Here is a 246,298-nt window from a genome sequence, read left to right on the forward strand (position 1 = left end):
CCCTTCAGATCTATCTGAGCATTAAAGTCCAACAAAAAAGTCACCTCCTTCACGATTGCTTCCAGAAGTCAGAATCAGAAGAACCACTTCTTTCCACTGGCCCCACTTATCATCTTGTACCCATCCTTGTATTCCTCTTTCTAATGCATCGAATTAAGTGAGGGACTAGCTCTCCAGTGCAGCCTTGCTCCTTATCTTTTCTGTGCAGAAAATAAGTCTTAGCTCTGATTAAAGCTGGCCGTTGTTTGGGGATTGAGGATGTTCATACACGACCATTCACATTGACAAATAATATTATAGCTGCTTTATTTTTGAAGGTGGATCTGTTTGTCCTCACACTCTCACCCCACAGGGTAGTGTGTGTGCAGGGGGTGGGGCCTTAAATCTACCAGTTAAGACACTCTTCTTTAAACAAATTAAAGTAGAGTTGATTTATAATAGTGTTAATTTCAGGTATACATTACTCTTAATTCGGTCTCTTCCTGTTTTAAATGCAGCCATCTCATTGGGGCAAGGTTTCTACTCAGCTATGCTCCACCTTGAAGATTTCATCTTTCTCACCTGTTTCTCCTCAAGATATGCCAGTGGGAACTAAAATAAACTAATTCAGAAAACTGTTTCTCAACAAAGCCTGGCTTTCAAGACTACTGTCTTAGACTCAAAAATCCTATTTTTTTATTTCAAAAGATGAACCTTGGCTTTGTCTTTCTCTGTAATTATCCTTATCTGCTCAAAGGCAAGTGGATGATACTGGCTTTTTAATTAATTTTTCCTGACTTTTGCTTTCCTGGGCTTACCTTTTACCAGGTACATGATTCAGTTGGCTTTTAATATCCTTTAAAAATGATAGAAAGAAAGAAAGAAAGAAAGAAAGAGAGAGAGAGAGAGAGAGAGAGAGAGGGAGGGAGGGAGGGAGGGAGGGAGGGAGGGAGAAAGATAGAAATTGCTGTGCATTAAGGCTATACAAATTATAAAAAGATATGGTCACTAATGACATTGAATTCAATCTTTGCAAATTCTAAAAGAAAGAGAATTTGCTTCTGTAAAGTGAGAGAACAAATGCTTACGTAGACCTGGGCCAAGAAAGCCAATTTCCATTTTCCTGGAATCAGTTGTAATGGGAGCCAAGACAATATCCTGTCTCTCACTGAGATCTCATTTACAGAGGTCATGAAACAGTCCTATTATACTTCATTTAATCCTTGATCACAGATTATACTAGTAGACAAACTCGAATTTCTTTTTTTTTTTTGCGGTACGCGGGCCTCTCACTGTTGTGGCCTCTCCCGCCGCGGAGCACAGGCTCCAGACGCACAGGCCCAGCGGCCATGGCTCACGGGCCCAGCCGCTCCGCGGCACGTGGGATCTTCCCGGACTGGGGCACGAACCCGTGTCTCCTGCATCGGCAGGCGGACTCTCAACCACTGCGCCACCAGGGAAGCCCAAAACTCGTATTTCTTATTGGATAGTTAGATTACCTGTTGCTAAAGGTGTAAAGTTTGAGTGACACAATGTAGAAGGAAACAAAAAATATTTCATTTCAGCCAATTCTAAGCCACTGTGACAATACACCCAAATAAGCTAAAAAGATCTGAGATGGACCCATACCATATGTGTAACACAAACTCAGATAATTTCCATATTAGTCCAATAGCATGTAATTCTTCCTTTATCTCATGGCTTTCCCAACGGTTACCAAGGGGTAGAGAAATTACTTCCTCAGTCTACACCAGTGTTGAATAGATGCCTGCTTATTTCTCGTACAGAAAAGTCTAGATTGGGGGGATTATTTTGAATATGAAAAAAGTTATATTATAGTTGGCCATGTACTTATTGACCTGTAGAGTTAGAATGGACAGTAGAAGTCATCTTTGTTAACCTCATCATTTTACAAATTCATTTCAGCAAGTGCTCATTGAGTACCTGAGGCCCAAAGAGGCCTGAGAAGTGGTTGTCAACACTGTGCTTTGAGTCACCTGGGAATATTTTAAAAACATGCATTACCTGGGCTCCAACTGAAGAATTCTGATATAATTGCTCTGGTGTGAGGTTTGGATGTTGGTAAGTTTAAAAAGCTCAGGTGATTCTCATGCTCCTAGAACTACCCTCTCCCCCCAGTAAAAAAAAATGGCATTAAAATTTTTATTCTGTATCTTATCCACTTACTTAAATTAACTGATTTGATGAGGTAAAGGGGGAGAAATGAGAGAAACTCTCCAGATGCCTCCTCACTTCTCTGGGCTTTCATAACCTTGTCCCTTTTACCTCTATAGTTATTTTTCCAGCTAGTCCAACCTCTTTTTTTTTTTTTTTTTTTGTGAGGTACGCGGGCTTCTCACTGTTGTGGCCTCTCCCGTTGCGGAGCAACAGGCTCTGGATGCGCAGGCTCCGCGGCCATGGCTCACGGGCCCAGCCGCTCCGCGGCATGTGGGATCCTCCCGGACCGGGGCATGAACCCATGTCCCCTGCATCGGCAGGCGGACCCTCAACCACTGCGCCACCAACCTCTTTTTAAAAAATTAAGTTGCATACCTACTGTAGAATTCACAAATCCTATTCCCTCAAAATGTGATTTTACTCCCCATCATGGATATTGTGAAAATATTTTCAGTTAAGGATATGCCTGTAGCTGACTGACTTAGCCTGTCTACCAGAGCTACCAAGGAGCTCTGCTCCAAAACTCGAGGCTCAATGGTGACCTTGAGATGGTACAAACCTCAGCTGGACCACTGCTCAGCAGTCCTAACTCCATCAGTTTCCAAGGAAGTATCTGTTGCTATCAGATACTGGAGACAAATTAGAGAAAGAATTTCAAGGACTTTGAGGCTTGAGAGAATGGTGTGGATAAAAGTCAATAGTCCGAAATGAGGAAGTGTAGAACTTAGGTTGTAGGTATAGAAATGTTGTGTGAGATCAGCCCCTAGTGGGCACTGTAACGATTACAATTGTTCAGGCTTTGTGTTGAGGTGACGTGGCTTGCTGTTGGAACAGTATTCATTGCCACGTAGACCACAAGTGTTCTAAACACAGACTGACTTCAGATGGCAGAAATATAACATTCTCTTTATTATATATATATATAATATTCATATTTCCCAGGCTATATGGCAAAGGATCTCTCAGCTTCTCTCTAAAACAGACAGCTCTTAAGTTGTTTTCTATCACTTGTAGAAGAAAATCCTAGAAACTCCCTAATGTAGAGGACAATGGTCCCATATGATCGTGCTTCTTCCCACCTCTCCATTCTCACCTCCTGATTCTTCAGTGTTCCATTCACAGTGTCAGGATGAGAAAGTTTTCAGGTGGAGATGGAGGAAAAGCATTCCAGACAGGGGTATTCTGTATGCAAAGACCCAAAGGGATTAAGGGGTGTGGCACATTTAGGGAATTCTAAATGTCTTGGTATTTCTGTAGTCTATAATGTGAGTGAGAATGGACGGCTGGGCCTTCCAGTCTAGCGTTCATTTCCTTCAGTTTGGACAGAGACAAGGTTAGAGAAATATTTCTCTACCCTGAGATAAACAAAGTACAAGTGAGATGGGTTTTGCAACTGACAACTTCTTAACAGAGGTAGGGGTGGTGGAGAACGTGGCCCTGAGAAAGCCCACGTTCTGTCTAATCCGGGTAGCCTGTCCTCAGCTCCACTGACTGGTGTGGGGAAGGGTGTCCAATGCTGTGGGATTTCCCACATTTTCAAGAAGATCCCCAAATCTGGATTTTTAGGAGAATTCGGCTCCCTATGCAACATCTATTCATTCATTCAATACTATGTGTTGTTCTAAGCCTGAGGCCAAGGCTGAGAACAAAGCAGACAGAAGTTCCTACATTTGGGGTGCTTCACGTCTGATAGGGGAGACAAATAATTTTAAAACTAAGTAAATTATTAAATATATTAGATGGTAATAAGTGTTATAAAGAAAAGTAATGTAGGGGAGGTGGCTGAGAAGGACTGGAGATGTTTTACAGTTTTAAATAACGTGGTTGGGGAAGGCTTAATCAAGAAGGTGACATGGAAGAGTTCGGATGTCACAAAACTGATTCACTCATTCAATACATTCAATGGCATTTATTGAGCACTTACTATGTGTGAGGCATGATTCTAGGTACTGGGGATAGACTGATGACGAGACAAAGTTCTTTCTTCCATGGAGATTGTATTTTTGCTGGGGAGACAGAAAATAAACAAGAAATCAAGCAGGATAATGTCCATTAGTGATTCTTTGCAACAAAGAAAATAAACCAAGATAATGTGTTGCAGAGAGGTGGGGGAGAAGTGGCTAGGTCGGACAGAGAATTTGGTGAAGGCCACTCTAAGTGACAACGGGTGGAGTGAAGGGAGCCTGCTTTGCAAAGGTCTGGGGAAAGGCATTCGAAGCCAAGGGAACAGCAAGGGCAAAAGCCGTGAGGTGATAACAAGCTAGGTCATGGTGCTGAGCATCAGGGGTGATGCCTTGGTTCGTGGAACAGAGCAAAGCACATTCAGGAGGTAAAACCATGGCCAAGGTCAGGCCCAGGCAAAACTGTGAAACAAAATGTTCGCAGTGACTTCCTCTTTCTTCTCTCTAGACACCCCTTCCTCCTCTACAGGTCCTTCCTTGGCCTCATTTAATCCCCAAGCTCTTTCTCTTTCCAACTTCCTCTCAGAAAAAGATGCGATAGCTTGTACATACTAAAAAATGATAAGGCTAAAAAGCTATTATTCCTCCTAAGGGTATTTATACTTCAACTACAATGGTTTAATTATGAAATTTGATTTAATTATGAAATATGAATTTGACCAGCTGTTTGGGTGTTGGAGTATTTGATTGTTGTGGGAGTATATTAATTTCCTATGGATGCGGTAACAGATTACTGCAAATTTAGTGCCTAAAACAACACAAATTTATTATCCTAGAGTTCTGGAGATCAGAAGTCCAAAATGAGTTGGCAGGGTTATGATCTTTTGGGGAGCTTTGGGGGAGAATCTGTTTTCCTTTTCCAGATACAAGAAGCTGCCCATGTTCTTTGCCCTGGGGCCCTGTGTCACTTCAACCTCTGCTTCAATTGTCCCGTCTCCGTCTCTGACCGACTTTCCTGCCTCCCTCTCCTAAGACCCCTGTGATTACATTGAGCCCACTCGGATAATCCAGGATATACCCCTATCTCAAGATCCTTCGCTTACTCACACCAGCAAAGACCCTTCTGCCATATCAGGCAGCATATTCTCAGGTTCCAGGGAATGAGAATGGGGACATCTTTGGGGACTATTATTCTATTTACCACAGGGAGTGATATTCTGGAGTTTGTGAAATTAGTCCACCAGATAGCGCCCTACTTCTGGGTTGTTTCTGCTCGTTACTTTTGTTGGAATTGTGGGAATGAAATGGTTCTGTAGTCTTTCTGAAGGGCAGCTGCTCAAGACAACTGAGTAATTTTCCTTAGTCCAAGTTGGTAAAGCCAGATAAGATGGAATCTCATTGCACTTGTATTTCTGAACACACTGTTTACCCATGAGGTTAATTTGAATGGTAGCTTCTGGAATCGGGTTTCTAACACTCTGCAGTTTCTGACCTCTCTGGAATTTGAATAGCAAAAGTCTACGGAAGCAGAAATAGTAGGGGGTCTGAGTCAAGGACCTAAAAGAATGGACATTATCGTTTACCAGAAAGGCTCTATAATGTAATGAGTGCTACATGTGGAGCCCAATGAGTTGTTTTTGCTTCCTGGTGTTTTTTTTTTTATTAATTAATTTTTATATTTATTTTTGGCTGTGTTGGGCCTTCGTTTCTGTGCGAGGGCTTTCTCTAGTTGCGGAGAGCGGGGGCCACTCTTCATCGTGGTGCGCGGGCCTCTCACTCGCAGGCTCAGCGGCCATGGCTCACGGGCTCGGCGGCCATGGCTCACGGGCTCGGTTGCTCCGCGGCATGTGGGATCTTCCCAGGCCAGGGCTCGAACCCCTGTCTTCTGCATTGACAGGCAGACCCTCAACCACTGCGCCACCAGGGAAGCCCTGCTTCCTGGTGTTTGAGGGAGCAGTCCTGTTCCTGAACTTCCCAGCACAGGGGTCTTTGAGCCCTGTGGATTAACCTATGGTCTCTCTGAACTGCTTTGTTTCCCGTCTCTCAAAGACTGGCGCCTTGGGGGAAATGAGGCAGATCAGTATTTTAATTAGCACCTGTGTTTCATAAGCCAAGCTCTGTCATCAGTTCCTACTTAGAAGGGCTTGTTGTTTGGATTTTTCCCATACGTAGCTTTGACCCATTACCATTTCCTCCTTCAAATTTCTTTCTCAGCTACTTGCTGCATTAGGATCTTTTCTATACTAATCTTTCCTATTCTACTTACTGAGTTAGATTCTTTTCTTTTGATGGTCAAGTTTCCAAAGGTCCGTGTCTTATTGATTTAGCAGGTGTAAGTTCACTTCCACCATCCCCTGTCTACTTCTGTAGTTTTTGATGTGTCTATAGTCAATATTTGTTGATAAACAAAAAAGATGAATTTAGCAGGTGCTCATGTTTGCTATAATTCCCTAAACAATGGTTTACAAAGATTTAAAAATTATGTTGACTTTAATTTTCATCGTGACATTGCATTAAATCAAAGTTAGACTTTGGAAGAATATGAGTTCTTCTACACTTAATTATTCAAAAAAATATTGTTGAGGGGGATTTATGTTGTTGACTTTAAATGAACATTATCTGAACTGGAACAGCAGGCAGAACAGTTCAGTGAGAGCCTGAATCAAGGAATTGAAAGGATGGCTCTGGCAGGAGAGAGTCTTAGGCTCCAGTTTGGTGCTGTCTCTACCACCTGTATGATCTTATGAGTAAGTCAGGCAGCCCTGCCAAGCCTCGGTTTCCTCCTCTGTTAAACTGGGATTTTAAGAGTGGGATTCTTTCATAAGTTTGTGAGAAATAACCTGTTGTAAGTCAAGGGCTTAATCCATAGCAGGCAGGCAATCAATACTTGTTGAATAAACATCTCATGGTCAGAGTTCTTTTAATTTTAGCTATGATGTCGAGGGTCTGTAGTCATAGGCGTCAAAGCATTTAGTTATGGGCTCTTATAGTTGGATAACACGAGTCCAATATATCTATGCAAGGGCAGCGTGGGTCATATTTGTTTCAACCCATTAGAGATAATAAGGTCTCTGCCATGCGTCAGGCTGCTGCTGAGCTGTGCCCTAGGTGTCATAAAAAGTTCTAAGTATACATCTGTCAGGTGTGGAATAAAATATTTAAAACCATTGTTTTCTTTTTAAAATTTATTTATTTTCCTTGTTTTCTTGGCTGTGTCGGGTCGTATTTGCAGTACACGGGATCTTCGTCGAGGTGTGCGGGATCTTTTGTCGTGGCGCTCGGGCTTCTCTCTAGTTGTGGAGTGCGGCTTTATCTTTCTAGTTGTGGCACAAGGGCTCCAGGGCGCATGGGCTCTCTCGTTGAGGAGTGCGAGCTCAGCAGTTGTGGTGCGGGGGCTTCGTTGTCCCGCAGCATGTGGGATCTTAGTTCCCCGGGACCAGGGATTGTCCCCTGCATTGGAAGGCGGATTCTTTACCGCTGGACCACCAGGGAAGGCCCTTAAAACAATGGTTTAAAACTGAAACAGATACTGTGGTTGCTTGCCAGTAACAAGGGTCATGGGTTTGCTAAGCCAGTGTAACAAATTATGGAAGAAAGTGTCCCCAAAGACCTTCTCACTAGAACTGAAATTAAGAGTGTCTTAATTTCTGCCTTTAAAAAGTGACTCCGGAGCCATCTGTAAGGAGCAGAACAGTAACAGGCTGCACGCAAGAATCTTATCTCCTAGATTACTTCTGGACCTCCCCCACGTCAGCACCGGCTGTTTACCATTTCAACTCCCTGAATCCCTACATTTTAAGAATTTGGACCTTTGTGGGAATTCCCTGGCCGTCCAATGGTTAGGACTCTGCGCTTGCAGAGGGCCAGGGGGTTCAGTCCCTGGTGGGGGAACTAAGATCCCGCCAACCGGGTCGCAACAAAACAAGAATGTGGAGCTCTGAAGGAGAGCCCAACTGTTCCTCTTCCACAAGATGTAGCAGCTATCAGGAGGGGATGAAGCATCGCTAGACCTTTACTCCACTCCACTGGGGGGAAAGCTCTGACTTACACATTTCCTTCATGAGCCTGGACCCCTTCCACCTGGCCTCGGTTCGGGGTTGGCTCTTAAGAGCCCCCGGGACCTCACCGTTCTTGCCCTTTTTTTTTTTTTTTTTTTTTTTTGCGGTACGCGGGCCTCTCACTGTTGTGGCCTCTCCCGTTGCGGAGCACAGGCTCCAGACGCGCAGGCTCAGCGGCCATGGCTCACGGGCCTAGCCGCTCCGCGGCACGTGGGATCTTCCCGGACCGGGGCACGAACCCATGTCCCCTGCGTCGGCAGGCGGACTCTCAACCACTGTGCCACCAGGGAAGCCCTCTTGCCCGTTTTTAAGTCAACTATGGCCCCCTTCCCAAGTCGCTGCTTCTTGGCCGGCCCTCCCCCAGCGCCTGTAACCGCCTGCTCCAGGGCCACCCGGACTCGCATTTGGGGGAAAGTGGGTCATCCAGCAATGGCAATACAAACCCAATCAATTCATCCAGAGACTGACAGAACGACACGGAGCGCTCGAGCAAGGCACGACTACCGGGGTCCCTGCCGGCTGTACCTCGCGGTCCCGCCCCTCAGCTTGCAGGGGGCGGGCATGAAGGCTGGTCCCGGGCTCCGCCCCCCGGCCTCGGACCCCCAGCCTCGCGCCGGCGGGCGGAAGTGACGCACGCCCGAAGCCATTTCCGGCGGGCCGAAACTAGGAAGAAACTTGGAGCAGACGAGGCGTCCGGTCACCTGTCTCCTCTGCTCCCGTGCCCCGTGGCCCGGGCCGCACCGAGCTGTCGGGAGCCCAGGCCATGGGGCAGCCCGGGCCGTCCGCAGTGTGAGGCGTGGGGCCTCCCGCGGGCTCCTCGGACGGGCTACGGGCGGGCAGGCGGGAGGCGTCGTTCCAGCTGCGGTCCTGGCCGCCGCCGCCCTCCCGGGCTCCCGGCGTCATGAACATAGACGTGGAGTTCCACATCCGGCACAACTACCCCTGGAGCAAGCTGCCGGCCAACGTGAGACAGGTATGGAACCTGGGGCCGGGGTCCCGCCCCGCCGTCACCTGCTCGCCGAGCCCGCGGGGCCGAGGCTGGCGCCTCTGGGCTGGCTCCCGGCCTTCCCCCGCCCAGGGTCTTGAGATAACCTACCCGCAGCCCGCGGGTGAGGAGGGGACGGTCCTGGGGCCACAGGGGCAGGATGGGGCCGTTTCGAAGTGGGATGGAATGGTGTCCAGTGGACTCGCTTGCCGCCTTCGCACGCAGACTCCCTTCAACCGGGCACTGCGCTAGGCACCTTCGAAACAAATTTAAAACACGGCTCTTGACCTCCAGAACTGCGGGATGGTGGGAAAGGGACGAGAAACAAATGAATCCGTTACAGGCTGATAGCAGCTCACACGAACCTGCATGATAGTATATGCGAGCGCGCAGAGGAGGGCGTCAGAAACCGTCCAGGGAGTGTCAGGACGTTGTGTAGGGGAGGCATTTAAATTGGGCATTAAAGGACGAATAAGAGATAGATAAGAGGGATTCAAGATTTTCCAGCGAGAGGGAAAGTCATTTTAAGAAGCTTGGACGAGTGAAAGCGTGCTTTGAGAGTAGTGAGCGACCTCCTCCATCACCGGAATCCGGAGGTGTAGATGTATTGGTGTGTTTGGCAGTGGGGCTTGGTGAGTGCGTGGGGAGTGGTAGCGGTCAGGGCCGGATTTTAAAGGGCTTTCGGACTTTGTTTTGTTGGACTTCAGTCTGTCAACAAGATGAGTTTATTAGAGATGTTGCAACAAGAGAGCGACAGGAGGTTTTTGTCCGAGAGGTAGTTCTCAAATGCTTGAGTGTTATTTTTACTCAGTTGTTTTACAGATATTTATTGAACACCTACTATGTGCTATGCCTTGTTTTAGGTGCGGGTTATTTGCAACAGTCAACACGGGAAAGCCCTGTCTTCATGGAGCTTACGTTTCAGTAAAGAAAGACAGTTAACAAATAAATGAATAAATACATAATATGGTGAGCGGTGGTAAAGATTATGAAGAAGTGATATGTGCTGTATAGAAGGCACTTTTTCTCTCTGGTCATAGATGGACCTTCAAGTTCCCGCCATGTTGCTTGGTTGAGAGTGAAATTCTGTTTTCCATTGGTGCTGGACCCTGGCATATTTGGAAAGTTTGGGTTGTTGGTGGTGATGGTATAAGGATTATTACTTTGCCTCCTCTCCCAGCTTGGGGTCTTAGTTCCAGGAAATGAATAATTTAAGGTTCTGGCGGTGCATTGTGTGGCAGAGAAAACGCTTTCACTTCAAGATACCAAAAATACAAGAAAGTGGAAAGATAAATTTAAGGAACTCAGAATTCTTGGGTGGCAGTGGCTGCCCATGTGACGTTAATCTTGAATGGGAGGAAGAAAGCTCTAAACCTGACAGACTTTCTCTTGTTAAGCTGGAATGAGGGCTTTGATGGGCACTTTTTGTTTTTAGGGTTTTGTGGCATATGGCAAGACAGCTGGAAGAACCAACAATCCTTTGTTTCCTTGTTTTCTCTACTCTTCATTTCACAAAAATAAATGTAACATAATAGAAGAAAGATGGATGATTCAGTTATGTCCAACAGAAATAATTGATCTTAATTAGTATTGGGAAAAGGCTTTTTTTTTTAATTTTAGAATTTTATTTATTTTTTTATACAGCAGGTTCTTATTATCTATTTTGTACATATGGCAAAAACCTTTCCAAACCTTAGTCAGGACTATTAAAAATAATCTCAGAACAGTGTTATACTTAAGCACAAGCATGACATTAAATTAAAACTTTTTTTGGTGAGATCACTTACAAGAATTGGTGTTTTAGCTTAGGATAAGCTTTCGCTTGTAGAAGGTGTTGCAAAACCCATCTGTACAAATTACTTCATGGATTTTCTCTAGCCTTGCTCTTTTTCCCTAGGTCTACCTTGGATTAGGACATCAGCTTTCTGTCTGGTGTCTAGCACTCAGAAAAGTACCTTCCTATCCATTCTTCATACTATACTGTGGTGAGGTTTCTAAAATGCAAACCCAGTCCTATTTCTATTTGTCTCCATAGATTACATGTTGCTTCTTTTTGAATTGAGATGTTAATTCCTCTAGAAAGGTTTTCCTGACCTATCTCTGGAGTAGTTGACCCTCAGGTGTGCTGCCCCAGCACTGTATTTCTCACCCATAGCACTTACCCCACTATGTTGTATTTTCTGGTTACATTACTTGTTTTTGCTTTTGTATTTTGAGCACCTATCTCTTAGTTGGCTTTTAGTAAATACTTTTGCAGTGAATGAGTGATAGTATCAGTCTGAGATTTTTTTCCAGGAGCTAAAGCTTAGTCAGTTTAAAAGTGGAGAATAGTCCTTGTGTGGAAAGAATTTGGTTTTTGGTGTTACAGATACTAAGTACTTTGATAAGAGTTTCTGGTAAGTTTTGATGAGTTTAATTTGAAAGTGACTCATATTTCCCAGTTTTGAAAGCTGGTGAAAGGTGATTCAGATTTTTTTTGAAAAAATATTTGAAAAAATAGTTTTTATATAAATGAGATGAAAATTTTTTACATGGTGTGAGCTATACTAGACTTTCAGAAATCCATTAAAAAGTTTTGGATCAGGCCATTATTTCAGGATCTTTCTATGTAGTTTACCAGTATTCATTGTTCAAAACAATTCATAGTTTTATTTGAAGGGAAATTTTATGATGAGGTTCCAAGGAGGGTCAATTAAAAAAAACTATTGTGTATTTTGGGGGAGGTGGTGCGCATTGGGGTTTGTAGGAGCAAAAGCTTTAGAAAGAATTCTTTATGCTTTTAGCATCATGTGATCCACAGTGGGTGTTTTACAGCCGGTTTCTATGTCACTCCGTCTGTTTTAGTTCCTTTTATCTGCAGCCCAGCTTCATTTGTCAGACCTGGTGGGAATTTCTACAGGGTCTGCACTGTCTCCCAGTAAAATGACCTTTCTTTCGTTGCCTCCTGTAGTGGCAGCAGTGTTTTAAAATGTGGATGGTGGGAAATTGGGGTGGGCGTGGAAGAGAAGCCAAAGAATCTTTGTGAACAAAGCAATTATATTTTATGTACAAGGGTAGTGAAGAATAAAATCAGCTGTTAATGCAGTTTTTAGTTATTTGTGTGTCTGCACATGTATCGATCAGGACCAGTCATTACTTAATGACTAGCGCAAAGACTTAGATGTTTAGTAGATACTGTATTCTCTCATTAACTTACAAATAATGGGGACCTTATATTTTGTGTAAGTGGCTTGATTTGCACTTTTTATCCTGGAGTTACTGGGAACAGAGTTTTAAAGGGAGAAAACGGTTGTAAGTTAGAATAAATTAAGGGACTTATTTTGAAACAGAAGAGTAAATCCTCAAGTTTGGAAGTTGCTGAGATTTTAGCAAATTGTCTGCTGTGTGAGTGAGTGTGTGTGTTCTCTGTTCCTTGAGAAAGAGACTTTTATTTGGCAGTAGAGCTAGAGGAGATCCTTTAAAATTTTACAGAAAGCCTAATATTTTGAATCCCCTAAATATCTTCAATAGTGGCCCTGGTTTTGGTGCTACATAAAAGATAGGAGAGCAGTATCTCTACAATGAACTTTACTCCTAACTTCTTGTAATGTTAAAATGGATGAAAATAATGTCAGCACATAACATTTCAGCAGTAGTGTGGCTTATGGTTCAACCTGTGATAAATCAATTAATCTAGATGCAGGAAGAAAGATTTTTAGTTTTCTCACGTTATGTCCCTTTTTTCTTAAAATGCTACCCACCAGTAGCTCCAGTTGTGTGCCAGTTTATTTAGATGTGAGTTTCATCTGTTTTGTGAAGATGGCCTTAAGTGAAAGTATGTGCATGGACATTTACCTTGGCTTTCAGAAACCTATGAGTGAGAAGTATAATAACTGAGTCCTCTGTTCCTTCTGTCATTAATCTCTTAAGATGTCTTATTTTATAGTGTGTTGGAAAGATCATAGCTAGTAATTAGAAGGGGGATAGCAGTCGTATATTAAATTAAGTTTATGGTCTCACATTGAATATCATGTTAACTATAATCAGACAAACTTATTCTTTGCTTTCATGAGAACCCAATTTTGGACTTAAAACACTAAATTCACAGCTAGAAAGCATTTTGCTCACTAAAAAATATATCGGAAATTCTAAAATTGTCATAAGTGTTTTCTCATGAGGCCATAAGATGACGTTTTTAAGAAATAATTGTATTTAGAGGTATTTTTTAAGTGTACATTCTCCAGGAATCTTAATTTTTAATAATCATAGCCCTCAACTGTAAGTAGTCATCAGACGGGGATCTGTCCTTAGTGGCCATTCTTAAATTTAAATAAATGTAGGTGCAAGAATCTATCCATCTACACAAATTGGAGACGGTCAAGAAGGAAATCTTTTGATGATGGCCATTCTGACCTGTGTGAGATGATATCTCATTGTAGTTTTGATTTGCAATTCTCTAATGATTAATGATGTTGAGTATTCTTTCATGTGCTTGTTGGCAATCTGTATATCTTCTTTGGAGAAATGTCTACTTAGGTCTTCTGCCCATTTTCGGATTGGGTTGTATGTTTTTTTGATATTGAGCTGCTGTAAATTTTGGAGATTAATCCTTTGTCAGTTGCTTCATTTGCAAATATTTTCTCCCATTCTGAGGGTTGTCTTTTCATCTTGTTTATGGTTTCCTTTGCTGTGCAAAAGCTTTAAAGTTTCATTAGGTCCCATTTGTTTATTTTTGTTTTTATTTCCATTTCTCTAGGAGGTGGGTCAAAAAGGATCTTGCTGTGATTTATGTCATAGACTGTTCTGCCTATGTTTTCCTCTAAGAGTTTGATAGTGTCTGGCCTTACATTTAGGTCTTTAACCCATTTTGAGTTTATTTTTGTGTATGGTGTTAGGGAGTGTTCTAATTTCATTCTTTTACATGTACCTGTCCAGTTTTCCCAGCACCACTTACTGAAGAGGCTGTCTTTTCTCTACTGTATATTCTTGCCTCCTTTATCAAAGATAAGGTGACCATATCTGTGTGGGTTTATCTCTGGGCTTTCTATTCTGTTCCATTGATCTATATTTCTGTTTTTGTGGCAGTACCATACTGTCTTGATTACTGTAGCTTTGTAGTATAGTTGGAAGTCAGGGAGCCTGATTCTTCCAGCTCCATTTTTCTTTCTCAAGATTGCTTTGGCTATACGGGGTCTTTTGTGTTTCCATACAAATTGTGAAATTTTTTGTTCTAGTTCTGTGAAAAATGCCATTGGTAGTTTGATAGGGATTGCATCAAAAAATCTACAAACAGTAAATGCTGGAGAGGGTGTGGAGAAAAGGGAACCCTCTTGCACTGTTGGTGGGAATGTAAATTGATACAGCCACTATGGAGAACAGTATGGAGGTTCCTTATAAAACTACAAATAGAACTACCATATGACCCAGCAATCCCACTACTGGGCATATACCCTGAGAAAACCATAATTCAAAAAGAGACATGTACCACAGTGTTCATTGCAGCTCTATGTACAATAGCCAGGACATGGAAGCAACCTAAGTGTCCATCAGCAGATGAATGGATAAAGAAGATGTGGCACATATATACAATGGAATATTACTCAGCCATAAAAAGAAACGAAATTGAGTTATTTGTAGTGAGGTGGATGGACCTAGAGTCTGTCATACAGAGTGAAGTAAGTCAGAAAGAGAAAAACAAATACCGTATGCTAACACATATATATGGAATCTAAAAAAAAAAAAAAATGGTCATGAAGAACCTAGGGGCAAGACAGGAATAAAGACACAGACCTACTAGAGAATGGACTTGAGGATACGGGGAGGGGGAAGGGTAAGCTGGGACAAAGTGAGAGAGTGGCATGGACATATATACACTACCAAATGTAAAATAGATAGCTAGTGGGAAGCAGCCGCATAGCACAGGGAGATCAGCTTGGTGCTTTGTGACCACCTAGAGGGGTGGGATGGGGAGGGTGGGAGGGAGGGAGGGAGGGAGGGAGACGCAAGAGGGAAGAGATACGGGGACATATGTATATGTATAACTGATTCACTTTGTTATAAAGCAGAAACTAACACACCATTGTAAAGCATTTATACTCCAGTAAAAATGTTTAAAAAAAACAAAAGAAGGAAATCTTTATTTGTAGAACTTAGTTTTTTGTTAACTTAAGTGAAGTTATGTTCTCAGACTGCTCTTTTATTTGATATTAAATACTTTAGATAATTTCAGTAAATCCTTTTAGAAAGGGAGACTGAAGATAAACACATTGAATTTTTGCTCTAATACCATAGCAGGAAAGTTTGTATGATAAAATTTAAGAAAATCTTTACTCAGTTCTGGAAATTAGAGATTCCAGGATAAAATTAGGGGGCATGGTATTGAAATTTTATGGGGTAAAAGTACTGTTGTTTAGTTTGGAAACTATTTTAAATCTATTTGAAATTTTTTTTAGAGTCTTGGAAATTCACAGAGAGAATATGAGAAGCAGGTTGTCCTGTACAGTATCCGCAATCAGTTACGATACAGAAATAACTTAGGTAAGTAGAGACATTTTTACATTGAGGTAGAAATGACTACTGCTGAATTACGTTTTCATAAATCTGTCCTATCTTTTTATTATATATTTCATAGTACTGAAATTTTTCCATGTACAGCCTTTAATAAATTCTATAATGACCCATCACACCTAACAATAATTTGCATTAGCAAGTAGATTCTTCTTTCTAATTCCAATGAAAATTATTTTTTAGAGTACTGTTTATAGATTCATTTTACCTATAGAATATTAATTTTGATTCAGTTGTCCTCTTTTTAGTTTAGTGAGAAAATATGCCAGAAAAGAAGTACGTTCCTTCTTAATGAATTTTGACTTTGAGTTTTGTTTTGGTCTCTATAAATTTTCCAAATAATACAACTTTAATGAAGACTCTTTCTATAATAATTGGAACAAATTTTAAACATAATTGGCTCCATTTTTTAAAAAAAACTTTTTAAAAAATGTTTGCTTTTTATTTGTCAGATTACTTTGATGATTCTGTTGCCCTGCTAGTCTTCCCTCCCATTTGTTACTCTTATTTTAAGCATAGTATTTCAGAGATAGGTTTTCTATGAAAACATATTCCATGGAAATCAGAGGTTTTTTTACATTTAAAACACAGAAACCAGCAAATAATGTTTAAAAATAGACTTGATTTCATAGAAAACGGCCATTCAGATTGGCTGTCTTGTAAAGTATCATAGGGGTTGGATGGATTATAGCTTATGTTTTTTGGGGGAGACATTCCATGTTCACTTTCTTTGCTCTTTGATTTGTTAAGAATTATTTCTCTACTTTTCTGTCCCATATATTTTACTTATATACTCTGAAGTCTGTTGCTTGTGGTGTAATTGTTTCTTTGTTCCAACTTAGATTGTTTTATTCTCTTCCAATTTACATACTTCTCTTTTTAATTAATATTAGTTTGTAAAGTGTTTCTCCTTGCATTTATAATTATATTTAAGTATAAGATCTGAAAAAAAACTGGAGAATTTCCCTTTCTTTCCCAGTTAAACATGTCAAGAAAGATGAACGCAAGTACTATGAGGAACTCTTAAAGTACAGTCGAGATCATCTCATGCTGTACCCTTACCATTTATCAGATATCATGGTAAAGGGCCTGAGGATAACACCATTTTTATATTATACTGGGATTATGGAGGTGAGTTTACAGTACGTGAATCTTCAGGGATGGGATGGGACTTCATGTCGGGGACACTTTGTGAATGATGACCAGCCCTCAGCCACGGTGGACATTGTTTCTGAGTTTATAGTGTAAAAAAGATGGTTGCTTAATAGTTAACTGTTGTAGCCACACTTGTGCAAGTAGTTGTCCTTATCAGTGTGTTCTCAGCAGGAAAGTATCTGTCTTTATTCTGTGTTCTTGAAGACGTTGTTGACCCTTTGTGCTGTTGTAGCGTTAATCAGCCATTTATGTTAGCACAGTTTGTATAAAATTTATTGCTTTTAATACACTGTTAAGGTTGAAAATGTGGGTGACAGAATTGAACATTGAGCTCAGAGAAGCTTAATATATTTAGCTGTTTTCTAACTGTAGAAAGAATAAATGATGATATAGACCCAACATTATATAATGCATGTTTCAGAAGAATAGAATTGTATTAGTAGTCCTGGTTGCTAATCTTTCTGTGATTACTAACTTTTAGATGTTAGCCTTTTTCCAAAGGCAGTTTTTAGGCCTGTGTTGAATAGCTTTAAATAGTAGTTATATACTGGTTTTTTGGCGTTTTTTTTTTTTGCGGTACGCGGGCCTCTCACTGCTGCGGCCTCTCCCGTTGCGGAGCACAGGCTCCGGACGCGCAGGCTCAGCGGCCATGGCTCACGGGCCCAGCTGCTCTGCGGCATGCGGGATCCCCCTGGACCAGGGCACGAACCCGTGTCCCCTGCATCGGCAGGCAGACTCTCAACCACTGCGCCACCAGGGAAGCCCCTATATACTGTTTTTAAGTGGGTTTTATGTAAAGCTTGGCAGTATTTATCTAGTATTCATTTGCTGTTAATTCTATTTGAGTGCTACTGTTCTGGGCTCACCAGCCACTTGAAGAGCAGAGGGCAGCCTAGAACTGAAGGAGTTGGGCGCCTGCAGTAGCAGTGAGGTTAGCTCCCTTTAGGACGTGGCTGCCTTCACAGGAGCTCCCTTTGCCTGTCTCCTTAAGCCCCTTCTTCACAGGCACTTCTATAGTCCCATGTCTCCTGTGTCCCTGTTTTGGAGGAAATACAAAGTAAAGCTTGAGGCCTGGCCGCCCAGGTTTCTGTCAGTCCCTTTCCCTAGAACCAGGGTAGCATAATGAAGGTGGCAGCTAAGCAGTGTGTAGAATAGTTTTGTTGCTGTCTCTCTGATTATTTTTCTGGTGTTATCCACAGGTTTGGGGGAGATAATAGAGTGAGGTTTTGTCCCATTTACTAGCTTTCAGTGCATCCATGTGCTTGCTGTTCTCTGGTATCTGTTTTTATACCATTGGGTATAACTACTGGGCTAAAAATGGGTCTTATCCCCACAGTAAACAGCTGGTTTATTACTGGAGAAACAGATGAGGGTTGCAAGAAGCTGGATCCTGAGTTTGACTCTGTTGCTGGTTGGGATTTGGAGGAGCAGAGGCTGCTGAGCGGTTAAGGTCTTTGTCAGCAGTGCTTGTCTTGGATGCTTGTTAATGGAGCTATGACACACTGTTGGGCCTTCTCTCGGGATTCTCTCTAATCCTAGGGTAGGAGTCTAGGATCAGGTATGAAGTGTGGAGAGCCTGGAACCCTGAACTCTGAGAGAGGTATTCCTTGCATAGCTTCCACAGGGCAGAGGTTACTGGGCAACTGTCTGGGCTTCATAATGCGCTGTGAGGAACCCAGACCTGAAAGCCTGACCTTCAGTTGCTAGGTTGGGACCTCGTGGTACATGCCACACTGTGACATGCACGCTCTAGGTTGCCAGGCTCTGATCTCAGTGCTTCCTGTGGCAAGGACATTTTGCGCTTAACATTTACGTTTTTTTCTTTTTAAAAGGACATTATGAACAGTGAGAAAAGTTATGATTCATTGCCCAATTTCACTGCTGCTGACTGTAAGTATTTAATTATGCTGAAGAACGAGGCAATGTTTAGAGTGTCTTTGTGCATGCGTGCTCTTGCCTTTCATTATTGTGCTTTTAACCTGGAAGACTTGAAAGATGAGAACAGCAAGCAACATTATTGATAGGAATTTTATCAGGTGATACAAGTCAAGTATAAGATTTTGTCTAAATGTCTAAGAGAATATTTTGGAGTGGTAGAATCAGAAAAATGGGACTAGTCTCTGTATTTCTAGAGAATGAAGTTCTGTTACTTGGGCTGTGGTGTATACCAAATGAGGAAAGAAAATTTGTGCACAATATTTTTGCAGCATGATATATGGTTGTTACTAACATAATTTGCTGGTGTTTTATTATGCTTATTTTAATGAAGTGTGTATTTGAAATGTGACATAGTTCTGTTGTGTTAAGAAGAAACTTTTGCTGAGAAGTACATTTTGACTTCCTGGAATTGGGAGGACTTCTGCTTTTTAAAAATTTTCTCAGTTAGCATTGTCAAAGTGTCAGCTTGAATTCACCACTCCCAGTTGCTTGTCTTTTATATTTTGTTTGAAGAATTCTTTTTAATTTGATATTGATCATCTGTCAGTAATCAAAAGAGGAATGAAAGTCAAAGGTTTTTTCCTAGTAGGTTGTGAGTGTACTGACATTTCAAGATGTATTAAATGATTTTAAAGGAAAGGCTCTTTCTTTTAGGTCTAAGGCTTCTTGGCATAGGAAGGAACCAGTACATTGATCTGATGAATCAGTGTAGATCGTCAAAAGTAAGTTAGTTGTTTCCCTTCCCTTCAAATTTCTTGTCCTCCTTATCACACAATCAGATTAAATTTTTAAGTAGTAGAAATAATGAATTATGATTTCTTTCATCAAATAAAATATGCTTAATACAGAAACAACTCATCAGTATCTCTAGGTTATAGCTTAAGTGATTATTGAATTAAAAATACCTAAGGCATAAGACATTTCATTTATTTTTAAAAATTAACTTTGCTCTGCTGGTCTTTTCACCTGCTCATTCCACTCCCAGGGTTCACTTCATGGGTGAAATCAGTACACAAATGCATTTTCACCTCGGTTTCCTTTGCATTTCTGGATTTAGATCCAGATTTAATGATAGTGTTTTGAAGTAATTTACTTTGAAATAATTTAAGAATGACTTTCTCCATTCAGTATATCTAGAATACTTTAGATTTTAAAACATGAGAATTTTAAAAGATATTTATTTAGTCTATTGGAAACTGTCTTGTTATACTGTTATCAATAAAAAAAAAAGTAGTAATTTTAGATAGATTGCAAATGCTCTGATGTTTGTACCATTGCAGAAATTTTTCAGACGGAAAACGGCCCGTGATCTTCTACCAGTAAAGCCGGTGGAAATTGCCATAGAGGCATGGTGGGTGGTGCAGGCTGCATATATCACAGAAGATGACATAAAGGTAGGTAACTTTAAAAGTTAAACATAGGATTTTTATTTTAAAAATTATAATTTTTAACTATAGTTACATAACTTTTTTACAAAAAGTAACACTAGTTGGTTTTCCTGAAGGAAATTAAACTTAAATTCAAAATTGTAAATGATCTTCGTAGGCTAGAATATTGGAAGTTTTCGAAAATACTCTTTAGTCATCAGGGAGACTTGACTTGGTTCATGTACAGTCATCTGGGGATTTTACTTACATGTTTCATGTAAAGTGACGTGATGCCACAGCTACCAGCAATAGTATTGCCAACGGTTTTTGAGGACTTGCTGTGTGCTCAGTGTGCCAGGCACTATTCCAGCTGCTTCTTATATTGTCTCATTTGAGTCTCATCACAACCCCAGAGCTGTGTATTATTTGTAGCCTCTTTCACATGTGAGGAAAGTGAGCGCAGAGAAGTGAAGTAATGGCTCCAGTCACAGTTCTAGTAAAGGTCTGGGATTATAACCCAGGCAGTTTGCTGTGCTCTTAATCACTGTGCTGAACTGCTGTACTGAAGTGGTAAGTGCTTGTTAGGGAATAGTGTCGAGATCAAGGGAAATACTATTCCCAGTGGTCAGACCACATTTGCTATAAGCTTTATACATTTTAGAAGGGATGTTGATTTAGGGGAAAAAGGTGGAATAGCAGACGATGTGCCTAGAGACCAGTCATATCCCTGTGGCTGAAGGAATTAAGTGAGCGTGTGGATTTTTTTTTAGTTGGCATTTTGTTTTACTTCCAAGGACAGAATAAACCCAGTATGTGCGAGGCTTAGAAATTCTGCTTCAGTGCATTTACTTCCGAGCAGAGATGTCAGACTGTGTCATGAGATGGTGATCTTGTCAGTGATAATAATCCTGTGGCATGTGAATGAACTTCTGGTTTGAGAGATCCAGAATCAGCAAACGGATCAGATTCCAGTGCAAAGAAGATGAGTCAATATTACTATTTATTAGTGAGCACATTACTTACCAGCAAGTATTGGCACTTAAAATTGCTTTGCTGTATGAGTTCTGTTGGTAGCATATTTTGGCACCTTAATTGATGGTTGTGTGTGGCTTTTTTTGTTTGAATTCTAGAGTAAAAAATGAAAAAAATATGTAGTTCATTCAACTAATGACTTATAATCGTTGGTTTAAAAATGAATAGATTTCAGGAAACTTACCAGTTAGTTAATTTGGACAGGACCTAATTGAAAATATTTTGCTTTTCCTAGATATGCACTTTGCCCGAGAAATGCGCTATTGATAAGATCATTGATGCAGGCCCTCAGCTCTCTGGATCACTAGATTACAATGTAGTACATAGTAAGTGGTTAGTAGAAATGGTCTTTCGTCAACATAAAAAATTATTTTAAGCCATCAGCAATTTATAGCAATTATTTATCAATTAGGTAAGAACAGTAATATTTCCTAAGGAATGTTATTGTTTGAAATGTGACCTTAGTCCATTGTTTTCCAGTGTGGCTATAATTAGTCACATAGATTAGAAATTTATACAAATGAATCATAAGAAAAATTTTGCAGTTCTGAGCATTTGAGGGAAACCAAGATTTGAAAGCTTTGATGTAATTTTTTTTCCTTCAATCTTTCTTTTTTCCTTTTCATATACCATTAAGTTGTAAGAATCTTTACAGAAAATCAGGAATAAAGTTTTTATTTTAATTTTTTAAACTACAGTGTTTACTGGTTCATCTAAAACAAGATACTTTTGTTTCTGTAGGTTTATATAACAAAGGATTTATTTATCTGGATGTCCCAATATCTGATGACAGTTGTATAGCAGGTAAATATGTGCTAATATTTCTCAATGTTTTTTGAATGGCTGCTAGGTGCTGGGCACTGTGTGTCACCTGTTAAGTTAGACACATATCATTCTGGGATCTTTGATGTTAGAATTTTTCAAAGAAAAACATTTCTTCCTCATTACGTTGCAACTCATTGAGGTGGTTTTAGTTAAATTCCTTTCATTTTTATCTTTTGTTGGTGTAAACACTGTATTAAAATAGTAGAAATCTGAGGTAAATTTCTCACAATCCTAAATCAAACCAGTGTTTTTATACATTTATGTCACTTTTTAAACCTTGTTCAGTGCATAAGTTTCTACATATATTCAGTAATATCATACAGTTATATGTTCTTCATTTTACATTATTTATTTATTTGTTTATTTATTTATGGCTGCGTTGGGTCTTCGTTGCTGCGCGTGGGCTTTCTCTAGTCGCGGCGAGCAGGGGCTACTCTTGGTTGCGGTGTGCGGGCTTCTCATTGTGGTGGCTTCTCGTTGTGGAGCACGGGCTCTAGGCACGCGGGCTTCAGTAGTTGTAGGACACGGGCTCAGTAGTTGTGGCTCACGGGCTCTAGAGCACAGGCTCAGTAGTTGTGGTGCATGGGCTTAGTTGCTCTGCAACATGTGGGATCTTCCCGGACCAGGGCTTGAACCTGTGTCCCCTGCATTGGCAGGTGGATTCTTAACCACTGAACCACTAGGGAAGTCCTTGTTCTTCATTTTTACCTGACATATCTGTGTCTTATATTTTCATGTCACTACCATCTTTTTTATCTTTATCTCTTCCTCCCTTCCTCTTCACCCACCTCCCCAAGTTAAATCAATATTAAGACCCTTGTATATTTCAATTTAGTAAACCATTTCCCTATGCTGGTTGTTTAGATCATTTCCTTTTTTAAATATTTTATTCTTTTTTATTTTATTTATTTATTTATTTGCCTCAGTGGTGATGTGGTTAACATTCTTGGACACATCCTTGGCTTTTTTTCCTCTAGATTAGATTTCTTACCAATTTATAGAAGCACTTGTTATATTAAGGTTATGTATTATAAGTGTGTTTTCCATCATATCTTTTAGGTATTATTCTTGTTTGTGATATATTTTACCATTCTAAGATATTGTGTAATCAAATATGAAGTGTCACAAAACCCCAGGGACCTTACTGTTAACAATGAGTGTTGGGGGCTTTTCACAGCACTACTTCCTCCTATCAGGTTATCATAGTCTAGTGTGTCCTGACCTCTATTTTTTATTTGTGTTACCATGTGTTTATGGCCAGGCCTTCCTTGTCTTTTTTTTTTTCTATAACTTTTTTTGCTATTTCCAGGTATTTTCTTTATTTTTATTTTTGTTAATGTATTTTTTGAGTAGGCAGTAATTATGATTATAAAATACTAAATTTACAGAAGAGTATAAAAAGTCTGCTTCCCATGCCTGTCCCTAACCAGTCAGTTCCTCTCTCAGCCGCCACTAAGTTTCCTGTATATTCTTCCAAAAACATACTATGCACATAGGCATATATGTATATATCCTTTTTTGTGTGGTTTTATTCTTACGCAGGTGGTGTATCCAGCTCATACTTTGCTTTTTTAATTATACGTTGCTACTATTCCATATCTCTTTATGTAGAGTTGCCTCATTCTTTTTGCCTAGATGTAAATTGTGTATTTCTAACCTTTTAGTGCCTTGTTTTTTTTTTTTTTGCGGTACGCAGGCCTCTCACTGTTGTGGCCTCTCCCGTTGCGGAGCACAGGCTCCGGACGCACAGGCTTAGCGGCCATGGCTCACGGGCCCAGCCGCTCTGCGGCATGTGGGATCTTCCCGGACGGGGGCACGAACCCGTGTCCCTTGCATCGGCAGGCGGACTCTCAACCACTGCGCCACCAGGGAAGCCCATTGCCTTGTTTCTTCATCTCTAAGATAGGGTATAGTTTTGAACAACTCTTAACATTAAGAGGATTAAGTGGAATTGTATATATAAAGTAGCTAGTAGTATAGTCTGGCACTTAGTAAGCGTTCAGTAAACATTTACACTTCGTATTCACACAGCTGAGAGTGTAGGAAAAGAATTAATTATATAAAAAATGGGATTACTAAAATATTTCTAAAAAGAAACCCTTGATCCTTAACAGTCCTTGGATGATTGGAAATATGGGTAGCACTAAATCAAAAAATGACATGAGCCAGAGCTGTAAAGTAGAGAGCCTATCCTGATGTATACATTGTGGTTCTTCACAGTGCCTTCTTTTTGACCACTTGAATTTTGTCTTATATCTCTCTGTTGGGAATAATTTAGGTTTTGGGTGCAGTTAGGTGGTGTTAGGGTTAGAGGACACAGGGACACACAAATCCTGCTATGGCCTAGGCACACGCCTTCTTCCCACGATGTTTTCAGGGGAAGTGTGCCCACAGGGGAGAATGGCAAAGGAAAGCATAGTGCCTCTTTATTGTTGGCCAGGCAGAGCACTCTAGTAAAGTGGGTTAGAGCATCTGGACCAAAGAGATGGAGAGAAGTGAGTATGAATAAATAGGTGGGGAGCATCGATCGGGCAGCCTCTTGTGTGGAAGGTCTTGACCCTCTTCCCATCAAGGAGGTTACAGAATAGAAAGCCCCAGAGAGCAAATTATACCAGTGATAAATGTGGCAGTCACGCAGATGAATTTCCCCTTTTCTCAGGATGGAGCAGGGATGATGTGGAGGGCAGAGAGCCAGTACCTTCTGTCCACCTGGTTTTGGATAGCATGGTGACTTGCAGTTCTTGCTTCTCTGCTTTAGACCAGCCACCTGCTGCCCTAGACGCATCAGAAACACACCCTTGGCGGGCTTCCCCATTCTGGAGCAGCACCGGCGCCCCTGCCGTTCTACCAAGTCCATGCCTCTAGCACTTCTCTGCCTCAGTAACGCTGAGAGGTCCATGGGGATGAAATTACTCTTTGTAGGATTTATGCTCTGCCATAAGAGTCCACTCTGTGTAGACAGCATTGCATATGACCTTACTTCGGGAGTTTTAGGAAAACTTGCTATGGAGTTGGTAAAATGAATCAAAAGCTGAATTCAGTCCCTAAGTTGGAGGTCTCTTTCAATTAGATGTTTGAATTAAACTTTCTTGTTTTATAAAATTATGTCACTGAGAGAAGTCTATTTTGTTTATTTTAGTTCCTCCTCTTGAAGGTTTTGTAATGAATCGAGTGCAAGGTGATTATTTTGAAACTCTACTCTATAAGATATTTGTTTCAATAGATGAGCATACTAATGTTGCAGAGGTAAGTATGATAGCATCTTATGAAAGAACTTAACCTCAAGATTATAAAATAAGTTTGTGTAAAGTAGATAAAATTATTTAATGATATAATTAAAATATTTTCAAAGTCCACCCATGGTTAGATCTTGGACCATTAATATACTTAAGTTCACTATTCTTAAGTTACTTCCTGCATATATATATTAAAATTTTTTTAGTTAATAGCTTATGAATGGGTTAAATAACTTTATATGACTTTATAATAAAAGCATTGTAGACAATTGACTGATCTGGAAATTATTTTTATTTTGAATGAGACGAAATTACAGGCTAAGTAATTCAGTTGTTATGGTCACTGCCTGGATTTGTACTCCCCTAAGTGTCTTAGAGATATGGAACGAAAAAAATTCTGATTACAAAATTTATTCAGACTCAGTTATTAATAATTTAAATTTTTCTGATTATGGTCAAATGGTCTATTACAACTGTGTAATATGCTTATGATTCTTAGAATGTAAAATATTTTTAAAATTTTATTTTCCAGCTTGCAAATGTTCTTGAGATAGACCTATCCCTGGTTAAGGTATGTAATTTTTATACTCTCTTCACTTGTGATAGGAATACTGAATGGATTATAGATTTTTGTCTTGATACTGAGAAACAGAAGCAGTGAGATTCTTATTAGCTGTCAGAGGAAGTGTGCACAGTCGGGGTGCTTACAAAGATAGAGAAGAGCAAAATAAGAACCCTGAACCAGTATTCCATCCCAGGGAGTGAAAGCTGTACTCACAGGTCTGTGCCCACCAGAAAGCAGCCTGACTTGTGTCTTGTAGTGTCTTGTAGTGTCTTGTAGCAGTGTCTTGTAGTGAAGTCACAGTATTTTGTAATGAAGTCAGATAAGCAACAACTTCCGCTTCTTTGGGGGTGGATCTAGGGAGGCCCAGGCCAGACAGTTGGGAGCATTCCCTCTCCTACATATGTGAAGACTTTAGTGGAAGACTAGGCCTACTGAAAATTTTTTCTTCTAGTTATGGGATGAAAATGTTTGAGGCTCACTGTAAGCATAGTCCGTAATAGTTTTTTCTCTACAAACATTCTGAAGTCTAGTTTATTTCAGATGTTCATTTCCTTTATATTCCTTTCAGAATGCTGTGTCAATGTACTGCCGATTGGGGTTTGCCCATAAGAAGGGACAAGTAATAAATTTGGATCAACTTCATTCATCGTGGAAGAATGTTCCATCCGTAAACAGATTAAAGTAACTCATTTATTTAGTAGGAGAGTTTCTTTTTGAAAAAAGCATTGCTTTACATACAAAAATTTTACTTATTCAACCTGTCAAGTGAGGTGAACCATATATATATATTAGTGGTGGTTAATCTTGTGTATGTGGTAATCTTTTTTAGAATTTGATGAAAACTAAAATGCTTTCCCCAGAGAAAAGCTCATACAATATTTTACATATAATCTTTAAACATTCCCAAATTTCCTGAAGCCTATCCATGGGTTTAGTTAAGAACCTTTTCTGTGTGTGCAGAGTATTTTGGGACTGTGTCTCAATTTGGGGCTTGAATGTAAGAGTGGATTTAGGTGGATGTTCATAATTTAAGTACTGACTTCAGTAGCTGTTTTTATATATGATCATTTATATGATTTTTAAAAAGTGAATGTATTCTTCATTAATAGGAGTACTTTAGATCCACAAAAGATGCTTCTATCATGGGATGGCGGGGAAAGTAGGAGTCCTGTACAAGAAGCTTCATCGGCTACTGACACTGATACAAATAGTCAAGAAGATCCAGGTTAGCAGTAACTCAGTTTGAGTCTGTCTGTAGATAAGCCATGTGTCTGCACATACACTCATAAAGCAAACTCTCCAGGCTTACAATTATTTTGTGGTTTGTTCTGGATTTCAGTCATTCAAAAGTAGTCTTTGAGTACTTACCCATATGTTGGACCTTGTGGTAGATCTTAGGGGTATAAAATTGACAAGAATATGGTAGTTTCCTTCCAAAAACTAAGTCTGGAGAGTATAACCATAAAAACCACCACAGTGTGAGAAGCATTATGGTGCTTGTGGAGCGCAAAGGGGAAGAGCCCTCTTTCTGCCTAGAGAGGTTTAGGAGCCTTCATGGAGAAGATGATTTTTGGGTTGAGAATGAATAAGAGCGTGCCAGCTGACGAGTGCAGGAAGGCCATTGCTTGGGCTAAGCACAGAGGGAGGCAAAGCATAGTGGACAAGCGGGCTGCACGTGGTTTTGTGTTGGGAGGGGAGAGGGGCACACAACATGGGCTTCTGCTCCTACCCTAAGTAGCTCTGTTACCTGAGCCAGGTGACTTGTCTGTAGAGGTTAGGCTAGGTAGTCTTATTGATCTGACAGTGATCAAGTCTTGGTTTATTACTGGTTTTCAAAAAATTTACTACAAAAGTGAGTGCCTTTAAAAAAAATTTTTTTTTTGAACTTTAACTTTTTTTATCTCTGTTGGAGATAGGTAGGATTGGGACCTCTTGTGACTACAGTGTTACCTATGTTATGTACTTTCTGATTATTAAATGAAGCTGAAATGAAATACTTTCTCATTCCAAATGATAAGCAAAGAACAGTTTTCACTTACTTGATTTTTAAACTATGATTTTTTTTCCCCCAACAGACACAGCCAGTATAAGCAGTTTGAGTTTGTCTACAGGATATACAAAGCGTATTGCATTCCTGTTTGACTCAACTCTTACTGCCTTTTTAATGATGGGAAACCTTTCACCAGTAAGTCAGATTCTTGTTTAAATACGAAAATGTTTAAAATAAAGATTAGATATAAAATAATTCAGTGCTTTTATATCTTTTTTTAAGTACTAGATTTTTTCCGGAAAATGCAGCTGCCTTTGTCTTATATTCCTTAGAGGAATGTCGGAACTTTTTAGTGAGGGCTACTTTTGTTATTAGAAAAATCAGCTCCTCATCCACCCTTAAGTTTAAATGTATTGGAAAGTGTAATATAAATCTAAGGGAAAACTACAACTTATTAATAATAGGCTCAAATAAGGTACATTTTAGTTTTGTTTCTTTATTGCAGAACTTGAAAAGCCATGCAGTCACAATGTTCGAAGTTGGCAAACTCTCAGATGAGTCTCTGGATAGCTTTCTTATAGAACTAGAAAAGGTAAATCTAGATAGCTTATTATGGGATGTCAAGGCATTTGCAGTCTTCTCTTGCTTGATAAAACATCAGTTATTGATTATGTAGATTTTTCGTATATTCTTGTTCACTGCTACCTCATCGCACTGTAATACCATGGCAGGCATTTAGGCTTAAACATATTGAGCGGATGAATGAATTTTGTGATTTAAAAACAGTGATTTGTCTACCTCATCTAAGCTGTTAGCATAATTTGATATAATGAAGAAATCTTAAGTCTATGTGTAATTTTTTAAATTGCACTTTTCTAAAGTAGCCTTTAACTTTTTTTTTCAGTATGACTCTAAGATCTACTCTTAAGCAATTTTATTTGAAGTTTTTGTTCCACTTATCTTAAATCTGGAACAGTGTCCCTGGGTATTGTGTTTATGTCCACTCTCACTACCGCTTTTAGCATCTTGAAGACTTCAGCCATATTTGTTCTTAACTGTCTTTTTCCTCATGAATACAACCTAGTTTTCCTTAGCTCTAAATCTTGATTGCCCTTTTGGTGTTTTTCATTCCCTGGATATTTTATTCTGCTCTCTGCACTTCTTTATGCAAGCAGTTTGTGTGCCTAATCTATTCTTTGACTAATAATTTTGGTAACTTTTGTGCTTTAGTGGTGAACTCATGTATGTTTAGAGAATTTTTTATGATTTTGTACTTCCTTTACATCTCAGAAAAGAGACTTACCATAACATTTTTTTCCACTCCCCCTTCTCCATAGGATTTTTACTTTTTTAGTGCCCGAGATAATCCTTGTTATTAATTTGTCTCTTTATCTTTTATCTTCATATTTTTATTATTTCCTCAATACTTTTAATATCTTGTTTAACCCTATATCTTATTGTGTATCATCTTTTGCCAGTAAATTTTTTATATTTAGCACATTTTAACGTGTTTTCCTGATTTTTATTTTTCTCACCTCAACTAGTGTTTTATCATGTATAGCAAATTGGAAGATCCCTTTTACACTTTATATATCTGTATTCTTTTTTACCACATAGTCATTCTTGGGAAAGCCCTTTAGTCTGAAGTTTAGTTTAGTTTTTTTGTTCGTTTGTTTTTGCGGTACGCAGGCCTCTCACTGTTGTGGCCTCTCCCGTTGTGGAGCACAGGCTCTGTATGCGCAGGCTCATCGACCATGGCTCACGGGCCCAGCCGCTCCGCGGCATGTGGGATCATCCCGGACCGGGGCACGTACCTGTGTCCCCTACATCGGCAGGCGGACTCTCAACCACTGCACCACCAGGGAAGCCCTGAAGTTTAGTTTTTAAAAATAGTTTCTTAGCTATTTTTTTAAGCTTCATCTTGATTAATCAGTTGATCTTATTAATTTCATGCAAATCTAATTTCGTTATTTCCCCCTGTAGACCTTTCCTTCTGTTTTTTGTGTTGTTTCTGGAATGTGTATGTTTTTACATATTAAACAGGTGACTGACTCAGTGTCAGAAGAGCATACATGTAAACCCAGTGAAGGCAGGAGTTTTGTCCGCCACTCTCTCCTTACATCCTAGAGAGGTCATAGCACATAATAGGGACTCAGTGAATCCTTGTTGAGTGATTTTAAGCTGTATGTTCAGCAGTGTTGAACAGCTGTGTTCAATCACGTATGCCATTGTTCCTTGCAAAGTTGTGAACAGGGTGATAAGATAATGGCATAATTGGTGACCATGGATTGGAGTACTTTTCTGGATGAAACAGAATATATACATCTTGGAGTTTTTAAAGCACCTTATTTGAATCATATATGGAACATACAACGTATAATGGTACAATTCAGCATTACTTCATTGCTGAAGTTGTTGGTTTTACTTGCTGGGGTAATTTCTGTCATCTTCAAAGGTATAGTCACATGGAAGCCCAACCACGATTGGGGTTAATATTTGTTTCAAAATCGCCTGGGCAAATTTTTGATTTACTGATTTTAAATATCTTAATATCTCTACTGTATGGTTATATACTAGAATGAATGGCATGAGTGGTTTTTGTTGCAAAATTTGTTTTCTCTTGGTTTAGGTTCAGAGCACTGGTGAAGGAGAAGCACAGAGATACTTTGATCATGCACTCACTCTGAGAAACACAATATTGTTTCTGCGTCATAATAAAGATCTAGTTGCACAAACTGCACAGCCAGACCAACCCAATTATGGTATGATAAAAATACTTGATTTTGAAGACATGATCCTGTGGAACTTCTTTCTAAGAAGTTAAACAGGTCATGCTCACTTATTTAATCATCACTTATTTAAAACATTTTGTGTAGATAGCACATTGAATTTATAACTGTTGGCTTGTTCTGTGAATTTCTTTACTCGTCAGCTGTTCCTTACCTTGTTTTACTGTTTCTCCTCTTTTATGTGCCACTGACTTTTTGTAGTATCTAAATTTGTTTAGTTACCTACAAAAAGAGTTGGACTGTTAATTTGTTTAAGTAGCTGATGGGATATAGAATAGGCATTTGTTTTGAGAGATGGACAAATGCCAAAATTTATTTAGGAAGCATGAAATATCAAGAATGAAAGATTCGTTATATAAAGATAATAAACAGGGTCTTCCTATTCAAATGCTGCTATAATAGTTACTAAAGTATTTTACTTTGAAGAATAAAAAAGGGAACAGATAACCTCATTTCAAAGAGTTAAAGAAAGAAATGGAAGCAGTTTTAATCTATTGATGAACTCTAATGTGGCTCTTGCCCTGGTGTGCTCTCTCAGTTTCGTGGTGGAAAGGGGTTCCCGAACTTTAGTTGAACTGATGGTATTAGCTCCTAAATTGTGGAATGGCGCCCAGGAGTGTGTGTTTTTAAAAAGATGCAACAGCTTGGGCACCAGTGTAAGAGCATTACACTGTGAATGTAATTACATTGTGAAGTCTTCGGACATTCACAGGAGTTGCATTTTGGGACACTGAATTCTTAGCACCAGTATCACATTTAATTTCACTTATTCTTTCATTTACCTAAAAGTTCTATTTTCTGGCCAAGAGCCATCATTTTCTTAGTCATATCCATTTTCATTCTACTGCTTTCATCAGCATCTGGCTTTCTTTTCAGCTCAACTAAAAAAATTTAGGGCAGAATCACTTGTCACTTTACAAGAGTTGTTGCAGAGGAGGGGACAAAGATGCTGGATAGTTTAGCTGAGTGAGGTTAGACACACTTAGTACCTAGTGACTCACTTCTTCAGCCTTGGGGTGTTTGGTTCAGAGTTGTGCTTTAGCAGTATTACAAATGCTTCCATGCTGGAGCTCTTTCTGAGGTTATTCATAAACAGTTGAAACTGAGAATATTAAATCACCAAACACCAAGAGTCTGAAGCACTTATTGATAAGCATTTGTTGATAGTAACCATTTTTTGGTTACCAAATATTAGATCTTGTGACCTAACAGTGAGTGGCACAGTCTTAAATATGTCTCTGGATGTACAAATCCTGGAATTTCTGGGACTTTTTAGTGACTTATCGAGATAATGGGTTAGAATATTTGAACTATTCTGTTATAGCCATCTTTTACTGCCAGTCATAGAGTGCAAGAATATTAGTGCTAGTGACCAGCCAGGGGTAACTCAATTTATAGGTAAAGAAATTGAAGCTTATCTTGGTTAAATCTCCTGCCCATTTAGTCATTAAAACCCATATAGTTAGTAAATGGAAGAGCTGGGACTTGAATCCATGTCTCTTGAATTTTTTTCCTTTGCTCTGTTCCTTACATCATCTTCTCTTGAACACTAAGGTTTTTATTGATTTATTCATCAACAATTTGTTGTTTAATAGGTTGGGCTAAACTTTGTTTTTCACCATGAATAGTCTGTGTATCATCAACTAAGTTAAATGGTAAACCTAAACCTATCCTGTGTGAAAGTAAAGTATAATTCTAACCTTTAAGGTATGTTTAATAGTTGACTATTTCTGGAGCTTAGAATAATTGATATGGCTCCAAAGTTAAAATGTGATTAACTCCTCCCTCCCCATGAGACCAAATGGGCAATTGTTTATGAAGTTTCATTCTTTTAACCAGCCTTTCTTAACTGGGGCTCCTCATTAGAACCACAGAACACAGAAGATGATTTAAGTGACTGTTTCTCAATTTTTCTTATAATGGCGTATAACTAGTACCATTCTAGATTCATAGAAAAGAAGGTCATTCATTCCAGATAAAGAATAACTTTTTAGGGCATTAGGGCTTAATATTCTCCATGTTGAGAAAGGTAACTTTCTGTAGGTGCCAGGAGTGATAACTTACTCCTTTTTAAACAAGAAATTCTATAGTATTGGTGTTTAAGCATCTTGTTTTGAGTAGCAAGAATTTTTTTTTACGTCACTAGTAATTTGTAGTTTGAGTGTATCATGTAGTACTTGGTATTCACTGTAAAGCAAAAAGTCTTCTGATACTGTCATAGAAACAAACCTCTGATATGTGTGAAAAAGACTAGTTTCTTAGTAATCTTTTGGTTTTAGACAGCATGAGGCACTGCTTAAAAAACAGAAACAATGTGTGGTCTAACTTTTTTTCATTATTTATAAGCATAATTTTTTTTTCCAGGTATCTTTGTCTTTAAAAAAGATCTCTTTTCCCTAGGATCAGTACAAGTGAGACCTTAAAGCCACTGTTTGTAATTTGTCAGTCTAGTACTATGAAATGTTTAGAAATTAAACCTCATCTGTAGAAAAGCAATCACAGTTGTAAAAACTTTGTTTTAACCACCATCAACTCTTTAGACTTCCTTCCATATCCTAGTATTCATTAAATATTTTCTATACTTGGCATTGACAATGTTGAGTTTTACCTGAAGCTTCTAACTCTTTTGTGTTTCAGAAAAGGGCTTACTGCAAGGACCCACCCTTTCTCATATAACTTAGTTAAGATCACAGGCACTCCCCTTGTTTATCTCTGAGAGGCCAGACGCAGACAGACCCTCCAAATTCCCTTTACCTTTTTAGAGAGCAGTAGGACTGGTATTTTCCAGAAGGATTAAGAATGGGAACACTTAAAATCAGTTGCATGCTAAGTGAGTTCCTGCTTTATGGACTACAGTTTAGGCACATGTTTCTAAATGAGGAATTCTTGCCCTTCTGGTCAATTCAGAACTTGGCTGCAAAGTTTTTATGGAGATTGAAAATTGGGGGAGGGAAGGATACAGCTTTCCCATGGCACTTAGGCTTTCATAAGATGCCACTGCCATGATGGAGAGGAAGTAAGATAAAGCAAACATATTTTTAAAGTATAAGGTTAGCCTGAAGAAACACCAGTAGAATAAAGACTTTCAGCTTTAAGTCTTAAAGAGTCTTATTGGTCTCCTAGGAAATAAAGTGCTTTATTTATTTAATTTTTTTAAAATTTTTTCCCGGTACGCGGGCCTCTCACTGCTGCGGCCTCTCCCGTCGCGGAGCACAGGCTCCGGACACGCAGGCTCAGCAGCCATGGCCCACGGGCCCAGCCGCTCCACGGCATGTGGGATCCTCCCGGACCGGGGCACGAACCCGCATCCCCTGCATCGTCAGGCGGACTCTCAACCACTGCGCCACCAGGGAAGCCCTAAAGTGCTTTTTAATAGAGATATTCTACCTTATTAAAAAAATTTAAATCTCAAGGCAGGTATCAGTGTTTCATCTTAGACTCTTTTTTTTCACATTGTCAGTCTTTCATTCTATGTATGTGGTTGATCATAATTCAGGTTTTCCTCTGGATCTCTTGCGCTGTGAAAGCCTTCTTGGGTTGGACCCTGCAACTTGCAGCAGAGTTCTAAACAAAAATTACACACTGCTTGTTTCCATGGCTCCTCTCACCAATGAAATCCGGCCTGTCAGCAGCTGCACCCCTCAGGTAAAGACTCACTGGGAAGCTCACTCTGCTGCCATTTCATCCTTCCTCATGGCGACTTGAAGGAGAGGTTTATCAGTCTTATTGTATTAATTCTCAATTTGTAGATAACCAGATATTAACATCATCAACTCAGAAAGCAGTTTTGTATTTTTTTGCTGTTGTAAAATGTTATGTTCAGTTTGTGAGGTATAATTGGTACATTTTATATATGTATTATCTAGTGACTAGTGACACATTCAGTTAAAATTTTCTTCTTGAATGCAGGATTTTAAAGAAAATGTTTTTGGCTGCTCTGAGAAGGAAACCTGGATTACCTTGAGGGATAAGATAAATTTAATTAGGAAAAATGAAATATTTTGGAAGTGGGGCTGTGGTGCTAAATAAGCTGAAAAGAAAAGATTATGCTTGAAAGCTAGAACTCTAGTTATCTGTAAAATCGTGAAAATGATTGCTGGTCTTTTACTTTTTAAAAATAGATCAGTTGCGTTTGTTTGTATACTTAGCAAGGCCATTGTGACATGTACCATTTTCAAAGAGTGAGCTTTGTGCTCTGTTCTTCAGTGCTACATCCTTCCTGGTTTCCTAGATGTGCTAGGTTTAATGGTGTAGAAGAAAGGAAGGGATTCTTGTACCAGGATGATTTTGTTGCCTGTGCTGATCTAGCTGCCTCAGTGCGCCCACTCCCCCCTTACCCCAGTTTTGTCCTCTGTTAAGCAGGAGTGATTGTAGATTTGCAGCGCCCCCCCAAACACGCGCGCGCGCGCACACACACACACACACACACACTTCCTTCTGTTCTTTAACACAGCCTCTGGTCATAGTAGGAATCCATGAACTGAATGAATGGATGAATGGTAAGATGGATGGAAGGATACATAGTCCCTTTTGAGAAAAATTATTAATGATTGTAATAACTAACACTTTGATACAGAGCTTGTTATGTGCTGCCAGGTACTATTTTAAACCTTTAACAATGTCCTTAAGAGATAAGTATTTTGTTACCATGTTACAGATGAGCAAAATGAGGCACAAGAGCGCTTAAGTAACCTTAGGTGATAGGGCTGAGGGGATGAAGCCAAGATTCAGACTTAGGCCATCTACTCCAGAGTCCATTCTCTTAATTGCAGTGATAAGCCATGCTTTCTCAATTCCAGTGTAAGTTTGAAACTGTTTGAATGGATCCTTTAAAATTTATCTTCATAAAGATAATAGGAGTTAACACTTACATGAGGCATTAGCTTTAAGAATATACTTGGTCATTTGTGAAATTCGGCTTCTTTAGATAAGTATTTACAACTTTATCTTACCTGTTTTATGATTTTAGCATATTGGACCAGCTATCCCAGAAGTCAGTTCTGTCTGGTTTAAACTGTACATTTACCATATCACCAGGCAAGGACCACCATCTCTTTTGCTGTCCAAAGGTACAAGACTTCGAAAACTGCCAGATATATTCCAGGTATGTTGAATGAGGTTTTTTTAAAAATCATTTTTAAGGACGATAGAAACTGGTAAGCAGTATTATAGATAACTTTCTTAATTTTCTTTGTTTGTTTCTAAATGCTATGCTGTGTTTTATTCATTTCTTTCCCATAGGGTTATGATCGATTACTAATAACTTCTTGGGGTCATGATCCTGGGGTTGTTCCTACATCAAATGTGCTCACGATGTTGAACGATGCCCTAACACATTCGGCGGTTTTGATTCAGGTACAGTTACCTTATTTGAAACAGTCAGTTTTGGATTTTTATTTTACAGATCATAATTTGTCTAGCTTTCTGCTGAGTCGCAATCAGACATCAGTAATTTGACATTTGTAAAACTGAAATGTAAGGAAACAGAGATGTGCGTTTTAGTCCTGGCCTTTGTCTAGCAGCTTGGGAGTGGTGGAAACAGCAAAGGCTTTGAAGTTAGACCCAACCTTGAGTTTCAGCCTCATCTTCTGCTACCTGTGTGGCCCTATTTTTTTTAATAGTAGCCTTAGAATAGAGATGCAGTTCACATACCATATTCCCCAATTGAATTCAGTGATTCAGTGGTTTTAGAGTATTCACAGATGTCTACAGTCAGCACCATACTCAATTTTACAACATTTTTCTGGACCTTTAGTTCTCACTCCCCTATTCCACGTTCACCACCACCACCACCACCACCCCCCCCACCGCCCCAGCAAGACTAATGTACTTGCTGTCTCCCTAGAATGCCTGCTTGGGGCATTTCAGATACATGGAATCATATAATATGTAGTCTTTTGTGACTAGCTTCTTTCCTGTTGTCAAGGTTCATCATGTAGCATGAGTACTGCATTCCTTTTTATGGCCAAATAATATCCCCTTGTACGACGAAACACATTTTGTTTATCCGTTCATCAGTTGATGGACATTTGGATTGCTTCTACCTTTTGGCTATTACGAATAATAATAATCACTGTTATAAACATTTATGTACAGGTTTTTGTGTGGATATGTTGTCATTACTTTTGAGTGTATCCCTAGGAGTGGAAATGCTGAGTCATATGGTAACTCTGTTTAACTATTTAAGGAACTGCACCATTTTACAGTCCCTCCAGCACTTGGTATTATCTGATTTTTTTATTATAGCCACCCCAGCAGGTGTGAAGTGGTGTGTAACATTTTAGAGATACTCCTCTTATACTTAGTTTCCCATCTGCAAAATGGAGATGGTAATATCTACTGTGTAACAACAAAAAATAATAGTGACAGCTAATGCCAAGGTAAGCATTTTTAGCCTTAGGATTGTTGAGAGAATGAAATGAGAAGGTGTGTATGAAGTGTGTAGCACACTTTCTGGTATGTAATAGGCTCTTTGTAAAGATTTCATTAATTCATTGAACTAACAATTGTACTTGCCTTACAGAATTAGTAATTCTGTACTAATTAATGTGCATATACAAATAAGATGTGGTCCCTGTCTTCAAGAAACTTAAAGTCTGGTGGGAAAAGTTGCATAAGCAGTCACTTCCATTTTTTTGCTGAGTGCTAAAGAGAGTTATACAGTGCAAGCATTAAAGAGAAGTATCTTTTTAGCCTTGGAACAAGGACAAAGGCTTAGGGAAAGCTCCTTAGAGAAAATGAGACCCAGGCTAAATAGAAAAGGCTGATTTAGAGGAGAGCGAGGCCAGGCAGAGGGGTCAGCATGAATAAATCTCTGGGTAGAGATTTTTTTTTTCTTTTTCTTCATAACTATTTCCCTGGTGCCCAAAAATAGTGCCTGACTCGTAGAAGTTGCTCAGTGAGTGTTTGTTGAATAAATGAATAGGAATACGAAGTGGGAGCATGTGCTAGGGCCTATAAGCTGTTATGTAATTTTGAGGGGTGAGCTGAAGTATGATGGAATGGTGGTCAGAGATGAGTCTGGAGAAGTAGGCAGGCCCTGGAGGGTAGTGGACCTTAACTGTCCCAATGTAGTGCTTAGACTTTCCCCTTTAGATTGATGGCAGCCAGTAAAGGGTGCTGAGCAGGGGATTAACATGGTCAGTTTTGATTTGGAAGATCAGCCTGAAGACTGTTGAGAATGGCTGGGTGGGAGAAGACAGGATTAGGATTCAGTGTTGGAGACCAGATAAGAGATGAGGACAGCCTAGGTCACGGAAGTGGTAATAAGAATGAAAAGGAAGAATTATTACAAATATAAAATAAATAGAATTGATCAGATGTCTGAGATGGCTGTGGGAAGAAGAAGAATGATTGCTGAGGTACTTGGCTTTTGAAAGTGGAAGAATGATGATAGCACACAGAGCCGGTTTATGGGGGCAGATGAGGTGGTGTGTTTTGGGCCTGTGGGACATTTGGGTGGTGGAGATATTTAGGAGGTAATTGAAATTATTCTGAAATTCAAATGAGAGCTTGAACAGGAGAGATTGACTTGAGTGTCAGCATCAGCACGTGGATGGTAGTAGAAACCGTGAGACGATGCATTAGACAGCCAGGGCAGACATGAAGTAGGGGTGAGGGGAGATACACAGTAAAGTGGGTTAGACATGGACTGAAGGGTCAGTCTGCCTGAATTCACATCTTGATTCCACCGCTTATTGGCAATGTTGGGCAAGTTAAATAACCTCCTTGAACTTCAGTGACTTCACCTGCAAATTGGAGATGATAACAGTTCTTATCTTTATACGGTTGTTGAAAAATGACTGAAATGGATGATCTACGTAAAAATGCTTTAGACCATTGTTTAGCACATCGGAAGATCTCAAAAAATGTTCGCTGTGGTGGTGGGAGAAGAGTAAGAGGAGTTTTAAAGTGTCGTTAAGGAGTTCTGCCTTTGCTAAAAAAGAATGCCTCTTTTATTAAATTTTATGGAAAAATTCACCTTGCTGGAACTTAAAACACAACAAAATTAAGATTTTGATTAAAACCATGCTTTTATAATAGCCATCTTGTTTAGGGTTGAAATCATAAATGTATCAGTGGAATAGAAGCAAGATGTCAGAAATATATTCAAGTTGTTATATGAACCAAATAAATGAATGTGATTTTTTTCCCTGAAATTATTTTTTTTCTTTTATGTCACGGTATCTTGAATTTGAATAAGGTATGGGTCTCTTTTAAAGGGAAAAAATGTATAGATCCCCAGTGTTAAATTTTCTATTATAACGATTTGAAATACATGTAAACATAAAATTAAATTCCTCATGCTTATCATTCTTACACAACTGCAAAGCCAAAGTGAATTTAGGAATTAAATACGAAAAACTAACAAAATTTAAATGAACAACACTAATTGAGTGTGATGGGTGAAAGTAAATTATTATTTGTAATGTGGGACTGGCGTGGTTAGACTCATAGATTTTTTTCAATTTAACTTTTGATAGTAAATTCACATGATTCAAAAATAAAACACTATTAAAAGATGCACAGAGAAAAGTATCACTGCCCTTCTAACACTCTACCCAGTGCCCACTCCCTAACTCTTCTCCAAATCAGACAACCACATTAGTTTTTGCTGTACCCTTCTAGAATTTCTTTTTTTGTGTGTGTGTGGTACGCGGGCCTCTCACTGTTGTGGCCTCTCCCGTTGCGGAGCACAGGCTCTGGACGCGCAGGCTCAGCGGCCATGGCTCACGGGCCCAGCCGCTCTGCGGCATGTGGGATCTTCCCGGACCGGCCCACAAACCCATGTCCCCTGCATCTGCAGGCGGACTTTCAACCACTGCGCCACCAGGGAAGCCCCTAGAATTTCTTTATGCATGTACAAGCGGTTACACACTGAGATGCCCCATGCTTTTTCCACTTAGCAGTTGGAACTTTCCATTTCACTTTGTAGAGAGCTTGCTCTTTTTTGCAGCTGCATTGAAAATACATACATTAATTTATTTAATCAGTCCCCTACTGACAGGCATTTTGGTTGTTTCCGATCGTATATAATTATGATGTTGCAGCAAGTAATTTTCAATATATGTCATTCGGTGCAGGGTTTTGAGATTTACATTCCTAATCCATGGCATGCCAGGTTATCATGGGGATCCTCCACCACTTTTCTCTCTCAGCGCTGCAGCTGACCCTTGTGTGAGTGCACTTGATCTCATTAAGGCTTCACTTGGCTGACACCAGATTTACCTGTTTTTTCATTAGCCCATACACTCAATTTGATACACATTGCCTTAATAGGTTAATATAGACTTCAGATTGTCTTTACTGAGCTGGAGAAAAATAGAAAATTGTTGAGAGCATTTTGATGGAGTATTAATGTGGAATACACCATCACGAGGCACAGTCTTGTTTATCGTTTGAGTGTCTACTATTGGAAATACAGGTTTCGCGTATACCTTTCAACTTGTGTTTTTTCGTGTTTAGGGACATGGTTTGCATGGGATAGGAGAAACTGTCCACATACCTTTCCCATTTGATGAGACAGAACTACGAGGAGGTACCTGAATTTTGAGTTGTATCCATTTGACTTCTTTATGATTAATCTTGTCCACAATTTGGTGGAAACATAGCAGGAAGTAAATTCTTAAAATTTTTAAGTTCTAGGGTCTTAAAACTATTCTGCTTTTAAAGAGTATTGGCAAAAGGTAGTTTTCTGTCATGTGCCTGTTCCTACAAAGAACTAATAGAATAAGACTCATTTAGGACCTAGGCCTAGAAGGAATACTAGTCTGTCTTGGCGATGAAGAGACCAAGTAGGTAGCTACGTAGATGGAAGACTAGGTTTTATGTATGTTTGGCCTTTTAGTTTCCTTTTATTGTTTATTTATTTGGAGGTTGGGGGAGAAGACAAGTCATAGGGAAGATTTTACGCTTAGAAAGTTGATTTTTTTCCCCCCCAGTGTTACATACTGGTTTTTTTCAGGGGCTTTTATGGACACTAATGAACATTTCTATACTAACTTACAGTTTACAGAGAAGTTGCATGTATTTCCTGTTTCAGCATTTTTTTTTTACAATAACAAATTTTTTTAAAAAAACTTTTATTAATGGTCAGTGTGTTTTGATTTAAGTTTGTGCTATAGTATTAGAAGCCCCAAATCTAGAGTCATTGTGTAGAGAAAATGAGAAAACACTAATTTACTTTTTAATTAATTAAAATTTTTTTTTACATTTTATTTTTCCTGTTAGAGAGGACTTGAGTGAATAGCAAAGTCTGAGCTAAATTTAGCGGGTTCGAATCAAGGGTGAAAAGCCTGTTTAATGTTATCTCTTTTTAGAATTGTGAGCTACAATACATTTGATGAAAGATGCCTGGAGAATTTCTATAAATGCAAAATCATTCTTCCTTTTGTTTAAATATACCTTTCCTCTGTTGAATATTAAGAAAGTATGTATATTCAAAAGAAAAATACTCTCTGATTAAAACTTACGTATATTTATATAGCACTTGTGTTTCCTGCTCCATGCAAAACTTTCATTCTCTAATCTGTTGTTCTTGTTCTTAGAATATTGCTTGGAATTTTAGAGAGCAGGGAATCGTTCAAGTAATTTAACTTAATTCATATAAGAACTTTTCTTCTAAAATGTTAGTCACTAATGCCCCTCCTCGCCCAAAGCAGGGAAAAGGAAGAAGATTTTTATAAGTATTTTTTCTTTTCCACATGGCTAGGCTGCAAAAGGCTCACATTTGAAATTAAATGCTCTCTTTTGGCTGTTGTGAATAAATGTGTACAAAATTTGGAGAAGAGAGTTTTCTCTTCCAAAAAATAGCCCCTATTCAGAAATAAGTATTTCTCTGCAACTAAACTTCGCTAGTTAATTCTCTGATACTTTATAAATTCTATGGAAAAATTTATCGTTCACCAGAAGATACAGGATAGTGACAGCAGGATCTTAAAAATCACAAAATCTCAAGAACTGATTAAGAAATCTCTTGCCTTTGGAGATTACTGTGCGAATTCTAAAAAAGAGGAATATTCATATTTGGTTATAGAGCATCTTTCTCTTTTGTAAGTTCACATATTTGTGAGAACGAGCTGATATTTAAATAATTTGATTAGGGATATAATTTCAAGTACTTAGTTAGCTTTAGTTTCAATAAGAATACTTTTTACTTTTCTTAAATTAAAAAAAAAAAATGATGTGTATTTAATGCATTTCCTGGTAGAAACCCACTAAGTAAGTATTTGAGGCAGAATAGAACTACAAAGAGAAGCCTAGGGAATTTGCCACTGACTGGCCCTATTTGATTACTTAGCAGGTCAGTTGTTTTGCTACATCAGTTGCCTTCTGAAGTCTGTAAATATGTTGTATGTGTACAGCATCCTTTTTCATCCAGAGATATTTCTTCATTGGAATCAATCTTGATAAAATATAAAAGTAGTTCTAAGAATTGTTTAATAAGAAGAAAGTATATTTAAGTTTTTGGTGTTTTGTTGTAAAACTATTTACTTATAATGTGATGTCAACTCTTTGTTCTTAGAGTTTACGCGTGTCAATATGGGTGTTCATAAAGCATTGCAGATGTTAAGGAACAAAGTGGACTTGCAGCATTTTTGTGGATATGTCACCATGTTGAATGCTTCTAGCCAACTTGCAAACAGAAAACTCAGTGATGCTTCTGATGAGAGAGGTTAGCCACTAGCTGGGTTCTTTGAATTAAGAAAATTGGTACTGAGTTTATCATAAGCTTAATATTTAAAAAGCATGGGTACCTTTGTGGGGATGTTGACTTATTTAATACTTAATGTTTTTCCACTGAAAGATGAGAAAATATTCTGTGACATCATTGGGACAAATATCAGTTGTTCAAATGGAGAAAATACTAAGAGCATAAGTAAAGAAGTGATGACCTGGGGTTGGAATACAGAATGGTTATTGGGTTTTAGCCCTTTACTGTCGTATTTATGTTTATAGGCTTTAAATTAAGTTCCTTTATGGGGTGATGGTTTCAAAACTTTAGTCTCTTTGTAAAATTATTTTCAAACTAGAATGAGTAGTTTTTCCCTTTCAGCTTTCCTCTTTCTATCAAGGCACCATTGTCTTGTTATGCAGGCCTTAAAAATCATATCTTTATCTCATCCTTCTCCTTTCCCACTCAACCCAGTTAGTTTCCAAGTTCTGTGAATTAGTCTTTAGAAATGTCTCTTATATCCATTTCTTTCCCCCTCTCTTTAATTCTCTGTAACTGCCATTCTAGTCTGAGTTTTGATACTTTATACATGTTTTATTGTGACCATTTCCTGCTTAGCCTTCCTGGCCTCATTCTCTTCTTTCTGTCTCCAGCCTGTCCTGCATATTGACAACAGCTAATTTTCCTTAGATACCTTTTTCTTTCTAATTTAAAAATGCATTTTCAAATCACCTTCTCATAGTTACTGATTGTTTCTGTTCTGGCATAATTTGGCTTGTATGTGGCTTTGGTTGCCATGATGTCACCTCTGGTCCACGACTCTAGGGAACCTTTTAATTCAAGTCTCTATCATTGATTGACTGTATTCGCTGAACCTCTTAGTTTGAAATCCTGAGAAAATATGATTGATTGCTAGCCATCCAGTGGATTGAATTAGTATCCACTCCTGGTCCATTTACCTTTGGCCAGAGGAGTTGGGTAACTTTCAACAGTTGACTGCCAGGTATCACAGGAGCATTTTTAGAGAAGAGGGCTGTGGGTTAGGCAGTCATTTCAATGAATGTCTACTGTAGCTGTCATGTTTTATTTCATTCATTCTATAAACATTTACAAAATACCTCCTTAGGTGTTGGAGATATTTCTGTTTTAAGTCCTAGGGAATAAAGACCTGGAAGGAGAGACAAGCAAGTGAATCAGGCTACTGTGTAGTGTTAAAAGACTGAGATATGGGGGTCTGCTTCATGAAGTGCTAAAGTAGGACAGAGAAGGCATATCCCAGCCCAGTTGAGCTATCAGAGAGGCCTCTTAGAGAAGGTAAAGTTTGAACTAAATTTTGAAAAGTGAGGAGTTCGCTACACACAGATGATTGTTGTTTATTTAGAGTGTAGCAACCTTTAGGCAGAGGGAATCAGGCAATAGAGTAGCTCATCTTGGCCAAAAGAAAGAGTTTGTTGGGCAGTAGTAGATGAGAGTAGAGAAGTAATAAATGAGATCTAGAAGATCTTGGAGGATCTTTCATGCTGAAAGATACAGGGAGTCAAAAAAAATATTTTGAGAAGGAATGATGTAATCAGACTGCATGTTTCTATGGGGATAGAAATGACTTTAGTAATTCTCTAAAAGGTCTAAACTTGTGTTCTGCCTTTTTAATCCTTTTTTTTTTAGGTCAGGGCTTTACAAGCTCAGTACTATTTGTGTTTGGAGCTGGATAATTCCTTGTTGTGGGGGGCTGTCCTGTGCACTGTTGGATGTTTAGGATCTCTAGGCATCAGTAGCATCCCTGTCCCCATTCATGGCAACCAAACCATGTCTTCGAACGTTGCCAAATGTTTCTTGGGGGACAAAATTGTCCCCCTTTTAAGAACTACTGCTTTAGGCTAAAGACTGTTCATTGTTTTCCGTTGTCATTTCTGTTGCCTGAAGTCTTCTTTCATGTTAGGACTGACTTATTGACAACCTGTGCCAACTGCTAGAATCCTAATATTGTGTATGCCCTTTAATTATAAGGAGAACCTGATTTGGCTTCTGGCTCAGATGTGAATGGGAGTACAGAGTCATTTGAAATGGTCATTGAGGAAGCAACTACAGATTCAGCCACAAAGCAAAACTCTGGTAAGGCTTTAAAAATTATTTGCAATCTTGGACTAATTTCTGAGGTTTGACTCTTTTGTTAAGTCCCTTGGATATCGTTTGTCTGCTCTTATTATAATGGACTTTTTCATAAGTATTTTCTAGGAAAGAATTTTATATATTTAGAATAATAAAGTTAGTTAAAATATTATAAAACTATGATCTGAGAATAAAAATGTTTTATTTTTCCTATGTTGATTCTCTCATCTTGTAGATGTCCTGCACTACGTTTTTTTTTTTTTTTTTGGTAAAAGACCACTTTGAGCATCTGTGGAAAGCTGTAGGCCTTCTTCCCAGAAGCATGTACATACTCAAAAAACATTCTTTCCTGTTTCAGAGATCCACTGATCCCCTCTCTGAGTCTTCTCCCCTGCTAAGCCCTTTGGTGGATGTCAGTAGGGGGTGGGAAGAATCTATGAAAATTTCTGGAGCTCAGTTAAGAAACCCTGGTTGGTCATAATATATATAAATATATATATGATTAATAACTTTATATATCCTTTTGTAGTTGCCACAACAGAGGCAGATTGGGTTCCTCTCGAGCTGTGCTTTGGAATTCCACTGTTTAGTTCTGAATTAAATCAGAAAGTGTGCCGAAAAATTGCTACACATGGCCTTTGCAGAAGAGAGAGGTGAGGGCTTATGTTTGTTGTCATCTTTTCATCTATGAGACTTCTTAAGCTCTCAGTATTAGTTGCTATATCATACATTGTCTTATTTCACACATGATCATAGTATTTGCCTTGTGCTTATTTGTTGATTGAATAAAAATGGCTAGTTTAAGGGTTTGCTATGTATTTTAAAATTAAAGTTCAGTACCTCAGAAATTAGGCACATGCAAGTTTTTTGGACACGTTTTGGTTAATTATATTTACTTAGTTACCCAGATTGGGCGAGAGTATGGTTAAAATGGGCATGCTTATATGACTGTATGAACCTAGTTTTTTTTATTTTTTGCGGTACGCGGGCCTCTCACTGTTGTGGCCTCTCCCGTTGCGGAGCAACAGGCTCCGGACGCGCAGGCTCAGCGGCCATGGCTCACGGGCCCAGCCGCTCCGCGGCATGTGGGATCTTCCCGGACCGGGGCACAAACCCGTGTCCCCTGCATCGGCAGGCAGACTCTCAACCACTGCGCCACCAGGGAAGCCCTGAACCTAGTTTTTTTTAATATGTAAATATCAATAGAAATTCTCTTTCTTAACATACACTCAAGTTATGTTAATAGTGATTATCTCCTATAATGGAATTATGGCTGACTTTCTAAATTTTCTTCAGTTTCCACATTTTCTAAAATGAGCACATATTATCAGAAATGATATGTAGGTTTTATCTCATATGCCAACTCTGATCCATTGGGAATGGCTGCTAAGAGTCAGCGTTGTAAAGGTTCTGAGACCGTCTGGTTTAGCCAAAAAGAATATCATTGAATCTGATTGTCAAGGTGGGTGGCTTGGAGAGATGATATCCATAGATCTTGACATCTTTATTTAGGAAAACAAAGTTGGATAATAATTAATTTAATTGGCTCAATGTAGCTTATATCAGAAAATTAAAAGTACTTAACTGACAATTTTAATAGCTATCCTGAAAATAAAATAACATACATGAATAAAAAAAGAAATACTATATAGTTTTAATGATTGCCACTATAATTGTTAGCAATTTTTACATATTTGAAAAATGTGTACCTAAATTTTTTTTTTTTTTTTTTGGCGGTACGCGGGCCTCTCACTGTTGTGGCCTCTCTCGTTGCGGAGCACAGGCTCTGGACGCGCAGGCTCAGCGGCCATGGCTCATGGGCCTAGCTGCTCCACGGCATGTGGGATCTTCCCAGACCGGGGCATGAACCCGTGTCCCCTGCATCGGCAGGCAGACTCTCAACCACTGCGCTACCAGGGAAGCCCTGTACCTAAATTTTTATTTTAGAAGTTTTCTTGTATTTAACATTTGTATTTGGTAGTAGCTTAAACTTTTAACAATAATTTTCCAATTTTGGTTATGCATGATGTTTTATTTCGAAATGGTCTTTTTATGCACTGTTACTCTGTATTATTAAAAGAAGCAGAAATTTCATTGACGGGAACCATTGAAATTGTTTTTTAAAAATTTGTATGTAATTAACCAAGATGTATATACATATATAAATGTTTTTAAATTGTTAAAATTAAACTCTTGTGAGATATTAGTTTTTGTCATATTTGTTTTAAACTTTTCCCCTTTCTTTCAGCCTTCAGAACCTCTTACATTCCAGTAGAAAACTGTCTCTACAAGTCCTTAACTTTGTTCACTCATTCCAGGTAACAAAAACCAAAAAAATCCAAATGGTATTTGCATAGGGCTTTTATAGTATGCAAAACACTTCCAGGTTTGTTCTGAGTCTCCACATCAGTAAGACATGAAATAAGCATTATTTCATGCTTATTTATGCATTTTAATTTATAAACAAAGATGCTGAAATTCAGGAAGTTAACTGACTTATACATGATTTCAGTGGCCAGGTGTTTAGGAAGCTTGGACTGTTTGTTCTTTGCTGGTGCTTCATTAAACGGAAATGTGTTAAGCATCTACCATGGGCCATGCACCGTGCTAGGTGCTGGTTCTTGGGTCAGTACACTTCCATTAATAACTGCAGTGATTCTCCATTGCTGAGAGGGGGTTGTCTGTTATGGTAGTGAATGCCAGTGCTCTAGACCTTTTATCTTCCCCCCAAGGAAAGAAAGGATACTCTAGACTTGATTTGTAGGTAAACTTTTAGAATGGAATATTTTTGTTTGGTATATCTGTTCTAACATTATGAAATCAGTATTTTGGAGTTTGGTTTCATTCATTCTTTCAATAAATGATTGAGTCGACTCTATGCCAGACCCTTTACTAGGTGCTGGGGAAACAATGATGTCTAAGACACTAATGGAGCTTAAGTGTTGTATGAGACCATAGTCGAGTAAACATCGAAATATGTGAAGCAATTACAGATTTCAGTAAGTGCTTTGAAGGAGCCAGGCTCCTTCAAATCTGATGGAATCCAAAGGTAGACCTAATTTAAATACATAGAGATGATGCATAAGCTGAAACCTAAAGGATGGGAAAGAGTATTGCAGGCCGAGGTTAGTAGGTGCAAAAGTTCTGTGTCAGGAAGGCACTCGGCCTGCAAGGAAACGAGAAGGCCAGTGTGGCAGAAGCCTCGTGAAAGAGGGATGATGGGAGGAGGTGAGGTTGAAGAAGAACGGAGAGCCTTCTAGAGTATGTTAAAGAATATGTATTTTATGCTGAGTGCAAAGAGAAACTGTTAAAGACTTTTAACAGAGAATGACATTATTTTTAATTGACTCTTTTAAAAGATTAGTTACTGTTTAGAGAATAGATTAAAAACAAACAAGCACAGAAACAAGGTAAGTTCGGAGACTGCTCTAATAGCCCAAGTAAGAGGTGTTGGTGGCCGAACACCCTTTTTAGTTTAAAAAAAATTTGCATGTATCCATAATAAAGGTTTGTTTATTACATGTATATACTGTTAAACATGTAATAATATAATAAATTATGTATATTATAAAGGATACACAAAACCAGGAATTTTATCGGATGCAATAAGTAGATACAGGATTTAAAAAATTTTCATGGTACTGCACCCCACTTTGGAGTGAGTACCCCACTTTGGAGACCACTGGCCTAGACTGCGGTGGTGGCTATGGTGAGTGAGTCAAGTAAACTCATTTGGGATGCACGTTGGAGGGAGACTGATGGAACATGGTGATTAAATGTGAGGAAGGATTGAGGCTGTGATGAGGAAGGGAAGGATAAAGAATAGTTTTCCTATTTCTTGACTAGTTTGAGTAGGGGAGGCTGGGGAGGAGCCAGTGGGGGGAAATTTGAGAGTTTGCTTACGGACATGCTAAGTGTGGAATTTATGGTGAAACACCCAAGAACAGATGTTGGATAGGTGGAGGCTTGAGCCTGGAGTTCTGGGGGGAGTCTGCTGAATGCGTGAATCCGAGAGCCCTGGGGGTGGATGGATTGTTCTGTTGCTTAATGTTGTGTGAGGGTTTTTGTCTAAGAATTAACTTTTTCTTATCCCATATTCTCATAGCGTGTTATTTCTGTTTATTTCAAAGCACTTGTCATCATCTGAGTGTATTAGTCATTTCTGCACGTTAATACCTATCATTGATTATTTTGGGTTTGTGAGGTACAACTTTGCATCTCCTATAGTGCTTTGCCATTCCATAAACATTTCTTAGGTAATCAAGGTCTCTATTTCTCATTAGCTACATGAAGTGGTTTGGTAAAGTGTTGAATAGAATTTTTTTTCTCTTGTTTCTTGATCTTTTAGGAAGGTGCTTCAACACTGGATATTCACACTGAGGCCAGTTTTCCAAGTTTGCTTTCACAGTCATCCTGTGCTGACATGGGAGTCCCACTTCCTGCAAAGAACTTAATATTTAAAGATGGCATCTTAACAGAGTGGAGTGGACGTTCACCTTCCTCACTTCTTATTGCTAATCTCCATTTGCAATAATTTGGTTACATCATTTGTTGCTCACACTTTCTGCCATTTTTCTTTCTTAACATTAGCTTTATATTGCCAGCCACTAAAAAGCATCCTGCTGCTGCAGTGCAGTTCATGCTTAACTGATGTTAAAGTTAAAGTTTGGGGAACATGTTCATGTTTTCTGAAGTTTTCCTCATTATTGCACCTCCTAAAGCAAAGAAGAGCTTTTTAGCAGTCTGCACTGTATTTTTTACCTTGAGACAATCTGCGTTTCTTTTATAAAACTGAGGATATACTTTATAGGCTTTATGATGACTGTTATGTTTATAAGCAGTCACTATGAATATTGCAGTGGTAATTTTATATGTTAGTTTATCAAACATAAATCTTGTTTAGTTTTATATTTTGTTACCTACTCTTTAGGGGATCGTGGGAAGAGGTAGAACTCTTCCTCTGAAAAGGCTTCTTGGTATTTAAAGTAGCAAAACTATAAAATGATAAACATCCATTATTGAGAGGTGATCTGATGGGGCATTAAGAATTGCTGTGGATGTTTGTAAATTATGTGTATTGGTTGAACATTGTTGAAGGTATGTAAATCGGCATAGTTATGTATGGCTTAACCTTGATTTAGAAGGTCTTAACTCAGACTATGACTATACATTGACATCTCATAAGAAGCTTTGGAAAACATTCTATTTTTAAACAACATTTATATGTGGACTTCAGTTGTCGCTCATTTTGGGCTTTATATTTTCATAGAGTCTTTATGGAAAAATAGAATTTATTTTCCACTCTTGTAGCTGTGGCTGCTGCACGTTTTCTCCCTGATTTATTTTTTGTTTAGTAGCTCTACCCATGAATGTTATGGAATTGGATTTGATGTTTTCAAACCAAGGATTTTGATTTCAGCTTAGAATTACATATTAGAGGCATTAAGGCTATGTCTTCTGATCAGAACACTTTAGTGGTAAACCTACTGTGAGGACATAAGCAATCCGGATCTTAAGTTTATGTGACTAGTTTTAGAGGAAATGATAAAGAAAAATTGAGTAATTTCAAAATGTTTCTTGAGTCATTGATTCTTTTAGTATCTCAAATGTTGAATAGAATAATTGGAATCACTTTTTAGATTTTACAAGTTACCTTCCTTGGGAAGTTTGTGCAGTGTTATATAGTTTAGTTTAGCTCTTCTCATAGGATAATGGTTTGCTAGTTTAAAACTAACCAAACTAACTGGTCAAACAACATATATGTAAAATATTTAAAGCATTAGAAAATTTGGGAAGGTTAAACCTAAACATTTTTGCTGATAATTTTTGTTATTTATAGAACTGACATTTGTTTATTTAACATACTTCTGGAAGTATGTGTCTTTCTTCAAACTGTTAACATAACCATGCATTCAGTACTGTCGCCTCCCTATTGAATATTTTGGAGCAGGTTACCTGTGGCACAGTCAGTGCTGTGTTTGGGTAAATGCAGTAATGTTTAGTATTCTACTTTGTCTTAATATGAGGTAGAAACCAAGTGTATGTTATAAATGTTTGTGTATAAAAGGAAAAATACTAATATTAAAATAATTTCTTATAACTGTGAATCACTCATTTATTTTTCCAATAATTGATATTGTACATTCCTAGTGCTGTTAGGTATATATGTAACTTTTACAGTTTTTCAACTGAAAGTTGTAAGTATTTCATTTGATCAGGGCTCTTTAATCTCATTTTCATTTGCTTTGTTCAGATTAACTGTAGTTATTTTATTTATTTCTGTTATTAACAAGCTTAGCCTACGGTAATGACATGTACACTAATAAAGCATTGAATGTTTGTAGTTGTTGGTAGTGAACCCAGTTGTTGGTGAATTTAAAACTTAAAATATGGGAGTGATTTGCTGCTATATTTCCTTTGAGAGCTAACAGAGGAGGAAATAGAACCTAATAAATGATCATGAATTTTAGGGAAAGTACTGAAAAAACATGTAGTCAACTCCGGTTTCTCATGTGAATGAGGAAAGATTCTGATTCCCAGGTGAAGACCTCTCATACTTGTAAGGATGGAGAATCTGCATTTTTAAAGCTGTTATTAGCAAAATGTGAAAGCCACTTTTATGCTTTACTTTGTGAATTTGGCTTTGTTTCATTCATACATTAACTCATGTAAAGATGCATCTCTTAAATCTTGTGTTGATCCTATTCAACAAAAAGGTAATAAATACAGAATTTATTATTTGCCAAAGAAAATTTGTGAAAGAATTTTTATCCAGTTTTTCTGCAAATGTTTAAAGCAATTTCATTTGGCTTTATGCTGCCTCCCCTCTTTTCTGCCCTTAAAGTAGCTTAAACCATTGGCAAACTTCAGAAACCAAGAGAAAAAAAGAAATATAAAAAAGGACATAGAGTTTAGTATGGTACAATTTCACCTATCACATATGTCTAAAGAAACATAACTTAATGTTGTTAAAAAAATATATGATCGTTTGATTTTCTTGATTCCTTTTTTTCTTTTAAAGTGTGTAATCAGATACTTTATTTGTTTTTTGGGGGGGAATATTGGTTTCTTTTAGTTGTTTCCAGTTTTCTTTGCCATTTGTGTTTCTCTTTTATGTTCAGTGTTTCAAATATGGTTTGTATTTAAAGATTTTAAAATACCAAAACTGTAACTGAGCACCGTGGATTTTTTTCTGATATGCTGTTAATATTATACAGTGAAATGTATAAAGTGTTGTCAATTTGATTATTGACACATATAATATGTTTACAAATAAACTGTGGTGTTGGTCAAGTTGCTGTGAAAATGTGTATAATCTTCTGTAAGCCCCTTCCTTAATTTTAAATACAGGCATGCTTTCAGTGCTGACATTTTCCTATACTTTAAAAAAGTATTTTTTATTTTATAATAATATTTTTATTTTATAATAATTTTAGATTAGCAGAAAAATTGCAAAGGTGGTCCGGAGATATTCCCTATATCCTTCCATGAGCTTCCACTAATGTTTACAACTTATGTAAACTATGGCACATCTGTCAAAACTCAGAAATTAACATTGGTACAGTAGTATTTACTAAACTATAGACTTCATTTGGTTTTCACCCATTTTCCTCTCATGTTCTCCTGTTCCAGGACCCCGTCCAGGATTCCACGTTGCATTTATTTACTCATCACTGCCGCCTTGGTCTTCACCGATCTGTGACAGTTTCTCAGTCTTTCATGACCATGACACTGAAGAGCACTAGTTGGTGATTTGGTAGGATGTCCCTCAACGTGGGTATGTCTGGTGTTTTATCATGATTAAACTTGAGGTTGTGCTTTATCAGGAAGGATATAGCACAGCGGTCCTGTACCCTTCCACACTGTATTATATCATGGGGTACATAATGTTAATAGGCATTATTGGTGATGTTCCTTCATTGGTTAAGGTGGTGTCTGCTAGGTTTTTCCACTGTAAAGTACCATTTTTCCCACTTTCCATACTCTTTTTTTTTTTGAAGTGAATTACTAAGTCTAGTCCACACTCAAAGGGAAGGAGTAATATCTATATATATTCTCTACAAATTTTCTTAAAGATTTGTTCCTTTCCCCTATTTATTTGATCATTTATTTATATTAGTATGCAATCATGGCTATTTATTTTATACTTTGGGTTAAAATCCAGTAGAGTTGTTATTTATTTTGTTGTGCAAATTGTTTTAGCTTTGCCTATTGGGAACTCTTTGAAGTTGGCTCCTAAATCCTTCTGGTGTACCCTCGTCTTTTTTTTTTTTTTTTTTTTTGACCATAGTCTTACTTTATAGCACTGCAGGTATTATCTGGATGCCAGCCCTAGAATTAGCCTATTTCTCCAAGGAGCCCTGGTTCCTTTCATTGCAGCATGGTACTTAGAAACCAAGATTGTGGTTTAGGTGTGCTTGCTGCCACTGCATCTACAACTTCCCAGTGAAATGACCTAAGAGATATAAATATGTATACTAACAAATATATAGGTACACATCTCTATAATTATTTTTAGATCCATCTATCTGTATGTATATTAAACTGATTCTCATCTAGCACTACAAGGTTCATTCTAGTTATGCCTCTTTGCTTGTTCATAACTTCTTTCTCTGAGGGTGAGAAACCTGGCTCTTTTTATCTACAATTTATTTGCTTATTTGTTCAACCCTAGAATACTTATAAAGTGGTTTCAGAATAGTTAACGTTGTACCCCTGTGAGAAACAAATTGACCAACTAGGGTATAGTGTTTAAGTACTTTGTTTTGTCTTTAGCCTTATAGTATTCACTCATTTTCCAAAGTAACTTAGTTCAGCTCATTTTATTCCCCACTCCCTTCATTGAAGTTATGTCATACATTTGTAAAACAGATTTATTTGTCACACTCTGAATTCCATCTGGGATCTCTCAACATCCATGCTGATTTTTCACTAGGAAAATTTACTCTGCGTCGTCTTTGACAAACGCAGTCATGTGTCCACTGTCTCAGTACTATACAGAACGGTTCGATCACCCTAAAAATTCCCCTTTGTACTCGACCCCTCACCTCACCCCTCACAACCACTTATCTGTTCCATTCCTATAATTTTGCTTTTCCCAGAATGTCATACACATGGTGGAATTGTACAATTTGTAGCCTTTGCGTCTAGCCTCTTTTGCATAGCAAAATGCATTTTAAATTCATACACGTTGTGTGAATCAATAGCTCTGTTTTTTCTATTGCTGAGTATTTCATTGTATGGATGTATTAAGATTTGTTTATCATTTAACATTCATGTTCAGGTTTTAATACAAACAATTCATTTTGCTTGGGTAAATACCGACGAGTGGGATTGCTGAGTCATTGGTAAGTGTGTATTTAACTTTATAAAAACTGCCAAACTGTCTTCCAAAGTGAGTGACTGTGCCATTTTGCATTCCCACCAGCAATGAATGAGGGTTCCCACTGCAATGGTATCTCATTGTAGTTGAAATAACTAATTTTCCCAGTGAAAAATGATGTTGGGCATCTTTTCATGCGCTTATTTGCCATTCATATATCTTCTTTGGTGAGGTATCTGTTCGGATTTGTTGCTCATATTTTAAAAACTAGGTGTTAACTGAGTTTTAAGAGTTCAGTAAGTATTTGAGTACACGTCTTTTATCAGATACGTGTTTTGCAGATATTTTTTCCCAGTCTAGCTTGTCTTTTCATTCTCTTAATGTCTTTTAAAGTAAAGAACAGAAGTTTTTAATTTTGACAATGTCTGGTTTCTTGGTTTGGGTTTTTTTTTTTTTAACGGATTGTGCTTTTGATGCTGTTATCAAAAAACTCATCACCAAACCCAAGGTGCAGAGTTTTCATTTTCTTCTGAAAGTTTTATAGTTTTATGTTTAGGTCTTTGACCCATTTGAGCTAATTTTAATATGTGGTATTTTAATATGCGGTATGAGATACATGTTTATATTTTCTTCACTGAATTGCCATGACACCTTTGTTAAAAATCAGTTGATGATCCTATAGAGACAAAGTAGATCAGTAGTTGCCTGGGGTGGAAATGGGGGGGTGGTGACTGCAAATGGGTATAAGGCATCTTCTTGGAGTGCTGGAAATGGAAAATTGGATTGCGGTGATTGATGGTGTGCAACTCTTAAGTTTACCCAAAAAAATTGCATTGTACACTTAAATCAAGTAAATTTTATCATATGTAAATTATACTTCAGTAAAGTGGTTTGAAAAAATCAATTGGCATTTTTTTGTGTGCATCTATTTCTGGGCTCTCAGTTCTGTTTCATTGATCAATGTGTCTGTCCTTTTAATACCATGCTGAAATTGGATCCTGTTAGTCATCCAACTTTGTTGTTTTTAGAATTGATTTTGGCTCTTTTAGTTCCTTTGCCTTTCCATATAAATTTTAGAAACAGCTTTTCAGCATCTACACACAAGCCTGCAAAGATTTTAATCAAAATTATATTGAATCTATAGATCAAATGGAGGAGGATTGATATCCTAACAAATATCTCTCCATTTATTTATAACTTCTTTGATTTTTGTTGGTCACTCTTTTGCAGGTTTCTTTTTTTTTTCTTTTTTGAAAGGTTTTGAACTACAAATTAAATTTCTTTAATAGCTCTATTCCTATTAGCTATTTCTTCTTGAGTGAGTTTTGGTAGTTTGTGTCTTTCGAGGAATTGGTCTGTCTCCTCTAGATTACTGAGTTTATGGGCATTTATTTTTCATAGTGTACTCTTACTGTTCTTTTATTTAGTGGGATTAGAATAGGAAGATAAAAAGATGAAGTGAGATAAATCCCAAAGAGAAAGTGGCTAAGAATGATCCAGAACAGATGAAAGATGGGAATCCAGAGATACAGGAATCCAGTGCATAGTATATATATCAATAATGTTCATCAGTAATGAACTCAGAAAACAATTCAATTACATCATCAAAGTACTTGGAGAAAATGACTGTTGACCTAACAATTGTGAATCTGGCAAAACTATCTTTCAGGAACAAATGTGAAAAAGACATTTTCAAATATAAAAAACCAAGTTTATCATTAGACTAACCTCAAAAAAAAATTCAAATAAGTTTTTCCACAAGGCATGTCTGTTATATGAGAAGGAATGCTGAGCAAAGATGTTGATTAATCTTAAACTTCTTTTCTGAATGAAAATAATATATTTAATTTGGGAAAGTAAAGAAATAGGGCTAAAATCCTAAAAAATAAAGTCATGTGAGTCAGGAGAAGATTACATAGAGTTAAAGCACTCTAAGCTCATATTGTTCAGAGTGTGAATAATATTCTTTCATCTGTACATTCAGTACTAATTGTACATTTACTATCATGTCTACTGATACTGTTTTAGTAAAGGGGCGGATCAGTGAATAAGACAAATTCTGGTCTTCATGGAGTTTACATTGTAGTTAGTGGAGACAGTAAGCAAAGTAAGTAAATTGTATAGCAGGTTAGAAGGTGATAATTGCTATGGGGAAAAAAAATGGTGAGAAGGATGGGAAACACTAGGAATTGGAATTACACTTTATCAGTAGCTGGCCAGAGAAGACCTCAATGAGACGGTGACATTTAAGCAAAGACTTAAAGAGAATGTGGGCCATGTAGACATCTGGGGAAGAGTGTTCCAGGGAGAGGAAACAGTATGCAAAGGCTCACAGGTAGAAGCATGCCTGGCATGTCCAAGGAACTTCAAGATGTGATGAGACTGGGGTAAAGGGAGCTGGAGTAAATTGTGTTGGATAGATAATGGTGGCAGTCTGCTTTGAAATGGTTTGTTGATTTTGTATGTTTTGCTCATGAGAAAAAAGTATGAATGGCTTTCATTTTCCAAGCAGGCATCTGCTGAATCCCAGACAGGACAGTCAAGTCAAAACCGACCTTTAGGCCATTCCTGCTCTCTGTCTTTTGAACACCATTGAAAATCCAGAATGCCAAAAGGGCACAGCTGCCGGATTAAACTTTTAGCTTCATCTCTTAGTGTTTTTATTGCTGGTGTTTAAAAAATCACCGTCCAGGTCTCTGGAGTGTTGGCATTAGGACCCAGGCAAAGCGCAGAAGTTGTGTTGAAAGCTCAAGGGTCCGGACTGCTGAGGACCTGAGTTGTTTCAGTAGCTTCTGTTAATATTTGTTTGCAGGCTTTTCTCTTCCGGTGGGTGGCAGTATTTCACTTTTGAATCCTCCTTTCTCTGAGGGAATTAACTTGCATGAGGACAGCACAGAGTAAGCACCTCTTCACCCATCACCCCCAGTCCTGTTAACTGTGGGTTGAGTTCGTTTGGAAAACTACTCGGAAAACTGGAGGACTTACTCCTACAGGTTGATTATGAATAAATTTCCAGAGAAGGTATCTCACTGCAGGAGCGTCTGACTCAGCCCGGGCATTACAGAGTGAGAACAGAAGGGTGGATCTGGGGCTTAGAGACAACAGTCAGCCTGGTGGTGGCAGGGGTGTTACTGAGCCTCAAAGATGAACACTTATTCCATCATTTTTTAAATTCACTTAAGAAAATGTTTCAGATGTATTTGATTTCTATTGCTATGTATTAATTACCAAAAAAGTAGTGGCTTAAAACAACATCCATTTATTTATCCCCCCTCTGGGGGTCTGCAGTCCTAGCATGGCGTGGCTGGGTTCTCTGCTCAAGAGTCCCAGGTGCAGAGTCAGGGTGGCAGGAGTCCTCCTCTGGGGCTCCGGGCCTCCGCTAAGCTCACACAGTTATGGCAGGGTTCAGATCCTTGCCCTCCCTGTTTCCTTGACCATCTGCCTGCCGTCTGGAGCTACTTGCAGCTCCTAAAGCCTGCCTGCTTTCCCAGACACAGTCCCCTTCTAGCTCTAAAGCCCTGGGGAATCTTTCCTGTGTTGAATCCTTCTAACCCTGTGACTCTCTGACTTCCCTGTCTGACCTCCAGACCGGATTGAAAGCTTCCTGTGCTTAGGTCAGGCCCCAGATCTCCTATTTTACCTTAACTGCATCTGCAAAAATGTGAGCAGATAAGGTAGGGGGTCCCCAGAGAAGGAGAAACAGGCATGGCTTGCTTGACATAAGAGAAGCCATTTTTGGCCTAAGCCATTTTGTGATCTAAGCCTGGCCACAATGCTTATCCTTGAACAGGTGTCAGTAATAATGATCTTAAGAGAACAAAAGGGCAAACTTATCAGGCAAGAGAAGTAACAATAGCAAAGATAATGTAACGGTGGTGAAGACTCCCAGTGAAGACTCCCAGTTCTGTTTCAATAGTAAAGATTAGCCTGAAGCCTCAACCACCAGAACTGGAACCTAAGGGATCATGTTGACCTTTTCTAACCCTCCTGACTTCAATCAACTACAGCTTGGACTCTGTCCATTGCCCAAGCCCATTCATGAATATGCTCGTACCTTTAGCTTAAAACGTTCCCAATTTTGCTACTCTAGGAGACACTGCTTTGAGAAAGATTCTCAGTGTTTTCCTTACTTGCTGCAAATGATAAGTCCTTTCTTCTGTTGCTCTTTGGCTTGGTTGTGTCCTTTGGCTTGACACCCACCAAGAGGCGAACCCAGTTTTCAGGTAACATTTTGACCTGCCCTGACAGTGGGCTGAGCATACTTCTGGGGCTGAGGATACATTTAGGGAGAGAGACATCGGTACTTGGGGTGGGAAGGCAGCAGAGTTCACAGGAGCTGAGGCTGCAGGTGGCCTTAGGGTCGGCCAAGGGAATATCACCGGGGCTTGTGACACTGGGTTTGTCTGGGGAAAAGTGTGCTGTGATTTTCACTTGGCGCTTGCACAGGGCCCCCTGGTTGGGAGCTTCATGAGAGGGAGTGTCCTGAGCTATGTCTACAAGTTGGCTGTCTTCTTGGTCTGCCCTGGATTAAACCAAGTCATGCTTGGAGCAGCAGACCCTGTCCACAACCCATGGTCTACCCTTCTGGTGGTCCCCCTTCTTTGCCAGTGTGTTCATGGAGGCACTTGGGGAAGGGATCTCGGCATGAGTTAGCCCCTACTCCAACCCAAGGGAGTCGATCGTGACTGATCTAAATTGGTTTGATCATGTCACCTCTGTCCTTTAATTGGTCTAAGAGTGGCCATGTGATCCAATTCTGGCTAATGAAATATTAGGGAAGGTCTGCTGGGGAGGGCACCCCTCCCGAAGGACAAGCAAAGCCTTATGAGTGAGAAGATTTTTGTCCCTCCCCTTCTTCCTATCTGGAACTTGGATGTAATGTCTGGAGGTGCAGCAGCCTTCTTATGACCGTGAGTGTCAAGCATACAACAAAAACCAACAAGTAAGGATGGTAGTGCAGAAAATAGAGCCAGGATCACTGGTATTATCCTTAAGCAGCTGAACCAATGTCAGCAACTTCTGGATTCTGTGTTACGTGACAAAAATTACCCCCATTTAAGTCATTCTGAATTAGATTATTATTTGCAGTGAAAGTATTTTTTTAAAGTACAAATTAGGAAATAAAGAATTATAGCACATAAACTCTTAAAATTAAAAAAATTAAAACTTATTTTAACTTAGGTCCATCATTATTTAATTACTATAATCTAATTTTAGATATACATATATAATTTAAAATTATACTTGTAATTAATTATGTTAATATAGTTTAATATAAATTAAACTTATTATTCACTATTCAAGGAAATAGTCCAACCCATTACCTATTTCATACCTAGACATCAGCCTCTGGTAGAGCATTTCCAGCTCTTGGACATGGCTGTGGCTAAGTTACATTTCGAAAATCTGACAGCAGAAGTGCTATGGGGTGGGCACCGAACAACGAGTAGAAAACATGAGCTGAGCACTTACTATGTATAAGACATGTGCCGGCGGCTCTGCAGGCATTATTTCATCCTCGTGATGATCATACAGAATCAACAGTACCATGATTATCTCTATTTTGCAGGAGGCACACCTAAGTTCAGGAGTGCTACATACAGAAAGTAAGAGGTGAAGCTGGGCAACATGATATCTGCTACAGGAAGAGGCCAGACCGTCTCAGGGTCCATTCTGTGGCTGAAGGTCTTGTAGGAGTTTGAATAGACAGGAATGGTGAGAAGTGAGTCATCTTATGCAAAACTCAAAGACTGGGCCAGAGCAGGCAGGGCCATAGTCACAGGGTGAACGTGGTCAGTTTTCTACACAACAGCATCATTTGTCATACTGTTGATTTGAATTTTATAGATTATTTGTATACACGTTGACTATAAAACTCTATGAGATTTAGAGGCATAAGAATTCGCTGCCCACATATTTAAGTAACATTATACTAAAAAATCGTTTTCATGAACAGTAAGAGTCTGAAAGACTTTTTCCTTTTGAAAGGGAATGTGGACATGAATTACTCAAGTGTGAGAAATGAGCTAGCCGAGAGAGATGGAGGCGGGGCGGGGGTGGGAGGAACATGTTAGGCAAAGGAAGAGCCAATGAAAAGCTTCAAAATGAGGGGGAACGTACATTGTTCAGAGGTCAACCAGCGACTCGGGCAGCATTCAGGCACGGATTTTAGAGCATTCCCTCTCTGGTTCTCTTCTTCTGGGGAATTCTTCCCTCCCTTTTCAGCAGCTGTTGTTGAACTGAATCCTATCCTCTGATTCTCCAGTAAATATGTGGGTTTTTAAAATGGTAGCTGTGCTTTGTAGAACTTAATTGGGGCATGTCTTCAATTAAAAAGCCATGAAAATTCATCCAGGGCTTTCCCTTCTCCTGAATTTCAACCTCTCCACCTTCGGCCAGTTTTGGGTCACTTAGCAGTGCTCCAAGGCAGTTTCTTTTTTTTTTTTTTTTTTTTTTTTTAATTTTTATTTGCTACCTTGTTACCAAATGCCTGGTTTCATTGTTTAGATACAACTGAAGTGATTGACAATGTGTATAGTCACGATTGTTCTCTTACACTAGCCTTATTTTACGATTTTTAATATCTGAATTATTCTACACAGACCTAGATTATCCATCAAGCATTGATTTACAATGTTGTGTTAGTTTCTGCTGTACAGCAAAGTGAATACATGTATCACCTCTTTTTTTAGATTCTTTCCCCATATGGGTCATTACAGAGTATGGAGTAGAGTTCCTGTGCTATACAGTAGGTTCTTATTAGTTATCTATTTTATGTATAGTGTGAGCAGATTGTTCTTTGAGCTCTTGGAAGGTAAGCGTGATCTTACTCATTCTGACATTGTGTAGTCTCACTGAGGGTCTCACTCATGATTGGTGGTCAAAATATATGTGTTGAGTTGATTTGAACACCGTAGAGTGTTGTGAAAGCAAAAAAGATGATAAGCCCTGTTTCTGAAAAGGGAATATATGAAATCAGAAGTATGAGTCTCTTAGAGAAGGGAATCGCATTTAGTTACAGGGAAAACGAAGTAAATCACTTGGATCTATAAGTATTTTGTTTCTTGAGGTTCTATGTTTTATGTTCTTTCTCTGGACTTTCGAGATCACTGAAGGGACCCAGGGGGGCTGCACAAAGAACGTACCTTATAAATTAATCAGCTTGAGACAAAGTTCTTGTAATTAAACTCAACCATGGCCTTTTTTTTTAAAATCATTTTCTCCTTTATGTTTCCTGACATTTTCTATAAAGAGATAAAGATTCTCTTGTCAAATTGGTTTTTTTTTTCAGAGTCTATCTCTTATCCCTCTGAAATGTAAACTTCTATGCTTAATGGATAATCTAGGTCTGTGGAGATTAATTCAGATAAGAAAACTCGTAAAACAAGGCTAGTGTAAGAACAGTCCTGACTATATTCTACCCATTGTCAATCACTTCAGTTGCATCTAAACAATGAAACTGGGCATTTGGTAACAAGGTAACAATAATGAACTAGTTTTCCTTTTTTACTTTTTTTTTTTTTCTGTTTAGAGTTAAGTCATTTGTTTTTTGTGCTTAATAAAACCTCTGGTCTTCAAGAGAGAGATTTATAATTGCTGCCTTATCCTGCAGACGTTTTCAACAAATTTATATGAAAGTGTTTTGGACAGTTTCTAAGTGTAAACATATTGCCAGTTGTCATTCATCTGCAGTACTCAAAACATGCTGATTTTGTATTTGTCTGGCTTCTGTCATAGCAGCTGCAAGAAAGAAAATAAAAAAATCTGATGCTTGTGGTTCAACCATAGAAGGGGCTGACTGGACGAATATAAACCAGCCAGTGAAAAAGCTAGGCATTTAGTGTTTTTCTAAGACTCATAATGAAAACAAAGCAGCAATACCGGTCAGACTCTGGTTGTCATGGTGATGATTTTCACAATTTTTTCAAATCTAAAACATACAGAAGCCTAGGAACTGCCTCACAAGACACGTGATCCAAGGACGCCAGGCTCTCTGAGGCAGTGAAATTTATGTTTAGGAATTTTGGTTCAGGTGAGACAAGTCTTGTTTCTGTTTGCACCACTGTTTCTGAATCTCCATGTGTTCACCCACTGGAAACCTGTCCTTTTGGGTTTTTTTTTTTGAATGGAGTTTTCATGCCACAAGCATGATTGATTAAATCTTTGGTCATTGGTGGTTAAATGCAATCTCCAGCCCCTCTTCCCTCCCAAGAGGTGGGGGGCCGGCAGTGTGAGGAGACTGAAAGTTCTCTAATCACATGAATGCCTCCCCTGGCCACCAGCCCCCATCCTTAGGTGACCTAGAGGCTTTCCAAAAAATTACCTCATTAACATAACAAAAGACCTTTATCACTCTCATCGCTTAGAAAATTCCAAGGATCTTAGGAGCTCTGTGCCAGAAAACGACCTGATCAGAATGAAGAAAGTGCAGCGATAAGAGTCTATAAAAGGCACCAGTTGTGCCTTAGTTCTCCTTTCACATTTTTGTTTGTATTTTTATAAAAGCCCTGTTCATTCTTTTCACCAAATTTAAACCAGGACCCAGGGCCGTTTCTACCAGAAGACGAAATTTTACTCCCCACACATTTCTCTCCTCCTATTCTTCTTGGCAAATTCTAGAAGTAGGTTTGCCAGATTGAGCAAATAAAAATACAAGGTGTCCAGTTAGGTTTGCTTTTAAATAGATAACAGTTTTTTCTTGTAAAAGTATACATTCCATTTATCTGAAACTCAGACGTCATGTTATCCTATCCAATAAACTTTTTCTTTGCGGGCAGTGAATGACCTGATTTTGTTTGGGAATCTACCCTTTCTTAGGTGGATTTACTTCGGAAGTCAATCCTGATTGGGCTAAGTGAACCGTAGTAGTTCCATTCTCCTCCACAGAGACTGGTTTAAACATGGTATATGGTTCAATTCTTGACAGTGTGATTTGAGAACAAACCTACTGGTGTAGAGATTCTGGGAAAGGCTTCTTTGCTAGTTGAATAAAACACATAAGAAGAGCTGGCCTCTCTCATTCCTCTGGATTTTGTCCTGTCTAAATGTGACACCTGCAACCGTGGCAGCCATCTTGAGACCATGAGGGCAGCTAGACTGTGGGACAAAGGTAACTTTTTGAAGACGGCAGAGCGGAGAATTGGGAAGAACCTGGATCTCTAATGATGTCACTGATCCACTGAATTAGTTAAGCCTGAATATACCTGACCTTGGAACTTCTTACTTGATGAGATAAAATTTCCTTATTGGGAGTTCCCCAGTGGTCTAGTGGTTAGGATTCGGCACTTTCAGTGGCCCGGGTTCAATCCCTGGTGGTTGGGGAACTGAGATCCTGCAAGCTGCATGGTGCAACCAAAAAAAAAAAAAATCCTATTGTTTAAGGCATTTTGATTTGAGTTTTCTATTACATGTAACCCAGAGCACCCTAAATGATAAATTATTCATTAGACCAGAAAACTGAAGCTCAAATAGGTGAGATAAGTTACCCAATGTCTCCAAACAAGGAATTACTGGGGTTAAATTTGCCCACAGGGCTGTCCGACTTCTCTCTGTTATACCAGTTCAACCATTTCCTTATAGTTTGACTTTGGACAAATTCTACCACTTCTCTGAACTTTGACTTCCTTGCCTGTAAAGTAGGGATGTACCTCTTCCCTCACCGTGATGCATTAAAGATTGAAAGAAATAGTGTAAACAGAAAGGTCTGCTTGAAGATGCCTAGTAAATTTCCTCCTTTCTTGCCCAGTTTGTGCTTTTATTCTTAGGAATATTCCTTTACTCCTTACTGTGAGAGGAGATGAATAGTCTTCTCATTTTAAAAAGGGCTGGCATTGGGCTTCCCTGGTGGCGCAGTGGTTGAGAATCTGCCTGCCGATGCAGGGGACACGGATTCGAGCCCTGGTCTGGGAGGATCCCACATGCCGCGGAGCAACTAGGCCCGTGAGCCACAACTACTGAGCCTGCGCGTCTGGAGCCTGTGCTCCGCAACAAGAGAGGCCGCGACAGTGAGAGGCCCGTGCACCGCAATGAAGAGTGGCCCCCGCTCGCTGCAACTAGAGAAAGCCCTCGCACAGAAACGAAGACCCAACACAGCCAAAATAAATAAATAAATTACTAAACTCCTACCCCCAACATCATCTTTTAAAAAAAAAAAAAAAGGCTGCCATAATTTAAGGACTTATAAAAAATAAGTAAACTTTCCCATTCCATGGAATTACTTAGACCCTGGGGTGTCTCACTGTTCATCGCACTTAATGAAGCTCATCAACTCAGTGAGTTCTTCAGACTATGGGGATCACTCACAAATATGTCCCCATGCTGAGCGTTTCCTTCCATCTTGTTACGGCTTTTCAGTCCAGCCATCACTCATCTCTAGTTTTCACACTGTGGATGACAATCACAGTGGCGAATAGTGCCCACCTGCAGCCTAGAGGTAATGGTCCTTGGAACCATATATATACATTTTTTTTAAACAACAAAAATTTATTTTCTTATCGTCCTGGAGACCAGAAGTTGTAAATCAAGGTCTCGGCAGGGCCGTGGTCCCTCCAGAGGTTCTAGGGGAGAATCCTTCCTTGCCTTTCACCGTTTCAGGTGGCTCCAAGCAGTTCCTTGGCTCGTAGCTACATCACTCCAGTCTGTGCCTCCATCTTCGCGTGGCCTTCACCTCTGTGTGTCTCTCGTAAGGACACTGGTCAGAACCGTACTTAACTAAAGACAGAGGCTGGGACATCAGTTTTGAAGATACTGGCTAAGTGACCTTGGACAGGTTGCTTAATCATTCTGAGCTTCACTTTTCCTTATCAAGAAAATGGGAATAATAAGACTTAACCTCACAGACTGACGCAAGGATTACACAAGGTAAAGTGAGAGCTTTTGATGCCTAGAAAGTGAACAGAACATTGTCACTTTCAGTAAGTCCTACCAAACGTACACAGCTCAACATTCTGTTAATATCACCTCTGCAGCAGCAGCGTCAACTACCTAACTATTCCTTTTCACAAAAAAAAAAAAAAAAATCATAAAGAAGGGTTTTAGCTTTTCAATCACACATCATTCCTCTTTAGAGATTGAGCAGTAATCAAATTTCCAGACCTTGTGTGTCCTGCAGGGGCATGAATCGGTCACAACTCAAACAGATCCTCCAGCAGCTTGCTGGCCCCTCACCAGCATCGCCAGTTTGAATAAAAACAGGAAAACCTCTGGGACTCTCCAAAATCCCATCTTTGGCGTTTGAGTTAACTCGAAACCTGGGCATGTGATTATATTCCCTCCGACGTAGCCCCCTCTAAATTAACTTACCCCGGTTGAGATCACTCAGTCCATTTCAAAGGTTAAGAAAAAATGACAAATTGTTTTCCTAGAATCGATATAAAATGTGCTTCTGATGAGACGTTACGGAAGATAGACTAAAAGAATCCTGGCTAGTCACTCAGTATAGATTCTCTTACCCCTAAATCATTGCTCCAGCTGGACTGTATTTATGGAAGAGCCCCTCAACCCTTCCCTCTCTCTGCCCTCTTTATGAAATCAGAAGACTCAAATACAGTGTGTGTGTGTGATCTAAAATAAACATTCGCCAAACCCCAGGAAACTCTTGCACTCTTTCTGAACTACTGCCCCCCTCCAGAGGTAACTAGTATTCTGACCTCTATTACTTTGCCTTTTTGTATCTTTGAACTTCACATACATAGAATCATGCAGTTTGTACTCTTTTGTATTTGGTTTCTTTTGCTCATCAATATGTTTGTTAGAAATGATCCACATTTTTGCTTGTAGTCATAGTTCTTGTTTTGTTTTGTAAATAGAATTTATTAGTGGTTTTAAGATCACAGCAAAATTTAGTAGCTGGTACAGAGGAGCCCCATATACCCCCTGCCCCCCTCCCATCCCACGCATAGCTTCCCCCATAATCCACATCCCCCCTCAGACTGGTATTTTGTTACAATTGTCATGTAGCACAATGGTTTTCAATCAGGGCAGTACTGTTCTCTTAGGGACCACGCAGATGGAAAAGTGTGGTGCTGTCTTAATTGTGACAATCACTGGCTCACTACTGGGCAGGCAGTGGGCAGGGGCCAGGAATGGTAAAGGTCCTGGATTGTGCAGTGCAGTCCCACGAGAGAACAGCTAGCTCAGACTGTTCATTTTACAGGGGAGTTAAAGCCCAGGCGGAAAGATGCTTGTCTGAGATGACCTGGGAGAGGACACTGGCCCCAGGGTCCTCACTTCTCCAACACAAGATGCAGCAGTTAAGAGCAGGGGCTCTGGAGTCAGGTAACCTGGATTCAAATCCATAGTACATTGTGTTCTGTTTGTGTGACACTGCGCTAATTATTCATCTAAGCTTCCGTTTCTTCATCTGTAAAATGGGAGTAAGCTTAGTATTTGCCTTGTAGAGTAGTTTTTTGAGGGTAAAAATGAATTAATTTACCAGCAGAGTGCTCAGAACAGCACTGGTACAAGGGCAATGCTCCTTAAATGTTGGGTGTTACTATTTCTCACAATATTTGCGTGTGGCTGTTTTTGTGAAGATGGCTAGTATTTTCCTTTTTTAAAAAATAGTTTTAATGCAGTATAATGTATTTATTAAAAAGCTCACATATCATAAGTGTGCAGATTAATGAATTTCTGCCAACTGGACCGATCCTCATAACCAGCATCCTGATTAATACATGGGGCATCGCCGGTACCCACGCAGCCCTTTCTGCTCCCTGCTTGTCACGACTCCCTGCAGAGTAAACCATGATTCTAACAGCATAGATTCTTTTACGCCCATTTCATACTTTATATAACAGAATCATATAACGTGTACTTTTTATGTGTGTCTGGCTTCATTCACTCCCCGTTATATGTGTGAGTTCCGTCCCTCCCTCTTCCCCCTCCCCCGTCTCTCTCTCTCTGTTTATTGGAAAGGGATAAAGTGCCAGGCCAGGGGAAATACATGGGTGGGTGACTTAATAGGAATTTTTAAAAAGGAAAATATGCTACTTAGATTAATTAATGGGATTTGGTGAACTTTGCTGCCTTATTAAAATCCTGACACGGAAGAATCCCAAGTGTGGTAAGAAGAGCCAATTAGTGATTTGGGCTTTGAGGAAGGGATACAAGAAAGAGAGTAATGATAAATAAAAATGTACTTAGCATCTATTCCGGGGCAATGAGTCAAAGCAGGCCAGTTGCTAGCGGAGATAGCTGTTCACCAGAGCCCTTTCTAGAATTTGTCTCCCAGTGATTTTATTTATCATAACTGATGTTCCTTTCTTTATATAATGAAAACACATTCTAAGTACAAGATGTTTTCCATTCCCAGAAAAATGATCTGTGCTGCCTGCAAACATTTTGTGAGGTGGCCCCAAGTCAGCCCACTACTTCTTTCCCCAAGCACACCGCCCTGCAGACTTGTTGGCATGTTTGTGCAATAAATAAGTAAAAGTCTGTTGATTTCATGTTCATCTTCATTTTTATACTCCCGTAGGAGTCATTGTCTGCTTAATTGCAGGATATAGAGGTAATCATTTTTCTCTATCTTTCACCAGAGCTGCAAAACAAATTCTGAGCTAATGGTTCCACGAGGCAGGAAGTCATCAGAGAGTTGCCAGGCATTTCAAGAGCGGTGTAATAGGAAGAAATAAAGAGCATAGCCCTACAGAGAGATTCATAAGTGATTTAATCAACACTTCACACAGGGAGGGAGAGTTGCCAGCTGTTACCTGCCAGGTGAGCCTGAGTGATGCAGTTACAATTAGATCCAATTTATGGCAGAGTTGGGATTGCTTCTAGGTGGGATTGAATGGAGTTCAATGTGACTAAGATAGAGTAATAGGGGGGAATATTTTTCTTAAAGAAACAATGAAGGAAGTTGCTGTTGGAGAAGGTCTGAAAGTAGAAAAAGCAAAGGTTTGGACAAGTTTCTTCTTCACTTTTACAAGAATGAATTTATTTTATTGTCAGTAGAATCAGACATTTTTAGAATTCTTAATAATTGCCTATATAGGATCTCCCTTGTTTCCTGTACACACCCATGGCTTTAACCGTCACCTGTATCTATATATCCAGATGTTGGTTGGGCATCTTCATCAGGATGTCCTGCCATCATCTCGCAGGTAGTTAAGTCCAAAGGTGAGCTCACCATTTCTATCCCTTTTCTCTCAAATCCGTTTGCCGCTGTATTATTTGACTTGATAAATGGCACTCCCCAGTCCCTCAAGCTCAAGCTCCACACCTGGGAGTCAACTCACTCTCCTTTCTCTCTTTCTTCTCACTTATTCCATTGTTGACAAATCTTGCAATTCTACCTTCTAAATACCTCTTAAGTCCAACCCTTCATCCTTTCAATTCTCATTACCACTAGAGAATTTTGATTCCTTTCTATTTCTTAACCAGTAGTCTTCCAAGTAGTCATCTGGTCTCCAGTCTCCCTTCTCATCAATCTACCCTGAACATTGATGTCATGGCAAAGAATATCAAAAGCATATCTGAGTCTAACAATGTATAGAGAAAATTATACACAGTGACAAAATGGCATTTATTCTGGGTATGCACGGCTGGTTCATGAATCAAACATCAGTCTGTGTACTCCACCACATCAACAGGCTGAAGAAGAAAAACCATATGATCCTACCAAATTGATGCAAAAAAAAAAAAAAGAATTTGACAAAATCCAACCTCAATTCATGATAAAAACTAAGAATAGAGGGGAACATCCTCAGCTTGATATGGAACATCTGCAAAAACCCTACAGTTAACTTCATCCTTAATGGTGAGAGACTGGACACTTCCCCTTAAGCCTGGCAGCAAAGCAAGGAATGTCCTCGCTCATGACTCCTGTTCAACAGTACTGCAAAGTCTAGCTAGTGGAGTACAAGAAAAAAATATAAAGTATACTGTTCGGAAAGTTTTACTTCCAGTAAAATGCAGAACTATAAAGTTTCTAGAAGAAAAATCTATGTGACTTTGGCTTTGGTGATGAGTTTTTAGAAAAGACCAAAAAAGTGTGATATGTAAGAGAAAAATTGTTGAAACCATTTTCGGATCACCTTCCCTGACCCCAAGATACTCTTCTTCATTCCTTGAAGATTTGGGTCCTGGCTCTCTCCATCCCTGCTTCTCATAATGCCTGATGAATTTCACCATCCACATGGACGATTCTGCAGCATCTGACCTCTCCGTCTCCTGCCCTTTTCTCTTCCAATGATCTTGTCCTCTGCTCTACCTCAGCATCCCATTCCCAGGGTCATCCTGATTTTATCAGTATCCATAATTGCATCCCCTCTGTATCTTATTCCATTCTGAAGGCTCTACCTTCAGAATATATCCAGAAGCTAATCATGTTCCCCACCTCTGTCACTGCCATTCTGACCCAAGCCACTATTGTCACCTGTCTTAGTAGGTTTCACTGCTGTCCCCCCATGTTCTTCTCTGTAATCTCGTCTCCATTCAGAATCCAGAGTGATTCTTGAAAAATGTAGGTCAAATCATGTCCCTCTGCTTCTCAAAGTCCTCCAGTGGCTATTTCACTCAGAGTAAAAGCCCAAAATGTTCAGTGTTCTACAAGACCCTCCATAGTCCAGCCCCATCAGCTCTCTGGCTCCAAATCAAGCCACCTTTCCCTGTCTCTATGCCAACCACACTCCCCTCCTTGCTCCTATCGAACATACCAAGTAAGCGCCCACCTCGGGGCCTTTGCACATGCTGTTTCCTCTTCCCAAATTATCTTCATTGCTATTTCCTAGATTTCTGTATGGCTTGCTTCCTCTCTTCCTCAGGTTTATTTATTTTTAATTTTTTTAGCAATTTTATTTGTATAAGTACAGAATTACATATATATACATATATATATACACACACATACATATATATGTGTGTGTATATATATATATATATATATATATTTTTTTTTTTTTTTGGTCATGCTGTGCATCATGTGGGATCTTAGTTCCCCAACCAGGGATTGAACCCGTGACCCCTACAATGGAAATGGGGAGTCTTAACCACTGGACTACCAGGGAAGTCCCAGATTTATTTAAATATCACCTTTTCAGGACTTGCCTGGTGGTGCACTGGTTAAGAATCTGCCTGCCAATGCAGGGGACCTGGGTTCGAACCCTGGTCCAGGAAGATCCCACATGCCACAGAGTAACTACTGAGCCTGCACTCTAGAGCCTGCGAGCCTCAACTACTGAACCCACATGCCACAACTACTGAAGCCCGCGCGCCTAGAGCCTGTGCTCTGCAACGAGAAGCCACCACAATGGGAAGCCTGCGCACTTCAGTGAAGAGTAGCCCCTGCTCACCACAACTAGAGAAAGCCCACGTGCAGCAATGAAGACCCAGTGCAGCCAAAAATCAATCAATAAAAATAGAGTGTATAAATATTTTTTCAGATAGTCTTTCCTTAACCAACTTAGCGATCCCTTCTACACTTCCACTCCATCACTCTCTATTCCCTTTACACTGATTTTATTTTTTCCATAGTGCTTATCAGCAGATGTAGAGATGTAGGTTTTAAAAATTTTTTTAAATTAAAGTATAGTTGATGTACAATATTGTGTTAGTTTCAGGTGTACAGCAAAGTGATTCAGTTATATATATTTATATATATGTATTTTAAAGATTATTTTCTATTACAGGTTATTATAATAATCTTGTAAGATGTTGAATATATCTTGTGCTGTACAGTAAATCCTTCTTGCTTCTCTATTTTATGTAGAGATAATTAATGGCAGTGACAGAGGTGGGGAACATGATTAGCTTCTGGATATATTCTGAAGGTAGAGCCTGCAGAATGGAATAAGATACAGAGGGGATGCAATTATGGATACTGATAAAATCAGGATGTGACCCTGGGAATAGGATGCTGAGGTAGAGCAGAGGACAAGATCATTGGAAGAGAAAAGGGCAGGAGACGGAGAGGTCAGATACTGCAGAATCGTCCATGTGGATGGTGAAATTCATCAGGCATTATGAGAAGCAGGGATGGAGAGAGTGATGGTAAGGCAGGACCTGAATCTTCAATTAATCCCATACTCCTAATTTATCCCTCCCCCACCTTCCCCTTTGGTAACCGTAAGTTTGTTTTCTGTGTCTGTGTGTCTGTTCTGTTTTGTATATAGATTTATTTGTATTATTTTTTAGATGCCACATGTAAGTGATATCAAATAATATTTGTCTTTATCTGACTTACTTCACTAAGTATGATATTCTCTAGATCTATCCATGTTGCTGCAAATGGCAATATTCTTTTTTATGCCTGAGTTATATTCCATATTATATATATATTCCATATATATATATTCCATATATATATATATAATCACATCTTCTTAAGCCAATCGCTACTGATGGGCACTTGGGTTGTTTCTTTCTTGGCTATTGTAAATAGTGCTGCTATGAACATTGAGGCACATATATCTTTTTGAATTAGAGTTTTTGTCTTTTTCGGATATATACCCAGGAGTTGTTTATACCCAGGGTCATATGGTAGCTCTATTTTTAGTTCTTTAAGGAACCTCCATACTGTTTGCAATAGTGGCTTAAGTATGTGTTTTTGATATTTCTTCCCCAGCCAGAATATAAGCTGCACGAGGGCAGGGACTTTGTCTTTTTGTTCACTGATTTAGCCTTAAGAATCTAGAAGAGTCCTTGCTAATGTTTGTATGGACGGAAGTTCTGTGTATCCTTTAGGACTCAGATTACATGTCACTTTCTAGGGAATATTTAACCAACCCTACATCCCCTAGGAGCTTAGGATGGGTTGGCCATTCCTTCCTCTCTGCTCCCAAGTGCCCTACGCTCAGGGCTTTGTAACAGCATATTGGTCTTTCTGTCCCAGCCCCTCCCAACCCCTGCCCCCCGCCCCCAGTACTGATTTGTAAGACTTTCTTAAGTATGGACCAATTCTTCCTTCTCCTGCTTATAGCCCTGGTACCTACCACAACACTTGGCACATAGAAATGCTGACTGAGGGACAAAATGATGTAATTTATGTGAAAGCACTTTGCGTACACTCACCCAAGAGTCATGCTTTCACATAATTTTTAATTATAGTTGATTTATTGGACTTGTCTGGAATTGCTAGCCTTCTTTTTGTTCACTGCCATGAGTTTATCCAACCTCTGTCTATTTAGCGCATTTTTCCATATCTCAGTTCCTCTGTGCTCCCAAAATAGCAATATAATTTTCTCTGATTGATGCTGTTTCTCTGTATAAAATGGTGAAGGTGCTGGGTTCACATACCTGAGCTCTCTGGCTCAGGTGGGTTTCAGAAGGACTCTTGAGAGTTCAGTTCAGCTGGACGTGCTTGGTATCAAATGAGATGAAGTGGGGAGAAATAGCAAAGCGCTTTGGAATAGCAGGCATGATAAGGGCCATTGTCATGCTGCTGCTGTGATAGGCAGTTTCTAGACCTGTTCTGTGAGTGTGCTCACTGGTAGCCTCATCTTGTTCGAGCCTAAATTGCTCAGGATTTGAATTAGCATGTTAATAAGATTGTTCCAATGACAGAAAACTCTATCACATATTATGCAAAAAATCCTCTAGCATATGCATGTGAAAAAAGCCTCCTATGATTTTGTTTTCTTTACCTGTCCCTGCAAAGAAAATGGAATTATTATCTGTAGTAAGATTGATTCTTTCCTAAAAAAGTTGTTACCATTATGAAAAAGAATTACCAGACATAATAGAGGCTGACAAACTATTATTATTATTGTTGTTGTTTTGCTTAAGCACATTTATCATTATAAGTATAAGAAAGAGAGAGAGAGCTCTGCATAAATCTTTTTGGTATTGTAAAGAATCTGTCTAATGCTCTAATTGTTTTAACCTATTTTATTATTTTTTTTTTAAATAAAGTGGAGGGTGTCCTTAAAGAAATCAGGTTTAAGATTGTTGACGTGTCTTGTGTCAGTTTCCCAGAGAGAGCAAGTCTTAGAATTAAAAACAGCTGGGAGAATGGCGGGGTGGGGATACGGTAACATTATATGTTCCAGAAGGGGAAAGATGAAAGACAGGAAGAAGCTGGCTGTGCTGAAGACTGCTGAGAATTAGAGCAGGGGAACTTAGGGGACCCACTGGTAGCATTTTGCTCCCCAATGTGCTTTTTAACTCTTTAATGGCCAAGGATAGCTGGAGTTCCTAGAGTCAAAGTCATAAGGAGAACCTGGAGCAGTGTTTGGATGGGAATAAGTTAAATACAGGACAATGGAGCAAGACCTGGATTTCATCATTATGGCCCAAGCTCCTACCCACCGCCTCCCAGAGAGCCACCATCCTCCCCTGCAATGTTTCCTGACTTCTTTTATGTATTTATTTATTTGGTTGCGCCAGGTCTTAGTTGTGGCAGGCAGGCTCCTTAGTTGTGGCACGTGGGCTCCTTAGTTGTGGCATGCATGTGGGATCTAGTTCCCCAATCGAACCCAAGCCCCTTGCACTGGGAGCGCAGACTTTTATCCACTGCGCCACCAGGGAAGTCCCAATGTTTCCTGACTTCTGTCCTTGGGACAGAGATCCTGGGAGAGGCACGGGGTAGGAGCCACATCTCAGGACCCCACCCTGAGTGCTTAATTCCAGGCCCTGCCCGCACTAGCTATGTGACTGTAAGTTTCTTCATCCATCAGGCTTATTCTGGGGATAAACAAGTTAATATTTGTGAAACATTTAGAATAGTGCTTGGCGCATAGCAAAAACTATGTGTGTGTTAAATAAATTACTTTTTTTTTTTTGCTTTGTCCAAATACTTTTTTCCTATTTCTTTCCTATAAAGGTTTACATGTAACTGTATCTGTTTTAAAAGGAAACTTTATGTTACTAATGAAAATGGAAAATGTGTTTTTAAAAAGAAAGTAACTAAAAATAAAAATGAGGAAAACAAAACAATGTTAAATTCTAGCTATGTTCTGTGCCCTGTGTCAGGCTCTGAGCTTGAGGCCTCCTTCTTTCTGTTAAAAAGTGAGATTTGTCAAGGCTTGGTCATTAAAGATACAGTAGCACCAAAATGAGACTTTCCCTTTGTTGTAATCACAAGGATCAAGGAAGAAAGAAAGTTATAATAATTTTATTATAAGTTTCAATAATATATAATTTCACCTAAAATAATCTCAGGACCACCAGGGACACGGACACACACACACACACACACACACACACACTCTTTCTCTCTCTCTCTCTCTCTCTCTCTGTCTCTCAAATATGTATTTGGAAAAATGGAGGTTTAACCTCATTTCTCTCCTGCCTTGGCCACTTGTAAATTGCTTCATGTTTCCCAGCTCTGCGGGAAGCACATATTGTTGGTTGTCACTTGGGTTTTCCAGATGCTCTCCCTCATGGGATGCTGCTTCTCCTCCGTGGGTGCCAGTGGAAGTTAAAGGCTACTGTGGGGCAGGCTGTACTTCTCTTTATTATGCTGTCCTTCTACCCATCACTACGTTGCCACCAAGACCAGGGGTATATCAGACTCTGCTGAAGCATATGTGAGTCTGACCTGGCTCCTTTGGCTGTCAAGGACAGCCCTGACACAACTGGTGAAAGTTCAATATGGCCTAAGGATTAGGTCATGGTAATTCCCTTTCTATCTGTCTTTTGTGTATGTCTTATACATATTAACTCATTTTCTTTTCACAACAACCCCATGAGTTAGTAAATATTAATTTACAGATAAGGCAGCTGAGGCTCAGAGAGGTTAAGTAACTTGCCCAAGATCACACAGCTAGTAAGTAGGTAGCAGAGCTGGGATTGTCCAGATTCTAGACTCTGGGATTTTGTCACTGCGCCGTACTGCCTCTCAATAAACAAACAAACAATAAACAAATAAGATAAGTACATTGTGGATCAGAGACTGACCTATGCTAACGAAGAAGACCAAAGCTGGGCATGTAGGGGGCTGGCTTTTGATTGAAATGAGGTGGTCAGGGACAACCTCACTGAGCAAGTGAGGATTTGAACCGAGGCCCGATGGGGCTGAGGGAGGAGCCTTGAAAAATCATTCATTTCACTCCTGAAATCAATCTTAGAAAACTTAACGGGATGTATTAGCTCTGGTCTTGCCCATTGCTCAGCTCAATGTAATAAGATATGCAGAATCAAATTTACAAAGAACATTATTGATGTTTGGTGCTGGGAAATAGACATGAGAAGATCAGAGCAAACAGGATGAGGATAAGGGTAGATTCTTAGAATTCTCGATGCCTGGTTCAAAGTGAGGGCAGGGTTACACCACACACAGTGTAGGCTCCTGGGGGCGCCGTTCACAGAGTAAGGGTTCCAGGGCCAAACAGAAAGCTGGGACGAAGTGAGAGAGTGTCATGGACATACATACACTACCAAACGTAAAATAGACAGCTAGTGGGAAGCAGCTGCATAGCACAGGGAGATCAGCTTGGTGCTTTGTGACCACCTAGAGGGGTGAGATGGAGGGTGGGAGGGAGGGAGACACAAGAGGGAGGCGATATGGGGACATACGTATATGTATAGCTGATTCACTTTGTTATACAGCAGAAACTAACACACCATTGTAAAGCAATTATGCTCCAATAAAGATGTTAAAAAAAAAAAAAAAGGGCTTGTTCTGGAGGCAGCAGCTCTAGAAAGAGCAAGTGCTGTCCTGGGAGGGGGAAGGCAAGGGGTGTGGGCACAGAGCATCGTCCTAGGTGGTGGCAAATGAGAGAAGCCAGCCAAGGGTACCACGGAGAGCTGGGGGACTGTGGGTAAAAAAGGGGAGCATGCTCAATTCAAAGGCCTCCAGATTCCAGTTCTAACAACAACTCTCACCTTTGTGTGTTATTCCTTCCAAGTAGGATTTTAAGTCCTTTTTGAAGCAAAGGTACCTAGGTGTTGTATATGCTGCTAATTTGAACATCTGAGAAAGTCTGGCTTCTTTCTTCTGCTCTGCAGAAAGGTAAAATCAAGCAGAACACATGGAATTTTTTTTTCATTATTGTGGTTACATATTGTGTTATTCACAAGAACTCTGAAACTGTGCTGATTTGACTCTTCTGCAAGGAATCTGCCTTTCTGCTTTGAACCTGGAAAGATTTTTGGAAGGATGTGTCCTGGTAGTGGTTTGTAACTTGTCTTCTTTGCCTGAACAGTCATGAGTCTCTCATTTTTAAATTTCTGTTTTTTTCTTTTATCTTGATGTCTTTCCCTCCTTCCCCATTTTGCTTTTGAATATTGCTCTGATTTGCTTTTCCTTTTTAAAGACATAAATTATATTCATGGTTCTCACTGTGTAAAATAGTATCTGTATTAGGTAGAAAATAATGGCTTTAAACACCATCTATCTGCTGATGACTTTCAAGTTTATGTCTCCAATCCCAGCCATTCCCTGAGCTCTGGGGTCAAGAGAAGTTGGAAATCTTAAATGTTGTCAATGAAGTAGATAAAACAACAACCACGGTAACATCATGTGATCCAAACCTATCGAAATCTAGTCTGCAGAGGATGACTTATGTAAAGGTGTAGAGGGAGAAAGATGCAAGCCACGCTTGGGGAAAAAGCACTGCTGGAAAGTATGTGGATGTGAGTGGTTGCAAGTCGGGGGCAATAAGAAAAAGAGCTGGGTAGAGCTGGATCTCCCAAGACCTGAATATACTTGGAGGAGTTCAGATCTTATTCTGGGCTGTGGGGAGCCTGTGATTATGGAGACGGTTTGTTGAAAACTCTGTTTTATAAAGACTTATTTGGTTGCTTATGGAGGAAGGAATGGAGAAGGTTGTTGAGTTGAGGACAGGGAATGAGTTAGGAGGATGCTGCAGATCCAGGGTGAGAACCGATGAGGGTCTGAACCTAGACTAAAGGGGACTCGTGAGATATATGAACAGTCAAAAAAATATTCATGATTGGCTAAAAATAAAGGTTGCTTTCTGTTTCTTCAGAGGTTGATTTAGGAAACTGAGGTCTAAGTCACAGACCACTAACTAGTTTTGTGGCCCAAGGCCAATCATTCCTCTTAAACTTTAGCTTTCCTTCTGTCAAGTGGTGACAATGATAACTGTTCTGTCAACTCGGGATGCTGCAGCAGTTGAGAGAAGCAGAGAGCATGAAAGAGCAGCCACCACTGTGAAGGACTGTATCCATGGAAGTGATTTTTTGGGGGGCGTGGTGGTTAGCACGCTAATTTTATTTGAAACGAGGACAGCAAGTATGGGCTGTGTTGGGAAGGACAAGCTTTCCATGGAAGCAATTTTTATTGGTGTTATTGTAGCCAGCTCTGGAATTCTGCATCAGTTAGGACTTTAAAACCATAAGGAGACATGAAAAATTATTATTAAAAAGAATGACTTTTTTTTGTTTAGATTTATGTGAAACAATAGCTGCATCTGGAGAGGAAAAATTTACTCTGTTGCTATGAACCGTGACAATCATGGCACACAGTGTGGTTTACAGCCACTTCTAAGTAAAATGGACCCACCCACTACCCTAGCTGAGGGCTCAATCCAAGGCAGCCACATTTGACACCTCAAGCCACGTCTGACTCAGCAGCAGCAGATTCATCTGCTGATCAGTGGTCTAAGATGTGCCCTCGTGTCAAAAACACTCTTCCAAATGGGAATAATGGTAATTAGTTGAGCCAGGGATGTAATTTCTGTAGGGAATTTGAGGAAGTAAAGAGTAAAGCATCCCGTCTATGGCATGAGGACAAGGTGATAGATGAGTAACATGGCAGAGCACTAGGGAGAAGATGGTATGGTGGTAGAAGGAAAATGGTAAGATGGTAGGATGGAAGAACGCTAGTAGGGAGAAGATCCAGGACCTTTGGCATCCAGCATCGCTGGAGTGGCTTTAGGTCAAAAACCACTCTTCAGTTGCATCCTCCACAAGGCCACGTCAGCTTTCACTACCTTGTTCAATATAATTTCATTCAGTGGGAATCCTTAAAATAACCTTCGCCCTTCACTTGAGTTAGCCAAGTCTCTTGAAACCGAAAGGCTATATAACACTACCCCTATTCACCTGAACTGAGAATAATCTTTTTTGAGGTGATTGAATTTAAAACAGAGGTCATCTAAAATTTGCTTAAATGGTTAAGTGAGATGGCATATGACTGGATAGACTCAGGAGTTTAGGTTAAACATTAGAAAAATACTACATTTCAAATTCCTCATTTATAGAAGGGCCATTGCTTTAAAAAAGGAAGATATCTTAAGACTAGTCAAGTCAATGACAGTGAGGACAAAGTTGAATTAATTCATGCAGTTGATGGTGGAGTAGAATAATCCTGGGCTTCAGAGTCAGAAGCCTTAACTCGAAGTCCAGGCCCTGTGACTTCCTGGTTGGGTGGGCATTGAGGTAAGTTGCTCAGCCATGCAGGACCCTAGGTGTTGAAAAATGGAGGTGTGGTGGTGATGGTAATGGTGACAACGATGATGATGATGATGGTGGTGGCCCAGGAGTCCATGGGATAATGTATGTGAAATACCTTATGAACAAAACTAATCTATATTGTTTTCTATTATTAAGAAGTTAAAGGGACTTCCCTGGTGGCCTAGTGGTAAAGAATCCGCCTTACAATGCAGGGGACACGGGTTCGATCCCTGGTCAGGGAACTAAAATCCCATATGCCGTGGGGCAACTAAGCCCATGCGCCACAACAACTGAGCTCATGCGCCTCAACTAGAGAGCCTGCGTGCCGCAAACTACGGAGGCCGCATGCTCTGGAAACCGCGTGCCACGGCTACAGAGCCCACATGCCCTGGAGCCTGCGTGCCACAACTATAGAGAGAAAACCCGTACGCCACAACTAGAGAGAAGCCCGTGCACCGCAACGAAGAGCCTGTGCACCGCAACAAAAGATCCTGCAAGCCGCAACGAAGATCCTGCATGCCGCAACTAAGACCTGACGCAGCCAAAAATAAATTTAAAAAAAAAAGAAAGTGTCAAAAATTAAAATGTTTAAGGTGAAAAATTTAAAAAGCAATAGCAATTATACACAGGAGAAGGAAATTGACTAGTTTCAGACAAATCACTAGGGAAGAGTTAATATGCCTATTCGACGCCACATGACAGTGGAATGTTTTGGGGACTTAACTTTTTTAAAGAAAGGTGATACTATTAATAATGATGATGATACAATGTTGCTAGTAATCGTCACAGCAGCCGCCACTTACTGAGCATCTCCAGTGACCCAGGCACAATGTAGTATTTGATATTCACTCTTGAATCCTCCAATAGCCATGTTTATTCTCCCTACTTTACCCATGAGAAAACCAAGGCCCAGAAAGGTTAAGTAGCTTGATCAGAGTAGAACAGCTTGGGATTCAAACCCAGGTCTTTTTGGCTCTTCATTCTGTGCCCATTTCCTGTTGACCTGATGAGCTCTTCCTAGGATGCTGAAACAGAGGGACTGCAATGATCCTTGCAGATTGGCCACTCTAGGCCCTTCTTGTGAGAGAAAAGGAATTTGAGGTCCAGAGCCATGAAGTGGCCTACCCAAGGGCACACAGCTAGTTACTGTTGAGATCAAATTCTCAAACTCAGGGCTCCGACTCTCAAAGCAGTATCCTGTCTTCTATATTAGGCTGCATCTCTGGTGCAGCTATTTTGAATTTCCATGCAATCCTGCAAATAGGCTGTTGGTTTCATTCCAGAAAATTACAGGGCAAATTTAGCCTTCCCGAGGGAACAGCTGGCATGTGTGCTGTGCTGTGATGTCTGGAATTGCCTCACACCCTGCGTTTATGGTGGTTTGCCTCTGGCTTCTCTTGGAAGCAGAAAGCTGTGGCATAGAGTAAACAAATAAGGGAGTTCACTGAAAATCAACCCCTCGATTCTTGTGTATTAGCCACTTCCGGCACGAATGTCACATGGTACCACACCTGGATGGGAGCAGAGATAACACATTAATATGCTCACAACAGTCAGCTTTTATGGAGTTCTCATCACATACCAAGGTCTTTTAATTCTCACAGTTAAGCTACAAGTTAGTGGATTAAACCAATTTAACAGATGAGGAAATTGAGACCCAGGGACGTTAAGAAACTTGTCAGTGTTTAAAAAAAAAGAAGCTTAATGAGTACTGGAGTCAGGCTGTAGCCTTCATACCAAAGCTGACATTTGTAACCATCATATGTACCTGCGCTGTGCTCAGAGCACTCTGCACCCATGGGGATGCTGGGTGGTTAGGAAACAGAGGCAAAGTTTTCCTTTCATGAAATTGATAGTTTCACATGGGACACACATGTGTACAAGCATAATTAACTTGAACACTTGTTATCTCAGAGAGAGCTTTGACTTTTTCTGCTGGACACTCTTTGAAGAGATTTCTGGGAATCATCTTAAATTTTTTTAACATGGCTATACCGTGAATTTTTATCCCCATTTTACAGATGAGAAAACAGACTGAGAGAGGTGAAGCAAATGACCATACTTTCCATAGTTAATAAGTATTAGGGTCTTGATTCAGTCCAGGCTTGTAGTTACTATGGTCAAGTTTCAAAAAAGCATTCAAATGCTATGGAAATCCAAAAGGAGAAGCCCATGGAGTTGAAAGCCTATTACACTAAACGCTTAGAACTGACTGATTAATTTCCCTGCCAACCTCAGTGATCTGGAAGGGCAGTGCAGTGCATGGTTTTGGAGGCAGTGTGTTGTAATCAAAATAGGAAGAGAATGGGCATCAGAGCTCCGGGTTTGAGACCACTCTCTTCCTCCAAGTTCAACGGCCATGAACTTGGCGGCCATTGTAACTTGGCTGTTGTTAAGCCAGGAACACCTTGGCTCTTTCTTCTGTGTCTTGCTTGCTGTTACGGAAAGGAGCTCATACACCCGGTTTATCTTATTTTATTTAGTTTTCTAAATTTATTTATTTATTTGTTTTTTGGCTGTGTTGGGTCTTCATTGCTGCACGCGGGCTTTCTCTAGTTGCAGCGAGCAGGGGCTACTCTTCCTTGATGTGCGCGGGCTTCTCATTGCTGTGGCTTCTGTTGTCACGGAGCACAGGCTCTAGGCACGCAGGCTTCCATAGTTGTGGCTCGTGGGCTCAGTAGTTGTGGTTCACGGGCTGTAGAGCGCAGTCTCAGTAGTTGTGGCGCACGGACTTAGTTGCTCCGCACATGTGGGATCTTTCTGGACCAGGGCTCAAACCCGTGTCCCCTGAATTGGCAGGTGGATTCTTAACCACTGCACCACCAGGGAAGTCCCTAAATTAATTTTTTAAAATGCATTCAGTTGCACTAGCCACACTTCAAATGCTCAATAGTCACATGGGTTAGTGGCTACCATGTTGGTCAGTGTTGATAATAAAATATTTCATCACCGAAGAAATAGCCCTTTTTTAGGAGAACTGGGTGATCTTTTTTTTTTTTTTTTTTTTGGCCTTGCTACACAGCTTATGGGATTTTAGTTCCCTGACCAGGGATTGAACCCAGGCCCTCAGCAGTGAGAGCACAGAGTCCTAACTGCTGGACCTCCGGAGAATCCCTGAGTGATCTTTAAAATATATATATATATATATATATATATATATTCATTTATTTGGTTGCACCAGATCTTAGTTTCAGCAGGCGGGCTCCTTAGTTGTGACATGTGAACTCTTAGTTGTGGCATGCTTGTGGGATCTAGTTCCCTGACCAGGGATCGAACCTGGGCCTCCTGCATTGGGAGTGTGGAGTCTTATCCACTGCGTCACCAGGGAAGTCCCCCTGAGTGATCTTAATAGCGTGTTTTCCTTGAGATGAGGTGGTCTTATCACATAATTCTTAGAAGAATATGAGTTTGAGGCTTGAAGGCATTTAGCTTTTGATTCTGTCATTGAAGGGAATTAAGACACATGCCACTGGGTGGGAGCGGTTAAGAAGCCTGACAGATGGGTCCGCTCTTCGTGGGACGGTTTCCTTTTGCGCCTTTGATTACACTGGGTAACATGATGCTCAAGAACAGCCATGCACATCAGTGAGTGTGGATTCAGCCACACCCCCAACAGTCTCACCCACCAGATGACTCTGAAACTCAGAAACCTGTGCCCAGGAGCTGGATAAAGCCAGACACCAGGACTTTGCCAATTCCTAGCCCAGAGGAGCCACCAAGAAGAGGAAGAATGGAGAAGCCATCCAAAGCCAAGTAATATATTTCCTTCTCCTAAAGTGAAGACTTCTGGGTGTGGCCACAGCCAGAGGGCTGGGAGCTGGGGGTGAGGGTTTCTCTTCAAAAAACCCTTAAAGGTTAACTAAGACTTAAGGCTTAGGAAGCAAAGGTTGTGGGCCAGGTGGGACATTTGGGCCTGATCATGCACTTAAAGGACACATTTTTCCCATCTGATGAGAAAATATATAATTTTCATTGTAGAAAATCTGGAAAATATAGAAGTCATGAGGATTTTAAAAATCACTCACAATATCGCTGGAGATAACCATTGTTAACATTTTGAACATTAAAAAATTTCCTTTAATTTTTTCAACTGGACTACAAAGGGTTAATATTAAATGCTGTTATTTTCGGAAAGCAGGACCTTTCCTTATGTAATTTCACTATCCTGTAAAGCCACCTTAAGCCTGTGGTTTCTTTTCTCCCTCTGGCCTTCTCCTCCTGCCTCAAAATCTCTTCTCTCGGTTCGTGAATAAGAGGTGGTGTCTTCTTAGTCCTATGGTCTCATTTTTGGACTTGCCAGGGGAGCTTTGCTGGGGCTCAGCCTGCACCCCTGTGGCCACAAGGGCCTTGGGGGAGATAGTCGTGTGTTCAGAACACACGACTTGGCTCTTCATTTTGCTTGGGGCTGGTTAAAAGGGATTTAAGGACATTTGTATCTTTTCATCTACAAAGCAACTTGGTAGAATTACACGGGCAGCCCTCAGCTCTGCTTGGGGACGGGATTGGGGTAACAGTACATGATTGGGCTGCTGAATCATTTTTGAAAACTCAGTCATTTATTAAATATATCTGCTATGAGTACAGCACCTTACCAGGCACTGGGTCCACAAAAATGGATCACCCAGATTCTTCTCTCAAAGCACTTTCAGACAAGTGATATTGATGAATAACAAAATAGACGACTATGATTTGGGTGTTGTGAGATTATGATAGGGGTAGACGCCCGGGTGGGAAGAGAAATTTCATCCATTCTGGAGGATCACGGAAGGCTTCTTGGAAAAAGGGCATCTAAGCTGAGAAGTGGAGGGTGAATGGTAAACAATATTCTTGAATGTGGAAGTGGAGGTGAAGGTGAGAGAGAATATTCCAGGTAGAAGGCACAGCACAAGTAAAGGCTGGGAGGTAAGAAAGCATGATGTCTTTGGGAATGACAAGCTCAGTTAAGTATGTACGATGTCCATTCTCTGTATTTTGCTGGTAAATGCTTGGACAATGATGTTTGCTTCCGGACTGGCTTGTGTTAATCTCTGATGGCACGTTTTCCTTCCTTCCCAAGTGTAACTGCCACTGTTTCTAAAGAAGACTTGGGTCAAGGCCGCCTTCCTCAGGCAGCCTTCCTAGATTTCCTCTGGTGGAAAGAAACTCTCTCCTCTGAAATCCCATAGTGCTCTTCTCCTCTCTAAACTTTCCATTTATACAACAGCGACTTCCAGTGTCTCTCTTGCTGCCTTCCTGGGCTCTGAACAGATTGAGGTCAGGGACAGTCTGTCTTCCAGACTCTTACCTGGTGCCTAGAACAAAGCTGCACTTACACAGCGTGTGTGTGTCTGGGGAGCACTGGGTTCATGGTGAGGGCTGGTCTTCTGTGCTGCTGTCTTGTATTTTTTGAGATTTTAGCTCATCCTCTCCCTTATTGTAATCATTCTTTCCCTCCCAGTGCCTGCCCTTATCCCCTGTCATGGTCGGGCTCAGGATAATTTTCAGAAGAGGATAATGGCATTCGATTTCATTTATGCATGCAGATTGGATGTGTCAGGATGAAGGTTTTAAGTGGCATTATAAATAGTGCCTGGGGTAAGGTCTGTGCTGTGAGTGGCAAGAGAGCAGAACTTCTCACGTGGGGACCAGCACTTTAGTGTTGCAGAGGGTTTGGGGCAGGGCTTATATCCAGCTGTTATGCACTTGTATGGCTGCATTCATTGGTAAAATAATGAAACTGTTCCATACCAGTGGCTGAGTGGGCTCCTGTCTTGAGCCCACTGAATGTCCTTCTGACACCCAGGACCACCTACATCCAGCAATTAATGGGTTAATGCCTGGCATGGCAGGAGGTGTCCAGGAACCAGTGCCATTCTGACAGGTCAATACCCATGCCACCGATATTTTGATTATCACCCCTGATTATCAAGTATATGTCTGTCAGTGATAGTGAAGAGTTTCCTCCCAAAGAAAACAGATTTGGTGGGTGCATTTTGATAAAAGAGGGCTGATTAAGAAACCATATACAAGAATGATTCCAACCCCTGAGTTAATCATTTACTAACTGTATCACCCTAGTTTACTAACTGTATCACCCTAGGCATGTTGCTTCAACTCTGCTTCTCTGTTTTCTTGTCTGTAAAAGAGGGAAAAGAATTCACTCCTTTAGTGTCCATCCATCCATCCACCCATTTGTCCAACCAACAAGCAACTGTGCCATCGCCGGCCTGGAAATGTTGCCTAACAGTGGCTGGACAGACATTTAGGGAATTTAGTTTGGGGAATAGTCACAAATCTGGTTTTGAAGGTCAAATGAGACATTGAAAGCAAAAGCCTTTCAAAACTGTGAAGGATTTCACTGATGTTGGGGTCCTCGCCACATCAATAACAACATTACTGCCGTGGTGTTTACTCAGGGAACAGACTAGGGCATTTTGGTGCAATATAACATCAGGAAGGCCCTTCAGCTCTTTATTTATTCATGCCATTTGGATAATCCTGCTGGTGCCGAAAGGACCATGAGTCACTTTCCATTTAACTAGTGTTTGGTAAGAGCCTCCTTGTTCCAGATACTTTTTTTTTTTCCAAAACGAAAAGAGCTTTACAAGTTTTGCTGATTGTAAACATAATACACAGCCTTTATTAAAATGTAAAACAACACAGAAAAATGTATAAAGATGCAAGTAAAATTAACCCAAATCCTACTCCCAGAGATTAATACTCATCTTTTTTTTTTTTTTTTTTTGCGGTACGCGGGTCTCTCGCTGTTGTGGCCTCTCCCGTTGCGGAGCACAGGCTCCAGATGCGCAGGCTCAGCGGCCATGGCTCACGGGCCCAGCCGCTCCGCGGCATGTGGGATCTTCCCGGACCGCGGCGCGAACCCGTGTCCCCTGCATCGGCAGGTGGACTCTCAACCACTGCGCCACCAGGGAAGCCCTGACCTTTTATATTTTTATAACCATATTTCCCCCCCTTCCTGGTTTTATCTTTTGTGTCTCATGTATCCTTGCTATCTATAAAGAATAAATGAACTAACAGTGCCATAAGAGGCTATATTGTATTATTTTTATATTTGTATTTATATTAATATATTTCCTCCGGAGGCAGAGGATGAAGCCATTCATTACAGCTGGGCCTTAGTCAGAGAAGGAGGAGACGCAGAGCTCAGCAGTGAGGCGGGGACACCCATGACTCGGGCTGGAGGGCACAGTGACTAATCTCACAGACTCCAAGGAGGACTGGCTGCCTCGGTTTGAATTCCCTTTCCACCGCTTACTGTTTGAGTGGTCTTACCTGGGCACCTCTCTGGGTCCCCTCAGTTTTCTCATCTTTAAAATAGGAAGGACATTGTACCCACTTCAGGGGTCACCTTGGGACAAACTACGATGGGGCGTGTCTAACACTCAGCAGAGTGCCAGGCACGTGGTGAGACTCACCTCACGAGCAGGTGCCATTCTTATTAGTCTTGGTTTTAGCAATTTGAGAAGGGCCTCCAGAGACCGAGACGGGAGGTCCTGTCTCAATCTGCCTTTGTGCGGAGGCCTGGCTTGGGCTTCCTCCTGGAGGCTGGTGTGGGAAACGTTTCTCAGCTGGTGGCTGACCAAAGCCAACACCTGGCCCCCAGCCCACTGTGGTTCTGTTGTTCTCGCCCGCTGGTCACTCCCACTGAGGCTCCGGAGACCTTGCTGGCATTTTTTACATCTTTTCTTAAATCCCATGAGGAAAGTGATTTGTTAATGGGCATTTCTGAATCTGGGGGTTCATGAACCTCCTGGCAGGCTGCCCTCCTGAAGAACCAGTCTCGTGTACCAAAAGCCTCACCCAAACTTTGCAGGGTCAGCGGGTGAGTTTTATCCCAGCCCGGCCTCCTTCCTAAGAAAGAGGCTTGTAGGAAATCATTCCCAAGAATCAGCTCCCTTTTCATGTACTTCCTCCTCATGTGATCGAGGAGGGGTGTCTGCTGCAGGTCTGACTTGGCAGTTAGCGTGTCTGGACCTCTCTTGGTTCCATTAGCATTCCCTTGCTGTGTACACACCTGTATGAGAAAGTAAATCCTGGGTTACAAAGACAAAAGGCAGTTAGTAGAGCAGGATTCCAGTTAAGAGCTCCTTACAAATCCTTTTGCCAACTGTCAAACCCACTGTGAGAGGCCACCATAGAAAAGGCCTGTCTGGGGAGCTGCAGAGACTTCTTTTTTATTTTTTTTCAAGGATGGAATTGAACAGAACCTGGGAAGGTTCTTTCCATCCACAAATTTCAAATGGCCTCGTCAACAATTCATTGTGTGCTATCAAATATTACTGTCTCTGTCTCCCCTTGGAGATTCTTATAATCCCAGCAGACCAGGGACTTAACACACTAAGTATGGGCAGTTGTGAAGAGGAGGGTAGTGAACTGTTTCCCAGTTACAGACACAAGGCACATACGGCTGGAGAATAAGCAATGATTTTAGGGGATACAGGGACAGGTTTTAGCCTCCACTGATGATTCTTAGTGATAATTAGCAATCACTCTAGGGATGGTAAATGGTGGTCTATAATCTTATTTTCCTTTATTACCTCTAAGTATAAAAAGAGGTTTCCCCTCTCTCTTCCTCTCCCAACACTTCCCCCTTTTCAGTATCAATATGGGTTTTTGGATTATTATTTAATGTGTTATAATCCCTTCCTTTTGTTATTGATTTTGATACTCAAATTGTTCCATATTTTGCCAGAGGGAGCCCCTTCAGGTTGGCTCCTGTGTCCTTTCGACATGTTCCCATAGGTTTCTGAGCATTTCCTTATTCTCCGGAGTAAGACTTTCCAGGTTATATCTAACCTCTTATGATTAAAGTGTTAGAAAAAGCAGGAAGGTGAAAATCTTTTCCCAACTTCAGCACTGGCAAACACATCCCAGAACTTTGGCAAAAAAACAGCACGTTCTGGACTGGACTTAACTGATCACTGAAGCTCCAGAAACGGGTCATGGGGAAGTCACTGTTGTCTGGGAGAGGCTGTGGGGTGCAGACACAGATAATCTATCAGAGCTTCAAAACCTTCTGTATAACATTATTTGGATGCCTACACTGGATGGGATGCTGAGGGCAAGAAAAGTGAAATATATCTTGTCTCTGTCCTTTAAGAGCTTTCAGTATGCTTGGGAAGAAATCAAGGGTGATGGTAACCGTTCTCAAATGCACTTCAATCTATCAGAATTTTACAGTTCCATGGAATCAAAGTCATCCCCTTTTCATTGTACAACAATAGTAGAACGAGGATGGCCTGTTTCTCCTGGATCTTTTACAACATGATAGTACTTTCCAGAGAGAGACTTGCCCTGTAGACGGTTTTGGTGATGATTCCCCTGTGCTGTGCTGTATAAGTGTGATTTGGGGTTTTTTGTTGTTGTTGCACAGAACAAAATAACATGTAGGTTACCTCCAATAATGGAACTTGTCCTATGGATACGTTGAATATGGGATAGTGAAGCAGTGAAGTGTGGAAGTTAAGAGCAAAGGTGTCAGAGACAAGAATTGGCTCTGCTACCTGCAGGATGGTTGATCCTGGGCAAATCAACTTAAGCTCTCTGGGTATCTGTTTCCTTATCTGTAAAATAGGGAACAATAGTAGATACTTTACAGAGTCGTTTTGAGGATGAAATAAGAATATAAAAGTGTTTGCCACAGTTCCTGGCATTCATTAATGCTCACATTATAATTGCCATTATTACTATTATTAGGGACGGAAGCGTTGCTCAGGAACTGGTATGCTGTTCAGAGTTCACATCAGCCCCTAGACATCAGGCTTCCCTTGGCTATTTATTGCTCCATCCTTATGCAGACTCAGCTACTCCGTCTCTGCTTTGACTGATTGCAGCTACCATGAACTACTTTCCCTCTTCTCCTTCTCCACCAGGTGACTTCTGCTGACTCATCGCTTTTGAAATCCTGTTGCTATTTCTCATTTCCATGGTGGGTGATCAAAAGCAATTCGCTGGTTTCCCCTTTCCTTCTTGCCAAGAACATCTACTTTCCATTACTGTACATCTCAGGGAGGGAGAAGAAGGAACACCAGTGAATTCAGGAAAACTGAATCCCATGTAGGCTCATTTTAGGTCTCTTGTGCCTTAAGTGACCCTAGTTTGGCCTTTCAGATGACTCTCACCTAACTGTTTACACAGGGAACACCTTCTTGGTACATAGAAATGCCTTTTCCCACTAAGCTTCAAATGTGCTTAGCTTCTGCATCTCTGGGAAGTTTACAGAAAAGCTGTAGCCCAATTTATATCAGTGGATTTATTCCCTTTTCATTCAATTGTTGAATCATGAAGGAGAGTTAGGTACAACCACTGACTTTCAACATTGAGTAGAAACATTTTAATATCAATTAAAACAACAGAGTAATGCCCGTAATAATAGGTCCAGTATCAAAACCTATAGACGATTTAGAGTCCACTGTTTACGTTTCCTATCTTATTCAGTTCACCTGTCTCTTAAAGATGGCACCTATTTTAAATAATCAAAATCAAACCATTTGCTAAAAATAGGAGCAAAGCTTTAATGTAAAGGATAATTGATTTCCTATTCTTCCAGGGACGATGACATTGAGGGTTGCCTGGGTCCCTTGCTTTTTCAGTCTGTTTTTGGCAGTGTTATTGCACATCCATTTGGGTATAGCAAGAGAAGGGAATATCAAACCATCCTTTTGAGGCTTTTTAGCAAGGCTGAGGAAAGGATAGGTGTCCACTTGTTGGAGGGTGTCTACTTGTTAGCAGGATTTCTCAGATTGTGATCTGTGTTCCAGTCTGCCCGTCTCCAATTCAGGGGAACTGAATTAAAAAGTTTTGCTGTCAAATCAGGTTGGGAGCCACTGGATTCTGTGGTACTTTCATGCTTTTGAGGAGTCTTATTTCATGTAAGCGTACTGTTGAATCTAAGAAGCCCTGTAAAACTGGGGTAACTCCAGCATTTTCCAAATATATTTCAAAATGGAATCTCTTTATTTGTGGAAGGTCCATTTGTGAATGATAAAGTCTGGATTTAGAGTTCTGTTGGGGTGGTACCTCCAAAGAGCAGATTCCAAGATGGGATTGACGTGCTCAAGACTTATTTGGGGAAACGCGTGGGAAGGACAAAGAGGAAGGAGTAGGAGAAAGCAGAGAGTCTTCAGACCACGATGCAAATTTGACCCTTGTGATGGAGAGCAGGAAGGAAGGGAAATTGGGTAGGAAGATTCTCTAAAACAGTTTCCTCCAGGTCAGGAGGGAGCCTTGTGGCCTAAGTTATCCGTTAGAGGCGTCCCATGTCTTGCAGGATTAGTTCACTTGCTGTGGTTAGTCATTTGCTGGGAGCAGCCCATGGGCAGCATGGCCTCGTGTGACACAGTAGTGAATCGAGAGTTACAGGAGCTGGGGCGGTCAGTCAACTATGCTTCGTGCAGCCAGAGATCTGAGTGGCACTTTTTCATGACTGCCACAATTTCTAGCTTTGGCCCTTTTTTAGCCATGCAGACTTGAGTAAGTCATTCCAGGTTCTGGAACCTAAATGATTAATCTACCAAGTAGCAGGGAAACCTTTCTATGTCACATAGCTGCCGTGACACATAGTGGTACATGAAAGTTCTTTGTAATCTACGAACCATTCTAGAAATAAGAAAGAATATTATGATGGAGTGGCTGAAGCCTTTTCAAGTGTATTAGCTGCTAGAAAGCCATTGTGCCCCTTGACCACATCACACTGTCTTTTCCCTCATTGCTCTGAACTTCCCACAGGCCCACTGCAGTGCTGGGCATCTAATAGGTAGTGAGTAAGTGTTTGTTGAATCATGATAACAACTGTTATGAGTTCTCCAAAGAAACACTCCATGACTAAGACGGTATGTGGGATAAAGATTGTAGACGCTGAAATTTATTCCCTCTGGCAGAGGCCACATGGCAGGAGGCAAAGCATGGGGGAGGGTGGAGGATGATTTCTGCTGATGTGATCTGCACTTGTATCTGGAATGGACGTAGCAGCTCCATGCAAAGGGTTATTTCTCTTCCCAGAGCGAGGAAGTTTGGAGGAGAGTTTCATAACCTTCTTGCTTTGCAATATAGTCTCTCTTTTGAGAATTTCTAAAATAATTCTGAAGCTAACTGAATTGTTAAGACAATTCCCGATCTGCATTCTAGACAACTGTACAGCAACACTCCTCTGAAGTTCATTTTCCAGAGCTGTATATCAGTTACCCTATTGGCCCCTTTGAGTTTTACCAATTCATCCTTTCCCCCTTTTGGAGAAGTATCAGTTGGGGCTAAAATGGTTAAGGGGCAAGCACAGGAAACTGGGTAAGTGGAGTAGCAGGGATGATGTGTGACTGGGTAATTTCTTAAAGAGGTGACTGTCGCTCATCTATTTGGTTCTACTTTCCTGAGAGGTGGCAGTTTTGTCTATTCCTTCTTTGTACATTTCTTTGCACCAGCTCAGCATTTTGTTCAATTAATGTTTGTGCAGGGTGCACAATTAATGCTGGGTGCAGGGAAGACAGTGGTGAATCAACTAGAGAGAGTTCCTACCCTAATGGAACTTTTGGTCTAATGGACACTCATGAAAAAAATCATGTAAAAATAAAATGACAAACTATGATAAGTGATGAAAAGAAAAAGCACGGGGAATGTGAGGACCTGCTGAGCCTATGGGAAGGGGCGGGGGAAGGGGAGCTTCAGGGAAGGCTTTGTGATGTTTTTTATTTTATTTTATTTATTTTTTTATACAGCAGGTTCTTATTAGTCATCAATTTTATACACATCAGTGTCCTTGTGACGTTAAGTGACATCTTTCTAAGGGATGGGATGGAGTTAATGGGGCACAGAGGTGTGGGAGGGCATATGGATTCTAGGCACAGAGAAGAGCATGTGCAAAGACCCGGAGGGAAGGGCATGTTTCAGTCAAGTTGCTGAAGGAAGGTGGTGTGGTCGGAGCAGAGAGAGCAAGCAGCACGAGATGAAGTAGAGAAATAAGGCTGCGGGGTTGTCCATTTGGTTTTTCCCTGCGATGAGCAATCAGCAAACATTTATGATTGAATGTGTACTGTGCAGCCAGATGACTTCTGTTGTTATGATGTGTACTTGTATCTGAGCCAGACATAGCAGCCACATGGTAAGGCTGTCATTCTGCAAACAAGGAGAAATAAACTTAAATCCTAGGAGGAGGGATTTGAGCTTTAGCTAGAGAACACTTGGGGACCCCGGGGCTGTTGAGCTCAGAAAAGAGTTGCCACAGGATCTTCTTTTGTGAAGAACCGATCAGACAAGGGGAGGAGGTTTGGTTCCCTTGAACGGCTCAGGAATCAGGAGACAAGGTTCCAGCTCTGACGGTTCCATGATTGGCTATGTGACCTCAGACCATATCACCTCTTTAGTCATCATTTTCCCCTTTTGTAACGTGTAAGGTTGGGGCTCAGTAATCTCTGACATCTTTGCTTCTGATTGGGATCAAATCTACGATGACCAAAAACGGGAGGTGGGATGCTTCAGGAAGCCTGTGCCCCATCTGTGAACCCCTGAGCCAAGGCCCATTTCTCTGGAGACAATGAGCTCAGTTACGGATGTTGAACGAGGCTGCCTTGTGAGCTACTCTGCAACCTGCTCAGTCCTCACTTGCAAAACCTTCTCCCCACCCGCCTGCTTTCCTGCCTTGCTGTCCTGCCCCTTGGAGGCTCTTACACCACTGCCTGGCCCACAGGCGTCAACTTCCCATTCTTCTGCATGAGGGGCTCAGTCGAGGGCACCCACTTTCTTTCCTTTCCTGTGGTGCCATTAAGAAGTGCAAGAGGGGGGCTTCCCTGGTGGCGCAGCGGTTAAGAATCCGCCTGCCAGTGCAGGGGACACGGGTTTGATCCCTGGTCCGGGAAGATCCCACATGCCACGGAGCAACTGAGCCCGCAAGTCACAACTACTGAGCCCATGTGCCACAACTACTGAAGCCCACGCACCTAGAGCCTGTGCTCTGCAGCAAGAGAAGCCACCACAGTGAGGAGCCCGCGCACCTCAACGAAGAGTAGCCCCTGCTCGCCGCAACTAGAGAAAGCCCGCGCGCAGCAACGAACACCCAACACAGCCAAAATTAATTAATTTAAATTTTAAAAAAGCGCAAGAGGAAGTAACAAAGGGCAGTGGGTCAAGTTCCTTGGTGCTGCCATACAAATGACCACAAACTGGGAGGCTTAGAACAACAGAAATGTATCCTCTCCCAGTTCTGGAGGCCAGAAGTCTGAAACCAAGGTGCTGAGAGGATTATGCTCCGTCTGAAGGCTCTGGGAGAGAATCCTTCCTTGCCTCTTCCAGCTTCTGGTGGCTCCAGGCATTTCTCGGCTTGTGGTCCCATCATTCCGATCTCTGCCTCTGTCTTCACGTGGCCTTCTCTGTGTGTCTTCTTTTCTGTTTCTTGTAAGAACACTTGTCTTTGGGTTTAACACCCACTCACGTAATCCAGCATGATCTCATCTTGAGATCTTTAACTTAATTACATTTGCAAAGACTCTTTTTTGCAAATAAGGGCACATTCACAGTTTCCCAAATGTGTATATTTTGGGCAGCCACTATTCAACCCACTCCAGGCAATGACTTCTGAAGCATCTGATCCACCAAAATGCCTTCTTTTTATTTGTCTCCTTTCTAAACTTGACGTCTTTGAAATAACCTCAGACTACAAGTCCCAATGAAATGCCACAGAGAGCAGGCTGGAGGGCCTGAGAGCACAGGCTCTGAGGGCAGGTGGCCTTGGTTCAAATCCCAGCACTTATCAGCCCCTCTGTGGCTCAGTTTCACCATCTGTACATTGGGCACAGTGATAGTACCTACCTCTGAGGGCTGTTGTGGGACTTAAATAGGATAATACTTGTAAAAGTACCTAGAACTGGCCCCAAGTAAAGTGAAAACATATTCATTACTGCAAATGAGTAGGGGATGGTGAAATAATTAAAAATCCAACTTTGATGGCTGGACGGTGGCTAGAAAGTATCCAGGGCTTTGGCACTGTCTGGAGCTGGAGTTTCTTTGAGCCTTGACCTACCTGTGGCTACCTGACTTGGAATAAAACACCCTGGAGGCCCCTCCTCTCAGGATCTGCTCTGAGCTGCTGTGTTTGCAGATCAGTCTTGGGCTCTGGATTTCAAACAGAGATAGGGAGCTGCTGGGCAGACACAGCAAAAAGGGCATTTTCTGGGAGACACCTGCCCGTCTGGAGGAGACAGCCTCGTGCCCGAGACCCTCTCCATTCTAGAGGGTAGACTTTCTCCTCCCAAAGACCAGTGCTGGACGCTGCACCTCCTACCCTGCTGACCTGCCTTGAGGCCAAGAAGTTAGTTATCGTGAGTATTTCTGGACAAGGTCAGGAGCCTTCACTGGTCAAGGTGAGACCGGTTGCTCTTCTTCTTATTACTGAGCTGGACTCTGTTGCTGTCTAGGCTGCTGGGAACCTTAGAGACCTGGGTCATGATGAGCGAGGTTGCAGAGTGCAAAGAGGCTGGGCTTCAGCAACGGATGCTGTGTGGCTGTAGTCAAGTTTCCAAACCTCTCTGAACTGTGGTACCATCTGGGAAGTGAGGATTGCCCAGTAGCTGACTCTGGTTAGGTGCTTGAAAAATTGTGGCTCTGATTGGTATTTGGGAGGTGGTATGGAGTGGAGGCTGGATAGAGTTTTGTCGCAGCTTAGAGCTGTGGGATCTTAGGCAGGTTACTTAACCTCCTAGGCTTTAATTTTCGCATTTGTAAAAGAGATTGAACCTTTCCATCGGATGGTTATTGGGATGATTAGATGAAAAAACGTGTATGCAGGACCTTAAGCCAATGCCTTGCTTATCCTACACGCTTAATGAACAGCAGCTATTGATTGCCCCAGAGCACTTCGAATAATGATACTAAATAATAAAATGGATGACTATAGAGAACAAATTATCCATCCCAGCATGGTCTAGGAGGAAGAGCATTCATCTGGCTGTGAGGAGACCAGGCTCTGTCCCCAGCTTGGCCAACTTGTAGCTGGGTGACTTTGAGCAAGTTGCTTTTGCTTTGAACAGTTGTGAAATTTCTTTCATTTGGCTTTTTTAACTATCTGGAGGAAAGTGATTAGATTATCATATTTAACCCCTTGGAGCATTTTCTGTAATGCATAGGGGTTCTGAAGTACAGCTCTATGGAAGGAAAAAGTCCATTTTTGAATGAATGGGATTCGAGGTGTGTCTGTTATCAGAGTTCCCCCGGCCTGGGTTTGGAGAGGGAGGGCTGTGGGGGTCCATGCTTGCTGAGGTCTTAGCATTTCTGGGGGGTGAACACAGGATAAATGGGCACCCAGAAGTCCCAGCAGTTTCAATAAACAGGTATATGATCTTGATTTGGTTCCTAGTTTCTTTCTGGGCCTCAGTTTCCATACTGGCCAAACGAGTAGGTTAGTCTTGATGAGTGGTTTTCAAACTTTACAACTTAATATATAAAACAGATAGAAATGGAGCCCCTCAGATTGAAGGGATGGGGGAGTGTTCCCGGTGAATCTGAGGTCCTTGATGTCTCGTCTCAGAAAGAATTTAGTGAGAGACAAAGTGATAGGTAAGAAGTGGAGTGGGCTTCCCTGGCGGCGCAGTGGTTGAGAGTCCGCCTGCCGATGCAGGGGACACGGGTTCGTGCCCCAGTCCGGGAAGATCCCACGTGCCGCAGAGCGGCTGGGCCCGTGAGCCATGGCCGCTGAGCCTGCGCGTCCGGAGCCTGTGCTCCGCAATGGGAGACGCCACAACAGTGAGAGGCCCGCGTACCACACACACACACACACACACACACACACACTATATATATATATATGTATATATGAACTTTGTCTTTGAGAACACAGCTCATTGGCACTGATTACTTAGCCACAGGGGTTTGCAACCCTGCTGCACTTTAGAATCACCTGGGGAACTTAAAAAACTACTGCAGCTTGGCCCCGGTGCTGACCAATGAACTCAGACTCTCTGGGATGGGATCTGGCCGTAGAGTGGGAGATAGTTTTGGAATGCTCCCTCACATGAATCTGATGTACAGCCAAAGTTGACCATCATTGTCCTAAGTAAATGGATATGATCAGGAGAGCAGTAATGGGAAGATCACGGGCAGAGAGGAAAACAAGTTTCGGAGTCTTGACAAGGCAAGATGTCACATAGGTTTATATTTTAACAATCTTCTGTCAAAGCCCACATTACGGCTGTTTCTATGTTTGCTGGTTTGCCTTTAATAAATATATGCCAGTCCTAGAAGTAAGATGAGTACACAGATAGCATATACCCAAGAAGGTATTTCCTAGCAGGCAATGGGAAATTTACCCAAGGCTCTCTGGATAACCTCAAAATGGTGATAAAGCTTGATTTTGTTTTGTTTTTTAGGATAGACTTGATTACCTGCAAATCCATTCTTCTGATAAAGGAATTTTATTAAATATAATATATTTTTTAAAGTTTTAAAGAGTTCGTGTATAAAGAAATTCACAAATCAAAGTGGTTGTTTTTTTTACATATAAATTTATTTATCTATCTATTTTGGCTGCGTTGGGTCTTTGTTGCTGCGCGCTGGCTTTCTCTAGTTGTGGTGAGCAAGGGCTACTCTTTGTTGCAGTGCACGGGCTTCTCATTGCAGTGGCTTCTCTTGTTATGGAGCACGCGCTCTAGGTGCGTGGGCTGCAGTAGTTGTGGCGCGTGGGCTTCAGTAGTTGTTGCACGTGGGCTTTAGTAGTTGTGGCTCACAGGCTCTAGAGCGCAGGCTCAGTAGTTGTGGTGCACAGGCTTTGTTGCTTTGCGGTATGTGGGATCTTCCCGGACCAGGGCTCGAACCTGTGTCCCCTGCATTGGCAGGTGGATTCTTAACCACTGTGCCACCAGGGAAGCCCCAAAGTGTTTTTTTTTTTTTTTCTTCCACACTGGATGTTATGAGTGGAACTGGAGGGTGAGGTGCAGAGGTGACCTGAGTCTTCTTATCTGGGAAGGAGAGTAGCAGGGGCCGGTACTGGTCACATCCATTGATGCAATTAACTTAGTGTTTGGCCTCTTGGCCTGAGCTGCTTCTCTTCTGCACTGAAGGTAGAAAAGGTGATTCCAGAAGGGGAATCTGGTGACACAAGTGGAAAACCACAAGGTGACCGTGGTTGTGAGCGATTTCCTGATCTCGGCTCCCCTGAGCCGTGGACATGACAGTAAAGTTGCTATTTGTAGAGCTTAGAGCAGTTCAGCATGAGGGTTCAATGAGGTGACATACACAATATCCCAGTGAGAAAAGCAGTGTTAACTTTACCACCACTTCCTGCAGAAGAGGAGCCTGGAGCTCCGAGAAGTCCTGTGGCCAGCTGCAGTGACGTAGCTAGAAAGTGTCATAGATGAGACCCAAACTCCAGTTGCCGGGCTCCTCTTTCTGTGTGCCAGGCTGGCTGCCTCCCTGGCAGTGCGAGCCCTGGGCTCAACGTGGAGCAACGCCGCCTTGAACAGATGTGCGGAAGCAAGTTAAACACGCGCACTGTTTAATGCTCTCGCTGTTTGGATGTAGATATCGGAGTCGTGGTAGCTTCGCCCTGAGGAGACCAGGGTGGTATGGGGGTTGCTGTGTGTCTCTTGACTTATCTTGGGGTGGCCCTGGGAGGAGATTCAGTAGACCCTAAACTGGAGAGTTCCATCCTTTCTTTGAAGTGGGGCAGGAGGTTCCCATGCCGGAATCCTCAGCAAACTGGAGAGGGGGGCCGGTACGATGGCAACTGCCTTGAAGACTTACCAGGTAAGTCTTCCTGCTTTACTGGTTGATCCGAAAATATTGTCTGGAAACCCCGACAAACTCTTGTTTGTAAAAGTGGATAATAATAGCATCCTCCTCGTGGTACGTGGTGGGGATCCTAGGAGCTTATGTATGTAACATGGTATTCTTGGCACTTGGTGAGTGTCAAAGCATGTTTAAAACCTTCAGAACTCACTCAGGGGAATATTGTAGCATGTTTTCTTGTCATCAACATTGTAATACTTTATAGCATGTTTTACATTGTATAAGCATTGTTTCCTTTTTTAACATCACCCTGTGGATTTGATAAGAAATATTGTGTCATGTGAGAATGAAACGTGTTCATCTGATTTAAGCATGCAGCCCCCAATTCTGGAGCTAACAGGTGGCTTCAAGCAGGGCCCTGAGCTGAGTCTTGTGTCTCCAATTTACCCTGGGCTGTGCAATCTGCCAGTGGCAAGATCTTTCAGGGCTGGCGAGCTGTGCCCTCTCTACTGTGGATGTCACGGGGCTGAGGAGAAGAAATCAATTTTCATCAAGAAACCTTTTCACGCTGGGAGTCATGCTGGGAGTGCCCTTGATAACTGACTCAGAGTTTCAGGCAGACAACCTTGTGTGTTTGTGAAACAAACATCAATCCACCCAGAGAGCAGAGCTGGTTGTAAATTCTTTGGGCATTACTGGAAGGTTTCTGGCTTCCTCTGTAGGGGGTCTGAGCTGTGTCTAGAGCAGACCTCCTGAGAACTGGTTCTTCTCCCAAATTAATTAAAAATCTCTGAAGGTGGTTCCGGACATTGGTATATTTTAAACTCCTTAGGTGGGTTTAATGGACAGCAGGGTTAGGAGCTCTTGGTTTTGGAGGGGCAGGGGTGCCTGACTCTGAGAGGTGGCGCATCTCTCCCTCCTCCCGTGCCCACGACAGTAGCCTGTGGCATGCCCCATGCCTCAGTCACTGCCCTGTGGGAGGGCTCGGAATGCTGAGGCCATCCGTGATGAACTGTCAGCTTCCTAAAGGAGTGTTAAGTCTCCCTCCGGTAGCTACTGTCATTTACTGGTAGCAACTTCCTGTTTCCAGATGGAAGTTACTCAGTCTTCTCAAGTACTCTGTCGCGCCTGCTTGCCAACTTCCCAGGAACATCAGATTCTGCCTCTGTGAAATGATCACGGCAGGGAGCCCTTGGGGACCACAGTGGCAATTCAGGGTCTGGACGGGACTGGCCTTGGACTCTCTGCATGGTAACTCTCCTTTGAAAACAGGAAAGCAAAAACTATTATTGGAAATTTCCTTTAAGAAATTTCAGAAAAAAAAGGGAATTTCCCTTGTGTATTTGAGATTCCTGGGAGACTCAGAAGCGTGTTCTTATCACACCTTTGCTTTGTTCTAGGTGCTTTGCTTACTTATCTCATTATATTCTTACAACAATCCTGTAAAGTATGTACCGTGTCATTTATCTCCATTGTACTCAGGTGGAAACTGGCTCAGAGAAGTGCTGTGACTTACCCAATCCGAACATGTCTGGGTGGTTCCAGAACCCATTCTTTTTTTTTTTTACATCTTTATTGGAGTATAATTGCTTTACAATGGTGTGTTAGTTTCTGCTTTATAACAAAGTGAATCAGTTATACATATACATATGTCCCCATATCTCTTCCCTCTTGCGTCTCCCTCCCTACCACCCTCCCCATCCCACCCCTCCAGGCGGTCACAAAGCACCGAGCTGATCTCCCTGTGCTATGCAGCTGCTTCCCACTAGCTATCTACCTTACGTTTGGTAGTGTATCTATGTCCATGCCTCTCTCACGCTTTTTCACAGCTTACCCTTCCCCCTCCCCATATCCTCAAGTCCATTCTCTAGTAGGTCTGTGTCTTTATTCCTGTCTTACCCCTAGGTTCTTCATGATATATTTTTTTTCTTAGATTCCATATATATGTGTTAGCATACGGTATTTGTCTTTCTCTTTCTGACTTACTTCACTTTGTATGACAGACTCTAGGTCTATCCGCCTCATTACAAATAGCTCAGTTTCATTTCTTTTTATGGCTGAGTAATATTCCATTGTATATATGTGCCACATCTTCTTTATCCATTCATCCGGTGATGGACACTTAGATTGTTTCCATCTCCTGGCTATTGTAAATAGAGCTGCAATGAACATTTTGGTACATGACTCTTTTTGAATTATGGTTTTCTCAGGGTATATGCCCAGTAGTGGGATTGCTGGGTCATATGGTAGTTCTATTTGTAGTTTTTTTTTTTTTTTTTTTTTTTTTACGGTACGCGGGCCTCTCACTGCTGTGGCCTCTCCCATTGCGGAGCACAGGCTCCGGACGCGCAGGCCCAGCGGCCATGGCTCACGGGCCCAGCCGCTCCACGGCATGTGGGATCCTCCCGGACCGGTGCACGAACCCGCATCCCCCGCATCGGCAGGCGGACTCTCAACCACTGCACCACCGGGGAAGCCCCTATTTGTAGTTTTTTAAGGAACCTCCATACTGTTCTGCACAGTGGCTGTATCAATTTACATTCCCACCAACAGTGTAAGAGGGTTCCCTTTTCTCCACACCCTCTCCAGCATTTGTTTGTAGATTTTTTGATGATGGCCGTTCTGACTGGTGTGAGATGATATCTCATTGTAGTTTTGATTTGCATTTCTCTAATGATTAATGATGTTGAGCATTCTTTCATGTGTTTGTTGGCAATCTGTATATCTTCTCTGGAGAAATGTCTATTTAGGTCTTCTGCCCATTTTTGGATTGGGTTGTTTGTTTTTTTGTTATTGAGCTGCATGAGCTGCTTATATATTCAGAACCCATTCTTTCCATCATTCTACTGTATTTCAGGATCTCAAAGGACCCCCGGAGTCCACTAGGCCAGTGCCCCCTGCTTTTGATGTTTGTCCTCTCTACAACATCTTTTACCAGTGGTCCTTAGGTCTCTGCTTGCACATCTCCAGGAACTGGGAACTCACTTCCACCCAGTGCAGTGCATTCCACTGTTCAGGCAGCACCAATGAGGAAGGCTCCTTAATTCCTCATCTGGATCAAGGCTGGACATGAAAAGAATAAATAAACAAATAAGGAAATAAATAAATAAGTGAATGGAGGGGACATATGTCTCCTAGTAGCTTCCTCTCATTAGTTCTAACCTTATCCCTTCAAATAATAACAAGAATAGCTAACATTTATTGAGCAACTAGTATGTTCCAGGTACTGGGCTAAATGCTTTACATTTGTTATCTCATTTACACATGAGGACCCTGGAGTTTTGAGAGGTTAAGTGACCTGTTCAAGATCGAAGAGATGGTGCTGGGATTAGCACCCAGGCAGTCTGGCTGTGGAGGCCCCGATCTTGGCCACTGCAGTCCACGCACTCTTGAGTCCTAAATATGTAAGAAAATGGAAAACTTCAGTTGTTCTGCCACTGTCCTCACATTGCTCAGGACTGCAGGATGCTCGCTGAGAGGGTCCGAGCCTTTGCTGCTCTCGCCTCCCTTCTCCATTCCGTCCCTGTTCCTCTTCTTCTCGTCTCCAAAGACCACCCCATCAGCCTGCCCGACTCAAAGCCAGAACTTTTTCTGACCTTCCATCCTTCCACGCAGCTCCAGAAATGGATTCTCTCAGCAGGCTGGCAGAGGGTGGGGATGCTTCTGGTGTCAGTTAGAAACAACAGACTGGGCCCCTTTCCAGGGCTGAGGAGGAGGCCCCCAAACAGCTTCCTGCTCATGGCTAATAATAATAATAATAATAGCTAACATTCTGGGCATATACTACATGTCAGCTGAGCTGTGCCCTTGTGGAGTGACCTTAATAAATCCCAGAGCCTCTTGACCTTAGAAATGGTCTGGAGCTCAGCTGTGGAGAGGGTGTTCATTCTGCTCAGGTGACCCTGTGGTTAGAGCCTGGGCTCTAAAATCAGACAGGCCTGGTTCCAGGGGTAGCTCTGACACTTAAGAGCTGTGTGACCTTGGAAACTTTACTTACCCTCTCTGGGCCTTGGCCCCTCATCTGTAAGATGGATAGGAGAGGGTTTCTGTGATGATTAAATGATATCATATGTTTTGAATGCCTGGCACAGCTGAGTAAAGAGAAATGGAGAAGAAAACAGCTAGTGTTATTAGTATTTGTATTATGCCTAATTTAAGTGTGGTTCTAGGTGGACCTCAGGATTTCTGTTTAGGAGGGGGTTTTGTGGTTTCTGTAAGAGTCTGGAGAGCATGTTGGGTCATCCTGATACTTGTCTTTTGATGCCCATCCTGGGTGGTTTAGGAGGATGGTCAGGTTCCAGAAGAAGAACTCAGTGTGTGTGTGTGTGTGTGTGTGTGTGTGTGTGTGTGTGTGTGCGCGTGCGCGCGTGCGTGTATTTTCTCTTAACATGTCTGAGTGAGTCAAAGTTATTATCACTGTATTTTTTAATTTTTCTTTTTTTTTCAGAAAGGAGATGTTTGGGCTGAAGCTGAAGAAGAAGAAGAAAGCAGAGAAGGGGTTAATCCTAGCCAACCAGGGTGCCCAAGGTGAGTCTTTTGAGGGGTGGGGAGGGACCACCACCCTGGGGCCTGCAGGTCTCCAGGGTTGACCCCCCCTTGGCTGAGAATGGGATTCATTCTCCGAGGAGTGAGGTGGGAACTGTGCTGCCTTCTGGGTCTTCAGACCCTGCCAACCCCAAGTGCAGGCCCAAAGTGACCCCCCCCTGCGCCACTGGTCATCTGGTCCCTTGGCCAAACAAGGATGGGTGGACACCTGCTGGACCCCAGAAGGATTCCCCCCAAGGAGGCAGTGACAGGGTTCAAGCTCCCATTTCTGTTCTGATTTGCTCTGTGGCCCAGGATAAGTCACTCAGCAGCTCCAAGTCCCAGCTTCTCCCTTTGTTAAGTGGGCATGACGTGGGCTACTGAGCTGACCGCGCGATCATGGGAGAAGCAAGTGAGATTTTGAAAATCAGAGGGAGGGTAGCAGCTGCTCTGGGGGAGGCTTTACATATACTGTCTCATTTAACCCCTCCGTCATCCTACCAGAAGGTGTGGCTATCCCAATTTCACAAATGAGGTTACAGAGATGCAGAGAGAGTAAGTAAAGTGTGGAAAAGACCAGCTGCAGAATTGCAGGGCTCAGTGAAAAATGAAAATGCAAAGCCATTGTTAAGAACTTATTAAGAATATCTGGATGGTGACTGCAGAGCATTAGGCCAAGGGCAATGAGTTCCTTCTGATCACAGGACCCTACAGGGCTGCACAGACCCATGAAGCCAGCCTTGAGGGTGGGAGGTGCAGAGCCAGGAAGCAATGGCATTGGGATATATTGATAAATCCAGGCTCTCAGACTTTCTGCGCTTAGAATGGGCGATTCCTTCTCCAGAAGAGCAAAGCTCCAAGTTACAGTGTGACCTGTGCCAGTGGAGGCCAGGCCCCATATCAGGGAGACACTCATGTGTATTGAATCAAATATGATCAACTGATTCCAATGGACAGGTCTGGGGTGGTGTCTGGAAACTTACGTTGGGTGGTCGTGACAGCAACTGGTTCAAGGCTAGCTTTCTGGACCATTTCTAAACCAAAATGGTACAGTGAGTCTGCTTTATTTTCACCCCTCTCATCTCCTTGGAGGGGTGCGTCCTTCAGCCTTCACCGCGTACCCTGCAGGTGCCCTGCAACCTGTCCTCCACCCAGCTTCACTCCTCACCCTCAGGGAAAACCTAACCTTACGATGGGAAAATACAGAGACTCATTCATATTAAAGTGTTGATAGTAACGATCAAGTCATTCTTGGATGGGACAGGAGAGGCATTACATTTTAGGTGGAGACAAGGCTTAAAGCTTAATAGAAGTACTTGTCTATTCACTCAAGTTGAAGGTATCAGGGATTGGGTAGAAAAGACCCTGGGGTCTTTCCTGGCGTCCTTGAAATTATGACCCTGCAGTAGGTCCTGGAGATACAAGGTTGAATAAGACACAGTTCCTTCCTTCAAGGACCTTATGAAAAATAATATCTATGACACATTGAATAAGCCACTGCTGCTTTTTACTTTACATACATCATTCATGACTCTGAAATGTAGTTTCCTTTGCCCCTGTTTTATAAGAGATTCAGAGAGGATAAGTGTTTGCTAAAAGTCACACAACCAATAGGTGCAGAAGCTGGCTCCTGAGGCTAGGTCAGTCTTAACACCAGAGCCCAGGCTTTCCTACCCCATGGGTCAGCCTCCAGTTAGGAGCCCTTACTGACTGCGCAGCGGGGAAGGAACAAGCTGGTGGAGATTTAGGGCAGCCGACCATAGGGATTTCAGAGGAGCTGGCTCCCCAGGGCTCTTTTTTTTTTTTTTTTAACATCTTTATTGGAGTATAATTGCTTTACAATGGTGTGTGAGTTTCTGCTTTATAGCAAAGTGAATCAGTTATACATATACATATGTTCCCATATCTCTTCCCTCTTGTGTCTCCCTCCCTACCACCCTCCCCATCCCACCCCTACAGGCGGTCACAAAGCACCTGATCTCCCTGTGCTATGCGGCTGCTTCCCACTAGCTATCTACCTTACGTTTTGTAGTGTATATATGTCCATGCCTCTCTCTCACTTTGTCACAGCTTACCCTTCCCCCTCCCCATATCCTCAAGTCCATTCTCTAGTAGGTCTGTGTCTTTATTCCTGTTTCACCCCTAGGTTTTTCATGACATTTTTTTCCCCTTAAATTCCATATATATGTGTTAGCATACGGTATTTGTCTTTCTCTTTCTGACTTACTTCACTCTGTATGACAGACTCTAGGTCCATCCACCTCATTACAAATAGCTCAATTTCGTTTCTTTTTATGGCTGAGTAAGATTCCATTGTATGTATGTGCCACATCTTCTTTATCCATTCATCCGATGATGGACACGTAGGTTGTTTCCACGTCCTGGCTATTGTAAATACAGCTGCAATGAACATTTTGGTACATGACTCTTTTTGAATTATGGTTTTCTTAGGGTATATGCCCAGTAGTGGGATTGCTGGGTCATATGGTAGTTCTATTTGTAGTTTTTTAAGGAACCTCCGTACTGTTCTCCATAGTGGCTGTACCAATTCACATTCCCACCAGCAGTGCAAGACTGTTCCCTTTTTTCCACACCCTCTCCAGCATTTATTGTTTCTAGATTTCTTGATGATGGCCATTCTGACTGGTGTGAGATGATATCTCATTGTAGTTTTGATTTGCATTTCTCTAATGATTAATGATGTTGAGCATTCTTTCATGTGTTTGCTGGCAGTCTGTATGTCTTCTTTGGAGAAATGTCTATTTAGATCTTCTGCCCATTTTTGGATTGGGTTGTTTGTTTTTTTGTTATTGAGCTGCATGAGCTGATTGTAAATTTTGGAGATTAATCCTTTGTCAGTTGCTTCATTTGCAAATGTTTTCTCCCATTCTGAGGGTTGTCTTTTGGTCTTGTTTATGGTTTCCTTTGCTGTGCAAAAGCTTTGAAGTTTCATTAGGTCCCATTTGTTTATTTTTGTTTTTATTTCCATTTCTCTGGGAGGTGGGTCAAAAAGGATCTTGCTGTGGTTTATGTCATAGAGTGTTCTATGTTTTCCTCTAACAGTTTGATAGTTTCTGGCCTTACCTTTAGGTCTTTAATCCATTTTGAGCTTATTTTTGTGTATGGTGTTAGGGAGTGATCTAATCTCATACTTTTACGTGTACCTGTCCAGTTTTCCCAGCACCACTTATTGAAGAGGCTGTCCTTTCTCCACTGTACATTCCTGCCTCCTTTATCAAAGATAAGGTGACCATATGTGCGTGGGTTTATCTCTGGGCTTTCTATCTGTTTCAATGATCTATATATCTGTTTTGTGTCAGTACCATACTGTCTTGATTACTGTAGCTTTGTAGTATAGTCTGAAGTCAGGGAGCCTGATTCCTCCAGCTCTGTTTTTCTTTCTCAAGATTGCTTTGGCTATTCGGGGTCTTTTGTGTTTCCATACAAATTGTGAAATGTTTTGTTCTAGTTCTGTGAAAAATGCCAGTGGTAGTTTGATAGGGAGTGCATTGAATCTGTAGATTGCTTTGGGTAGTAGAGTCATTTTCACAATGTTGAATTAGAGTCTTCAGCCCACAGAGCAAACAGGGCGGAGAGGAGTCAGTGCCCTCCTAAAAGTAAATAGCATCCATCCTACTGGCCAGGGGCTGACCCTGTGGGAGACAGCGAAAACAAAGTCTACAGAACTTAATGCAAATTGGTCTTTCCTTCTTGGCCTGACTGGGGAAGTTAGGACTTTTCTGGGTGAAATGTTTAGAGATTCTCAAAGACTGTGGCTCTTACATCTTTGTATTTTGAGACATAATGGCTATGCCTTAATTTCCTAAAATTCCAATGATCCTGACGCATCCATTAATTAGCTGCCCAAAGAGTAGTTGTTGGGTACCTCCCATGATCATCCTTCGTTCATTTATTTAGCAAATATTAATAGAATGTCTGCTGAGCGTAGGGTCCTGTGCTCGGTTCTGGGTATGTAGTGGTGACGTTGGATAGTTTAGAGGGAAGACAGCCCTGTGGAGGATTCTTCCGTTTGCCCCTCCAGATCTATCTTCCACGCTTGTCCACCTCTTCTCTGTCCCAGGAGGCTGACCTCTATGGATGCCCAGCCCAGGTCCCTTCCCCAAGGGGGTACCCCAGCAGGAGGTCTGGGGGAGGAAGGAGTGTGAGGTCAGGACCCAGTGGTTGGATGTGTCCCTCAGCTGGAGGATGGGTGCCCCTCCACCTAGGAAAGCTGACTAGACCTGACTTCCTCTCCTTCCACGTTCTGGTAACTGTTCTCTCTCCTCATTTTGGGGGCCTCCACGTGGTATCAGCTTGGCTGCCATAGCCACAGATAGCTGTACGACCCTTTGTGGTTTTCCTAGACCCACACCTTTGTAAAAAGTCCTCAAGTCATCCTGCTGTGGACGGGCCATCTGTTATCCATGGGGACCCTGATGCGGTAACTGCATTACAAGTGGAGAAAAGTGCTGTAAAGAAAATAGACAATGTGCTTACATGGAGACTATTGGGGGATCTCTTTTAGTGTGGTCTGAGAGGGGCTCCCTGAGCAGGGGGGTAATATTTAAGTTACAGCATCGAGGGTGAGCCCCCGAGGGGTGGGCAGGGAGAGCAGCTCAGGCGGAGGGCTGCCTGTGAAGAAAGACTCCAAGCAGGACAGAGCTTGTTAGAAGGGATGGAAGTCAGCCTGTGTGACTAGAAAGCACTGAGGGTAGGGCCGGGGGGCAGGTAGGCCAGGAGGAGGAGATGGCAGTCAGGTAGGACAGGGAATTAGAGTTGCGTGTGCACTTCGGATTTGTTCTAAGTGCGATGGAAAGCCATGGAGGGGTTTTCAAAAGAGAAACATGATTTTTTATTTTTTTAAAGAAGGTTGCAGTGGAGCTTCTTGGTGAGTAGATTGGAGAGAACAGAATGAATGAATCAATCAGTGAATGAGTTAGCTATGGATGACGCTTTAGCTCACTGCCTTCCTGCCTGCAGGCCTGTCTCACCCTCCAGCACGTAAACCCCTAGAGGGAGGGGTCCACGTTTTGTTAATTCCTCCATCCTGAACGTCTAACCTAGCCCAGTTTCTGGCATGTATAACGTACCTAAGAATGTTCACTGTAAACCTGATTCTCTAACAGTTGCTCCTCATTCTTTTATTTTTTTAAATTTATTTATTTATTTTATTTTTGGCTAAGTTGGGTCTTCGTTTCTGTGCGAGGGCTTTCTCTAGTTGTGGTGAGCGGGGGCCACTCTTCATCGCGGTGCGCAGGCCTCTCACTGTTGTGGCCTCTCCCGTTGCGGAGCACAGGCTCCGGATGTGCAGGCTCAGCGGCCATGGCTCACGGGCCCAGCCGCTCCATGGCATGTGGGATCTTCCCGGACCGGGGCACGAACCCATGTCCCCTGCATCAGCTGGCGGACTCTCAACCACTGTGCCACCAGGGAAACCCTGAAAGCATATCTTTAAATTCATAATCCATAATTCCACAATACCAGGCATACAAATCTACTCCCTCTCTTTTTTGGAAACAGAAGATACATAGTATGTGTCTGGCTTTTCTGCCAGTAAGATGTTAAGGTCCATGCGGTCAAGGACTGTCTTTGACCAGTCCTTGTACACCTTACGGCAACTGGCATAGCCTGGACACAGAGTTGAGGCTCATATTGCCACGGTGTGTCATATTTAATAGATCTGTCCCTTTTGTTTGCTTTTCTAGATGGTCAAGGTGAAGCAGAAGCACCACAGGAGGGGCTTTCTCACCAGGAAGGCCTGGGAGGAGATCTGATTTCTGACAATGCTTCCACCTCTCCTGTCCCCTCAGGTCCTCCAAAGAGAAGGTACAGTATTGATACAGGCAATCAGCACACATTTGCTAGCACCTCCCCTCTGCCAGGTGCTCCTGCAGGCTCTGGGAGAACAGAGAATAACACCTAGTCACCGTCTACAGGAGCTGAAGGTCTGAGGCAGGAAGACTGAGTGTTTTGTCTCCTCTACTTTCTCTATGGCAGTGCTGGCCAGGGTCCCAGCTCTACCAACGTCTAGTCTTAAATTTCCTGAGTTAAGGTACTCATGTCCCTCATTGTTCAGGAATGACAGCAGCAACAGGAGACAGAATCAGGTGCTGTCCCTCACCTGCTCTTTAATTCATCAAGATGCTAGATGTCTTGGCTTTGTGTTTGTCCCAAATGAGAAAGTGGTTCTTATACTACCCAACAAAAAGTCAGAACAAACTGGCCTTCTGCGTGCAATTTGTTGTATCAGTTAGCTATAGGTTTGTAACCAATAACCCCTAAGCTCAGTGGCTTAATATGAGCACTTATCATGCGTTAGTTTGGATAGTTTTACTGGTTCCAGGTAGTCACAGGTATATGACTGATGTGTCTCTTGTCATTTGGCAGTTCTGCTGATTTTAGTTTGACTGTTGGTTGGTGGTGGGCTGGTCCAGTATTGCTTTACCTGGGACCACTGGCCTCTCCTCCATACGGTATTAGATCCTCCAGCAGGCTATTCCAAGCTTATTCCGTTGGTGGTGAGGGCAGGGCTCCAGGAGAGAAAGTGGAAGTACACAAGATCTCTTGAGCCCAGGCTTGGAATTGGCAAAAGTCATTTCTGCTGCATTCTGTTGACCAATGCAAGTCACAAGTCTAGCCCATGTCACAGCAAGAGGAGGCTACAAGTTACAGGGTAAAAATCCTGGACACAAGGAAGCCAATAATTGGGGCTATCAATGCTTTTAGTCTACCATATTTGTTTATGTCAGTTTCTTGCTAATGATAATTCCTCATGCCATCCCTTCCTTTTCCACTCAGAGTTGTTATCATCAGTAGGGCAAATTAGTGCTTCCTTGTGTGGCACATCCTGAGTTGGTGTTACTGGGCTGTGACAGGATGGTACACAGTGTATGTGTGTATGGGGAGGGGGGCAGGGGGCGGGAGACAGATGGAAATCAGAAAAGGTGATAGCTCAGAGCTTGACCCTTAAAAGAAGATGTGAAGTTTGTACGTTCATACTCACTGCAATGTCTCCCCCCCTACAGGGCACCATGACAGCTACCACCCCCCCAAACCCCAGAATCAGGACTTCAGTTATTTTTTAATATCCTTTAACGGATCCTTTGCCATTTATTTCACTAAGATAATAGCATAGAATTAGTGGAGGAAGGCAGGAGAAAGAGAAGAAAGAAGTACGAGCCTTTTGCTTTCTCCTGGCCAGTGCATCCCCCATCAGTTAAAATTCTACCCACCTACCAATGTTCAATTCAAATCTGACCTCTGTAGTGATGTCTTTGTTGCTTACTTAGGGTCTCACAAATTTCTCTCTTCTCTGAAGTTCTATCACATTTTTTTCTACGACATGTCTTACACATAATAGTTCTCCCTTTATCTGCTTTGGTCCTCTCTCCCTTGGATAGCTTGCTAGCTCTGCAAGGACCAAGATGATGGCTTGTTCATGTTTGTTTTTCCTCTGAGACTAGCACAGAGCTTTCACATGGTAAATGGTCAGTACAGGTTTGCTGTTCTATTGATGAACAGATACCCTTTGATATCTACCCTTTCCTACGTGCAATATTTCTTTTAATCCTAAAAGCAACCCTATGCAGTAGAAATTATTTCTATTTTTAGATGAAGAAATTAAGGCTAATATCACAAAATTGGGGAAAACAAATATTCTAATTCAGATCAGCCTGACTCCAAAGCCTTGAGACTTTTACTAGTTTACTCTGTTCTCTACTGGACTCAATTACAATCAGCAGAAATGGAAGGAAGTCAAATGCAGCAGTGTTGCTAGAAGGCAAGAGAATAAAATTCAGTAGGAACTCGAGCTCAGTTTATATACCACCCATTGCTGCTTCTGTGGCAACAGGGATTCTTCACCTCTTTATGTTATTATCCAATTTCTAGATGCCCAGGTGTTGCACATCTGTTTTCAATTACTCATGACAGTCCTGATAAATGAAATCCCCTGGAATGTGAAATCTCGCTGAGATGACATCTTGGTCATTCTTTGCAATTTTCTTTTTTACCAATTTTTTTTTTTTTCCGAAAGCAATCACGAAACTCAGAATTGCTGTATTTACCAGAAATGGCAAATTGGTCCTCTGGATAGGATCAGACAGCAGATTAGGGAGATCCTTATTTAGACCCAGCTCTGCCAGTGATTTGCTGAGGCATCTCAGTTTCTCATTCTGTAAAATAAAAAATAAATGATACTGATAATCATACTCACAATAAGAATTGACATTTAGTCTTGCCAGGAACTGGGTTAAACCTTTATATGCCTTACATCTTTTAATTGTAGCAATCACTCCTTGTGGTAAGGGCTATTATTAGTGCCATTTTTTAGGATGGGAAAACTGAGTCATAGAGAGGTTAAGTCATGGTCCATCTGTACTTATCTCCTCCAGAGGTGAGAGAGAATATGTGATATAAATAAAAGCATGTGGAAATACCTGGGAAAATATTTTCATGGCTTATGGATCTAAGGTAGGTTCTTACTTAATGAAACAAATATGTTAAACTTTCTTTCAATAGATCAAAACTGTTGACTAAGATCCACGATGGGGAGGTCAGATCCCAAAATTACCAAGTAAGTGATGAGCTCTTCCTACCAAGCCTCCCCCAGCTCTTGTGTGAATGAACAGCCAGACCCAGAGTGTGTACACGCTGCTTTGTGTTGTAGATTGCCATAAACATCACTGAGGCCCGCCAGCTGGTGGGTGAGAACATCGACCCAGTTGTGATCATTGAAATTGGGGATGAGAAGAAGCAAAGCACAGTGAAGGAAGGAACCAACAACCCATTTTACAATGAAGTAAGTCACGGAGGTCACCAACTTCCTCTCCACCAACACACTCTTCACCACCACTCTGCAGCATTCTTCAAATAGAAAAGCCGTCGCGGAGCCTCCTTACAAAATTTTACAGACAATGGAAAGGAGAGGCAAGGAATTCCTCCTGATATTAAATTCATTGCTGTGTTTTCAATACACCCATTTTCTTATTTCTTTAAAAAAAATATTTACTGGAGTATAACTGACTTACAATATCATATTAGTTTTAGGTGTACAACATAGTAATGCAATTTTTAATACATTATGAAATGATCACCGCAGTAAGTCTGATTACCATCTGTCACCATACAAAGTTATTACAATATTATTATTATTTTTTTTGCGGTACGCGGGCCTCTCACTCTTGTGGCCTCTCCCGTTGCGGAGCACAGGCTTCGGACATGCAGGCTCTGCGGCCATGGCTGACGGGCGCAGCCGCTCTGCGGCATGTGGGATCCTCCCGGATCGGCGCACGAACTCGTGTCCCCTGCATGAGCAGGCGGACTCCCAACCACTGTGCCACCAGGGAAGCCCTATTACAATATTATTGACTATATTTTCTGCGCTGTACTTTACATCCCTGTGACTTATTTACTTTATAACTGGTAGTTTATACCTCTTAGTCCCCTTCACCTATTTCACACATCCCCCCAACACCCCTCCCCTCTGGCAAACACCAATTTGTTCTTTGTATTTGTGAGTCTATTTCTGTTTTGTAAGTTGTTCCTTTGTTTTGTTTTTTAGATTCCACATATAAGTGAAATCATATGGTATTTCTCTTTCTCGGACTTATTTCACTTAGCATACTACCCGCCAGGTCCACCCATGCTGTCGCAGATGGCAAGATTTCAGTATTTTCTATGATTGAGGAATATTCTATTGTGTATATATACCCCATCTTCTTTATCCATTCATCTGTTGATGGACACTTAGGTTGCTTCCATATCTTGGCTATTGTAAATAATGCTGCAATGAACATAGGGATGTATATACGTTTTCAAATTAGTGTATTTGGTTTATTCAGATAAATACTCAGAAGTAGAATTGCTGGATCCTATGGTAGTTCTGTTTTTAATTTTTTAAGGAACCTCCATACTGTTTTCCATAGTGCTTGTACCAATTTCTTATAAACTCATCTTCATCTGTCATAAGCTCTGAGTTTATATCCAGTAAATGTGCTGGTTAGGGAGAAGATATACATTCTTTTGCATAGCAGAAACATTGAAAATTTAATTATTAATTTTGAAATAGGCATGCTGTGTTGGAAAGTACAACAGTGGTATTTTTCTAAGCAGCGCAAAAATTGTAAAGGAAAGCATCAAGGAGAGACACAAAGCTTCTAAATTTACACACACTAAATTCTTGTTTTTAAATAAAAAGATTAAACAGTTTTTAAAAATGGTCAGAGATACAGAGTTTAAAATGATATATGTGAAAATATATATGATAAATGTGTTTCCCCCTGATCTTTGATCTCTATCTAATCCCTTAGTGCCCCTCCCTGGAGACAGCCATTCTCCCCAGGCATTTGTGTATCCTTTGCAGAGATATTCCAGGCCTGCATAAGACTACAAACAGATACTGTAGCCAAATGGTAGCATTCTATACACACTGTCCTGGACCTACGTCTTTTCACAAAACAGTGTATCTTGGAGATTAGTCTGTATCTAGACATATAGTTCAGGGCTTCCCTGGTGGTGCAGTGGTTGAGAATCCTCCTGCCATTGCAGGGGACACGGGTTCGAGCCCTGGTCCGGGAAGGTCCCACATGCCGCGGAGCAACTAAGCCCGTGTGCCACAACTACTAAGCCTGTGCTTTAGAGACCATGAGCCACAACTGCTGAAGCCCACATGCCTAGAGCCCGTGTTCCACAATAAGAGAAGCCACCACAATGAAAAGTCCATGCACCGCAACGAAGAGTAGCCCCCACTCGCTGCAACTAGAGAAAGCCTCCGTGCAGCAACAAAGACCCAACACAGCCAAAAAAAAAAAAAAAAGTAAATAAATAAATTCATATATATATATATATATAAAAGACATATAGTTCAATCTAATTTTCCCTTCTTTGCTGTAGAGTTTTCCATTGCATTGATATATTATAATTTACTAAACCAATCTCTCATTGATGGATATTAAAATTTTTTTCAGCCTTTGGATACTACTTATAATGATATTTAAATGGCATAACTAGGGTGAAGAGTATATGCATTTAAAATTTGATATGACCACATTGCCCTCCAAAAAGGTAACAATTTGTACTCCAACTAACAGTGTGCAAGAGTACTTGTTCTCCCCTAGGCACTTCAACACCATGAATTGTCAAAAAATGCAGTAAACTCTTATTAATTAATTTTTTAATGAGAGTGGTAATTGAAAAGGCAGGCAGAGACAGTATGCATAATAATATATATAGAAAATTCCCAAATCACATTTGAGCTGTTAACTCCTTTCCTCTTTATCATTCTTGCCTCTGAGACTTTTACGATGTGTTTAAGTGACAGTTTTCTCCTTTCTGTTCTACGCCTCAGCTCCATAACATCTTTTGGCCTGAATGCGATATGAAATAATGTGCATGAAAATGCTTTAAAACTGCAAAGCTCTACAGATTTGTTGACGATTTTATTAATGTTTGCTTTGTGCATACAAGTCCTGGATCTAAATGACATTCAATTAGGCTAAGTGTAATCATTGGGAAATCAAGTAAAAAACAAAGAAGTGGAATTAAAAATCTTTGTTACAGATTTGGACTCTAATTTTTCAAGCCCAAAAGTCATCAGATGTTGAAGGAACCAGTTAGTAGAGGCTGGGGAATATTTCCCAGCTAGAAAAATGTGTGTGGGTTCAGAGGTCCAGGGAACATATATGAGGCAGCTAAATCTGAAATACTGTATGTGAAACTCAGTGGAAGGCAGTAAACATTAGAACTAATTTATTGATCTAAAGGAACCCCCAGCATCTCATACACTAGAGAATGAAGAACTTCATGCAAGTGTTTTGGACATAAAAGAAATTCTGAACACCGAAGCTCTTAAAAAGTTTGAACATGTATATGAAAAACTTCCTGAAATGTTATACATAGTTTCCTGTTTTCTTAAACAGGAGACACTGAACATAACGTAACTTTTCATTGATATTGAAGGACGGCCATTTTGAACGTCTCTTATTATGGTATATGGTATATACCATATACCATATATGGTATATGGTATATGGTATATGATGACAGCTTTCACGTTTTGGTTTTTCTGTGTTGCCTTTAACAGCAGGCTGTTAGTGGTCACTTCTCCCTTTCCTACTGCTGTCATTTTTTTCTCTGATGTCCTTGTGTCATTCCTCCATCTTGCAGCTCAAACACAAAACAATCCATGAAACAACTTCCTACCGGCCTCCCCCAACCCCATCAGTCCTCAAAACACACAACCCACAGCAAAGCACTACACCAGTTTTCTACATGAGGAGCCTCCTACCTCACATTTGGGAGGCACTCAATAAAAGTTCCAATGGTGAAAGGTCTAGCACCTGAATTCCTTTTATAGTAACTTCAGGAGAGCTCAGCTTTGGTCCCCAGCCCAGCGATAACTAGCTATATGACTCCAGGCATGTCTTTTAAATTCTTTCATCTTCAGTCTTTTTAACTGTAGAATACGGAGAGCAGTCTATATATTTTCTTCAACTCTAGAATTCAATTGCTTTCCTCAAATTAGAAATCTCCCTTACCCATAATTTCTTTTCATTCTTTCCCTGGTCAATCATGGGAATTTCACAGGGATGTTTGAAGCTGAAAAATCCTGAGAAAATCAAATTTTAATCAAGTTCACTCCAAATTAAAACCACACTGTGATATACTTTCACTCATCATTATATATAGGCAACAAATAGATAGATAGGTAGATAGGTAGATAGATAAATGTAAAAGAATTGAAAATTCAAGGGTTGGCAAGGGAATGGCTATTTTCATATGCTGCCAGTGGGAATGTAAAATGGCTTAGCTCCTTTGGAAAAAAATTTTATGCTAGCTACTAAAAATTTACAGGCATACAAGCCATGACCGAACAATTCCAATTCTCATGTCCATTTTAGAGGAAAACTCACAAATATGTTATGTAAAGATGTAATTGGTGATAGTCTTTCTTTTTCTATTTGAAAACAATTGAAAACAAATTAAATGACTTTCAGTAGGGGAGGGCCAATCAATTGATCATACAGTTATGTCATTGAGAACCTTGCAGCAATTTGTTAGAAAAATGCAGATCTAAATCTATTCCAAGAACAGAGTTCTTACACGCAAGCCAGGAATTTATGGTCAGAATGAACTTTATGTTTTCCAGTACTTTGTCTTCGACTTCGTTGGGCCCCAATTGCATCTTTTTGACAAGATCATCAAAATCTCAGTAAGTATATCATTGCTGGTGGGGGTGAGGGGAGGTGGAAGAGATTCTAGGCTTTGGGAACTCTCTAGGGCAGCTCAGTCTGTTTAGGGATGAATAGATTCAGGAGTGTGAATGTGGGTTGTTGAGTTTGAAACCAACAGAATAGAACTTGAAATAATCAGTGCAGAGGCATCTGGGAAGGAAAACAGACTCAAGAAAGGTTCTATACTTACTGGAAGCAAGTTGTAAGCTACCATCAAGCCATTGTGTAGCTGACTAATGTGGGAATGTGAAATATATACGTGAAGTATAAATGACATCTTAATAGATTGTCATTTTGAGTTGATTTCTTTCTTTTTATCAAGCAAATGTTAGTATTTCTCTCTTGGGGTGATAGCCACGCCACTAATAATTAGTCACACCCCCCATTCCCCTCCTATTTGCTAATAAATAGAGAAATAGGAACAAGAAGCAGGAAGCAACCCAATATATCAATAATGCTGAGTCGGAAAATGTGATTTGGAGCAAGTGGTTGCCATTTTGAAGTCTTAATAGTTGCCTCGGAGTGTAAACATCAGGACCTGCCCGCGGGGAGTTGGGTCGGCTACGAAGAGCCTTCCTCAGCCCTGCCGGGCGATTTCCTGTCTCCACAGATCAAGTCTGAGGAGTAGAGATGGAGAGAGCTTCCTGGTCCACACAGGTGCCTTGCTAGGTTGGCCCACCATGTAGAGGGCAGGAATGAGAAGGAAAGTGCCCATGTTGAAGCTGTATTAGTCCAAATGAGGGTAGGGCAGGCCAACCGGGATCACTGCCAACTTCACATCACACCACTCAGTAAAGGAACAGAGAGCTGCGGATGGCTCATTGCATCCATCTCCCCAGCCTGAGAAATCTCTGCTTCTCCCATGAAGAGCACAGTGGGAGTGTGTATGCCTTAAAGTGGCGGGGATGGGCAGGGGGCTTGAAGGGTAGGTGCTCTCTTCCCAATAAATTCTGAAAGAACAGAATTGCTACTTTATGTGACAACGTAAGACGTGTGGAGAATGAGGAAATGTTTTGAACAGTGACACCAACCCTGATCAGAGTTATGAAGATGGCAAAACTTGTCTTGAAGACTTCCTTGCCTGTCATTATCACCCATTCAATCTCTATTATATAAATTATACTATATTATATTACATTACATTATATGTATGCATATTATATATAAGTCGTACATTAAGGCTTAGGTAATAGTGGAATCATGATATTCTCTTTCCCAGGGGGTACTTGAAGAATGTGACTCTTGAGGAATAAAAAGTCACTAGGAGCCAAACACTCTTTACATGTGAATTTCAGGCGTGATGACAGGTGGTGAGAAGATATTTCAGGACCTGGGACATTGCCCAGGATGTCTCATTGCATCACTCAGGCAACCACCTGTTTGTGGGATTGGCTTTATAACAGGCTCCTAGGGGACTGTCCAGAGTGCAGATGAATAGTTAATAGCTAGGTTTTTTAAAAAATTAATTAATTTTTGGCTGCGTTGGGTCTTTGTTGCTGCATGTGGGCTTTCTCTAGTTGCAGCGAGCGGGGGCTACTCTTCGTTGCGGTGCGCGGGCTTCTCATTGTGGTGGCTTCTCTTGCTGCGGAGCACAGGCTCTAGGTGCGTGTGCTTCAGTAGTTGTGGCACATGGGCTCAGTAGTTGTGGCTCGCAGGCTCTGGAGCGCAGGCTCAGTAGCTGTGGAGTATGGGATTAGTTGCTCCGTGGCATGTGGGATCTTCCTGGACCAGGGATGGAATCCACGTCCCCTGCATTGGCAGGAGGATTCTTAACCACTGCGCCACTAGGGAAGTCCAATAGCTAGGTTTTATATGGCATCATAGACAAGGGTCATGACTCTCTGCGGGGCAAGTGGATTTTTAGCAGAGGATCAAAGCTGGTATTGCCTATCTCTGTTCTTCTCACTTGGAAGAAAAGAATACTTTGGTCTCCCTAAAAGACACTTGGGGATAGAGACTGAAGATTTTAAAGGGAAAGCTATCCTTGAAAAGGGAGTGTTTAATATAAGTTTTCTGTTAGTCCATGAACCAAAAGTTAGCATGTCCAGAAAAAATTCCATGTGGGAGAAGGGGGCCAGTGCTGTAAGCAAATGCTGTTGGGACAGCCAGGCTGTAGCAGACCCTGGTGGTGCCAAAGACCGTCTTCCCTTGACAGTGGCCCCAGGCATGCAGGGCCCCCTTCTCTCTGTGTGTGAGATGCCCTTGTTCTTGTAACCTAATGCTTGCCCACACCAGCATTGCCTGGTGCTCACACTGGGTGGACGATGTGAGGAGGCCTCCTGTTATTTAGAGATCCATCTGGGGCTCTGGCTCATTATGCCCATAGGGACCAAGATGCCTTTGATCTGAGAAGACGGCTTAAGTGAGGCTCATGTTCTTTTTTTTTTTTTTTTTTTTTTGCGGTACGCGGGCCTCTCACTGTTGTGGCCTCTCCCGTTGCGGAGCACAGGCTCCGGACGCGCAGGCTCAGCAGCCATGGCTCACGGGCCCAGCCGCTCCGCGGCACGTGGGATCTTCCCGGACCGAGGCACGAACCCGTGTCCCCTGTATCGGCAGGCAGACCCCCAACCACTGCGCCACCAGGGAAGCCCTAGGCTCGTGTTCCTGCTCAGGGCTTTGAGAAGCTGCAGTAGCAGCTCTAAGCATGAGGGGTTTGAGGTGAGTTTTGTGCCTGTGGATTTAAATAGCTCCTCAACTGAAGCCAAACTGTCCTTACTTCCCCTTTGTTCTCTAACACCCTTGCAAACTTTGGACAAGGGAGGAAGAGTGGGAAGGGAGCTGGGAAGGGCTCTCATTTTCTTCATTTTTTGAAATCAGTTGAATGTATTGTTTCTTACTGCCTCTTTCAAAAGGATCTGTTCAGAAGCTACAAAAGTCTCTCACTCGTCCATCATTCAAGTAGTCAATCACTCATTAACTCACTGAATGTTTATTGAGTGTTTATTACGAACAAGGCCATGTGGTGGGTAGAAGAAGGTAGGAAACTGTACTTGAATCAAGGAACTCATAGAATTTTACAGTTAGAAGGAAGCCTCAGAGACCATCTAGTCCAACTTCCAGCTGGCGTAGGAATCCCTCTTCACCACCTCCATGACACATGACATGGGGTTCTTGGGCACTGCTTGATTATATCCAGAGATGGGGAGGTCACTACTCCTAGAGTAGCCCATTCCATTGCTGAGAAGTTCTGTTATAAAAATTGCCTTTATAGTGAGCTGAAATCTCTCTTCCTGTAGCTTGGGAACCACACAGGGATCCTCTTCCCTCTTCTAGATGGCAGTATTTTCAAGTGTTGAAGACACTTGAGTTACCATTGCTCTTCTTCCACACTCTCAGTTTTTTCTGGATTAAAAGCTAAACTACTGGGGGCTTCCCTGGTGGCGCAGTGGTTGAGAGTCCGCCTGCCGATGCAGGGGACACGGGTTCGTGCGCCGGTCCGGGAAGATCCCACGTGCCGCGGAGCGGCTGGGCCCGTGAGCCATGGCCGCTGAGCCTGCGCATCTGGAGCCTGTGCTCCGCAATACGAGAGGCCACAGCAGTGAGAGGCCCGCGTACCTCAAAAAAAAAAAAAAAAAAAAAGTTAAAGTACTCCTGATTCTTCAGCAATTTTTCATGCAGTGTGACTTCTGGACTCAGGCCCAGCTCTGCCAGCTTCCTTTAGAACTTCCTAATCTTAATAGCATTAACATAAAAATGTGCTGCTGTAACCAGCCAGGCACTGTGCTGACTTCTAATCAGACAAAATATTGAGGATGACAGCCTCCTTTGTTCTGACTATTGTACATGTCCCAAACTTCTCAAGGCAATAAGGATGAGTTCTCTGAGAAAGTGGTGAGCAAAGTGTTGTGGGATTTCAGGAAAAAAAGGGAATACTTTCATCTGCGGAGGATCAGGGAGGGCTGCTTGGAGGAGGCAGCATTTGCTCTAGGCATTTAAAGATGGATAGCATTTCAAGAGGCAGAGATGGGTTTGAAGAGTGGGCTGCCCTAGAGTTCATTTTGGCTACAAACAAACAGACAAACAAGCAAAAAAAACACGTTTTAGGCAGTGAGGTTTGATAGGTGTCCTTCAGTAGAAAATTAGCTAAAATCCTGCTAGGAGATGAGGTACAGCTGCAATACTTTGGATGCCCTGTACAGCCAGCCCTGAGGTTTGATAACCAAATGTCACTGTGCTCCAGATAAGTATGAAGGCCAGACAAGGTTCAAGGCCTAGAATCCTCTTTGAATGGGTTTGTCATGAACCCATTTCACAGATTTATCCTCAAAGAGAAATCTAGTGTTGTCGGACTCACCGCTCCATCTCTCCCCAGGTCTTTCACCACAAGCTGATAGGAGGTGTACTGATTGGCTCCTTCAAAGTGGACCTGGGGACCGTGTACAACCAACCTGGTGAGAAAGCATTGCCTCCCAGTCTCTCTCTGTTACTTTCTCTTACTGTGACACCTGAAGGTCAGTTAGTTTATGCGTTCTTCCATGTATCCATTTATTCAATAACACTGAGCACCAGTTTTACAAAGTGGAGCAAGACATGTGGCTCTTTTACTCTAAGTTCACAATCTAATGATGCAAATATCTTATATGTTCATACGTCTGAGAAGTTTAAATTTTTTTTTTCACAAATTCTGTCCAATTTACTGCTGCGAGACACAAGAAGGAAAGTTGGAAGGGTGTAGAAGTTAAGAATATGGACTCTGGGGCCAGATTGCCTGGCTTCAAATTCCACTCTGCTCTTTCCTAGCTGTGCAACCTTGGGTTAATAACTTGACTTCTCTGTGCTGCCGTTTCCTTATCTGTAAAAATGGGGATAAAATAGCACCTCCTTATAGGGTTGTTGGAGGATTAAGTGAATATATACGTAAGTGAATATATGCATAAGAATGTATACATAAGCACTTTATAGGATCTAAGCACAGAATAATGACTGTGACATGCCATACGTGGGTTTGCTGTAATTATTATTATTATCCCTGATTTGTCAGAGGAGCTAGGTAGTTTGTCCAAGGTCAAGAGCTAATAAGTAACAGAACCAACAACACACATAGATCTTCTCATGAAAGGCCCCTTCTCTTCAACAGTGATTCCAACTCACATGACCCCAAGGGGGCCAGGCAGTGAGCATCGCTGAGTGCAGTGGGCTGGGTTTAATGCAGTCAGGGGTGACACAGGCTATGGGAAATGGGGGGCGGGGCTCACAACCCCTGTGGAAGGAGTAGCATCTACTCAACTCCTTACCACCTACAGTCGTGTGGAAATGTGGACTCTGTGTGGCCAGATCTAACAGTTTTTAAAAAGGTAAGCCTGAAGTCTAGATTTTGTAAGAGTTTTGAAGTTTGGGCTCACCGTGTAGGTCAAACAAAAAGATCCCTGAGCAGCGTTTATGGCCTGTGAAATCATGTGTGGCTTCTACACTGCATTAATGTCCTCCTCTCCGGTCAAATCTAGACTCCCGTCCAGGCAATTTCCACTGCGTTGAAGGCTTCCCAACTCCCTGTGGCAGTTTGGAGAAAAAGATGGAGAAGTGGGTAGGAAGAGAGGAGAGGAAGGAAAGGAGGAGAGAGAGGCAGCACAAGACTTGGAAATAACTGTGCTGAGCTGGCCCCTCCTGGGGAGTAGACGGTGGGGAGACTTCGGGTTGGAAGAGAACTGGATGGAGCGTCGGGGTGCATCAGTGCAGGATATCTGAGCTGTCAGGACTTTTTGCAGGTCATCAGTTCTCCGACAAGTGGGCCCTGCTATTGGACCCCGGCAACATCAGGACTGGCACGAAGGGGTACCTGAAGTGTGACATCAGCGTGACTGGGAAAGGAGATGTCTTAACGCGCAATCCCAAAACCTCTGATGCCAAGGAGCAAATAGAAAAGTGAGAAAGGCCCATCGAGGACCATGCAAGAGAAACGATATGTCCCAGTTTCCATGTCTCTTTCTTCTCCCTTTCCTTACGGGTTCATGAGAACTTCCAAGTTCAAGGCCTGTCCAGTGGGGATTCTGCTCTATCAGAGGCACCACGATGTGTCTTATCAAAGGCATCACTGTCCTTTGGGAGGTCAGCTTCTAGGACAAGAACAGCCTGCCTTCCTATAATAACCCATAATAGATAAGCTATTCTGGAGCCTGTCCTATTGATCTGAATTGAGTTGATTTTTCTTTGAAGGAAGAGTAATTTCAGCCACTAGCTCGTAAAATGGGAAGACTTTATGCGCCTCTTCTAAGTGTTTATTCTTTAATTCCAGGACCTGAACGAGTTTGCATTCACTCTGTTTTTTTTAATTAATTTTTATTGGAGTACTGCGTTCACTCTATTCATACTCTGTGCTGTCATCTACACTAGAAAGAAAACTCATTTTAGCGATGAATCCTATCTTTTCAGATTTTTCTCCTATATCAGAATTCTTCTTTCTGCCTCCAAATTGCCTCTACTTTTCTCTCTACTCTTTCAAGTGAGAAAGCTTTTTTATGTCTTATTTTTGTCCCCCACAAGGAACCTTTTGATCCCACAAGGGTTTCCATCAGAGAGACCCTGGGCCAGATTCTACGTGAGCCTCTACAGAGCTGAAGGGCTGCCCAAAATGAACTCCAGCATCATGGCGAACATCACCAAAGCCTTTGTGAGAGACAGTAAGGACCTCGTGGATCCCTTTGTGGAGGTCTCCTTTGCCGGACAGACGGTGAGGAAGGGTCATCACCAATGCTGGCAGGCCTGGACTGGAATCTTGCTCTTTACCCAGGACACTGCTGGTCAAATGACATTAAGTTAAAATCAAAATTAGGAAGTGCCCAGAGAGAGGAAGCTTGTCACAAAAAGGTTTTACATCGCATGGCAGGAAAGTAGTGGAGGGTCACCCACTCCCTTACCATTGGAGCTCGTGGAGAGAAGTGAGGGGAAGATCACGGTGCAGCACCCAGGCAGGCAGGCCTCCTTCCTCACCTCTGGCTGCTTCTCTGAGCTGTTGCCCAGTCCCCAGCCCCCAGAGGATTACCACCTCCCTTTCAATCTGCTCTACAATCTACCCAGCTAGTCCTTGTCCTGTGTAAGCCTGGACATCCCTGTTCCCAGCTGTTCCCTGCTCAAGAGCCATTGGAAGTGCTAGGGCCTGGGCACACGGTCAGAGCTTAATCCTGGTTGGCTGGACTTGGAAGCTTCAGCTGACACACATGTTGTCTCCACCCGGCCCCTCCCATTGGCAGGGTGAACCTTGGACTATTTCTATCTTGGACCCCATTGGCATATATAGGACATATATAAGCCCCATATAGGACACCACCTCCATTGTATGACGAGGAAACTGAGGTCCAGACAAGGGAAGGGATTTGCACCAGGTCCAACTTTTATAAAACATGAAGTCAGGCTCTAACTGTATCTGCTGCAATCCTGGAGATGTGTGGCACTCCTTCATACACAGGTGTCAAGTTCACCCCAACCCAGTGGATGATGAGAACTTCCTGAGGGCGGGACCTGTGACAACTCACCTTTGTCCCAGATGCCCAGCACAGTGTCTGGCACAGAATAGGACATCAGTAATGTTCATGGGGTGTAACTGATTTTCATGGGTGTCGGTGGAATCAGGTTCATTATTTTTGACAACTCACTTTGTATTTCCAGCTGGTGTGAAGTTTTCTTTAGTCGGTCAAGGGCCCCTTTCATTTCCTTCCATGGCTCACATTTTCCTGGCTTTGTTTTTAGGGGCGAACCACGGTGCAGAAGAACTGCGCCGATCCTGTGTGGCACGAACAGGTGGTCTTCAAGGAAATGTTCCCTCCCTTGTGTCGAAGGGTGAAAATCCAGGTTTGGGATGAAGGCAGCGTGAGTGATACAGTGCTGGCAACGCATTTCATCGACCTGAAGAAAATCTCCAATGAACAGGATGGAGATAAAGGTAAGGCCGCACGTGTCTGACTTGGAGATTGGGTCTCCAAATGATTGATTTAGAGCCTTCATCTTCAGAAAGAGAGGGTTGGAGCAGGCAATGTCTTAGGCACCTTCTATCCTCTGTGTGGTCTGTGGCTTGGGTTGGTTCAGGGTGGTGAACAGAGCCAGACTCTGGGAACCACGAGGCTTGTTCCCTGTCCCATGTCTTCCAGGAACATTGCTGTGTGTCCTTGAGGAAGTCACTCCCTCTCTCTGAGCCTTAGGTTTCTTAATTGAAAAATGAAGAGTTTAGATTAGATAAGAGGTTGGCAAACTGTGATCCATGGACCACATCTGGACTACCACGTATTTTTGTATGGCTCACAAGCTAAGAATGGTTTTTACGTGTTTATTTATTTATTTTTTAAAATTAATTAATTATTTATTTTTACTTTTGGCTGCGTTGGGTCTTCGTTGCTGCGCGCGGTCTTTCTCTGGTTGCGGCGAGCAGAGGCTACTCTTCGTTGCGGTGCGAGGGCTTCTCATTGCGGTGGCTTCTCTTGCTGGGGAGCACGGGCTCTAGGCGTGCGGGCTTACAGTAGTTGTGACACGTGGGCTCAGTAGTCTTGGTTCACCGGCTCCAGAGCGCAGGCTCTGTAGTTGTGGTGCACAGGCTTACTTGCTCCATGGCATGTGGGATGTTCCCAGACCAGGGCTCGAACCTGTGTCTCCTGCATTGGCAGGCAGATTCTTAACCCCTGTGCCACCAGGGAAGTCTTGGTTTTTACTTGTTTAAATGGTCAAAAAAATATGGTGCCCTCAACTCACAATGGGAGGTCCTGCTGACTGCACTCAGAGAGCCAGGGCAAGAATGGAGAGTCCCAGCTAATCCACAGAGTCAGGCAAAGGAGTTTTCACCCAAGATAAAGCTCTTTATTTATAAAACCTAAATTAATAGCTGTTAATTCTCTAAATACCCCAATCTACCTTCCCTTTTTTAAATGCCAATGCAGTCTTCCTCTGCACTACAAATTTGCATTGATCAATGTGTATATTTGTGTATATGTGTGTATGTGTGTGTGTGTGTGTGTGTGTGTGTGTGTGTGTGTGTGTGTATATATATACACACACACACACACACACACACACACACACATACACATTATACTGAAGGCTTGGCTTAAGCAGAGAACGAGATTTACACATTTTTGTGCCCTGCACAGAGTGACACCATAGAAAGGCCTTAATAAATATCTACTGTTTAAATATTCATGATGTGGGAGGATTTGCCACAGGATTTCTTTATGCAGAAAACACACTCTGTCCACCTACAGGATTTCTCAACCAGACATAAACATGTTACCCACAGACTTCCCTGGTGGCGCAGTGGTTAAGTATCCACCTGCCAATGCAGGGGACACGGGTTCGAGCCCTGTTCCGGGTAGATTCACATGTCTCAGAGCAACTAAGCCTGTGAGCCACAACTACTGAGCCTGCGTGCTGCAACTGCTGAAGCCCACGCACCTAGAGCCCATGCTCCACAACAAGAGAAGCCACCGCAATGAGAAGCCCGCGCACTGCAACTAGAGAAAGCCCACGCACAGCAACAAAGAACCAACGCAGCCAAAAATAAGTAAATTTAAAAAAAAACAAACAGGTTACCCACAACTTTTCAGAAACATCTTGATGGGTTCAGGGAGATGTATAACAATGGTTTTAAAAGTAGACATCGGGGGCCATGGGAGAGGGACGGGGGGGAATGGAGAGAGGAAGTTTTCAGGCATAAAACTATTGATAACAGTAAAGCATATGGAAACTTTTCCTCGTCAAAAAGCGGGGGGATGGGCTTCCCTGGTGGCGCAGTGGCTGAGAGTCTGCCTGCCGATGCAGGGGACGCAGGTTCGTTCCCCCGTCCGGGAAGATCCCACATGCTGTGGAGCGGCTGGGCCCGTGAGCCATGGCCACTGGGCCTGCGCGTCCGGAGCCTGTGCTCCGCAACGGGAGAGGCCACAACAGTGAGAGGCCCGTGTAACGCAAAAAAAAAAAAAAAACCAACAACAACAAACAAACAAAAAAAAAACCGGGGTATTGTTAAGCAAATTATGATATATATACTTATTAAGAGTAATGGCTAATATTCTAGACATCTCCTAAAGACTTGTATGAAGCACTTAATATTATCTCTTTTAATCCTGATAGGTGAGATAGGTACTGTTAGCACCCCCATTTTACAGTTGAGGAAACCGTGGCATTGGGAAGTTAAAAAACTTCCACAGCTTGAAAATGGCAGACCTGAGAGTTGAGATTTGAACCCAGGCAGTCAAGCTCAGGACCACCATGCTATATACTGCCTGTCAAAATGGAATATTCTGTTGTCAAAGAGATGTTTGCATAGACACTGTATATTTTCCCAAATGCTCTGTATTAAGAAGGGAAACTACTTATGCTAAGAGTAAGTTAAGATCACCAGGTCATTTCAGTTCTACATTTAGAACATATCTCAGAATATTTACTTCTCTCAATCTCCACTACCAACGCCCTGGTCCAAGCCACCCCTGTCTTCAGTTTTTTTTAATATAAATTTTTAAAAATTTATTTATTTTATTTATTTATGGCTGTGTTGGGTCTTCGTTGCTGTGCGTGGGGTTTGTCTAGTTGCGGTGAGTAGGGGCTACTACTCGTTGCAGTGCGCGGGCTTCTCATTGCGGTGGCTTCTCTTGTTGCCAAGCACGGGCTCTAGGTGCAGGGGCTTCAGTAGTTGTGGCTCGTGGGCTCTAGAGCGCAGGCTCAGTAGTTGTGGCGCACGGGCTCAGTTGCCCCGCGGCATGTGGGATCTTCCCGGACCAGAGCTCAAACCCATGTCCCCTGCATTGGCAGGCGGATTCTTAACCACTGCGCCACCAGGGAAGCCCACGTCTTGAGTTTTGATGGAGAAGTGGTGCTTGAACCAGTGTGCCCACATCCATTCATTTTTTAAAAAATTTTTATTTATTTACTTATTTCTATTTTAGGAGAAAAGCTAAAGTCTTGACAAAAACATGGTACTAAAACAGGAAACTAAACGAATGCAAACTAAAACACAAAACAAAACAAAATCAAACCAGCATGGACTTCTGTTTCCACCTTTGAAGATGACTGATTCGGGACTTGCCCTAGCACTTTATTTAGTTGTTTTTTAACTTTTTATTTTATATCAGAGTATAGTTAATTAACAATGTTGGGTTAGTTTCAAGTGTACTACAAAGTGATTCAGTTATACATATACATGTACCTATTCTTTTTCAAATTCTTTTCCCATGTAGGTTGTTACATAACATTGAGCAGAGTCCCCTGTGCTGTACAGTAGGTCCTTGTTGGTTACCCATTTTACATATAGCGGCCCACGTCTGTCCTTAGAACCTGTCACATAGCAACCAGGGTGATCTTAAAAACACACAACCGGTTAGGTCACATCTTTGCTTAAACCCCTCTAAAATATTCCCATAATTTCTAGGATACAGTCCAAAATCCTTATCAAGCCTCCGGAGACCTACTCACCTCTCCAAACTCTTCTCACCCGCTCACTCTCTGGACTCCAGCCACATTGGCTTTCTCTTCCAGTTCCTTCTATCTCCAAGCCCCTTTCCAACTGCCATGTGCTTTTCCCTCTGCCCAGAACTCTCTCTCCTCTCTCTCTGCCTAATTCCTCTCTCCACGCCACACCAGCCTGTATTTTGTCCTTGCTGCCCAAGATACATCTCCTTCATAGCATTTGTAATGTGATGTGAATATTTATTTGTTTAATGTTTGTATCTGCTTTATTCGCTACTGGGCTCTGTGTTTTGTGTCTACCATGATGCCTGGCACATGTTAGGAGTCAATAAATGTTTGATCAATGAGTGAACAGATGAGGAAGCAAGTTGGCATTCATAGTCTTACTACAATTGTGGACAAGCGTAGACATGCATGGAAGAAAGACTAGAAAGGATTGTAGCAAAATGGTGGTTGTGGCTTTTGGTGATGGGATATTCTTTTTTTTTAAATTAATTAATTTATTTATTTTGGGCTGCGTTGGGTCTTTGTTGCTGCGCATGGGCTTTCTCTAGTTGCGGCAAGCGAGGGCTACTCTTCGTTGCGGTGCGAGGGCTTCTCATTGCGGTGGTTTCTCTTGTTGCGGAGCACGGGCTCTAGGCACGCGGGCTTCAGTAGTTGAGGCACGTGGGCTTCAGTGGTTGTGGCACACAGGCTCAGTAGCTGTGGCTCGCGGGCTCTAGAGCACAGGCTCAGTAGTTGTGGCACATGGGCTTAGTTGCTCCGTGGCATGTGGGATCTTCCCGGACCAGGGATCAAACCACTGTGCCACCAGGGAAGTCCAGGATATTCTTTTTGGTTTTGTTTTGCTTTGTTTTTTGGCCATGCCCAAAACTTGCGGGATCTCAGTTTCCCAACCAGGGATTGAACCTGGGCCATGGCAGTGAAAGTCAAGAATCCTAACCACTAGGCAACCAGGGAACTCCCCGTGACAGGATATTCTGTAAATATTTTCTCTTGTCTTATCTTTATATTTTACATTTCTAAATGAATGTGCACAATTTTCATAAAGCAAAAAATAGCCACAGCTTGAAAGCATAACTAGGCGACTGAAGCTTGGTATCTTTACAGGCTTTCTACCCACATTCGGACCTGCCTGGATTAACCTGTATGGCTCACCCAGGAACCAAAGTCTGATGGAAGACTACCAGGAACTGAATGAAGGTTTCAGAGAAGGTGTGTCGTTCAGGGGCAGAATTTTGGTGGAGATTGCTGTGGAGATCCTCTCAGGAGGGACACAGGAGTTTAAATTCTCCAAGGCTCTCAAGGAGCTCAAGCTGTCTTCAAAGGACAAAGACTCCAAATCTTCCAAAGGCTCAAGTAAAGACAAGGGTGACGAAACTGATGGAAAAGCCCAGCAGGCTTCAGACAAAACCAACTCAACAGAGGTCGAGGTGGAGCCTTTCGATGCGCCCCTGGAGGTAGGTCTGAGCGCTGCTCCACCGCGTCTGTGATTTGAGCCTAGAGCAGGGACAGCACCTGCCACAGGCTTCCAAAGACCCGCAGAGGTGACAGTGCCCCTGCAAAACGTGTTGGCTCAGCCCTGTATTCCAGGGCTGGTCCTCTGCCTCTTCCTGCTCACATCACAGCCATCTGCTCATGATACATTCCATCCGCGTCCCCACCAAGTACGGATTCCCATGGCAACCAAAGTAAAAGAGAAATAAAAGTGCTCTGGGGGAGCTGGTGGGAGTGGGTGGTGGGGTGATGGACTGAAGTCTATCCGTGGCCTAATTTTGTTTAGTTTTGTGAGCTTAGCGTACGCTCTGGATGTGAGATAATGTGGGATGAGGGATGAAGAGGAAGAAGAGTGGGTGACAAGCTGTGGGATGAAAGAAAGTGAGAAACCTATTCTCCTGCCCCCGCCCCCCCACGGCTGTGGGGAAATCACAGCTGGAAGGAATGGTTATCTTTGCTTGGGATTCAACATAATGCACCGCAGCATCTTTTAGCCCAGTTCTGTGTTATGGTAGAGAGATCTGGGGCTCCAAGAGGAATACAAACCATGAATATCCTCTCAGTTGTTCAGTTCAGCAATAGTACTTTGTAGTTGCAAACGAAGGAATTTTATGTTTGGGTGGGTAGATTATAGCTTGGATGATTCTACCTCTGGGAGTGTGTTTCTCAGGTCATCCAGGCAATAATTTTAGATGGGGAAGGGAGGTAATGGCCAGTCTTCCTGAGCTGTCCATTCCTGGTAGAGACTAGACAGATGGAAGGATTTTTAGTATGTGGGTCACCTTAGCTTTGGAAGAACCACTTAATTTTACTGCTGGGAGCTAGTAAATCTTAAGAAACAGTGCGGGGGAGAGGTTGTAGCTCAGGGTTGGAAATCTTGGGGATTGGTCCTATTCATGGCTCTGATACTAACACCTCTCCGTGTTTCAGTTTACTCATCAACAGAATGGGGTGGTAATGGTCCCTCTGTCGTAGGCACCTCCTGGAGTGAATGAGGGAATAGTTGTAAAATGGTCCGCAGAGTTCTTAGCACATCCATGGTGAGCAGGCAATACCTTTGCTGTTGCTGTGGTTACCAGTGTGTTTCTATGGTTTACTCCCACCACCAGGGGAAGGTTATTCAGAGCTCTCCACCTTGCTTGACTTTTTTTGGACTTTGCCAAAAATTGTGGGTAGCTTAGTGGCCACCTAAACTGATATCCCTTGTATCTGTCCCTGTTGAATGTCCCATTCTTTTCTAAACAGAGATTGCAAAGTGGAAAGGGGCTAGTTGAAGATTTCTTTAACCTAAGTCAGTATCTTCAAGATATTTTGCTGAGGTCATCAGAAAAAGTCAAGTCTAGCAGAAAGCCAGGGTGACTGGGAACTTATGTGGGGTAGAGCATCCACTTTTCTACAAGGCCAGGGCGTCATCTTGGCTATTGCGTTGTCTGAGAGGGGAAAATTCAGACCTTTATTTCATTCAAACTTTTATTTCATTCAAACCCTTATTTCTCCTTCCTCCTCTCTTAATCTTGGCTTTCTGGTTTGTGGTCAGTTCCTTGCTGTGTTTATTAGTTATCTATTGCTGTATAACAAATTACCTCCAACTTTAGCAGCACGAAATAAACAAATGTTTATTTCCTCTGTGGGTGAGGAACTTGGGAATACCTTAGCTTGGTGGGTCTGGCTCAGAATCTCTCATGAGGTTCCCATTTAGATGTTGGTTGGGGCAGCAGTTATCTGAAGGCTTGACTCAAGCTGTAGGGTCTAATTCCAACATGGCGCACTCACATGGCTGTGGGCAGGAGGCCTCAGTTCCTCACTACATGGACCCTTCCATAGGCTGCTCGAGTGTCGTCATGGAAGTTGACTTCCCCCAGAGTGGGTGATCCAAGAGAGAGCAAGGCAGAAACTGCTATGTCTTTTATGACCAAATCCATGGAAGTCACACCCTGACATTTAGGCCACATTCTAATTGTTAGAAATGAGCAGCAAGTCCAGGCCATGCTGAAAGGGGTGGGGCGGGGAATTAGCTTTCACCTTTTAAGGGGAAGATTTTCCAAGAATTTGTGGACATATTTTAAAACCACCACCCTGGGCTCCTCCCTTTCCCAGAGTCTCAACAGCTCAGAGTTTGCCCTTACCAACATGGTAACATCCTTTTTCTGCAGCATCTTCTTCTTTTTTAGCTTTCCAGGGTCCTCCAGCTCTAATCTCCTTTGCTGCAGCCTTACTCTCATTGCATATCTGGACAAATGAAATCCCATGTTGCTGGCTTTCAAAACTCACCCTCATCACCACCATCAAAGATTTTCTCCCTTAGGTCAAACTTTGTATTCATTTTTAAATCCTCAGCATTGGAAGGAATAAAAATAGAGTCTGACTCCATGAAATTTATGGTTATAGAAAGGGAGATAAGACATAATAAATATACAGGAAGTGGAAAGTGATAAGTGTGATAAGTAGGGACAGAGAAAGTGCTATTATTTCCTGGAGTGAGTGCAGTATAATGATTAAAATGCTGGGCTCCCAAGTAAGACAGCTGGGTTTAAGACATGGCAGTATGGTGCAGTGGTTACTGCCCCAGCCTCTGGACAAACATTCCCTCTGTTTGAATCTTTGAGCAAGTGACATAAGCTCCTTAGGTTTATTTCCAATAATAACCTTTACTTCATCGGCTCACAGTGAGGGTTTAATGAATTAATACAACAAAGTGCTTATTAGAACAGAGCCTGGCACATAGTAAGTGCTCAATAAGTATTAGTCATGTTTAGTAACTTTGGACAGATATCTTAATCTTTCATGGAATTGCAGTGTCTTCATCTTTAAATGGGTATAATAGAAAGATCCCCCTCCTAGGATAGTTATGAGAATTACATGAGGTAATGTAGGTAAAATTCTTAATACCACATCTGACACATAGTAAGAGTTCTGTAAACATTACCATCATCATTTTTCTAACTCAGGGAGTCAGTGGATGCTTCCAGAAGAAGAGGCATTTGGGTTGGACCTTGAAGGGTGGGTGGGATTAAGACATGAATTATAGTTGAAATACTTATGGGGACTGCCACTTGCAGCATTGATATGAGTAGGCTTTATAATAGGTATTGCACATGGATGATCTCATTTCTTCCCCGTGTAGGTCCTCCTATGATGTTTATTTCACAGACAAGGAAAATGACACCCGGGCAATGGGCATGGCTTGCCCAAAGTCAACAGCTAGGAAGTAGCAGAGTTGGGATTTGAAGAGGGGATTGGCTGGCCTTGGAACCTGCTGTCCCTCTTCCAGGCTCTATGGCCTCCATTCCTTTCAGGTCTCTGAGTGGTTTTTAACCTCCTCCCAGATAGTAAACTTGGCCCCATGAAGGCGCGATAAGGGGCTGGCTTACAGCCAAGGGACACAGTGGTGGCAGGTGGGAGTGGTGTGTGCTCTGTGACTAAGAGCCAGCACTAGGTCCCCACCCGGTCCCACATTTTCTGGTCAACAGAAACATTTCCTGTTGATGCCAACAGCACAGGAGGCTCGTGTGTGAAGGAAGGGTCTCAAAAAAGAGAGAGGAACAGAGGTCAGGGCTCTTGATTGAAGGGAGCTCTTAATCTATGAAGCCACGACTGCTTTATTTCCTTAAATGAACCGTATTGCTTTTTCTGTTGAGTTTAATAAGTCCAAGGGTAAAACCAGAAAGAACAGACTATAAATCCAGCTCATTCAGCCTCTTCGCTCAGAGATGTGATGCTGTGTCATGTGGTATCCCAGCTACCCATGCTCCTTGAACAATCAACCTCTTAGAAAGATAGGTATACCAAGCTTACCTTTAAAATAAAAGGAAATTTGATTGTAAGGTTGAAGCTCAGGAGGTGGACACTACATCATTCTAGATAAATGGCTGAATTTGGATTTGCAATTTGTAGGTCCTGGTTTCTGCCAGTCTGATTAGAGGGGAAACTATGTGCCATTTCAGGCTGACACCAAGACTCAAGTTTCTATAAATTACCTTGGACCGGGTTGGCATCACTAATTCAGCTTCCTCCTGCTAAAAAAAGAGCCAGCCCTGTCTAATGTATTTTTTTCTTTCTATAGATTGTACCAGAAAAACAAGAGGAATTTTTACTCTTTGGAGCATTTTTTGAAGCTACCATGATTGACCGGAGGATTGGAGATAAACCCATTAGCTTTGAAGTTTCTATTGGTAAGTGCAGACAAGCACGGCGCCTGGCACATGACATGAACTTTATACCTACCTCTTAAATAAATGAATTCATGTGTTACGTGAAGATGGTAGCACTCTGCTGGAGGTTTGCACCTCAGGAAGAAATGAATAAATCCTTATCCACTCTGGTGTCAATATGTAAGGGATAGATTTATTTTCATACTTAAAAAAAGGATTAAGAGTATAATTTGCATTCAGACAGACTTGGACTACTAATTCTGGTTCCCTTAATTGCTCTGGGTCTCAGTTTCTTCGTCTATAAAATGGGAATAATGATAACTCCTCATGGAGCTGTTGCAAGGGTTTAATGAGTTAATGCATGCAACATGCCACACATATAATAGGTGCTGTTATTATAACTCCCAGCAATCTTCCTGGACTGATGTACATCTGGGAAAACCACTCCAAGAAAGAGCATTCCATCAGAGAAGGTCTTGATTTATATTTGGGAAGTTCTCCATCAGTGGAGCAGAAGGAAATGGAGATGGAATCCAGTTAATTTGTAACTTAAGTAATTTTTACAAAAAAACCCTAAGATGTATGTTGATGATGGCTTAGTGTCATTGTTAATCTTATTTCTTTGGTCTGCCCATCACTCTACCTTCATACTGAGAGCTTATTTCCCTGCCCTGGGAAGACATAAACTTGGATCCTTTCTGCCAAGCAGCCTGATTCTGCTTATTGACACCTGGCCCTTCTCCCCTTGCTACTGGCTCTTCAGGTAACTTTGGGAACTTGATTGATGGGGGATCGCATCATGGGAATAGGAAGAACTCAGTTGACCCAGCTGAAGAAGATGCCCTTCCACTGCTGCATGAAGGAGAAGGGGACGCAGCCATGCCCATGGTCTCCACCACTCACCCCGAGAAGCCACTCGTGACAGAAGGGAACAGGTAGGAGACACAGCAGGTGAGAGTAGCCAGGGTTTCTGACAGTAGAAGCTTGACCAATTTCTGGGACTATTTGATTCAGTTCTTCCCTAAAACTGGAAACATTCTTTATCTTATTTATAAGAACAAGGTGCAGGGCTTCCCTGGTGGCGCAGCGGTTGAGAGTCCGCCTGCCGATGCAGGGGACACGGGTTCATGCCCCGGTCCGGGAAGATCCCACATGCCGCAGAGCGGCTGGGCCTGTGAGCCATGGCCACTGAGCCTGCGCGTCCGGAGCCTGTTGCTCCGCAACAGGAGAGGCCACAACAGTGAGAGGCCTGCGTACTGCAAAAAAAAAAAAAAAAAAAAAAGAACAAGGTGCAAACAAGGGCAACATGGTAAGTGCCACTCTCCTGAATTCTTAGTAACATGTTGACAGCTCTCCAAACGACACATCCAGGGGATTCATGTAAGGGCAGAGCAATGATGATGGTTATTATTATCGTATCTGAAGCTCCATTCATTCTATAACTTTGAAGCATAACAAGGTAGGAAGGTCAGATGTTAAAATTTCAATCCCAAATCCTATTAACAGTTGTTATAGTCATCTGAATATAATGTAAACTCAAGTTGGTGGAATTATTAGATACATGATTTATTATCTTATTTTTGCCCACCATCAAACTGAAGAACTCAAAAATGAGCGTCAGCCACCAGAAAAGACCGTTTCAGAAAACTGCTGGGGCACCTACACGTGCCCTCACTGATCGTGGATCCAAGTAACATTTCAACATGCCAAGAGAAGTGAAATTATAGAACTGTCTTAAGAAAGTGATGTCAACCAAATGGTTTATGAGAAGGGAAAGCCACATGTAGAGAGATTCTTCTGTGTTCTGAGCTTTATGCCATGAGTAAAAAAATACGATCTCACTGGATTGTCCTAAGAGAACATTGCTCTCCCTGTTCACATGTGAGGGGATGGGAACCACATCGTTAGTTCTCTTCAATCTTTGCTCTTCTCTCTCTGGGCACGAACCCATGGCTTACCGACCACTGTTAGAATAATGACTCTCACATCTATTTCCCCAGATGGGCTTCTTTCCTGAGCAGCAGGTCCAGACACCTCCATTTGGGGGTCCCTGGATTATTCACCAGACTCATTGTCTTCACAGACAACTTTGCCCCTTTTCCTATCTTTCCCATCTCAGAGACTGGTCATAACATTGTCTGCATCCTCCGAGCCACAAATCAGAAAGTTGGCAAGTGTTCACTTTTCCCTTCCTACCCGTATCCAATGAGTGATGAAGTCTGGTCAATTCGAGTTCTCCAGTGTGTTCTCTATTGCCATTTCTTGAATCTGGCCTGTCGGCACCTTTGGCCTCAATTATTTTAAACACCTCTTACCTGGCTTGGATCTGTTTCAAGAAATTCACCGAACTATCTATCTGAACTCCCCGGTCCCCTGATTGACATTATACATTCGCTGTCTGTGGCTTTCAGAATTAATTTCAGAGGACATTTTTTTTTTTTTTTTTTTTTGCGGTACGCGGGCCTCTCACTGCCGTGGCCTCTCCCGTTGCAGAGCACAGGCTCTGGACGGGCAGGCTCAGCGGCCACGGCTCACAGGCCCAGCCACTCCGCGGCATGTGGGATCTTCCCGGACGGGGGCACGAACCCTTGTCCCCTGCAAAGGCAGGCGGACTCTCAACCCCTGCGCCACCAGGGAAGCCCAGGGGACATATTTTGTTGATTTGATCCCTACCCACTTCTCTACGATAACCTCTGGGTAGTCCCCAAACCCCAGCGTTCCCGCACCGCCATTCCCCAGATGGGTCCTGTGGTTTGCCGTGTCTGGGCCTTTGAACACGCTCTTCCTTCTGCCAGAGGCAACAAGCACCCTCCTCAGAACTGCTCGCTTCCGTTACCTTTCAAGACTAAGTTCAAGTTCCCTTCCCTGAATCCCAAGTCTTATTTGGACCTTCTCTACTCACCTGCATCAAACACTAATCACACTGCATTAAGATATTTTTACTAGTCTGTCTCCCTATTAGACTGTGAGTACCTGAGGGCAAAGGACTGTGTCTTGTTCACCTTTGGATCTGCTCATCTCCATGCCAGGCACATAGTAGACGCTCATAACTGTTTCTGAATGAGTTAAGGACATGCTATAACTGGGTTGGGCACAGGGTACTATGTGGGTAGAGGGGGGCAGTGGAGGAGGTGAAGAGTCGGGAAAGGTCACAACAAGGGCGACATCCTAAAGGGCGAGAATGAGCTTAAGGGACAGAAAGCGACTGTCTGGGACAAAGTAGGAAGCAGTAAGTGAAAATAATAATTTTTGAGCATGGCCTACATTTTCTAAATCCTGTCTCTCCCATGGACCACCCTCCCCCTCCCACAGACCACCTTCTTTGGGGTCTTTTTTATGGGTCCCTGGCAGCCACCCTCCTTTACATGCACCAAAAACTTCCCAGCCCTTTAATGGCTTCTCTGTCGAGTCTCGAAACTGAGGACATCAATGAACAGGATCTGCAGCTCTGGGAGGCTTTTATGAGACTCTCAGTGGTACTCTGCATCCTTTTGCCGGGATCCTTTTGGCAGTGAAAACATCCCCACCTTGTTAGACTAGCCCGTTGTTGACTGTTGGAGGGGATGTCAGGGGATGTAGTGTGGGAAGGGTTTGAGAGGAAATGAGAGCTCTACGGAACCCTCAGATGGACCTCACATTAGTCCTGACAGGCTGGCTCGAAGAGACCAAGATGCCATGCTGGTGTTTTGGGGCTTTATATTCCTGTCACTATATCGAGGCTCTGTCCACATAGTGGCAAGCCAGGGTGGCAGCAGCTGAACTGGAAGATTCTCTAATAGACCACCACACACACACATGCACGCATGTGCACACACAACATACACACACATGCACATACACACACAATTTGTCTGTTGCCTCCATGACAAGACTGGCCTGCCTTCCACGTTTCTCTTCACACAGACCCGGGTGTGTATGGGACAATTACAGGCGGCTGAGGGCAAACCTAGTTAAGAATATCGCTGTCTTTAGGCAGGGCACTTCAGCCTTTTGCTACACCTCTCCCATCTTCCCTGCTTTCACATCCATCCCTTTCCTCCTTGGGAACTGAATTCTACTGGTTAGTTCCTTCTTTTCTGTCTTCAGTCTCATCCTCTTAACTTTTTTCTTATCATTTAAGCACATCCAACCATCGCCATCAGCCATTCTCTTTGGCTCCACAGCTCCCCTTCCAGCTACTTTGCCATCCCTCTCATCCCTGCTTAGTCAAGCAGGTCATCTGCATTACCGGCACCAGTGCCCAGCAACAATACATTTTGTATGGATGGATGAATGGACGGCAAGCCATGGGATGCTGACGTTTAGTTTGAAGCACATGACTTCATCTTCATTAATATTATTACCCTCTTAGATTTCTCTAGCGATTTCAGTTTATAAAATACATTCACATCTGTTATCTCGGTTGATCCTTACACAGTCAGGGCCCAGCATATAGACATTAAAAGGAAAAAGATGTTAGTTTTTCTCCTTTCTCTCTTCTCTCAATTGGAAAGAGAATTTCTCCTTGAAGAGGGCTTGCCTTCCCTCTTGTGAGATCATTTCTAAACTTTGCCCTGGGTCAGAGGGTGGTAGCTGTTATTACCTCACCGCTGTAGCCATATAACAGTTCGTTGCTTATTGTCTGTGGATCCCCAAGTAAAGGCTAAGGATGGAATTAATAGTTTGACTATTTTGTCATCACCCTTCCCCCAACCCACCCAGAACATACAAACATGAACAGGTTACTGGGATTGTCTGAAAAACACTGATCACCAACTAACTTCCGGACCTAATGTGTTTTCCCAGGAATTACAACTATTTGCCATTCGAGGCCAAGAAGCCCTGTGTCTATTTCATCAGTTCTTGGGGAGACCAGACGTTTAGGCTACATTGGTCCAACATGCTGGAGAAAATGGCGGACCTCCTGGTAGGTGACTCTGACAGGTGATGGATTTGAATATTGGGAAGCTGGAGGCAAAGGGGATTTTTTTCCACCCAGTAGAGGGTCTTGACCTCAGTTTAAATACAAGTGAATTGAGGCTGCTGCATTTGGAGGACACCTGGCTCCTACCACACGGACCCAGGGGAATGAGAATACATTTTGCAAAATCCCTTGACTTTAAATCAAATTATCCAAATTCAAATCCCTGCTCTGCTTCTAACTGTTATAGGACCTAGGGATAGGCCACTTTCCCAATCTGCAAAGGCAAGGGATGGACAGCTTTCTCACAAAATTGATAGATCTTAGCTTCAACTAATATAAAATCCTAAGTCCTTAACACGGTGGACAATTCCTCCAAGTTCAAGCCCTGACACCTCTCCAGTCCTACATCTCACGTGCTCTTCCTCCTTACTGTGTTCCAAGCACGCTGGTCTCCTTTCAAGTGCCTCAAAGAAACCAGGCTCCTCTGTGCCTCCTAGCCACCTCCATGCTGTTCCCTCTGTCAGGGCTGCTTTTCCCCTTCATGTTTCTCCTGTGAAGCCCAGTCAACCTCTAGGGCTCATACTTAAGCACTTCCTCAGAGAAACCTTCTTACTCGCTCCCTTTTACCCTCTTCCATCATATCCTGCTCTTTTCCTTCAGAATTATTTGAGGAATTGAATGTGTGAAAGTATTTAAAACAGCACCTATATGTGAAAAATACTAGGCTGTCCCACCCAACCCCTGCTGGGTGGAGGCAGGGAAGAAAACCTGGGAACACTGCTCCTTTGGTATCTCCCTCCCTTTGTGATTCCTTTTCGTTTACTCCACATTCCTCTTTCCAGCCCACACATCTCACGGGCAGTGTCCTCTCCTCTCTGTCCCACTGTGCCTCACCAGGGGACACTGGTCTGATCCCTCTCATTCCATGAAAACCCACACGAAGGAAAGCACGCATTTCTCTCTCCTGTTTGCTTTATAATTCTGTCTCCAATTGTGTAAAACACGGTATTGGGGGCTTCCCTGGTGGCGCAGTGGTTGAGAATCCGCCTGCCAATGCAGGGGGCACAGGTTCGAGCCCTGGTCTGGGAAGATCCCACATGCCGCGGGGCAACTAAGCCCGGGTGCCACAACTATTGAGCCTGCGATCTAGAGCCCGCGAGCCACAACTACTGAAGCCCGCGCTCCTAGAGCCTGTGCTACGCAAACAAGAGAGGCCACTGCAATGAAAAGGCCGCGCACCGCAAGGAAGAGGAGCCCCCGCTCGCCGCAACTAGAGAAAGCCCGCATGCAGCAACGAAGACCCAACGCAGCCAAAAATAAAATTAATTAATTAATTAAAACAAAGCAAAACAAAACAAAACACAGTATTGCCTCTGGCCATGGGGATTGCAGGCATCATGGAGACGGAGTCTGAAAGCGGTCATGGAGGCTGGGTTTGGAGTCACGCCATGGGGAGGCCATGGACTCACTTTTTACGGCTGGTCTTGCTTCTCCTTCAGACAAAGTAGTTTATTTCTAAAAGGCTTGAACAAACAAATCAGAATTTTCTTATCCCTAGAGGCCATAGTAGCCTTGAGCACTTGTTTCTAATTCTTTCTCAGAGCCAGGATCCCTGCCATGCGTGGCATATCATGGCTAACCAGACTGAATGTTTACTAAGCACGAAGCACGGTTTGAAGACATTCACATCTCCCTATGGGGCTATAGGTGGGCACCATTATTACCAGATTTTACAGATGAGGACTCTGGGCAGAAGTGGCTGAGGTCACCTGATAAAGCCTGGATTTGGATGTCGTAGGTAGTCTGACTCCCAAGCCTAAACCTTTAACCGCTCCACAGTGTTGCCTTATGGTGAAGGGGCAAAGAGGGAAATATATGTCCCTAGGTATGTGATGGAGGATGTCGTTGTTGTAAATTCTAGCAAAGCAGTGGTGACGTGTACCTTGCCCCTTGGGTGCCATTTTCCTCCAAGCCATGAAATGGAACCCTAGAATTTAGGATCCAAAGGAAAAGTACAATGATTAAGTACACAAGCATATAGCCAATGTCATATACAACCTGTCTTCTTTTCCCTCAACACCCCACCCCTGACAAAAACCCCCATAATCAGAAGAATTGATAGCCTGTTAGTTTCGGGGATTATCCAGTGTGGTTATACTCCTATATAACAAACTGGCATGAACATTGCTTTTGAAGTTTTTGATAATTCTATCTAATTTACTTTGTTAGGTATTTCCCATGACATTAGGTTTCCCTCACAAGGTAGATTCTAAATAAATGGAACTCAGTTCATGAATAAATCTGGGACAGAAACAATGAGTTTGAGCAACACAGGAGAAGACTTGAATCTGGGCCAATTCCAGTTAAGAAAGGAAGGTTCGAAGTTAGAATGCAGTAGCATTTCCCTGTTCAGACATACACGAAGAAACAAGAGATATGTTCCTTCATTTTCAAAACAAAATCTCAGCTCGATATTATTTCTGTGGGTGTTAGAATCAGTATCTCCACTATGGTGTCTCATTCCCACCTCTCATCCCCCCACCTCTGTGGTTTGTTTTCAGGATGAAGGTATAGAGGAAGTGAAAGAACTGATTAAGATTTCAGAGGAAGCCCCGGAAGAGAAAATGAAGATGGTGCTCACTGACTTCGTCAGTCAAAGCAGGTACTGCAGAGACAGCTGTCATCTGGGTAGCTCAGCAGATATGGAATCAGCTTTTAACTACTTAGAAAATGGTCGATTTTACATGCATTCATATGGGCATTGAATAGTGTTATATCCATCTTAATTTTGTTCAGTAATTTAGCTGCAACTGTGGGCTCACTACTGCTTCCTGACACTTAACTAAAACATAAAGGGGGGGAAGAAAAAGGAAAAGAGAAGAAAAGAAAGACTGCAGAGACATTTTATGAAACAAGAAAAATGCTGGTAGTGTTAGTGTCCAGCATGGCTCTTTGCATCTGGTAGGTACTCAACAACTATTTGGCAAGTAGATGGATAAATTATATCAAATGCTATTTAATAGAATTTTTATACACCACATTAATAAGCACCAATTAATGACTTTTATTCCAGGAGGTAGACAATATAATAAAAGATGAAAAAACAGGGTGTATTAGTTATCTATTACAGAGTAACAGTAACCCTCAAATTTAGTGGCTTACACATATTTATTATTTCACAGTTTCTTGGGTCATGAATGCAGGTGTGGCTTAGCTGGGTCCTTGGCTCAGGACCTCTCCCAGGCTGCAGTCAAGGCATTGACTAAGGCTACAGTTACCTCAGGGCTCAACTGGGAAGGACTCACTTCCCAGATCACTCATACGGACATTTGCAGAATTCAGTTCTTCATGAGCTGTTGGATTGGGGATGATTGAGGACTCCAGTTCCCTGCCAGCTGTTGTTTGGAGGTCATCCTCAATTCCTTGCCATGTGAGCCTCTCCAAGCTACCTCTCACAACATGGCAGCTGACTGCATCAGAATGAGTAAGAAAGAGGAGTCAGAGAGAACATGCCAATAAGACGGACGTCATGGTCTTTTATAACCTAATCTTGGACGTGACATCCCATCAGTCTTGATGTCTTCTGTTAGAAGCAAGTCACTAGGACCAGTGCACATTAAAAGGGGATGAATTGCACAATGGCAAGAAGAGTAGGAGGTGGAGATCATTGGGGCCATCTTAGAGGCTGCCTTCCCCGTAAGGAAACAACCTGATGAATTGGGTCAAGACGTGAGCAATAATGAGAATTTGTTATAATAGAATCAATGGAAAAGGAATGGCTATTCATGTGATGGAAAGAAAAAAATTAATAGATTCTCGTGTTCAGCTTTGTAAGTTTCGTCTTTCCTAATCTCTCAACTACCCAAGCCTTTTTTACTTAAAAAAAAGAAAGCAAAGAAATAAATATGTAGTTTTTTCTCTCTTTCTTTCTTTTCTGTGTTTCACATAGAAGCAATATATATCAGTGCTACTCCTGCTGTGAGCTAAGTGTCACCTGCAAATCCCTTGAAGCATCCTTAAAAGCTTCATGGTCATATTTTTAGAAACTGTGGGCAAATTAAGAGCTCAATAACTTTTCTCTATTAGGGGTTACTTGGAAGTGATAATTATTCCCTTTTCTCTTCAAGTTTAAAACCAACTGAAAAAAATATTCATGAGGGTCAGACAGAGATCAAACGTTCATTTTATATTTGGTAAACCTGGATTTGAGAAAAAAGTTTGTACCTGAGGTCAAGGAGACTTTGTGGTCCCCCCAGCTGTTTGAGGTTGAGCAGTTGGACTTTGGGGCTTCCCCCCAGAAGGGACAGGCCACCTGCTGTGTACAGGTAAGGAGGCCACCCACAGCTGGCAGTGGGCGGGGTCTGAAAGATGAAGAATGGACAGAATCACGTGCCAAAGTCATCTACCCCCATTCTGATGGGGAAATAAGTTACTTCTCCCCCTGTGAGGAAGGGAGAGAGATTAGAAGCATCCATAATGTTTCCTAGAGGTGATCCATTCTGGGAGTGGCATGGATTCCTTCTGCCTCTAGGAAAGAAAGGTAGACAGGTGGCACCAAGACTCCCTCCTCAAAATAGACTCCTTTTTATTCTTTTTAAAAATGAAGAGAAAATGCAATGACTGGTATGTCCAAAGAGAATTTCTGATTGAAGTTTCCAGTTACCAGCAGGCAGAGCTCTGGTGTGGGACCCCTCCCTGGGAGGTGTGTCATCTTAGATCCCCCTTTTGTTCTTTTGTAATTGATTCTTTTCATCACAGAAATACTACATGCTCATCTTCAACAACAACAAAATGCAGGATGTATAAAGGAAAAGTGTTCTCAACTCTCTCTCCAATCCCACTCAGAGAGAAGAGTTCGATTTGTCTTCCTTTTTTTCTGTGCATTTGCAAACACACACATTCATAAAAATACTCTATTTCTTCATAAACATCACACACTTTGTTCAGCAGATTGCTTTTTCACTCAGCAATGTATCACTGGTATCTTTCTACAGTAGCACCTAATACTCATCCCCAGTGTTCAATCACGTGATATGTATCATGTAGTATTTAACTAGTCCCTTATATTTAAGTTGTTCTGATTTATTTTGCTACTATAAACAATGCTACAATAAACATTACTATGTAAACATATTTTTGCAAGAATCTTCAGTTATTTTTGAAGGGTAGAATTCTAGTATAATTTTTGGATCAAATTATATGGACATTTAAATTTTGATAGATGCTGTCAAATAACCTCTTAAACATTATAATAATTAACACTCTCCTATCATAATAGAGGAGAGTGACTATTTCCCTTCGAATATTATCAACCTTGAATATTACCTGGTTTTTAGTAAGTGAAAATGGTATCGATTTTAATTTATTGCTGATGAGGGAATATCTTATTTCCCCAAATTTAAAGTCATTTCTGTTTCTTCTTCAATTGCATTTATAACCATTACCATTTTCCTATTGAACACATTTTTAACTTCATCCCTCAAAACGTTACTATTCAGTCCTTTGTTTGGTTTTAAAAATGTGAAGACATAGCCCAGTTTTGAGTCTAAAATATTTGCTCTACATACAATTTTCAGGAACATTTTGGTGTGTGTTAAATTTGTAAGATAAAGGAAAACTGCATTATTTTGTGTTTGCTGTTATGAACTTGGATAGGAATCACAATAGGTATATACTGAAAGAAAGTAGAAAAACAAACATCCCCAAAACTAATGTGAGGCCTGGCACTATTTCCCATTCGCATTTTGTCTCATAGAAAAGTTAGTGCCTTACTGCTTAATCCAAAATGAAAAATCTTGGTTCTGTGGCTTCATCAGCTTTCCTATTGTATTGCAGAAAGTATACTTGCAAATCTCTGGAATTATATAAATGAATTTTCACTAAGTAGGTTTCAAAATTGTTATTCTCTTATAGTGCCTTTATCTCTGAAGTGGAAAAGAAACCCAAGATGTTGAACCAAACCAATTTAGATAAGAAACGACTTACGCTCTGTTGGCAGGAGCTGGTATGTGAAAATCTATTTATACTTTTGCAAAGAACTAAAACGTGTGCTTTAAAAATAAACCTCATGGATGAAGCATAGGTCATAGAGCACATGAGGATAAAGTTCTACAGTTGTGTGATATAGAAGAATGGGAAGGGAATAAATAGATGAGTGAGTTGGAGAGGAACTAGCATTTACTGAATGTTTACAAGAATGAGCTAGAAGCCCACCAGCCCTATGTTCTATTCTGATGTAGGACTTGTTCATTTTCTTGACGTTTGTATTTTGTCAAAGGCTGTGGACTCTTTCACTTAACCTTCTGCCTCCTAAGCTGAGAGACAAAAAGACATAACTCAACTACCTCTCCTTGGTGTCCTCCCATTATGAATTGTGTGAAAAGCTGTGAGCACTACCTGAGGGCAGGGCAGTGGCTGGTACCTCTCTGTGCCCTGGAGACCCTGCACAGTACTGAGTGCCTTAGAGATGTTCGGTCGCTATTGAATGAGTGACGACTGAGAAACGCCAGACCAAGTCAGAACCTGATTATCTCTCCTTGAAACTTCAGTTCCAGCAATGGCACCAAGGGACGTCTTGTTTGAGGCCATGATAATTCTGCAAAATAAAATTACTCAATGTTTGGCCAGGGACATTTTTAAAGATGTGAATGAGGCCCACAGAGGTTAAATGATTTTATTTAAGGGTCACAGCTGGTTAATCATACTCCAGAGACTAAAGCCCGAGTCTCTGAACACTTGACTCATCCTGCTTTCCAGAACAATAAATGAAGTTTTGTGTCCTCCTCTACTCCAAGGAGGCCAGATTCCCACCATATGTAAGATCTGCTTCCTACTGAATGTCTTCCTCAGCACCTCTGACTGTCTCTGCGGTGCCCGTCCTCCACAGATAGCCCGCACAGCTCTCTCGTTTCCTGTGTCCGACAGTCCTTGTCCTGAACAAGCCCAAGACTTCCGTGCTTTGCAGTGGCCCAGCTCTCTCTCCGCATTTCCAGCCTCTGGGTGGACACGTCCACTGCTTGCCTCATAGCACCTCTGACTCAATGTATCCCACTCAGCCCATCATCTGCCCACCGAAGCTTGTTCCCTGTCCTGTATTTGTACCACCAGCCTCACTTGTTGCTCCAATCAGAAGCTTAAGAATCAACTTTGAATCCTGTACCTCAGCGGTCCCCAACCTTTTTGGCACCAGGGACCACTTTCGTGGACAGGATTTTTCCACAGATGGGGGCGGGAGGGGAGGCAATGGGAGTGGTTCAGGCGGTAATGGGAGCGACAGGGAAAGGCAGATGCAGCTTCACTCGTTCTCCTGCCGCCCACCTCCTGCTGTGCGGCCCGGTGCCTAACAGGCCACGGACTGCTACCGGTCTACAGCCCGGGGGTTGGGGACCCCTGCTATACCTCACACTAAACGGTCATTTTGACCCCAGGCCAGGTTGAGACCCCGGCCCTTAAAGACTCTGGCACTCACTCCATTCTTCATCCCAAGGACCACTGCCTAACCCGAGTGCTTTAGCGTCTCTGGCCAGGGCTATCACAGTCATCTTCCCCTAGTCCACCTTCCATACCACAGCCAGAATGGTCTCCAAAACACAAATCTGCTTAGATCTCTCTTGATTAAAAAAACCACTGGAGGGCTTCCCTGGTGGCTCAGTGGTTAAGAATCCGCCTGCCAATGCAGGAGACACGGGTTTGAGCCCTTGTCAGGGAAGATCCCACATGCCGCGGAGCAATTAAGCCCGTGCGCCACAACTACTGAAGCCCGTGCACCTAGAGCCCGTGCTCTGCAGTGAGAAGCCCACGCACCGCAACGAAGAGTAGCCCCCGCTCACTGCAACTAGAGAAAGCCTGCGCGCAGCAACAAAGACCCAACACAGCCATAAATAAATAAATTTATTAAAAACAAAAGATTGGAGTCTCCCAGTTCATAAGATAAAGGCCAAATTCCTCTGTGCACGATATACAGGGCTGTTCACCGTCTTGTCCCAGCCTAGTCTCCCAGCCTTGTCTCTCGTTGCTCCCTTCCCATGTATCTATGTGCCAACGATTCTGAACCCTCACTGATTACGTGCCTTCATATGTAATTGTTCCTTCCAACTGGACTGTACTTTTTCTTCTTATCATCTGATGAATTCAATGCATTTTTTGCTCAGCACAAATATCATATTATCCATAAAACCTGGCTTTGGCCCCTCTGGTCCCATGATGCATTACACATTTTAGTTATTTGCATATATTGCTTTCACCTCACCAACTGTCAAAGTCTCAAGGAAAGGAAGCTTGAGTCCTCCTCTTGTCCCAGGCCTTGGCTCCCGGGATAGTGCCTGGTGCATAGCAGGTATTCAGAGGGCTTCTTCGGTGCCAGGCCTTGTGCTGGGTGCTGGAGACACAAGGCTGTCAGTACTTGGTTCTTGTTCTTGAGGAATTTATTGACTGGTCTGTTCATTTCACGAACATTTATTTAACACCCGCTATGTGCCAGGAACTCCACCAGACTCTCAGTATTCAAGGTAAGAACAAGACCGAGGGGCCCCCTGTCCTTGCAAAGTTAACATTTGAGTGGGGAAGACGGAGATAGATAACAAAAACTAAATAAAAACGATTACAGGTTATGATTATGAAGGGCATTTTTTTTGTTTTTTTAATGAAGGGCATTTTAAAAGGCCATGGTGATTGGGAAAATGTGGGAGAATATATGACAGTGGTATCATGGCAGTGGAGGCCTGAGGAGAAACCAGCCATGCAGAGTCTAGGGAGAACATGTGGGGCAAGAGGAACCTTAAGCATCCCAGTCTTGAGGAGGGAGCTGGGCGTGTTTTAGGACCTCCTGAGGACCGGTGTGCCTGAGGCCCAGTGAGTGAAGCACTCCAACATGAAGCAGCCAGTGGGCAGGACCCACTCATGCAGGGCCTTAGAAATCACTGCAAAGTGTTTGTTTTTTTTTTTTTCCCTAAGAACATGAATGCAGGCTGAATGAATGAATCAAAATAAACACTTTTAGATGTTCCAACCACGCACACAGATCTCCCTGGTGCCTCTCTCCAATGATGCCAACTTGGTCTGGAAGCATCTACTGTGCCTCCGGGGAGAGGTGGTGAGAGCAGTGATGAAGGACATGGCCTCTGGACTCAGCAGGGGGTCAAGTCCAGCTCTGCCTCTCTGTAGCTGCATGACTCTATTTCCTCTGCTGTAAAATGGGAATGATAGTACCTACCCCGTAAGGTCGCTGTGAGGAGTCCTAAGGGTTAATACAGCAGATATAACATTGCCCCAGTGCAGAGTAAGAGCTCAATCTATTTTAGCTGTTGTTGTTGTCAGTATCAGGAAGCCTAGATTCAGGTCTTGGCTAAAGAGCTATGGGACCTATGACAAACCTCTGGCTTCTCTGGGCCTCAGCTTCTCGTCTGTCAAATGAAGCTGAGATAATATTCACTGTCCCCATAGTCCTACCAAATTGCTATTAATGGGCAGCGTGCCCCATAGCAGAGCCTGAAACAGCCCTCATGAGTGTCTCAGCATGGAACTTACAAGCACTTTCAGGAATCTCCAGCAACAGGACTGTGCTCGCTAACCAGATTTCTAGAAAGATCTACACCGACTCTTGTTTTGTTTTAGGAGGCCATAGCCAAGGAGGCCAAGGGGCTCACTCAGCAGCAGAAGAAAAAGTTATCTCTTGATGAAATGATCCAGGCGGCCCAAAACTTTGTGGAAAAAATCCGCTTTCTTGTGGATGAGGTAATCAACTCTAAAGGCAAAGGTCATTTGGAAGATGAGACCGAATATCTTCCCAGTGGGGCTTGAATGTTTGATAAGAATGAAAGATGAGCAGTGTTTTCTCTCAAGCCCTGCTGAGCTGAGCAGGTACCATTCGCTGGAAGGGTGAAGGAGGGGGTTTTAAATTAAGCCAAACATGTACGGCTTTATTGATGTTTTCACGAAGCCTGAGTATTCAGCCGAAATAAGAAGCACATTCCTAAATAATAATAATAATAAAGCACACTCCTTAATAGGATCAAGAAAAGTCAAAATAAACACGGGATCTTTGATAGGTTTTTAACCGCAAGCAAATTGAAACTCATGTCCAGTAAAAGTTAAAACAGCTTCTCATTTTAAAGTTAATTGTAAGCAATATCTTCTGGTGACTACCAGAATGATCTAAAAAAAGTCCTCGTATTTGCTTCTGTTAAATACTAGGTTTTGTGGCGGAAGTTTTCAGGGTGAGGTACAGATTTACTACTTCTGTTGTCCTTGAAAGCTTTTTTTCCTGTTGCAAATTCATTATTCCCTGGAGGCATAACAAACAAGCTGTGAGATAGTCACTTTGGAATGCAGGAATTTTAATAAGCACCCAGAAGGTTCAAACTAGGTCTGTGACTGACTGACCATGTGGCCAGAAAACCTCCACAAGGATGTCTCTGTTTCCATGTCAAGAGAGAAGGGATGCCTTCTTAGGGTACCAATTACACTAGAGGATTACGGGGTTAGAAAAAGTATCTGCTTCCAGTCCGAGAATGTCAAAGCCTAGTTTATGACAATATGCCTCCCTTTTGTTTTGGAAGCTATACTGGCTCAGCAATGTGCATTTCAAACACTCACAACATAATGGGCCTCTTGGCAGGGAATTCTGCAATTCTTATCTTGATTAACTCAACTTTAAAGTCTAATTTTCTGTGCAAATGAGTGCAGTTGCTCCTGAATAAACACCTATAATGGAGCGAAAATACTTAGCAATTATATTTTAGGTATAAAATCCCTTGTAAAATTGTTTTTCCTTCCTTCAGAGCGGATGGAAAGACATCCAAAGACATTCATGGATTTTTGTTTTTGGTGTTTCATTTGAATGTTCTGGAAATGTTACCTGGCTCTTAAGAGGTCCAATGCTGGAAGCCAAATCATGATTACAAGATTGCCAAGAAAAAATCCATGGGAAGGTGGAGCAAATGTTTGTTCTGCAGATGGAGAAAAATAGGCCACCAGAGATGCCAAGTCACGGGTCCGACTTGCATATTGTCAAAGCATGATAAGCAGTTGGGCGTATGGGGCTTCCGTGACCTAAGACTTTCTCAAAGAAGCCACGCTTAACTTGCTCGGTTGCACAGGTGTTTCAGTACCCAGAAAGTTTAAGTCACAGAACTTGTTGTGCAGAAGGGGTGCTGGTGCAGGATAGGAGAACCCTGGGGGTGCTGTGTAAACACCCACCTCTCAGATCCATCCCCTCCTTCTCCACAGCCACAGCACACCATCCCTGACATCCTCATCTGGATGCTGAGCAACAGCAGGAGGGTGGCATATGCCCGCATCGCCGCCAAGGACTTGCTCTATTCCCCCATCAGGAAGCAGATGGGTCAACACTGCGGGAAGATCAAAACTCACTTCCTCAAAGTAAGTCTGTACTATTTTTTTTTTTTTTTCTGATCAGACTCTTTTTATTGTCTTTTTTATGAATGGGTCCCAGATGGCAAGGGAAGAGCTGGCTCCTGGCTTCTAGGCCAATTTCTCAGGGAGCCCCATGCATCATTGCTGAGAGGGAAGAGACTCCTCCCTGCTCCTCTCTGCTCAGCCCTCATTCACCAAGGGGAGGGGCTCTTGCTCAGGCTCCCGGCCCAGGGACACGCCCTTCCCCATGGAATTTCTGGTATTTCATCAAAGGTCACAGTCTGTACTATTTTTGACTCAAGGATGGGAACCTCTGTTTTTCCTGGGTTGCACGGCATTCCTAGTGTGTGTCCAGATCTGTGACTTGACGCTAAGACTTTCAAAAGTCTGAGGACAACTAGAACATCTTGCCCCCTCTTGATTCAAGGAGACCATCCTGGGGCTGAATATTTTCCAATTTTCCAATAACTATGTCACCAGAGACATATAAGGTGTTTTTTTAAAAATCTAGTGCAGATATCTTAAGGTTATTTTAATTTTTACTTCTTTGATTACTAAGAAGAATGAACATTTTTTCTATTAGTTTCCTCTCTACTTTTCTCTTGAGTAATGTATCTATGGCATCATTTTACACGAGTTCATCTATATTTTAAAAATAGCCTTCAAAGAAAATTACAAGAGGAGAGGTTGCTCTTCCACAGAACTGCTAGTTCAGGATTCCTGGCGGCTTTACACTGTAAAGATATGATAGTCTTTTCATCTTGGGTCCCTGCACCATTCATGAACACAGGCTCATAGGCACAATCTCTGGATAGATCCTACTGTCTTTAAATCAAGATTTGAGCCTTTCCTGGAGACCCTGGGTATTTTACCTCTACTACAAAGACATTTCTATCCCAGGAGAGAATTTGAGCAAACATGGAGAAAGACTGGTCCAAAAGCTTAACACTCACCAATGGCTGGCAACAAGAGTGTGTGATTTGACTGATTAACTTTCCCAACTCACAGTGGGCTGTCCTGCCAATCTGAGTTCTGATTATTTGCTACAACATAATTATTCTTCCACTACCTTAGAAGGAGGATGAGAAGGCTCAAAACCATGCCATGTGAAGAATAGGTGAGGAGATGACAATGCTTAACTAGAAGAGAGATTTGACAGCATGAAAGAGATTTTGTGTTCGTAGGGCTTCCACGTGGATGGTGGGATGATTGTGTGTGTGTGCGCGCGCACACATGTGTGTTTCCAGAGGCTAGAACTGGGCCCCACGAGAGACATTACAGGGAAATAGTTCCCTAAATGGAGGTCCACAATGTGTTCTTTCTCCCCTTGGTATGAATATGGCAGTGGGCAGCTAGATTAGACAGCCTCCAAGCGCATCCGATGGCTAGAGTCTACTGTTGATGTGATTGTTATGGGGGGCAGACAGAAGAGGCATTACAGGGTACTGGTTTAATACTTGAGCTTTGAAATAAGGTGAATCTGGGTTGGAATTTGTATTCGTTTACTAGGGCTGTTGTAACAAAGTGCTACCGTGTGGCTTAAACCACAGAAGTTTATCATCTCCCAGTTTTGAAGGCTGGAAAGCTGACACAGAGGGATTGGCAGGGCCGTGCTCCCTCTGAAGGTGCTGGGGAAGCATCTCTTCTAGCTTCTGGTAGCTCCTTGGCTTGTGGGAGCATAACTCCAATCTTTATATCATGTTCTCCCTGTGTGCACGTCTCTTTTCCTATGATGTCCTTTTTATAAGAATCCTACTCCAGATTGAGCTCATGTTAACTCTGTCTGTAATGACCCTATTTCCAAATAAGGTCATATTCTAAGGTGCTAGAGGTTGGGACTTCAACATATGCATTTGAGGGGAATACAATTTTACCTCTTAGTGAATTCCAGGGCTAATATTTAGGAGCTGTATGACTTGGGGAATGTTACGTAACATCTCTGTGTCTCCTGTTCTTCATCCTTCAAATAGGGATGTGATGTTGAGGATTAAGTGGATAACTGCATGTAAAAGAACACAGAGTGTACGTCCGCCGGGGTCATCACGCAATAAATGTTGGCATTCAAACAAATGGAAATCCAACATCTAGGGGACATTTCTGGCATTGTGTGCCCCCTTCACATCCAGGGAAGTGTTTGTGGTTCTGTATGTTAGATGTTATAGAAAACCCCGAATGAACTTTTTGGCCAACCCAATATTTTCTGTCATATGTACAAAAGGATTTTTAAACCCACCTCTGTAAAACTGTAACTGAAAAAGAAAAACTCACCCTAGTTATTCACCACAAATATTTCTTCAGCTTTCTCATTCCAAGGAATTCTGGGGTTGAAAGAAACACCTGTCTTAAAAATAGCAAATCATTTCAGAAAGCCCTGTGCTAAAAATAAGAGAAAACCAGCATAAAGTTATTCCTTCCTAAATATTTTGATGTATCCCAGAATTATTTAAAATTAGAACAGAGAACAACTGTCAACTAAAGCCAGAGAATAGACCTAACTGGGAATTCAGGACCTTTGCCCTGTGGCCTTGGCTTACTTTTTTATCTGGATTTTCCTTTTGTCATTGGGATTGCTTTGGGTGATAGCTTTGTAAATGTTGAACATGTTGTTCGATTGTCCTGACATGATGAAACATCTTGATAAGATGAAAACTATTTTCATTCCAGTTCTGATTGTTACCCCTGCTTTTTTTTTTTTTTTTTTTTTTCCCATATCTCTTCCCTCTTGCGTCTCCCTCCTTCCCACCCTCCCTATCCCACCCCTCCAGGTGGTCACGAAGCACCGAGCTGATCTCCCTGCGCTATGCGGCTGCTTCCCACTAGCTATCTACCTTATGTTTGTTACCCCTGCTTTTAACTCCCTCCCGCCACCTCCCTTTAGGCCCCGTTTCTCTTCACTGAATTGGTGAATCTGAAAAAAGCAAGAGCTGCTTCAGGGAGACAAAGGATTCACCCACCTGCTGCTCACTCGGTTTCTTAACGGGGAATTAGCAAGTGCAGTGAGGCAAAGCACAGAATGTAAATCTCTCAGATCTCTAGATTTTTTCCAGAGTCGCCTCAAAGTTTGTTGCACAGAACAGCTGTCCTTTGAGTGGCACCATAAACACCCCGTGTTCAAACACGTTTAGAGGCTGCCGTTGTATCCCCCGCTTGGAGTTTCACAGTGCCCGTCACCCAGTGGAAAAGTCAACGTCCTGCAGTCAGGAATCATCTTTTACGACCCATGCTTGTCAACCTTATTCATCTAGAATAGCTATTTACAAATTTTAGGAAACTGCTATGCCTAGGGGGCCCAGGTTGAGGGAATATTAATTAATCTAAAGGAAACAAAACTGCCTCACCTGAAGTCACATGGCTAGGTAATAGTAAATCGGAACGGCAATCAGGTTTTCATGGTCCCTGTTCCAGGATCTTTCTTTCTCTCTAATCTAAATATATTCATAATGTTACTAAAAATGCTGCAACAGAATTTGCTGAGCTCAGCCTAATCCACCATCCAGAAGAGCAGAATTCTCCCCCTTCAGTCTCAGAAAAGGACATTCATTCTAAAAGGAAACTCTTCCTGTGGGAGATGGATGCAGCGGCCCAATCTTCTTTTTTCTCTAGTCACCTCTCAGTGCTGAGTCCGCCACTCCTCAGTCTCGTTTCCACCTCTATCCTGGCTTCTGCTCCACAGCCCTGAGTCCAGACTTTTCCTCTCAGGCCTCCAGGTTTCCATCCAGCTTTCCCTAGGATGCAGCAGAAAGTGGTAGCTGCAGACACCCTTCCAGGTCCTGCCTCAAAGTGAAGTCTCTACAAGGCAAACACACCTTTCTCACACTAATATTGATGGACCAACTTCAACACAGTTTGTGTGAATGACCATCTTTCTCTCCTTTTTCTGACTGGCCAAGATTTCCCTTCTTTTGTAAGACAGCTGGCATTTCACCAGGACCCCGGAGGGGAGGTGGGTGGGTTACAGGAGAGGCTAAGACTTTAGCGTTCTGTCTCGTGCAGTTTTTACATATTGGTGATCATACTTTTTTGACGCAATTTTGCATTCTTTAATTTTTTTTTTTTTCTCTCTCTCTCTCTCTCTCTTTCCCTCCCTGCCCTGCCATGCTATTCTTAAAAGGAAAGAAGTTGCTCTGGTTGGTCAGGCTTCAGGAAAACATGAGGGAAAGGGGAGAGTGGGGGAGGGGAAGGCAGGGAAGACAGCTGAGGCTGGAAATGCACGTGAAGTGAAACGTGGGTTGTTGTTTCTGCGAGCACCTAGGAAGGTGCTCAGTGATGGTGCGTCAGTTCCAACTTGGATTCCTAAGTGAGAGACTGCATTGTCTTGCAAACAATTTCAAGGTGTGTATTTTTAAAAAGATGTATAAACGGCAAACTTTAGGCATGCAGCCATGGTCCTTGTATAACGTTTTCACAAGATGTTAGCTGAGTTTTGGTTTCTAGCCATGAATTCACATATACAGGTTGTTTTCATAGCAGTAGACATGAAGGATGTTTTGTGTTTTTGTTTTACTTTAAGAAGCAAAGGATATTGGACCTGCTTGGGGGCAACACAGCATAGTTAAGAGTCTTGCTACTCAAACACTTAAAACTGTGGTCCATAGACCAGCAGGATAAGCACCAACAGGGAGAAATCTCAAATCCTACCCCACACCCGCTGAGTCAGAATTTATATTTAAACCAGATGCCCCAGCAGTTCACATGCACGGGTACACGTACCAGTGTATGAGGAGCTTGGGCTAAGAGGATGGGCTCTGGAGCCAGGTAGAGCAGCGTTGAGTCTTGGCTCTATCCCTGCCTGGCTTTGTGACATTGGACAATTGTCTTAACCTCTCTGAACCTCCACTTCTTCATCTTTAAAATACACATAATGAAAGAATTTATTTTACAGTCGTCATGAAGATGAATGATAACCTATTGCTTGTTAATAGTATGCAAGTAATAGGCCGTTCTGTGTGTAGGGAGGAACATTAGACCAGGGCCTGGGACAATGTAAGTGCTCAGCACATGTAAAATATTATTATTAGAAAAAGAAATAAATAATTCAACAAATATTTTCCGAGTGCTTCCTGAGTGCCAAGTACTATTTTAGGCACTGGGGACATCACTGTGATATGACAGTCAAAAATCCTGCCTTTGTGAATTGATGTCCTCGGGATGTATACAGATGGCAGAGGGATTGCTTTTATTACAACAAAATAACCTTAGGCTCTAAATAGCTATTTGTTTGATTGAACAAGTGCTCAATGCATTTTAGCTATTTTCATTATTATTGTGGAAGTGATGAATTGAGGGTGTTTTGTCTTATTATAATTTTTAAAATGATGAGTTGCAGACTGGTTGTCTTTACTAACAGCAAAATGACCTTAGTTGTTTCTTTTTTTAAAATTTTTTGGAAGTATCACTTTTTTTTTTTTTTGGCTGCATCGGGTCTTCGTTGCTGCGCGCGGGCTTTCTCTAGTTGTGGCGAGCTGGGGCTACTCTTCGTTGAGGTGCGTGGGCTTATCATTGCGGAGGTTTCTCTTGTTGTGGTGCACAGGCTCTAGGCGTGCAGGCTTCAATAGTTGTGGCACATGGGCTCAGTAGTTGTGGCTCACGGGCTTAGTTGCTCCGCAGCATGTGGGATCTTCCTGGACCAGGGCTCGAACCCGTGTCCCCTGCATTGTCAGGCGGATTCTTAACCACTGAACCAGCAGGGAAGCCCCCTTAGTTGTTTTTGTTTTGTTTTGTTTTGTTTTTGCGTTACGCGGGCCTCTCACTGTTGTGGCCTCTCCCGCTGCAGAGCACAGGCTCCGGACGCACAGGCCCAGCAGCCATGGCTCACAGGCCCAGCCGCTCCGCGGCATGTGGGATCTTCCCGGACCGGTGCACAAACCCGTGTCCCCTGCATCGGCAGGCGGACTCTCAACCACTGCGCCACCAGGGAAGCCCCCCCTTAGTTGTTTTTTTAAAGCTGAATAAATAATGGCATCCTATTCCCTAAAGAATAAAATCTAAACTCCTCCGTATACTCAGCAGGATTCTGCAGCCTCATCTGTGTCATTCTCTGTTCCAGCTTTTTCTCTGCTGAAAGCTCTTAGCAAATCTGTCCCTGGCACCAAGTAAGCGCTCACTAAACGTCAGCCCTAATCACCACAGTTAGCTCCTGCCTCTGTATCTCTGTTCAGGCACTTCCCTCCTCCTGGGATGCCTTCTCTACGAGTCCAACTCCAAAGTACTTATTAAAGCCTACTGGAATATGTGAGTATTAAAGGAAGGATGGATATACCTGCTTCTCCTCTGGTCCTGTGGCATCTTCTCTCTTACACTTGACCTTGCATTTGAGTAAGTGAATGCAGGTCGGCCTCCCTGTCTAGATGTGAGCTCTTGGAAGGGAAGCCCAGGACTGTGTCGCAGTCATTGTGAGGCCCTTCTGGCCCCACTCCCTCAGCAAGGTCTGGTGGCACTTGGTAGTAGCTGCTGAACTGAGTTGCTCACAATCCTCTTGGGGAACTCACAGAGCAAGACAGGAAGGCAGGCCAAGAACCAGGCACAGTTTGGGGTTCTGGGGCTTTCCACGGTGCCTGGGAAATTGTCAGAGCAAGTGGTAGCCTCTCCCAGTGGGATTTTGTGATTCTCCATGGAAAAGAAGTGGTGCAGAAGAAAGGGGAATTGTGCATTGATGGGAAATCCTAGGAAACACTAAGAAGAGGCACTTAGAGGAGTCGACAGAATCTGGAGAGGTGGCCACTTCCCGAGCGAAAGCCTTGCCGGAAATCCTGCACCCAGACAAGTCTGGGGCCTGAGGTTCCTTAGATGGGGGTGAGGAGTCCCCTAATCCTGGTGACGGAGAAATAAAGGAGCCGCTCTGCATTGAGTTGCGCCCTTCACATGTTGAGAACGCAGGCACCCACACACCACACACACACTACTGCACACATAAACACAAATTCAAACAAACATAAATATAAATACAAATCCGAGTACATTCAAAGGAGGGAAAGCAGGGTAGCAAGGGAATTTGAAACCACACTGCGTGAGGGAGGCGTGAAGGGATGAGAGGTGTCTAGCAGGAAGAAACAACGTGGTAGGGCAGGTAGATGCCCTGAAGCCCACGGGGGCCTGACCTATGGAAGAAGAATTCGAGTTCTCCTGAGCAAAGCAAAGAGGCAGAGGCTGTGGTTGGAACTCAAGGCAATTGGAAGTTCTGGGAAGGGGGATTTCAACTCAGTGTGGGGAGAAGCAGGCTGTGGGCGTTCAGAGTCCAGAGCCCACATCTGGTATCATCTCCCCCGGTTCGAGTCCTGGCTCCGTCACTTAAAAACTGAGTGATCTTAGGAACTTATTTAGCCTCTCTGAGCCTGAGTTTTCTCATCTATAAAATGGGTAATAACCATACCTACCTGTTAGGTTTAAATGATCACACAGGGCCTGTTTGAGCTTCAGGCCCCATTAAACCTGGATCCTCCTCTAAAACTGTGCATCGTGGCAACTGGGGTCATTGGTCTCATTTTAATAGAAGCCCCAGGGAAGGACCTCTTTTCTCAGAGAGCGAGGCCCACAATGGCTTCTACTAATGAGGGGGTCTCTTCCTTGTAACCTTTCCCCAGCTTCCTGGAAAACAGCCGGCTGGTTGGTCGATGCAAGCAAAAATTGACGTGTACATGTGGCTGGGCTCCACCAGACACTCTAGTGCCATTTTGAACAACTTACCAGCAGGCTATGAAGCAGAAATGTCCTCCGAAGGGGCTGGCATCAGTAAACCCCCAGCTAACCTGCTCTACCAAGGTATGATGCCCACTGGGCCAAGAGGGTCATAAGATGTGTCTGGTGGGCTTCTGAGGGGTGGCATTCATGAGCTGTTTGCACATTATTTTAGGATCAACTTATTTGCCTCTTTTAATACAGTTTCTAAGTTTTCTTTCTGACCTTCCAATGTCCCATCTAAAGAATAAAGTAAAGTTATTAAACATCTGGAATAAATATTTATATTTTTCTGTTAAGGGAGAGAATGCAATATGAGCTTCTTTGTTAGCAGACTATATAGATTGAGTTTGCATTTAAAGCAAAAGATGTCTTTTTTGGGGCTTCCCTGGTGGTGCTGTGGTTACGAATCCGCCTGCCAATGCAGGGGACACGGGTTCGATCCCTGGTCCGGGAAGATCCCACATGCCGCAGAGCAACTAAGCCCATGCGCCACAACTATTGAGCCTGTGCTCCAGAGCCCACGAGCCACAACTACTTAGCCCACGTGTTACAATTACTGAAGCCCGTGTGCCTAGAGCCTGTGCTCTGCAACAAGAGAAGCCACCACGATGAGAAGCCCACGCACTGCAACAGAGAGTAGCCCCTGCTTGCCACAACTAGAGAAAGCCCGCATGCAGCAACGAAGACCCAATGCAGCCAAAAATAAATACAATTTAAAAAATAATAAAGCAAAAGATGTCTTTTAAAGAGACATCAGTAAGTTCTTGTGCTCATAGGACCTGTGGAATTAAAGCAGATTTCCTTTTACATGGCATTGGGGTTTTGACCCATAAACAGCAGCCGTTTACATTTCGCAGTAATGACTCAGTAGAAACTGGTATCATTGGGGTCACTCATGTTTCTCTAGCTTGGTTCTTGGGTTGGCTACTTTTAGCAGTTCAGCGTGGTTTATGTACTCCTCTCTTCTACATAGGTATTTGCTATGGGTGCCATCATATTTACATTTCCATATAATTTTGAACTTTATTCCAAGCATTAATGCCTTACAGTTGCATTTTGCTTTCTGTTTCCAAGTTGCTTCCATTTGCATGATCCTTGCTGCTGAATTCAGATAGGGTAGAACAGTTTTACCTTCACTTCAACTGAAGTTGAGTTTTGAATTGAGCCAGTGTCTGAAACACTGGAGGACTGTCTACAAATCCAGGTTTCCCGTGTTGCACAAGGCTCCTCTGATGTTGACTGAACTTGACTGCCAGTGGAACCTAAATGGCTCAATACTTAAAGACAGAGTTCTAGAGATATTTATCCAATGGTTCAGCTCGTGGTTTCCATGCCCAATATCAATGCGTAAGAACAAGGAAAACTCAGCTCTGTCTCTTTGAAAAATGCACAATCCCTACCATATGCCAAGCATTGTGCCATACACTTTACACATAGGATTTGATTTATTTCTCACACCAACCTTGGGTGGTTTCTTCATTCTACAGGTGGAGAAAGGATGTATTGGAAGTGTTTAGAAATTGCCCAAGATCACACAGCTAGTAAATGATGGAACAAACTGTCTCCAAACTCTTCTTTATTTCCACTGCTTTCCATCCTGTCTTTAGAGTTTTCATCTTTGGGTGAAAACACCCACATCAAGTTACCTTTTTATTTCTATAGACACTATCTCTAGAGACCCAAGGTACCTGGACATATTTGCTGTCCCAGCTACTAACGATTCAGAGGAGAGGAAAGGCTTTTTCCAAAGCTTTCTGACCCTCTGCAGCATGTTCTTTTCATGGAATGACCTAATAAACTTGCTCGGCTGTGCCCTGACATTAATGGCTTTGGCTGCCTTCCACACCTCCTGGAGAATTTCCTTTCTGCGTTCATTTTATGCTTCAGAACATATCCATTCAACCAATAATTAGTTTGCACCTGCATATGGAAGGTACGGTGGGAAAACTAGTGGGGAATGAGGAGTGGTGGGAGAGGTGATCCTGGCCCTCCAATGGGGGCAATCAGACGTGTCTCTAATAACCACACGTGGAAAGTGAGCCGCAGCACAGAGATGGGCCAAAGTATGGGAGCAAAGAGGAAGCTGGCTTTACTAGTCTAAGGAACAGAGCTGGTAAGACTCAAGGTTTCAGAAAAACAAAAACCTAGACCAAGTCAATGGCGACCCCTGGAGGTGTGCAGTGTCCTGCCTATGTGGTTGTATTGGGAGCTCTGCTAAAATTCTGGGGTGACTCACTTCAGGGACAGCTTGTGGATGATCTCAGGGAATGAGCTATTCTCAAGTCCACTCCCAGCTGAGAAATTTGCCCACTTATGTAGTGTGTTAAGGAACGCTTAGAGAGCGTGGGCTCTCTTGACATACCCAGGTCAGGAAATTCCTCAACCCTCTGCTGAATGTTCCTTTGTTAACTGTCACCCTTTTAAGGAGCTCTCTTGGGTAAGAGGGTAAAAGGGAAAAACACTTTTAACAGTTTTTGTTAAGGTATTTATCTCCCTTTATTCTACATGATATGTTTATATCACTATTTCTTGATTTTACATTTAACACATAACTACTCATTGTGAAAGATGAGGATTTACCTCTGTAACTTATCCAAGCTTTTATCTCCTTGTTCCAATTTAAAATAGATAGTTCTGTTGCTTAGTGTTTTTCTTGATTCAATGCAATCTCAATTAAAATCCCAGCAAGTTGTTTTGTGGATATCAACAAACTGATTCTAAAGTTCATGTGGAGAGGCAGAAACCCGGAAGAGTCAACACAATATTAAGAAGAACAAAGTTGGAAGACTGACACTACCCGACATCACGACTTACTATAAAGCTACAGTCATCAAGACAGTGCAGTATTAGCAAAAGAATAGACAAATAGGTCAGTGGAACACAATAGAGAGCCCAGAAATAAACCTACATAAATATATTCAGTTGATCTCTGACAAACAAGCGAAGGCAATACAATGGAGCAAGCATAGTCTTTTCAACAAATGGTGCTGGAACAACTGGACACACATATGCAAAAATATAAATCTAGACATCGAACTTACGACATTTGCAAAAGTTAACTCAAAATGGATCATAAACCTAAATACAAAATGCAAAACTATAAGACTCCTAGAAGATAATATAGGAGAAAACCAAGATGATTTTAAGTATGGCAATGATTTTTTAGATACAACACCAAAGGCATGATCCATGAACGAAATATTTTTTTTTTTAAAGAGGGTAAAAGGGAACAAATGAATATAAAAAGCAAGAGGGGCCAGGCAAGGGCCAAGGATCATAAAGTCCATGAAACAAGGCATATGATTAACTCAACTCTTCTTTGGGGTTCCCCCACTGAACCCTGATCTGCCCCACCTGCAGCCCTGTCTCTGCCTCCCATCCCGTCAACCAGGTGTGCTCACTCCTGCCTTTAACCTCCCATGCCCTCTGCCTGTATCTCCTGCAGGACACTTAGCTCTGGCTCCTGTCACTGGGATTGGGGCACTTGCTTATCTTCTGCCCCGTCCCTGGAGCTCCCCAAGGTCAGGGGCTGTCTTAGCTGCTTCAGAATCCTCAGAGGCCAGAACTGTGCCTGGTATACTATAGGTGCTCAAAATTACATTGGCTGGCTGAATGGCAGAATGGATGGATGGATGACTCAAGACTTTACTGAGTTTATGGAAGCAAAAATGAAGAAATGTCCCCCTTTCTTATACACACACACCATTGGAAACAGGAGGTTTTACTAAGAGGTGAAATGTGGTATTTTTAAATTTTTTATTGAAGTATCATTGACTTACAATATGATATCATTTTCAGGTGTACAGCACAGTGATTCAGTATTTTTGCAGATTATACTCCATTATAAGTTATTACAAAATAATGGCTATAATTCCTTGTGCTGTACAATATATCCTGTTGCTTATCTATTTCATACACAGTAGTCTATATCCGTTCATCACATACCCCTAATTTATCCCTCCCCCCATCCCTCTCCCCTTTGGTAGCCACAAGTTTGTCTTCTATGTCTGTGAGTCTGTTGCCGTTTTGCATATAGATTTTTAAAATGTGGTATTTTAGGAAGCGATTTGGATTTTGGAATCTGACGGAAATGAAATCCAGGCTCTGGAATTAGTTACCTCTGAAAACTTGGAAATGTATTTTAGCCTTTTTAGGAACCATTTCCCTCATCTATAAAATGAAGATAATGATATATATGTCACGGGGTTGTTTTGTTATGAAGATTAAATCCCACAGTGTGGTGAATGCACCAAGGAGAACGCCTGGCTCCAAAGTGCCCATGAACGTGACCCCTTCCCCCATCTTCCCTGTGTCCATTTTGGACTAAGAGGCCTTCAGTGCCCGTGGTCTCCTTTGTCTGTCTCCGGAAACACCCACAGGTGAGCATCACACACAGACACCCACTTGCACTCACTGTTCCTCGGAAGCCTGCTAATGCCACCCCTTCCCGTTATTTGTCCACAGACCGGCATGTCTTCCAGCTGAGAGCTCACATGTACCAAGCCCGGGGCCTCATCGCAGCCGACAGCAACGGACTTTCAGACCCTTTTGCCAAGGTCACATTCCTTTCCCACTGCCAGACCACGAAGGTAACCAGGGGAGCCCACTTGCTTTCTCCCCGCAGCCCACAGCCGAGCCACAGCAGAACCCCAGGAAAGAAAAAAACAGGGGCACGTTGCAAATACTTGTGTCTCTGGGTGTGTAGGTGTTTCAGGGTTTCAGACTCAAAAGCATGGGCACAAGGCAGGCCAGACATTGGGAAGGTCTGCTGATCCAATGTGATCTGTTGTCGTGAAGCCAAGAGGGCAAGTAACAGAGTTGAAGGAAGGGAGGGAGGAAAAGAGGGGTGAGGGAGAACGGGATCTGGCACCCAGAGCACCTGCTGGAGTGATGGGCACAATGCCAAGCTCAGTGGGATGAACAAACAGCTCAGACGACTTGCATGAGGCTTCTGGTGCAGTCTTTGCTGAGGGGTCTTGGTGGGGAGGAAAGCTTTCCTGCTGTGCAGTCAGGAAGCCCTAGACTTTGTACTTCTAGCCGGGGGACTTTGCGCACTTTTAACACCTGTGTGATTCAGTGTCTCTCTCTGGAAAATACTACTTCCAGACAGACGCTGTGAGGATTAAAGGAGATGGATCTATACCTGTTTCCTTGGCTTTCTCCCTTTCCTGTACATTGAGTGCGGACATGTGAAAAGGGGCCCTAATGAGCGCACATCCAATAGGCTGCTTTTCTCATTAGATCGTATTCTCTAAGGATTTACTCTGTTCTCTGAGGATTCACTGTTCTGAGGGAGGGAAGCTCCGTAAAGGATTTGCCCACCTCTGGGAGTTAGGACAGAATTAAGACACAAAGAGACCTGACCTCATGTTGTACCTCATCTACCCTCTAGATGCCTTTACTCACTAAACCTCAGTTCGTCTTCTTAAAATAGGGCTGTTGAGAAGAAGCAAAAAGTTAAGTGTACAAAAAGATTGACGAGTAGTGGCCATTACATTGGCTGACGTTAAGAGGGCTGACATTTCTCCCCAAAGTGAGGCCGTGACCTGGGAAACGGTGTTTTGATTGATGACACTCAGGTTGAGAGCATAACGTGAGCTAGCATCTTGTCAATTTCACCAGCACGCGTGGAGCGCTTGCTCTGTGCCAGGTCCCATGCTGGGCTCGGGGGAGCTGGGGGACCAGACTCTGCTCTTTTTTTTTTTTTTTAATAGAACTTTACTGGAGTATAATTGCTTCACAATACCATGTTAGTTTCTGTTGCACAACAAAGTGAATCAGCCATATGCATACACATGTCCCCATATCTCCTCCCTCTTGAGCCTTCCTCCCACCCTCCCTATCCCACCCCTCTAGGTCATCGCAAAGCACCGAGCTGATCTCCCTGTGCTATGCGGCTGCTTCCCACCAGCCAACTATTTTACATTCCGTAGTGTATATATGTCGATGCTACTCTCACTTCGCCCCAGCTTCGTCCTCCCACCCCATGTCATCAAGTCCATTCTCTATGTCTTCCTCTTTATTCCTGCCCTGAAACTAGGTTCATCAGTACCATTTTTTTTTTTTTAGATTCCATATATATGTGTTAGCATACGGTATTTGTTTTTCTCTTTCTGACTTAACTTCACTTTGTATGACAGACTCTAGGTCCATCCACTTCACTACAAATAACTCAGTTTCGTTTCTTTTTATGGCTGAGTAATATTCCATTGTATAAATGTGCCACATCTTCTTTATCCATTCATCTGTCAGTGGACATTTAGGTTGGTTCCATGTCCTGGTTATTGTAAATAGTGCTGCAGTGAACATTGTGGTGCATGTCTCCTTATGGTTTTCTCAGGGTATATGCCCAGTATTGGGATTGCTGGGTCATATGGTAGTTCTATTTTCAGTGTTTTTAGGAACCTCCATACTATTCTCCATAGTGGCTGTATCAATTTACATTCCCACCAACAGTGCAGGAGGGTTCCATTTTCACCACATCCTTTCCAGCATTTATTGTTCTAGCTTTTTTGATAATGGCCATTCTGACTGGTGTGAGGTGATACCTCACTGTAGTTTTGATTTGCATTTCTCTAATAATTAGTGATGTTGAGCAGCTTTTCATGTGCCTCTTGGCCATCTGTATGTCTTCCTTGGTGAAATGTCTATTTAGGTCTTCCACCCATTTTTTAACTGGACTGTTTGGTTTTTTGATATTGAGATCCATGAGTTGTTTGTATATTTTGGAGATTAATCCTTTGTCTGTTTCATTTGCAAATATTTTCTCCCATTCTGAGGGTTGTCTTTTTGTCTTGTTTATGATTTCCTTTGCTGTGCAAAAGCTTTTAAGTTTAATTAAGTCCCATTTGTTTTTATTTGTTACTCTAGGAGGTGGGTCAAAAAAGATCTTGCTGTGGTTTGTGTCAAAGAGTGTTTTTCCTATGTTTTCCTCTAAAAGTTTTATAGTGTCTGGTCTTACATTTAAGTCTTTAATCCATTTGGAGTTTATTTTTGTGTATGGTGTTAGGGAGTGTTCTAATTTCATTCTTTTACATGTAGCTGTCCAGTTTTTCCAGCATCACTTATTGAAGAGGCTGTCTTTTCTGCATTGTACGTTCTTGCCTCCTTTGTCGTAAATTAGGTGCCCATATGTGCGTGGGTTTATCTCTGGGCATTCTATCCTGTACCATTGATCTATATTCTTATTTTTGTGCCAGTACCATACTGCCTTGATTACTGTAGCTTTGAGGTATAATTTGAAGTTGGGGAGCCTGATTCCTCCAACTCCGTTTCTCTTTCTCAAGATTGCTTTGGCTATTCGGGTTCTTTTGTGCTTCCATACGAATTGTAAGATTTTTTGTTCTAATTCTGTGAAGAATGCCATTGGTAGTTTGATAGGGATTGCAATGAATCTGTAGATTGCTTTGGGTAGTATAGTCATTTTCACAATATTGATTCTTCCAATCCAAGAACATGGTATATTTCTCCATCTGTTTATATCATCTTTGATTTCTTTCATCAGTGTCTTATAGTTTTCTGAATAGAAGTCTTTTGCCTCCTTAGGCAGGTTTATTCCTAGGTATTTTATTCTTTTTGTTGCAGTGGTAAATGGGACTGTTTCCTTAATTTCTCTTTCTGATTTTTCATTGTTGGTGTGTAAGAATGCCAGAGATTTCTGTGCATTAATTATGTATCCTGCAACCTTAAAAAATTCATTGATTAGTTCTAGTAGTTTTCTGGTGGCCTCTTTAGGATTTCCTATGTAGAGTATCATGTCATTGGCAAATAGTGACAGGTTTACTTCTTCTTTTTCAATTTGTATTCATTTTATTTCTTTTTCTTCTCTGATTGCTATGAATAGGACTTCCAAAACTATGTTGAATAAGAGTGGTGAGAGTGGACATCCTTGTCTTGTTCCTGATCCTGGTGTAAATGCTTTCAGTTTTTCAACATTGAGTATGATGCTTGCTGTGGGTCTGTCATATATGGCCTTTATTATGTTGAGGTAGGTTCCCTCTATGCCCATTTTCTGGAGAGTTTTTATCATAAATCAGTGTTGAATTTTGTCAAAAGCTTTTTCTGCATCTATTGAGATGATCATATGGTTTTTATTCCTTAATTTGTTAATGTGGTGTATCACATTGATTGATTTGTGTATATTGGAGAATCCTTGCATCCCTGGGATAAGTCCCACTTGATCATGGTGTATGATCCTTTTAATGTGCTGCTGGATTCTGTTTGCTAGTATTTTGTTCAGGATTTTTGCATCTATGTTCATCAGTGATATTGGTCTATAATTTTCTTTTTTTTTTTTGTGGTACATGGGTTTCTCACTGTAGTGGCCTCTCCCATTGCGAAGCACAGGCTCCGGACACGCAGGCTCATCGGCCATGGCTCACGGGCCTAGCCGCTCTGCGGCATGTGGGATCTTCCTGGACCAGGACACGAACCCGTGTCCCCTGCATCGGCAGGTGTACTCTCAACCACTGCGCCACCAGGGAAGCCCCTATAATTTTCTTTTTTTGTAATATCTTTTTCTGGTATTGGTATCAGGATGATGGTGGCTTCATAGAATGAATTTGGGAATGTTTCTCCCTCTGCAATTTTTTGGAATAGTTTGAGAAGGATGGGTGTTAGCTCGTCTGTAAATGTTTGGTAGAATTCACCTGTGAAGCCATCTGGTCCTGAACTTTTGTTCCTTGGAAAATTTTTAATTATGGTTTCAATTTCATTACTTGGATAGGTCTGTTTATATTTTCTAATTCTTCCTGGTTCAGTCTTTCAAAATTGTACATTTCCAAGAATTTGTCCATTTCTTCGTGGTTGTCCATTTTATTGGCATATAGTTGTTTGTAGTAGTCTCTTGTAATCCTTTGTATTTCTGCAGTGTCAGTTATGATTACTCCTTTTTCATTTCTAATTTTATTGATTTGCATCCTCTCCCTTTTTTTCTTGATGAGTCTGGCTAAGGGTTTATCAATTTTGTTTATCTTCTCAAAGAATCACCTTTTAATTTTATTGATCTTTGTTATTATTTTCTTCATTTCTATTTCATTTATTTCTGCTCTGATATTTATGATTTCTTTCCTTCTACTGACTGGGTTTTCTTCTCTTTCTCTAGTTGTTTTAAGTGTAGGTTTAGATTGTTTATTTGAGATTTTTCTTGTTTCTTGAGGTGAGATTGTATTGCTATAAACTCCCCTCTTAGAACTGCTTTTGCTGTGTCCCATAGGTTTTGGGTTGTCGTGTTTTCATTGTCATTTGTTTCTATGTATTTTTTAAAATTCTTCTTTGATTTCTTTAGTGATCTCTTGGTTATTTAGTAGCGCACTGTTTAGCCTCCATGTATTTGTGTTTTTTACAATTTTTTTCCTGTAGTTGATTTCCAATCTCATAGCATTGTGGTCAGAAAAGACGCTTGATACGATTTCAATTTTCTTAAATTTTCCAAGGCTTGATTGTGACCCAAGATGTGATCTATCCTGGAGAATGTTCCATGTGCACTTGAAAAGAAAGTGTATTCTGCCACTTTTGGGTGGAATGTTCTATAAATATCAATTAGATCTATCTGGTCTATTGTGTCATTTAAAGCTTGTGTTTCCTTATTAATTTTCTGTTTGGATGATCTGTCCATTGGTGTAAGTGGGGTGTTAAAGTCCCCTACTATTATTGTGTTACTGTCGATTTCTCCTTTCATGGTTATTAGCATTTGCCTTATGTATTGAGGTGCTCCTATGTTGGGTGCATAAACATTTATAATTGTTATATCTTCTTCTTGGATTCATCCTTTGATCATTATGTAGTGTCCCTCCTTATCTCTTGTAACAGTCTTTATTTTAAAGTCTATTTTATCTGATATGAGTATTACTGCTCCAGCTTTCTTTTGTTTTCCATTTGCATGGAATATCTTTTTCCAGCCCTTCACTTTCAGTATATATGTATCCCTAGGTCTGAAGTGGGTCTCTTGTAGACAGCATATATATGGGTCTTGTTTTTGTATTCATTCAGCCAGTCTGTGTCTTTTGGTTGGGGCATTTAATCCATTTACATTCAAGGTTATTATCAATATGTATGTTCCTATTACCATTTTCTTAATTGTTTTGGGTTTGTTTTTGTGGGTCTTTTTCTTCTCTTGTGTATCCCGCTTAGAGAAGTTTCTTTAGCATTTGTTGTAAAGCTGGTTTGGTGGTGCTGAATTCTCTTAGCTTTTGTTTGTCTGAAAGGCTTTTGACTTCTCCATTGAATCTGAATGAGATCCTTGCTGGGTAGAGTCATCTTGGTTGGAGGTCTTTCTCTTTCATTACTTTAAGTATATCCTGCCACTCCTTTCTGGCCTGCAGAGTTTCCACTGAAAAATCAGCTGATAACCTTATGGGGATTCCTTTGTATGTTATTTTTTGTTTTTCCCTTGCTGCTTTTTATATTTTTTCTTTGAATTTAATTTTTGTTAGTTTGATTAATATGTGTCTTGGTGTGTTTATCCTGTATGGGAGTCTCTGTGCTTCCTGGACTTGGGTGACTATTTCCTTTCCCATGTTAGGGAATTTTTCCACTATAATCCCTTCAAATATTTTCTCAGTCCCTTTCTTTTTCTCTTCTTCTCTGGGACCCCTATAATTCAAATGTTGGTGTGTTTAGTGTTGTCCCAGAGGCCTCTGAGATTGTCTTCAATTCTTTTTATTCTTTTTTCTTTATTCTGCTCCTTGGCAGTTATTTCCACCATTTTGTCTTCCAGCTCACTTATTTGTTCTTCTGCCTCCGTTATTCTGTTATTGATTCCTTCTAGTGTATTTTTCATTTCAGTTATTGTGTTTTTCATCTCTGTTTGTTCTTTAGTTCTTCTAGATCTTTGTTAAACATTTCTTGTATTTTCTCAATCCATGATTCCATTCTATTTCTGAGATTCTGGATCATCTTTACTATCATTACTCTGAATTCTTTTTCAGGTAGATTGCCTATTTCCTCTTCATTTATTTGGTCTTAATAAAAACTTTTATTAGGTTTTTACCTTGCTCCTTCATCTGTGACATATTTTTGTGCCATCTCAATTTTTTTTTTTTTTTTTATGAGTCGGATTGTGTTCCTGTTTTACTGGTTGTTTGGCTTGAGGCTTCTAACACTGGAATTTGTAGGCTATTGGGTAGAGGTGGGTCTTTTTGCTGAGATGAGGAACTCAGTGAGACCTCACTCCAATGAATATTCCCTGGGGTCTGAGGTTCTCTGTGAGTCCAGTGGTTTGGACTCGGAGCTCCCACCGCAGGAGCTTCCGCCTGACCCCGGGCTCGCAAATCGATCCCGCAAGCCACATGGGGTGGCAAAAAAAAAAAAGAGATTGGTTCAAGATGGCGGAGTAGAAGGACGTGCGCTCACTCCCTCTTGCAAGAGCACTGGAATCACAACTAACTGCTGAACAATCATCGACAGGAAGACACTGGAAATCACCAAAAAAGATATTCCACAACCAAAGACAAAGGAGAAGCCACAATGAAACGGTAGGAGGGGCACAACCACAATAAAATCAAATCCCATAACTGCTCAGTGGGTGACTCACAAACTGGAGAACACTTATACCACAGAAGTCCACCCACTGGAGTGAAGGTTCTGAGCCCCACGTCAGGCTTCCCAACCTGGGGGTCCGGCAACGGGAGGAGGAATTCCTAGAGAATCAGACTTTGAAGCCTAGTGGGATTTGACTACAGGACTTCGACAGGACTGGGGAAAACAGAGACTCCACTCTTGGAGGGCACACACAAAGTAGTGTGTGCATCAGGACCCAGGGGAAGGAGCAGTGACCCCATAGGAGACTGAACCAGACCTACCTGATAGTGTTGGAGGGTCTCCTGCAGAGGCGGGGGGTGGCTGTGTCTCACCGTGAGGACAAGGACACTGGCAGCAGAAGTTCTGGGAAGTACTCCTTGGCGTGAGCCCTCCCAGAGTCCGCCATTAGCCCTACCAAAGAGCTGGGTAGGCTCCAGTGCCGGGTCCCCTCAGGCCAAACAATCAGCAGGGAGGGAACCCAACCCCACCCATCAGCAGACAAGCAGAGTAAAGTTTTACTGAGCTCTGTGCACCAGAGCAACACCCAGCTCTATCCACCACCAGTGCCTCCCATCAAGAAACTTACACAAGCCTCTTAGATAGCGTCATCCACCAGAGGGCAAACAGCAGAAGCAAGAAGAACTACAATCCTGCAGCCTGTGGAACAAAAACCACATTCACAGAAAGATAGACAAGATGAAAAGGCAGAGGGCTATGTACCAGTTGAAGGAACAAGATAAAACCCCAGAAAAACAACTATATGAAGTGGAGATAGGCAACCTTCCAGAAATAGAATTCAGAATAACGATAGTGAACATGATCCAGGACCTCAGAAAAAGAATGGAGGCAAAGATTGAGAAGATGCAAGAAATGTTTAACAAAGATCTAGAAGAATTAAAGAACAAACAAATAGAGATGAACAACACAATAACTGAAATGAAAACTACACTAGAAGGAATCAATAGCAGAATAACTGAGGCAGAAGAATGGGTAAGTGACCTGGAAGACAGAATGGTGGAATTCACTGCCGTGGAACAGAATAAAGAAAAAAGAATGAAAAGAAATGAAGACAGCCTAAGAGACCTCTGGGACAACATTAAACACAACAACATTTGCATTATAGGAGTCCCAGAAGGAGAAGAGAGAGAGAAAGGACCTGAGAAAATATTTGAAGAGATTATAGTCAAAAACTTCCCTAACATGGGAAAGGAAATAACCACCCAAGTCCAGGGAGCACAGAGAGTCCCAGGCAGGATAAACCCAAGGAGAAACATGCCAAGACACATAGTAATCAAACTGGCAAAAATTAAAGACAAAGAAAAATTATTGAAAGCAACAAGGGAAAAATGACAAATAACATACAAGGGAACTCCCATAAGGTTAACAGCTGATTTTTCAGCAGAAACTCTACAAGCCACAAGGGAGTGGCATGATTTAAAGTGATGAAAGGGAAGAACCTACAACCAAGATGACTCTACCCGGCAAGGATCTCATTCAGATTCGATGGAGAAATCAAAAGCTTTACAGACAAGCAAAAGCTAAGAGACTTCAGCACCACCAAACCAGCTCTACAACAAATGCCAAAGGAACTTCTCTAAGTAGGAAACACAAGAGAAGAAAAGGACCTACGAAAACAAACCCGTAACAATTAAGAAAATGGTAATAGGAACATACATATTGATAATTACCTTAAACGTGAATGGATTAAATGCTCCAACCAAAAGACACAGGCTCACTGAATGGGTACAAAAACAAGACCCATATATATGCTGTCTACAAGAGACCCACTTCAGACCAAGGGACACATACAGACTGAAAGTGAGGGGATGGAAAAAGATATTCCATGCAAATGGAAATCAAAAAAAAGCTGGAGTAGCAATACTCATATCAGATAAAATAGACTTTAGAAAAAAGAATGTTACAAGAGACAAGGAAGGACAGACACTACATAATGATCAAGGGATCAATCCAAGAAGATATAACAATTATATATGCACCCAACATAGGAGCACCTCAATACATAAGGCAACTGCTAACAGCTATAAAAGAGGAAATTGACAGTAACACAATAATAGTGGGGGACTTTAACACCTCACTTACACCAATGGACAGATCACCTAAACAGAAAATTAATAAGGAAACACAAGCTTTAAATGACACAATAGACCAGATAGATTTAATTGATGTTTATAGGATATTGCATCCAAAAACAGCAGATTACACTTTCTTCTCAAGTGCACATGGAACATTCTCTAGGATAGATCACATCTTGGGTCACAAATCAAGCCTCAGTAAATTTAAGAGAATTGAAATCATATCAAGCATCTTTTCTGACCACAACATTATGAGATTAGAAATCAATTACAGGGAAAAAAACATAAAAAACCCAAAGACATGGAGGCTAAAAAATACGTTACTAAATAAGAGATCAATGAAGAAATCAAAGAGGAAATCAAAAAATACCTAGAGACAAATGACAACGAAAACATGATGATCCAAAACCTATGGGAAGCAGCAAAAGTAGTTCTAAGAGGGACGTTTATAGCAATACAAGCCTACCTCAAGAAACAACAAACATCTCAGATAAACAATCTAACCTTACACCTTAAAGAACTAGAGAAAGAAGAACAAACAAAACCCAAAGTTAGTAGAAGGAAAGAAATCATAAAGATCAGAGCAGAAATAAATGAAATAGAAACAAAGAAAACAATACCAAAGATCAATAAAACTAAAATCTGGTTCTTTGAGAAGATAAAAAAAATTGATAAACCTTTAGCCAAACTCATCAAGAAAAAGAGGGAGAGGACTCAAATCAATAAAATTAGAAATGAAAAAGGAGAAGTTACAACAGACACTGCAGAAATACAAAGCGTCATAAGAGACTACTACAAGCAACTCTATGCCAATAAAATGGACAACCTGGAAGAAATGGACAAATTCTTAGAAAGGTATAATCTTCCAAGACTCAACCAGGAAGAAACAGAAAATATGAACAGACCAATCACAAGTAATGAAGTTGAAACTGTGATTAAAAATCTTCCAACAAACAAAAGTCCGAGACCAGATGGCTTCACAGATGAATTCTATCAAACATGTAGAGAAGCGCTAACACCCATCCTTCTCAGATTCTTCCAAATATTGCAGAGGAAGGAACACTCTCAAACTCATTCTATGAGGCCACCATCACCCTGATACCAAAACCAGACAAAGATACTACAAAAAAAGAAAATTACAGACCAATATCACTGATGAATATAGATGCAAAATCCTCAACCAAACACTAGCAATCAGAATCCAACAGCACATTAAAAGGATCATATACCATGGTCAAGTGGGATTTATCCCAGGGATGCAAGGATTCTTCAGTATACGCAAATCAATGAATGTGATACACCATATTAACAAATTAAGGAATAAAAACCATATGATCATCTCAATAGATACAGAAAAAGCTTTTGACAAAATTCAACACCCATTTATGATAAAAAACTCTCCAGAAAGTGCGCAAAGAGGGAACCTACCTCAACATAATAAAGGCCATATATGACAAACCCACAGCCAACATCATTCTCAATGTTGAAAAACTGAAAGCATTTCCTCTAAGATCAGGAACAAGACAAGGATGTCCACTCTCACCACTCTTATTCAACATAGTTTTGGAAGTCCTAGTCACACCAATCAGAGAAGAAAAAGAAATAAAGGCAATTCAAATTGGAAAAGAAGAAGTAAACTGTCACTGTTTGCAGATGACATGATACTATACATAGAGAATCCTAAAGATGCCACCAGAACACTACTAGAGCTAATCAATGAATTTGGTAAAGTTGCAGGATACAAAATTAATGCACAGAAATCTCTTGCATTCCTATACACTAATGATGAAAACTCTGAAAGAGAAATTAAGGAAACACTCCTATTTACCCTTGCAACAAAAAGAATAAAATACCTAGGAATAAACCTACCTAGGGAGACAAAAGACCTGTATGCAGAAAACTATAAGAAACTGATGAAAGAAATTAAAGATGATACCAACAGATGGAGAGATATACCACGTTCTTGGATTGGAAGAATCAATATCATGAAAATGACTCTACTACCCAAAGCAATCTACAGATTCAATGCAATCCCTATCAAATTACCAATGGCATTTTTTACAGAACTAGAACAAAAAATCTTAAAATTTGGAGACACAAAAGACCCCGAATAGCCAAAGCAGTCTTGAGGGAAAAAAGCAGAGCTGGAGGAATCAGACTCCCTGACTTCAGACTATACTACAAATCTACAGTAATCAAGACAATATGGTACTGGCATAAAAACAGAAATATAGATCAATGGAACAGGATAAAAAGCCCAGAGATAAACCCATGCACCTATGGTCAATAATCTATGACAGAGGAGGCAAGGATATACAATGGAGAAAAAGCAGTCTCTGTAAAAGTGGTGCTGGGAAAACTGGACAGCTACATGTAAAATAATGAAATTCGAACACTCCCTAACACCATACAAAAAAATAAACTCAAAATGGATTAGAAACCTAAATGTAAGACTGCACACTATAAAACTCTTAGAGGAAAACACAGGAAGAACACTCTTTGACATAAATCACCACAAAATCTTTTTTGATCCACCTCCTAGAGTAATGGAAATAAAAACAAAAACAAACAAATGGGACCTAATGAAACTTAAAAGCTTTTGCACAGCAAAGGAAACCATAAACAAGACGAAAAGACAACCCTCAGAATGGGAGAAAATATTTGCAAATGAATTAGCAGACAAAGGATTAATCTCCAAAATATATAAACAGCTCATGAAGCTCAATATTAAAGAAACAAACAACCCAATCCAAAAATGGGCAGAAGACCTAAATAGACATTTCTCCAAAGAAGATATACAGATGGCCAAGAGGCACATGAAAAGCTGCTCAACATCACTAATTATTAGAGAAATGCAAATCAAAACTACAATGAGGTATCACCTCACACCAGTTAGAATGGGCATCATCAGAAAATCTACAAACAACAAATGCTGGAGAGGGTGTGGAGAAAAGGGCACCCTCTTGCACTGTTGGTGGGAATGTAAATTGATACAGCCACTAAGGAGAACAGTATGGAGGTTCCTTAAAAAACTGAAAATAGAACTACCATATGACCCAGCAATCCCACTACTGGGCATATACCCAGAGAAAACCATAATTCAAAAAGACACATGCACCCCAATGTTCATTGCAGCACTATTTACAATAGCCAGGTCATGGAAGCAACCTAAATGCCCATCAACAGACGAATGGATAAAGAAGATGTGGTACATATATACAATGGAATATTACTCAGCCATAAAAAGGAACGAAATTGGGTCATTTGTAGAGACGTGGATGGATCTAGAGTCTGTCATACAGAGTGAAGTAAGTCATTAAGAGAAAAACATATATCGTATATGAATGCATATATGTGGAACAGAAAAATGGTACAGATAAACTGGTCTGCAGGGCAGAAAATAGAGACACAGATGTAGAGAACAAACATATGGACATCAAGTGGGGAAAGTGGTGGGGTGTGTGTGTGTGATGAACTGGGAGATTGGGATTGACATGTATACACTAATATGTATAAAATAGATAACTAATAACCTGCTGTATAAAAAAATAAATAAAATTCAAAAATTCAAGAAAAAAGAGAACAATAACAAAGTAAAAATGCTTTGTTATTGTTAGGAAACTAACAGATATGTTATAAAGAATGTAAAAATAAAATTATAGATTAATCAGCAACTGGAAGGTACATCAGTACCACAATAGTAAAAAAAAGAGGAGGGAAAAGAAAAAAAAAGGGGGGGTTTGGGCTTCCCTGGTGGCGCAGTGGTTGAGAGTCCGCCTGCTGATGCAGGGGACACGGGTTCGTGCCCCGGTCCGGGAAGATCCCACAGGCTGTAGAGCAGCTGGGCCCGTGAGCCATGGCCGCTGAACCTGCGCGTCCGGAGCCTGTGCTCCGCAACGGGAGAGGCCACAACAGTGAGAGGCTCGCGTACCGCAAAAAAAAAAAAAAAAAGGGGGGGTTTTGTGGAGGGCGGAGCCTAAGCAAGGGCGAGGTTTGGGCAGTCGGCGGGGCCAGTGTTCAGGACACACAGGGCCGCAAAGGCCCTGGGGCCTGTGGGGAGTGGGGCTTAGGCTGAAGGAACAGAAGGGGCCCAGCCGTGCCCCCCACCCTGGCCTCAGAGGACAGGGGACCTCACCTGGGGACCCAGCAGGCTTCCTGGGCTCGAGTGGGCGGGGCAAACGCCCTCCTCTCCTCTCCTGCTCCTCCGGTCTGGGGTCTGGGAGGGCCCCTCCCGACTGCCTGTCCTGATCTCCCCGGCCTCCCTCCTATGCCCCCAGGACCAGTACGGCCGGTGGGGAAGGGGGAACCTTGGAGGGCAGGGGAGCGGCCTGGGAGCTCAGCAGGCTCCCTGGGCCCGAGTGGGCGGGGCCATCGCCCTCCGCTCTTTTCCCGCTGCCCCCCAGGGCCCCTCTCCAGCCTGTGTCTCCTGATCGCCCCCCCCCCCGCATGCTCCCAAGGACCCACGCGGCCTGGAGGGGCCTTGGAGCAGGGGGAACCAGCTTGGGAGCTCAGCAGGCTCCCCAGGCCCTCCGCTCCTCTCCCTCTCCTCCCGGAGACTCCCTCTCACCTGCCTCTCCTGATCTCCCCGGCCTCAGGGGCGCCGATCTTGTCTGGCCTCCACTTCTCCTCCCCCATCGGTCCCCCTCTGTCCTACCGGTTCACTCTGGGGTCCCTCCTGTCTCCTTGGGTGTCAGAGTTTTCCACCAGCGGCCGGCAGGCGCGCTAGTTGTGTGGAGACGCTGACCCCGCGTCTTCCCACGCCGCCGTCTTCCGGACTCCGCTCCTGCACAGTGCACGATGCAGTGTAGCTCGGCAGTGCTCTGTGCAGATGAATCAGCCACACTGTGATAAACCCCATAGTACTGAACCTCCAGGGGCCACAGGGAGAGAGGGGTTAGCTCTGCCTGGGAGGGAAGTCGGGAGAGACATCAGAGGGAAGGTGACTGAGCATGAGAACGAGAAGACTTCAGACTCCTTTCTCCTCCCTGTGATTTAAGAGGTAGTACATAGCGTGGTGGTTGAGAGTATAGACTCTAGAGCCGTAGTGCCTGGGTTCAGGTCTGAGCCCTTCCATTTATCGGCTGTGTGACAGCAAAATCCTCTTTGTCCTCAATTTCTTCATCTGTAAAATAGGGATGGTGATATTGTATATGCCTCCCAGAGGGTGAGACACCCAGTACAGTGCCTTGTTTATAACAGCTCCTGTGTGACTGCGCTATTAATTGCCATTGAGGCTTCCCACCAAAAACAAAGGGGATTCTCAAAAGGGGGATCCCTGGGACTCCCCTGGCGCTCCAGTGGTTAAGACCTCGAGCTTCCAGTTCAGGGGGCACAGGTTTGAGCCCTGGTTGAGGAACGAAGATCCTGCATGCCACACAGTGTGATTAAAAAAAAGGGGGGGGGGGTGGGCGGAATCCCTGGAGGCCTCCTCTGCCTGCACAGCTGTGGAGTTCCAAGCCCTCAGAGGTGATCTCAGGGCTCTGGGTGGGGTCGGGGGTTTGACTGAGCTCCCTTGGCTCCTATGTAGTTCTCCTATTTTGCAACTCCACACAGTATATTCATTTGATTTAGATGCATATCTCAAAGGAACAGATGACATTTGTTTATCAAATAATCATTTGAAAGGGAAAACAAGTTCTGTTGAACCCTGGACTTTGCCTCCATACTTTTGAACCGAGTACCTAATTTTTGCTAATAATAATAGCTGTCATTTATTTAAAATCTCCCTCTGTGACAGGCATGATGCTAAGCATTTTATATGCGTTTTTGGTTACGTCTAACTGCAACCCCAAAGTGGGTATTATTAGTGTCCTCATTCTGCAGACGAGGAAGGTACGGCTTGGAGACTCTTTATTTAGAAGATGGTAGAGCCAAGATGGATACCCAGGTTGGTCCAATTCCAAAGTTATTTTGCTTAACCACTCTGCTTCCGTTTTGGTAAGAAAGGGTTCCGGTTTCTCTCTCCTGTTTCAGTGTGTGCTGCCTCGGTGGGACTGATCTGTGTGTGACATGCCCCACTCGTGCATTCTTCAAGGTGGGGAAGGCTGAGCCTGGGGACCCTGCAGTCATAGCTGAGCTGGTCCACCGTACACCTGGTAGCACTTCTCTGAATGGACCACGTGTTGCTCAAGGAGAACTATCTCTGAAGGGAGGGTCCTGCAGCCAATCCTTTATAAGGATTGTCCTTTATAAGGAGAGTCCCCTGCATCGGCAGGCGGACTCTCAACCACTGCGCCACCAGGGAAGCCCATTTACTCATTTATAAATGAGTGTGGCTGGGGTGAAGGGGGGCGGACAAAAAGCACTTACTGAGCACCTACTGTATGCCAGGCACTTAAAAAGCTTTATCTTAGATAGTGGTCATAACAACTTTACAAGGTGGGTACTAACCCCACTGAAATGAGTAAGACTAAGGATCAGAGAGGTTAAATCACCTGCCCAAGTTGTACATAGGCAGGTGGTGACACTAGGGTTCCATTACAGGGGGTCTCTGATTCTAAAGCCACGCTCCATCCATGGTATCTCACTTCTTCTTAAAAGCGTTAAATTTAAGTGTTACCATAATCTCTCCAACAATGTCACCGAACAAGTTTATAAAGCACAACTCCCTAAGGAAGCCCCGAGGAAATGAGGTGAGCTGTACTCACCTTGGCAGAGAAGTGGGACAATGTATTTTGTTTGGGTGAACGTTTCAGTACTTCTCGAAGGTGGCCACATCATCCTTTTAATCATGGGACAGGCCAAAATCCACTCATTTAGTCATGCAAGTAGCTACTGAATACCTGCTAAGCACAGGATGCTGTGTTAGTGCCTAATACTGAGCCTAGCACTTTGAAGGAATAAATATATGATGAATGAAAGAATGAATGCTGGCCTCTGGAATCTTATCAAGTGGCAGTTATAGCCCAAAGTGCCAAGGAAGCCATCAGAATATTTCTGTAGGAAAGATGCTGTGAGAATCATAAATTGCTTTGGTGTCACACTGTTGGGTACAGGTTGCAAAAAAGATCACATTTCTATTTTCAAAAGCAACATAAAAACACTTAGTTCTTTGTGATGTCAGTCACCGACACAGGGGAACTTTGCATTGCAATGCCTTAACTGCTGTTCATAGGTTGGTTGAAGCCATTCTCTTCCTGTCCAAAAAATTAAGATTTTCTCTGAAACGTTATGTTCAAAACCTCACTGTGTCTGATGCATAAAATACTCTAAAGGCAAAAAGCAAGGAAGGAAGGAAATTGTGGAATGCATATTTTATGACTCATAAAAAAGAGCAATACAAATATTTTTTTGCAACCACAGTGCAAGTGATTTAATGCCATGACTAGAAATGGCTCTTGATGTAAAGCTCTGAGATGACAGTTTTATTTGGGCTTTGGAATCTAAGCAGTAGTTAGTTTAGGCCAGATCTCTCTCCAGTCCCTCCTGGAGAGAATGGTGAGAGGTAGGAGTGGAGTGCAGAGGTGGTGTGGAAATTTCCTCAGGACCCAGCAGGAGCTGTGCAGTCTGTGTTAACCTGAGAAATCACCCATTTGCCTGCACAGGAGACTGTGACTGTGGCCTCTTTCCAGGACTGGCCTCACACATGAATGCGGCAGTTTCTGCCTAGGTACAGGCACCTATCCCTGCAAGCAACCTTAGCCTTTAGCTCTATGAAACTGGCATGTTTCCAAACATCCAATTAAATAGAGGATGCAAGCTCATTACACTCTACCTTCTGAAGGTACCACCTGAATGGCCTGGCAGGGGGCTCTGAGTCACTCCTAGGTGAGCCACTCATGGTTCTGAACCAGTCATGTGGGTTGTGGTCCTTCTTTGTCCTTTGGTTTCTCCATCTGCATAATGGGTGCAGCCAACTTCCAATGTCACAATTTGCTATGGAAGAAAGAATGATGTCATGCAAAATGGTGAAGGTTATTTTGAAGACCCTGGTCAGTTCAATGCAGTCGAATAAATATCCACAAAACAGTAGAATTGCATGTAAGGAATATTCGATTGAAAATCCACTTTCGAGTATTTGATGACGAAATTTTATTTGTTCACAGTGAAGAATCACTAGATCTTCCCCATTCTCAGTTTGCCCTTTCATAAAATGGAGATAATATGAGCATCTACTTGGTGAGGATGGTTGAAGTTAGTAGCCTGGGCTTTGGTGCCAGATGACCTGGGTTGAATCCCAGTTCTGCCATGTGCCGGCTCTGGGCAAGTGAGCCTTGGTTTACATTTCTACCTCCCAGAATTGTTGGGAAGTTTCAGCAAGACAGTGTATGTGAAGTACCGCAGCCTGTACACAGTACGTGCTCAATAAAGGGTAGCTGGTGTTATCATCACAGCACTACTGTGAAGATTGAATTGGAATTATGCTTGCAAGTAGGGTGGTAATCAGGTGGGAGTTCTACTCATGAAGCTTATATAAGCTCCTCCAGGGAAGGGAATCTGCATCCCTAGCATCTGATACTCAGTAGCACATCAGTTTCTGTCGTTGCTTGAATGTTGAATAAGTGAGCAATGGTGATGAGAATGTGTCCTCTTTACCCTTCACGGAGCCCCCTCCAACCCAGTCGAGCGATGTTTTGCTTTTCTTTTGGCCCCAACTTCCAGGTCATTTCCCAGACCCTCTCCCCAACCTGGAACCAGATGCTGCTGTTCAATGACCTGGTGCTGCACGGAGACCCGAAGGAACTGGCAGGATCCCCGCCGTTAGTGGTGGTGGAGCTGTATGACAGTGACGCAGTGGTGAGTGTCCCAGGGCTGCACTAACTGTGCCTTGCTAAAAACTCCCTGTTCAACTAACTTCCTTTATTTAACCAGCCTGTGACTATGCCCAGAGGCAGTCCTCACCTGGGAAACACTGATCTACAGAATCTGGGAAATGGATGATGACCATTTGCTTTACTAAAGGGTTTTTTGCTTAGATTTCCCTTTGGATTGCAATTTAAATAGAATCTGCTTCCCAAAAGTTCAGTCCACATATACTTCTTCAGGAATATAATTATTATACGCAGCCCCCAGCTAGTTCTATACCTTATTGCTGCTTATAAAAATGTCCATGCCTTTTGAAAATAGCAGGTTTTTACTGATTTCGCCTGGTTGGAAGGTATGGATATATTGTCACTGATTCAGCATTTGTAACTGGGCCTTTTTTTTTTTTTCTTTCTTTGTTGCTTCCAAGCCCTGAAACAATGCATTCAGCTCTATCTCATTTCTGTTATGATATTAGCCAAACCTCTTTCTCTCCAAAGATGTCCGTGTCCTGAAACAGCAGATTCAAAAGCTTACTGGAGGGTTTTTAAAATTTTTTAATTAATTAATTAATTAATTTTTGGCTGCGTTGGGTCTTCTTTGCTGCACGCAGGCTTTCTGTAGTTGTGGTGAGCGAGGGCTACTCTTCGTTGCGGTGCGCGTGCTTCTCATTGTGGTGGCTTCTGTTGTTGCGGAGCACGGGCTCTAGGCGCGAGGGCTTCAGTACTTATGGCTCGCGGGCTCTAGAGCGCGGGCTCAGTAGCTGTGGCGCACGGGCTTAGTTGCTCCCCGGCACGTGGGATCTTCCCGGACCAGGGCTCGAACCTGTGTCCCCTGCGTTGGCAGGCGGGTTCTTAACCACTGTGCCACCAGGGAAGCCCCACTTCGTTAGTTTTTAAGTGTGACTGAGCTAAACCCATTTCCACCTCAACCAAGCTTCCTTCTACAGTCGGGAATGCAAATGCTTGTTTGTGAGTCCAAAGGCAATGAAGTAGTGCAGGTACTAAAACCCAGCCTCAGCCAAAGAAAATGTGGGCACTGCCCTTGGACTTGGAGGTCATTTATCCAAGAGTTTTCACTCAATAAATATGTAATGAGTGCCTGCCCTGTGCCAGGGGATACAGCAGTTCTTGAGATAAATAGCAAAGCAGCCCCACGCTCCAGCCCCATGCTGCTTGTGGGGGGAATGTGGACTGAGGCTCCTGGGAGCAGGGATGAGGAAGAGGCAGGAGGTGACCCCATCAAATAGTTCTTAGAGGGCTTCCCTGGTGGCGCAGCGGTTGGGAGTACGCCTGCCCATGCGGGGGACATGGGTTCGTGCCCCGGTCCGGGAAGATCCCACATGCCGCGGGGCGGCTGGGCCCGTGAGCCATGGCCGCTGAGCCTGCGCATCCGGAGCCTGTGCTCCGCAACGGGAGAGGCCACAACAGAGAGAGGCCTGCGTACCGCAAAAAAAAAAAAAATAGGTCTTAGAGAAACTTACCTCCTACACTTACATACGAAGCTATTCTCATACGCTCTTTTACTACTGAGAACAATAGGGCAGAATTGCTCTATTACCTAAACATGCTGACCTTAGTCACCATCACCATCATCACCATCACCACCATCACCACAACCATCACCACCATCTTCATCACAGTACTATGGACTGAGCACTTATTGTATACCAGTCATTGTGGAAAGCACATACATCGTTACATTAATCGTCATGGCCCTGTGAACAAGGCCCTATGCTCTTTTTAAAGCATGAGGTTCAAAAAAGGTTGAGTAGGGCTTCCCTGGTGGCGCAGTGGTTGAGAGTCCGCCTGCCGATGCAGGGGACACGGGTTTGTGCCCCGGTCTGGGAAGATCCCACATGCCGCTGAGCGGCTGGGCCCGTGAGCCATGGCTGCTGATCCTGCGCGTCCGGAGCTTGTGCTCCGCAATGGGAGAGGCCACAACAGTGAGAGGCCCTCGTACCGCAAAAAAAAAAAAAAAAAAAGGTTGAGTAACTGGCCCAAGTCCATAGATCTCCAAAGCAATAGATTTGGGAACTCCAACTCACGTTTGCCTGGACTCCAAACTTGTGTTCCCAGCCACAGGGGTTCCCTGCTCTGGAGATCTTCTGGAATATTTGGTGCCACCTTACTTCTCCTTTTCCCCTTCAAGTCTACCCTGGGTGATTATTTTTACTTTATTCCACTGAACTCAATACACTGAGGAAAGGGATAACCCCTAAGATCGCCTTGAGCCAGGAAGCCCCTAAGATGACCCTCTTAGGGTTTTCCCTGAGAGCCCAGCTGGATTCTGCTGCTCCCCAAGGCTGTGGGAAGAGGTGAGAGGGGCTTAGCAGAAGAAGAGAGTGAGATCGTAGCAGGAGGGAGACACTGAGGCTGACAGTTTTGTGAAGATGAATTACAGAATCACACCGACGCAGATCAGAACCAGGTAGGTGACCACCAGGGACAAAACTTCATTTCTTTTCTGCCCTAGGGGAAGCCAGAATATTTGGGTGCCACCGTGGCTGCCCCTGTTGTGAAGCTCGCTGACCAGCACTATGAACCCCCCAGGCTGTGTTACCACCCCATCTTTTGCGGGAACCTTTCTGGAGGGGACCTCCTTGCTGTATTTGAACTGCTGCAGGTAAGTGAACCAGAAGTGCTATCTGCACTGGCCGTCTATCTAGTCTCCCTGGCCAGAGAAGCAGCCTCATGGGAAGTGTATGTCCACCACGTTATGCCTGGTCCCTCCCTGCTGTCCTGTGTCTGGAGACGGCTCCTTCTGGGGATCTGGGAGATGCCATTTAGGAACTCAGGTGACGGGTTATTCCCAGAGCCTCCATGCTACAAGTCAGAGTCCCAGGATGAAAGGTCCACGTGGATTTGGCCAGCAATGCTTGAGCAGCCCTATGCGTCAGACCCTGAGCTCCATACAGACCACAGGAGGATATAAAAGGGGAAGGGAGCAAACGTTTGTGGACACTCCCACGTGCCCTGTGTTGTGTTTGCTGCCTCGCATACCTCTCATCACACTGAAACCTCCCTCAATCCTATTGAGGTAGGGATTATGATTCCCATTTTGCAGATAGTAAACTGAAGGATTAATGTAATTGAATGACTTACCTTGTCATGCTGCTGGTCGGTGGTTGAGCTGAGAGCTGAACTTAGACCTTTAAAGCCTTCTGCTCCTTACACTGTATCACAAAGTTTCCCAAAGACATCGAGTTCTTAGTCTGTCCCACTAAGACATCGGGGAATTTATGAGCATATGTCTAGGAGGACTTTTTCAGAAAGCAACGGCAGGATACTTAGGGAGGGAGGCTGAGCCTCTCAAGTCTGGCTGTCCAGTCAAGGACCAAATAGGACAGAGTGGTGACCTGGAAAGAAGTGACCAGGTGGGCCTGTGTCAGGCCCTGACCATCCTCCCTGGACACCCCACTCACTGAGGGCAGGTGGCACTTAGCCTTTGGGTCAGATCAGTCCCTCTCTAGGAAAGCACATTTTCCAGAAATCCCAATTTTAAAAAATCTCTAGTAGAGAAACTAGAAGACAAACATTCCCAAGACGTAGCAAATGAGTAAGAGGGAAGGTGCTGGAGCTGGATCCCAGGAATACGGATCTCATTCCCACCACGTACTGGTGTGCGACTGTGGGTAAGCTGCTCTATCTCTCTCTGTTTGACCTGCAAAATGGAGATGATAATTAACCTGCCTAAAGTGCCTGGCGTGGAATCGACACTCAACAAATGCTACCTATTTTATTATTATTAATATTATTATACCATGGAATATTAAAGCAAAATATCCAGTCCTATCTGTTTATTCAGGTGAAGACATTGAGCTGGATAGAACGGTAATGGCTCGCTGGATATGGTAGGTCGGAGCCTAGAATCCAGTGTACAGATTCCCCCGAGAGCTGAAGAGGCTGAAGGGCATTAGAGGACGGGAACAGCTAGCTACGGGGTTAGACACACTTGTACTCAAATCCAGAGTGCCCAGGTGTGCGGCCTGGGAGCTGCATATGACTACAGAGATGAATTCTGAAGTGCACCCAATCAGCCTTTGACTGTCGTCTGGTTTTTGTTCCACTTGAGGAAGAACTTTTTAAGGCTGGAGTGGCTGCCTTGGAGAAAGAGCAGCCTCTCTCAGGGGAACTGAAGCTGGATGAGCTCTTAAAGGGACAGAGTAGCAGGATCACAGGCGTCAGCTCCAGCTCTATGATGCTTGTAGTGTAGGAGGGGAGGAGAGAAGGACTAGTGAACTCTTTGTCTTACAAATCTTAGCTTCTAGGATTCCAGGATGATCAACCAAGTGAGAGTCTAATAGAACCAGCTCTCACCAGATGGATGTGTGTTGCACAGAAACATGGACTGTCAGAACTGAAAGAGCTCTTCAAAATCAGCTGCTGCAGTCGTTCCTTAATTGAGAGTCCAGGTGATTTTAGACCGTCAATGAGTCAAAATCTTAGGTTGAAAAATCTTAGGTTGAAACCAGGTAGAGCATTAAATCACAGTGAATTAATGTCGAGGGAGGGTTGCCTTTTTTTCTCAGGTTTATTGAGATATAATTGACATATAACGTTGTGTAAGTTTAAGGTGGGCAACATGATAATTTGATATATGTATATATTGCAAAATGATTACCACAATAAGGTTAATGAACACATCCATCCATCACCTCACATAGTTAACCTTTTGTGTGTGTGTGTGTGTGTATGTGTGTGTGTGGTGTGAGAACTTTTAAGATCTACTTTCATAGCAACTTTTAAGTGTACAATACAGTATTGTACCTGTAGTCACCATGCTATGCATTAGATCCCCAGAATTTATTCATCTTCACACTGGAAGTTTGTACCCTTTGACCACCTTTACCCACTTTCCTCACCTCCCTACCCCTGGCAGCCACCAATCCACTCTCTGTTTCTGTGTTTGTTTTCTTTTTTTAGATTCCACATATAACTGAGATCATATAGTATTGTCTTTCTCTTTGACTTATCTCACTTAGCGTAATGCCCTCAAGGCCCATCCATATTGTTGTAAATGGAATTTTGCCTTTTTGGATCCTCCTAAGTACCTTTAGAAGAAAGTTTCACGCCCATCTGTGTATTACACGTTTCTTAACCTGCAACCTTTCTTCTTCAGAAAGCATAGGCTTCAGCTTCAATGCCTCTAAAGAAACATCAACGTTATCTACAAGAACATTTCTCAAAGTCTGCTTCTTGGAACACTGGCCCCTCCAAACACAGTGAAAAGAAATTTTAAGAAATGCTACACATGACATATTCCAATAACATTATTTTGTTTTCGTTGGTTTTCTTTTTAAAGTTACTTTCCATTGATGGCCAGTGGTACCTGTTTTACTTAGCAACTTGAAGTTTCCTTTCTAAAAATGAAATTATATCTAATGAAAATGTTTACTAGATAATAACACAGGTGGTAAAAGTGGTAGAAGAAAGACTGATTTGGGAAAACCAGCTTGAGTACAATGCTTTCATTTTACATGTCAGAAAGCCGAGGCTCCAGGTTTACTGGATGGGATTCAGTCAACTGCTCTTTTCATTGCCTGAAGCTTCCTGAAGGGAGTTCCCTAATCCATCAATGAGGGGCTGGACCAGCTGATCCCAACAGGCCCTCTGAGGTCCTGGCTTTCTCCCAGTTCCACGGCCCCACCTCTGATTCTCCCGCCCTCCCTCCCCCGTGAGCTGGGCAGACTGGTTCGAGATACGGCTGCTTCCTGACAGTGGGGTGTCAGAGGCAAGCAACCGAAGAGACACAATTCATTAGGGTTTCATTAGGACTTCCTCTCAGTTGATTACGTGTGCAAAAATTGATTTGATCATCAACGCCACTGTCTCAGCATGTGCATCTCCTACACTCCGGGAAGGCGGGAGCTGGAAAACGCCTTCATTTGTCACCAGCGGCTCTCAGTTTCCGTCTGTGGGTGGTTCACCTTCAGCCCGTCTGTCTCCATTACTGAAAGGCTTCCCTGTCTCAGAAGAAGGGTGTAGTACCTGGGTTCTTCAGTGCCCCAGACTGAATTCCTTACCTCCATTTTCCTCCTCTACCCAGCTAGCTGACCCTGTTTTCCCAGTCCTGGCCCACTGTCCCCCTGTTCTCCTAGACTCTCTGCCTTGAGAATTCACACTCAGCTGTAATTCTTCACTCTGGGTTTGTATCCATGGGCAAGCCAATCGTTCCAGCCCGGTGACTGTCCCTTGTTCCTGTAGACCCTCGTTCTCATCAGGATCGTTCCACTGGCCTCTTTCCTGGTCTCCTAGCTTCCTCCTCTTCCTTGTTTGCTTCATCCTCCGCATTCCTTCCAGAACGCAAGTCCACCATACCACTCTCCTCTTTAGACAGTCTGTTTCTTATCTCCAAGAGCATTTCCCAAAATCTGTATCTTTGGAACACAAGTCCCTCTAAATACAGTAAAAACAAAGTTTGGGGGCTTCCCTGGTGGCGCAGTGGTTGAGAGTCCACCTGCCGATGCGGGGGACACAGGATCGTGCCCCGGTCTGGGAGGATCCCACATGCCGCGGAGCGGCTGGGCCCGTGAGCCCCGGCCGCTGGGCCTGCGCGTCCGGAGCCTATGCTCCACAACGGGAGAGGCCACAGCAGTGAGAGCCCTGTGTATTGCAAAAAAAAAAACAAAAACAAAGTTTGGGAAATTCTTCATATTATGTCCCTCTTGGGACTTTGAAATGCCCGTTACCTTGGTAAAGACTCTGAGAAGTCAGCTATAAAGAAACTTCTGAAATTTCTTTCTTTTTTGAAATTCAACATTTCCCAAATGTTTGTGAGTACAAATATTTTCTTTTTGCATGGTAACTCTTAATATTTCATGAAAAGAAAATCTAGCCCATAGGAGAATGTCAGATTTCCATAGCTTAGCACTTAAGCTCTCCCCAAATTAATTTGTCTTCAAACTGCCTTTTCCGGCTCACACTTCAGCACAATTACTCTGCACGTACTGTGGCCTCTTTACAGCAGACTATTCTGAATTCTCAGACCTCAGCGCACAGATGTGCTTCTCTGCTTTTGGCCACGCTGTCACCCTATTTCGAAATGTCTCCCTGCTCTGCAGACTCCACCCCCTGCACTCTATTTACCTATTTTTTTTTTTATTTTATTTATTTATTTATGGCTATGCTGGCTCTTCGTCTCTGTGCAAGGGCTCTCTCTAGTTGCGGCGAGCGGGGGCCACTCTTCATCGCGGTGCAAGGGCCCCGCACCATCATGGCCTCTCCCGCTGCGGAGCACAGGCTCCAGACACGCAGGCTCAGCAATTGTGGCTCACGGGGCAGGCCGCTCCACGGCATGTGGGATCCTCCCAGACCAGGGCCCGAACCCACGTCCCCCGCATCGGCAGGCAGACTCTCAACCACTGCGCCACCAGGGAAGCCCCTATTTACCTATTTAGGAAACTGATCATCCTCACAGTTCAGGACAAGAGTTGCCTCCTCCAGGCAGCTTCCCCTCCCCCACCTCAGTCAAATGTTTTCTCCTCTTCCATCCTACGTCACTTTGCCTCTTTTTCTATTTAATCCAGGCTTTTATTTTTAGGATTTATTTATTTATTTTTATTTTTGGCTGCATTGGGTCTTAGTTGCAGCACGCAGGATCTTCCTTGCGGTGCCTGGGCTTCTCGCTAGTTGTGGCGTGTGGGTTTTCACTTCTCCAGTTGAGGTGCACGAGCTCAGTAGTTGTGGCGTGCAGGCTTAGTTGCCCCGTGGCATGTGGGATCTTTCTTCCCTGACCAGGGATCAAACCAACGTCCCCTGCATTGTAAGGCAGATTCTTTGCCACTGGACCGCCAGGGAAGTCCCAAATCTAGGCTTTGATAAAGGCAATTGTTTACAGCTTGTCTCCCTTAATCTGTAAATTTTTTGAAGGCAGAGGCCCCAAGACGAGCAAAACATATGGTACTTTTTTTTTTTTTTTTTTTTTGCGGTACGCGGGCCTCTCACTGTTGTGGCCTCTCCCGTTGCGGAGCACAGGCTCCAGACGCGCAGGCTCAGCGGCCATGGCTCACGGGCCCAGCCGCTCCGCGGCATGTGGGATCCTCCCGGACCGGGGCACGAACCCGTGTCCCTAGCATCGGCAGGCGGACTCTCAACCACTGCGCCACCAGGGAAGCCCACGTATGGTACTTCTAAAAGCACATCCAGAGGCACCATCCCATCCTGTGCCACCATCACAGCTGTTTTTTGGCTTTACGTTTGGAGCCACAGGAGCAATTAGCTTTCTCAGGGAGGCGATGTTTTGCAGCCTGGATCGCTCACCTCCTCGCCGCCAGGCAGTGTTCACCTCACCTTTTCCCGGCTCCTTGATCTGGTTTGGTTCCTTCTGCGGCTTCATTATCTTGAGCCTACTTGGCATTCGCAGTGACTGCTGTCTTCTTTTTCTGGGCTTTCTTATAATTAACTGAACCACATCTGCCGATGCCAGCTAGAATATGTCTGTGAAAAAGAAATGGTGATATGTTTGTGCTTTACAGGTTTTGATGGGCAAAGAGGCTTTTTCGAGCATACAGAGCTAATGTGTGGCAGCCAATAAACATTTATCAAGAACTCACTGGTTTTGGAGCATTACCTGAGAGTCTGAGAATAATGAAGTAAACAAAGGCTTCCTCTTGGCCAAGTCAGGCAAACTCCCCCAGCGAGGAAAACCTCCGGCTCCAAAGCAATGTTTAATAGAACATCTGGCTCCTGAGGGACTTGAAGGGTCAGCTGGCCCAATATCTGAGGTCCAGAGAGGGAAAGGGACTCATGCAGGGTCACACAGCAGAGCCTGGTTTCTGGGCTCAGTCCACTAGTTTCTGCACTAAGCCTCCAGAGAGGACACACTGTGTTCCAAGGACTGAAGATTAGGAGAATGGCCACAGTGGCCGGGACCAAATCAGGGGTGGCTTCTTGAAAGATGTACGTGTTGAGCCAGGTCTTGAAGGTAATGTGGGGTGGCCCACAAATGAGAAAGGCCCTTTCCTTAGGAGACTTTCTAAGTCCTTTGTGTGAGATTTCAATAAAGCATAGCAATTGTCCTCTTGCCAACTTGTCCTCTTGTCAACTCCAAATGCACAGGAAATAACACCTTTTCCTGGAGGTCTGCCTTCAAAAGACTTAATTTTCTCTTTTACTGATTATGACTAGTCTCTATGTGATTAAATCAATCTCTTGTAGTGCACAGTTAAGTCTCAGAGGTTTGGAATCTGATCAGAGACCCTTCTCTGTTCTACGGCTGTAATTCCCCTGTCATTTCTTTTTTTTTTTGACTGAATATATATACTTTAATGACAGAAAAAAATTAGATTTCAGCCATTTGTAAAATACTTGAATTTATCCCACATACTCAAAACATTCAACCATTACTTTACCACTCATAATTTTTCAGTTATTATTTAATGTCTATAGGTTTACTTATTTCCTATTTCTATAATATCTGCAAACATTTAGTTACCAGAGATATTTTTTAAATGTTTAATCCTATATATTTACTGCTTATATTCTTTAATGAATAAATCATCTGCAAAGGTGTTACTAGAATTTTTTGCTTCCAATAATGTCAGATAACATTCAAAACACTTCAGAGGTTTAAAATCCTACAGAGTATATTTTTCTGACCACTCTGTAAATCACGCAATACTTCTACAACAACACCATAAATTCAGAAATTAAGGAGACTACTTCTAAATTACCCACAAGGTAAAGAATAAGTATGAAGGATATTAGAAAATATTATGAATTGAAAACTTGCTTTTCCAAAATTTTAATATGAAGCTTTAAAATTAATTTATTGCTCTTTTTAAACTTTAGATAAGTGTTTATGTAATTAATTTTCAAGAAAAAATGAAAAGAATGAAATACAATGAGGTTATGAGGATCTATCTGTCTTTTTTTCCTCTCCTCTGTACTGTGAGCTCACTGAAAGCTTATGAAACTATTAATTTGTGACACGTTGTGAGTGCTCACTAAATGTTGATTACCCTTGTGAACAAATGCATTTGTAAATTAAGAAATTATTCACTGTGACAAAATGCATCATCTTGATTTACATTTTAAGCTGGAAACATTCCTTTGGTTAAAACAGTGACAGTCTTTCCAACGAGGTCATTGTGTGGCAGCGTTCATTTTCCTTACCTCTCCCAATGTCTAACCAGCGCTTGATCTGTGTGGCAGGTCCCTGCGTCTGGGCTGCAAGGGCTCCCTCCCCTCGACCCACCCGATGTCACCCAGATCTACCCTGTTCCTGCCAGCATCCGGCCAGTGCTGAGTAAATACCAAGTGGAGGTATGGGGCCCGGAAGGACTGGGTTGTTCTTTGGGACTAAAGGGCACTGGTGCATTGCAATCATGCCTGCACTGTGTCAGGGGACTTGAGGGGTGGGAAGGAGACGTAGCTGATCGGACGGAGCCACAGGGAGCTGCCCCATCCTTTCCTGGAAGAACATCCTGTGGTTCTCAGGCTGGCACAGCTGATTTTCCCACACCTGAGCCACACCTGCTGGCGCCTCCCTGGGCCTTTGTGTGGCAGCCCTGCCATCCTCTCTTCAGGTTCTCTTCTGGGGAGTCCGGGAAATGAAGAAGGTGCAGCTCCTCTCGGTGGATCGTCCCCAGGTCCTCATCGAGTGTGGCGGGCATGGAGTCAAGTCCTGTGTGATCCAGAGCTACCAGAACAACCCAAACTTCAGCGTCCAGGCAGATGCTTTCGAAGTGGTGCGGGTCTCTCCCCTCCCCTGCCCCACCCGCTCATTCCCTTCATCTCCATAGATGCGACCCACTCCTTCCTGAGCCTGACTTGGGGAGATATTTCAGAGTTTCAGGTGCCCCACTACTCACAAGAAAGAACAGTTTAATTCAGTAAAAAGCCAGAAATGCAGAATGGGATAAAACAGACTTTTGTTGTAGTTTTGTTTTTAAAGGTTCTGGGTGTAGACCGTATAGTAAATCAAAGAAGGTTGACAGTGGTTCCCAAAGTGTGGCCCCCAGTTTATCAGCATCACCTGGGAACTTATTATAAATGCAGAGTCTCAGGCCCTGCCCCAGAACTACTGAACCAGAGACTGTTGGGACTGGGGGGTGGGGCCCAGACACCTCTGGTTTGACAAGCCCTGCAGGTGACTCTGATACACACTGGAGTTTGGGAACCACTGGCCTGGAAGTGGAACTTACTACAATGGTTAGAGTTTTAAAAAACTTACTACAATGGTTAGAGTTTTAAAAAATTATTTGTACATAGCATGTCAAAAGCAATGTCTGACACCTGTGCTTTTGTTTATTTCTGTGCTCTGATTTGGAACCAACTGTGAAGTCAAAGTTTGCTTTGTCTAACCCAGTCAGTTCCAATGGACACAGATTCTGAATCAAGAAGGACTAGAATTAAAGAATGTGTACTGTGTTTGCAAACCTTCCAAATCAGACTTTGTTGAGCCTCGGGGTCCACCAGGGTAAAGAAATGGATGGGGCGCTGGCCCCTCACGCTCAGCTCCATCTTAAATGGCTCAGTTCTCATCTGCTTTATACCTTGGGTCTGGATTAATGTTCATCTGAGATGAAAGTTCGGATAAATACAGTAATGACAAAGTAAGAGGATTGAAGCCTACTGCCATGGAGAACTTGGGAGTGTGTGATTTTTGCAGTTTACACCTGGGGTGAATCGTTAGTACCATCCCTCATGTGTTGGGTAATGACTCCCTGGCTTGAGAAGGCATTGCTCCAGACTCTGGCAAGCTGCAGGGATGACATGTAGGGAAAGGACAGGCAGGGACAGAGGAAGGATGGGTACCTGGCTTGCTTTGGTCCTACACCCAGACAGGTCAGCCCAGGCAGTGCCCCACTTCACCCCAGCCTCTCCCTGCAGGAGCTGCCTGAGAATGAGCTTCTGCACCCACCCCTGAGCATCTGCGTGGTGGACTGGAGAGCCTTTGGGAGGAGCACCCTCGTGGGCACCTACACCATCAACTGCTTGAAACAGTTTTTGTGTAAATCCAGGGAGCCCCTTGCCCTCACCTCACAGGTGGATGGAGCCCAAGTTGTGCAAGGTAGGAAGCTCCTAGATTCTAGCGCTGTGGGCTACAAAACCGTGGTGCCTGCAGGATCTTTCTGAAGAATTTCCTGCGGTCCCCTCTACTTCTTTTATTTTCTATTTTTGGCTGCATTGGGTCTTTGTTGCTGTGCGGGGCTGTTCTCTAGTTGCGGCGAGTGGGGGCTACTCTTCATTGTGGTGCGCGGGCTTCTCATTGCGGTGGCTTCTCTTGTTGCGGAGCACAGGCTGTAGGTGCGTGGGCTTTAGTAGTTGAGGCGCACCGTCTTAGTTGCTCCGTGGCATGTGGGATCTTCCTGGACCAGAGCTCGAACCCGTGTCCCCTGCATTGGCAGGCAGATTCTTAACCACTGTGCCACCAGGGAAGTCCTGACCCAATGCACTTTCATTTTGGCTATTTCAGATTCATTAATTTCCACTGAGCCTTCTGAGACCCCCAGCTCTGCTCAGGAGCTCCCGACAGATCAAATCTTTGTGGCTATTGGGCCGCCTCCCACAGTGGTACCCGACTTGGCCCAGGTTCAGGCAGCCAGCCTGGTGGATATCCCTGACCCATCCCCTATGCTGGAGACGGAACACAAACCTGCAGCCCAGGAGCCACCGAAAGACAGAAAAGCTAAGGTCGGAATGTCATCCCTCTTCATATTTACCAGGCACATTAGAGTTCGCTCAGAGGTTTTAGATGCTAATCCTCCCACCTACTAGCTGTGTGACCACGGCAAGCACCTTCACATTTCTGAGCACTAGTTTCTTCATCTGTAAAACGGGGACACCAATACCCACTTCACAGCATTGTCATAGAATCAGATAAGTCAGTGTATGTGAAATTAAAGTGCTAGTCAAATGTGACAGCAGTATTTAATTGAACAGAAACTCTTAATTCATTAGCTTGGAAAAACAATGGTTTCCTCATCAAGGCTTATTCCACAAATATTTTGAACCTACTTTGTACAACATCACGTAGGACCAAAAAGATGCGTCTTCTGGTCTAAATAAAAGTGAGACTTATCCTCAGTTAGCTGAGATTCTGGGAGGGGAGATGGATAAGTACACAAGACCATAAAATGGGGACATGAGTAATCTTCTAAGTCATAGTTTTAAGGGCAAAATCCTGGTGTATCTAGCAACTGACTTAAAGAAGAAAGCAGGTTTAAGAAAGTCCTAAGAGATGACCTGCCCAGCAAATTATAAAAGCTGAAATAAAAGGCACAGTATGGTAGATGAATGGCTATTTTCTCAGGCTCTTCCCATCTCATCCAGGCTCAGCGTGACTCTCTGACAGCCCACGGGGTTCTCTCCATCCCACCAGCATTGTACCTGCCACTTTATGTTGCAAATTTCAGTTTGTTTGTTGCCACCATAAAACTGTGGGCTTCACCAGGTCATAGATGATTTTTAAAAATATCTCTGTATCCCCCGCACTTGATAGAGTGGCTGGCACATTGTAGATACCTGAGAGATGTCTGAGAGCAAATGGATGATAAGTACACGATAAATTTGGCATGACACAACTTTCTCCCCAAATGCTTCCCTTCTGCCACGTATGCATCACACTGCTTCTCCTATCCCCCCATCACTTATGTTGTAGGTGTCATTTATTTGCATCTGTTCAAATCAGAAGTGATGCTAAAGGAGGATTGTCTACCTATGTCACTTAATCCTCATGACAGTGAAGTGAGCAGGTATTATTGTTCCTAGTTGAGGAAACTGAGAATCATAAAATCATAAACGTTTATATTATGTTTAGAAGCTAATTCCTTTTCTACTTTATCACATTGTATCATGTAGCCTGCTTGTCTCCTGCACTGAATTCGAAGCTTCCCAAAAGTAGGGATGATGTCTACCCCTTACATCCCCAATGTCAACCACAAAATCTCATACCTGCTTGATAAATGTCAAATAAACTCATTAATGGATGACAGATTATTAAACTTTTATTGATTTAAGAGGGACAGAGAGCTACAATCACAAAACCTGCTGACACCTCCATCCACTTCCCCGAGGGTACCTACATGTCCTCTTCCTTAGTAAACCACTTAGCCACCAGCATGCAGATCCTTGACACCTAACAATCCATCCTTCATCCCTTGCCAGGATGCCAGGAGACCTTCTCGGAAGTCTACTAAAAGGAGAAAGAGGACCATAGCGGATGAATCTGCTGAAAACGTCATTGACTGGTGGTCGAAATATTATGCCTCCCTGAAGAAAGCACAGAAGGTAGACTCTCTCCTGGCTGTGACAGTCAAGGCTTCGATAAGAGCACAGCACCATTTAGCACTCTCCCCCACCTCAAATCCTTCATTGTCCCCTCTTTTAAATTCCGCTATAGGTAGGCCCTACTTGGGTGTGGTTCTGTTAACTGCTGAAGGGTTCAAAGCCTGAAAGGACCAAGGGTCCAGTACTGCCAAATCCTCACTGTCTGGCTGGAGCTGGCCCTAGGACACAGGCTCTGCTGTAAATGCTGGCAGGATGTGCAGTCTATCATGGCATCCAGGGAATCTGCCCACCTCAGGGAGGTCTAGCCAAGAGAAATGGGTCTCTGGACATGTGGGCATCAGCGAAGGGGGCTTCAGGTTCACCTGGAGATTCCAGGTCAAAGGGCTCCAGGTCTCCAGCAGATTTCTAAGTTCATATGGGAAATTATCAAAGTAAAGGCAGAGGTCTTGGCCTTAGCAAATGGGAATAATCAGCAGGGTCTCATGCACATGGAATACGAAAGGGATTGAGTTATAAAGCCAGAGAACCAGTGGGGAGTGGGTCTGGAGACACAGGCGAAAGCTCAGTGGCCGAATCTGGTAAGACTTCTCATCCCTGAGTAAAAATGGAAAGGAAAGTTGTTAGATGCTATCATCATATTTTATTGAGTAGCAACTCTTCTGATTCTTTATTTGGAAAGACCATAATTTCTTCATCAAGGACTATCCACGAATATTGACATATAGTTAAATAAACAAACTAAGTGTTAATCCCTGCTTCCAAACACCCTCGTTTTACTACAATGGACACTACCACTTCTGGTGAGTGTTCAGCCCTTTCCTCTTTCTCTGCTAACCTCCCCAGTCCCAGGACAAACCCAACAACCCAACATGCCAGCCCATAAACCTCACAGTTGCAGATTGAGGTGATGCTCCAGGGATGTGGAAGAACAGTGGGGAGAGGGGTTGCTTTCCCAGCAGCTGAGAGGAGGCTGCACACAGAGGACGAGGACGTCCACAGTTTGGTGGCACCGGTTTTGGAGGTGTGGGCGCCTCTTCTTTAGGGCAGGGCATCTCCCTGCACTTAAGCCCTAGGTCTTTACAGTGAGGCTTCATCTGGGGGCTACTGAGGACTGTTTGCGTATTCTTTTAAAATGCAGAGGGCTGAGATAATTGAATGAGAACTGTTAGCAGTCAGGGTTAATAAGTGAGACAAGACAGTGTCCATCATCTCGTCTCCCTCTTTTCTCAAAGGAAAAGGAGAGCAATTCCAAGGAGCAAACAGGCAACACAGGTAAGTGGCTGTTCTGGGGACATTTGAACATGCATTAAGGCCATGTGAGTGAGCAAATGTTAAAATGGGAGCCATGGGCGCAACACTGGAGCCCAAAGCCCTCATTTCCCTAGTGAGGAAATAATCCCAGGAAGATGACGACACTTGAAAGAGGTCACATAACTGATTTGAGCTGGATGGAGACCAGATCCCAGGTCTCCTGAGTTGAGTGCTGAAATCGACCCTTTGGCTCAAGTCCCTATGTTGACAGTCTTAATGCAGAAACAGCAGAGTAAAACTAGGAGCAAGCTGGGACGACAGGCCAAAGCCAGCATGATAAACTTTAACACAGGTGACCTGGATTTAGCTTCCAAAACTCAGGTGACAAGGTTTGGGTAGATCTGGTTTGCAGAAGCTCAAATGAAGAGCCCTGGGATTTGAAATGACCACAAACTTGATGCAAGCCAACGGTAAGTCTTGGCCTAAAAACAACAGTAACACCAAGTGCTGTTTCAGGTGGCACAAAAAGTGAGAAAACCAGAGCCAAGCTCAGTTCCTCAGGCCACTCCTACTAGCACATTTAATTCTAAGGCCAACCCCGTGACATAAGCAATAGTATCTTGATTTGCAGGTAGTAAAACAGAAGTACAAAGAGGCTGAGTAACTTGCCCAGGTCTAAGCAGCTAGAAAATAGTGGAGCTTGGGTGATTTTTCTCCAGCATCTGCTCCTAAAAAATTACTGAATAATCTAAGTACATTTGTGACATTGTGTTAGACCCTTAGCATATTTGAGCATGAGGTTGTTGAACTAGATGATTCTCAAATTCCTAAACAGATCTGAGAGGGAATGTATCTAAAGCTTTGGTGTCACTCCATCCTGGGTCTGTTCTTTGCTAGCTGGGTGACTGGGCAAATTACTTACCCTCTCCGTGCCTAGCTTAATGAATTCTTGCATATGGCAGGGAAGGCCAACACATCGCCAGCCCCAGGGCATCCACTGACACTGCACTGCTGCATAAGTGGTATCTCCTCTGCTCCTTCAGTGCACGGTCTGCAGGGCTATGTGCAGAAATCCTACAGTGAAATGTTACTATTTCTTTCTTAAAAGAAGGGTCATGACACATGCCAGAGCAAAGGGAAAGAGGGAGCTTGACTTTGTTTCTTCTCATCTCAACAGCGTAAGAAGTCTAACCATTTTCACTAAATGTCCACAGAGGCAAAACCAGACGAGGTAGTGGTAAATATAGATGGCCTGAAGAAGAAGAAAGACAAAATACTCAAGAAGAAACTCAAAGAAAAAGAAATCCCCAACCTGGCTGTCTTACAGGTGTGTGGACACAGCCATCTTGGCCATGGTTAGGGTGGGAAACTCAGGAGGTGGGCGTTCTTTTAGTGCTTCAGTCAACTCCAGAATACCTTTGTCTGAATAACTTACTTTGTCTTTGTTATAATCATTGATGCAGAGTAACAAACTAACAAGCGTGCAAGCCAAGCTCCACAGTGGAGCTTGCTAGTTTTCTATTCTCTACATCCTCCTATTGAGAAGGGGCATAGCTTCACTTGGTTAGCCTGGATGCAACAATGTAATTTACAGTTCCCCTGGGTTCACCTCTCGGGGCTTGACATCATCGTGCAGATATGTACAGACTCGACATAGCAGGAGTTTTAACTCTTACAAAAGTCAGCTTCGTCAGACCAGTCCTAACATTAGCCAGAGGCTATTAGCTAGAGGCATATTGATGGATATGAAAATTGGCATTATGAAAATTATGTACCTAGATAATGAATTTAGGTAAGTAATTTTGATGGGAAATTTGAATAAGTGATTTAATTATATTACTCAATCAAAAACTCAATCCAATTTTCCATTTCTAAAATATATATGTGATTTTCTGCTTGGAAAATTCATGACTACATGCATTATAATAAAAACAAATATTCCATCACTTTATATGTGTTAAGAATGAAATGTTCAATGAATATTTTTTAATTTGAATGTCCTCAAAATATTGTAGTCTGTATCCAAAAGTCAATGACATCAATTAGCTATAAAAAGCTTTGTCACATTTATACTTATATATTATATTTAAAATATGGTTGGTTTAGCTATACTTCTTGGAATTTCAAAGTTTATCAAAAACGTTTTATAAATTTCAGAGTGGTACTTAGTTCTAGGAATGCTAAGTCAATCATATTCCTTATTTTGCTGAAGATAAATTAACAGCGCCTCTTAGAGTTTTCCAAGGGGCATATACGAAGGCTGGTTTTGGAGAATCTTGGCAGTTTTCATTAAATCAATCCTGGGCTTTCCTTCCTCTGAGCACACTCTTCTCCCTTTTCCCTAAAGATATACAATGGGGATCTGGAGAGTGAATTCAACAATTTTGAAGACTGGGTGAAAACCTTTGAGCTGCTCAGAGGCAAGTCTACGGAGGATGACCATGGCCTTGACAGAGACCGAGTCATAGGAAAGTTTAAGGCAGGTTCCAAGGTTAAGCCTTTTATCTGGCTCTCCTGTCCATAAATGTCAGATATGACTCAATTCTGTTGGACTGTGGTGTGCGATGTCTGTAAGGAAAATCCTTAATCTCTCTGCAGGCCCCTCCCTCTCTAGAACCCCACAAGACCTAGCCCCAGTCTTTCAGGGTATTTGATTTGTGGCCAGTAAAGTGGATCGGAGCTCAGTCTGTGGAATATGAGGAGGCAGAGTCATTGCCTAAAGGGATCACTTAATTTTACTCTGCTTTTCCCACCCCCTGACCTACCGAACATATGATTTATACAAGCCTATCAGCTGAATGATTAAATTAATCAAACAACACAAACCCTTCATCTGGCAGACTTACGGTGTCAGCACCACAAAGCAGTAGCTGACACTCACTATGAACTTACTGCACGCCTGGGCCCTTTATATGAAGGTGATGTGTTGGAAATCTCATGGGCATTGCAGTTTGCCAGTCTGGGTTTAAATCCTCATTTAGGATTTAAATCCTAACTAGCTTGTGATCTTGAGCAGTACTTGACCTCCCTGAGCCTCGGTTGCGGCATCTGAAAATAGAAATACTGAAGACAAGATTGAATGAGATAATGGGAGGAAACACTAGCTCAGCACCCTGCATGTAAAAGGCACTCAGGATTCCATCTGATGCTCCTATTTGTTTCTCACGTAACAGCCCCGTGAGGAGGGTGGTACTGTACCAACACGGATTCACTGATGTACCATGAAGAAGCACAGATGCAGGAGGGTTATGTGAATGGCCTGAGGACATCCAGGGGACAAGAGTAGCACCACCCCAGGTCCTGTTGGGTCCCAGGCTGTGCTCCTTTTCCCAGCGCTATGCCCTAGACATTTTTTTTTTTAATTTTAAAAAACCCTCTTTATTTTGAATAGTTCAGATTCACAGAAAGTTGCAAAGATGGTAGACAGAGGTCTAGTGGACCCTTCACCCAGTTTCCTCCATTGTTTACATCTTATGTAAATATCAAAACCAGGATATCCACATTGATAGAGTGTGTATATAGTTTTATGTAATTTTTATCACATATGTAGATTTGTGTAACCACTACCACAAACAAGATACAGAGCTATTCCGTCACCACAAAGATCTCCATCATGCTACCCCTTTATAATTATGCCCTGCTTGTGACTGTCTCTATCCTCTGGCAATCACTGACTTATCCTCTATCTTTATAATTTTGTAATTGCAAGAAAGTTATATAAACAGAACCCTCCAGTATGAGACTTTTGAGATTGGCTCTTTTCACTTATATAATGTCCTTGAGATCCATCCAAGTTGTTGCGTGTATCAATAAGTTATTCCTCTATATGGTTGGTTTTCAGCGGGGCATATGACCATCTTGTTTCAACGGGTAGTGCTTTATGGTTCCAGGGCTCCTTCTGCATCTACAAAAGCCCCGAGGATTCCGGCATCAAGGACAGCAAGCAGCTGAGAATCCAGCAAGGGATTCCATCCAACCACCCCATCAAAGTCCTGATCAGGGTGTACATTGTTGCGGTGAGGCATCCTTGTTTACTCTGAGGGGTTGTCTTAATCTAGAGCTGCCATAACAAAATACCATAGACTGGGTGACATAAACAACAGATACTCATTTTCTCCAGTTCTGGAGGCTGAAAGTGCATGATCAAGGTACCATCAGAGTTGGTTTCTGGTGAGACCTTTTTGCCTGGCTTATAGATGGCCACCTTCTTGCTGTGTCCTCAAATGGCCTTTCCTGTCTGTGTGTGTGTGTGTGTGTGTGTGTGTGTGTGTGAGAGAGAGAGAGAGAGAGAGAGAGAGAGAAGAGGAAATCTGTTGTCTCTTTCTCTTCTTGTAAGACCACCAGTTCTATCGGATTAGGACACCACCCTTATGCCTTCATTTAACCTTAATTAGCTCCCTAAAGGCCCTATCTCCAAATACAGTCACATTAGGGGTTAGGGCTTTGACATAGGCATTTTGAGAAAACACAATTCAGTCCATAACAGAGGGTATGATGTTTGGTTGGTAACATGGACCTTTCCTGGCTTTTCACTGAGCGAAAATATTTCCCAGGCTGAGAGGACTGCTCTGTGTAGCTTTATTTGCTCTCTGTGGTTGCCTGCTAGCTGGGCAGGAAACCAAGTAGCACTGAAGCAGGAAGCTCACAGGCAAGACAGCAGGAAGAACCAGGGCAGAACAGGGCAGCTGCCACTGTGCAATCCTCCCCCGCCTCCGGGGCTATGCCTCTGTTCTGCTGCAGTCAGAAATTTCATTTCCAGTGTATTTCTAAGAAAAATATTATCTGCCCTAGGCTTCCTCCTTTCTGATAATGAGAGCACTAAACACTAATTGTGAAACTTTTGGTCTGATTGCCAGGAAGCTTGGGGCCAAATTTGGTGCTCAATCAAAGCAACTGTGTACTAGACATTTATGGTTCATGTATTTGTTTTCATCTCCTAACCTTGGAGTTGATTTTCATAATCTTACTTGATTGTAGTCATTATATTTTACATTAACTCTTTGCTTAAATTGCCTAAAATCGTTTTTAGAAACCGAAATGAAACATAAAACAAAGACGAATTATTCTTTAATGCCAGGGGACAACTAAACATCCCCTTTCCATCATGCAGTTCTCATGTTTCCTTTGTTATTAGCAGCAACGTCATCATGGCCATGACCACCATGTGCCAGGCATGTTCTAATCACTAAGGATATCGTGACGGAAAAAAACACAGTGCCTGCCCTAGAGGAAGTCACAGTCTAGTTGGAAAGATGAGAAGTAACTTGTAAAGTTATCCAATAAAGGATAAAGGATCCAATAAAGGATACTTGTAGTATCCAATAAAGGATACTTGTAGTATCCTTTATTCATTCATTCAACAAATATTGGGAAGACCCTGTCCTAAGTCCTGGAGTTAATGTAATGAACAAGACAGACAGTATCCTTGCTCTCATGAAAATTATAACTAATTGGGGGTGGTGTGGGCATTAGGAGGGTATGCAAATAAACAACAGACAGATAAATAAGCAAAATGAATGTCAGAGATAACTGCTAAATAAAGAATTAAAATTGGGGGATGTAATCAACTATACTTCAGTAAAAAAGAAAAATTGGGCAATATGGTGACGAGAGTAAATGGGGAAGGGACAATTTTGGATGGAAACCAGGATCTTGACCACTAGACCATGGGGCCAGCAGGGGAGGGACAATTTTGGATGGAGTTTCTCCCTAAGTAATTGACATATAGGTTGTTCACAATTTTTAGCTATTAAACAACGTTCTAATGAACAACCTTGAAAATATAGCTTTGTGTGCTTATACCCTCCTGTCTGTAAGACAGAGTCCTAAAAATGCAATTGTTTCTTATCCAGCTCTCATCTCTGCAGTTTCTCCATCTTCTCCATGTCCTTCCTCACCAGCTCCCTACCCTGGTCCTCCCTGACGGAAACAGATCATTACTCAGCTGACCAGCACTAAATGCAAGACTGATGGGGTCATGGATTCAGAGTCCACTGCTTCTGGGAGGAGGCTTTAGGTCTATCCCATAATTTTACATATTAATCTCAGAGAGATGACATGTTTTGCCCAAGATCACATGACTACCTAGAACTGGAACTCAAATTCATGCCGTCTGCTTCCTGGTCCAGCAGATTCCTCATTACTCTGTGCCAAGGGCTGCTTTCCACTGGGGAGACAACTCCAGAGAAAGTAGAACTTGGGCAAAGCTGATAACTTTTAACAGCAGAGTAGAGAGGCTAAAACAGTGGTTCTTAACTTTATAGCTGCACACTAGAATCATCTAGGGAGCTTCTAAAGATCCCCAGGGCCAGGGCCAATTTAATCAGAATGTCTGGGAATAGACCTCAGGCATCAGTATTTTTTAAAACTCCCAGGGGATCCCGGTGCCAGCCACTGTTGAGAACCACTGGACCAAAGGGATTTTTTTTCTCTTCTCCAGGCATTTAATCTTAGTCCAGCTGATCCAGATGGCAAATCGGATCCCTACATTGTGGTCAAGCTTGGCAAAACTGAAATCAAAGACCGGGACAAATACATCCCTAAACAACTGAACCCGGTATTTGGAAGGTCAGTGGCCACCTGGGTCTCATTGCATTGTCCGCTCTGCATTTGTTCTTATGGTGCTTCTGTAGGGTGTTTGGTGTGGATACGTGTGTGGGTCTGAGTAAACAGTGCAGGAGATTAAATGCAGACTCCTGCCCGGGATAACAGCCAATCAAGCCTCTCTTCATGGAGAAGGGCTGAATTCTTTCCTTGGTCCCTTCAGCAGCTTGGTTCTGCATGGTCTTCATGGCCATGGTTTTCCAATAATGATTTTCCCAGATCTCAAATTTAAGACACCACTTGAACAGTCATCAGATTCAGCCTCCTGCCTTGGAGAGAGTTCCTTTTTACAAACAAGATAACCAAGGCCCAGAGAGGTTTAGAAACTTGTTCAAATTCACACAGCTCATAAGTAGAAGAGAAGGGGCCAGATGTTTGGTCTTTTGTCTTCTACCAAAGAGATTTTTCCATCATATCATCTTGCAGTTCATTTGAGGTGACCCCTGCGGTCAAAAAGTGGAACTGCACCCCCCGCCTGTGTTTTGTTTTCCTGCAAAGTGTTTACAATGCATCGCACTTGTGTTATGTTTAGGTGAACCAGGCATTCTCCAGTTCACAGCAACCCTACCACCCCATTTATCTTCTAAAAGGGTATGTCACACATTTATGTTCCCTGCTTGGGTTTGTGCCCTTGACTGCCAATAACTCTGGAGTCAAGCAGACCTGGGTTTCACCCTGCCACATACAGGCTGAGTACCTTTATGCAGACAGCTTAACCTCTCTGGTCCTAGTTTTTCTCATCTGTAAAACAATAGCAGTGATACTTGACTCTCAGACGCCTTTAGAAGATTAAATATGACAAGCACCTAGCGTGTTGTCTATGATAGTGCATAGTAGATACTCAAAACTCATTAGCTTCCTTCTGCTCTCTCTTGAAAATCATTTTAGCAATGCACACATCTTACGTGTATTTAATGTCTTTTTTTCCGGAGTAACAGGGAGCCTGGGATGAAATCTTTATCCACCTCATTTAAATTCATTCACACATTTGTGATCGCTTTGGACCCTCTGACATTTGGTCAGCACCAGCCTCTTACAGTTTATTGCTCCCAAGGAAAGAAGGCAATAAACCATCTTGCCTGTTCAGATGAAAGAGAATGATTTAAAAGACGTGCTGGGGAAACTTACCCTTGCTTCCCCGATCGGGAGTTGACCTTTATCATTACCTGCTGTTTACGTAACCAGCACTTCATTTTGTCAAGTGCTTTGCAGTCACGTTTTATGAGCTGCTCTCACCACAGTGCCATGAATTAGACTGGCTTTATAGCCTCCGTTTATGGCTGTGGTAAGCAAAAGAAGAGGGTGATGGAATAGTCCCTCCTGCCTCTGGCATTTCAGAGCCTCTTCCAGAAGCCCACCAGGTGTGGATGCTTTGTTGGATGTATATTTAATTGTTACTCAGGGACAGACATTGTTGGCTCAATCTGTGTTCCAGCAGGGAGAGTGGAGGGCTCTCATCCCCGACCTGGGGCCTGGGGAACTCCTCTTTGAGACCTCCCCATAGGAGGATATCACAGGCTCCACCCCTGATGCCCTGGCCCCTGGTCTGCTTTACTTTTCTTCATAACCTGTGACATGAATTGGTGTGTTTATGTCTGTCTCCCATCTCCCCGCTAGAAGGTAAGCTCCATTCGTGCAGGGACTTGGTCTAGTCTGTTCAATGCTGCATCCCCAGCACCTAGGACAGGGTGTGGCACAGAGCAGATGCTCTTTAAATATTTGTAGAATGAGCAAATGAACAAACAGATTGACAAACTACCCTTCAGTCAGTTTTCAGTGGGATTTCATGGGGCCCCATCATCCTGAGGGGTTACATGTCTGAAGAGTTGGTCAGAGTTGGTCGTTCCTCATGTTCTTAATAACCACAGTGCCTGGCACATAATGGATATCTCATAAATGTCAAATGAACAAGTGAATCAATAAAAGAATGAATGAATGGGCAAAGAAACAGTGAGACATCCTTGCTCTGAAGCTTTCGGTACTGAATGTTTCTACAAGGCTCAGTTTTCACCCATTTCAGGATGCATTCTCTTTTCTCACACCAGTGCTGTTTCTAGGGATCCTATCTCAATGACACACACACGTTGGTATAAGCCTAGTTTATCCCCGAATGACTGGAAGTCCAACCATGGTGAGCTGTTTTTGGTAGTTTTTCTAAGGCAGCGCTAATGAAAATTCAGGAGAGGTGAACCTGTGAGCACATAGCACACAACTCTGGGAGATGGACCAGAACAGTTGAGCCCTCTGTCCTGGCATGGTTGCCAGGGGCAGTTAAGCACTTAATAAATCCTTCCTTGGTGGCAGCAGCTTGGTGATGGCCAAGCTCAGAGGCGGCTGGGGGCTTTCTTGTGAGATGCCTCTAGAATATCAGTTACAGTTTCAAATCCAAATCTTAGAGCCCCAGAGAGGCAATACTGCGTCTTCAGGTGGAAGAAACGAATTTCTTTTTTGCATAGCTGTATCCCTGGCCTGCAAGAACTGCCAGCCTCAGTCAGTTACAGGCACTGGAGCTGTGCAGCATCTCTGCTTTTTTCTCTCTGAGGAGGGCTAGCTAATTGGCTCCAGGCTGTGCTGTGATTGCTGTCCCTAGCAACCTGGAGAGTGAGAGTGGACCTGACCGTGACGGCAGCAGCCCAGACAGGCCTGAGGACAGGCAGGGAAATAATGGGTCTTCTATTCTCCCCTCCTCTGCGCATCCTCTCTGTCCCTTGTTCCCAGACCAGCCTCCCCACCTTGTCCCAGGGCAGAGACAGGAACAACTGGAGAAACACTGGTGTATCCTTGATTTTGTTTTCAAGAACACATTTCCCTAAAATGCAGGCTTTCACTCCCAATTTAATTCTTAGTTACCCTCTCTAACGCTCAGTAGCACGGATAATGCATTGTCACGGGAAATCCGACAGCATTGCTATTCCTTTCAACACTGATTGGGGTGAGATTGTGGAAAGAGAACGGTACCAGGAGTTAGGAAACTGGTACTTAGCCCAGTTTGACCTGATTTAGGATCCTGGGCAAGTCCCTTGTGTTCTCTGGATTTCAGTTTCCTTATCTGTAAAATGAAGCGATTGGATATGGTGATTTCTGAGATCCCTTACAGTTCAAGGAAACATTTATCGTGTCTACTCTCTGCAGGTGAAGTGCAGCCTCCAGTAATGTGGAGATGAAGAGGTCTCTGTTCTCAAGGGGCTCAGAATAATCTTGTAGAGACAGCATTCCAGTCCTGCAAGTCTATGTTCTAATGATTTTCCATTGTCAGTAGGATTTTCATTTCAAATAAACCCAGCTGGTATCCCTGATGAAGCAACAATGGAGGAGAAAGGGAATGGTAAATTATTGGGTACCAGGTTGAATGCCTGGAAGTAAAATCTGTGTTTATACAAACACTATCACATTTAACGACTCTGCTATATTATAAAGAAGACATATTTATCCCCATTTACACATAAAGAGGCTGAGAGGGATGAAATAGCTTTCCCGATGTATTACAACCGGAAAGTGGCTGATTCAAAGTCCAGATTAGAAATCAGTCCTGTTTGAGACCAAAATCTAAGACTTTCCTCTCCCTCTTGCTGTCACCCTAGTTGAAGACTACAAGGCATGGTCCACAAAAGAGGAGATGATTGGCTACTGGAAAACAGACAAAAGAGTTGGAAATTGGTTGCATCTCAATGAAAAATTAAACCACGTAAACACCCATTAAGTAGTAACTGGGTTGCTGAGTGTTTAGTGAGTTCATATGGACTGTAGGTGGGCTAAAAGTGAAGCAGGGAAAAGTTCTCTATCACCAAATGCTGTTGATTCCTAAACCTCTGCTTGGATGGCAGGTCATTTGAGATCCAGGCCACATTCCCAAAGGAGTCCTTGCTCTCTGTGCTGATCTATGACCATGACATGATCGGGATGGATGACCTCATTGGTGAGACGAGGATTGACCTGGAGAACCGCTTCTACAGCAAACACCGAGCCATCTGTGGCTTGCAGAATCAATATGAGATGTAAGTTATTCCTCCCATGGAGACACTGTTGGTGTTCTGAGGCTGCAGCCCATGTGCTGGGAAGGCCAGCCAAGGCCCAGATTTAATATCTCAGATGTGCTCCATGTCAGTAGGGCTAGTTTGGGGAAACTGCTCACTGCACTTGAGGGTACTTGGGGCTGGGGAAGCAAAACTGATTTAGAACCCAGGGCAGGTTCTTCAAGAGTCAAGAGCTGAATTGTATTTGTTCATTCGATCAGCTGGGCCTGGTGGACAGAGTTCCCAGTGGGGAATGATGCTAGAAGAATGACTAATATAATACAAATGCCAGTATCCTAGTTAATTACAACAAACACTCATGAGTGCTTACAATATACCATGCACTTTACATGGAGTATCTCATTCAATTCTCTCAAAACCCATTAAGGTGTTATCCCCATCTTACACAGGTGGGAAAAGTGGGTCCAGCTCTCACTCTTTACAAAGATTTTTGAATTCTGATTAATTTTAAAATATAAATTATCTGCTTTATTTTTTTATTTTTACTTTTATTAAGCCTTTTAAAATAACATTTATTTCTTAAAAGCTAACCTGTGCATAATAGGAAACCAAAAACACAAGAAGCAAAAAACAAAGCATCCATAATCACCAGCAGTTTACCATTTGATGTGTCCTTCTAGGTCTTGTTTTTGTATCTACACGACTAAGCGTCCATTTTTATGTAATTAAGATCATACAGTTATGTATCATGCTTTTTCACACACCATGAATATTTACTATTTCAAAGTCCCAAAGCTATGAGTATTTTAATAACCAAGAATACACTACACCCACTCAATCTGGAAGGAAAAAATGTAATCCTGCCTTTCTTGGTGACAAAAATTTCATAAAAGACAAAAATAGCAGTAGGCCTCTAAATAAAGATATTGGCTGAGTTACGATCAAAATACTACATTCCCTTAATGTTCAATTAGAAATGAGACATAGAGCAACAGAGACCAGCTTTATTTTTTAAAGTATGATATATTTAATATCTTAAGAAGAAAACTCTTACAAATATCAGCTAGGAAAATATAAAAGCATCCATTTAGATTTCCATGGTATAATTTTGGAAATATTTCTTCTGAATATAAAGTAATATATAGTCCTTGTAGAAAATTTAGGACATACGGAAAGTACAAAATGATGCTCAAGATATTTTATCCAGAGATAAAATTTACATTAAAAAATGTGTATGTATTTCCTTTTAGTATTTTTTTCTATTCTATTTCCCCCAAAGTTGGACTCACACTGTCCATGCAATTTTGTAAGCTTTTTGTTGGACTTATACCCTTATAAGCATTTTATGATGTCATTAAATATTCTTCAAAGTCATTATTTTAATAGTGGTGTTCCATTATATAAATTTACTATAAAATGATATAACCAATTTCCCTTCCTGAATTTCAGGGCATTTATATTTTTCTTTCTTGTTCCATTAGAAATATTGCTGCCATGCACATTCCCATACAAAAGCCATTGCAAACCTTTCTGATCATTCATTCAGTGTTCATCCATAGATATGGATTTATTCCATTAAAAGGAATGCACACTTTAAAGACTTTTAATATATATGTCCAAATGGCTCTCCAGAAGGGTTGGACCAATTTACACTCTCATTAACACAGTCTGAGCATCTATTTCCTCCATGGCATGATTTTTCAGACAAGTCTCTACTGCGGGCCTGTTCTTCTCTGAGCCTAGAAGGCCGGTTCAGTTTTGGGACTGTAGTGAATTTATAAGCCTCCTGGTGTATTTACATCATTCTCAAGTACCTGAGAGGGTACCATGCAGAGAATGATTAGCTGTGCTCGCTCTGAAGTCGGTAAAGGAAGCCACAAGCAAACATGGTGGATCTTTTGTTCAGGAGAATTTCCTGACAGTAGAACTAGCAGGGACCAGGATAATTTAGTCAGGGAAGTTGTTCTCTGAAGTTTTAAAAATAAACAAGAGCGCTTATTTCTGGGGAGGCCTATATATGGCTCTGGGGGTGGCTTGGAGTCTTTTCAGGATCCTCATATCTCTGGCCCAGTGTAGGAAAACTGCTTTATAGCCATGTTTTGGTTTATTTCAATGCTTAAACAAATTAAATTCTGATGAATCCCGCATCCCAGGGAGCAGAGAAATCCAGGCTTATCTTGGTCATGGTTCCTAGGGAGCATCTCATTGCAAGTTAATAATTTTTAACCAAACAGCTAGTTTTTTAAGGGAAGAAGGGGTTGAAAAGATTTAGAAACTCACCACTAGGAAATAACTGATTAGAGAAACGGCACATCAAGACTTCCTGCCTGTGACATGAGTTGGCGGAGGAGGAGAAGGGAGGAAAGAAGCAGAGAAATTGGAAGGATGAGCTAGGCTTTCTTCTTAGAATAAGTAGCAGCCAAATAGCTATTCTGCTAGGGACAGAACAAACTAAACAAAAACTGCCTGCAAAGAAATCCACAGAGACAGAAAGCAGATTGGTGACTGCCAGAGGCTGGGTGGGGTAGGGGCAGTGAGGAGTAATTGCTTAATGGGTAGAGGGTTTTCTTTCGGGGTGATGACAATTTTTTGGAACTAGATAGAGGTGGTGGTTGCACAACACTGTGAAAGTACTAAAGGCCATCAAATTGGTCAACTTTATAATAGTCAATTTTGTTATGTGAATTTCACTTCAGATTTTTTTTAAAGGATGCATTTCTTTAAAAAAATATCCAAAACTACCTGTAAGGAATGTTTATGTCAAGCTACTCAGAAGTTCTGCCTTTTGTACGAGCATACATATGCAGAGGTATTGACCAGAAGAGAGAGAAGATGATAAAATGAAAACACTAGCCCCAAGCATGTAGAAGGTCAAGTTAAATCTGAAGGATTAACACAGATCATCCTTAGGTGGATCTTTTTACCGGGACCTCAGATGTGGCTCCCACGGAGGCTGGACCTCACCCTCTGTCCCTCCTCCACTTTTCAGAGAAGGATACAATGCCTGGAGAGACATGTCCAAACCCACCGAAATCCTCACCAAGCTCTGCAAAGACAACAAGCTGGATGGCCCCTACTTCTGCCCTGGGAAAATACAGATAGGAAACCAGGTCTTTTGTGGAAAAACAGTCTTCACCGAGGAGGACACAGGTAACTCCCCCAATGTATCCCGCTGACATGGCTCTTCTTTTGAAAAGCCTGCTTTCAGTGGTATTGGTGACTGAAGATAATGCTCATTTATTGTAAAATTAATGCATGCTCACAATAGAAAATATGGAAGAGTAAGGAGGAGGATGAAAATCACTCTTAATTCCCAAATTCAGAGGTAACCATGGTGCGTGCTGGTATATTTCTTTACAGAAATATAAATTTTGCACTGTGTGTGTGCAATTTGGCACATTTTTACATAATTTTAAATGTACCATATCTATAGTTTTGTACTCTGCATTTTCTATTTCCAATAGATTATGACAATTCTCTGTTCCTTGAAACAATCCTTGATAATATTCTATTTTATGGCTGTGACATTTATTTCCATTGTGTCCATTTTTGTAGTGACACTTAATGCTACCACGAACATCCTTACACATATTTTTGCATATTTCTGATGTGTCTACAGTACATATCATATAAGTAGAATTGTTGTGTCAGAAGATAGACAATACCTTAAAATTAATATTACATAAAATAAATCACTGGACACAACTCAAATTACCCCCATAAGTGTTATACCAACCAATCTCCTGTTTCAACACCAAGAAACAGATTTTTCCATACGAGCAACATAGGATGTACCAGGAAGATCCCAGAGAGCCTTTCATAAATTTAGGATAAGAAAAAAAAGCCACCTTTACTTTAAGGATATAGAACAATTTCTCTACTGTCACACCTGTCCATTTGATGCTTAAAAATTACCTATATATGGTTCAGTGCTCCTGATGCAAAAAGCCCGATTAAGTACACGCTACAGGGTGTTTTGACACTATGTTGATCCCACCACTTCAATGCCAAGATTTCTTTTTACCTTATTGTTTTGGCCCCAAGAACTTCTTAGAGGTTCATGCATGCAGAGTTATTGACATTTAGTGTATTAATGATATTGATGAATTTCTGTGAGAAAAATACTTTTTTGTAATGTACTCTATGAAGCCACTTCAGTCCCTTGGTCAGTATTCTACATTTCGTGATTAACCAATTTACTTGCCCACCAAAAATCTGAAATTATATTCATTAAGATCAGTTCTTGACTGATTAAACTTTTTGACAAAGATTTAATTCATTGATTACTTGTTCATCCCTATTGACTTTTACTGATTGTAATGACTGCTGTTGGGAGATTCTTTTGGTAGCCTTTTTCTGGTTAAACCTGGTTCAACTTTCCTATGTTGAATTTGGCCCTTCTAAACTTTGTTCAAGAAGATTTTATTCTTTCAACAATTTTTGCCTTATTTTGTGAGTATAGTTTCTACTGGCAGTTTTTGTCATGAATTACCTTTTTTGGTAAAATGTTAGATCAGAGAATCTTTTCTGGAGTAAGTGTTGGTAGACGGGAGATCCCAAGCAATGATGAGAAAAGTCAAGAGACATCGATGGGCACGTATTGTGGCTGTTTCACCACGTTGCTTAGGGTCACACTGGTTCTCCAGGCCCTCTCCCACTATGGTGTTAGCAAACAGTTTTATGTCTCCAGGAAACATACCCTCTCTCATCCCTTGCAGCCAAGTTTGTGATTCATAGACTCTGAAGGAGTCTGATTCAAGGGGTGAAGGGAGTCCAGTACTCCAAGACTCTGACTGAGCTCTGGATCTTTTGGTCAACCCATCTCATTTCCCACTCTCTTAACTTTCTTTTAATTAATTTTTATTTTAACTGAAGTATCGTTGATTTACAATGATGTGCAAATCTCTGCTGTACAGCAAAGTGACTCAGTTATACACATATATATATTCTTTTTTTAAAAAATATCCTTTTCCGTTATGGTTTGTCCCAGGAGATTGGCTGTAGTTCCCTGTGCTATACAGTAGGCCCTTGTTGTTTATCCATTCTAAATGTAATAGTGTGCATCTACCAGCCCCAAACTCCCAGTCCCTCCCTCTCCCTCCCCCTTGGCAACCACAAGTCTGATCTCTAGGTCTGTGAGTCTGTTTCTGTTTTGTAGATAGGTTGGCTCTCTTAACTTTCAATCTCTTTCCCCTTCCCACCACTCTACTCCTACCTCTTTCCATTCTCTTGTCCTTTTTCTCTTTCACTGCCTTTTCTCTCTCCCGGTTCCTTGGTATATTTAAATGAACCTTTAAGGGAGTGTTTGAAAACGCATCTGACAGCCCATGACTATCACCTTACAGGAACACATCTGACAAGTCTCTTTATTTTTCTCTCTTCCATGCAGATGAGACGGTGGAGTCGTATGAGCACTTGGCCCTCAGCGTTTTACACTCTTGGGAGGATATCCCGGAGGTTGGGTGTAGGCTGGTTCCTGAGCACGTAGAAACTCGGCCACTGTACCACAGGGATAAGCCAGGAATGGAGCAGGTAGTGGCCAAGACAGTTCTGGCCCCAATAAGAGTGTTCATCCCCGAAGAGAATGACTTTTCCCGTACAAGTTAATCTTGTGTGCTGTATAATAATGGTTCTCAACCAGGGACAATTTTGCCCCTCCTGCCCTGGATGTTTAGCAATGTCTCATATATTTTTGGTTGTCTCACGTGGGTGGGGGTGATATTGGCATCTAGTGGGAAGGGACAGAGATGCTGCTAAACATCCTATTCTGTAGTGGGAAGCCCTCCACAACAAGGAATTATTCAGCCCCAAACGAATGTTGAGATTGAGAAACTCTGCCCTAAAATCAGAGTAGGATTTAGTGCTCTTTCCCTTTTATGATTTGAGTTATCACGTTCTTTCTGAAGAATCCTGACATTTGAGAAACTTCAAAACTCATCTGATGTGCCCAAGACCTTGTCCAAAAATCTATCAGTAACCACACAGCCCACTAGTTTTCCCAAAGAAGCAATAGATGGAGGCTTACCTTGAAGAACTGGCAAAACAAGCTGTGTGGAAAAGATAACTAGAGATCTGGCTTCTGAGTTAGAAGGGAAGAGAAGACAAGTTTATTAAGAGGCTTTTATGTCCTAGGCCCTTTACAGAAATTATCTCACCTAATTAGGATGGCCATAGATTTAGTTATCCAAATTATGGCCATTTTGAGAGTGAAAGAAGGCACTATTAATAATTAAGCTGATACAAGGGGCACACACCACGATTTTCCTAGACAAACCGGTGTGTGTGTCACCTCACGCTTATTTCTTAATACAGCCTCACGATGAAATTATTATAATCCTTACTTTTAAGATGAAGAAATTGAGGTTCAGAGAGTTTAAGTAACTTGCTCAAAGTTACTCAGCTGGTAATAAGTAGAGGTGGGATTTAACCCAGGCAGTGTGAGTCCCTAGTTCTGTCCCAGTTCTGGACTCACTCTCTGTGTAGTCTGGGCAAAGCACGTGGGCTTGACTATAATGGGGCAGGAACTCCCACACTGCTATCCCAGCAATGCTGGGGTATAAACCTCGTGATAGCATGTGTGAGGGCGTGTCTTGAAAGGATAAACTTTTATCAGATGTAGAAGCTTATGACTATTTCCTAAGATTTACTACCAGATGTTTGAAATCTTTTGGTTACTGGTGTCCTTCATTTTGCCTGTCAGATGTAGCTTCTTGGTTAACAGTGAATGTTAATGTCTCTTTAGAGACCTAGAATATAATCCTCCATTGAATTGGTTCTTCTCTTCCCGAATGCTAACTCTTTGCCTACATTGCCCCTTCCCATGGAAATCCTCTTTTTTTTTTTCCTAGCCAAAGCCCCTCTCATTCACCCAAATCCTACAAATCCTTCCCACTCTGTTGGAAGCCCCACTTACTTCATATAAAATCTCCCCTGACCATCCCAGCCCTTGTTGATCACTCACCTTCCTGCCTGAGCTGATGGAGCAATTAGCATGCATACAACAGACCTGAATATGGAATCCACTGGACTTTCTCACCACCTGGGCTCTCACATCCCTTGCAACAGGGTACATTTTGATGTATGGAGTCCAAAGCAATGGATGGAAGGCCCTGTTCTGCCACGAATTAGCCACGGGACTTCAGATAATTTCTTTGACTTCTCTGAACCTTCGTTTTTTTATGTGTAGCACAGAAACGTGGCTGGGGGTGAGCACTGATGGAGATAATGGATGTTAAGGTACATTGGAAGCAATGAAGCATGATTCTTCTGACAGATAGTGTTATCTTTGTAATCCTTAGGGGTTGGTAAGAAGAGCAGGGTCTCTAGAGTCAGCAGACAAGGGTTGAATCCAGGCTCTGCTACGTGTTGCCTGTGTAAACATGGGCAAGATATTTTCTCATCTGCCAAGTAGGAATAATAACATCTACCTAGTGGGGATATTGGAAGAATTAATGAGACAATGCTTTTCAAGTGCATAGCACTGCGTCTACCACATAGTAGGTGCGCAATAAGGTTTTGCTTACCCTTCCCCTTCTCTTGATACACGCTCCTCTTGATATATGTTCTAATTTTTAATAAAAATATAAGTTCTGTCTTTGTCAACAAATATTCTGAATATAATATGGATAATATCCTTATTATATCACATTACATTATATTTTATGTACCTAATATCCATTACTAGTAAAGGGATCTGTTAACACCGCGAACGGTCAGTGTCCATGTGATAGTGCCCCCCTCCCCCCGCCCCCAAAAAATCTAAAGGATGTCTTCTTAACAAGGGCCGCCTGCAGATGTGGGTGGACATGTTTCCCAAAGACATGCCTCAGCCTGGACCTCCTGTTGACATTTCGCCAAGGAAACCCAAAGGGTAAGTAACCTGCAGCCCCACCTTCAAGGAAAGAGACCAAGGTCTCGGACTAAAGGATCATGTCATTTGATCTGGTGTCTGATACATTACATTAATCAGCTGACCCCTGATAATCATGCCTCACTTGCCACCCGGCCAAGTACAGCAGCGGGGGAGTGGTGATGATAATAGTAGGGGTGGGGATTGAAATGGTGGCCCCTGTTTTATGGTAGGAGCCCCTGAGTTTCAACATTCTGAAAAATGTTGGTTAATGGAAAGAGGATCTGCTCAGAGAAATTCATGTTCTTGGCGATTCCAGCTGGGACACTTGGTTTTGATGGAACGAAGACCTTAAGTCTTGACATTTTAGAACTTGGTAAAGTTGAGGAAGCTTATAGACTCACAGCAGTACCAGAATCACATAGACACCAATCGACTCAGCGTCCAAGGTCTTCAACCTAAGTCTGCCTTCCCTTGTCCCAGGTATGAATTGAGAGTGACCATCTGGAACACGGAAGATGTCATTTTAGAGGATGAGAATATCTTCACAGGACAAAAATCAAGTGATATTTATGTTAAAGGGTAAGATTACCAGCAAACTCCATACCCCCTTTCCTCCTCTTCACCTCTTTAACCCCTAACCATCTCACAAAAGGAGTCCATCTTACTCACCTTGTTAGATAAGGTCACTTTCTTTGTCAAATATTTGCCTTATTTGGTCATTTTGCTAAGAATGATTATCCTATGAAATATTTTTGTGAGGAAGTCTTATTATATAAACGTCTCTTTCAGTTAAATATTGGATGCCTAAACTTTTTGAATGACATTCAAAATACCTTTACACCAGAAGGAAGTAGAGAGCTGTAGTGCTATTGATGAAAGATTAAGTGTTAAGAAGATTATAAGCCTAGTACAAAAGCTAAACTTTATACCTTCCCGTTTGCTAGTTTTACCAACCTAGGACTCAGGAAACTAAATATTTTGTATCTCTCTCTTACATCTTGGCTATAATACAAATGTCTTTGTAGGTTTCCTTTTCACCCCTAATCAGGGAGGGAGGTGAAGTGGTAGAGAATCAGAAACAATGTGACTTAAACATGTACCCTCAGATAAAACTCATCTCAGAAACAGTCAATTCATCTCAGCCTTATTTTGGTATCTCTTTGTTTTCCCCCAACAAGAAACCCCCTTCCTCACTGACACTCCCATTTCTAGTACACTATTAAGTCTTGTTCATTTTACTCCCAAAATAGCTGTCAGCACTGTCCATTCTCTTCATCTCACCACATCACCATCATCATCTTTTCGTCCATCATTTCCTGCTAGGGTCACTGAAATACCAATACTATCTGAATTGGTCTCTCCCTATTCAGTCTTGCCTCCAATAATCTGTTCTCTATTGTTGAAACACGAGTTATTTTTTCAAAACACAATCTGAGCACATCAGTCCTGTACTTAAAACCCTTTAATGACATCCTATTTTCTCTAGACAAAGATCCAAATCCCTCATATGTCCTAAAATATCACACATGACTAGACTTTGCCTATGTCTCCAGACTCATCTCGCTGGATCAATACTCCCCCTTGCCTTCTGCTCTCTAGTCACACCGAGCTTCTTTCCCTTTTTTTTTTGGCTGTGTTGGGTCTTCGTTTCTATGCGAGGGCTTTCTTTAGTTGTGGCAAGCGGGGGCCACTCTTCAGCGCGGTGCGCGGGCCTTTCACTGTCGCTTCCTCTCTTGTTGCGGAGCACAGGCTCCAGACACACAGGCTCAGTAGTTGTGGCTCACAGGCCTAGTTGCTCCGTGGCATGTGGGATCTTCCCAGACCAGGGCTCGAACCTGTGTCCCCTGCATTGGCAGGCAGATTCTCAACCACTGCGCCACCAGGGAAGCCCGCTTCTTTCCCTTTTTAGAATGTGTCCTCACCTCTTCTTCCACAGGGCCTTTGCACATCCCTCACTGGTGACTTTTGCCATCCCACCTATCTCCCTCCATCCTCTTCCCTCCATGACTGTAGCTCCATGAAGGCAAGAACCATCCCTGTTTGCTCCCATCACTCCCCTAGCATCTAGCTCACTCCTTGCCTCATAAGAGATACCACACATATATAGGTTGACCGAGCACCATCTTTAGCTAAATAATTGTGCCCATACCCCAAGTGGTACCACTCCTCTGGAAATAGAAGGGTATTTACCCTCCCATGCCCCAGGGTGGGTTGGGGTGGAGGGAGGGATGTCTGCTTTCAGAAAGCAAGTGGTTTGGCATTATCAATTAGTTTGAATTAAAAGTACCTTTTTTCTCAAGAATTAATTAGCTGTGGATAAAGTACTAGGGGAAAATGTATTCATTGTAGCTTACTTTATACTTGGCACGGAGGAAAAAGACTAGATAATACTAAGAGGAAATAACATAATAGGTCATTTGGAGTACGCAAAGCACTGTACATATACTATCTCATATAATTCCTCTGAATTTCTATGAACTAGATATTGTCATTGCTTCCATTTTCCAGATGAAACAAAGGCACAGAGAGGTTAGGTAATTTACCTATGTAAGGTAGCAATGTAATGTAGTGGGTGCAGAAATGGTACGTGTTATAAAGAGGTCGCCCAAGGTGAGAGGAAACTCAGGTTACACTTTCATTTCATATTTCCTGACTTCTCCCTTTTTACTGAGTGCGGCTTCAGATCTACCCAAGAACTGAAGACAATTCCCCAACCTGACTTAGACCGAGAGTCTTGTTTCAGTTTCCGACCCTTTGATCCCTATTTATCTCTTTCGGAGTCAATGGAAGCTTTCATCTAATTCCAACTATATCATAATTTTAAAACCATGGATCTGTGACCACAATGAAACTAGTTAAATCGCTCTTGATTATACTGATGCCTGAATAATGTGCCCTGAGTGTTTAATTCTTTTTCTGTCTTTATTCAGGTGGTTAAAGGGTTTGGAAGATGACAAGCAGGAAACAGACGTGCATTACAACTCTCTGACTGGAGAGGGGAACTTCAACTGGCGCTTTCTATTTCCATTTCAGTATCTCCCAGCAGAGAAGCAAATGGTCATTACCAAGAGGGAGAACATCTTTTCCTTAGAGAAGATGGAGTGTAAGACGCCAGCTGTGTTGGTGCTTCAGGTTTGGGATTTTGAAAGGCTGTCTTCAGATGATTTTCTGGGTAAGCCAGTGGCTTCATCAAGCTCGTATTAATGTTGAGGGTTTTGTCCCAGCTTTTGGAGAACTTAGTCTGAGTTAGCTCCAGGGATAGTAATTTCAATGCTATTTAATAATTTTGATAGCAAAATATTGAAACACTCCAAATAGCCCTTAATAGGGGATTGACTCAGTAAGTTACAGTGCATCCCTATGGTGGAAGATACTTATTCAAACAGACTAAAATTGACCTTTGCTTTACTACTAAGAAGCTATTAAGTTTTGAGCTAATTACTGGTCTCCTCTGTACCTCAGTTTTCCTCAGCTGTAAAATGGGGATAATAATATTACAACCTCAGAGGGGAGCTGTAAATGTGATAATATAATTTAAAAACGAAGGACAGTGCTTCATACATAGTAAGCACTCAATAAGTGATAACCCTGCAGCCATTAAAATATTAGAATATTTAATGAGTTGGATAGTTGTGCAGGGTGCATTAAGTGAAAAAAAAGTGTATAGGAAAAAAATCCCCTTTCGGTAAAAAATATGTTTATTTTTATAGGAGAAAGAGATAGTCAGAGATAGCCAAAGAGACAGAAAGACTGATATAAGGATATGAACTAATAAGTAGGACAGTCGTCAACTTTTGGGAGGTGGAAAAATAATAGAAAAAATGATTTCTATTTTTTGCTAATGTGCATATGCTCTAAATGTTCACAGTGAACATATATCACTTTCGAAATAAGGAAAGGTTATTAAGGAGAGAGAAATAGAACATTCTCGTGGCATTATCTTACTCTGGCTTATATTCACGCATTGAAATACACTGTTGAAAACTAGTGAATGCAACAAAAAAGAAACAGACTCACAGGTGACAGAGAACAAACTACTGGTTACCAGTGGGCAGAAGGACGGGGAGAGAGGCAAGATAGGGGTAGGGGAGAGGGAGGTACAAACTACTAGGTGTGAGATAGGCTCAAGGAGGTATCATACGACACAGGGAATACAGCCACTATTTTGTAATAACTGTAAATGGAGAGCAACATTTAAAATGTATAAAACAGTTTTAAAAAGAGAAAACATTGTTGAGAGCCCACGATGGTACTGGAGAGCAGCTACCAAGACAGTAAGACTGAGTCCCCAACCTGCAGTTTAGTGGGCTCAGAGACAGAGGTATGGTCGGGGGAGGAGGTTCTTACAGGCTGTCTGTGCTAAGGCAGGGAACAGCTCAAAGGATAGACACGTAACCCAGATCACGCTCAGGGAGCAGAGAAGAGGCCCAACAGATGACACCGGAAACTAAGGCTTGAAAGTTACATATGGTAGCTCTGCCCTTGTCTTCTACCTGCTGCCCTATTACTAATGCTTTAAATGCACCAAACATGTCTTGGTCATATTTGTGCCCTCAGTACCTGGCACATGCCTGTGGATCCCATGTGGTCCTGACTGAATGACCAGTGAGTGGATGGATGAATGAGTGGGTGAATGAGGATGATGATGGATTTTCAAGCCCTTCTATAACTGTTAAGGACATCTCTTCACAGGCTCCCTGGAGATGAACCTCAATAGTTTTCCCCGAGCAGCTAAGGCTGCCAAAGACTGCGATCTCACCAAGTTTGAAAATGCAAGTGAGGAGAGCAAGATATCCATATTCCAGCAAAAGCGTGTGCGGGGCTGGTGGCCTTTCACTAAAAGCAAAGAACTCACGGTAAGTGACAGCTGTAGGAGACGGGGTGAGGGTGGGGCAGGCAGGGGACCTCATATTCTTTAAATGAGTCATTTTGTAAACTTCAAGTCAAGTGCCCTAAAATGACATAGAGCCCTTTAGGGCAAAGGTTCTGTTGAGAAGCGAGAATTTTGAAAAATGTATAAATGCATTGTGCCTTCCATATTTCAGCATGCTTGATTTACTAGTGATCTATACCAGGCTGGGTTTCTATCTTCTTACCTTGAGCATATGCCCTGGCATTAATTTTTTCAACATTTCTTGAAATTATGCATAAAGTCCTGACTAATGTACAATTTTAATACAACTGCTTCATCCCTTCACCCTCAAAACGTGAAACTCCATTTAAAAAGTGATCCATCCTTTTAAAACTTGCTCGAGAGGATACTAGCAGAAAGGAGAGCCATTTACCCCTGTCCTTGCTTAGCCAACTTGGTCCATACTGTGTGACACATGCTGTAGGAACTCGGACCTTTCACAAATCATAGGAAGAAAGCTTCTTTTGCCCTTTCTTTCAGCCCGCTCGTCACTCCCCTGTAAGAGAGGGTGGAGGACTTAAGTGCTCAGTGAAGGTGAGGAAAGGGACCGGGTCAGCATAGGGGGCCTATTTTCACTGCTGTCCTCCTCTTGGGGTGAGCGTGTTCTCCCCTCTGTTCCTAGTGGCCAGCGGCAAAAGCAAACGCAAGTCAGGACCTTTCAGGTAGCAGGTCTGCATAGAGACCGATTGCTCACTCTCTCTTTGTGCTATGGGCTCAATGGGTACAAGACAAGGATTTCTTTGAACTTAACTGGGAGCTGCTGACCTGACTCCGTGGTGTCTAGTCTTAGTATGTTTTCTAGGAGCTTTCTCTTCCCTCCATTCTCAATTCAGTCCCATCTGGTGAGATTGGATCAAAAGAACAAGGATCCAAGCAGGCTCCTTCCTTCCAGTCTCCTCAAGTATGCGTTGAGGTTTCACTACGTGGCAGCCTCTGTACTCTGCTCCAGGCTTCACGGCTTAGCACAAAATAGATGCTCAGTCAGTGACTTGATTGATGAATGGATGGGTTCAGAAATGAAGTAAGCATGGCCTGTGCTGTCATCCAGCTCAGAGTCCAGTGAGGACAGATGTATCAACAGTACATTCTGCATGAAATAGTCAAAGTGCAAATGACACAGGGAAGGAAGAGGGGAGGAGCTAATCCCCTCTGAGGATGTTGAAGGGTCAAGCAGGGCACAGCACAAATTTTTCAAGAACAAGGAATGATGAAAGGCCTTTTCTAGATGAAGAAAAGGAGAATGTCTACTCCAAGTAGAGGAACCATGATGAGTGCAGCCTGGAGTCATGAAATATCCCCATGGGGACAGCTAAATGCCCACTGGTCAGAGTTGTCAGAATGTAATATGAGGTCAGGAAATGGGGAATGCCAAGTCCTGAAATCCAAATTCTTACCTTTTGACATAATTCCTTTTCCTATGAAACAAACGGCAGTGATTATGTATATATTACATAATGGCAGTCATCTATTATATTTTTATAGCCCTGCAGAGTTTGCCAAATATGTTCAGATCCCTTCTGTTATTTCATTTGATCCTACTTGACTATTTTCCATGTAATTTATTTCTTCATTTCATTCAACAAATATTTATTGAGTATCTATTAAAGGATAGGCCCTGAGAATAATATACTCCAATGTCAAAGACAGACACACAAGGGTAAATAGATGAACACACAAATGCACAGCGAGTTACCCACAGGCACACCAAGAAAGCAAATTCTTCTTTTTTTTTTTTAAGAGAAAAAAGTGAATTTTATTTGAGCCAAACTGAGGATTACAGTGTGAGAAACAGACCCTCAGGGAGCTCTGAGAATTGCTCTGCCTAGCAAATTCTTAAAACAAGGGCTGGGAAGTGCTGAGTTAAGGCATATCCAAGGCAGATATTCCCACTCCATACAGCAGTTAGAGAACTTTCTGTGACTGTGAACCTTTATAGTTGAGACCTAAAGAATGAAAAGTAGTGAGCCATAGGGAAAAATATGGAAGTGCATTTGTCACCAAGCAAACACCACAGGCAAAGGCCCTGAGGTGAGAATGAGTTCAGTGCATAGGAGGAATTAAAATACAAACAAGCAAAAACCTCGCACAATTGGAGCAGGGTGAAGAGAGGGTGACGCCAATGAAGTGGAGAGGAAACCAGAGCTGGATCATGCAGCCCTCAGACGCCATGTTGAAGAGTTTATGGATTTTGGTCTCAGATCAACAGGAAGCCAGTGAATTGTTTCTAGCAGGGAGGTGAGGGGATCTGATTCACACAGGAAACAGTCCCTCACTGCAATGGGGACAATGGGTGGGAGAGGGCCACAAGTGGAGAAAGAGAAGTAGGCAGAGATGTAGGAAGAAAATAATGAAAATGTGGTGAGACATAAACCCAGAGAGGAGAGAGTCTTTTGCGGACAGCTGGGTCTTTGTGTCAAATGCTCCTGGGTGGTTGCATAAGAAGCAGAGAAGTGTCGATTGGGTTTAACAGCGTGGAGGTCACTGGCGACCTTTTATTTATTTATTTATTAAAATTAATTAATTTCTAACTGAAGTACAGTTGATATACAATATTATACGTTACAGGTGTACAATATAGTGATTCACAGTTCTTAAAGGTTATGTTCCATTTACAGTTATTATAAAATACTGGCTATATTCCCCATGTTGTACAATATATCCTTGTAGCTTATTTTATACATAATAATTTGTACCTCTCCTGGCGACCTTTTTAAAAAGCAGTGTTGTGAAAGTTCATAGCAACATTATTCATAATAGCCCCAAAGTGGAACCATCCAAATGTCCATCAACTGATGAATGGATAAACGAAATGTGGTATGTTAACCGAAATTTCAGAAACAGAGACCTTATTGAAGTAAAGAGGTGCTTATCTGGGGTTTGTTAGGACCATAGCCTGGGAGACACAGATTCAAGAAGCATTTGAATTGTGTTCTGTTGGACTACAAAATGGGGGATGCTTATAAAGCAAAGTGGGGCAAGGTTACACAGGTTGTTTGTCAAGAACTAGGATCGGAGCTGGCAAGAAGTAAGGGCGCTTATTAAACAAGAACTGGTTGGGGTTCAAAATGATTACATTGTTGCAAAAGGGTTGGGGAAACTTTGAAACTACAAGGTTTCAGGGTGCAGCTGCCAGCAGATACTGTTTTGAAGATGGCCAGTCGTGTCCTAGAATTTGATACAGTTCAGAAAATTCAAGTTCCCAGTGATTTAGGAACATGTCTGCAACTGCATCCACAATGGTCACCTGGCTCCATTTTGTTATTTATTTATTTATTTAGCTGCACTGTGCAACACGTGGGGGATCTTTGTTCTCCGACCAGGGATCAAAGCCGGGTCCCCTGCATTGGAAACACCGAGTCTTAACCATTGGACCACCAGGGAGGTCCCACCTGGCTCCATTTTGGATGCCAGAACCGTAGTTACTCCATTTTGATTTTTAAATGGCTTTAAATATGTCATCAGGTATATCCATACAGTGGAATAGAATTCAGCCATAAAAAAGAATAAAGTGCTGATAGATGCTCCAACAACAGACTGCTAGTTATTTCTCCTGCGAAAACTGGGTTATTTGGAGTTAACAAAGAATTGCAATTTGAGGTCTGCAACCATGGCTAGTAGCCATGTGCAAATCCCCAGCAAAAATGGAAAGAACTCTTTTATAGAGGGGGAAAGGAAGTTGGGAGTGCTATAGTTAACAGAGTCCATGGCTTTTCACTGACTGAGCCATGACTGTCTCTCATTGGCTGAGCTCTTGCCAGGTGAGAAGAGAAAGTCTTTCTTCTTCCTGTTATGCTCTGCTATCAGCATAGGGCATGAGAGCTCCCCTTTCGGGTCTCTCAACTCTATTTTAATTGAGGTTTCTCTTTATTAATTTTTATAGTTTCCATGTCTATAAAATGAGTAGTTTGGACTGGGTGCCTCCAAGGTGTGTTTCCAGCAAAGACATTCTCTAATTCCAACTCTGCATGAACTCCCCTCCCGTGCCTTGAAGCCAGCAGTCAGAACATCATTGTCATCTTATTCCAATTACCAGCAGCCAGGAGGGACTTGTTTATGGGCACTGCCACCTGCCAGGCTTATTTTTAAAGCTGCTTATCTGTACACCCAAGCAGTGTAATTTAGACATTTGGGTCACACAGCTCCTAGTGTGGAATATGGATAGTAAGTGAAAAACAGCTCCAGTGGAATTGCAAAAGAATGGGTACCCTTTGGAGAAGGAAAGGGAATATGTATTGAACATGTTCTTCATGAAACACATTGCATTATGCATTTTATATGCATTATCCTACTAAAAGCAACCTTCAAAGAAATCACTCCTTTAGAAGATGGAGATCAGGAAGTTTCTTTTACAGGTTAATCTCGCAAGTCTACAGTTAGGTAGCCCAGGTAAGTCCCAAGAGCATAACAACTAAAACTACCTCCAGGTTAGTGTGAAAAACAATTGTCAGCATTTATTATGGCCATGTACACTAGCAGCTAAAGGTTCAATGATCAATAAGACACATTTCTGCCATCCAGAATTTCACAGCTTAGCTGAGGCAGCTGGTAGACAAGACAAATCATCTAAACAGTAGGTGGCAAATTCAGATTCTCCAGGAGTGGAGGTATTTTCATGTGAAGAGCATTTTTAAGACAAAGTATATTATATGCATTTATAGGAAATTTGAAAGACACAAAAATGTGGAAAGGAAGAAATAGCGCCCATATGCACATCACCCAAAGAAAACTATTGCTAACATTTTGGTTATTCCCAATATGCATAGGTTTTGGTTAATTTTATATAATAGTGATCATTCTATGTTAAAAATAATGCCTTGTTCATTTTGCTTTATTCAGTGTTACAATGAGCATTCCCCTACATTTTATTATGAATATTACTAATTCTTTGTATTCTCAAAATAGAAATGCTACAGTTAAATCATGTGTTTTTTCCTCAACATACATGCATTAAAAAATTTAAGCATGCAGAAAGTTGAAAGAATAGTACAATGATCAGCCATATACCCACCACCTAGATTTAATATTTGTAGACATTTTGATATATTTATTTTGTCTGTATATGTGAATATATGGATATAGTTTACACACACACACACACACACACACACACACACACACACACACACACACACACACACACACACACACACACTGGCTGAACCATTAAGAGTAAGTTGTAGACATTCTGACACTTTACCCCTAAAGACTCCCTATGCATCTCCTGAGAATATGGATATCCTCCTACACAACATCTCATTGTGAAAAATAGGACAATTTGAACATCCAAAATAATAATGACTATGCTTTGTGCATTAAAGGTTTATCTGAGTTTTGAATTATTTCCTTAATTAGCTACCCAGAAATGGAATTCACAGGTCCAGAGTATGATAATATACTGTAATGCACATATACTCACACATACATATATATGTGTGCAGATACATATATGTGTGTATATATATATATGTATATGTATGTATGTATGTATGTATAGGTGTATATTCCTCTTCCTAAAGGATTTACCAGTACACATTCCCACCATTAATGTATGTGAATGCCTCATCTCATATGAGTGACAGTTGTGTTTAATAAGCAATAATTATTGCTGAAGAAGGCATGTCCAACCTGAACACAATCACTTCTCAGCCTCCCCCAGTGTCCACCCTCCAGGCCCAGTGAAGTTTGAAGCCCATAAACAATGGATGCAATACAACCAATCTAGTCTTTTTAGGACCTTTCCTTATCATTTTCTTCCATCCATAGATGTCATTAGGTTAATAGATAGTCTCTCACACTGTCCATTTTTTCTAGCTCTGATTTAAAATTACATTTGGAGGATATTATTAGCTTAAGACCTCTACCTGGTGCTTGGTTGAATACTGATGATTGAAATAGGACATGGAACCCTCTGTGTGGAGAGACACGGAAGGCGGAGCAGCGTTTATCAGACTATGTCAGTAAACACCTTCCCCTGCTGCCTCTGCGATACCAGATAAATGCTTTGTGACCGCAAAGGCAGGGCAGTGAAGCGGGGACAAGGCTTTTCATGATATTAGCTGACAACTGCTATGCCTAGGGCAGAATTAATTTCATATTCTCTGCCTCCTTTTTTTCTTTGCATTTTTTTTTTCCTGTGGGAATATGCATCCTTGGGACTTCTCTGGGAGTTTTCTGAATGGGCAGAATATATTTCTCAGGAAATGATGCGTTTCTCTCCATACAATAGTGTTGAAGTTAACAACTATGATTTTTTAAGTGTTTACTATTCACCAGGCACTGAGTTGAGCACTTTATAAGTGTTGTATCATTTATTTTTCAAAGCAATCTGATGGGGTACATGCTGTTAACATCCCAGATCACTGAGACTCAAAGAGGGCACGTAACTCACCCGAGGTCACACAGCTAGTAAGTGGTAGAGCACGATTTCAGATGCCAATTTGTCTGCACCAAATCGTACCCACTCAGTTCCTGTGCTACGCTATGCTATACTATTCCTTAAGCTACCCAAGGCAAGTCGTTAGATGGAAGTCAAAAACATGTTCTTTTTTTCTTTTTAAAACCAATTTATTAAAATATACTTACATACAGAAATGAGTAGTATACATTACAGAAGAGTGTGCCAATCATGAATTTTCACGCACTGAACACTCCTATCGGCACCTAGACGAAGAAGCAGAACCTCTCCAGTGACCCAGACCCCTCCTGCCCCTGTCCTGACCACTCTCCTGACCTCTGACCTCATCATTTGATCATGTCTATTTCCTTCTTTAGCTAAATGAAATCACACATTAGTGTATTCTTTTGTGTTTGGCTTCTTTTGTGCAACAATGTTTCTATATAGCAAGTGTGTTTTTCAACATTTTATTTGAAACATCAAAAATACATTCTAATGCTGGAGCCATGGCAATGACTATGAGGCCCCTCTTGAACATTTCAGAAAAGGTATATTGAGTCACTGTTAAATAAATAGGCTGCTTTTTTTTTTTCCCACAAAAAGGAGCCACTTGGACACATAAAACAGCAGAGGATGGGACTTGGTATCAGAGGACCTGGGTACAAATCTTAGTTTTATAACACAAGTTAGCAAACATCATCAAGGCTTCGTTTCCTGGGCTGTAAAATGGGAATAAAAATGTCATTTGTTTTGCCAGGCTGTCAAATGGTTTAAATGGAATGATGTCTTCACATACCACCATGCAAGTTATACAGCACTAGGGCTGAGCTTATTGTTAGGCAATGAAGACACCTATGATCCTTTCACGCTCGTCCTAACTTGTTCTCTGTTGATTTTTGTCCTCTCTTCCAAACGTTTTGGAGCCCAGCAATTGGTTAGTGACTCTTAAGCTCTATCAAGTATAGAGGAGTTGGATGAGGCTCCCAGCGTATAAATATATTGCTCAGTGGCGCTCAGATCATCGCTGAAAAACATCCGGAAATAAACCCTTTTGGCAGATTGGAAGCCTCTCTGCCGTGAGTTCTGGGCTGGCTTCTTGGGTTTCTTCCAGCTGTGAAATCTTGCAGGGGCACCGTGGGCTCTAACTCTGCCTTTCATGAAACCTAGAAGTTAGAGCCAAGTTGCTTTAAAGAGCCTCTGGCCATTTGATAGATGAGGAAACTAAGACCCAAGAAGACAAATGCTTTTAGGTGGCCATGATGAAGACAGTCATAGAATCATCTCACGTTAGAGCTGGGAAGGTCCTCATAAAACTTCTAGTCCAATTGTCAGGCAGTTGGGAGGCAGCCTGCTATAATGGAAAGAGCATGAGCTTTGGAATCTTACAGACCTTGGTTCAAATTCCAGTTGGTTAACTTATTGCCTGTGTGACCTTGGGAAAGTTATTTGACTTTTATGGCTTCATTTCTCTATCAATATAAAGGAGACCTACTTTGCTAGTCACTGTAATAAATAGATGATAGATAGATAGGTAGATAGATAGGTAGATAGATAGATAGATAATAGATAAAAAGAACAGACCTGGGACAAAACAGGCATTCAATAAAGCATTGCAATTACAGTTAGAGTTATATTACTATTGCTCTACTGTTGATAGATGTGATAGAATGGATAGAAGCTTTATATTCTTTCTTTCCTGGTTTTCAAATACTTCCTGAGTGCCTTATGTGCAAGTCATTGCCAATGGAGCCAAAATGTCTCAATAGGAACAAGAGAGAGTACATATATACATATTTTAAAGGAATATTTCTGGATGATAGGAATTTAATGCCTTCTGAGTCGGGTCATGGTACTAGTCTAAAGAATGGATGAGACCACCTAGATCTGAACTCATGACTTCACTTGTAATAAAAGCCCACTGTGCTTCTTTACTGATTCAGACAACCATGACTCTGCCTCTCTTCTCCAGTTTCAAACTCACCCCAAATACTCTACTTTTCTCTAATTTCTCCCACGATTACATTTTCATGGCTGCCAGCAACTAAACTTGCTTGTTAAGAAGCCCTGGCATGGGATTCCCTGGTGGCGCAGTGGTTGAGAGTCCCCCTGCCGATGCAGGGGACGCGGGTTCGTGCCTCGGTCTGAGAAGATTCCACATGCCGTAGAGAGGCTGGGCCCGTGAGCCATGGCCACTGAGCCTGTGTGTCCCGAGCCTGTGCTCTGCAATAGGAGAGGCCACAAGAGTGGCCTGTGTACCAAAAAAAAAAAAAAAAAAAAAGCCCTGGCAAATTAACACAAGACCATTGGTTCATCAGAATCTTAGACCTTTTTACTGGGGTAGGAAATCAGCCATGCCTCTGAAGTCAGGTAATACCCCATCCACATGGGATTCAGAAAGACAAGCTTTAACAGCAGTCATAGGGGCTAAAATACTTTGGTGATGCTGCAGTCTCCAGCCACGTCTGTGTCCCTCCTATCACCTTGAATTTTGATCCACAAAACCAAAGGAGGCAGGAGAGAGGGTCCCCTCCACCAAGAACGGGAGCTCCAGGAGATCAAGGGTCCTATTTTTCTTAATCATTAAGTCTCCAGGGCCTAGAACAGTGCCTGGCATACAGGGGGTCCCCAAAAGTAATGAATGAACAAGAAAGAATAACTCCTACCTTTTGCAGACATCCTGTCTCATCCTTTGATAACCCAAGACTTACATCTCTGCCACTATCTTTGGCACAATGCTCCGAAGAAGCATATGACTCATAATTTTCAAACCAAAGAGGCTGTTTCTTACTGAGGGAAGAGAAGGGGAGAGAGAGTGCTAGAATAAAAGGATAATTCTAAAACACTTAGAGGGGACAACAAAAACAAGGAAGGATGACAGAAAAGCCTTTTGGCCAATGTAGGTCCATACCCACCCATCTCCTCTTGAGAGTCATTGACAGAGAAGAAAGAGGGTAGCAGATTCAAAAGCGTTCTGCCACTCAAGTAATTAGTCCCCCTTTTAATTCTTACTTTCTGTAATTCATATTACTTCTGCAGATATTAAATGATTACAAGTGAAATAGTCCATGTGACTGAGCATTTGTGTGTCTATGTGTACACGTGGGACCCCCTCTTCTCACAAAACTCAAGAGTAACGTCGTTCCAGGGCTTTTATTGTCGGTCATAAAAATGGCTTCTCCCAGGACCGAAAAGATATTTCCTCAAAATAAAGCAGGAGGATAGTCACAATCCTTCCTGACATTCTCCCACATGATAACACTTCTTCTAGAAGGTCGGCGTTGCCCCCAGAAGTTCTTTGTGACTAGAAACTGAGAGTTTGTCTTTGTGCAGGGCAAGGTTGAAGCTGAGTTCCACCTCGTTACGGCCGAAGAAGCTGAGAAAAATCCTGTTGGAAAAGCCCGAAAGGAGCCAGAGCCCCTGGCCAAGCCCAAGTGAGTGAAGTCACGGGGTGGGGCTGGGGACATCAGAAATGGGAAGGACCCTCTGAGGTCCCCATATCAGAGGATGAAAACATTTCTCTAGAGCATCCCGCTGGGAGAAGTGAGGAGTTAATAGGTACCATCCAATCAGTGTAGCTTTTTATTTCTATAATTGAAAAATATTCCAAAAACATTATAGAGTGTTTGGCAAATGGACAGGACACTTTTCCATAGAACTACCACATAAGCACTTCTAGAATAATTTCATATGTTTTTTTCTGCTATTTTTTTCATGGGAATATAAGTTTCACATGAATTTTTTTTCTACTATTTCTCTAATTATGCATACAAAATTATCTTCATATTTCACTTATCCTTTGCTGAAAATTTTTGCTTTGTTGCCATAGTTGTCATAATTAGGATTTTTAAATGGCTGTGGAATAGTCCATAGACTTGATACCCATAATTGAGTTGGTTGCCACCCCGTAACTGGATGTTTAATTTACTTCTACCTTTTTTCTATTATTATAATATGATAAAAATGTTTCCCCTTTATAAATTATCACCTTAAAATAAATTTCCAGAAATAGAATTACTAGCAGCAAGTGTTACCCTATTCAATTGAAACCATGGTTATATATCAATTAAAAAGTAAACATATATAGATATGAAATGTGTACACAAAATACTCCTTCAAATTGTATTTGTCCCACCCCTCCCTGGACTCCAAGTGTCTCATGATGAGTAGGTGGTCCCTTCTCTGTACCTACCTTTCATCTATCATAGTGTTAGGAACATAACTGGTGCTTCATTAATTCAAAATTATTTATTAAACTCCTACAATGTGTACCTACTAAAAAAAAAACACTTTGAAGAACACCAAAGAAATATAAGATATAAACTCTGCCTTCCAGAAGCTTTCAGTCTGTTTAGAGAGAACACACAGGTTGATAAAACAGTCATCAGACTGTGGAAGACATATGTTAGGTTCAAAGAGTGGGTAAGTCAAGCCACGAGTGAGGTAGGAATTCAGAATGAGGGGAATTATTGTGGACTGGGGTAGTCAGGAAGGGCTTCATGGAAGAGGCAGGGCTTGAGCTGGTCAGGGTGGGATGGACAGAGGGCACTCAGTTCTCTGGCTGGGTCCTAACCAAACTCTTGCCCTCCTCCAGACCAACTTTTAAAATGATGAGGAATCATTATCACCCAAAATGTTAGCTTGCTTCTGCTTCAAGGCAACATGGTCTTTGCCCGTTCTTGGGCCTCTCTTTGTGGGCCCCTGGAGATTGGGAGTCAGAAATCCTTCCTGAGGTCTTGAGACTCCTATGTGTTGACAACATGGCCCCTTCCCTGATCTTCTCTTGCTTCCTTCTCAGCCGCCCAGACACCTCATTCTCCTGGTTTGTGACCCCCTTCAAGTGCCTGTACCACCTCATCTGGAGGAATTACAAGAAGTACATCATCATCGGTTTCATTCTGATCGTCCTCATCATCTTCCTGGCCCTCTTCATCTATACCTTGCCGGGAGCCATCAGCCGAAGGATCGTTGTGGGCTCGTCGTAGAGGGTCATGGAGGACCCAGACCTTCCCTTTCTACTCCTCCTCCCTTCTTCCTCATCTGTAAATGTATAAGAATGTATGCTCTGTGCAGGCACTGTGCCGGCTGCTAAGGGGATAAACCCAGAGGGCCCAAGAGCCACTCCCTATGTCTAAGGACAGATCAGCTCTTCTTGGAGGAGATGGGAGAGGAATAGTCCTGCCCTACCCCAACCCTGCCACTACCTTTCCAATTTAAAAGCCTTAAGTCATGGTTTTGTCCATGGGCAGGATGAAATAATGGCTCCTTTACCCCATAGTAATCAATGGTGACCTCAAATTGACTTAGGAAAATATTTTCTAGAGCACTAAGTAAGGAATGTGTTTCATTGATGAGGTTTAGGAAAAAGCACAACATACATTTATGGTGACGTTGAAAAGGAAAAGAACAGCATTACTTTAGGACAGATTTGGAAGGAAGGTATTATACTTTCTTCTGGATTCTAGACAGTAAAACGACAAGTCAGGTCAACAAAACAATGCACATTGTTCAAATCCACAATAAATACAAGCTAAACATTGAAAATTCTTCTAAGTTAAATAGAGCTCATCAAATTTACTGTTATGTCAAAAGATGTTGGAATGCTGAAAAGCCTTTTAGCAAAAGTATTTGAAACACTTTCAGATCAGATGGTATCATAAGAAATGTGCCAGAAGAAGGGGTAAGCAGGCATAATTTAGGAATCAGCCTGTCTGGTGTTCTACACATAGGTTATCGCTCATGGCCTGTCCTGTGTATAAAAAAATAATTAAAATAATGTTCTAGGCCTAATTGTGCAGCCCTGACCCTAAAGATACTACGCTTAAGAATTAAAAAGATTTTGAAGCAGAAAACCCATTTCCCAAGAAGTTGTCATGAGTCCCTACTTGTGTTCTTAAATGGGATTAATTTAAATCTATTCATTTGACGGATTAGAGTTGTTCTTGCTGCTTAAATTTGGTTCAGAGTGGTTTGTTTTGTTTTGTTCTTTTAACATTTGAATCTTTCCTCCCAAACCAACTAAGCAAAACATAATTAATACCAGCAACAACACCAAGCAACTCACAGGATATGATATCCAATTCTGTGTCTCCAGCAGTTGAAACAGTTGGTGCCTTTTTTGCTCTTTTCCCTCAAAAATACACATAAATGGAAATTGGGATTGACTTCACAGCTGGGGAATTTATTCATTCAACAGCTAATTATTGAGTTCCATCCTTGTTCCAACTGCTGTGATTAACTCTAGGGTCTCAAGAGTACACAGTCAAATAAACTAAATCTTTGCTCTAAAGGAGCATAGGGTTTGATAGAAGATATTAATCAAATAATCACACACAGATAAATACAGACTGATGGATCGAATAGGGGCAAAGTACTGGGAGCAGAAAGACCATCTAAAGGAGGCCCCGTAGCCAGTCTGGCAGTCAGGAAGGCTTCCTAGGGAAGTAATGACTGAAGGGAGATAAAAGATAAGGAAGAAAGATGGAGAGGAAGAAGAGCACACTAGACAGAGGAAAATAGCATGTTCAAAGGCCCTGAGGTGGGAGGGAGTGAGGCACATGAAGTGGTCTAAAAGACGGTGGGTACCAAGTGAGAGGCAAAGGACCCTGAGATGGGGCTGGAAAGTCATCTAAGGGCCCACACGCTTAATGGCTTCAGTCTTCATTTTAAGGGCAGTGGATAGCAAAGGATTTTTAAGCAGTAGAAAAGAATGACTAGATTTTTATTCCACATGGAGAACAGACTGGAGGTACTGCAGTCCTTCCCACAAGAGAGGATGATTATTTTCACTCAGTAATTGTGGCAGAGGAGGGAAGAGGAGGGATCAGAGATGATCTCTCTAAGGCTCCAGGGTAGTCTAATGGGGAATTGGGGGTCTAGTATTGACTCTATTTTATACAAGCTGTGTGACCTAAGCCAGCTAACTTCACATCTCTGATCTATACTTTCCTTGTCTATCACATAAGGAAGTTCATATATACTATGATGAAAAGACCATGGCATATTCTGCGGCAAAATGAGCGTTGATGGGTCTGTAGCATAGAGTGGGATGGACTGTACTCAGAGTCAGATTATGAATGGCTTTGAATGCCAAGCCAAGAAGGTTGGACTTTATGCAGCAGAAAGTGGGGGCCCCTGGAAGAATTTAAACAAAGAAGTGTCAAGAACCAGTCTAGATATTGGAGAAGTTGCTCTGCCTGCAGTGCATGATGGATTGATAAAGATGAGATCCAGAGGCTGGGGACATTTCAGGAAGCAGTAGTCAAAACCCTGGTGGGAGATGAGGACCTGTGTCAGGGCCACAGCCATGGAGATGGAGAGGAAGAGCAGATTCTGGAACATTGGTGAGGTTCCTCAACCTTCATCCCCATCCCTGGCACCCAAGATGCCTGCCGGAGAGGACAGGGAAATTTGAATCCTGGCTGTGTCATTTCTACTTGGGCAGGTCACAATCACTGAGTCTTAATTTTTTCATCTGAAAAAAAGGAATTATTACCTACTTGGCAAGAGTCGTGTAGCTTGTAGAAAAAGTATGTAAAATGTGTAGCTTGTGCTTGGCATGAAGCCAGTCCTCAAAGGATAGTAGCTACTGTCATAAGTATCTTCTACAGGTGGAATCAGCAGTATGTGGAGTCTAGTTGTATCTAGAAGTGAGAGACCTATGTTTTAGAAATGTTCTGGCACATGGACTAAGAAACTTTCAACCAATAATACTCCCAAGTGTATTTATTTTGTATTGATTCTGTAACAGACTACAACGAGCCCAGTGGATTAAAACAACACAAATTTATCATACAGTTCTGTAGGTCAGATGTTCATCATGGACCTCACTGAGCTAAAATCCAAGATATCATCAGACCTACCTTCCCTCCTGGAAGCCCTAGGGGAGGATCTGGTTTTTTGCCTTTTCCAGTTTCTAGAGGCTGCCTGCATTCCTTGGCTTGTGGCCCCTTCCTCCATCTTCAAAGCCAGCAAGTTTATATACCTCTGTGCCTTTCTTTTGTAGTCATACCTCTCTCTGACTATAGCCAGAAATGTTCTGGCTTTTATGGACCCAAGTGAGTACATTGGACCCACCCAGATAATCCAGGATAATCTCCCTACCTCAAGGTCCTTAACTATCGCATCGGCAAAGACCCTACTGCCATGTAAAGTAACATATGCACAGGTTCTAGGGATTAGTACATGGAGTTTTTTAGCAGAGGGAAGCATTATTCTGTCTACTACATCGAATATCACCCCAGCATTTAAATTCAGCCCAACATGAAATCCACTTCAGCAGAGCTTTGGAAGTCAGTGGGATGATTATGGTATATGAAGTAAGGAGGCTCCACAGACGCTTTTCTCTCTGGAACAAGATGTTTCCATTTGTTGTTCAGCCTCTCAAGCAACAATTGACTCAGGAAAAAGAGGAAGGATTGTTCAGTCCTTCCCTGACTCATTAAATCCTCTCAAGCACAATGGATGAGGTGTGTCGGGAGCTGGTTATGAAAAGACCCTGCCACTTCCTCTCACATTTCTGCCTCCGGAGTTTCCAAATAAGCCTCTTAAATTCAGCTTTCCTTTAACACAGCAGTAGTTCCTTCCAATTCAGGAGAAAACCTGTGTCTCTCCTCTCCCTAGTTTATAAAGGGCAATCTGAGAAAAGAGGACTCTCTATTTTTCACTGAATTGTTGTACTAGTGGAAAGAAAAATGGGCTTTGGAGACTGAGATAAAAGCACTGAAACTTGGGTGTAGACACTAGCTGTGTGACCTCGAGCAAGTTACTCAACAACTGTGAATCCTGTCTTTCTGATCTGTAAAATGAAGCTAATACCCATCTTATTAGGATTGTCTGTGTTTGGGCATTTGTGGTTGTGGGTAGTGGACCTCTACTGGGGATAGAGGTAGAGGATTATAAAATGTCTAATATACTGTCTTCTATGTCATAGTATCCAAATTAATGAGAGATTATTATTTAAGTAACAAATAACTAATGTTTGCTGTGTGCTGTTATAGATTACAAAGTAATACATGTATCTTCTCACTGATTTTCTCAACAGCCTCACATTGTAGACAGGAAACAGCTGCAGGGACTTTCAAGCTCGCCCAGCTCATTTGTAACAGATCTAAGATCCAAGCCCAGACTCCTCCCTCCTGCCGCACGCCCCGCCCCTGCCCTCCTGCTCTCTCCTTTATAAGCGGCTGCCTAATGATTGATTTAAAGCGGGTGGGGCCGCCTCCAGTCAGAAAATTCCTCAGAGATTTTTTAAGGGCCATCCGTGTCCTAGGGGTTCATCCAGGTCCCCTAAAACCTTTCAAGTATCTTACACACAACAGTGTGGATGCATGTTTGAGCCTCTCTTTTTAATTGAACCACTGCGTTTGATGGTTAGAGAATGTAGCTGGCATCTCTCATCCATGCTGTCCCCAGATCTTTTCAATTTTGTTTTCTCATTTTGCCACTTCTTACAGTAGAAATTCCCCCACCCTAATGCAGAAAACAACTTCTGGAGTGCAAACATTTAACTGAGCTCTTTATAAACCAGGCATAGAACTCATAGAACTTAGATTTGGAAATTATGTGAAGAAACAGGCAGGGTGGAGGCACTCAACCATCCCAGAAACTGCTAGCTACTTACCAAATATCTATTTTCTCTTTCCTGCTTGGTAACAGAAGGTAAACATTAATACTTTACCAGAGATGTGATTTGCAAATATTTTCTCTCTGTGGCTTGCTTTTTTACTCTGTTGATAGTGTCTTTTGACACACAAATTTTTAAAATTTTGATGAAGTCCAATTTGTCTATCATTTCTTTTTTTGCCTGTGCCTTTGATGTTATATCCAAGAAATCATTATCAATGTCATGAAGCTTTTATCTTACATTTTCTTCTAAGAGTTTTATAGTTTTAGTTCTTATGTTTAGGACTCTGAAACATTCTGAATTAATTTTTGTATATGATGTTAGGTAAGGGTCCAACTTCATGCTTTTGCATGTAGTCAGTTTTCCCAGCACCATTTGTTGAAAACCTCACCCTTTTTTTTTTTTTGAGGTATGCGGCCCTCTCACTGTTGTGGCCTCTCCCGTTGCGGAGCACAGGCTCCGGACGCACAGGCTCAGCGGCCATGGCTCACGGGCACAACCGCTCCGTGGCATGTGGGATCTTCCCGGACCGGGGCACAAACCCGTGTCCCCTGCATCGGCAGGTGGACTCTCAACCACTGCGCCACCAGGGAAGCCCCAGCAAATTAATTTTCACAAAGCCTGTGTTTTCAGCTGAAACCACTACCATTTCCCTGGGCCACCACAGCTCCTACAATAGCTGAGTCTCCTCTGTGCCAGAGCTGCGCTGTGGCTGGGCTCAGAGGGGACAGTGCCCCTCTCCCCGCTCACTGTCAACCCCAAGAGGACTGCATGGTCCCTGACCCCTACACAGATCTCAGCTGAGCAGCTCTCTCCCATTCCCACTCTCTCTGGAGGATTCGGCCATCAGCAACAGCTAATACTGAGTAGGCCACACACTTTGCTAGGGGGTATTAATACAGTATATAATTTAATCTTCTTAACCCTGTGAGGAAGGCATTTTCCCCAGTTTACAGGTAAGAGGCTTAGTAACTGGCCAACGTTACTCAGCTTGGCCAGCATTTGAATCCTGAGCTGCTGGGCTTTAATACTGATGCTTTCTCATCTGTATCACCCTCTTCCCCGCAAGGCTGACCTTACGGTCCCTCCCACAGGGCTGTGTTGTAAACATGGAGACGTGAGTGTGAAACTGCTTTCTGCTTTGTAGGAAGGCAAAGAAAATGTCAGCTGTTATTTGATCTCATGTGCTGGCTCCACATCTGGCCTCCTTTGGGACCCACCTCTCAACCCACAACATCCCCCGTGGGAGGAAAGAGCTGGCAGACCTACCGCTCTGTCCCTCGACAGCTCCCCTCTCTGGGCCTGGAGAGGGCTGCCTTGGAGAAGCTGGAGAAGCAGCTTCCTTGCTGTCTGCTCTGAGGACAGGCAGGCTGAGAAGCCTGCCAGAGACTGGCTTTGCTGGCTCCTCTGGTGCCAGGGGCTGTTGGCTTTGGTGGTCCAGGACACTTGCTGCGTGCTGTGTGGGCAGAAACCTGGAGGTGTGGGACGGGAGAAAAAAATGATTCATAGAAATCTGGGTAGAGACCAAAACCAAAGTCACGAAGACCATCCATCTGGACCTGAGTCTGCAGGGATCCTAGACAGGGAAGGAGACAAGAGGATGGATTACAGGGAGACCAGAAAGAGGAAGAAGGGCCAAAGTGTAGGTTGGGAGCCAGAACCTAGAGAAACTCCTACTCAGAAAGTGTCAGAGTCGAGCCTCTTTGGGGACAGTGGGAACCTTGTGTACAGGCAGAAGGAGCTGTCAAGACACTGAGCCTCCCCATGTGGCAGGTTCAATCCCTCCTTGCCTTTTGTCCCACACTCCTGAGGGAAGGGACCACTGGACAGGTCAGTTTTGTTTGTTTTTTATAGACGTTATTTTTTAGAGCAGTTTAAGGCTCTCAGTACAACTGAGCGGAAAGCACAGAGAGTTCCCACATACCCTCTGCTCCACATGTGTACAGCCTTCCCCACTTCAACATCCCACACCGCATGTATTACAACCGAAGAGCTCATCTTGACACATCATTACTACTCAAAGTCCATGGTGTACATTAGGGTTCGTTCTTGGGGCTGAACATTCTATGGGTTTGGACAAATATATAATGACACACATCCATCATTATAGTATCATCCAGAATAGTTTCACGGCCCTAAAAATCCTCTGTGCGTCTCCTATTCATCCTTGACTCACTCCTAACCTCTGGGAACCACTGTTCTTTTTTTTTTTTTTTTTTTCTTTTGCGGTACGCGGGCCTCTCACTGTTGTGGCCTCTCCCGTTGCAGGGCACAGGCTCCGGACGCGCAGGCTCTGCGGCCATGGCTCACGGGCCCAGCCGCTCCGCGGCATGTGGGATCTTCCCGGACAGGGACACGAACCCGTGTCCCCTGCATCGGCAGGCAGACTCTCAACCACTGCGCCACCAGGGAAGCCCACCACTGCTCTTTTTCATGTCTCCAGAGTTTTGCCTTTTCCAGAATGTCATACAGCAGGAATCGTACAGTATGTAGCCTTTTCAGATTGACTTCCTCCACTAAGTAACATGAATTTAAGTTTCCTCTGTCTTTTCATGGCTTGATAGCACACTTCTTTTCAGCAGTGAATAATATTCCATTATCTGGATGTACCCCAGTCTATTTATCCACTCACCTACTGAGGGACATCTTGGTTGCTTCCAAGTTTGGGCAATTACAAATAAAGCTGGTATAAACTTCTGTGTGTGGGGTTTTGCATGGACATGAGTTTTCAGCTTCGGGGGATAAATACCAAGGAGCACGACTGCTGAATCATATAGTAAGAGTATGTTTAGTTTTGTAAGAAGCTGCCAATGTTGCATCAATTTTGATGAGAAGAGTTGTTCAAACATGAGAGAGCTCCTGAGAAATGGTATTTGGTGTCTAAGGAGTGGGGTAAGAGGGGAATGGGGGGCCAACAGTGCCAAAGAAGGGCAAGTAGGTGAAGAGAGTAAAGACTGACACACCTGTCTCACAATTGCCGAGGCTGGGTGTAGTTAGACACCTCATCTTTGAACTTGACTCAGCCTTCACTGAACTAGAGCTGCCAACTCCAGCCACACCCTGCCTGCCCTTAGAAAATTCACCAGCTGGCTGTAAAAGTCACAAGTCATTAACTCAATGCATTCATTTTCCAACTGGCTTCTCCTGCGAAGAAAAATCTTTCTCATGTTTCCCATTTTCCATTGTACAAAGCACTCAGTTCGTGCTCAGAAATACTAGCTGTAGGTAATAATACAATGAGCCAACTTATTCTGAAGCCCAGCCTAGCATCCACACCCCAAACCTGAGTCTTCTCATTACTTTTGAGGGGTGTGTCCATCAGGGCACACCGTTGTGCTGGAGATTGGGACCACACGTTACTCATTCCCCTTCCCTCTGGGCTGTAGCCAGTTGACAATAGACACAGGAGCCAAATAGGGACAAGAGAATCAGTTTCATCAATAACAGCGAGGTCCCCATAACTTGCTTACAGTCGTGGTTTTCCAGTAAATCATCCCCCTGCCCTGCCCTGCATGGAAGGTAGATGGGCCAGTATGGTAGGATGAACTTATTAACCGATCTACCTCTTGCTTTTTTGCTTTAGGTGCTGCTAAGGAAGCCAGAGAATGGTGAGATCATGAGGCTTTCTGTGCCTGGGCGCAGATCCAACAAGAGGCAAGAGCGCTGCCATGAATGAGCACCCTGACCTTGCCCAGCAGAGCAGTGTGGCTGCCGAATGCCCAGCCTCTCACCAGCCCTCCAGTGGAGGAGTCCATGCTCTTCCTGTCTGCTAATGGGGTGGGAGGAGGAGACAGAGAGAAACCCACCATCCCAGTTTGCCTGGGCTGAAGCATTCCTGAGATGTGGGGCTTTCAAGACTAACACCAGAAAGTCCTTGATGAATCAGAACACAAGTTGGTCACCTTACACTTTCCTCAAGCCTTAGCAAATGTGTTCTCTCTAAAGAGGGAACTACAATGTGGAGAGAAGGAAAGATGGGTTTCTTCCTACAGTGGCTCCAGGGCTCCCCCTAGGCTGATGAGAACTGGGGCTGTTAGTGGATGGGATGTGGGTGAGAGGATAAAATTTGGGAGGTAGATACACCACCACCTTAACAGTGTTACCGAACTAGGTTCGTTTGCCCAGACGTGCAGCAAGCCAAACGCTGAGACACCAAGGTTTGCAGCAGAGAAAAGGATTTATTCCCGAGGCAACTAAGCCAGGAGATGGGAGAACTAGTCTCAGATCCACCTCCCGGAAGGTGAGGGGCTTGGGACATTTATGGGTAAATCTGAGGCATGGGGAGCAAGGGGAACAGTGATTGGAGACAAGGAAAAGGTGAGGTAATCGCCATTCTGTGCAGGTGTAGCTAAGTTACATGCTTTTTCATGGGACTCGTGTTCAGCAAATGGGTGCATTAGCATGTTCTGAGGGTAGAGTTTTTGGTCCTCTGAGGTCAAAAGGTCACCAAGTGGACACTCATGCATGCCCCGTTGGAGGGTCAGTGGTCCTAACCAATCTTACCAGCTCAAGCTCCAACTGACTACAAGTTCCTGAAAAGCAACTAGGGCAAACATCTTGTGGTTTAGGCTACGTGACACTTGGAGGGCACGCGGTTTTTTGCAGCAATAGTAAAAACGTGCTTGATCAGTGATGGCAGGTTACAAGTTTAATGGATCTAACTAATGGTTACCCTCAATTTCAAAAGTACTCCTCTCAGAACTATTACGTTTAGAATGGATAAACAACAAGATCCTACTGTATAGCACGATGAACTATATCCAGTCTGGGATAAACCATAAGAGAAAGGAATATTAAAAAAAGAATGCATTTATGTGTATAACTGAATCACTTAGCTGTACAGCAGAGATTGGCACAACATTGTAAATCAACTATACTTCAGTAAAATAAAATAAAATAAATACCTAAAAATAGAATTACAAAAAAAAAATGCTCTCCATGGTGGGACTACTGGTGATCTTTAAGTTCTTTAATGCTTTTCTATTTTTTTTCCCCAACTTTCTAAAATAAACATCTGTAACATGGTAATCAGAAAAAAAACCCCACTAAATTATAGTTAAACAAAAAGAATAAGAAAAGATCAGTAATTTATATAATAAAACCCATTTTTAAAATGAGATCATTTTCTCCTGTACACTAGGTGGGGTGTATACTCTGGAAGCATTTATCAATTGATGCGGAAAGATGAGTAAGGAAAATGAATAACATGTTCCAAGTTTACCCTGGATGACCTTTGGATTATGGTAGTATTGAAAATTTTAAGAAGTATCTGTTCCACAACTCTCCCCTTCTCAATTGTAATCAACTTAAGTACTTATCTGGATTCTCTCATAACACAGACTATATCGTCCTATTCCTTCCCTACCCTATTCCCAAATATCTTCGCTGACTTGAAAGTGTGATTTAATGTTATGCTCTCCATTATCAGTAGCATTTGCTACCTTTTGAGCAAGCATGGTTGAAGATACAATTTGCTCTATTACTCACCTAACTGACGGGAGACTCTACAGAGATGGATTTTTGGTCTTGATTCAGCTGTTTTCTGAATATATGTCCTTAAATGTCCCCAAGACTCAGGCTCTTCAACCAGAGTGGAGCTGGGAGGCGCTTTTCCCCCAAGCTTCAGAGTGCCCCCGGGGACCTCGATCACAAACAGTGAGTGTGGGAGTGCTCTGTATACTGTAGGATACTGTCTACATATTTGCAACTCGGGATCAAGGGACTGACTTTTTGCCGTAGGTGTCAGGATACATAGAAACCAATCCAACTAGAAAATTTTAAATGTATTCATTCATTCATTCATCCATTCTTGTATCCGAAAGGCATTTCCTGGTCGGCACCATCATCCCTGTGCTCAGAGCTGGAGACCCAAAGATGAATAAGGTCGTTTCTAACCTGAGGCTGAGTCTGAGAGGTATCAGTGATTCTGCAGGCTCCCAGACCACCTTCTACCCAGCCCTCTTGGTTCTGGGCTCTGGGACAATAATGGGACCATGATAAGACAAGTCTGCTAGGACTGAATAGCAAAACTTTCAGCTACTTCTCTACTGGTGACTGATAGAAACTTGCATTTTTCTTTCCTTTTACCCAAATGGAAAAATAAACACTTTATAACTGACAAAAGTCCTTCAGTCAGGAAACTGGACTCAGACCTAGAGAAAACAGTCAACACTCGAATTAGCAGGAAGAAAAGATCTTCCTTAAATAACTGCTGTGGGGCAACCGCTGAAGAGACTAAAAATAAACTCTTTGAAAAACAGAGCAGGTGGGTCTCATTCCCTTCATATAAGTTTATGGCAAATTCCATTTCAAGCTTTGTCTTGGAGCAAAGAAATAATTAAACACATATAGGCAGACACACTCAGATAGAGGAACCTCCACTCCTTGAGGACTGAGGCTGAGGGAAGATAAGGATGATTCACATTCCCATGGACCAGATCTGCTTCACAAGAAGGCACCACCCCATCGAATGAGGTAGCTGCTGGAAGCCACCCAGCTCCCCCAATACCACATCTTAGCTCAGCCCCTTGTGCCCCCCACACACCTGCCTTATGGGTATCTGAAACTCAGCCCCATTGTAATTTCATTCTTTTAGGTTAAGACATTGTCCCTGGTATATAACCCACTCCGGGTGTTGGCAAAAGTGGGAACGATTAGGTGAGTCAAATTCCAAACATTTGCAGGAAGGAAGGAGTTAAGAGTGAATCGTTCAGAAAGGAGGAGCCCTCCTAGGATGTCTACCAAGAGAATGCTCAAACCCGGTGGTTCTCAAACTTCAGTGCGCCCGAGAATCACCTGGAAGGCTTGTGGAACTAGAACGCTCCTTCTCACTCGCTTACAGTTGGCTAGATAAGGAATTTCAGCTTCCAAAGTACGTATCCTCTAATTGCTTTCTTTTTATTTTTTAATATACACTGAATTCCTTGAAACTGCCTATCAAGTATATCAACAGATTTCTTCAATAAAGAGCCTGTTTTTATGTTAGATAGCCAATGTATTTTGGAAATCTTCCCAAGAATGTTCTGAAGTCATGTACCTTAACACCCTATGATTTATTATCCTCGTTGCACAATTATCTGATGGAAGGAAGAGCCTGTTAGTTTTTGTATTTGTATAAAATAAGCCATAACATCATTTTATCATTGAAAACAAACCAAAGGTACATACGCTCAACCCTTGGAGGCTGATCCTCCAGTGTCTCCCGGTATCTGATGTGGCTGAGATTCTTTTACCTTATTTTAATATGCTATTACATAATTTTACTGTTTTTTTCAATTTTACCTTCTTACATTTTTTTAAAAGAATTATTTATTTTAAAAACTGGGACTTCCCTGGTGGCGCAGTGGTTGAGAATCTGCCTGCCAATGCAGGGGGACACGGGTTCGACCCTGGTCTGGGAAGATCCCACATGCCGCGGAACAACTAGGCCTGTGGCCACAACTACTGAGCCTGTGCTCTAGAACCCACGTGCCACAACTGCTGAGCCTGCATGTCTGGAGCCTGTGCTCCGCAACGAGAGGCCGCGACAGTGAGAGGCCCATGCCCCGTGATGAAGAGTGGCCCCCGCTCGCCACAACTAGAGAAAGCCCTTGCACAGGAATGAAGACCCAACACACCCAAAAATAAATAAATAAATTTATAAATAAATAAAAATAAAATAAAAACTGAAGTATAGTTGATTTACAATGTTGTGTTATTTTCTGGTGTACAGCAAAGTGATTCTGTTATACATATAATTTTACTTTTTAATTTTAATGTTCATTAATTATATGTGAATATTTTAAAATATTTTTATTATTTCTATGTGTTTTTGAAATGAGGGCATCTCCCCCATGCTCAATCTATCATCTTGAGTGAGAAGTATGACCATATGCTCTCAACCCTTTTCAGGTCCCAGCAGACTCTAGGAAGTCCATCTCAGGACATCCCCAAAAGCCCAGAGATCAATTTGCAAAACTCCCTTGGCTGTCTTTTAGAGAAATCTCAGAGTTACCATTTCTGTTACTGTTCTTTATTCAGGAAGCATGGTGTGTCCATGGTTTGTCTAAATGCTTCTTTATTCCCTTGGTTCAATTAAATATAGAGAGATGAAAAGGAGGGGAAATGAAGACATTTGTTCAGGCTCTGATCTGAGGTGAATAAGAGCATATAGTGCTATTTCCCACTTTTCAACCCCACACTGTAGCATATTTACCCCAGGAAAATCAAACCCATATTAGCTTAAAAACTGTTCTGTACGCTCCATGGGAGCAGGTTGTCAGTGTCATTCATGGCTGTATCCCTTGTACTTAGCAAGGTGCCTAATGCATAGGGCTATGTATAATCTGTCTACCAACTGAATGGGCACCCCTAAGGAGTAAGCAAGATGTACTTGATTAAATCTATTTCCCATTTGAAGAAACTGAGAGTCAGAGTCACAGCCAGTCACCACAGGTAGGACTAGAAGCCTGAATTTCTAACATTGACACAATTCAACCCATTATAGGAGAAATAATACATACAATGTTGTTGATGATTTAGTGGCTAAATTGTCTTATTCATCTACATGTTCATATGAATACATAAAAGATAGTCAATAAGTTGCTTGTTCGATTATAATAATGAAATGAATTAGTATGATTACATTAATTATCCATTTGCTTCTTGATATTTTTGCGCTCACGGAACATCTTAGAATTGAGTAACAGCATTAAGAACCCTCTCCCCAGAAAAATGCACATCTGTACAAATGCACTCAAACACATAAAATTGTGCATCAATTTTATAAGGTACCCAGAGCTTCTAAAGCTGAGTTAAACCTTAAAAAATCTCTTTCAAAATCTTGAAATTTTAGGGGGCTAGAAAGGGCTTTAAAGACGATTGATTTCAATGTCCTTACTCCTATAAATATAAAACTGAAGATTAGAGATAGGAAGTCACTGGTAGATTGATTTTAGAGTGAGCACACTCAGTAGCCGTGGGATACCTACTGGGAACGTGTAGCAGAGAGCCCTCCTTTGGGAGTCCTCCTCAGAGTTAGCTGGGGAAAGAGACACTCCACCTCCCTGGGATACCAGTCTTGTGGACAACTGTTCTCCTCCCTACTCTCACCATCTCGAGCTTCCTATTGGCAGAAATGATCTGCCCAAAGCTTCAGAGATGTTTAGGAGAAGCCCAGAGACTAGAATTCAGGTCTCCTAACTTCCAAACCATTGCTTTTTCCATGACAAATTTTGTCTCTTTTTTGTTTTGTTTTGCTTTATTTTTCTCTTCTTTTTTTCTAAAACTGAGGTATATTACTTTCAGGTATACAACATAATGATTTGATATTTGTATATGTTGCAAAATGATCACCACAGTAAGCCTAGTTAACAGCTATCACGTCACACAGGTACAAGATATTTTTTTCTTGTGACGAGAACTTTTAAGATTTCCTCTCTTAGCATCCTCAAAGTCTCTTCAAACCTTTTCCTCCGCCCTCCCAGCCAGCCGCCCTCCTCCCATTCTGCTTCTGGGCTCCATTTTCACTGACTGCTTTCTTATATAAAACACCCACCCCCCATTTTTTAATTAAAAAGGAACAAAAATTTCAGTCCATAAGGTGATAAATATTTAGATTAGGATGATTGAAGCCAAAAATTACTTAATTATTTGTACATTTCCATTGTAAGTCTCCTTAAATCAAACTCTTATAAATCAGTCAATAATGACACATAACTCCTTCCAACTCTGAGAAAACAACATAAATATCACAAGCTGATGAGATAACAGGTGACATTTTAAATTATGTCCTGAAAATGTCACTAGCAGTTTGGGCAAATCTATATTATGCTAAAATAAATTAAAATTAAAACTAATACTATTTGTGGAGAGATATGGGTACAGAACAGAATTAAGATTTGCTATTCCTAACACACTGTGATTACATCAAATGGACACTTCCAGATAATAAAAATTTTTAACTGCTTCAGAAACTTAATTACATAATGACTGATGAAGCAGTTTCATTCCACAGAAAGGAAAAAAATATTAAACAATTCCTTTTCAAGGTGAACCCCTGTAAGGCCCCCCAAAACACAGGAAGGACAGATATTTCTGAGTGTTTGGCCAGTAGTGGAACCCAGATTTCAGGGCAGGGCAATGACTTACCCAAATTATACAGCAGTAAATTACACAGCCTAGATTTCCAGATAAGACCTTGACATTTCTGAGTGGGTTTCTCTATAAATATTAATAGTGAGTTTTGCTATCATCAATGACTAGGACCAACTATCCCACTGACTACCACAAGAAAACCTACACAAAATAATGCCTATTTGAATGCATCAGAAAGCTACCAAGGCAAAGAGAATTTACAGGACCAAGGTCTGGCACAGCCAGGGGAAGTGACCCCAGAAAATGGAGCTCCTTTTCTATTCAGTTCAACTGTTGATTCCAAAACCAAAGCTGAGCTTGAGAGTAGAGCTTTTTGGGATTCTCATAGGAATAGAGGGAAATAAAATGGGTTCACCATCCTCCACAGAGGAGGGGCCTTGAAAAATATGCAAGGCTTTTAGTTGGACAACAGGAAGACCACTTAGGAATAACAGTAAATGGGAAATGGAATATGCCTTCCAAGGACCGAGGCTTCCAATAATTTCAATCCCTGATTTGACAAGGTGATCTGCCCTTAGTTTAACTTAGTTTAGGAAAGTTCCAAAAGAAGAATAAGAACAACAAAAAATGTGGCAAAGAGAAAACAAATAGCAATAAGTCAGACTTAAGTCCAGCCATATAAATAATTAAATTAAAATGGACTGAACACTCCAATTAAAAGGCAGGTATTGTCAAACTGGATTAAAAAAGCAAGATCCAAAAAAAAAAAAAAGCAAGATCCAACAGTATGCTGTCTATAAGAGATGTATTTTAAATACAGAGGCATAGATAACTTGAAAGCAAAAGGATAGAAAAAGATATACCATGAAAAAACTAAGCATAAGAGAGCTGGTATGGTTATACTGATAACAAAGTAGATGTCAAGATAAAGAATTATTGCCAGAGACAAAAGGGGACACTTCTAAATAATGAAAGTATCAATTCATTAACACATAACAATCCCAAATGAGTATGTACCTAATCACAAAGGCTTAAAATACTTGAAGCAAAAACTGATCACAACTAAAAGAAAAAAGAGACAAATACACAACCATAGTTGGATATTTTAACACAACTTTAATGTTTTTTTAACTCTCACTATTTGATAGAATTATCAACTACCATCATCACTATACACTATACGTTATACAACTCAATGACAACAAAAAAACCTGTAGGTGAATCTACAACTATCTCAAAATAAATTTTAATTTTTAAAAATCTGATTAAAAATGGGCCTAAATAGACATTTTCCAACGAAGACATCCAAAGGGCCAACAGGTACATGAAAAGATACTTGACATTACTAGTCATCAGCAAGATGCAAATCAAAGCTCATTGATATCATCTCATTGATAAATGTCTTTTATCAGGAAGACAAGAGACTACAAGTGTTAGCAAAAATGTAGAGAAAAGGGAACACTAATTCACCGTTGGTGGGAATGAACATAGGTTCAGCCATTATGGAAAACAGTATGGAATTTCCTCAAAAAATTAACAATAGAACTACCATATGATCCAGCAATCTCACTTCTAGTATATATCCAAAGGAAATGAAACAGGATATTGGAAAGATATCTGCACTATTACATGCAATATAATATTATATTAATGCAATTATATATAATAGCCAAGATAGGAAAGCAACCTAAGTGTCCGTCAACAGATGAATGGATAAAGAAAGTGTGATGTACATACACAATGGGATATTTTGCAACCACAAAAAAGAAAGAAATCCTACCATTTGAGACGACATGGATGGACCTTGAGGGCATTATGCTGAGTGAGATAAGTCAGACAGAGAAAGACAAATACTGTATGATATTACTTAAAAGTGAAACACTGAAAAACTGAACTTGTAAAAACAGAGTAGGCTGAGGGGTGAGAACTGGGGAGATGCTGCTTAAGGCAACGAGTGGATAAATAAGTCCTGGAGATCTAATCCACAGCATAGTTATTATCGTTAACAATAGTGTATTATAAACTTCGAAGTTGCTAAGAGACTAGATCTTAATTGTTCACACCAAAAAAAGAAATAATAATTATGTGATGTGATAGAAGTGTTAGCTAATGCTACAGTGGTAATCATATTGCAGTATAGAAAGTGTATCAAATCGAACCTTCAACTTCCATAATGTTATATGGCCATCATATCTCAGTAAGTAAAAGGAGAAGAGTTTGAAATAGATTATCTACTTTCTTAATGATCTAAATTATCTTAAAAAGTTAGAAAAAGATAAGCAATTAAACCCCATGTGCAAGGAAGGAAAATAACAAAGATCAGAAATCAATGAAATAGTTAACAACAATGGAAAACAAGAGAAATGTTAACAAAGCCCAAAATATCAATAATAAAGAAAAACACAGAGATGTATAGCACAGGGAACTATACTCAATGTTTTGTAATAACCTATAAGGGAAAAGAATCTGAAAAAGAATATATATATATGTGTATATATATATGTATATACATATATAACTGAATCACTGTGTTGTACACCTGAAACTAACACGATATTGTAAATCAACTATACTTCAATTAAAAAAAAAAAGCTGAAAGAACAAAATTGTTAATATTAGGAATTAAAGAGGGGATATAACCTACAGACACTAGGAGGATAATAAGGCAATGTTATAAACAACTTTATGCCAATAACTTCAGCACCTGGACCAATTCTTTGGAAAAAACAATTTACCAAAACTAACAAGAGAAAAACGAATGGCTCAAATACTGCTATGTCTATTAACGAAATTGAATTCATAGTACAGAATGTCCCCACAATGCCAGATGGTGTCACTGGTAAAGTCCATCAAATATTTAAGGAAGGAACAACAGCAGCGTGTGTCAGAGGGTTGAGGGGACTCAACAGCACATCACTGGCCTTCACTGTGGTTGCTTGCAGGCACCCTCCAAAAAAATCACAAAAGCTCAGAGAACTTCCAGGTTGGTGAACACATCCACATACCAGAAAGGTGGCAGACCTCTACTCAACAGGGATAGCAGCTTCTTTAATAAGCTGATAAACAAGTGTTTCCCTGAGTTCTGTGAGCCACCGTAGCAAATTAATTGAATCCGAGGAGGGGGTTGTGGGAACCTCTGATTTGTATCCAAGTCGAACAGAAGTCTCAGGTAACCCGGGGACCTACTACTTGAGATTGGCATCTGAGGTCAGGTGGGAGCAGTCTTGTGGGACTCAGCCCTCAACCTGTGGGATTTGACACTTTCTCCGGGTAAACAGTATCCAAACTGAATTAAATTGTAGGACACTCAGCTGGTGTCATGGAGAATTGCTTGATGTGGGGAAAAAACTTCACACATTTGGTGACCGGAAGCATTAGAAGTGAAGTGTTCTGTTTGAGCGGTAAAGAAAGATTCGCAGGAGGAAAAGCTGTAGGTTTTCCCCTAGACAAGTGGTTATTATTGTTAGTACGGCTGAGCCCCGCTCGTCACCCCTATGAGATCCATCCATCCATCCATCCAGAGATAGTCATCAATGGGAAGTTGTGTAAAACAGATTCTAGAGACACCCTGAAGTTCTGGAATTTGATCGGTTCCTGAAGTCTTGCTTACTTCCTAAATTGTGTAAATCAAATGAAA

The 246,298-nt window shown here is 42.3% G+C and overlaps 2 protein-coding genes across 6 annotated transcripts; both read left to right on the forward strand.

Moving 5' to 3' along the window:
* The first annotated feature begins 8,786 nt into the window (after window positions 1-8,786).
* FAM91A1 (family with sequence similarity 91 member A1) lies at window positions 8,787-52,229 on the forward strand. 5 transcript variants are annotated; one of them, XM_033419843.2, is made up of 24 exons: window positions 8,790-9,089; window positions 15,533-15,617; window positions 16,627-16,778; window positions 18,635-18,692; window positions 19,395-19,462; window positions 20,021-20,134; window positions 21,375-21,465; window positions 21,881-21,943; window positions 25,104-25,210; window positions 25,733-25,771; window positions 26,334-26,446; window positions 26,875-26,990; window positions 27,841-27,950; window positions 28,261-28,347; window positions 30,385-30,517; window positions 34,041-34,189; window positions 35,514-35,648; window positions 35,786-35,899; window positions 40,010-40,082; window positions 42,069-42,218; window positions 44,226-44,330; window positions 44,857-44,980; window positions 46,576-46,645; window positions 51,960-52,229. In XM_033419843.2, the coding sequence occupies exons 1-24, from the start codon at window positions 9,018-9,020 to the stop codon at window positions 52,077-52,079; spliced, it is 2,448 nt and encodes an 815-aa protein (XP_033275734.1). In that variant the 5' UTR covers window positions 8,790-9,017; the 3' UTR covers window positions 52,080-52,229. The 5 variants fall into 5 exon arrangements, 4 of the variants coding, with proteins under 4 accessions (XP_033275736.1, XP_033275734.1, XP_033275735.1 ...); XM_004265335.4 differs by lacking the exon at window positions 51,960-52,229 and adding an exon at window positions 48,676-51,620 and having other exon boundaries at window positions 8,793-9,089; XM_033419845.2 differs by lacking the exon at window positions 44,857-44,980 and having other exon boundaries at window positions 8,789-9,089; window positions 51,960-52,178.
* Window positions 52,230-70,280: 18,051 nt separating this feature from the next.
* Window positions 70,281-228,814, forward strand: FER1L6 (fer-1 like family member 6). The gene is made up of 41 exons (XM_004265411.4): window positions 70,281-70,641; window positions 101,102-101,181; window positions 106,884-107,004; window positions 109,699-109,753; window positions 109,847-109,978; window positions 114,326-114,388; window positions 118,723-118,801; window positions 120,116-120,272; window positions 120,891-121,077; window positions 122,094-122,286; window positions 126,900-127,249; window positions 131,350-131,458; window positions 132,201-132,372; window positions 136,223-136,343; window positions 138,902-139,002; window positions 142,254-142,344; window positions 145,953-146,072; window positions 147,567-147,719; window positions 155,294-155,471; window positions 159,855-159,979; window positions 177,605-177,739; window positions 180,221-180,370; window positions 187,900-188,010; window positions 188,274-188,435; window positions 189,580-189,760; window positions 190,166-190,383; window positions 191,857-191,979; window positions 193,212-193,251; window positions 194,445-194,557; window positions 195,578-195,709; window positions 197,121-197,246; window positions 199,670-199,797; window positions 203,658-203,828; window positions 206,797-206,957; window positions 209,197-209,339; window positions 211,589-211,677; window positions 212,140-212,238; window positions 214,590-214,831; window positions 216,352-216,515; window positions 226,296-226,396; window positions 227,761-228,814. The coding sequence occupies exons 2-41, from the start codon at window positions 101,109-101,111 to the stop codon at window positions 227,945-227,947; spliced, it is 5,556 nt and encodes a 1,851-aa protein (XP_004265459.1). The 5' UTR covers window positions 70,281-70,641; window positions 101,102-101,108; the 3' UTR covers window positions 227,948-228,814.
* The last annotated feature ends 17,484 nt before the right edge of the window (window positions 228,815-246,298 follow it).

The sequence above is a fragment of the Orcinus orca genome, chromosome 17 (assembly GCF_937001465.1).
Source record: "Orcinus orca chromosome 17, mOrcOrc1.1, whole genome shotgun sequence".
NCBI classification, from domain to species: Eukaryota; Metazoa; Chordata; class Mammalia; order Artiodactyla; family Delphinidae; genus Orcinus; species Orcinus orca.

Bases quoted from the DNA above. Each gene is read 5' to 3' on its own strand.
- FAM91A1 (XM_004265335.4), top strand. From the start codon at position 9,018: ATGAACATAGACGTGGAGTTCCACATCCGGCACAACTACCCCTGGAGC. The intron at 18,693-19,394 runs GTAAGTATTTAA...TCTTTCTTTTAG, and splicing joins CAATTTCACTGCTGCTGACT to GTCTAAGGCTTCTTGGCATA. The intron at 44,331-44,856 runs GTAAGGCTTTAA...ATCCTTTTGTAG, and splicing joins AGCCACAAAGCAAAACTCTG to TTGCCACAACAGAGGCAGAT.
- FER1L6 (XM_004265411.4), top strand. From the start codon at position 101,109: ATGTTTGGGCTGAAGCTGAAGAAGAAGAAGAAAGCAGAGAAGGGGTTA. The intron at 107,005-109,698 runs GTACAGTATTGA...TTCTTTCAATAG, and splicing joins TCAGGTCCTCCAAAGAGAAG to ATCAAAACTGTTGACTAAGA. The intron at 226,397-227,760 runs GTGAGTGAAGTC...CTTCCTTCTCAG, and splicing joins GAGCCCCTGGCCAAGCCCAA to CCGCCCAGACACCTCATTCT.